Source organism: the organism of the source record quoted next, unplaced genomic scaffold (genome assembly GCF_019419815.1).
Source record: "Pyrus x bretschneideri cultivar Hongxiangsu unplaced genomic scaffold, Pyrus_bretschneideri_v1 Contig12, whole genome shotgun sequence".
NCBI classification, from domain to species: domain Eukaryota; kingdom Viridiplantae; phylum Streptophyta; class Magnoliopsida; order Rosales; family Rosaceae; genus Pyrus; species Pyrus x bretschneideri.
The window spans coordinates 4,118,797-4,398,939 of NW_025999413.1; the positions used below are offsets into that span (position 1 = coordinate 4,118,797).

The 280,143-nt window shown below is 37.0% G+C and overlaps 36 protein-coding genes, 1 long non-coding RNA gene, 1 other non-coding gene and 3 pseudogenes across 52 annotated transcripts; 23 read left to right on the top strand and 18 right to left on the bottom strand.

The window, feature by feature from the left end:
- Positions 1–2,747: 2,747 nt before the first annotated feature.
- LOC103966818 lies at positions 2,748–5,707 on the top strand (annotated as a pseudogene).
- On the bottom strand, positions 5,584–9,158 carry LOC103966817 (protein NSP-INTERACTING KINASE 1). Its single transcript, XM_009380038.3, is given in 13 exon segments — positions 5,584–6,108; positions 6,328–6,707; positions 6,801–6,930; positions 6,932–7,143; positions 7,232–7,378; positions 7,513–7,584; positions 7,587–7,609; positions 7,704–7,763; positions 7,901–7,972; positions 8,067–8,210; positions 8,314–8,385; positions 8,505–8,637; positions 8,739–9,158. Coding segments are annotated over 13 exon segments (1,908 nt in total). The 5' UTR covers positions 8,881–9,158; the 3' UTR covers positions 5,584–5,787.
- An 8,704-nt stretch (positions 9,159–17,862) lies between these two features.
- Positions 17,863–20,110, bottom strand: LOC103966820 (pentatricopeptide repeat-containing protein At3g02490, mitochondrial-like). The gene has a single exon (XM_009380039.3). The coding sequence runs from the start codon at positions 20,033–20,035 to the stop codon at positions 18,038–18,040; it is 1,998 nt and encodes a 665-aa protein (XP_009378314.2). The 5' UTR covers positions 20,036–20,110; the 3' UTR covers positions 17,863–18,037.
- Positions 20,111–21,556: 1,446 nt separating this feature from the next.
- LOC103966821 (late embryogenesis abundant protein 2) lies at positions 21,557–22,370 on the bottom strand. The gene is made up of 2 exons (XM_009380040.3): positions 22,212–22,370; positions 21,557–21,988 (listed from the first exon to the last, which is right to left on the bottom strand). Exons 1-2 carry the CDS (start codon positions 22,269–22,271, stop codon positions 21,845–21,847), a joined length of 204 nt encoding a protein of 67 aa, XP_009378315.2. The 5' UTR covers positions 22,272–22,370; the 3' UTR covers positions 21,557–21,844.
- A 1,262-nt stretch (positions 22,371–23,632) lies between these two features.
- LOC103966822 (eukaryotic translation initiation factor 5B) lies at positions 23,633–27,050 on the top strand. Of its 2 annotated transcripts, none has more exons than XM_009380041.3 (9): positions 23,633–24,001; positions 24,355–24,447; positions 24,544–24,693; positions 25,029–25,103; positions 25,237–25,353; positions 25,454–25,600; positions 25,768–25,865; positions 26,292–26,505; positions 26,767–27,050. In XM_009380041.3, the coding sequence occupies exons 1-9, from the start codon at positions 23,926–23,928 to the stop codon at positions 26,850–26,852; spliced, it is 1,056 nt and encodes a 351-aa protein (XP_009378316.2). In that variant the 5' UTR covers positions 23,633–23,925; the 3' UTR covers positions 26,853–27,050. The 2 variants fall into 2 exon arrangements, with proteins under 2 accessions (XP_009378316.2, XP_018507790.2); XM_018652274.2 differs by having other exon boundaries at positions 24,547–24,693.
- Positions 27,051–28,956: 1,906 nt separating this feature from the next.
- Positions 28,957–31,627, bottom strand: LOC103966823 (S-adenosylmethionine decarboxylase proenzyme). Its single transcript, XM_018652271.2, has 4 exons — positions 31,467–31,627; positions 31,274–31,353; positions 30,606–30,760; positions 28,957–30,509 (listed from the first exon to the last, which is right to left on the bottom strand). Exon 4 carries the CDS (start codon positions 30,325–30,327, stop codon positions 29,203–29,205), a length of 1,125 nt encoding a protein of 374 aa, XP_018507787.2. The 5' UTR covers positions 30,328–30,509; positions 30,606–30,760; positions 31,274–31,353; positions 31,467–31,627; the 3' UTR covers positions 28,957–29,202.
- A 3,971-nt stretch (positions 31,628–35,598) lies between these two features.
- LOC103966824 (EVI5-like protein) lies at positions 35,599–39,396 on the bottom strand. Of its 3 annotated transcripts, none has more exons than XM_048578046.1 (9): positions 39,135–39,396; positions 38,057–38,216; positions 37,731–37,926; positions 37,409–37,579; positions 37,211–37,327; positions 36,389–36,586; positions 36,237–36,296; positions 36,046–36,144; positions 35,599–35,950 (listed from the first exon to the last, which is right to left on the bottom strand). In XM_048578046.1, the coding sequence occupies exons 2-9, from the start codon at positions 38,194–38,196 to the stop codon at positions 35,858–35,860; spliced, it is 1,074 nt and encodes a 357-aa protein (XP_048434003.1). In that variant the 5' UTR covers positions 38,197–38,216; positions 39,135–39,396; the 3' UTR covers positions 35,599–35,857. The 3 variants fall into 3 exon arrangements, with proteins under 3 accessions (XP_048434003.1, XP_048434002.1, XP_048434001.1); XM_048578045.1 differs by having other exon boundaries at positions 38,057–38,282; positions 39,136–39,395; XM_048578044.1 differs by having other exon boundaries at positions 38,057–38,289; positions 39,135–39,394.
- Positions 39,397–40,963: 1,567 nt separating this feature from the next.
- LOC103966825 (probable inactive ATP-dependent zinc metalloprotease FTSHI 3, chloroplastic) lies at positions 40,964–46,019 on the top strand. 3 transcript variants are annotated; one of them, XM_048578047.1, is made up of 6 exons: positions 40,965–41,142; positions 41,234–42,406; positions 43,654–43,977; positions 44,558–44,858; positions 44,953–45,149; positions 45,631–46,019. In XM_048578047.1, exons 2-5 carry the CDS (start codon positions 41,288–41,290, stop codon positions 45,147–45,149), a joined length of 1,941 nt encoding a protein of 646 aa, XP_048434004.1. In that variant the 5' UTR covers positions 40,965–41,142; positions 41,234–41,287; the 3' UTR covers positions 45,631–46,019. The 3 variants fall into 3 exon arrangements, with proteins under 3 accessions (XP_048434005.1, XP_048434004.1, XP_009378319.2); XM_048578048.1 differs by having other exon boundaries at positions 40,964–42,406; positions 44,953–45,170; XM_009380044.3 differs by having other exon boundaries at positions 40,965–42,406.
- Positions 46,020–46,524: 505 nt separating this feature from the next.
- Positions 46,525–49,414, bottom strand: LOC103966826 (proline dehydrogenase 1, mitochondrial). The gene is made up of 4 exons (XM_009380045.3): positions 48,709–49,414; positions 47,313–47,958; positions 46,968–47,208; positions 46,525–46,876 (listed from the first exon to the last, which is right to left on the bottom strand). Exons 1-4 carry the CDS (start codon positions 49,255–49,257, stop codon positions 46,837–46,839), a joined length of 1,476 nt encoding a protein of 491 aa, XP_009378320.2. The 5' UTR covers positions 49,258–49,414; the 3' UTR covers positions 46,525–46,836.
- Positions 49,415–53,823: 4,409 nt separating this feature from the next.
- On the top strand, positions 53,824–54,844 carry LOC103966829 (late embryogenesis abundant protein 2-like). Its single transcript, XM_009380047.3, has 3 exons — positions 53,824–53,955; positions 54,056–54,124; positions 54,357–54,844. The coding sequence occupies exons 1-3, from the start codon at positions 53,899–53,901 to the stop codon at positions 54,435–54,437; spliced, it is 207 nt and encodes a 68-aa protein (XP_009378322.2). The 5' UTR covers positions 53,824–53,898; the 3' UTR covers positions 54,438–54,844.
- A 4,088-nt stretch (positions 54,845–58,932) lies between these two features.
- Positions 58,933–66,244, bottom strand: LOC103966828 (phenolic glucoside malonyltransferase 1-like). The gene is made up of 3 exons (XM_048577561.1): positions 66,028–66,244; positions 64,247–65,887; positions 58,933–59,255 (listed from the first exon to the last, which is right to left on the bottom strand). The coding sequence occupies exons 2-3, from the start codon at positions 65,484–65,486 to the stop codon at positions 59,026–59,028; spliced, it is 1,470 nt and encodes a 489-aa protein (XP_048433518.1). The 5' UTR covers positions 65,487–65,887; positions 66,028–66,244; the 3' UTR covers positions 58,933–59,025.
- Positions 66,245–72,409: 6,165 nt separating this feature from the next.
- Positions 72,410–74,142, bottom strand: LOC103966840 (annotated as a pseudogene).
- Positions 74,143–77,608: 3,466 nt separating this feature from the next.
- On the top strand, positions 77,609–79,591 carry LOC103947775. Its single transcript, XM_009358727.3, has 2 exons — positions 77,609–78,396; positions 78,556–79,591. The coding sequence occupies exons 1-2, from the start codon at positions 78,080–78,082 to the stop codon at positions 79,412–79,414; spliced, it is 1,176 nt and encodes a 391-aa protein (XP_009357002.2). The 5' UTR covers positions 77,609–78,079; the 3' UTR covers positions 79,415–79,591.
- Positions 79,592–79,745: 154 nt separating this feature from the next.
- Positions 79,746–80,265, bottom strand: LOC125474224 (protein translation factor SUI1 homolog). Its single transcript, XM_048577658.1, has 3 exons — positions 80,206–80,265; positions 79,942–80,053; positions 79,746–79,840 (listed from the first exon to the last, which is right to left on the bottom strand). The coding sequence occupies exons 1-3, from the start codon at positions 80,263–80,265 to the stop codon at positions 79,746–79,748; spliced, it is 267 nt and encodes an 88-aa protein (XP_048433615.1).
- Positions 80,266–81,816: 1,551 nt separating this feature from the next.
- On the top strand, positions 81,817–84,825 carry LOC103966831 (protein FLX-like 2). 2 transcript variants are annotated; one of them, XM_009380048.3, is made up of 5 exons: positions 81,817–81,993; positions 82,210–82,802; positions 82,910–83,055; positions 83,164–83,261; positions 84,069–84,825. In XM_009380048.3, exons 2-5 carry the CDS (start codon positions 82,258–82,260, stop codon positions 84,573–84,575), a joined length of 1,296 nt encoding a protein of 431 aa, XP_009378323.2. In that variant the 5' UTR covers positions 81,817–81,993; positions 82,210–82,257; the 3' UTR covers positions 84,576–84,825. The 2 variants fall into 2 exon arrangements, with proteins under 2 accessions (XP_009378323.2, XP_009378324.2); XM_009380049.3 differs by having other exon boundaries at positions 84,072–84,825.
- Positions 84,826–95,914: 11,089 nt separating this feature from the next.
- LOC103947776 (protein trichome birefringence-like 19) lies at positions 95,915–100,007 on the top strand. The gene is made up of 2 exons (XM_048578049.1): positions 95,915–96,595; positions 99,044–100,007. Exons 1-2 carry the CDS (start codon positions 96,086–96,088, stop codon positions 99,866–99,868), a joined length of 1,335 nt encoding a protein of 444 aa, XP_048434006.1. The 5' UTR covers positions 95,915–96,085; the 3' UTR covers positions 99,869–100,007.
- Positions 100,008–101,769: 1,762 nt separating this feature from the next.
- LOC125474122 lies at positions 101,770–102,877 on the bottom strand. The gene is made up of 3 exons (XR_007255812.1): positions 102,700–102,877; positions 102,255–102,431; positions 101,770–102,177 (listed from the first exon to the last, which is right to left on the bottom strand). It is a non-coding gene; the product is annotated as an uncharacterized LOC125474122 (long non-coding RNA).
- Positions 102,878–103,165: 288 nt separating this feature from the next.
- On the bottom strand, positions 103,166–104,020 carry LOC125474225 (putative F-box/FBD/LRR-repeat protein At4g03220; the record flags this gene model as incomplete). The annotated part of the gene is made up of 1 exon (XM_048577659.1): positions 103,166–104,020. A coding segment is annotated over one exon (759 nt), but the record flags the coding sequence as incomplete, so codon positions are not given.
- Positions 104,021–109,090: 5,070 nt separating this feature from the next.
- On the top strand, positions 109,091–111,309 carry LOC103947777 (protein trichome birefringence-like 19). The gene is made up of 2 exons (XM_009358730.3): positions 109,091–110,256; positions 110,392–111,309. Exons 1-2 carry the CDS (start codon positions 109,780–109,782, stop codon positions 111,172–111,174), a joined length of 1,260 nt encoding a protein of 419 aa, XP_009357005.2. The 5' UTR covers positions 109,091–109,779; the 3' UTR covers positions 111,175–111,309.
- A 2,982-nt stretch (positions 111,310–114,291) lies between these two features.
- On the bottom strand, positions 114,292–116,825 carry LOC103966835 (tax1-binding protein 1 homolog B-like). Its single transcript, XM_009380054.2, has 6 exons — positions 116,400–116,825; positions 115,960–116,082; positions 115,601–115,789; positions 115,404–115,485; positions 114,873–114,937; positions 114,292–114,755 (listed from the first exon to the last, which is right to left on the bottom strand). Exons 1-6 carry the CDS (start codon positions 116,676–116,678, stop codon positions 114,459–114,461), a joined length of 1,035 nt encoding a protein of 344 aa, XP_009378329.2. The 5' UTR covers positions 116,679–116,825; the 3' UTR covers positions 114,292–114,458.
- A 3,599-nt stretch (positions 116,826–120,424) lies between these two features.
- Positions 120,425–127,428, bottom strand: LOC103947778. Of its 3 annotated transcripts, none has more exons than XM_009358732.2 (15): positions 126,901–127,424; positions 126,666–126,792; positions 126,485–126,525; positions 126,160–126,253; positions 124,380–125,512; positions 123,972–124,103; positions 123,569–123,641; positions 123,201–123,240; positions 123,046–123,118; positions 122,757–122,822; positions 122,556–122,633; positions 122,282–122,448; positions 121,513–121,559; positions 121,104–121,323; positions 120,425–121,002 (listed from the first exon to the last, which is right to left on the bottom strand). In XM_009358732.2, exons 1-15 carry the CDS (start codon positions 127,311–127,313, stop codon positions 120,542–120,544), a joined length of 3,165 nt encoding a protein of 1,054 aa, XP_009357007.2. In that variant the 5' UTR covers positions 127,314–127,424; the 3' UTR covers positions 120,425–120,541. The 3 variants fall into 3 exon arrangements, 2 of the variants coding, with proteins under 2 accessions (XP_009357007.2, XP_009357006.2); XM_009358731.2 differs by having other exon boundaries at positions 123,046–123,121; XR_007255963.1 differs by lacking the exon at positions 120,425–121,002 and having other exon boundaries at positions 121,183–121,323; positions 121,422–121,559; positions 123,046–123,121; positions 126,901–127,428.
- Positions 127,429–129,133: 1,705 nt separating this feature from the next.
- On the top strand, positions 129,134–131,711 carry LOC103947781 (probable endo-1,3(4)-beta-glucanase ARB_01444). Its single transcript, XM_009358735.3, has one exon. The coding sequence runs from the start codon at positions 129,396–129,398 to the stop codon at positions 131,592–131,594; it is 2,199 nt and encodes a 732-aa protein (XP_009357010.2). The 5' UTR covers positions 129,134–129,395; the 3' UTR covers positions 131,595–131,711.
- Positions 131,712–132,661: 950 nt separating this feature from the next.
- On the top strand, positions 132,662–133,399 carry LOC103947869 (annotated as a pseudogene).
- Positions 133,400–134,876: 1,477 nt separating this feature from the next.
- Positions 134,877–138,160, top strand: LOC103947782 (probable endo-1,3(4)-beta-glucanase ARB_01444). The gene is given in 2 exon segments (XM_009358736.3): positions 134,877–136,608; positions 136,610–138,160. Coding segments are annotated over 2 exon segments (2,379 nt in total). The 5' UTR covers positions 134,877–135,258; the 3' UTR covers positions 137,639–138,160.
- A 3,998-nt stretch (positions 138,161–142,158) lies between these two features.
- Positions 142,159–146,687, top strand: LOC103947786 (proline-rich receptor-like protein kinase PERK8). The gene is made up of 9 exons (XM_048577660.1): positions 142,159–142,398; positions 142,439–143,027; positions 143,307–143,714; positions 144,039–144,125; positions 144,640–144,710; positions 144,975–145,051; positions 145,162–145,309; positions 145,877–146,038; positions 146,119–146,687. Exons 1-9 carry the CDS (start codon positions 142,159–142,161, stop codon positions 146,467–146,469), a joined length of 2,133 nt encoding a protein of 710 aa, XP_048433617.1. The 3' UTR covers positions 146,470–146,687.
- LOC125474564 lies at positions 145,625–145,743 on the top strand. The gene has a single exon (XR_007256034.1). It is a non-coding gene; the product is annotated as a 5S ribosomal RNA (ribosomal RNA).
- Positions 146,688–147,744: 1,057 nt separating the features above from the next.
- LOC103947785 (cinnamoyl-CoA reductase-like SNL6) lies at positions 147,745–149,555 on the top strand. Its single transcript, XM_009358742.3, has 5 exons — positions 147,745–147,998; positions 148,096–148,268; positions 148,388–148,579; positions 148,694–148,847; positions 149,028–149,555. The coding sequence occupies exons 1-5, from the start codon at positions 147,785–147,787 to the stop codon at positions 149,333–149,335; spliced, it is 1,041 nt and encodes a 346-aa protein (XP_009357017.2). The 5' UTR covers positions 147,745–147,784; the 3' UTR covers positions 149,336–149,555.
- A 578-nt stretch (positions 149,556–150,133) lies between these two features.
- Positions 150,134–153,668, top strand: LOC103947784 (transmembrane protein 33 homolog). The gene is made up of 9 exons (XM_048578051.1): positions 150,134–150,468; positions 151,062–151,170; positions 151,325–151,410; positions 151,861–151,986; positions 152,088–152,208; positions 152,321–152,405; positions 152,701–152,814; positions 152,934–152,973; positions 153,343–153,668. The coding sequence occupies exons 1-9, from the start codon at positions 150,292–150,294 to the stop codon at positions 153,493–153,495; spliced, it is 1,011 nt and encodes a 336-aa protein (XP_048434008.1). The 5' UTR covers positions 150,134–150,291; the 3' UTR covers positions 153,496–153,668.
- Positions 153,669–154,183: 515 nt separating this feature from the next.
- LOC103947783 (probable isoprenylcysteine alpha-carbonyl methylesterase ICMEL2) lies at positions 154,184–158,678 on the top strand. 2 transcript variants are annotated; one of them, XM_048578050.1, is made up of 11 exons: positions 154,184–154,703; positions 154,949–155,034; positions 155,489–155,558; positions 155,647–155,727; positions 155,934–156,008; positions 156,336–156,437; positions 156,550–156,690; positions 157,094–157,159; positions 157,279–157,422; positions 157,841–157,931; positions 158,111–158,678. In XM_048578050.1, the coding sequence occupies exons 1-11, from the start codon at positions 154,417–154,419 to the stop codon at positions 158,270–158,272; spliced, it is 1,305 nt and encodes a 434-aa protein (XP_048434007.1). In that variant the 5' UTR covers positions 154,184–154,416; the 3' UTR covers positions 158,273–158,678. The 2 variants fall into 2 exon arrangements, with proteins under 2 accessions (XP_048434007.1, XP_009357013.2); XM_009358738.2 differs by having other exon boundaries at positions 154,188–154,703; positions 154,944–155,020.
- Positions 158,679–158,915: 237 nt separating this feature from the next.
- On the bottom strand, positions 158,916–160,325 carry LOC103947787. The gene is made up of 2 exons (XM_009358744.3): positions 160,188–160,325; positions 158,916–159,507 (listed from the first exon to the last, which is right to left on the bottom strand). The coding sequence occupies exon 2, from the start codon at positions 159,468–159,470 to the stop codon at positions 159,144–159,146; it is 327 nt and encodes a 108-aa protein (XP_009357019.1). The 5' UTR covers positions 159,471–159,507; positions 160,188–160,325; the 3' UTR covers positions 158,916–159,143.
- Positions 160,326–161,032: 707 nt separating this feature from the next.
- Positions 161,033–164,287, top strand: LOC103947870 (protein GAMETE EXPRESSED 3). The gene is made up of 7 exons (XM_048577661.1): positions 161,033–161,564; positions 161,684–162,041; positions 162,141–162,387; positions 162,491–162,792; positions 163,229–163,312; positions 163,427–163,633; positions 163,736–164,287. The coding sequence occupies exons 1-7, from the start codon at positions 161,215–161,217 to the stop codon at positions 164,225–164,227; spliced, it is 2,040 nt and encodes a 679-aa protein (XP_048433618.1). The 5' UTR covers positions 161,033–161,214; the 3' UTR covers positions 164,228–164,287.
- A 611-nt stretch (positions 164,288–164,898) lies between these two features.
- Positions 164,899–169,959, top strand: LOC103947788. Its single transcript, XM_009358745.3, has 9 exons — positions 164,899–165,100; positions 165,616–166,189; positions 166,374–166,455; positions 166,591–166,666; positions 167,117–167,197; positions 167,580–167,716; positions 168,154–168,406; positions 168,606–168,669; positions 169,065–169,959. The coding sequence occupies exons 2-9, from the start codon at positions 165,664–165,666 to the stop codon at positions 169,694–169,696; spliced, it is 1,851 nt and encodes a 616-aa protein (XP_009357020.2). The 5' UTR covers positions 164,899–165,100; positions 165,616–165,663; the 3' UTR covers positions 169,697–169,959.
- Positions 169,960–171,198: 1,239 nt separating this feature from the next.
- On the top strand, positions 171,199–180,716 carry LOC103947790 (histone acetyltransferase HAC1-like). The gene is given in 19 exon segments (XM_048578052.1): positions 171,199–171,412; positions 172,087–172,195; positions 172,301–172,400; positions 172,725–172,917; positions 173,009–173,239; positions 173,784–175,231; positions 175,320–175,601; positions 175,685–175,963; positions 176,506–176,590; positions 176,593–176,633; positions 176,780–176,980; positions 177,083–177,225; positions 177,329–177,393; positions 177,396–177,631; positions 178,142–178,281; positions 178,705–178,783; positions 179,178–179,543; positions 179,824–180,050; positions 180,181–180,716. Coding segments are annotated over 16 exon segments (3,600 nt in total). The 5' UTR covers positions 171,199–171,399; the 3' UTR covers positions 178,739–178,783; positions 179,178–179,543; positions 179,824–180,050; positions 180,181–180,716.
- Positions 180,717–181,445: 729 nt separating this feature from the next.
- LOC103947792 (protein CROWDED NUCLEI 1) lies at positions 181,446–187,096 on the bottom strand. The gene is given in 9 exon segments (XM_009358751.3): positions 181,446–182,089; positions 182,267–182,404; positions 182,406–182,436; positions 182,656–184,730; positions 184,894–184,977; positions 185,058–185,328; positions 185,485–185,738; positions 186,113–186,322; positions 186,540–187,096. Coding segments are annotated over 9 exon segments (3,576 nt in total). The 5' UTR covers positions 186,801–187,096; the 3' UTR covers positions 181,446–181,837.
- A 4,802-nt stretch (positions 187,097–191,898) lies between these two features.
- LOC103947793 (transmembrane ascorbate ferrireductase 2-like) lies at positions 191,899–194,074 on the top strand. The gene is made up of 4 exons (XM_009358752.3): positions 191,899–192,217; positions 192,757–192,805; positions 193,294–193,493; positions 193,578–194,074. Exons 1-4 carry the CDS (start codon positions 192,071–192,073, stop codon positions 193,884–193,886), a joined length of 705 nt encoding a protein of 234 aa, XP_009357027.2. The 5' UTR covers positions 191,899–192,070; the 3' UTR covers positions 193,887–194,074.
- Positions 194,075–194,175: 101 nt separating this feature from the next.
- LOC103947795 (translation initiation factor eIF-2B subunit delta) lies at positions 194,176–197,244 on the bottom strand. The gene is made up of 7 exons (XM_009358753.3): positions 196,639–197,244; positions 196,396–196,530; positions 195,901–196,271; positions 195,033–195,777; positions 194,835–194,931; positions 194,681–194,735; positions 194,176–194,505 (listed from the first exon to the last, which is right to left on the bottom strand). The coding sequence occupies exons 1-7, from the start codon at positions 197,141–197,143 to the stop codon at positions 194,443–194,445; spliced, it is 1,971 nt and encodes a 656-aa protein (XP_009357028.2). The 5' UTR covers positions 197,144–197,244; the 3' UTR covers positions 194,176–194,442.
- A 1,863-nt stretch (positions 197,245–199,107) lies between these two features.
- On the bottom strand, positions 199,108–201,367 carry LOC103947796 (cyclin-B1-2). Its single transcript, XM_009358754.3, has 4 exons — positions 201,205–201,367; positions 200,982–201,082; positions 200,011–200,108; positions 199,108–199,396 (listed from the first exon to the last, which is right to left on the bottom strand). Exons 1-4 carry the CDS (start codon positions 201,328–201,330, stop codon positions 199,296–199,298), a joined length of 426 nt encoding a protein of 141 aa, XP_009357029.1. The 5' UTR covers positions 201,331–201,367; the 3' UTR covers positions 199,108–199,295.
- A 7,050-nt stretch (positions 201,368–208,417) lies between these two features.
- Positions 208,418–211,089, bottom strand: LOC103947797 (transcription factor TCP1-like). Its single transcript, XM_009358756.3, has 2 exons — positions 208,841–211,089; positions 208,418–208,748 (listed from the first exon to the last, which is right to left on the bottom strand). Exon 1 carries the CDS (start codon positions 210,053–210,055, stop codon positions 208,883–208,885), a length of 1,173 nt encoding a protein of 390 aa, XP_009357031.2. The 5' UTR covers positions 210,056–211,089; the 3' UTR covers positions 208,418–208,748; positions 208,841–208,882.
- Positions 211,090–233,622: 22,533 nt separating this feature from the next.
- Positions 233,623–235,233, top strand: LOC103947799 (nuclear-pore anchor). Of its 6 annotated transcripts, XM_009358760.3 has the most exons (6): positions 233,623–233,764; positions 233,885–234,042; positions 234,150–234,254; positions 234,373–234,521; positions 234,618–234,797; positions 234,923–235,233. In XM_009358760.3, exons 2-6 carry the CDS (start codon positions 233,998–234,000, stop codon positions 235,077–235,079), a joined length of 636 nt encoding a protein of 211 aa, XP_009357035.2. In that variant the 5' UTR covers positions 233,623–233,764; positions 233,885–233,997; the 3' UTR covers positions 235,080–235,233. The 6 variants fall into 6 exon arrangements, with proteins under 6 accessions (XP_009357035.2, XP_009357033.2, XP_009357034.2 ...); XM_009358758.3 differs by having other exon boundaries at positions 234,373–234,797; XM_009358759.3 differs by having other exon boundaries at positions 234,162–234,254; positions 234,373–234,797.
- Positions 235,234–243,060: 7,827 nt separating this feature from the next.
- LOC103947800 (AP2/ERF and B3 domain-containing transcription repressor RAV2-like) lies at positions 243,061–244,864 on the top strand. Its single transcript, XM_009358762.3, has one exon. The coding sequence runs from the start codon at positions 243,447–243,449 to the stop codon at positions 244,389–244,391; it is 945 nt and encodes a 314-aa protein (XP_009357037.2). The 5' UTR covers positions 243,061–243,446; the 3' UTR covers positions 244,392–244,864.
- A 32,732-nt stretch (positions 244,865–277,596) lies between these two features.
- LOC103947873 (AP2/ERF and B3 domain-containing transcription repressor RAV2-like) lies at positions 277,597–279,107 on the top strand. Its single transcript, XM_009358839.2, has one exon. The coding sequence runs from the start codon at positions 278,071–278,073 to the stop codon at positions 279,004–279,006; it is 936 nt and encodes a 311-aa protein (XP_009357114.2). The 5' UTR covers positions 277,597–278,070; the 3' UTR covers positions 279,007–279,107.
- Positions 279,108–280,143: the final 1,036 nt, after the last annotated feature.

The window sequence follows — 280,143 nt, forward strand, 5'->3', positions numbered from 1 at the left end:
CTTGGCTGGTGTGCAGTTGTCAAGCCTGTCACAACTTTAAAGCAAATTTCGGGTTGTTCTCACATTACGAAAGAAAAAGTTCATTATAATTTGCCGACCACAAGAAGGGTGAATGAATATGGTGTGTTTTTCCCTACGATTTGGCATTTGACAAGCTTCAAATTGCATGGTGTCTCCTTTTAATACTACTTTAAGGATTAATCAATTCGAAGTTATGTTAAAAGAAAGATTTTATTTGATATAAAACTCACTAATTTTTTATGTTCATCAACTTTAATAATATCATTTGGATATTTGTTTTTTTATCAACGGAATGGATTTGAACTTAGGTCAAACATAAATGTTAGATTAATTAAATCCTAATTTCACCTTAAAGCTAAACGATGTTATAGCTTATATATTGCCTTGATCTTATAAATAACGAAAATGAGTTTGTAGAATTAAAGAAGTTCATAACTAATGAAAGGTAGTGCTTGATCACTTTGTATTGGTGAAATTATAGACTGGAAACCACATATGATTACTCCATGTAAATCCATCTATAATATGACACTAAAATTACTAATTTTGAGAAATGATTGATTTGAACAAGATTGAACCACAAGCACCAATGAACAAGCAAAGATCTTCCCTCTCTACACACCTTATGCACTCCTATGGGGTAGGTTTTTGCGCTAGAATAATTGGATATGGGAACCTAAGCCTTATATTTAACTATAGGTGAGAGTATTAGATTACTTGCCCATAAAGAAAACCTTAATACATATTTTTAGCATCTCCAGAAGCCATGATCTAATAAGATAGATATTCCCATTGATTATTGTTTTACTTCACCGTCAAGTAATCGAGATAAATATTACTTCCTATCTTGTATTCTTAATCAATTAGGACTCCCAAATAGATGTAAGCCCGATAAAAGTCTTACACACCACCTTGCCAAAAAAAAAAAAAAGGGAAAAACAGACCAACATATCAAATGTGTTGCTAAATTGAGAATGCATGCATGGGATTTTGCTACAGGCACAAGTGCGTTATTGATTTGTGATATTACAATTAATCGCAAAAATAGCAAGTATCTCTCTCTCAAGAGAGAGAATTGGCAGTTCTGGATCGAACACATATAATACTGAGTTGGATGTTGAGTTGTATAACTTCATCAGCAACACTCGCTCCCCCGTTAGTATTCAGTGGTGACATGGAACTTGAGTACTTTAGTACGAATTAGGATTATCTCCGGATCTCACTATCCAGAGCCAATCAGACCGTTTCTAGAGAAAGAAAGAGGTGCACGCTTTTATTTTATGTGAGGTGAGCTATTAGAATAGATTAATGAGGACCATATAATTCAATTTGAATAGGTCTGAATTCCTTAGAATGTGGATTCCGAACAGTGAGATCTAGACAGAGTACTCAACTCCTCCAGTACGATACATCTATAACAGCACAGATGCTGACTCAGACAATCCATATGGGCCAAATTCCTGCAGTCAATAGGATACTGCCACTTAAGAGACTAGATTAGGATGCACCTCGACCACAAGTTCTATGTATACATGTATCTATCACTTTCAGCTGGACATATTTACTGATTTGCCCAGCTCAGGTTCTTTTTCGCTAACCATTCCATGAGTCTTGTTTCAGTAGTGTTGGCATTAAAATTACTCATCTGCACCTTCTTATCTTGATCATCGATCTGTTATCAAAGCTCAAAATCAATACTTTTGAACCCAAATTTTTCTTAATATATATAAGCTAGCGGTATTGGGAAAATACAAAACCAAACACAAGATCAAGATAAAATTATGAACTAATTGAGCTACAAACTCATTATTTTTGTATCAAATCTTGTTTTTTACAAGGCGACTATCTGAACTACTCTACTTTATGTGAGTAGAGCTCTAAACTCACACTCAACGAATTGAACACACTATTTTAATCAACCGACGTAACTCACCGTGCTTATTCCAATCGACTTAATTAAATCTTTAAATATTTATTATCGTGAAGCCCAGGGGAGCATTTATTTTTATTTTTTTTTGTAAGGGGCCCAAGGACCTTGGAAAACCGGAAAATGGCTAGAGATTGTTCACCATTTGGACCCTGAGTACTGACCATGGGCCTTGATAACAGTATGTAGTTTCTTATTTCGGTTTACAAAACTTCATTTCTAGCATATTAGGTAAGTTGTGTTTCCATGAGTTAAAAGGAGCACTAAACAAACAATAAAGCACGTTTCCATACATATTTGTTATTCGTTTAGTGTTCCTCAATTGAAAAGAGTCTAGTGTTCATTGAAGATTCGTCAAAGGTTCCATTGGCGCATATTTTCCAAACTAATTCTACACATGATACGAAATTGACACCGACATTAGTATTTCAATTGTAAAGTTAAATGTGTTACGTTACATGTCATGCTATAATTTGTTGTAACATATAATACAAGAGATGTTAACTCAAAGGTTGAGTTTAGGAATACCTGATGAACTCCAATCCCGCTAAAAAGATAAGAAAAGAAAAACAATAGTCAGTCTTGATAAACATCTTTGTGTGCTATCCTTTGAGTCGTTTTTTCAATAAAAAAATGAGGTCGCTAACAAAGTTACGCCAATTCAGGATTGCTCGTCTTGCCTTGTTGACATGCAGCTCCACCCTCGTACCCTTTCCCTTTTCTGCCTATGAATTTTTGGGCATCTAAATAATAGATAACTGTGACTTGCTCTTGTCATCCATTGTCCTTCTTTTAAAATAAAATAAAAAGATAAAAAGTGTAGCGCGCATTTCTTAGTTATTACAGTGTTAGTCCTTAAAGTAAAAATGGAATGTAAAAGCGACTTTATTGGATTGAGGAGCAAAAGACCTGATGCCATGCCAGTGCAGTGATCAGAATCTTCTGTTTCATAGGAGTTCAAATTCACATAAGTCTCAACTTTGTTGCTGCCGCCACCGCCGATCACTCACTCTGTTTCTCCGGTCTTCCTCCTTCCTCCGTCCTCTATGTATGTTTGTTTGAATAAACAATAAATACTTGTGGGTTGGTTTCTTTGCATAAAATACCAAGATTGATGTGGAAGTTTGAGAATTTTTTACTGCTGGGTTTTTCTCAGTATGATTTTGGATTTGATCGTCTTCATATGCTTAGTTGGTTAGTAAAAGTTTGGGAATTTGGCTAAAATTATCAGAAGTTTCCATTGCTGAACTGATCAAAATTAAATATCAACGACATAACGATGAATCAAATTTCGATGATCTACTGAAAAATCATACCTTAAAGTTTCTATCTTTTTTATCTGATCAGAATTAATCACAAAGAAATGGAATATTTTTTTCCCCATTTTTAGGACTTGATTTTCTTTAATTTTTTTTTCAGAATTATTGTATCTGGGATGTGCCTATAATTGGATTACCTAAGTAAATTTTTCAAATTTATTGTTTCTATATGTTGCAAAACCGATCGCAATGGGGTTGTGGGATTTATATAGCCGACTCCACTTAGTGGGATAAGGCTTTGTTGTTGTTGTATTTTTTCTATATGTGCTAGAGTTATGTACATTTTACAAAATGTATTTGATTGTTTTTCGGCAAAAAAAGTTGTCTGCTTTGTGGTGTCATTGAACACACTTCTTTTTTTGCTTGGGGATGTCTTCAAGCACTAAATTGTATGCAGTTTTGTTTTATACTCCTTATTTTGCTTATTCGTCCTGGCAGCAGATCATGATACCTTGCTGAAAATCTTCGGTTTTAAATGGATAATGGGTAGTTTCAAATTTTGGTATTTTACATGAAACGATGTCACAGGTTGGATTCGGATAAATGCCAGCTTCCAACTGCAGTTATGGTCTGAGAGAGCTGCTTGGGAAAGTATTGAAGAGGAATACAAAAAGAATTGATCAGTCTTCTGGTAATGAGATTACTGAGATGGAAAGCGTTACAAAAAAAGATAGAATTAGCAATCTGCCTTGGGATTTATTGGATGGACTAGCATCTTATCCAGCAGGTGGAGACATAAATGGACTGGCATTTCACAGTTTGTTATTGATGACAAATGCATACCAAGCCGGATATCAGACAAAGTCGCAAGATGGGAATCGATCATGGAAATTCTTCGTCGAGTTCAATTGCATCACACCGGTCCTATAGAAAAGTTTAAGCTCGCTGCTTATTGCCGGCCAGACCATTCTGATTTAGACCAGTGGATTCATTATTTAACTGACAAAGGTCTCAAGGAGTTCATCCTGCAGGAGTTTGACACTATAAAACGTTTTAACTTGCCTTTTTGTCTATTCTCATGTCCACTTTTGAATCGCTTGGAGCTTTTTGGTTGTAGAATCAAGCCATCTTCTGAAGCTATCGGATTCAAGAGCCTCACGAACCTCCATCTTAATGAAGTTTGTGTAACTGGTGGCACGCTAGAATGTTTGGTTCTAAACTCCCCGGTTCTTGAAAGATTGACACTGTTGAACATTGATCATCAAATTGTTCTTAGAATTGGCAACGCGAATCTCAAGTATCTGAAAGTAAATTCCAACTTTGACGACATATATCTTGAAAATAGTCCATCTCTGGCTAGCGTTGACATTGGCTTGAGGGTGAGGGTCATACCGCGATCTTTTGGGTCCGAAGGAGGGAATCTAATCAGGGTTATAGGATGTCTGCATGCTATCAAGAAACTGACCTTATCCAGTGCCATCCTAGCGGTAATGTTTCTCTTTTTTTTTTTTTTCTCACAGTTTTGTTTGGCCTCTTTTGCTATTTGGTTGGCATAACATTTGTTTGTGTCTGATATGATCATTGCTTTCATTTGTTTTTACTTTCTAGTTTCTGGGCAATATTGACGTACCAGACAAACTTCCTACTCTGCTTCTGCATCTGTCAGTTCTCGAACTCAAGGACGTACGGTTGGATTCTTTGATAGAAGTGTTGGTTTGTGTCTGCATTTTTCGAAGTGCTCCAAATTTAGAGGAACTACACCTTTCAGTTAGTTTCTCTGAACAACTAGCAATTTTGTTCAAGCATTTTTCATCTGCTCTAGGACTTTGAATTACAAGATGACTTTGGTTTTTTATTTGTTTTTCGCTTTTGGACTTACAGGTTGCTGATACAACTGAGTATTCCAGACCTGCTGCTGACTTCCTCATCACTAAGTTGTCAAACCATTACTTCGAACAACTTAAAGTAGCGAAGATAAGAGCGGTACAAAATGTTCAAAATGAGACAATATTCATCCAGCTCTTACTCGCTCATTCGCCCGTGCTGAAAAGAATGACCATTGTACATTATGGAAGCAGAATTCTTCCAACAGAAGTGCTGGAGCAATCTGTGCCGGCTTCAAAAGATGTTGAAATCTTCAACTTAAGCGTATAAATCTCATCTCATCGACATTCCTGTGTTTTTGTGGTTTAACTTGAATTTGGTACCTTTCTTTAGCATATAACAAGCTTTTTAATCCCTTATTTATTGGTTTGATTACATTATTAACACTTTTGAAGAGCAGCTACCTGCTGAAACGGTTGGAGAGAAGCAACCGCTGAAACGGTCTCCCGGAAATTACTTTCTTTTTGCAGCTCAGGAATCAAGATTTCGAAGAACTATGATTCTAAGATTGTCAATTTATTGAAGAAGAATCTGTACAATTGGAAAGAAAACATCAAAATTTTCGGAGCTCTGGCAAACTGCTAATATACAACATAAACTTATAATCTTCATGTAACCTAATAGCTTCAAGCCTTCAACTATAACTTCTTGCTATGATATGCTTTCTTTTGAAGCAGAAAATTTTCAAGTTGGAAATCACCGTGGACCGGAGAGTTCCATTGCTTGTACTAGTAGCGAAGAGTCGTCAGTGAGATCGGAGTATCTGTCCGAGGACGAGAACTCGGGGGCTTTGGACTTTGTTGATTCTGCTTTCTGAGAGGCTTCCCATCTTTCCACAAGTCCATCACCTTCAAGCATCCTTACCACTTCAGACATTTTCGGTCTGTGGCTGGGAAGGTACTGTGTGCACAAGAGTGCCACTTGAACCATTTCCTCAAGCTCAATCCTGTCATAGTTGGTTTTCAGATCCTTGTCCACAAGCATCTCAAGCTTCTTTTCCTGATGAATCCTTTTAACCTGTGATCAAATAAACGATAGACGTCAGATAAATGAAGTAAAATCTCGGGTCTGGCTTATCAAATTGGACGACAGTCCAACATATTACGTCTTCCAAGTTCGATCCGGAGCGGTAGGACTCTACAGTACTAGCATGGACTTAATACCAATTATTTCCAGTCCCAGCCACCAAACAAGCATTATGCAATGGTAAGAAGTGAATGAGATTTGTGTGCTCACCCAATCAAGTATTGCTCCTTTCTGGTTAGATGCCTTGCCAAATTCCAGTGCTCTCTGGCCTGTGATTAGTTCAAGTAGAAGGATCCCAAATCCGAAAACATCAGTTTTCTCAGAGGACTGGCCGGTGGAGAGGTACTCAGGGGCTATATGCCCCACAGTACCCCTAACAGCTGTGGTGACATGTGAGTCCTGGTGATCCAGAAGCTTTGCCAACCCGAAATCTCCCACCACAGCTTCACAGTAGTCATCAAGAAGTATATTTGCAGCCTTCACATCCCTATGGATTATTTTCGGATCACACTGCTCATGAAGGTACAACAATCCTCTTCCAGCTCCCAAGGCAATCCGCTTCCTAGTGCCCCAATCCAAGACCGGTTTCCCTGTAAAAAGATCGACAAGATTTGCAATTAGCTGCACATCATAGGGATTCTAAATGGACCGATTACGGTTAGTTTGAGCTGTTGATATCTTACCTTTGAGACGGGAAGCAACGCTGCCATTGGACATGTATGGATAAACTAGAAGTCTTTCGGTTGGTGTGATGCAAAAGCCGTATAGCCTGAGAAGGTTGCGATGAACTGCTAGGCTGATCATTTCAACTTCAGGTCTGGAATTGAATCTCTCCACCAAGTGCACTGCCATCTTTAAGCCGCTTGACCGCTATAAAAGTCCCATCTTGGAGAGTTCCTTTGTAGACATGTCCAAATCCACCTTTTCCTAGTATGTTCTTGCTGCTGAAGTTGTGTGTTGCATTCTGAAGTTCTCTGAACTGGAATCTCTTCAGGTTCCCAAGGGAAATTTCCTCATGATGCCGGTCTGAAATTTCATAATACACGGCACTAAGTAGAGGGTTGGTTATCCAATTACTTTCTCAGAACACAGATTTTTTTCATCCAAAAAGTACCTTTAACACCGAAGAATGCCTGCTGGTTGCGCCTTTGCCTCCACCATATAACTGCTCCAAATCCAAGAACAATCAGGCAGAGGCACCCTAGGCTCAAACCAAATGCAAGTGCTATTTTGTGACTTTTAGGTCCCCCGGGAAGAGCAGCTTGAAAAGGAAAAATCAAAATGAAGTCAGGATCAGAACAAGTATCGCACGAAAAATTGAAATTGTGAACTTTGTAGAAGCCGGAAGTAGTTTATGCATAGTCTTTGCATAATGAATTCATGCAAACTCCGTACTTTGTGTAGTATTCAAGTTCATCGACATTGGCAACAGTGTCGTCCCATTGCATTCTGCTTCAGACCCGTTGCGCAGATCAGAGGATTTCCAATTATGCTGCAACACCAGCAAAGAGAAGGGGGTGGAGAGAGTTTAGCAATCAATTCTCTGTTATATGAGAGAGAGAGAGAGAGAGAGAGAGAGAGATTACTTGAATGTTTTAGCAGCAAATCTAGGTACAGGGCCACTCAGGTTATTGTAGGACAGGTCTCTGGGTTGCATAAACCACAGAATAACAAAATCTCACTTCAGAAACACAATTTTAAAACTATATATATGTGGGTGTGTATATACATATATACATATATACATATAAAAGAATAAGATGGATAGGGGGGAGAGATTTACAGAAAGGCAAGCTGGCTCATGTTAGCCAACGAAACCGGAAATGCTCCACTGAGACTGTTATTGTTGAGCCTCCTAAACCCAGTTGAAATAATCTACATTAGCCTTATAAAACAAGTAGAAAATATACTTGAAATATACTTGAATGCATGGATCACAAAATGCTTACAAGTATTGGAGGCTTCTCAGGTGACCTAAAGAGGAAGGAATTGCCCCAGTAAACATGTTATTAGAAACATCAAGTGTATGAAGCTTTGAGAGCTTCTCAATCTCCGAAGGGAGCACTCCCGTTATGTTGTTGTTCTGTAATAGCCTGTAAAGTAGCAGAAATTCAGAAAAATGAAACACCATAACTTAATTAATTCCATGAGAACAACAAAAAGCATTGAGATTTGGCATTTTTTTGGAGAACTTACACAATCTGAAGATTTGTTAAGTTGCCTATGCTCGGAGAAAGAGTGCCTGATAAACTTTGGCTTGGAGTCCCTCTGCAAAAACACCATTTCAAATTCCAATTACTTCATAATCCACTCATTAAATTTATGATGTTCTACTAATTAAACATGTAGCTCTCATAAAATTTAAATTTTCCTTAAAAAATACTCACAGGCCAATAACTAGGCTTTCAGGAGAGCAAGTGACCATAGTCCAGCTACATGGATCAACAGAATCATCATCCCAGTTATCTAAAACTCCATGAGGATCCACCAGAGAGCCCTTGATGCCCATTAAAGCTTGCACTGAGATGAAAAAAACCAGGTGAGGATTCTGCAAGTTACCTCCAAAGTTTACAGCTTTTGAAGAAAGCAATCCATTGTTTGCAGAAAATTTTGCAACTTACCCTCGAAGTTTACACCTTTGGGAGAAAGCAACCCATTCACACATGTGAAAGACCATAGAAATGCCAGAAAACAGAGAGCAGCGTTTGTTCCTCTCATTCTCATTCCCATCCCCATTCCCATTGCTTCAAATGGCACAAGCATAACCCGGAAGCTGAAAGCTGCTTATGGTGACTGAGAGTGCCTTTGGGATGACAAAATCTCAATTGGGTTTGTTTTGTTTAAGTTGTTTGTTCTTCAAGTTGCAACCACTTTTCTCGTTTCTCTCTTATCTCTCTCTGTCCATGCGGGAATCCCATTCACCGAAACTGTGTCAGGAGCCATGAAAAAGCCACTTCTTTTGGGGTATAAAAAAGACACTAGCATGCCTGTATTCGAGTCATGAGGCTGTGAAGAAAATTATATATAAAAATGGCTCTAATCCTAAAAGGAAAGAACAACTTGCCCTATTTAGATCTGGAAAAAGTAGATAATTGTGACTTATCATCAATTGTTTTTTTTTTTTAATAAAAAGAAAAAGAAAAAACACATAAATATGTTAAGCTAGTGAACTATGCTTTGTACCCGCAAAATAAAAAACGAACAATCAGCTTGTATCAAATAGTATTTAAAGAGTTTAATCTGTTGTAAGCGTGCAAGATCTTGAATGTAAAAGTTTCACTGTCATTCTCTCCTTTCTCTCTCATAAAGTGTACACATTTTTTCCGCAAAGCAGGAAGACAAGCAACTGTAAGGGTAAATCTTTATCGTAATTATTTTATTATTGTCATCTCTCTAATTACGTGATGAAGGAGATAAATAAAGAATGAGATCGAAATTGATACATAACATAATCTCTCTATTGTGAAGATAATCCCCATTGAATGACAAATATTTTTAAAAATTAGAAATAAAGCAATGAATTTATATTTTCTGTGATTATGAGCGTTAATTGGGTAGTCAAGAAAACAAAAAAAGTAAAATGCTGAATAATATTATAAACTTTTCTACATATAGAACCAAATTTCTATGAGTCATACATATCATTTACCTAGAGATGGGTGTTGTTTTATTTATTTATTTTTATCCGGTGATATTTATTGAATTTTTCTCAAATATTGGACACAAAATGGTCAGTATGTATGTGGAACTGGGAAATGCCTTGCTTGACCATAAGGAATCCAACATTCCCTGCGCTTGGCCATCCAGTAAAATTACAAAAACATCGTCTTCCTTTTTCAAGAAATATGAGAATGTGAGAATCTCGAGGAGGACATGAAAGTAACGCTGGATTTGGTCAACAACCACCATGAGAGGATCTTTGTTACAATTTTGTTTTGAATTTTTTGTTTACATCATGTAGAATAATTATATTATATGTATTTATATATAGACAAAAATTTCACATAAAATTAATTGATAATATAAAAAGAAATTTATTTATTTGCAAGCACATGTAAGGTCATTTGTTTCTTGACGTGAGATTGATACTCTTAACATACTCTCTTAGGTGTGGCGAACATATGGACAACGCAAAGGTGATATAGAGCACGGGTGGCCGTTAAGCTTCATGCATGACAACCTACTCTGATACTATAAAAAAAGTTGAGATTCTACCATAAAATCAGTTAGCAATATGATCAATACACACACACACACACTTAAATATATTACTATATGTAGGTATTTTTTAAGAAAACTATTATTGACGCTTCAAAATTTTTATTGTACAATCTTTATACGAGTATTTTTTTAATATAAATTTTTTTAAATGCACAATTATATTTTTGAAATACTAAATAAATATTTTAATCATAATTTTGGTAGCTTTTGTGCTGGAAATGCTGGAAGCTTTTTAAGATTCCACAAAGCACTATCTGCTAACAGTCTCACACATGCTCTCCTCTTCTCACCTTCAGCAAACGGTCATTCCCCACGACTTGTTCAAAAGCAGAAACTGTGAAAAGCAAAAGCTGCCGTCCAAAATCGCTTTTCTCCACGACATGTCTTTCTCCCTCTCCCTCACCCTCTCCCTCTCCCTCTAAATTATTTTGAGACGAAATCATACCAGTTCGTTCTCATGCTTCAAGCTGCAGACAACAATTGTTGTTCTTGTACCCATGGATTATCTATAACACCAAAATGAAAATAATTTTCTAGACAAGAGAAATTATACACACAAAATTTAAATCGGATAAGTCAATTAAGACAAGCAAAAATTTCCTCTAACTTTATGCAACCGATTATACTTCAACTCTTCTTTATCCTTGAGCTTTTAGTTGTAGTTTCATTTTCTAATATTGGTTTTTGATGTGTTAGGACCCAATGCACCAAATGGCCAAATACACTGACTAAAAAGAAAATGAAAATTGACCAAACAGAATAAGAGAACAGAGAAAATAAATAATATATATGGGGGTGGGGGCTAAGGCATTATTGTCCCTTTCTTCACATCACCTCAATCCTCCAAAAAAGGGCATTCCCACTAGCAGATTCTCAGAACCATGAACTTAGATTTTGAATCCAATAAACCCCAAAGATAAAGTTTTAACCCACCCTTTGTCCCCATTGCATGCCCCTTTCTCCTTTATCGCCGAAGAAGGTTGACAGTGAGGCAAAGATACAATGTGGGTGCTGCATGATGCTGAAGAAAGAACAGCCTGCGGGAAGAAGACAAGTGCACAGAGAAGGCGATTTGGATTTTAGGTTTTACACGTGCCATTTTCTGATTGACCTGCATGAAGGGGGATTGATCGGCAGCTGTATGCACTTCCATAAAGGAGGAAAGCACATATTCATAAGGATCAGAGACGTAGTTTGAATGAAAATGTGGGCATGCAGTGAGCATTTAGGTGGGATGCTGATCGAACAAGACATGCACTACCATTTGCATGATAAAGAAAATTAGCTGGTACATCTTTTATGTCTGTGATTTAATTAGGGTTTTAGGAATCGAATATTGCGTGTCGTATTTAGGTAATATCATGAAATTTGAAGCCATGAACTTCTCCAATAAAATCGAGATTAAGCAATATTTTCCTTCATAATCTAATTGTTCGTGTATAAGCTAATTTGATTGAACTTTTTCATAAATTTATAATTTACGAATTTGTGTTAGGTAAAATGATCAATTTAGCAAGGCTCTCTTGATTAAGAAAATATCACATGATCTGTCGGGTCCCTTTTAAATAGTGGGCAAGTTGTCTTATTTGACAAACTTAGGAGTTGTTTGCTTATGCTCTCCGCAAGGGGTTTGTTTATAAATTATACTTGGATTTCGCAAAGAACAATCATCAGCAGCAAACCCCATTTTTCTCAAAACCATCAATTTAAAGCACTACGAATTATGAAAGTTAACATGAATCATTGTTTTCTAACCAAAAAACTAAATACATCTTTCATTGTTTATTGTATCTATTTCCATGGGAAAAGAGGGTTACAACAGGTTTTCAATTTTTACAGAAGACTTTTAACCGAGCAAGGTAGCTTACTTTTTTAATGATTGCTTACGATAAGGTGAACGATCTTATATCAAGAGTAGGTTGAAAGAACTTGAACAAGTTAGTTGACTTGCTAATCTACTTGGCTCGTTATATTTAAGGGGTCATTCTATTTACATGTAAATCACAATTTGCCACGCATGCAAAAGTAACTCATTAAAACAATGATATTAAAAATGCTACACTTATCACATTTATAGGGTTCCACATTTGACCACCGCTATTATGTTTTCTAAACACGTTAAATTTTAATTTTTCTTTAAAAACAAATTACTCATAATTTTCATTTCTAACCACTTGGATGGTTATATTTGAATAACTTACTTCTTGTTTTTATGTGCTTTGGTAGATTATAACAAGGGAGAGTGAAACAAGGGCATCATCCAAATGAGTAGGAAATAATTGTTGTTTCCACTTAGTTGAATATATTCAATGGAAGAAAAGAACCCTTTAGGCCTCTCCACTCCTGCAGTTCTCCCTCCATTTGATCAAACCAAGTACAAACCCACATGCTTCTTGCTTTGGCTAAGCCATTGAGTATATGACATTACACAACAAAAACAAAGCTAAAATGTTAAGAAATTATAGACCCCATATGTCACAAAAATTGTGCTTATCACAGTAAAAATTTGATGCCCACCACCACTGGTCACAAAATAAGTGGATCCATAATTCCATTTTATTCTCCAAGGCATGGAATCCAAAGGGAAAACTAATCATGACAATGTTCATTGGCAGTATTATATTGATGAGCTCTAAATTTATAATTAATGGTTGATGTATATCAGAGAAGTGTTACAAATTAACATCTTAATAGTGTATTCTGTAAAATTAAGATTAGTAGTAATTATGTTGTGAAGGTATCAAAAGTGCTTTTTTACGGGACATGTGCATCTTTTGTGTGGCCCTAAGAGTGAGCTTCTGACCCTCCTCATTGCAATAATGATTCCCATTAGAATGAACATCATTTGGTTTTTTACCAACCAAAAAAAACATGATTTGGTTTCATTTGGTGATAAGCTCTCTTTTTTTCTCTTCAATCCTTGTGAGGAACGGTTTAGTGTACAAGATAGCCAAAACATTTCTCAAATTTCCTAATTAATATTGAAGAAAGAGATCAATGATATTATGCCATTCAATTTTTTCAATGCACGATCTTATATTCAAAGTCCGACAACATAAGATACCGCACTATGACAAAGAAAACATTATTCTTAGGATCATGTATGAACACTTTTTGTATCATTTCTAGTATAAAATAAATAGAAATGTAACATCAACAACATTTGCACTGTTGTCTAGTTTTCTTAACGTTATTCTATATAGGAAAAAAATTTCGCATTCTCTTTTTTCTCCTTCTACACATTTAGGTTCATGTTTTTCTCTTAATTTCTCTTTGATTTATTCAATTCAAATACCATAAATATACAGGGATGTACAAGAGGACGACGACGTTCTTCTATTCCGACTCTAGGGCTCTAGAAGGTGACCATTACCTGAAGTTATGTGATGTGAGGTCTCATTCACAAGAAATCTAAACTGATTACCATGTTCACAAGACGAAAGACATTCAGATTACCAGAGATAGATTGCTTGGATAAAGCTTAAGTTTAAGGGAACACGATGCCCCATCTTTTCTTCTTTTTACCAAAATTATTCTGTCGATTTGCTCACGCGTCTCTCTTTTAACTTTTTATCTCTTTAAAACTGTTACACAATAATGTTTCATCCTCACCTTTGGCTTCTTTTTCCTTTTTGGGTGGGAAAATTTGCCTCCTAAACAGTTACTCGTCACTTTAATTTAAGCCGTGGGATATGATTTTTGCGCACTGCCGACGTAGTGCTAAAGCATACTTTGTTGCAAGCGTGTGGGGTTAGCTCGAACGGTGAGGGAAAGTTAGGGTAACGGATTAGGATTAGAACAAGCACAGGGTTTGATTCCCTCACATGTAACTGAGAAAGTAAAAAGTCATTACGGGGTTACAAGGTTTAAGCCCTTAAGATATCACATTATATTGCCGTCTCCAGGGTTTTTTTTTTTTTTTTTTTCTTTGACGAGATCATATGTATTATAAACCACAACAGTTTACGAGGAGAAAAATATCAAACTTGGATGTGAGGAGACGAGCACACTGTCCTAACTCACTCGCATATGCGTAGCATGCAGAGTTGATGGGCCTAAAACCTGAGAGAGGTGTGTGTGTGTGTGTGTGTGTAAAACTCCTATGCATTGCATTTGCTTCAAGGGTCCAAATTTTGGTCCCCCACTGCAGAAAACTTGTTGTCAAAACAGAGATGGAAACCGTGCAGGGAACCAATAGCTACTTATCATCAAAAGAGGATGGCATTTTGTCACATTGTCTGTAAGAATATCACTTGTCTTGTTTCTTTCCTGCACTTCCCGGAAAACTCAAATGTAGTAATTTGATATGTCTGGTGTGAATTGGGAAAAAAAGTCCCAATGTTGTACCTAACGGCATGTTCAGTCGCACTCATCGCGTTTTGCTCGTTGAAAAGTCTCATTCCATCCATTTTGGTTTCCAGATTGGCATGCCTGTCTTCACCTCATCAATCTCTTTTGGGATGCAGAATAAAGGAAAAAAAGAGCAGATTTAGCAAGCTCGAAAACGAATTTCGAAACAGAAAAGAAGATAAAATGAGGCAAATTTAGCATTGTCTTGAAAACAACAAAAAGATTAAGAACACAAGAAAGATATCAAGATGCATGCCTGTGAACTGCAACTGAGACTAAAGATGCAGTTCCCAACTTCAATTCAAGATCACATTTTTCCGGAAATCTTCGTAAATCTGTTCAAACTTTGATGAAAACACATACTGAGGTACTAACAACAATCTTCGGTGCTCGGTATGTTATGGCAAAATCTATTGCTAAGACCAGTACAATTCATAGCAGAACAGAAAAGACGTTCGATGTGTTATTTAATTTCCGATGATAGGTATAACCAGCTCCAGGAAACAACTTTCATCAGCTCCAGGAAACAAGTACTGTTAAAGAAGAATAAAAAGTTTATGAGTTCGGCATTGACACATCCCAACCCCGATATCCCCACATACCAAATAGGCACATGCTGGCCGATATCTGAGGGTGACGAAACCATTTAAAACATGCATACAAATAAAAGATATGCATTTAGAATGAAATAAACCACTTTAGGAACGTGTTTAGAGCATACAACTACTAAGAATAATACGAAAGAATTTCTAGGAAAAGACATGGACAATGGAATAATATCTACACGAAGAAGACTCAAGGATAACTGTATCGAAATGTTCTGACGTCGAGATCATGTGCCTCAATCCTAATTCCTGAGGGGGCGCAAAAACTAAAAAGGTGACCAAAGTTTATAATAATAATACTAGTAAAAGGAAAACCATTTTCTTTACGAACATACTAACCCTTTGTTTTGAAAACATATATAATACTACATATAGGTGTTATAAAAACTCTAGCATGCCACGCAAAACCTTTGTAAAACATGTAGTGTAAAATCATGCTCAATAATGCTGAAAACGTCACCGAAAGCAAATCCGTAAATCTCATAAGTGAAGTACTCAACTAGGGGTATCATAGTCACCCGAAGGCACTACTTGTCCATCACTCGAAGGTGAAGCTAAATAACATGTCCATCATCCGAAGGTGAAGCTGAATCAAATAGCATAACATCCACATTGACACTAGTCGTGGTTAGTGAATCTGTTCGACACCGTTTTCAGCAGTGAAGCTAGGGGTATAATATATATCATAACTCACTCCTCCATCATTTGTGTCGTATGGCCATAGACATCTATACCCGTGATGTGTAGATGTGTCGTATGATAACCCACTAGATAAGCACCCAAAACATATTTCAAAACTCATATTAAAACACTGGAGTTCAAAACCTCATTTCGTAAATTCATAGTAAATTATAATCTTAAATCCTTAAAGTAACTTATATTCATATATAAAACATATTCTTAAATCCAAGGTCAATCATATTCATAAATCCAAGAAATAACCATATTCAAATCCATAGAAATTTATATATGCAAATCCGATATTTCATAACCTTTAATAAAACCTAATTTCGATAAATTAAACTATTTTGTAAATCATGATTATAAAAGTCCATAATGCATAATATAAAACATATTCAAATCATGGAATATGCAATGCATGTTAGACGAATATTTTAATAAAACATATAAGTTAAGAAGGGGTCCACTCACTGATTTTATTACCTGAGAACCGCTCGAACTAGTAAGGATGACGTCACTTCCTGCCAACGTGCCTAAACACAATTAGGGGCCTTATAGTAAAACTATACTAAAATGTTATAAATTGGGAAAACGGATGACATATTCGAATTTGGCACGTCGAAAAACCTAAGGAAGGACCTCGGGTTTTTCCTCCACATGCAGCTGCGCATGGCAGCCGGCCGCCCTAACTTGCCGGAAAATTGAATAACTCCAAAAATTCCCAAATTTTACAGGAATGAAGATATCGATGAGTAGAGCAACTTTCATACCTGTAACTAAGGCCAATTTGGCCGAGAAAAGCCCTAATTTCACTTGAACCCGCCGAAACCCCAGATTTAGGCGTGTTTTGATTTGACCTCCAAGCTCACTCCAACGCATCAACCAATGCATAGGCCTTGTTGTTGGGGTAGAGGGTCCTTGGTGGTGGTAATTGGCTGAGTTAGCTTCACAATCATCAGATTTCCGTTATGGCAACCCCGGAACCCACGGGTTCCGTTCTTCACGAATTCAAGGCTAAACCTAGTGAAATTTGACTGGAAATGGAAGATGGGAGGTCATGGAAGGTTTTACAGGTGGTGGATGAAGGCGATTTGATGGGAAAATCGACAAAAATCACCGGAGAAGACGGCGAAACCAAGTTGGGTCAGGAAAAAGAAAACGGGTTGGTGATCCCGTGCTTCACCTCTCCCTCATTTCCCTTCATTTCCTGCTCTCCCTATTGGTCACTCTCTCTTTCTCTTCTTTCTGATTGGGCATCATGCACCTCATTTCTCTCCTTTATCTCTTCTCCCAACCGTCTGTTTCTCCTTTCATTCGCTATGGACCACACACGTAGCTTTCCAGATTTTGCTTCAAAAATCTAGAGCTTTCTAGAAAATAATCAATTTACTAAAATACCCCCGACTTTAAACGTTAATATCGCTTTCATTATAACTCCAAATCACGTTCCGTTTGGCCCATGCATTCATAGCAACGAGTACTATGAGGATATGCCAAGAAAACAAATCTTACATGACACAACAAGACGGTTAACATAAGTCGACGTACATGCCTCGAAGGGCATTTTTGTAAATTCACATTTTAAAATTATAAAAATCATAATTTTGGGGACAGGTCTATACAGGATCTTACTCCAGAACCCTAGATAAAAATTTGCCACTGTGAACCGATGCTTCTCCCGCAACCTCTTGGAAAGGAACAAGAAGTTGCTATTGTCAATGTAACTTCATTTCAAAAACATTGGTGAAAATAAGAAGAGATATTTGCAAGAGGTAGCATTCAACAGAGATCTAATGTCTTTTGGAAGCCTAATCGAGCGAGGCACATTAGATCGATGTGATCACATCGACAACTTGGTCATTTGATAAGAAATGAAAAAGAAAGAACCTTTGGGAACTTGAATACAATTGATTTCATTTTCCAGGCACCAAAAAAGTCGAAAATACTCCCACAATCATCAATACTAGAGGAGCAAAGGAAATATTCAAAACCAAAATTTTTCGAACAAACGCTCTGCTACATTATCGTCGTGAAAGACATTACAAGATACAGTCTAACAAAGCCTAAGCAGCCACCGCGGTGGGAGCAGCACGTTCTCCAGATTTAGCAGAATAAAATATATCCAACACATCAGCATGGTTGCGGATGTAGCCTGGGCATTTGGAAAGGAAATTCTGTGCTTCACTGTGCCGTCCAGCCTTGAAATAAGCTTCAAATACATTGAGAAAGACGGTGGTAGATGGAAACCTCTTTGAAGTCATCGCCTTCAGGAAAGCTAAAGCATCTTCACCTGTTCCAGACTTTGATACATACTCAACGAATGGATCAATAAAAGGTGGGAATCCATGATTTTTCATCATACCCAGAATATTCAGAGCATCCTTGAATCCACCCTGAACCAATAACTTACTTATCAACAACTTGTATGTGGTATGCGATGGCTCGAGCTGCCTTTCATTGACCGAATCATTGAGTAACTTGTATGCATCTATGGCCCTGTTCTTTCTGCAATATGCATCTACTAATATATCAAAAGCATAACCAGCAGAGGCAGCCCCCTCTTTTTCAAGCATCTTTTGGAAACAATCGGAAGCCTTATCGAGAGCACCAGCTACACAGTGACCCTCAATTAAGGACGACCATATCTTGTAATCCGAACTGCGCCCAGAAGCTTCCATATCACTAATGAATTCACTTGTTGCACCCTTTTTGCCAGCACTACTAAGCCGGAATGCAATCGTACTCTGTAAACCACCACTAGCTACAAGTCCACCTTCCTCCATTGCCTTGAAAACCGTATTGCACTGTCCATATCTACCAACACCATTCAGCGACTTAAGGACTGCATTGAGCATCGAATCTGTCAGCACATTCCCATTATCTGCAAAAATCCTCACAACTCTAGAAAATAGACCCATATCCAGCAGCTTACCACCTGCTATTTTCCTCAACAGAAAGGTACAACAATGCACCGAAGGCTTATTTGCGCCAGCCATTGCAAACTCATACAAGTCCACAGCATCCTTCATCATTTTCCTCTTACAAAATCGCCCTAAAACCTTAACATACGTCTCCATCTCCAGTTCATACCCCTTGCTCCTCATTTCATCAACAACTTTCCAAAACCTATCTATGCAATCTTCCCTGCCCAATACCCTAGCAATAGCATTATAAGTCTGTTGATCATGCTTCAACAAACCAGTCTCCTCCATCCACCGAAAAAATATCAGTGCTTTTGCTGGCTCTGTACTAAGACTTTCCAACACCATTTTAACCACGTCGCTAGAAAATGCAACACTCAAATCCCGTATTTGCCTCTCAACATCCTCACTCCACACCTCATTTCTAACAATCTTACACACCCTCGAACAAATCTTATCCGGGGAATTGTCAGTAGACCCCGCTGCAAACACCGCTCTCAACTTCTCAACATCACCATCCAACCCATCCTTCGCAAACTTTTCTAAAGCTTTATCCTGCACCCATTTTGAAACACCATACCCTTTCTTCTTCATAACACCAACCAAATCCCAAAATTCATTCACAAACCCATTAACCCCGAAAACACTCAGCATCGAATTATACGACTTGGAGCTCAATCTCTCACCTTCACATGACAAAACCCAATCGAAAAACCTCCTCGCCACATCGGGGCTCGATTCGAGGCTCTTCAAAACCTTCAACACCAACTCATGGCTAATCACAACATTGTTCGACTCCAATTCTTTCCTAATCTCATCCGCACCCTTAGGACTAGCGAAAATATCAGCTACAACTCCATGATCGGAGTCCTTGAGCTCGAGTGCCGGCTCTGATGAGAGGCTGCGGGACAAGGGGTTTCTAGAGTTTATCGATTTCGCTAATTGGGAATTGAAAATGGGCAGCAAAGGTGAAAGCTTTGGGTCGAGAGTGTCAGTGTGGAACAGAGAAGTGAAAGAGCTAAGTGAATGGAGATTGAATTGGGAGTTTACCTGAGAGCACGACGGTTTTATGAATTCGTGCGGCGGAGGGCGGCGGTGAGCTCGGAGGAGCAGCAAACGCCATTGCCATTGCTGTCTCATCGCTTGGATCAGGGTTTTCCGGGTGAGGTAGCGACGAAGGATGAATTTGCGTCTGAGAGAGGAGATTAGGGTTTTTGGAAGAGCTTTTTCTCGATAGAATAGTAAACGTTTGTGAAATACCAAAAGTAACCTCGTTTAGTTTTCAAATCCCACTTGCATCGGTGACTGAAAAAAAATCAGACACAGTTTCTTTTGAAACTTAAAAGAAAATTCCAAGTTAAAAGTTCAAGGTATTAGAACATTTGTTACCAAATTAGATTACTCATTGTGTAGTTTAATCGAACTCTCTTTCGTTCTAGTATAAAAATATCAATGTACTAAAAAATAAAAAACATTTAATGTACTGTATTGTGTCTCCAATACACTTAATTGTTTACTTATTTTTCTTGTAATTTTTGTTTTCTTTTCCTTCTTCTTACTTTACTTTATTTGGCTTTCGTTCTTCCCTTGCTATATGCTATAGAACCTACCTTCGCTTAGTTCACTTTCTACCTCTTAATTATCTAATTTAGTTTGATAGTTTTTCTTTTACAAATCATAAGAAGATGTTGTTCATGACGTATTTAAATACTTTAAATCGTTCCTTTTTTTCGTTCTCTGTGTTTCTACACTCATTTTTTCACATAATTCTTCATTGAAATTTTAATTAATTGAAGATGGCTTTGATGGTTTTTAACTGAACCGTCATGTGACCTTGTTCTTCATCACATGTTCAATTGACGTAAGAGCTCTTCAACATCACCTGAGTAAAGATTTTCACCGGCATCATGCTTACTGCTAAAAAAACTCCCCTTCAAGGTTCCAGATTTCCTTTCCAAATCCAAAATTTTATCAAACCATGCAGTTTTTCTGATGAAATGAAAAACCATTAAATAAAATAAAGAACGATCATTGCAAACACAAGATTAAACAAGTGGGAGGAGTACCAAAATGTATGTTAGCCCGTGACACTTTCAGCCGACTTTGGTAAGACAAGCAACCTGTGACATGGGCTTTTTGTTGCAAGTAAAAATTCTATGGCCATTAATCCCACCATAGCAATCCATGTTTCCACCTCCCTTGAGGCCACTTCCAACTTGCTCAAAGCTTGATTATTCAGTGCGGAGCCATGGGTATTGAATTTGGATCCTCTTCTGAGCAAATCACACAGACCGTTGAATTGTGATATAGACGGAGCCTCCTATATCAATATTGTTCTTTCTTTGAACTGTGTTAATATTCGTCCTCATTTCTTCTCTTTTTTTTTTTTTTTTTTTTTCTTTTCTTTCTTTGAACTGTGTTAATATTCATCCTCATTTCTTCTCTTTTTTTTTTCCTTTTTTTTTTTTTTTTTTTCTTTTTTGGGGGTCAGGTTTCTGATTGTTATTAAGGGGCCTAAAGGCTTCTGAAGGAGAGTAAAAGGGATCCAAATTTGATTTTATTTTCATGGCAAAGACCAATGCCTTTTAGCAACGTTTTAATTATCTTAATATCATGAAAATATGGAGATGAGCATTGGAATAAAAGTAAAAGATTAAGATATAATTAAACAGTTCATGAATTAATTAGGCGAGAACTACAACAAGCGGAGCCCCTCTTCCTTGTTCAAAGGAGAGACAAACATTAACAGAAGAAAAAAGCAAAGAAAACTAAACAAATAAACCATGTGTGCACTAAGTAAGCACACACCCAAATGAGAGCTCGACAACATCGATCCCTGCAACTGCGACGACGAGGGGCTAAAGCTCCCTTTGTTGCAAACAAACAAGAAATTAAAAACACTTAAACCACTAACAAAGCTGTCTAAGAAGAGGCTCCGTAGTTCCTGCTTCATTTGTTCATGCCGGTGGCGTTCTTGACTGCCTCGACAGCACCCTGTGCCGAGGCCTGCACAGTCTGGCCAGCACTCTGCACTGATTCCTTGGCAGACTGGGCGACATTGCCGGCCTTGTCCATCATTGTACTGGTCTTCTCCTGTCAAATCCCAAATCATCCAGCACAACACACACAGATCAATCTCAATGCACAATCAATCGTAAAGCAAAAGAAAACGCAACGAAAACTGTTATTGACGCTTCAAAATAGTCGATCATATATGCACCCCCATCGTAAGAACAAAGAAGAAACGAGTGCAGTGTGACTATTTTAAAACGCTAGTAAGTTTCAAAACGAAAAATGGAGATGAGTTAGGGTTTACCTGAGCTTGGCCCTTGGCCACTCCAGCGTTGTAGCTGATCTTCTGGGAGTTGTCAGCCATTTTCTTCTTGTTGGAAACTGGAGCAAAAACACTTGGAAATCGAATGAAGGTTTTGAGAGATGGAATTTGATTTGCTTGATAATGAATTACTCAGACGGACATAGGTTTATATAGGGTTTCTGACCAGCTGAATGCTCGACACGTGTGATGCCACGCGTAAGTTATTCACTGGCTTGCTCTGAGATCGTTCTGGAGACTAACACGTGTCGCGTTATCACTTGGATGGCCTCCTGACCAGGAAGTTGTGGTAGTTGCTCACTTGCTATTCATAGGGTTTTGACAGTTTTGTGAATGGACACTACTTTAACGGTCATATTATTGATTATTTGGGATTATAATTTCATCAATGAGAGATTATTGAAACAGACTTTAGTTTCTGTCTCTGTAGACTTTAGGACAAAAATGTACTATTGTCTCCTAGAACATTACGTATGTGGTGGTCATGTGATGCATTATTGATAGAGAAACCGTGTAAATATCTTTACTAAAAAAATTTTTGAAGCGTTATATGAATTTATATGTTCTTTTTTATTTGTCGTATGAACAAAATTTTACGCGATTTGTCATAACAATTTTTTGAAATTATTAATTTATCATCTCAGTCTAATCCTTTTTAAGTTTTCCATCCAAATAGTTTGGTGCCTTGCACATAAGTGTTATTTCAGACTTTTGACCTCATTTTCACAAGTTTTTAAGTTTTTGTTTTTATACAAAGATATACTTACACTAGGAGGTGGGGAAATAAATTGGTTTTGGACATTTGACCTCCTTTTAAAAAGTCCTCTACTTCTCCTGGGTACGAACCTAAAAATATTGGCTAATTAACAAACATATCGTATTCATTTCAAAAACTTTAGATGAACTACTAAAAAATATATATATTAGGCTCCCTAACGTGGAATTTAATAACTGCAAGCTTAGAGAATTTTATGCGGTCCATCCTTTTCTTAAAAATGGAGTCGAAATGACAGAAATAATCTTGAAGGGATTTGAGGAGTTAAAAGGTCCAAAACATCCTCAACAATCTAAGTTACGATAAATAAAGTAATAAGTATTACCACCACTTAAAAATGACGAACAAAAATATTCCCATAAGTTAAAGTCACAAAAACATCACACTCAAGCCCCATTTATTCTGGCCCCATCCACCCCCTCATGTCCACTCGACGCGTCTTGGCCTGGGTGCCGACATCCAAACCAATGAAATGAAAAAACAGAAAATCAAGGGGGTAGAGAGTAAAATTCTGAAATATTATGGGAGCCCCTGATATTTTCGAAAATTACAATACAAACGGGTTAAATTTATTTATTATTATTAATTTTTCTTTTTTTTTTTTGAAAACTGATTTATTAATTTTGTAGACCCAAAAATAAACAACCTAAACCCAAGTCGTCGAGGGACTCAAAAGCCCTCAACTCCCGCGGCAACAGCCTCCTTCCCCCTCTTCATTCGATACCAGCTATCGGCGGAGTTCCAAAGTTTCCAACTTTTTGTAATCTTTTTGTTCGTTGTTCTCTGCCCAAAAAACCCTCTTCTTCTTCTGCATTGGTTTCCTGAAAAATTTACATATAGGAAGAGGAAGCAGAGTCTCAGAGTAGGAAAGTCGGGTTCTGGAGGTAATTGCGAACCGGGTACGGAAAACCACCCAGAAAGATGGGAATGAAGGACAAGAAGAAGACCCATAAGAGCAAGAAGGCTGCCCAGCCAAATTTGGAGATTGTTGAAAAGGGTATTGTCACATTTCGTATAAATTTAATATTTTTTTCTTACTGTTTGACTGTTTTAGCTTGATTCTAACTTGGGGTTCTTGATAAACTTTATGTTTAAATTGAAAGCTCATTTGTTTAGAAATTTTTTTTGGATGATGAAGAAAATGATATAAAATAGATGCTACATACATTTGGAAATTATGGAATTTACACGCTAAAAAAATAGTAGATGTGTGTGTAATTGTTCATATTTGTGGAGACACAGAAATTTGGTAATTGTCCTTGCCAGCATAGTGTTTTTGCTCTCTGTATGTGTAAAGTTACGGCGAAGAGTATAAATAAGTTGTGATTTTGCAATTTAATTTGTTTCCAGATAAAATGTTAGGATCGGCAGAGATGAGAAAGAGAAAAAGGGTGAAGGAAAGCGATGCTGACTCTCAAAAGGTTGTCCAAGTCTCTGTTGAAGGTACATTGGGTTTCTGTTTCTTATGAGTTAAGTACATTGTTAGGACTATAGATTTGGAATGAACTCTATGTTCTCGGTTTGCTTTTGTTGTTTCAGTAGATAATTCAGCCAAACCAGCCAAAGATAAGAAAAAGACAAAACTAACAAAGAAAAGGAAAATAAAGAATGCGAAGAATTATGTAGCTGTGGAAAGCGAGAATGATCACCCAAATACGGAGACTGATGACGATTGTAATGAAATAAATGGTAAGTTGCCACTAGTTGGTAGCAGTATAGCGTATTGTGTGCAGGGGAACCACAGTATTGTGTAATTTGTTAATCGTGTCCTTGTGCATTCAAGTACCTTTTTGGGGGTGAGTGTTGGAAGTTTGTAAATTTCCAATATCTTTGCCTGTCTCTGTTTTGTTATGATAAGAATGTTAAGTCAGAGTTGTTTTCTTTTCTATAACCTAAGGTCACTGGTTTCAATTTCTCACTCAAGTTGTATGAAAATGCTCGGGTGCTTTTGAAGTGTCAACTGTAGAATCCTTTCCTGCTGCTTTTAATTAATTAATTAATTAATCTAATTTTCTTTCTATTAGATGATGGAGTTGCCAATCAGAGCCGATTCGAAACTCAGGAAGAGATTGAAATTGGTGAAGTGTTCACTGAGGCTGGTAAGGGTTTGAAATTGGAAGTTGGTAAAGTGGCAGCTTTTGTTTGATCTGAGCATCGAGTCATTGGATGGAACTTTTATTGCAGTTGTACTTGTAAGGTCTAGTGCTCATTGAGGTTTTCTTTTTACTGTAGGTAAGTCAAAGAAAGCTAAGAAAAAGAAAAAGAAGGATCGTAATCCATTAGAGTTTGTGAAGTCGCTGGAAAAGGAAATAGAAGCTGGTCGGGAGATCTGCTCAAGAGGAATACCAAGTACGATTCTTGAATTTGAACATTTCTTTGTATCCGAGTTCTTACAGTTTCATTGCAACCAGTGCTATTCTACTTTTAGTAATGATAATTGTCAATGTAGGCGTATCCAAGAAAGCTTTGAAAAAGAAAAAGAGGGATCTTGATTCATCAAAGTCCACAAAGACAATGGAAACGGAAGTAGAAGCTGATCAGGCTGATGTTTACCTTATTTCTTCGGGGGATGAGGACTCTTCGAAAGGAATGAAAAGTAAGAATTACTCATTTCAAAATGCTAATTGGTGTATACGGTTCATATTCTAAAGCCAACAAACACCCATCAGTATACATATGGATAATAAGCTTCAAATTATTTGATTTACGGAAGTCAACATATGGTGATAGTTTATCTCTCATTGAGAATTTCTGAATCCACAGAATGGGTTACGGAATACCATCAAAGTAGACCTGGATTGAAGGAACTGCAGCAAAGAATCGATCAGTTTATGGTTGAACATGATGAAAAACTGGAACAGGTAATTTTCCTCTTCGGTGCTACAATTACCCTGCAACTAGAGTATCTTCATTCAAACCAGCGATTGGAACCTTCACTCTTAATAACACTGCTCGCACCGTCTTAAGAATTTGCACATACTTGATCATCATAAAAACACTTTCATGTATATTGAGCCATCTATAAACACATAATGTGTTAGCTGATGTGCTTGCTCTATTGTTTTTCCTTGTTTTGAATTATGGCCCTCATAATTACTTCATGGATGTATGCCGCATATTCCTGCCTCTGAACTTGCTTCATATATGCCCATGTAACGTGGAAATGTATAATCTATTTTTATGGTATATTGTGTGGTTTGTGTATGTCCATCTGTTTATATTCACTGCATGTAACTTCCCAATTGATCAAATGTGTATAAGTTCACATATATATGTGGCACATACAGGAAAAGAAAGAGAGAGAAGCCCGTGCTGCAGAGGGAGGATGGACAGTTGTAGTACATCATAAAGGAAGGAAGAAGACCACGGATGCTGAGAGTGGAATTACAGTAGGGTCTGTCGCCCAGGCGGCTTTGGAGGACAAGGTGGCCAAGAAGAAACAAACCGAAGTTGTTGGGCTAGATTTTTACCGGTTCCAAAGGAAAGAAGCTCAGAGGAATGGTATGTTAATCTTACATATAAAGCTCATCTTTTATTAACCAGAAAAACCACACTTCGTTTGCTGAAAATGTTGCATATGCTCAAAAGCACTCCCATAACGAGCACGCAATGGCATGTTACATACGCTTCTGGTGTCAGTTTCTGTTTTACTTTCATAATTCACACACGAAGGGTTTTGATTTTAGAACTTGAATAAATGTATTTTTGTTAGTTAAAGCGGTGCAGAAAACAGAAAAGCACTAATACAATCCGTCCTTGCAGAAATTATGATGCTCCAGAGCAAGTTTGAGCAAGATAAAAAGCGGATACAGCAGTTAAGAGCGGCTAGGAAGTTTCGACCTTACTGAACACCCGAAAGTTTGTACGAAGAAAAGCCAGGAATCAATTGCTCTCATTCATAATGTCGAGACATGAGTAGTACAATGCACATTGCATAACAGTTTTGCGCCCACTACTTGGTTTTCCGCTTGTTTTTATCAAATGTAGTGACATCCATGTTGAATTCTTTTCACATTTCTCATGCATTAAGATTGGAATTCATCGACTGCCGACAACGCATTCACTGTTTTTAGACAAATTGACCTCCGGTCCCTTTTCCGTCTTCTCTGACGAGTCGAAATCAACGATGCTTGTCTTAAAAGTCTATGATTCCTAGTTAGGTTTAGCAGGGCAACTTCTCCACGGGTACAAATTCAACACATGCAATGATGAAGGGCTGCTTGACCTCTTCCAAGGTTTTGCTTAATGCCTATTGGTTTTCCTTTTCAAGTCAAATTTAGCAGCTTAATTTTTCCAAGTTCGTTTGAGACGTCTTGGGTTGTTTTATTCACCCCCACATTTTGTTGACTACAACTCACATCCTTAGTACCCGTTTGGTACTGAGGTGTTTTTATAAAAAGTGGGTATTAAAAAAAGCTGAGCTTAAAAAGATGTTTGGTAAATATTTAAAAACAGTTTATTTTCACAGTTTTGGATGAAAAAAAGTTGAAAACGTAAAGCAGCAAAAATGAGCTTATTCTTGCAGTACAGTAGAAGTAGTTTTTTTTTTTTTTAAAGCACAACAATACCAAATCAGTCATTAATAAATCCCACTTTTACTTTTTGAACTAAATTTATCTTAATACACCCCTCATTTTTTTCCAATACTACCCTCACCTCACACCCAACATACACAATAATAAGACACCTAACGCTCAAACTCTTTGTCAACATCTGGGTTTATGTCAACTGAGTGTTTAGTTTTCTATCAATTAGGGATTTTAGATTTTGTATTTGAAGAAATTGGATCAAAAACATCGAATGCAAACCAAGATCTGCAAAAAATAGAATAGAGCCTTTGCAATCTTAGCAAGTGAATTCAAAAGGCTGTTCAAGAGAATTTCAGAAGTGTCCACCATCAATTCATCATCAAGCCAACGCATTGAAGACTATTACTTCTATTGGCTCGAGTAAGGAGAAATAATGTGAGGAATAGGACAAGTTGCCCTAAGTTGCTTCATGAGGTTTTCAATATTTGTTTTTTGTATATACCAAACAAGCAACAGCAAACTCCATAATATCAAAAGCAAACCCGTTCAATTTTCTCTGAAGAGATTTTAGCCAATCGAATGAAATATTATAAATACAAACTGATATATGATAAATGACATTGCAATGAATTGTATCGTTGAGTTTAATAGCGGATGAGAGTGGCTTCGAGAGGTTGAAGAAAATAATATACACTAAAAATGATTTTGAGGTGTATTCATAATCGTAGGAGGTCTAAATAGTCTTTTTATATTAAAGTGTATAAGTAATATTTTATGAGGGGTGCGGTGCATTCAACAATACTGGGGTGCACCTAATGTCTTTCCTTGGATTTTTACAACCCAAATGCCCAACAAATTTCTACCAAAAACAAGATGGATGCTAAGGGAACTCTCTTAACTTTGTCACCTCATGCTTGCAGCACAATGTTTTATAATGTTCACGAGAATTGAAGTTAAATTATGAGATGGCAGAATCCATAGAGAGTCACTTTCAAGAGAAACCCTTTAGCATTCCTCAAAACAAGAAGCTTAGAAGCGAGGATGCTTCCTTGAGGGAAGAGATGGTTACTCCTCACCATGGCAATGGGTGGCAAAATGTGTATGACTTATATGCATTCCCTATTCATGCCAACCCAACCGCAACGATTGTAACGTCTTCTCAAGACTTCCATGGAACAGATCCACATTCACCGGAGGCGTCTCGATCGGGCCATTAATATATGATGCATGAACTACGTAGAGAGGCTCGTTTCTTTTTCTGATACTGGTGAATCACACAATAGTGTTCAAAAAGAGATTGAAATACCTCTATAAGTTTGCCCAACCCCAAAATAGAGGACCATCTGACGAAACCATCACCCGGTCCCCGTTTTAAAGAAGAAAAATCTTGATAAATAACATAAACCAGTCATAACACAAGAAATTAAATAGATGACAATAATATTCATCTTATTGAGAAAAAAAAAGGTACATCAACAAAGACTCGTGCATCCAGGAAGTCTCATAACGACGACGGATATCAGCTGCCACCCGAGATCCGGTTTATTGACAATATCATAAACTAAACTTGCAGCGACACAACATGCTGCGTCTACTATAATTGCAACATAACCCCACAGTCACATTTGTTTTTACTTTTATTTATACTAAAAACACGAACAATCAAACACTAGATCTTTGCCAGACCTATTTCTTCAACTTCCTCGTCCTTCTCGTCCTCGCTCCAGCAGCACTTCAGAATCGACCTTGGAGACTGAGAACCGCTGTCGTCCTTGACAAAGCTGTGGTACATGACCGCGCCACCCAGCCCCAAACCCTCGTAGCTGCTTCCTCCGCAGCAGTATCCCTTCAAGTCCAGAGGGCACTTAGCGTTAAGATCTTCGCCTGCGGTGCTCGTGGTGTGTAAGGCTATGGAGAACTCAGCTGGTTTGAAGCAATCCAGAACCCTGTACAGCAGTTGGGTCAAGTTCACATCTTTGAAATCATAGCCCACTGTTTCAAAGCTAGCGTAGCTGAAACCGTCTTCTGGTGTCACATGGATAGTAGAAACTGCATTCCCTTCGATTGAGTTCATGGAGTAGCCGCATGGCTCGAACTCAAAGTCGCATATATCGGATTGCGGGAGGATGTTTCTGATGCCGGATTCTACGGTCATATCAGCAGCTGAACTTGCGTCGGATTTGTAAAAGACAGAAGCCCTCTTCCTGTCTAAACCAGTCATGCACATCTCCAGAGTGTAGGTAGGGCCTGATTGGCGTGAACCCCACAATAAGCTTGCCAACTCCGCCGATGCAGAGTAAATATGCCATTTCTGAGTTTTGTCAGGGCTTCCCATAACATATGCCTTGCTTGCCAAACCAAGCTTGCCAAAATGGCCGTCAAGTACAGCTACCTCCTCCGAAAAGCTACGATGTGGAGAGGGCTGAGCACCAGGAAAGATAAAGCTCCCACGAGAGTACCTCACAGATTTTACAGCCAGAGAGAGGGAGTCAGCCAGCTTGAGGATGGCAGGGATTGATTGAAGCAATTTTGTTGTGCCACAGGTTTTGATGATCACTTTGTAAGGGTACACAAAGAGGCTCGACTCAGATAGGACATAAGAGTCAAGATCATCATTTGACAGTGAAGAAACAATGGTGCACTCAGCTGGTGTCAGAATCTCATCTATTTGAGCTTTCGATAGAGAACGAAGACCCATGCCTTTAGGGTCAGCAAACAGTCCAGGCTCGAAGAAAGAGACCTCGAGCCTCTTTTCATACCCTTCAAATCCAATTGCAGAGACCGGTACAGCCATCTCGAATTAAGCAAGCAAATGACGATGCAACAGCAGACGAAGTGATAACAAGCGAGGGAACGAGAGAACGAGAGAAGTAGGAAAAAGAAATAGACTAGAATAACTAGAGTAAGATTGCAGTATTAACGATCGCACGGGGTTATGTTGGGACTTAACACAACTCAGGAGGGCTTCCGAGCGCACTGCACAGAGAACAATGTATGATAATATTAGTAGAGGGTATCCATACAAAACAAACCAGGAAATCCATGCACCAAGAAACACAAACTAAAACTTACGTTAGAGTAAGCAGCTGATCTGAATTTCTTGATTCCACCGTGAGGTCTGACGTCTTCAATGCTGTAACCGAGGGGAGCTTCGTAGAACGATGATTTACTACTACTAGAATCCTTTTTGCCACCTTTGGACTCCATTAGCTCATTCAGTTATTTTCCTGCAGAAAGGATTAACCGAAATGGGATCAACACCAAATTACCTCACAAGTATAACATCCGTTACCTCTATGCAAATTTCATGAAAAGCCAATTGCTTAGACCAATAAACAACGATTAGCATAGACCAAAAGCCTAATTAACCAATTTTATTTTTAATAACAATCATACATCCAAGCATGAAACCCTATAAACAAAAATGCTACAATTATATACACAAAACAAACAGGCATTGTGAGTAGTCTGTATATGAGATTAAAAACCCACCGAAAATATCGATAATACGCATAGAATTGGCTATTAAATTTGCAAATGAACATCTAGTTTCAAGTTCTAAACCAAATCATTACGTTTTCCACAAGAAAATAGAAGAAAAATCCCAATTCAATATAATTCAACAACAAAAACAAAACTTTGACCAAATCCAGCAACAAACACAATATTTTCTCATATATTCATACCATTAATCAAATCAAACATCGAAATAATAACCGAGATTAGGGAAACAAACTTACAATTGATTTTTCTTTTTATAATCTAATACCGAATCTACAACCTCCTTCAAAATTCCCCCTTTAAATCTCTATATCAACACCTGAAAATGCCAACAGAAACCACAAAAAGATCAGAATTACACAAAAACAAAAAATTGAATTAAAACTCCATAGAATTGAGAACCGAAGGCGAACAATGGAACCCTAATCGTACCTGGAAATTCGAAAATTGGGACGAAATTGGTAAGGAGGAGGCGAAGATCTGAAGGATTCGGCGAAATGGAAACCCTAAAAATAACTGAGGCTCACGAAAATTTGTTAGCAGAAAAAACGGTACTGCGTTGTTTTCGTGAAGCTCCGAGCCCCGACGGGAGCGTTATCTTATATAGTTGAATAATACGTGTTTGCCACGATATTTCTCTTTATTTACGGTCATGCCACGCTTTCTTTCCGCTTCAAGCGGATTTGTTCAACTACTCACGAACCTCCCGTAATTTTTTATTCGTACGATTCTGCCCTTCCGTGTTTGCGCGGATAGGAAGTTCGCCGTCCACAAGGCGGGCAGGGGCCGTTTGGACATTTGATCGGGGAATCAAAGTTTTGAAAAGACCTGCTTAAGCAAACGACGGCGTCAAAAGGGATGGGGGTCCGAAGATTGAGGGCGGGGACGAGCGCGAGTCATCGCGACACGTGGCGGATGGCTAAGAAAGGTGTGGTTGTGAGTCGACCACACGCAATGAGAGGGACCGGTCCTTGTCTTGCGTGGCTGTGTGGGCCCGCATGACAATGTTCATCGAATTTTATATCAAATCAAGCGCAATTTGGTCCACGCCACTTGGACCGGAAACCAAAAAAGAATATAATTAGTGCCGTTTTAAATAATATTTTGTTTCACTCCTATCCCAATCGTGTCTGTAATCATTAGTGTGTTGATTAATTCATTAGGACATTTCACAAGCAATGTAACACCATGTTCAAATCTTTTGTAATGTCACTCTTTATTACTGTCTAGTGATATTCCTTTTCATTTAAAAGTGAGAAGTCTTAGATTTGAATCACGTCGACGGTGAATTCGATATCAAATTACGATGCTAATTATGTGACTTAACTAAACTCTCATTCTTCTTATTATAAAAGTATCGATGTACTAATTTTTTTTTTTTGTAACTATTTTATATCAAATATTTTAATTATATCAATCGTTAATTTACTTGTTAGTAAACTTAATTTTTTTAACATTTGTTGTCATAAGCTTAACAAGAAATGTTAATGAGCTTATTTGAGAAGTGTGATTGTTTATGGACTTTCTGCCACCTCTTTTTTTTTACCACTATTTCTATGTCAACATTATAAAACATTATGCAAAAAAATAAGATGGCGAAGAGTTCATACAAGCCCTACTTTTGAGAGAATCTCATTTGCAATTCTCGAACTTAATATGTATCAATCAATAACAATAAAAAAAACTAAGTTTTTTTTGTCTTCAGAATTTGTGCCCAACATTCCTAATAATGCTTAACATCAAATTAACTAATTAAGACTTTCTTGTTTTTGGGATACTTAATTTTGGAATATAAAGATGGGCGAATGGTCATCCAAATTTTGCGGCGATGCATGCATCTCTCCTAATATCGTGATTCGGAGGTTTAAGCATCTTCTAATTTCTTTGTGTTTGTTTGAAAGCATCTTATGATTAAGCAAAAGCATGCAACTAATGCCAACAACACCTACCCACTAACGTAAAAGCAAGTTAATTGCCACAATTATAGGAATCTTTTTTATTCGAATTAGGGGGTGGCAGAGAGCCACGTTCATGTTTATCTATTCATGTTCATGTCATTTTTGTGTCACGTTTTATGTTCATTCACTTATATACGACTTTAAATTCTTTGTATTCAAAATTTTACTAAAAATTTTACTTTTCCCCTCCAAACTCATATTTTCTAGCCTCTAGCCCATCATATAATATTTATCCGAATAAAGCTCAATGATTAGGATTCAACTAAGCAACTTACCAAATTAAGTTTGGGTGTCCGTTTTTATATTTTTTTTGGATCCCTAATATACCCCATCTAAGCCATTATGGAAAGTTCTTGTAATTTTGTTTTCATTGATCACGTGCATTGAATTTGGCAAGGTCTTGTAGCCATGAAATATGGTTCTATATGGAGGAATTAATTTGGATATATTTTTTTTAATTTCGATGATAAATTTCAATTTGAATATACCTAATTAATTTAGTGTTTATTTTCAACAATATCTATTGTTTTATTTTATGAAAATAATTTACCTACTACGAAAATTAATTTTATGAAAACAATATCTATTGTTTAATTTTATACCTACGTTATAATTACATGAAAATAGTTTACCTACTGTATAATTACATGAAAAAAATGACCTACTATGAAAATTAATTTTTTGAAAACAATATTTATTGTTTGATTTTGTGAAAATAATTTATCTACGGTATAATTACATGAAAATTAATGTGCCTACTTTTTAAATTTGTAACAAAATTAATTTACCTACTTCTTTTTATGGTATTAGTATACATAAATGTAGAATATATGTCCGTATATATTTGATCTAATTAGATTTTGGATTGGAGGAGTTTACACAAAATTAAAATTATATTAAACAATTTAAATGTCTAAAAGAAACGTATAAGAGATTTGGTGGAATGATTTTGTAAATAAACACAAATTCATGGACATCTTTTATCCAACATGACATCATATTTAAAATTTGGGTTTTATTTAGAAGTTATAATATATGTGGGTTTTTGTCTAGAGTTTAAGAGTTGTAAGGGCTTAAATCTAAAGAACCAAAAATTTTATGTGGTCTCTCTACGATCTATCCTTTTGAGTGACACATGTCACTACGTTAAATTTGTGTTAAATTCAATACGACTTTAAATTCGTTTTGGTATTTATATGAAAATTTTGTGTTAAATAAAGACCAAAATGACAAAATACCTTTAATTTAATAAACAATGGGCGAAAATGATATGACAAAATTGAGAGTATTTTTTTATCATTTTCTTGTAATTTAAATAAGATTTTTAATGAAAAGACCAAAATGATTAATGGTAGAGTAACTCAGACACGAGTTCTATCGATTTTAAATCTCAGATAAGGAGTTATGTCATCCCATAAACTATTTTAGCTAAAAAGGCAAAAATAAATTTGGTCGAAAAGACACGTGTCATTCAATAAGATAGGTCACAAAACGTCGACAAATAGCTTTGAGTACAAAATATTTAAAGTCATTATATATATGTTAAATTTGTGTCAAATCAGTTTTCAAAAATATAACAACAATATTAGTTGGAGCAGTGTTAAACGTGTAAACAAGAACTTTCATATTCATGCTCGTTTCGAGTTGTGTAACGAGTCATGTCTAATATTAGGGTTGGTTCTAGATGGACGCATTCCAACTTCCCACCTCAAAAGCAGCCTTTGATTCCTCTTGTTCGTTCTATCATGACGCAAGAAATCAGGAGGGAACACAATGCATGCATGTCAAACAACACGTGGTTCAAGTAATGCTGTGCAACTGTGTCTCTGTGTATCAATTCTGAAAAACGCTCTACGGTCTTTTTGGCTACAAGCACATATTTGGCATCAACTTAATGTCAATTACGCTTTTAGCTTCTTCGAACCAATGAATAATATGATTTAAAAGATTGTGTGTCACGATGGGAAATTTTAAACAGTGACGGATTCGTAAAAAATTATTCGGAAGATCACTTATAAAAGTTCACAAACATTTTTTAAACATATAATAATTTTAAAAGTTAGAAGGGCAACTCCTTTTTAAAGCATTTTATCAAGCAAGTGGAAGTGCATGAAGAGAAACTTCAACTTTACAAAAAACAGCATCTAAATTATTCATGAACGTTTACCGGAGTCCGAAAGGACAACCGACCTCCTTGCCTCTTAATGAGTCTGGCCCTGAATCAAAGATATATTACAAATGATCAAGGCTTTCAATTTTAGAAAGTTCCAAAACCAACGGCTTAGATCACTCGATCAGATTAGATCCATAATTTCATTTCACTTGGTAGATCGGGCCTAGGCTAGGGGCCGACCCTCTCACCTTCGGACCATAGGCCGATTGATGACCACTAGACTGGAGGCCTCGTATTTCAAAATAATCCCGCCCCTTTAGACCGGCATCGTACTAAATGCTTGACAAAAATTAAAAAATAGGGCTGGACGACATAAGGCCGTACTAAGGGGACGGGATACATAGGAGCCGGAACCTTAGAGATACCGCAAACATCGTAAGTAAAAACTGATAAAACAGAGTTCAGGGGGATGATCGAATAACTGCAGCCAAGATTAATGCAAGAATAACAAGATTTATTTATATCCTTTTGGTTTCCTATCTTAATAAATATTCACATCTAACAACATTTGAGTTTGAAACAGGAACAGGGGAGTTCATAAACAAGGACTTGAACAATGCAACTATCAAACAACGATCGAGGGCGATGTTGTCGAAAGTACATTGTTTCGGACAACCGCTGCCATGCCGGGAAAATAAAGAATGACAAGTTAATTTAGCATATGTAGTGCTCCGATGAGATGCGCACAAACTTCATTCCAACTGCTTATCAATCTCTGGAGACTTACCTTCCTTTCCGTTCTTCTTCTCGTACTCCTGCCTTGTTTCCTCCAAACCCCGCGATACCTAGTGAGATCAGCGAAAGATGCATATGCGAGTGAATGATGATAGAAGCAAGAAACTTTGACGATAGAAGCAATGAAATGGATATGAAGAAGAACCTTGATTGAGTAAGCCAATGGAAGTAAAGTATCCGGATTCATTGCATCGTCAGGGAAGTTACGCAGAGCATGAATGAGTTTCTCGAATGGTAATTTTGTCTGTCAAAAAGACAATACGGTAACAAAGTCTATGAGCATGCGATGTTCTAGTTATCATGGTGCGCAGTAGAAAGCTGTTGTGATATACTCACCAAGTCGTCATGGCAATACTTTAACAAGGCTAAACCAACTTTGAAGACAATTCTCACACCCTGTGAAAAATAAGAATTGAAAATTTTTAAATTAGATTCCCACCACCAATAGTACTTCGAAAGAGAGATACAACACATTAAAAATCACTAACCTCGTAGAGAAAGACATCCCAAATTCGAAGAGCCAAATGGAAGGGGAAAGAGTAGGAGAAAACGGTTATGAACCACTGGCTTGCATACATACTAGGATTTATCATTTCTTGAGTAAAATGTTCGCCCAGCTTTGGCAAGTGCTCCTTTACCAACTGATCAAGCTGAAAAAGGTATTGCTGTACCAGTGGTAGCCCTACCTACATGACAAGCATAAACTAACACTTCTAAGAGCATTGAAGCCATTTTACCCTTTACTATCCCCTTTTTTTTCGATGAGAAACAATATATCTGGGTTTGAGTATAATAAACGAACAAACTACTCTAGGCATAATCCGTATGGATAAAAATGAATGTGAACAAGGTCATCAAAACCCCCAAATAGATGCAACGAGTAGAAAAGACACCAAAGACATCATAACAGAATTAGAGCTCTGAAATGCTCAGAATGCCAGCAAATAACAAAGGAAAAATCTTTCAAGTAAAACAAAGGTCTAGGCCTACGCTCAGAGAAGATGTCCCTTGAAAAGAAAGAAAAACATGGATAAACTCTTACTTTGCCTAACGAGAAACCAATGTGCTCAGCAGTAGGTTAGAGTTTTGCAATTTACTACCTAAATCCTATTTGACCAATTGGTTCATCTGATACCATCTCAATCTCTTTTGTTTTTGTTGTTCCTTTTGACTATAAGAATTGGACCAGATGGTCAAAATGGCAGACTAACATTCTTCTTTTTGCATAAGTAATGATGGCATGATTACATTTAGTTAGTCTACAAACCGCCAAAGAAAAGATCAAGAAATTCAAATAGCATAAAGGCTACCTGATATAAACCTTCCATTGGTGCATGGACCGCTCCTTTGAGTAATGCAACTAATAACCAAAATGCATCCTCTTCGCTCATATAAAGAAGTAAGAGACCAGCCAGAAATCCCATTCCCTGCATTCTTTTAACCATTTAAAATTATCCAGTGCCTGACATAAACTAAGTGCAAGAGTGAACAAACAGAAAGTGTCAAACCTGAACATATCCAACTTCTCTGTCAAAGACGGAGTACGCCTTCAAAACATTGTAGAGGGACCTTTGACCAGGGCCATGTCTCTGCTGGAAGAAAATATGTGAAGGGAAGGTACGCGATATATCTCGAATTATATCCAGCTCTGAAGCTGAGGTCTCATAAATCACTAATTGCTGCAACAACCATACCGCTTATTAGTTTAATACTATGGATGTGCGTGCACAAAGAAACAAGAGCACAAGATGAAGTACTGACTTAGGATATGAAAAGAATAATCACAAATAAGGACGAGCAGTGTAAGTAACAACTGAGAATAATATGTACCTCGTAAACCCCAGGGTTCATCAGCAAAAGGTCCCGACTTCCAGAGATCAACTGCCAAACAAGACCCCTTAAACAATCAGGAATTCCTTTCCTTATTCTCCTCTTAACGACGTGAGGTTTTCTCCTAATATAATGTTTCCAATCACTCCCTCCCACCCCAATCATCTTCCTCCATTTTCTAACTCTTCTTTCCTCTCTGAAAACGGTGAAGAGCCACGGTATATAATTAGAATGGATGAAATGTTAAATTGCTCGAGTCTCATATTCATTAAAATGAACTTTTTATGGCCAAACAAAAGCAGAAAATGGTAAATTGGTAAGCTTACCTCTCATATTCAAAGGCTGACCTGCTCTTGGTTAAACCTTGAGGAGAAACTTCCGGCTTTAAGAAGCCAAATCTGTCCAGTCTCAGTGGAGGAACTGGACCTGGCTCATGATCATCATCTTCTTCTAGTTTGTTTTCCATTTCACTATCTTAAAGAATCTCTTGAACGCCACATGGCAAAAGAGACAACTATGTTACCACGATCAATTCCGTGGACCAAATAGACCGAAAACACTGAAAGAGGTGAAACAAAAGAAAAGTGGAACTGCTTGCAATCAAAAGTTTACCACAATTACAAGAAAACAAACAAATCCACTTCCATAAGAACTCAAAAACATATGAAGGACAACTTGTGGTAGCCATTAATATAACAGCAACCTTTTGCTGCCGAATTGCTAATAAGACTCGCAAGTTAGACGGCCATGATATTATCGATTAAAACAATCTGTCGAACCATTTGGCAGATAACTATAACTTCCATTACTCAATAAATATGCCATATCCTTAGCTTTTAAATATGACAAAATACAGCTGAAGAGACCAACAATGTATATGGACACCAAATGGGACGTATCATGAGAGAAACTACAAAGCCACGCACATAAGAAGATGCTCAATACCACAAAAACGATTATTATCATCAAACTGAAGAATCACATCACAACGTTGTTCCCAATTAACATATAATCCAAAACGAGTCTCGTCAAGTGACTAAGGAAGTCACCACCCTTGGATTTGGTATCAAGGGTTGAGATTATAACACGACAAGCACATCCATTTATATCTCCACCACTGAGTGACCACATATTTCTTCGTCGTTCGGTGACAAAGAGACCATTCTGTAATCCAAACACAACCATTTATCTTCTGAACAAACAAAAGCATACCCAATAACAAGAAAACCAAATCAGATCAAATCAGATTCAGAACCAAAACAAAAACAAAACACGTGGGCAGAGTGAAAAACAATCAAACATCCACCGAGCTCTATGGATCCACAAATTTCTCAATGCATGGAGGCAAAAACCAAAAACCCAAATCGAAATCACAGTCAAAAGCAGGAAAAATTAAAAACCCACCTGGGAAATTGGATAAGTTTGATGGGTTTTCTTCTGCTTGTTCCTCTGATCGTTAAAGTTGCTTCCTTTTTCTCTCAAATGGTGGTGGTTTTTTTTTTTCAGCTGCTTCCCAATCAATGAATTCAAGACACAGGAAGGCCTAATAATGTGGTAGTTTCTGTCATCCACCAAAACCAAATGGAGCTGCTACACGCGTGTGCGCCATAGAGTGCGTCCGCCCCCTCTCTCTCCTCACTAGGATCAAAATATCTTCGGATACTATTAATCGAGATTTTATGGATGGCGGCTTTTTGGAGTCGTTGCTTAATGGCAAACCAACGACAACAGAACGCGTGGTTTGTTGGATATAACAAGACATTAAAAAAAGTTGGGATTATTTATACTTGTTATCTTATATTTTTTGACATAATATTTTATAATATTGATAAATGAATTAATGTCACATCTTAGTCCGGACCTTCATCATATCCCGAGCTCGACTTCACCGTCGCACGATATTATCCATTTTGGACTTCTACCACATCCTCACGGTTTTGTTTTTGAGAACTCACCCTCATGGTTTTGTTTTTGGGAACTTACCCTCATGGTTTTGTTTTTGGGAACTTACACGAGAACTTCCCAGTGGGTCACCCATCATGGGAATGCTCTCGCGCACTACTCGCTTAACTTTGGAGTTCCGATGGAACCCGAAGCCAATAAGCTCCCAAAAAGTCTCGTGCTAGGTAGAGATGAGAATATACATATAAGGATCACTTCCCTAGGCAATGTGGGATCTTACAATCCACCCCCTTAGGGGCCCGGCATCCTCGTCGACACACCACGGCCAGTGTTAGGCTCTGATACCAAATTGTCACATCTCGGCCTGGGCTCGACTTCACCGTAGCAGATATTATCCACTTTGGGCCCCTACCACACCCTCATGGTTTTGTTTTTGGAAACTCACACAAGGACTTCCTAGTGGATCACCCATCATGGGAATGCTCTCGTGCGCTATTCGCTTAACTTCGGAGTTCCGATGGAACCCGAAGCTAGTGAGCTCTCAAAAGGCCTCGTGCTAGGTAGAGATGAGAATATATATATAAGTATCACTGCCCTATGCGATGTGGGATCTTACAATGGGTGCGCGGAGCATGGTGGCGAAATCCATCATTTCTGAAATGAATTTCCTCGATCTCCACCACCACCATTAGACTCCCCTGGACGATGTGAGATCTTACAATTAACGTTAAAGTGTGACGTGATAAAGAATTTGCAAAGAACCTCGATTTGAGAAAGCCTATTTAACATTTCTCTTCCGTTGTTTTTTGGCAATGCATCTAATTTGGTGGTGATTTGCGAGGAAAAGTATTTTTTTTTCTTTTCTCGATAAGTTATTTTAGCCCTATTAAAATTAATTTTAAATCAACAATAAATGTGCGCACAAGAAAATAAAGGGAAATTTATTAACATTATTTATACCCCTAGGATTAATTCGAACGTTAATTTATTAACATTTTCTCGATAAGTGATTTTAGCCCTATTAAAATTAATTCTCACGTTTGTTCATGTAATTTGTGCCCCTAGAATTGGTCTTGTTTTAACTTTATTTTAGTCGACTCCTCAATTAACTTGATCATTAAATCTATGTTCCGCACATATTTTCATCTGTGAAATCCAATATTTTGAGAAAACTAATTAAACAAAGTAAAATACCGGCAATAAAGGTCCAATTTAGTCAAACAAAATCATAATCCTGTGCAGCCATACCCATGATAGAGAAACAGTGGAACCAATCAGAGCTTACCATGTAAAAATATCTGTTAGCAAAAACCTTGGAGAGAATTTCTTTCGGTTCATAGCAAACTGTTTTCCTCCTTCGTGTATTCCCCCCCTCATTCATGGACGCAATCCACAAAGACTCTCACTTTCATCTCCCATCTTCCAAAAATCACTAGCAAACGCTCTTCCTGCTCAACCAAAATTCCCCAGCTCTGAAGAATTTGAGTACCAAAACAAACACCTCTGACAGGTTTATTTTTCAGAATTTTGTCCGTTTTTCTTGCCAAATTACACAAAATTATGATTTTTTCTGTGTTAATCTTGCAATGGTGATTATGCAGTTAGTGGGTTTTGCTCTGATGTTTCAGTAGAGTAAGTGTTGTTGTAGGAAAAGCATGGCTTCTTGTTTTTCTGTAGTTTCCAATACTGGGTTCTTATCTGTCCCAAACAAATTGGAATTTAATGGCGGAAAGTCCAAGTCTTTGGGGAGGTATAAAGATTTTTACTGTAGTTCATTTGGTTTTCGGTCGGCGGGGTTTCATAAATTTCGAAACTTTCAACATGGGTTGTTTTGGAACAATGAGCTTAGGCCGCTGATGAATGGAAACAATGGAGTTTGGTTAGAGGGATTGAATAATTGTTGTAATTCTAGACATAAGTTGTGTTGTTACAATAAAATTGAGCCATTGACAAATGCGAATAGCGCGAATAAGCAGATCCATTTGGGGAAGAAAGGAGACACTAAGTTGAGATCTTTGAGGAGGCGATTTTCTTTGAGATTACGCCCGAGGTTGCGGTGGTTGGCTATGAGAGTGAAAAGAGTTACAATTCAGTCAGTGTTGAATGGTGTTCGGACCTTCTTGCGAAAGAACATAAGACGAGTGACGCTTGTTTCTTTGGTTTCTGTAATATTGGGGCTGACCTATCTGTTTCTGAAGTTAACAGCTGTGCCCTCTCCAAAAATGGTTCCATATTCAGAATTGGTAACAAGCCTGAGAAATGAGTCTGTTACGAAAGTTCTACTTGAAGAGGGGTCTCGTCGAATATATTATAACACAAACTCTCGCATCGATGGGGATACTCAATTGTCTGAAGGAGAATTACCAAGCGTCCAAAGTGAGAATGTGGCCGATAAAGTTACAAGTGATGATGGTTCTCGATCTAGTCAAGCACTGAATACGAATGTATTGAGAAATTTATCAGCGACTCAAGCTTCAACCCCTGACTGGCAGTATTTGACTAGAAAAGTAGATCATGATGAGAAATTTTTACTTAGTTTGATGAGAGAGAAAGGAATTACATATAGCTCGGCTCCGCAATCAGTTTTGATGTCAATGAGGACTACTTTGATAACTATAATATCTCTGTGGATTCCTTTGATGCCATTGATGTGGCTTCTTTATCGTCAACTTTCAGCTGCTAATAGCCCAGCTAGAAAGCAGCGACCTGATAAGCAGTCGGTTGGATTTGAGGATGTTGAGGGAGTTGATGCTGCAAAATTGGAGCTTATGGAGGTACACATCTTTTCTCTTGAATGCATTAGATATTTTGCATACTTTTCTTTATTTCTGTATGTCGATACTTTGTTTCATTGCTAACTTGATTATAGAGTTGATAATGTGGTACTTTCTTAACATGGAACTGTGGATATCCTTCACTCTGCTTGCTACCATTATGTACTCCGTGAAAGCAGGGAAGCTTTTGGCTTAAATGCTTGCTGATACAAGTTAGAAACACTACGAAGACATATTTATCAGTTCTTAGAAGAACGCCAAAAAATGCCTCTTTTGCTTGTTGTTGGAGTGTTCTGATCTCCACGAGCTTGAAACACCAAAGTCTTGAACAGTTAAAAAAAAAATATATATATATATATATAAGTACTGGAAGGTGTGGCTGGATCACCTCCTTTTCAGGGAGAGCTAATGCTTGTTGGGTATTTTGGTTTAACACTGCTGCACACCCAAAAAGAAGCGAACTACGTCTGAGTTAAACTTGGAGATGGAAGTCTTCTTTCGTTTCTCGACGGTGAAGTAAGACTAAGCTCATGAGCTTATTATCCTAGGTTGGAACAAGTTGATAGGATCCCCTTTTTTACATCCACATGTCCCTCCCGTGTGGTGACGTGGGGGCGTAAAAAAGGAAAGAGAGGGATGGGGTTTCTCTCACTTTTGGCATAGAGGGCTATTAGCTCAATGGTAGAGCGCGCCCCTGATAATTGCGTTGTTTTGCTTGGGCTGTGAGGGCTCTCAGCCACATGGATCGTTCAATGTGCCCATCAGCGCCTGACCCTGAGATGTGGATCATCCAAGGCACATTAACATGGCGTACTTCTCTTGTTCGAACCGGTCTACATATATATATATATATATATATATAAGTTCACATCATGAGTCTATATTTGTATCCAAAACAGTGCTGGGAAGGTATCTCATGGCTTGCAACAAGCCCTATTGCACATGGCGATGAGCCTTTCAGGGTGCATATTTTATTGAGATATAATCCTGTGGATACTTCTCGTTTTATTTAGAGGTGTTAGACAAGCAAGTGAACAACATACGCCTTGTATAATGGAATCTCCTTAAGTTGTATGTCCTTCTAAAGTCTATTATTGCCTCTCAAAACTATGATTTTGTTACCATAGCAAATTTTACTACCTGTTTGTATACATGATTACTAACAAAGGCACTGAAATATATTCTCACTGTTTAATTATTTATACAATTCTCTTGCTTTATTTTCGTGACATCTTTCTCGTTTGTAGATAGTTTTATGCTTGCAAGGAGCTATTAACTACAACAAACTAGGAGCAAAGTTACCCAGAGGTGTATTGCTGGTGGGTCCTCCAGGAACAGGGAAAACATTACTTGCCCGTGCAGTGGCTGGAGAAGCAGGTGTACCATTTTTCAGTGTTTCTGCCAGTGAATTTGTGGAGATGTTTGTTGGAAGAGGGGCAGCTCGCATTAGAGATCTTTTTAATATGGCAAGGAAGCATTCACCTTCAATTATATTCATTGATGAGCTTGATGCCGTTGGAACGAAACGTGGCAGAAGTTTCAATGATGAGCGTGACCAAACATTGAATCAGGTAATATAAGGTCCAATTATGGCTTCAATCCTGCATTTCTTGCATCCATCCGTATCAAATTTTAGCGGTCACATTCTGAATGTCTTCTGTAATTGTTAGTATAATTTGATCTGTGGGTCATTGTTTGTATTTCCAAACTTTTTGATAATTGTCAAACCACTGTATATAGGAAGACTCTGGTTCTCTTCTGTTTGATTTCGTTTGATGATAAAATCATATTGATCCCCCTTAAAATCTTGCCAACTTTTCTTGCTTATTACTGTGCGATTAGCTTATACTTTCACCTTCAATCTTGGAACGTTGAGTATTTCCTTTAATGTCCTTAGTTTTGTTTTCAATTTTCAAGTCTAAATAGCTATCAAGTATCAACACGTTAACTTAGCTTATTGTTTCGAATTTCGATCCCTGCTGTTATGTACAATAGTAAAGGCAGTATTAAGTATTAACCACATTATTGTATTGGTAGACCTTGGATTTGAATTTCAGGTGACATCTTGTCATCTGTAATGTATGTTTGAAATTTATTTTAATATCAATTAAGTTAATGTTTTTCATCAAAAAAATGTTTCTGTTCTTGTAGTTGCTGACGGAAATGGATGGATTTGAGTCAGACTCGAAGGTTATTGTTGTTGCTGCAACAAACAGGCCTGAAGTATTGGATTCTGCCCTTTGTAGGCCAGGCCGCTTCTCAAGAAAAATAGTTGTAGGGGAACCAGATGAAGAAGGAAGGAGAAAGATATTGGCTGTACATTTGAGAGGAGTTCCTTTGGAGGAAGACACTAATCTTATTTGCGATCTCATTGCTTCACTGACACCAGGTTTTGTAGGTGCTGATCTTGCAAACATCATCAATGAAGCTGCTTTACTTGCTGCTCGTAGGGGTAGGGTATATAGTACATCCAAATATCACTCGGTTTTTGCAATCTGAAATTGTACATGGATCTCAACTTCATATTAATCTATGGTCTGTTGCAGGTGGTGAAACTGTGGCCAGGGAAGATGTAATGGAAGCAATTGAAAGAGCAAAGTTTGGAATTAATGATAAGCAACTTAGGCCGAGTACAATAAGCAAGGAGCTCGGGAAAATGTTCCCATGGATGCCTTCTCTGATGGGAAAGAACACAAGACAAGATGGAGTGCAAGGGCCACTAGGATATCAAACTCTGAGCTGAGTATGTACATACGTTCTAGCGGTAGTGATATGATACAATACAACTTTTTTACAAAGTCAGCGATTTTGATTTATATTTGTTATCATCATCGGAAGCACTTTTAAACCTGAGCTGAGTATGTCTTGTTTTTTTCTAGTTTACATCTTCTGTTCCTTTTCTCCATTTTCCTTTTATGAAGTTAAATTGTTGGATTGCAGCACTTTAAGTCATTCTAAAAGCACTTTTAAACACACCGATATCAAATACAGTAAGACTAGAAATGTATTGATGTATGTGTGTGTGTAAATCTTGTCCATGAAAAATGGTTGGTTCACTTTTGGTGGGATGTCATTTTCCAAATGGGATGTATCATGCTAAATCTTGTCAGCAACCTAAACCATGATTAGGCCTGTAGATTTGCCATTTAGTCTTTTTAAGATTCTCTTGGATTCTCTCATGCGTTTCAATTCACTTTTGTTTCTTGTTTGTTTCTGTTTGGTAGTGATACCATGACCTTTTCCCAGAAGGCCGATTCTACACGAGGCTTCTCTGATGCAAGTCCGGCACTATATGAGAAAGCAGGTCCGGTGCTATATGAGGAACGACTGCTAAGAAGTGGGCAGCCGATCAGATAGGATCGTATTTGCAATGTCATGAGAATTTCGAACCTGAGGGAACTACGAAGATGCAATCGGGTATCGAGTAGATTCGATGTCAAGATATTGCAAAGCATACCATGAACGTACACATGAACTGTTTTTCCAGGTTAGATGCATTAGGTTTTCATTTTTGGATAATATTGGTTGAAGCACATTGCTGTATCTTTCCATTGTATTTATGATATTGAAAGGGCGATCCAAGCCAACAAGGCTTTCCGCTTTGCAAGAGTCAGGGAGGAACGTTTATTGTACGCAGCCTTATCTTAGCTTTGCAAAGAAGCTATTTCCATGACTCGAACTGTGACCTTTTGGTCATAAAAAAGTAATATTTATGTTGCGTCAAGGCTTGCCCTTGTATTTATGATATCTACGAGATTATAATTATTGACAACAATAAGAATTAAATAAAGGGAATATTTTATGGTTTGGAAACTTGAGACCCCACCGCCCATCCATTACACATGTTGATCTGAGAAAAGATGTTGATAACCACTGCAAGCCACTCCTAAGTGTCTTTGGTCGCAAGTATTGGGAAATTCGAGTCAAGGATGTGCTTTTATATTTGTACATTTAAGGAAATTTCGGGTCAGACTGTTTGATCATGTGACCTTTCCCTTCGGATTACCTTCACAAAATCATGGGATGCCGATCCCACCCGTGTGAGAGAGGGCAGCCTTACCCAAGTTCCTCTTTAGTTACTCCTAGTCATTCAAACATCATCCACACATTTGAGAAACTTTGAAGCAACATTAACATTTTATTCATATTCCTTCTGCTGAAGGAAGCAACACGATTTGAAACACAGTCGATAGGGCGGCGGCGCTTGCGGTGGGTTGCCATGGAAGTAGACCTAGGAAGCAAAGATGGATCTGTTCCCCAGTAAAACAACCTAATGTAACGAGGAAGATAGAAACCAAACTTCCTAATTCCTATATGCACATTTAATTCGACTAACTTACGAGCAATCCACCAGTGTTACAGATCATCCTATTTGCAAGATTGGTGACGGATCACCAAGCTTGCTGTTCCACAAAGACGTTACTTTCGCGTTAGATGATTGCTGCTTCAAGTCTCCTCATCAGCTCCTTCCTGTATCCAAACGAAGAGTTCAGACCGTGTTAGAAAAAAACTGACCTTTTACGCTGTGAATGTATCAATTTTTATCCAATTTTGAATTTACCTTGTGAGTTTTCTGTCATGAGAGGAAGCAGATAAGAGTCCCCTGTTCTCTTCAGCCCTCCTTAACAGGTAAGGCAGCACCAACTGTATCGGTCCGAATGGCATGTACTTGCTCACTTGAAACCCTGAATTTTTCAGGCGGAAGGAAAGCGATTCTGACATTCCGTACAGCTGTGCAAATTCGAGCTTCCGGTGCACCTTCCCGACCCCGATTTCATGTGCTTTTGCCATTGCCAGTCTCCCTACATTTGCATTAATAATTGTACGTCAGACATACCGATGCAAAACTCGTAACAATGCAGTTGGCTTTTCTGCAAATTTAAGCTTTCAAGTGTGATTTATTTACCTGATTCCATATTATGGGTTGCAAGAACCACTGCGTCAGAGCCATTGCCAATCCTTTCGAGCATGAACGAAGCACAATCATTGTAACACGCGTGCGTATCCTCAATGCAATCGTGGATAGGAGACTTACAGCCCAAGGAAGAAGCTAATTTTCCTTCACTTGACATATAAGCACCCCTCACCACTTTGAACCCCATTGGAACACCCATCTTATCTGCTGCCTTTGTTGCCAGCAACAATCTTTCCTTTGCATCTTTCAAGTAAGCTTGAAGCGTCCCATAAACAATCGGGTGATCATCTTTGTTGTAGATGATTGCAGAGGAGTAGGTCAAGTAATCGATGGCTGGTTGAATTGAAGTGTACTCGGCATCGACGGATAGAGGCACATTGGCTTCTGCGCACTTTTGGGACAGTTTTAGTAGTCTCTGGTGGACTAACTCGAGATCGCGCTCTTCTTCCGGAGTCAAATGCTCCGGCTTTTCGAGCGTATGGTAGAGAGGGCTCGATTGGGAGAAAATGGGAAACGTATCGCGCTTCCATGGAAGATTGAAAGAAGGATCTTGATGTTGCCATCTCAGCAAGTCACTCGCTCGCTTAAGCAGGTTCGTAGGGCAAATTGCAGTGATTTTCACAATGATAAAGCTCACCTGTTACAAGCCAAAAACATCACTTTCAGTTACCATCGCATATAAACTTCATATGGAAGTGGTGAAGAGAAACAAATCACATCAAGAATCTGCTTTGTTTGAAAGTGCTTTTTTGATAAGTCACTGTCAGAATCAGAACTCAATTGGAAAATTTGTCCGTAGACAGGTAATCCGTAATCGGCAGCCAGCAACTAGGAAGCCAAGTCAAATGTAAACAGCCCTAGGCCTAGGTGCATGCAAACAATCAACTTGATGGTGCATGCAAACAACCAACTGGTATAAGTAAGAAAGTAGGACCCGCAATCCTCCATACCTACATGCATGACATGCCAACTGTATGGACTCAGACTCTTTGATCGCGTGACATGTCGAACAATCTCCTAAAACAAGAAGATCCATTTTTTTTGGTCTAATGCCGGTCAAAACTTTATTAATGCATGATAAATAGGGATCTTTTACGAGGTATTAATAGTTACACATTTTGTTTTAAAATATGAAAATTAAGCTCTAACGGTTAAAATTTGGACTCTGTAACACTAGAGTCTTTGTAGTAAACATGCTATATTATTATTATAAGCGTGATTAGTGATGTAATTAGTAAATATGGACTTTTATGACAACAAAAAAAAAAAACCGTTTTTAATTCGAAAAAAATAGAAAAGAAAAGCAGAATTTTGATACTACCACAGAAAGAGTCAAGAAATAAAATCTTGAATCTTTGATGTGGGGTGATGTGAAGAAACAACTTACCGAAGAAGGTGGCAGGGATTTGGTGGATTCAGCGGTGTCCAAGAACCCTTGCAAGTTCCTGTCACAAGCCTCGTTGTCGCCGGCGTACTCCAAAGAGTAAACCAGCATCCCTCTCAGCCCCGCCTCGTTCAGCTCCATCACCGACTTTCCGGCGGCGACAGCGTCCTCGCCGGCGCAAAATTGGTCATAAATCGTTGACCGTATCAACCCCAAGATCACGTCTTTGATCAACGGAGTCTGCATGAGCCTAGAACGCATGACCCACATCCCAACATCCACCATCGGCTCCACCGCCACCATGTGGAGGTTCAGCGCCGCCCTCAACAGCCGCGACGTGGAGACCGACGCAAAGAGCTTGTCCGCGTCATCAAAGCTGGAAAGGCTGAGGGTCACGCTGTCGGCGTTGGTGGTGGTGGTAGTGGGGTGTGGTGCCTTTTCGGCGTGGCCAATTGGCTGGGAGATGGCAGAGATGGTGGTGGAGGAGGCGGAGTTAAGCGGCCCGATAGTTTTCAGGAGTTTTGATGCTGCTGGGATTACACGGTTTGCCATTCAACGGTGGGTGGCTTGAGTAACTCTCTAGCTCTCTTGTTTCTAATTCTCCCCTCTCTAGCTCTCTGTTTCTAATCCTCCTCCTCTCTCTCTCTCCAGCACTCTCTCTTTCTCTCTCTAGAAATGTCTTTCTCTGTTATGTGGTTAGAACTCTTGGGTTTCAGTTACTTATATAGACAGTTTCAGAATTTTTACAGCGCGGTGCGAGCTGGTGTCGGGTGAGAAATTTTTTGTTCACGATATGAGGCGAGGCGGTAGTAAATCATATGTCATTATACAATTAAAAGAATGTTATTATACAATTAAAAGGAGTGTTTTTAAGATGTGTATTTAACGAGATTTTGAGATATTTTAATTCTTTTAATAAATCTAGGGGTATTTAATTATGATTTTAAGTGATTATTTGACATTCTAGTCAACATGTAATGAATCAAAATTTTAAGATGGTTTATTAAAATCCATAGAAATATAGGTATATTCAGTTAGAATTTTAAAGAACTTCATAACAATCAAAGTGTATTTAATTTATTTTAAAGAATTTTAAAAAGTTGAGAAATTTGAGGGAATTTGATAGATTTCATAGTGTATTTTAAACGTTCACAAATCTCACCTCTGACCTCTCCCTTTGAGATTTTGATTGAATTGAATCAAGATTTTACATTAAATCTATATAAATCAATTAAACTCCCTCAAAATCTTGGATTTATAAATCCCTTGAAATCCTTCAAAATTTCAATTGAATACATATGTGAAGTGTCTATCTAATTATATAATAACATGTGACATATCACTCCATGTTTTGGCACACTGAAAAATCTGGCTCTACATAATCCTCTCCAAGTTTCAATTTTATTTTATTTTTTCAATTTTATTTATTTTTTGGTTAGAAATTTTCTCAGATAGAAAGTAGGATCTTTTGTTTTTTGTTTCCGAAAAATTAGGGTCTAGAAAAGTAAGTGTATTGACTTTCCAAATAAGTAGTAGGATAACCAAGAAACTTATCTCGCAATTTAGGTAGTCTTAAATTTAGTTGGATTTATCACCTGCGATCTTCATGCAATGAATATAAAAACCTAAACAACCTAATTCCATTCCTCCCTTAACAGCTTGTTCGGCAACAATTTTCAATTATATAGTGGACTAAAAACATTAAACGAAAGACTTTTTGGAAAAATTTAGAAGCGGGAGGCTTGTATGCTAACGACCATTTTTTCTTTTTTTCTAATTAAAAAGAAGCTATAACACGAGCTTTACCTTTCTCTCGGAAAATACTCAAATGCAAAGGGACAGATACACTGAGATGTTAGCGCATGAGATTTCTCAAAATTGGTTGGTTATATATGGCAAAAATCACATGAGCTAAGTTATGAGAAGTAGAGGGATTAAGCCAACCGGCCTAACTGATTTTTATATTCAGATATTCCTTTTCTTAACCACGTTGTTCATACTTTGTTTAATTATTGTTGTTAGATGAACATTTTGTAAATGGATAATGTCAGGAAAATTAAATTTGGACACAAAATTTTAAAAACTAAAGGACATGGAAGTTGATGATTGGTTGATTACTCAAACGTTGATAAATGTATTTATTCTTTATTGATGACATATTATTTAGTTTACAAATTTAGTATCCAAATTTAATCTCCCTAGCGGTACTCTTTGTAATTAATGACTTCATTGAGTTGCTACATAAAACGTGTGAAACAAATATTCGATGTTTATCGGCCAATGGAAGGTTGTCTAAATCCCACCCACTATATTATATTTTTTACTAAGGTTATAGTGCGAAATGCGGGCTAGTTTACAAGTATTTTTAGAACGATTTTTTTTTTTATTCTAAAAGCATTTGAAGTTTTTTTATACAAGAAGCATCAATTATATGTTTTTTGCATGCAGAAAGTACCTCAAATGTTTTTCAGAATTTGCTTACCTTTTTTTGCTAAGAATTGGTTCCAAAAGAAATTTCTTCAAAAAAATTTTCAATCATTACATAAGCACTTTCAAACAAGTCTAATATCACTACAATTAAATGGGACATTTATAAATAAGAAGTTTAAGTTTGACTCAGATGAATGACGAGTTTGATCTGTTATATTACTAACTCATTGTGTAATTTCGCCGAACCATTTTTGAAGTCATCCCGATCGAATACCGTCCTTGTATTAAAAGAAGGGTAGTGCTATTCATACTTTTTTTTACCTCCCCCACATCCTTGTTAATCTTTACATCTTAATCTTCTTCACTTCATTTGATCAGACGACTAAAATTTAAGAGGCATATATAAGGTGAAAATAATTACGTGTATAGCACCACCCCAAAAGAAAAAAAAAATATTATGAACAACATATTCTGTGCCGTTCATGTATAATGATGTTAATAACAGATTAAAAATCATACACCACCAAAACATAAGAGGATCCAGCTTTTAGTACTGTCTCTGAATTCTCTCTGTCATATGCAACTCAAGAAAATGACTGCCACTGATAGTCTTTCTCTCCCACTACGAGAGTCTTTCTCTCCACCCCCGTGAGAAGCCTTTTTAGTCTGAGTGCTGAGCCTTCTTCAGACTTCATCTCCTACACCGCCGGCCCTTGCCATGCCCTGGGTCGGTGGCTCTCGGATTTAGTTCTCCCAGCAATCTTTCCGCTAATCATCACCAATTTGTGCTTTAATTTTCCAAATCCTATGCCATCAATTCCAATTTCTTTTCACCATCTTTCCCATCGTCCACCTCCTTGGCCTTCCTCAAAACCATTTGATTTCAGATCTGTAGCTACTTACCTTAAACGCGTTCTGACGTGATTATTTCGGGATGTGCGTAGAGTTCCGGTGCAGGTGATCACACCACCACCTCTCACGGATTGGGAAGTGCGTTTTGATTCAGCTCGGGTGTTTACACCACCACCTCCCATGGATTTGTCTTTGACGGCTTTGTTGCCTTCGGTGACTCTGTTGCTGATGAGTTCTCTCACCAGCTTCCTTTGGTTCACTACTGATCCGTCATCTATGGTGCTTTGTGAAGGTTGTTGGAGTCGTCTTTCCATCATTTTTGTGGGATTGTTTGGCTGGATTTCTGGCGTTTGTTGGATGAAAGTTTTCCGGCGATGCATCGACAACGGTCGCAGGGAATCTAGGGTTTTCTGTTTCTTTTGCTGTTTTTGGGCTCAAACTTTTGGTTTGAGCTTTGTTTTGGGCGTCCATATTTTCTTTTGGACTTTTCTTGCAATTGAACCTCGTCCGTTGTAAATTTTAGTGTGTTTCGGTAATGTTTCTACCGCTTTTATCAAATAAAGAAAATGACTGCCACCATTTCAGCTTACTTTTGGGGACCAAACAATCAATAAAAAAATGATTGCCACTGTTTCGGTAATATTTCTACCGCTTTTCTTGTAATCGAACCTCGTCCGTTGTTCTTATCTTTTTAGTTTTTATTATTTTATTAATTTATTTTTATTAGTTTTAAATATCCACGTGGCGTTATGTAATTATTCACATGGATACCACGTCATCAGTTGACGGTAAACTTAATAGCAACCTTAACATGGGTATGAAAGTGTCGTAAAATTATAACTTTATGTACCACTCTGAGATAAAAAAAACTTCATGTACCAAATGTTGAAAACCAAAAAAATTTTAAAGTAGTAAATTGAGATTAACCCCACTTTTTTTATATCAATATTGTTATTCTTTATGAACCTAATATAATAAGTTTCTACTCTTATCTTATTCATCCATTTTTTATTGATTGTTTAGTCTTGTATCATAATTAAAGCTCCGCAGCATGAGAAACACACTCTATCAACGTATTGTTAGTTTAGTGACTCCTACATTATTGCGTAATGAGGAAACATCCACGTCTCATCACACCTTTATCTCTCTCGCACGTTGGAGAGGGTAGTGTCGAAGTTTCAAAGACGTTTTAGTGGATTATTACTACTCACGTTATTATTGTTCTAACTTAATCATCTGCACAATTCGATAATTATTGAGTTCTACTAAGAAATTTTTTTGATACAATTAGAATCAAAATCTCTCAAATATTAAAAGAGATTTAACTTCATAAGATTTCCGGTGTCAAAAATATACTTCAACAAGTGAAAAACGAGAGTGAAACAGCTGAGAAGCACAAATAAGGGTTTCGTGCAGTATATGAAGAGACAATACCGTACTCTCATGCTTGTTTGTATTTTAGTAGAGGAGAGAATGGAGCCTAAGACCTAGAATTAAACTAACTTAACTAACTTGAAGTGGCCTACTCTCTTGTTTTTGCCATGAGTAATTAAACTGTGCATGGAAATGTGACATTATATTTTTACTCTGTAAGCTGCCTAGATTCAAGTTCAAAGTCGATAAATTAGGCCACAATTTAGCCTGTTTGCAAACAACCCTCTCTAAATTCGTAACTAATTAGCTTTGTCATGAGAGAATGACTCAAACCCTAATCAAAGGTAGCCCTGGTCTTTAGGCTTGAGTCTAAACATTGCTCAACATGTGTCGAGCAATGAATGGAACTGAAAAAACTATAAAATCCCCCTCACTAACCTCAACATTTCATCATCATAAGGAAGTTGTAAGCATTTTGCAGCGGCCTCATATTTTCTTGTGTGCATTTGTGTAGAAAGAGAATTATACTTTATCAAGATGAACCAATCCCAGAACATGAGCCAACAAGCTGGCCAGGTCAAGGGCCAAGCTCAGGTGAGTCTAAAAGCATCTGACTAGAAAAGCACTTTGGTTAAAAATTTGTTGGTCGTTTTGATGGTTGATGATCATGTGCTTTTGCAATTTTGATATACAGGAAAAGGCCAGTGGCATGATGGACCAAATGAGCAATGCTGCCCAATCTGCCAAGGAATCAGCCCAAGGGGTTTGAACTTCTTGTTCCTTTTGTTAATTCTACAGACATTACATCCGTTCTTTGCCAAGGAATGATTTTGTACCAATAACATGTGAATGCGCTATATTATTGACATGTTATGTGCAATGATATCAACGCCTTAATGATACTGTATCAACAATCCGTCATTTAATAAAGAAACGTCATCTACACTTATTATGCGTTGCATATGCATGTTGTAATTGCATGTATGTTTTTGCAGGCTGGTCAGCAAATGATGGAGAAGGCACAGGGAGCAGCTGACTCCGTCAAGGATGCAGTTGGAGCCAACAAAAGAAGCTAAGGTGATGGGAGATCTCATCCGTCTGATTCCTCCAAAATTTTGTGTTCCTGTTTTTGTTTTGTGATTCTTTCTCCTTTTTTCTTTTTTTGGGTTGATCTTTTACTTAAACTTGCCATTTGAAACAAGAACAGGGTCTGATCATGTAATCCCTTACTGTTCATTGAACATTATGCTAATAATTTCAATTATATTTGTTTGTTAAATTTTTTTTTTTTATGCCAAATGAAATCGGAAGCCATTTCTATTTAATTGCAAATCATAATACGACACATACAAAAACAATTCAATTGAGAGTATGCTCCTTTTGTGTCCTTGTGTTTTGTTTTGTGATTGTTTGTTATTGGGTTGATGTTTCGTAGACTTGACATTTGAAGCAAGAACAAGGTCTGACCGTGTATGCTAATAATTTCAATGATTTTTCTCCAACACCAGTGTTTCTTTAGACTGATATTTCTGATAACAAATGAAATTGAAAACCATTTTTATTAATCTACAAATCACAGTACATACAAAATAAACCGAGAAAAAAAGAAGAAGAAGAAACTTGTGTTGAAACAAACTTTAGTAGCATGCAACTACATACGGCTTAACTTTTCTTCAAGACCTTCAGCAAATAGATAAGCAAAAGCGCAAATAGATAAGCAAAAGCCTCCATATAACGTTTTTCCAAAACCAACCCAACCTTAATTGCACCATCGCCATTCTTGCTCTTTTGATAAGATATCGCCCCTGTTCCATCTATCGAAACTACCTCGTGCTTCACTGCATCATAAAACTTAAACCGGGGTGAACCGGCGGTGTTAATTGTTCTATCAGTACTAGGCTGCAGTAGTGTATTCAAGATTCTTGAGACCCAAGTCTCTGCACCCTCCAAAAGGGTCTTGACCAAACTTTTTATTTTGCATTCAAGGCCACTAACAGTCCAAGAAATTATTTGTTTTCTGCACCCTCCAAAAGGGTCTTATCCAAACTTTTTATTTTGCATTCAAGGCCACTAACAGTCCAAGAAATTATTTGATTTCTGCACCCTCCAAACGGGTCCTGTCCACACCCTTTAAATTGCATTCAAGGCCACTAACAATCCATCTTCTCCCAGTAGGAATTTTGTTTTCGCAACTACTCCATGTCCATCGGATGCATTTTGTGAGGATCTTAGAAATTCACGCATCGTATATCGTGCAGTCAGAAATTATTTGACTTTTTTTATTTAAAATTAAATACAAAATAGTATCTGACGAAAACTGACCGCACGATGTATGATGAACGATTAAGATATGGAGATCCCTATGATTCTCACAAAATGGATTTGGAGATGATCCTCTTCCTACAAACATAAGCCTAACGGCCCTATTTTTGATCGTGCGGTCCGATTTAACGACTAAGATCGACACTATAAATACCTATGTATTTTTGGTTGATCCAACGGTACAAGTTCAATCTTTTTTTTAGTTTTATATTTATATGTTTATTAAATCCAACGGCTGAGATCATATATGATCAAATCTAACGATAAAAAAAAGATCTAATGTCCCAAATTTAAATTCAATGGCTAAAATAATTAAAAAAAATTATTTAACTCAAAATTCATTCAAAAACTCTATAAATACCTATGTATTTGTTCAAATATCCACCCAAAACTCACACCTACAATTCTTCAAATTTTTCTTTCTACCATCTTCCAAAATCATTTCTATTGATCATGGTTTATTAGTGATCCGATTTAGTGATTTTTCCATAGTGCTTCATGAGTTTTATATGTCGATTTAGTGATTTTTCAATATTTATCGGAATTTAAATATTTAAGGTTAAAATGTTCATAAAATTAATTTATGATAGTCTACATATATTATTTTTAAAGTCAATTTAAAAAAAAAAGCCTAAATTTATTTTTAATAATTTGGGCTAAAATTTTAGGCCAGAAGAGTTGGAGCAGAAAAGTTGTTTCTGGATTAAAACCTAATTTTTACTTCAACGGTTGGAGATGGTCTAACAAAGGTGCGTAGGGATCAACACTTGAAACAAAACCGAAACTGAAACATGAACAAAATTAGACCGCATTGAACGATTTGGTTTTGCCATTTTAAAATGATTTCAGTTTGAAACCGAATCGTAGTTTGAAAAAAGGTTTAATTTCAAATTTGAACATATGAAACCGCACCGCAAAACTTAAAAGGGTTTTTTTCTCTGGTTTTTATATTTGCGGAGCTTTTAATTTGGTCGTTGGGATTTTTTTTCTATATTTGATCTTGTATTCCAGGGTTACAGCTCCGACTCTCGAATTAGTATTGCTCGCTGTTTTTCTTGTTTGAGTACTTATATGTAAGTGGTACCATATTGTAAGCAGTTCAATGAAACTCATTAGTCATAACTGTATTAACTAGGTACTACGATTACAATACATTCAATTCATGCTGAGTATAATACCGCACATAACAGAAATTTATCACAAGAACACCTACTTGTATTCAACGTCATGGATGATATGCAAGTCAGTCTTCTTCTCCCACTACTCAATAGCTCCCTTACTGTATGAATTGGTCTCAGTAATACTTAGGGTTTTTTCAAGTATGGGGGCAGAGACTATAACTTCATATATACACGGCTAGGGTTACACAACCAGCTTATTAACAGTTATATATCCTTATCATCTTAATATTGAATGAGTCCTATCATGATTCAATATCTTTGCATTCAATCCTTATCAGGATTTCTTTAAGTTAGCTGCATGGAGTTAAGACTCCGTAGTCCTCATGAATTAAAGATTAACTATACCACTTGTATTACAAATAGCTCGGGAATAAAGTTAAATGTCATCCAAGTAATATCAACTAACACTCATTGTCATTCACTAGAACTTTACACACATGTCCACTGGCCTTAGGCTCTTCCGCGTAGTGAAGAAAACTCTGTAAAGTCATGTAATTATTGTTGCTTTTGTAGTTTTTGTTGAGAACTTTTCCAGATTATGAACCCCTTTGAGATTGCAGTGAAGCCGCTGAATCACGACGGCTTTGGTTTAAACTGGTGTACAGTTTGGAATATTATTTGGATTTCAGTGGCAATTTGAACCCTTTGGATTGTATTAATGGCTAAAACATTTAGTTTGCAAATTTGAAACTGAAACTAAAATAATTTAAAACCGAATCAAAGCAAACCAAAATGGTTTCGGTTTTACGCAAAACCGCACCGAACCAATCCAAACTGTGCCCACCCCTACAAGTGCGGCTTACTAACAGATGAGTCTCACATCTGTTAGAGAAACATACAAATGATGATATAAATATATATTAAGAGCATATTTTCATTTTTTGAAATATTATGCTCAAAGGGTAATGCTAAGACCATGTCCAAAGGAGATGTCAAATATGTCAAATATGATTAAAAAATATTTAGGTGTTCTTCAATGGATATGTCATATATGATGTGACATGTGAGTCATTTGACTTTTTACTTTCTAGTTGCCTTTTCTGACAGCAAATAAAGAAAGAGTCAAATATATTTAATTGATTTTTTTAATTCATGGATCCCATTAACAACCAATAGAATAAAAACTACAATTAATTTTGATTATTTTTTATTAGTTAATATAACTCTAGGTCCAATAAAATAATAAAATAAATATTTGACACATTCATTGGAAAAGAAGAGAATTTAGCACTTGTATTCAATTTGCTACATCAGTCATCAAATAAAATTTTGATATATTATATTTGACATCTCCTTTAGAGATGCACTAAGGGAGACCAAAATTTTAAATCAAATTTTGTAAACCAAATGATGTGGCTGTTGATGATTAGATTATTAATTAAGTGTTGATTAACTTGTTTATTTCCGATTGATAACATATCATTTGATCTGCAAATTTAATTTAAAATTTTAATCTTTCTTTTTTAGCATTATTCTATGCTCAAATATTCATTATTCTATTTACTATCGTTTTGAGTCCACTGCTAATGGCTCGGTGTCTAAATCAGGTCGGATCCTCTTGGTCCACCGCCAATGACAAAGACGACGATCTGGGATTCCAATTCGGTGCCTCCTCATACGCTATCGTCTTTGTCTGGCAATGGTTTCAACAACGTGGCAAAGCCTTGTTGAACCATTTTTGTGATTGGACCTCCGTCTACTCGGGCAATGGGTGGCTGCTTCGTTCAGAGAACATTACGCTAATAATTCCAATTTTATTTTTCTCTGGCACCAATGCTTCAGAGCGTTTGTTCATTTTTTTTATTATTTTAATTAATGCCAAATGAAATCGGAAGCCGTTCCTACTTAATTGCAAATCACAATTTGATGCATACGAAAACAACTCAATTGAGAGTATGCTCCTTTTGTGTCCCTGTGTTTTGTTTTGCATTTCTTTGTTTTGGGGTTGATGTTTCTTAAACTCGACATTTGAAGCAAGAACAAAGTCTAACTGTGTATGCTTATAATTTAAATGATTTTTCTCCAGCATCAGTGTTACTTCAGAGTGTTCATTTTTTTTTATTACAAATGAAATCGAAAACCATTTTTATTAATCTGCAAATCACACAAAATAAACCGAGAAAAATCACAGTACGACACACAAAGCTTTAGTAGTATGCTACTACATACGGCTTAATTTTTCTCCAAGACCTTCAGCAAATAGGTAAGCAAAAGCCTTCATGTAACGTTTTTGCAAAACCAACCCAACCTCAACCGCACCATCGCCATTCTTGCTCTTTTGATAAGACATCGCCCCTGTTCCATCTATCGAAACTATCTCGTGCTTCGTTGGTCTCCCCCATCCGAAATCCGCTGCATCGTAAAACTCAAACTGGGGTGAACCATGTTGAACTATAAGTATTTGAGCTGAAATGTTTTAGAATAAGTTTTGGTTAAATTGGTGTATCCACTTGTGCAAAATGAGGCAAAGTGTAAATGTCTAGTTTAGTAAAAGGCCATGAGTGCCATGTGTTGAGTGATCCATGAGATTAGAAAAATGTGTGTCTAGGATGAAATGTGGTGTTCTTTGTGGTCCCAAGTTAAGGGCCTTCAGTTAATGTAAAAGCACGTTAGTGCTCCTTTTTGAAGTGTGAAGAAATATTCCTCTGCAAGAAAAGTTTTCTGCAGAGCTAAGAACAAGAAACCATTCGTTTTCTCCAGTTGCTGTTCATTGTTGTTTTCTGTGCAGCTCCATCCAAATCAAAACTCTCGTTGATTCTAGTAACATTAACATGGCCTCAGAGCCAGGTTGGGTCTAACAATCTGGGCGTAAATCTGTGAAGCTATTTTTGAGCTCAATCGAAGCTCTCTTGAAGCTCTGTGAAGTTGTCGATTCAGATCAAAACATGTCTGGATCTGGAGGCTCGGAAGTGAGAACTCCAGTTTTCTCCGGTGAGAACTACGAGTTCTGGAGAATTAAAATGACAACGATTTTCAAATCTCTTGGGTTATGGAATCTGGTAGAGAAGGGGATTGCAACCTCCAATCCGAAGAAGAAGGAAGCTGGAGAAGCATCGGAGGATGATGGAAAAATGGTAGCTGTTCTGATGAAAGACGCAAAGGCTTTGGGAATCATTCAGAATGCAGTCTCGGATCAGATATTCCCACGAATTGCCAATGCCGAGTCAGCCAAGATGGCATGCGATTTGTTGTACGGGGAGTATCACGGTGGTGATCAGGTACGATCTGTGAAACTGCAGAATCTTAGGAGAGAGTTTGAATATGCTAGGATGAGAGATGATGAGTCTTTATCTAGCTATCTTACACGGCTGAATGAGTTAATTAATCAAATGAGAACATTTGGTGAATCTCTGTCGAATGAGAGACTTGTGCAGAAAGTACTGATCAGTCTTAGCAAACCTTATGATTCTATCTGTTTGGTTATAGAAAACACAAAGTGTCTAGAGACTGTAGAGTTGCAAGAAGTAGTTGCAATCTTAAAGAGTCAAGAACAACGGTTTGATCTGCATACTGTTGATACTACTGGGAAAGCATTCTCATCTTTCTCAGTGAGTTCAAAAGAGTAGAATAGGGGTGAAGGTCAATCTGGTTCATCTCAGTTTCAGAAAAATTGGAATAATAAGGGCAAGAAATGGGGTTCAAAACCTAAATTTCAGCAGAAACTTCCTGCTAATTCTGCACATAATGCACAGTCAATGGGGCAGATAGGTACCAAACCACAGTGCAGGGTATGTTCTAAGTTTCACTTTGGAGAGTGTAGGTATAAAGGGAAACCTAAATGCTATAACTGTGAAAAGTTTGGTCACTGCGCTAGAGAGTGCACAGTAGGCAAATTGGTGCAGAAGGCAAATAGTGCTAATCAGGTAGAGGTGACAGGGAACCTGTTTTATGCAAATAGCACAACCACTGAATCAAAAGTGAATGGAGAATGGTATGTAGACAGTGGTTGTAGCAACCATATGACAGGGGATTCTAAGTTGTTGATAGACATGAAGACAAATGTGGTTGGCAAGGTTCAAATGCCCACAGGGGAACTCATGAATGTGGCAGGTTTTGGTACACTTGTGATAGACACTAGCAAAGGCAGAAAATATGTCAAAGAAGTAATGTATCTACCTGGGTTGAAGGAAAATCTGTTAAGTGTGGGGCAGATGGATGAACACGGTTACTACCTGTTATTTGGGGGAAAAATGTGTAGTATCTTTGATGGACCTTCATTGGATTGTCTTGTACTCAAAGTTGAAATGAAAAAGAACAGGTGTTATCCTTTGACATTGATACCAAATGATCAGGTTGTACTGAGAGCAGGTATTTCTAAGTCTACTTGGATATGGCACAAGAGACTAGGCCATCTGCATTTTAGAGGTCTTCAACAGCTTAAGAACAAAGAAATGGTGCATGGTCTCCCAGTTTTAGAAGAAATGGATGAAGTTTGTGAAGGTTGTCAGTTTGGGAAACAGCACAGAGAGTGGTTTCCAAAGAATCAAGCATGGAGAGCAAGTAAACCTCTAGAACTGGTGCATGTGGATCTGTGCGGTCCTATGCAGAATGATTCTCTTGGGGGTAACAAATATTTCATGCTTCTTGTAGATGACTGTACAAGAATGATATGGGTTTATTTCCTGAAATATAAGTCAGATGCATTGATCTGTTTTCGAAAATTCAAGTCCATGGTGGAATTACAAAGTGGCTTTAAGATAAAATGTTTAAGGAGTGACAGAGGGGGTGAATTCACATCTTGTGAATTTAACAAACTGTGTGAAGATGCAGGGATTCAAAGACAGTTATCTATGGCCTATACTCCACAACAGAATGGAGTGGTAGAGAGGAAGAACAGAGCTGTAGTTGAGATGGCAAAAGCTATGCTCCATGACAAAGGACTACCATACTACTTATGGGCAGAATCTATACTCACAGCTGTCTATATATTGAACAGGTGTCCTACAAGAGCTCTTGAAGAAGTAACTCCATTTGAAGCATTCAGTGGTCGAAAACCTGGAATTGCACATCTTAGAATCTTTGGTTGTCTGTGTTATGTACACACACCAAATGAGTTGAGACAGAAACTAGATGCAAAGAGTGTCAAGGGCATATTTGTAGGTTATGCAACCTGTGAAAAGGGGTACAGGGTGTATGATCCTCTTAGCAAAAAGCTTATACTCTCAAGGGATGTAGTGTTTGATGAAAATGCAGCCTGGGAATGGAAGACAGCTCCTGAGGACTATGTAACTGTGTTTAATCCTAGTGAGCTATCTGTGCTGCCTAAATGTATCCCATCAGAGACAACTCCAGAGGAAAATGATTATGCTTTGTCACCAAATCTGGCATTCTCTCATGAATCTGTAAGTGATGTGGACAGCAGCATGAGAAGGACTCAAGCTTTTGATCACACTCCATTGAAATGGAGGAATCTAGATGATGTTTTGGCACAATGCAATCTTTGTATTATGGAACCTGAAAAGTTTGAAGAGGCAGCCAAAGATGAAGCATGGATGAAGGCTATGAAAGATGAACTGTCAATGATTGAGAAGAATGCAACATGGGATTTGGTGAACAGACCAAGTGATAAACCCATAATTGGGGTTAAGTGGGTGTTCAAGACCAAGCTTAATCTCGATGGGACAGTGCAAAAGCATAAGGCAAAGCTGGTAGCCAAAGGATATGCTCAGAAACCAGGTGTGGATTACAATGAAACGTTTGCACCTGTAGCTAGACTGGATACAATTCGGACTCTAATTGCTTTGGCAGCTCAGAAAAGTTGGAAATTATATCAACTAGATGTGAAATATGCTTTTCTGAATGGAGTACTCAAGGAAGAAGTTTATGTAGAACAACCAGATGGTTTTGTGATCAAGGGGAGTGAAGACAAGGTGTACAAGCTTTATAAAGCTTTATATGGTCTAAAACAGGCGCCAAGAGCCTGGTATAGTGAAATTGATACCTATTTTGCTCACTGTGGGTTTGTAAAAAGTCAGAGTGAAGCTACTCTTTACATCAAAGCAAGGGGAGGAGAAATTCTGATAGTTTCAATCTATGTGGATGACATAGTGTATACTGGGAATAGCACTGAGATGTTGAAGGAGTTTAAGGAAGACATGATGACAAAATATGAGATGACAGATTTGGGGCTCCTTCATCATTTCCTTGGTATGGGAGTGATTCAAACTCACACAAGCATATTTATCCATCAAAGGAAGTATGCTGTTTCTTTGTTAGATAAGTTTGGTTTGAGTGAGTGTAAATCTGTGTTTACACCACTGGTTTCATCAGAGAAGCTATGCAAAGATGATAGCAGTGGTTCAGCAAGTGAGGAACAGTATCGAAGAATTGTGGGAAGTCTGCTGTATCTCACAGCAACTCGACCAGATATAATGTATGCTGCAAGCCTTCTAGCTCGATTCATGCACTGCCCTACAAATAAACATCTTGGAACAGCCAAAAGAGTGCTTAGGTATATCAAGGGAACTTTAGACTATGGTTTAGAGTATGTAAAGGGAAAAAATGCAATGCTAATTGGATTCTGTGATAGTGATTGGGGTGGATCTGTTGATGATAGCAAGAGTACTTCTGGTTATGCATTTTCCTTTGGCAGTGGAGTGTTCTCGTGGGCCTCAGTGAAGCAGAATTGTGTAGCACTCTCTACAGCAGAAGCAGAGTACATCAGTGCCTCTGAAGCAACTGCTCAAGCCATTTGGCTTAGGTTTGTTCTTGAAGATTTTGGTGAGATGCAAACTGAAGCAACTCCAGTACACTGTGATAATACAGCAGCAATTGCAATTACCAAGAATCCTGTTTTCCATCAGAAAACCAAACACATTGACAGAAGGTATCATTTTATCAAGAATGCACTCCAGGAAGGGATAATCGATTTGGTGTACTGTCCAACAAATGAGCAGGTGGCAGACATATTTACTAGGGCTTTGTCTAAGGATCGGTTCAACTATCTTCGAGATTTGCTTGGTGTGAAATTAGCTCAAAACTTAAAGGGGAGTGTTGAACTATAAGTATTTGAGCTGAAATGTTTTAGAATAAGTTTTGGTTAAATTGGTGTATCCACTTGTGCAAAATGAGGCAAAGTGTAAATGTCTAGTTTAGTAAAAGGCCATGAGTGCCATGTGTTGAGTGATCCATGAGATTAGAAAGATGTGTGTCTAGGATGAAATGTGGTGTTCTTTGTGGTCCCAAGTTAAGGGCCTTCAGTTAATGTAAAAGCACGTTAGTGCTCCTTTTTGAAGTGTGAAGAAATATTCCTCTGCAAGAAAAGTTTTCTGCAGAGCTAAGAACAAGAAACCATTCGTTTTCTCCAGTTGCTGTTCATTGTTGTTTTCTGTGCAGCTCCATCCAAATCAAAACTCTCGTTGATTCTAGTAACATTAACAAACCAGCGGTGGTAATTATTCTATCAGTACTAGGCTGCAGTAGTGTATTCAAGATTCTTGAGACCCAAGTCTCTGCACCCTCCAAAAGGGTCTTGTCTAAACTTTTTATAACTTCACTAATAGCATTCAAGGCCACTAACAGTCCATCTTCTCCCAGTAGGTCTTTTGTTTTCGCAACTACACTATGTCCTGCGATGCAATTCCCGAAATAGGTTGGTGGTAGGGGAGGGTCTAAGCGCGACCGGCAGTCCACGTGAAGGATGAATACTACTTTCTCTGTCTTGATCTCTTCAGCCCTAACTAAGCAAACCCATGTATAGGCACATGTTAGCAAATTTGTCGACAAATGCAATAGTTTTGAATGATCAGCTTGTTCCTTCTTCTTTGCCTTCATAGTCCTCATCACTGACCGCCTTAACATTTCGATTTTAGCTCGTGTGAACTCGAAGGTGCCTCGAATTCTGTCTCCTGGACCTCCAACCTCAAAAAGCATTAAGGTTCTATTGTTTGGACCACCCAATCTTAACCACTCGTTTGAGAAGATTGCTTGGAGCCCGGCAGGGTCCTTAATGACCTTTCTGTTGTAAGTTGGCAAGGGTGGCGGTCCTCCTCCTTCTCTTCCTCCATGTTTGCATAAGTGACCCCAAAATTTGAAAAACGAAAATGCAGATAAGCCATCAAAGACAGCCTTGTGCATGGCTGATCCAATTGAAAAACCGCCATTGGGAAAGACGGTTATTTGCAATGCCAGCACAGCAGCTTTGTCATGAGACACTGCCAATTGGGGTTCAAGAGGATGGTATTCTTTGGCTTCAATGTCAAAGTTGTTGGTTGAAATTAGACGGTGGAAATCAGCATCAGACTCGGCGATTGTGAGCAAAATTGCATCGCCTTTGACATAATTGAGAACGGGTATAGGGGAGTCTAGAGGCCAGGTGAGGTTTCCTGCTAGAGGTACAAAGTGTTGGAAGGTGGCAGAAAGCGAGGTTTTAAGTTTCGGAAATATGGAATCGAAGAAGTGTGATGGGTCGAAAGAAGGCATGTTGTAGAAGGAAAGGAATTGAGGCGGTGGGAACCTTAGCCAGCGGAGGTCAAAGAATGTTAGAGGAAGAGACACATCATCCGGGTGGGCGGAGTCCAGCGGCGAGCTTGGTTTGGGAGCTACCCTGCAAACCTCAATAACTTTGACGGAGCCTAGTTTTGCCATCGGAGATGGAAAAGAAAGCTGGACCCCTGAAACCATGAGCTGAACAGAAAATTTTCACACGGTTGGTTTCAGTTTCAAAATCGAAAATTTTAGAAGAAACCGAAGAAGAGAGACGGATTGGGATGGGCCGGAGAAAAGAGTGAATGAGGGTGAGATGATATGCACAAGAAAGGAAGAAGATAGAGTTTGGTTGTGCAAATTGCAAGTGTGGATGAGACATTTACTTGACATATAGCGGGACATATTTTTCGAAGTGGATGATAGATCCCACCTTTCTAATAATTTTGTTTCGGTAATGCATCCATGCTATGTGGCCCAACAATACAGTGACATGTCACTCCAAACAACCACGGTTTTAGTATTCCGCCAACCCAGAACCCTTCTTCTCCATCACATCGCCCAGCAGCTTTTCCCTGTGCATTGTCAAATCTTTCCCTCTGTGTAAAACGAGTGTGTAACATATTAGTAGACATCACAAGTGGCATTTCTACTTTATTGCAAATTACAGTACCACGCATATAAAATTAAAAGAAAGAAAACACTTGCGTTGAAACCAACTATATATGGCTTCAAATACCTTCAAAACCTTTAGCAAATAGAGAAGCAAAACACCACCATCGCCGTTCCTGTTATCTTCAAAACAAACTACCGGTGTTGGTATTCAAAGTTTGCTAACTCAAGACCAGGATATTTGGGTGATAAGTTTATGAACTGTATCACACCTCTCACTCGCTTTCACTCTCTACGAAGTTGGACAAACAAAAAGAAAAGAAGCAGCAAGCTTCTTGGAAAAACACACTCTAATAAATTAAACAGTTTACAAACTGATTTGTTGAATTGAAAAATAGAATTGGAGTATTTTGAAGCCTTTCGGAGAACGCTTACTTATACAAGCAGAAAAGAAAGAACAATAAACATTACAAAATAAGGACTGACATATACAGCAGCCTTAGCCATCTCCAACTGACTCGATCAAAAGGCTATAGAGCTAAAAATAGCTCGAAATGACATGAAAACCGTCTTCAACTGATGATTAAGTCAAATGGCACATGGGCTCTACCGGGCTAAAAATGGAAAAAGGGGCCAACCGGCCGGCCCAAAGGTTTGAATGCAACGGCTACTTGATGTGAGCATAACGTCAGCTAGCTGATGCCATGTTACCGTTGCATTTGAATATATATATATATATATATATATATTTTTTTTTTAAATTCTAATTTCTTTCTTATAAATACCTAAGCCATGTCATCAGACAGATAAGAATCCTATTTAAAATAAAAAAATTTGGAATTATAACCATTTCAAAGAACACTTACTGAAATATATCCTAGTTTTTTTAATTCTTATAAATTTAACCAAAATTGATGTTAGAAGACAAAATTACCCCTAGACTAAAACTTTCCCTTCCACCTAATATTGTGTTTTTTTTTTGCTCTGAACGTCATCCCTATCATTGAACTATCGGGATCCAAGCACCAACACACAACTTTGTTATCTCTACTCAATAGCAATTGAACTAAGAGATCAACACACCAATCAATTTACCTAAATAAATGTCACTTTTTTCTTACCACAAACCATGTAGTTAATGTCTCAACCGTACGAGTTTCACGATTGCTACCCGAGCGAGTGGTAGGTGGATCATTGGGTTCTATTGGGTATCGGCAGCCGGCCAATCTTTAGAGCTCTACTGTTTTGTGCTCTCTCTCATCCGCTTGTATAAAAATCAAGGGTAAACTTGTAATTATGGCAATGTGGCTTTGTCTGCAGGCTATGCACAAATTTTCCGCGTTTTGATGGTTTTTTTTTTTTTTTTCTTGTTTTTGTGTCGCACTTGCATGCATCATTGCTTTCGCAGCTTCCAGCTATCTCGTCCGTTATTGCACTTTCATATGCTGTCACGTATCTTTTTCCCTCTCACTTCCTCTATTAAAAGAATGAATAGTATATTGCAGGGTTATGGAAAGTGATGGACTGAATAGTTTTCGTACATCACGTTGATAAACTTTATAGTACAATATATGCACCATTGGTCAAACAATTAACCTTACATCAACGTGCTCCAAAATCGTTTCTCTCTTTTGGTGGGATTTGACATAGACCATATTAGATAAATATATTACAAAATATTACATGGTATTTTTTAATACTCCCCCTCAAGGAGAGTGAATATGATAAACTCCCAACTTGTCACGTAGTATCGCCAATTGATCTTTTCCCAAAGCTTTTGTAAATAAATCTGCTAATTGGACATGTGTAGGTACATGTGAGGGAATAATTATTCCTAGCTTGCAGTTTTTCTTGAACGATGTGACAATCAATTTCAATATACTTCGTTCACTCGTGAAAAATTGGATTAGCTACAATATATAGGGTAACTTGATTGTCACAAAATAATGATGTGGGAGCCTTTTGCGGAACTTTTAAATCTTGAAATATATAGCGTAACCAAGTTAACTCTAAATATGTGTTGGCCATAGCTCGATATTCGGCTTCTGCAGATGATCGAGAAACATTGTCTTGTTTCTTGGATTTCCATGAGATGAGAGAATTTCCAAGAAAAATACAATATCCTGTAATTGACCTTCTTGTGGTACGATCACAAAAAGCCTTTTAACTCAAGATTGTCAGAGACAGGGAATAACAAACCTTGGCTTTGAGTACCTTTGATGTACCTGAGAATTCGTAAAGCTGCATCCCAATGAGATTTGTGAGGTTCATGCATGAATTGACTAAATGTGCGAACTAAAAAGACTATGTCAGGTTTAGTGACAGTGAGATAAATCAATCGTCCGACTAGTCTTCTGTACTTGGTGGGATCATCTAACAATGCTTCGTCAATGAGAGTGAGTTTCAAATTTTGTTCCATTGGAAACTTGTCTGAGCGTGCTCCTGTAAGTCCAGAATCTTGCAAAATGTCTAGTGCATATTTTCTCTCATACATGAAAATGCCTTGCTTAGAACGAGAAAATTCAATGCCCAAAAAATATTTCAAATCACCAAGATCTTTAATGCGGAAGCGTGTGAGAAGAAATGTTTTGAGGCGTTTCATCTCTTGAAGATCATTTCCTGTAAGAAGTATGTCATCTACATGGATAAGAATTGCAGTAAATGAAGTCCCTTAAGCCTTGGTAAAAAGAGAATAATCAGCTTTTGACTGTTGATAACCTGCTTTCTGAATGGTGAGGGAAAAAGTCAAAAACCAGTTTCTAGAGGCCTGCATGAGTCCATATAGAGATTTGTTAAGCCGACATACAATATTCTCTCCCTGTTGGCGAAGACCTGGAGGTGGTTCCATGAAAACAACCTCGTGCAAATCACCATGGAGAAAAGAGTTATGAACATCCAGTTGGTGAATGAACCAATGACGGGCACTGGCAACAACAAGAAGACAACGAAGAGTGGTGAGTTTGGCAGTAGGAGAAAATGTTTCTTGATAATCAACGCCCTCAATTTGAGTGTATCCTTTTGCAACAAGACGAACCTTGTACCTCTCAATGGTGCCATCAGAGTTGTATTTAATTTTATAGACCCATTTGCAGCCAATGGGTTTATGTCATGTAGGTAAAGGAACCATGGTCCATGTATTGTTTTGCGGCAAAGCTGTTAATTCTGTATGAATGGCATGCCGCCAATTAAAATATATTACATGATATTTCTTAATATCCTCAGTCCCAGATTCTGCGACAGCAAACTTTATTTACCAAATATAGAGTAGTCATTGAACTGATTCAACCACGCACCTACCAACCCACACCAGCGAGGAAGACGACTGACTTAGCAGAATGGCGAGCTGTGTATACTCGAAAGAAAGAGAAGCTCAATCTCATGGAATTATATAAAGGTTGAAAATGGAAGTCGGAAGCGGAAGAGACAGAGGAAATGAGAGATATCAGACATAGTAGAGAAGCTCAATCAGAATTCAGAAATGGGAAGAAGGGAGGAACTTAGAAGGTTTTAGCATTATGGTAATTTAGTCTTTGGAACATAAAATTTGGTTAGTTTTATAAGAATTAGAAAAAGTAGGTCATATTTCAATACGTGTTCTCTGAAATGGCTATATTTCGAAATTTCTCATCTAAAATTTGCACAACCAATTACATCTCGACACGTGTCACTCGAAATTCTATCCGAAAATTATTGAGATTACATCTTGACAAGAAATCTAGAGAGTTACTAACGTTAGCGACACATGTCACTCGAAATCCTATCCAAAAAATTATTTAGATTATAGAACGATAAGAAATCTGGAGACTTATTCATTTGGCGATAAGTGGTACTCAAAATATGTCTGAAAACCTTATTTTAATATGATAGTTTAATTTAAATAACCATATTAATTCAATAAAAATAATAAATTATGTTTGGACTATGGTCCCTTGGCCATCTCAGTTGGAGATGATATAAAATATAGTTTGACATTGTTCATTAAAAAATAATTTCTTGAAAGATTAAAGGACTAAAAGGAATCTTCTGACCCTCCTTTAGTTAGAAATGGCCTTACTATGCCAGTCTAAATCAAAAAGTAACCACATGCCCAACCTGTACTGTGAGAAAGCTGTTTGTGTTGTGCTGAACCACAAGCCTGCACAACTACGATTACTTTGGAGGTTGAATTTTCCTTATGGATCATGAAAATCGTATGCCACAGCAGCACGGGAAGTCACTGTTGTGGTCCAAACTAAACGTGCACCATCATGTTGAAAAATTAAAACATACGACAATGCATGACTCACTAAGAAAAGCATCACAGTAGAATCCCAGGAATAGTTAACGGGACATCAAATTATTGTTAATCATATTGAAACCGTTCTCAGGTTGGCGAGACTTCAAATCGAAGGGCGGATACACAAAAATATGCATTGAGAATATGGCCTTTTAAACTAAAATCACAAGAACAGGTTCCAATCAAAGCACGGTAGTGTTGAGTTTCAGACACTGCAGATCGAATTTGGGATTTAAATACTTTTGACATTCGGACACATTCCCAACAAAAATACACAAAAATGAGACCGGCAATACCCATCATTCGTTTAAAGAAAACAAAACACTACATCCTATTGGCCATAGTACGATATTAAAGCATGAATGTTTATTAGGTATGAATCATTTCAAACTATATTTTACATTAGGGTCCTTAGAGATATGTCAATTAAAATATGTCATACATTAGTGCATGAATGCTTTAAAAGGTTCAATTATAAGAAATTCTACTTATAATTTGTACTATAAATGAGCAACACAACGATAGATATCCGAACCATTTTAGGAGCTTAGTTTGGAGTGCTTCTATATAAAGGCACTAGCCTATGCTTATTGTAATCATCCAAGTAGGCAAGCAAGAGAGAAGTAAGAAGAGAAGCAAAGTAACCAAGTAGCTAGCAAGAATCAAGAAGTGAGTTTCACTCTTAGTATGAGGGTGAGAATCAAATAAGAATGTGAGTGTTCTAGAGTTTGTCTCTAGACAGTGAGAGAGTGTCGTAACTTCTAAAATTGTGTATTTGAGAGTTTGTTTTTTGTAATTTTTGTAAGTGTAATACAAATAATTTGTTACTTGTTCTCGCTCTCCAACACTTATAGTATTTTTATCAACAATTGGTATCAGAGTGGTATAATCAGAGACTGGCTCTAGTGAAGTTTTTGAGAATCGTGAGAAGTTTAGTACTTCGCAAGATTGTTGACTAATCTTTTTCGGCTTATCGAAGTTTTGCCGGCATGATGGGTGACCTTCAAGTTGTTAAAGGAATCAAGAAGCTTAACAACAAAAATTACAACACATGGGCGACATGCATGGAGTCTTACCTACAAGGCCAAGATCTTCAGGAGGTTGTCGGCGGCAATGAAGTTACGAAGCCGCAAGAAGGCACCAATGAGTCACAACACTCTTTGGAAGTGGAAGATCAAAGCAGGAAAGGCCATGTTTGTGTATTCCTTTTTGTTGTCTCTATTTTTTTAGGAGTAAAGTTTATAACCCCCTGACTAGGTATAATTTTTTTCATTATCAATAAAATTTCCCTCATACTGTCGAGGTTTCTAAAAATAAAAAATACAAAAGTTGGAGCACCTACGAAAAGCTTCAACACCGAAAGAAGCATAGGACACCTTTGCCACACTCTTTTAAAAAAGAAACGATACGAGACTACAACTTCTCGAGAACAAGCTGTTATCGGTGGCCCAAAAGGACATCACGATTGCTTAATATTTCCACAAGGTAAAGTCTATATGCCGTGAAATTTCTAAGTTAGATCCTACTGCAACCATTTTTAAATCCAGGATAAAAAGAATATTTTTCAATGGGTTGAGACCGAATACCAAGGCTTTGTTGCCACTATGCAAGGATGGCCAATCCATTTATCACTTTTTGAGTTTGAAAATTTGTTTGTTGATCAAGAAACTTTGACTAAGCAAGTGGAGGGGTCTTGTCAAAAGGTAAGGAGGAAGCACTATACACTAATAAAAGTAAAAGCAGCTTCAAGAAGCATGTTGTTAGTGGACCTAAAAGAAATATGATGAGGCGAAAGGTCATCAAGGAGGAGGAAGTTCTTAGGTAGGTGGAGTTCCAAAATATCATGGCAACCGTGGTCAGTACCAAAATAATAAAAGGCTTGAGGGCAAGTACTACAACTGTGGAAAGAAGGGTCACATGGTGAAATATTTTTAATTTCAAATATTGATACTCAAAAAAATTCAATTGATAGTATGTTCCTTTTGTGTTCTGTTTTTATTTTGTGATTCTTTGTTTTTTGGTTGATCTTTCTTAAACTCGACATTCAAAGCAAGAACAAGGTCTGATCATGTATGCTAATAATTCAATGATTTTTCTCCAGCACTAGTGTTTCTTCAGAGTGTTTTTTTATTTTTATTTTTGACAAATAAAATCAACAACCATTTTTATTTATCTGCAAATCACAGTACATACAAAATAAACCGAGAAATAAAGAAGAAGAAGAAACTTGTGTTGAAACAAACTTTAGTAGCATGCAATTACATGCGGCTTAACTTTTCTTCAAAACCTTCAGCAAATAGAGAAGCAAAAGCTTCCATGTAACGTTTTTCCAAAACCAACCCAACCTCAACTCCACCATCACCGTTCTTGCTCTTTTGAAAAGATATCGCCCTTGTCCCATCTATCGAACCACCTCTTGCTTCGTTGGTCTCCCCCATCCGAAATCCGTTGCATCATAGAACTCAAACGGGGGTGAATGGGCAGTGGTAATTATTCAATCAGTATAAGGCTGCTGTACTACATTGAAGATTCTTGAGACCCAAGTCTCTGCCCCCACCAAAAAGGTCTTATCCAAACTTTTTATCACTTCACTAATTGCATTCAAGGACACTAACAGTCCATCTTCTCCCAATAGGCGTTTTGTTTCAACAACAGCTCGATGTCTTGCGAGGCAATTCTCGAAGTTGGCAGTAACGGAGGGTCTAATCATGAATAATACTTTCTCTGTCTTGATCTCCTCAGCCCTGACTAAGCAAACCAATGTATAGGCGCATGTTAACAAATATGTCGACAAATGCAGTAGTTTTGAATGATCAGCTTGTTCCTTCTTCTTTGCCATTATGGTCCTCATCACTAACCGCCTTAACATTTCGATTTTCGTGCATGTGAATTCGAAGGTGCCTCGAATTCAGTCTCTTGGACCTCTAGCCTCCAAAAACATTAAGCTTCTATTGTTTGGACCACCCAATCTTACCCACTCATTTAAGTAGATTGCTTGGAGCCCAAAAAGGTCCGTTATGACCTTTTTGTTGTGACTTGGCATAGGTGGCAGTCCTCCTCCTTCTCCATGTTTGCAAAAGTGACCCCAAAATTTGAAAAACGAGATGGCAGATAAACCATCACAGGCGGCATGGTGTATGGCTGATCCAATCGAAAAGTTGTCTTTGGGAAAGACGGTTATTTGCAATGCCAACACAGTAGCTTTGTCATGAGATACTACCAATTAGGTCATAAGAGGATGGTATTCTTTGGCTTTAATGTCAAAGTCGTTACTCGAAATTAGACGGTGGAAATCAACATTGGACTCGGCGATTATGAACGAAACTGCGTCGCCTTTGATATAACTGAGAAAGGGTTTGGGGGAGTCTAGAAGCCAGATGAGGTTTCCCGTTAGAGGTACAAAGTGTTGGAGGGTGGCAGATAGCGAGGTTTTGAGTTTCGGAAGTACAGAATCGAAGAAGTGTGATGTGTCGAATGAAGGCATGTTGTAGAAGAAAAGATGTTGCGGGGGTGGGAACTTTAGCCAGCAGAGGTTAAAGAATGTTAGAGGAAGAGACAGATCCTCCGGGGGGCGGAGTTCGGCGGCTACTCTACGAACCTCAACAACTTTGATTGAGCCTGGTTTTGCCATCGGAGATGGAAAAGAAAGCTAGACCCCAAAAATCGGGAGTTGAACCGAAATTTTATACACAGTTAGGTGCAATTTCAAATCCACCACGCAGCTCCTGAAAAGAGATGAGGAGGAAGAGAGAGAGAGAGAGAGAGGCATGAAGAGAAAGTAACAGCCTATTGACTAACTTATTTCTCATACTAAATTACAAGTTATATTTATAGAGAACGCTTAAGAAACACTACCTCGAAACTAGGCTCAATTCCTAAACTAACAAGCAAAACCCAAATACTAAAATAAACATAAGTACTACTATTTTCCAATACTTGGAACCAAAAACCAAAACTAAAACACGAACAAAATTAGACCGCACTGAACAATTTGGTTTTACCATTTTGAAACAGTTTTAGTTTGAAACTGAACTGCATTTTGAAAAAAGGTTTAATTTCAGTTTTGAACATATGAAACCGCACCGAAATTGGACCTCACCGCAAAACTTAAAAGGGTTTTTTCTTTGGTTTTTATATTTGTGGAGCTTTTAATTTGGTCATTGGGGTTTTTTCTGGATTTGATCTGGTTGTTCCAGGCTTGCAGCTCCGACCCTCGAATTAGTATGGCTTGCTGTTTTCTTTTTTGAGTACTTATATGTAAGTGGTACCATATTGTAAGCAATTCAATGCAACTCATTAGTCAGAATCAACTAGCTACTAGGATTACAATACATTTAATTCATGCCGAGTATAATACCGCACATAACAGAAATTTATCACAAGAACACCTACTTGTATTCAACGCCATGGATGAGATGCAAGTCAGTCTTTTACTCCCACTACTCAATAGCTCCCTTACTGTATGAATAGGTCTCAGTAATACTTAGGGTTTTTTCACGTATGGGAGCAGGGACTATAACTTCATATATATACTGCTAGGGTTACACAACCAGCCTATTAACAGTTGTATATCCTTATCATCTTAATAATGAATGAGTCCTATCATGATTCAATATCTTTGCATTATCCTTATAAGGATTTCTTTAAGTTAGCTGCATGGAGTTAAGACTCCGTAGTCCTCACGAAGTAAACATTAACTATACCACTTGTATTACAAATAACTCGAGAATCAAGTTAACTATCATTCAAGTAATATCAACCAACACTCATTTGTCATTCACTAGAACTTTACACATGTCCATCGGCCTTAGGCAAGAAAACTCTTTAAAGTCATGTAATTAATGTTGCTTTTGCAGTTTTGGTTTAGAACTTTTCCAAATTATGAATCCCTTTGAGATTGCAGTGAAGCCGCTAAATCACGACATATCTGGTTTAAACTGGTGTACAGTTTGGAATATTATTTGGATTTCAGTGGCAATTTGAATCCCTTTGGATTGGATTGTATTAATGGCATAAAACATTTAGTTTGCAAATTTTGAAACCAAAACTAAATCATTTAAAACCTAATCAAAGCAAATCAAAATGGTTTCGGTTTTATGTAAAACCGCACCGAACCAATCCAAACCGTACCCACCCCAACAAGTGCGGCTTACTAACACGAGTCTCACATCCGTTGTACAAACATACAAATGATGATATAAAATATATAATAAGAGTATATTTTCATTTTTTGAAATATTATGCTAAAAGGGTAATGTTAAGGGAGACCAAATTTTAAAACCAAATTTTGTAAACCAGATGATGTGGTTGTTGATAATTAAATTATTATTAAATGTTAATTAACGTGTTTATTTCTTATTGATACTGTGCCACAACATTTGATTTAAAAATTTTACCTCCCTAGCACTATACTATGCTTAGATACTCTCTATTCTATTTCCTATCGTTACGAGTTCACTGCTAATGGCTCGGTGTCTAAATCAGGTCGGGCCTCTTAGTCCACCGCCAATGACAAAGACGACGTTCTCGGATTCCGATTCGGTGCCTCCTCATTCGCCGTCTTCTTCGTCTAGCAATGGTTTCAACAACGTCGCAAAGCCTTGTCCAACCATTTTTGTGATTGGGCCTCCGTCTACTCGGTAATGGGTGGCTGCTTCGTTCTCTTGGGTAATTGACTTATTAATCATTTTTTTAGTTAGGATTAGAGCTTTGGATTGATAGGAAATGGTATTTCTTAACTGCTTTTTGTTAATTTTTGAAGCTCTGGTTGTATTTGGAGAGACCAATTTGCTTTATTTTATCTTTAGTTAAAAAAAAAAAACGACTCCAGGCCAATAAGGTCCCGGCTCGGTGGAACAGCTTACTGTTCTTTGTTTCTAGGACTCGAACCGTAACCTTTCGATCACAAATAATCAACATTTCTATTGCGCTAAGGCTTATCCTATTTTTCTTTCGGTTAAGTTATGCTAGAATTTCTGTTAAATTGTGATGATTGCTGAAATATTAATTTGCTTGCCCAAATATTACCTCAAATTTTCAGAACATTTTCGAACCCCGATATATTTAGAGCTAACTTGTTAGTAGTGAATACCATGCCATATCCAATTTTTCAGTCAGGGTGTGTGGAAAATTTTGTAACGGTGCTTCTTCTAGTATATTTGGTTGCAGGGGTGAGAACTTCTGGTCTTTAGCAAAATTGGACTGCAACGAAAGCGGGAGGAAATAAACAAACCGAAAGCTCTTTTACTTTGTTCCTTGTACATTGCCAAATCTTTCCTTTAGTGTATAGCATATTAGTAGACATGGGTCATTCTCAGCGGCCAAAAAGAAGAGTGGCATATTTGTGTTGATTGATGGTGTGGGAGACGTGTCAATACCAAGGTTTGGATTTAAGACTCCTTTTCAGGCAGCCAAAGTACCCAATTTGGACGCCATTGCATCCGCTGGAGTTAACGGCCTGATGGACACTGTCGAAGTTGGTTAGGGTTGTGGAAGCGATACAGCTCACCTTTCTCTATTGGGTTATGACCCTAGGGTTTATTATCGTGGCCGAGGCGCGCGTTTGAGTCCATGGGTGCTGGTTTGGCAATGTCGCCTGATGATATTGCATTTAAGGTGAGGATTTTATTTGTTTCTTTGTGAAATGGTATCGATGTTATAATCGTTTTCACATCATGATCCTGGATGAGCAGTTTCAAAACTTTCAACATTTTCCTTCGGTTCTGTCATTTCTGGAAGACCAGGCTGTTCCCCATAATACTCATTGCTATTTTGTTGTTCTTTACTCTAATTTTGCAACCTTTGATGAAAAAACTGGAATAGTCATCAGTAGGAGGGCAGACAGACTTTGAGGAAGAACGGCCCATACTGTGTGCAGCACTTGATGGAATGAAGCTGCCATCTTTTCCCAAATATGAAGTCAGAGTCAGTTGCAAAAGTTCATTATAAATGCCGTTTGCTTCTTGTTTATGCGCTTCTATAAATGCACCTCCGTTATGCGAAAGTGGATTATGTGTCTAAATCATCGAAGACCTTAACGCTTTCTAATGCTTATCCTTGAAATTTTTATTATGCAGTAGATTCAGACTGACAAAGAATCGTTTGTTACAGGTATGCAACGGAACATAGACGCGGAGTGGTTGTAAAAGGACCGAGGCTAAGTGGGAATATATCAGGAACAAACCCATTGAAGGACAACCGTTTACTTTTGCAAGCTGAAGGTCTAGACGGCACTGACGAGGCAAGGCACACAGCTAAAGTTGTTAACGAGTTATCCAAGGAAACATCACGTATTCTCGTTGCTCAGCCACTGAATGCAAAACGGGCAGCTAAAGGGAAGAACATAGCTAATCTTGTCCTTAATTTTACGAGGTTGCGGTATTCGGATTGAGGTTTGTTGTCTCAAACCTTACTTGATTTATCCAAGGAAATATAACCTTGAGCCTAAGAGAGATGTTGGTCTTACAAGACCTCAACCCTTATAATCTTGTGGAAAATATGCATTTGGTCCTCACATGTCCTCATATGAAGACCTTAGGAGAGCATGACTCGACTAGTTGTACCCACCGTTTCATTTTAGGGTCAATATCAGCAATCCATCGATAAACCTAGAAACGAAATTGTGAAAATCATGACCCTTACAATAAGTTGGTCCCAAAGTTTTTCCTTTTTGACTCCTTTCATCTCTGCAAGTATCGAAAGCACCAAAATTTAAAGTGAGTTGTATGAAAAATATGTCACAAAAGAAAGTGGATTATAAAGTTTCTTTCTTTTACTTTAATTTTCTTTACTTAATATTATCAAATAATCTCTTACACACCTTCCACTTCTTTTCTTAGTTCATAAGAAAAAAAGTCGATTAAATTTGAAAACCTACGCTCGTAATTCACACCCATACACAAAGATGTATGTGACAAGACCTCTTTCCATGTACAGGAAATCGCCAAGCACCCTTTCCCTTCATCCACCCGATGCTCCACATTCAGGTTTCTTGGTGATTACAGATGAAGATGCAGAAGCGCACGACGCGTCTTGCTGGGGCCTATGCAAGCGCAGAAAGGTATCGAAACTGCCGTTCCCACAGGACAAGATACTGACCATAGTTTACACGTCGGAGTTCCAAGAGGCGACGAAGACCAAGGTCTGGTTCATCCCGGTTCTTGATCAGCCTCTATCGTCTCGTTGCTACTATGTCATCAAAGCAAGTGGCAGGCACAAAGGGTATGCTTAGGTTTCACAATTATAATTGGTTTTCCTTTTTATTTGAGTGATATACTGCGTGGGGATTCGAACTTCGGATCAGAGAGAGAGCACGCTGCTCTAGCGTAGAAAATATTTGTTTGTTAAGTGGAAGATAAATTATTTTGTATGATCTTGCAGGAAAGCTTACAGATGTGCTAGAGAGAGGGACATCGTGAAGTGCTGCTTTAACGACTTCTTGGGAGACAAGAAACCAAGGGTTTTAAATTTTAGAGACATATACCAACAAGTTAAGATTCATCGCTTCGAAGGTGGTGGGTTTTTCGCAAGGGCTGTAGCTCCCGACGGCGTTCCCCCAAAATTCCTCAATAAAAAAGGATGGAAAGTTCGCAGCTCGAGTATGTATCGTTCACAACTAGGTGAAGCTTTAGGCCTTGACGCCTCGCTCCGTTCACGTCTTCCGGACTTCAATTTTACCGTCTTTCAAAAGCGCTCGCGTACTAGCACTGTGGGGAGCTGGTACTGTCCATTTGTGTTTGTAAGAGAGAGAGCAACCATAAGACAGCAGATGAAGAAGTCGAAGTACTACAGGGTGACTTTTGAGCAATGGTGGGAAGAGATATACTCTTGTGGGAACGTTAACCGTGAAGGGAACGTTGTGAACGTGAGCGTAGATGTGCAAAGGGAAGTGGCTATGGTATCTGCCATGCAAGCCGTGAAGGATGATAGGAACGGACGAACAGGGTTCACCTGGTACAAAGCCCATAACCCATACAGCAAGAAAGTGGTGAGTGTAGGTTTGAGCTCGGCAATTGTTCAGAATATGAGATGGGTTTTGGAGGCAGGAGGGTGGGTAAGTGGGGGTGATGAAATGGATGTGAGAGTAGAGAAGGCAGAAGAGATTACAAGTGCAACTCGGTGGAGGAAGTTTGGGTGTTACGTGTTGGTGGAGAGCTTCTCTTTGAAGAGAATGGATGGAAGCTTTGTATGGAGATCCGATTTTAGGCACACCGATAAGATTCGATGTAAATGGGAATAAGGTTTCCATTAAGATTCTCCGTCAATGAACAAAAAAACGATGGATCCTCATATGTTTTCTCTTTACTGTTCCTCTGTAGCAACGGTGTATCCTCGCATGTATTCGCTTTACGGTTCATATGAAGGATGTAAATTTCCAATGCTATGAAGTACGAAGTTATGAAATTTTCAAAATCAAGAATATAATTTGTCATACATTCCATAACCACGACGAATTACACAAGTTTTAGAAAATTATATAACAAACTGAAAACACAGTGCGCATATCAAACTCAGACGAAATAACATTCAAGTAGGTAGATGGAACTGTGGAGAGACTTGGACGCAGCAGCTTAGAAACCATGAATCTTGATATGCTCCTGCACAATGCCAGCCTGTAGTACTTGAAGCGACCAACCAAGCAGATCGATAATCTTATCATTCTGACCTATATAACGTTTGACATCAATGTTATGTTGAGGAGTGACTACCTGAACTAGGAAGGTAGATACATTCTTTCGTTTATCACGGTTGTCAGGCTTTTTCTACCGTTTCTTTGCTGTATACGAATGTGTACATACTCTTCTGTCCCAGCACCTGAATCCTCAGAATTTGCCTCAGCAAAAGGATCTAAAATAGGTATAGTGCATAAATCAGACACCTGATGAACTCACCAAACCAAACATTTAGTTTCTCAAAATACCAACTTAGGTCAGTTTGGTTCGGTTTCTTTGGCGGATCATGCTAGTCGGGCTGCTGAAAAGCCCTTGTTGACTAAGGCATTGATTTGGATAAAAACCAATGCATCCACGCCAGCGTTTCAATCACCATTTCACGGTGCAAAAACCAGAGAACTGAACCGGTGTCCGACATGTTCACAAAAATGATAACAAAACCAAACCATTTAGTGTCACAAAACAACTTCGTGTCAGTTTGGCTTGGTTTTTTAAGGTGGATGGGATACGTTGGGATACTTATACAACGAAAACGTAAACATACAGAAAGGCAAAAGGGCGTAGGCAGTAGGAATTTGTACGTCGAGCTCAAACATGAACCTTGGCTATTCACTAGGAAGGCCTTGCAACCAGAATTCTTATACCTGGATCACACAGAAGGCAAATATCAAATTATCATCCCTCACAAAAATACCTCAAACTTTTCTTAGTATATGTATCCGGATCTGATTAAACTAGACGGAAACTAAAACTTCAAAAGTCTTCCAGTATTGTTTTCAATAAAGTAGCAGACTTGATCAACCTTGAAAAGTATATTTTAAATTACTCTAACTTATGAAAACGGAAATTCCATGTTTAAGTGCAAAGGGCGAGATAGCACGCAATTTGGTATTGTTTTTTCACCAAAAGCTGCTTAAACAGTAAAAAAAAAATGTGATGAAAATTAAATATCCTGCTTATTTTAAAGCAATAGCCTTCAGAAGCAGTTTTTAAAAGCAGCTTGTAGGTTGCTTTTTAAGCCTACTTTAATAAAAAACGGAGTTGAGCAGAGTTGAGTCATTAATGAATATTTTTAATTCCTATAATACGCTCATTATTATTATTATTATTATAAACGATATTATCTACCTAAGGGAAGCGGGGTTGTTTTAGCCTCACAATAAGGTAACAATAATATGGTCCAAATTTGGTTTTGACGAGAATCAAACCTAAGACCTCTCACCTACAAGTGAAGAGGAATATAACTAGACCCTCATACTAAGTAATCATTATGGGCACATTTAATCCTTGGAGAATAAAATGACCACCACCACCTATCATTACAAACCCTAACTACCTCTTACACCACAACCACAGCCACCATCACCATTGTCGCCTCCCCTACCACCATTGTCATCTCTTCAGCCCAACCACCACACCTCTCTATTGGCACAACCACCGTTGTCGTCATCATCACCTACACTATCATGTTCACATCATTATACACAATTATATCACTTTTATATTAAATGTACCAAAAGCTTTCACCCCTTTTCATACTTACAACACTTTCAAAAATACAATTTATCAAACGCTCAACTACTTCATTTTGCAGCTGATTATTCTTAAAGCACATCATAAACAGTTTTTAGTAAAAACACAGCAATCCCAAACTGGCTCTTAGTCAATGACCTACTCCACATTTGGCCGAGAACTAAAGTTTTATATAGGGTGATGATATTTGCACACCTTTTTTTACCTCTCACTCATCTTTATTAATTTTTGTACATTGCCCTTCTTCTATTCATTCGATCTAACTGCCAAAAAGAAGTAAAAATGGATATGTGAATGACACCACGCTTTGTATATATTTGGAATCATTTGAAGCCCATTGGGCTATGGTCTTACAATTTTGAGATGAATAATTGGGCCCTTCAAATTAGGGCAGGCTTTTTATTTTGTTTTATTCTAATTTTTTGTTGGTCAAGTGTCCGGAAAAAAAATTGCAAAGGAGTTCATCTTCTCCTTTTCTTTCATTTCTTTCTGTCATTGCTTTCGTAAAACCAAACATCCCTCTCTACTCTCTCACTAGGGCAGAGCACCAGAGCACGAAAGGCACTTTAAATTTCGCCACAGAAGACCAGCTTTTCTGTCAACCATTGATCAAGTAAGTATCACTTTCCCACTGGTTTGCATTTTCTTTCCCCAGATTTTCTCGGAAACCAAACACTTTTAGGTCTGATTCACAAACTTAACTTTGGGCGTGACATTGAACTGATTCGAAATCAAAATCGAAAACGGAAAGAAACCCAATTTGCAACCCAAATTTATAATTTCAAAGCAATCTGTTTGTGATTCTCATTGTGTGGTTTTGATTGTGCAGAAAAAGTTTGTATATTGTTAGGGAAGTTAGGGTGAATTGGGGAAAAAAATGGGAAGCAAAGGTCGAATCCCGCCTTCTCACATGCGTCGGCCGCTTCCTGGACCCGACCCGTTTGGCCCGGGCATACGGCCGCCCCATGGCGCCTATCCTCCGTTTGATATGTTGCCTCCTCCACAAGTTATGGAGCAGAAGCTGGCTGCACAACATGTGGAGATGCAGAGGCTTGTGGTGGAGAATCAGAGGCTCGCTGCCACCCACGGAAGCCTGAGGCAAGAGCTGGCCGGTGCCCAACATGAGTTGCAGATATTACATGCCCAGATAGGAGCTATCAAGTCTGAGAGAGAACAGCAGATGAGGAGCCTTGTGGATAGTATAGCCAAGATGGAAGCTGACCTAAAGTCAGCCGAACCTGTTAAGGCGGAGCTACAGAAGGCTAGAGCCGAGGCCCAGAGCTTGGTTGTTTCAAGGCAAGAACTGATTGCCAAAGTGCAACAACTCGGACAGGATCTTCAGAGGGCTCATGCGGATGTGCAGCAGATTCCAGCTTTAGTTGCACAGCTTGATGGACTGAGGCAGGAATATCAGCTCTGCAGGTTCGTGCTTATGTTCTATTTTTTCATAACTTCAAACTATATTGCTTATTGTGTATTTTTAGTTATGAAAAACTGACCGTCATTTTCTGTTGGTTTGGATTGTGCAGGGATACATATGACTATGAAAAGAGATTATACAGCAACCACCTTGAATCACTTCAGTGCATGGAGAAGAACTATGTTACCATGGCTAGGGAGGTGGAAAAGCTCCGAGCAGAGTTGCTGAATAATTCTAATGTTGATCGGAGAACTGGTAAATCTACTTCCTTTTGTATTCAAGGTCATTTGGATACCCTTGTTTATTGTTTACCTTGATCTTTAAATACGTTGTGGATGGCTTATCTTTGGCAATGAAATGTAGGTGCCACATATTATGGAACCCCGGGAAATAATGAGAACGAGGCTACTGGGCAGCCTTTAGGACAAAATGGTTTTGAAGATAGCTATGGTGTTCAACAGGTATGCCATCTTCCACATCTTGACTTTTGTTAGGCTTTCATCTTATTTCTTTTCCTTTTCTCCTTCAAATTCTAGATTATGGTACCATGCCGGGTTGTCAAAGTCCTGGTTGTTTCAGCTGGGATTGGCTGATTGCAATAGTATATTGTGCTTTGGCGACATCATTGGCTTATTTGTCCACACAATTTAACTCAAGACTATTTTCTTGAATACTTATAAAAATAGTTTATCATTGTCAATAACCCTGAAGCCCTTCTAAAAATACTTCAAGGTTGGTTTTTCATTTTCTGAATCATTGGTGGATGCTAGAATTGTTACAGGGGTCATTGAAAATCTTTTATTTGTGCTTGCATTTTCCACTAAAGGTGTTCCTGGCCAGAGAGTAAATTAATGTTAAATGTATCTGTAGACTATAGGAAAAGAATATGTTGGTCGGTGACAATCATACTGTGTTTTACCACTCCCTTACTATTGGAACACTAAGACAACTTCAAATTAGTCGCAAAAACCAAATATAAAAATTCAGTTCTGTACATCCATTGCCTTAGCTATCTCAAAGCCAAACTGATAAGTTTTGGTTTGGAATCTTCAGTTGCACGTAACATGAGTAAAATTAGTAGATCATAAAAATGATCAAGAAGGTATGGCCTATAAGATGTTGTTGAGTATTGCTGCTGAGAAACTCTTGGAAGTTGTGCTGTCCTGCTAAAAATGTTTTGTTTTCAGTTGAAAAATAATTTCCTCACTGCCTCTAGAGCGATGATAGATAATGAAAACTTATGCACTGTTACACTGTATTCTGTATAGCAGGGACGTGTCACCTTCCCTCCTGCTATGGCTGCGGCTGTTGCTGGCGCTGGTGGTGTTGCTGGCGCTGGTGGTGCTGCCACCGCCAAGACCCCTCCATTAGTTGGAGCTCAATCTGGACCTCCTGGAAGGACTGTTTATGACGCACCAAGAGGGCCTGGTTATGATCCTTCGGGTGGACCTGCTCATGATGCACAGAGAGGACCTGCTTATGATCCACAAAGAGGACCTGCTTATGATCCACAGAGGGGACCTGCTTATGACGCACAGAGACCTGGATATGATATACAGAGATCAGGTTACGAAGTGCAAAGAGTGCCTGGTTATGATCCAACCCGGGGTGTCAACTATGATGCACAGTCTAGAGCTGCTGCTGGCGGTCCTCAAGGACATGTGCCCACAGGCAATGTGCCTTATGGTTCTGCAACACCACCTACTCGCGGGGGAACTGGGTATGAGGCACCACCACCTCGAGGGCCGGGAGGGGGAAACCCTGTTCGAAGATGAGCTCAAGTCATCGAACCAAAAGATTCTCGCAGAAATAGTGTAGTAGTTAGGATGTCCAAAATTTATCAAAATTTCCAATCATCTGCTACCTTGAATAATGTGTTTTTTTTTTTTTGGGCCATTCTGGTCTTCCGCTACTTTTTTCGATTGTATATGGTTGGGAAAAATATTCTGTTATTACTTGTGATACAGGCAACCGGACACGGTTTGTAATTGATGTTCAAATGAGAAAGAAATTGTTCGCAGTCCAGTCCTTCCAGTTTCCCCAATTAAATTGGACCGAGAACGAGGAGAATCTCGTGAGTCATCCTAGCCAAGCCAATCTTGTGACAACAAACGAGCCCTAGACTAGACGTTTTATATTACGAGAAATTTTTAGTTGTGATGAAAACACAAGTGGTACATCACGTGTTTTAATAAGAGTGGTGGGAAATTTTATTTTTTAAGTTACGAACTTTTTAGCACATATATCCGACCATTTGTATAGTAACATATGATGTATCATCCCGTGTACCGATCACACTAAAAAATCTCTCCTATATTACCATATAGATGGATAACTAAACAGAAAATCTAAAAGCAATTTATTTATGGTTTTTTATCCAACATGGTCGGTTCTTACTTTTATCCTGAAAAAAAAAATCGGTGGAAGTGATTCATGAGTTTGTCTAATTATTTTGGTTCTTCTCTAAAAAATATGTCAATATCTTCATTAAATTGTCACATGAACGACCATGGAACCCCTCTTAAGGGGTAGTTTTGTCAAACGAACCCCTCCACTTAACGAAGACATTAATAGAGTTTTCACAAAATGACCAAAATGATCTACGGTGGACAAACATAGAGACCACTTCTATCGATTTTTATTATCAGGAACCAAATTGAACGCCAATCTTATAAACCCTTTTAGCTAAAAACCTTTGTTATATATTCCCCTCATTTCTTTCTCACATGCCCATAGCCAGGGACCGATCTACTAGGGAACCAGGGTGGTCTCGAGCCACCTGAAGCTTGGCTAAATGGCTGTGAGAACCTCCTAGGACCACCCAAGTCTGGGCAATGGTGGAGAAGAGAGCTGCATCCATAGTTGCGTTGTGCAAAACTGGAGGAAGAAGAAAGCCTCTTTTTTTTTGTTTGTTTTTTTAATGACTTGACCAAAACGACGTCATTTTGAGTCAAGTCATTAAAAATTAGCACTCATCATCTTTTATTAAAAAGTCATACAATTTGAAATTTAATAAAAGCTCATGGCTTTTCATTAGTCTGCTTTCAATCAAATTCAACTTTATCAATTATAATATACCTAATTGCATGCCGCTCCTGTTCCTCACGTCACCCAATCCGGTAACGCCATCAATAGTAATTTCAGAATTTCTGTAAGTTTTATAGTTTAGTGTTAGTTCATACTTATTTATTGTTAATTTGTTAGGATTTTTTGTTTTGGGCTTTTTTTTGTTTTTTGGTTTTTTTTTTTAAGAATACTAATTAAAAACAAAATTATGAACAGTGAATACATGTATGTAAGAGTCCTTGATAATGGTTTTTGGCAAGGGTCTTTGATAAAAAGTCAAATAATCACACACTAACAAGTTTTAAACTAAGTTCAGCCTTATTCATTGTTAATTTCTTAGGATTTTTTTATATCTATTTTAGTGTTAGTTCATACATATTTATTGTTGATTCAGTTAGGATTTTCTGATATTACTTGAATTGTGTTACAGTGTTTTTTTTTTTTTTTTTTGGTCGAAGATTGTGTTATAGTGTTAGTTCATACATATTTTTTTAGTTTCATCAATTGATATAGATTTTATTATTAATTGATATGTGTAGAAATTAGAAGTATGGAACAATATTACAAGCGAAAATCATTATCGATTAATTTGGACAAAGATTATAAATGAAAATTTTAGTTTGTCATTTATTTTTCAATGTTATTTTGGTTTTTTTTTTTTTTGAAGTTTTTATACTAGGACCATCCTATGTTAAAATCCTAGATCCGCCACTACTCATAGCCCGTCCTTTATATATATTTATATATGTTCCAACTACAGAAATTTGGAAACCAAAAACACAAAATTTGATCAAACATTTTCCAGAGCGTGACGTTTCTTTCTATCGGTTCCTGTTTTATTTTATCACTTTGATGATCCATATTGATTTGTGGTCCTATGATTCATTCATTCATTCACCAATCAGAAAAAGAAAAAGAAAAACAAAACTTTTCGGAACCCTTTTTCTGTGTAATATGTGGACAACTTTAGCCCCATACGTAGTGGGAAAATAACGTGGAGTTGCTTTTCAGAAAATAATAATGTTCGGCGCCATTGAAACGTACAATGAATGCATAGATGTCCACCATCAAATTAAATTCTTCTGCAGACAAATTGCCACGCCAAGACGAGACGACTTCACTTTTGGTCTCTGGTCTTCTATCCTTCGTCTCATTCTATGAACTATATCTAAATGTCGTGTTCTTCTTAATCTTAATCACTTGTATTATTATTAGACTAGCAGGTTATATATGCAGAAAGAGGCATGTGGTTTAATATCTTAATGAATTTAGTGTTAAGTTTTCATCTATACGTCTTAGGTTCGAAACTCCTATTTATAATAGTTTTTGATCACTTCCTCCTCCCCTTGATAATAACATATGTGTAGAAAAGAGAATGAACAAATGATACCAAACTTTACCAAACACGAAAGCTTTTTATCATGTGGCTCCATGTTGGAGATGAAGTAAATAATAACATGGGATTTCTTCCACATTGCATTACATACATATAATCATATAGTGGGTTGTAGAAGAAGATGCACAAAATGCATGAGGATTAAAAAAGGTCATACAAAATGCATGGAAGGAAATTGCTCAATTTTAACTACCTTTCATACATTATCCCACAATTGAAATTTATAGTGGATACATTAAAAACCATGCTAATTTTCACATGAATTCTTACTTTTATTTTTTATTTTTTTTCCGTCTTTGTGCTTTAGTAAAATACCTAAGTCTAACCAAGTTAGCTAGTGTATTCTTGCTTCATCCATTATGCACTTTTTCAAAATGTTAATTCAGGTTCAACAATTGTTACTGAATCCATGAAATAAGAAAGGAAAGAAAAACTAAATTGCAATTTACCCACTAGAATTATAATTGGTCTACTAACATGATTTTACTATCTATAATCACTAAAAAAAAAAAAAAAAAAATCTCACAAGGTTCATCGAAGAGTGAAATATGGATGCATAATGCTTTAGTTGCTTGTGTATATAAAAAGGAAAAGAAAAAATGGTGGGATATTAATACTCTCTAAAGATTGTAATCTTGGAAGAATTCGCACCTCGTATTCTTGATATGCGTGGCAATGTTGTATATATGGTTGTGAGAGACTGTTTGTGTCTCTGTATGTGTGTGTGTGTGTGTGTGTGTGTGTGTGTGTGTGTGAGAGAGAGAGAGAGAGAGAGAGAGAGAGAGAGAGAGAGAGGACAAATTATCCAAAACAAGGAGAGAAGACCCCCAATGATCCTCTTTTATTCTATTACATGAGGAGGGTAAATTAACCAAAACAAGAGAGAACTAAAGCATATTAACTTTGGTTTTTCTATTACATACATACATACAATCAAAAAGCAAAAGTTTTGGACTTGGAAGAATCTGCGACCTTCAAAGTCTTTTCAATGAGCTTTCTGGCCTTCTTGCTCCTTATTTCAACTCTCATGCTCTCGCTCTTTTCAATCTTGTCGTAAGGTTTCTTACTCACCTTCAAAGACCTCAACTTGGACTTCAAGTTCACCACCAACCTATCCAGTCCTAACATCATCACGTCTCCACTGAACCTGCAGATTTCAAACCCAATCCAAGCTAGAACCCAGCAAAGGGAATCGAAATCCGAGACGGAGAAAGTAACATAACCTGTCTTGTGGTAAAGGAAAATCTTGAAAGGCTGAGACTTGAGAGTGAAAATTTAAAGAAAAGTTTGAGGCCTTGGATATAGTTAGAGAGACATAGCTACCAAAGAGAGGAGTTGATGAAGACGAGAGGGTCTGGAAGTAACAAGGTGAGAGAGATAATACGAATGAATTAAAACGGTCGGAAACTTGGAAGTCACACAATGTAAGCGTTTATAGAGAACGTGGGCTTACCCCGCAATACTTATGAGCCTTACACGCTTATAACTACCCCTTCTGACTTCTGTCAAATTTGTGCCACTTTTTTTTTTCCTTTTTCTTTTTTTCTCATAAAAAGGGAACTAATTACAAGTGGTTTCGTCATGTCAGTCCACTTTTTCAAAGGTCAGAAAGGCTTACAGAGGCATTTTAGCCTCCCATTGACCACTTTTTGGATCACATATTATGCGGTACTTAAATACAGATCACGTAATATAATTTGTTTATATATGTAACTAGTTGTATACAACTATATATTTCTTATTGCTATACAATTAATGATACATAAATTCTTTTCCACTTTTCAGGTGCTATTTAAATATGTTGACTTGGTTTTTATATTTATTTTTGTCAAACAATAGATTATGATAGATTATATGTTAGATTAGTCACTGACGGAGTTCAAACCCACCCTGTCATGCAAGGACTCAACACTTTTCCACCACTATAGTAAATGGTCATTTGCGTTGACTTGGTTTTTATTGTTTATCTCATTTTTGGGACGTTTAAGTAATTTAAGTGGATTCATTTAAATTTTAGGAAAACTAATGAAAATGGTTGAAAACTTTTACTTTTAACGATAAGAACAAAATAAAGGATAAAGTGAATAATATCATGTTTAACTTTTTAATGTAAAAATATAATTTTTCATTAAAGTGAACGGTACCCCAGATTTTTAGTTAAAACTCCCTTTAATTTTAGGTTGCATTTAGTATGCGGGAACTAAAGCATGGGAATGGGAAATCACTTTCATTCCCATGTTTACTGAATCAGCCTTGGGAACAATTGTAACAAATGGCGGAAAACGAGGTGGGAAAATGAAACCCATCATAAAGGATCTGCATTTCCACCTTCTTTTCCCACCATTTATTGCAAATTTTTAACATTGAATAAAGGTGATATAAGTTTAATTTTGCGAGTCATTATTTGGTTTAGTTAATTTTGTTGGTTCATTCACTGATTATCCACATTAATTTTTTTATTATACTGATTATCCACATTAATTTTTTTATTATCTTTTATTAAATTGTGATCAATGTTATCCCTTATTTATAGGTTTATCTTTTTCTTAATTTTTGGATTAAATACAACTTCGATAGTGCGTGGGATGAACTCAAAGGCTTCGTCAAAATATCCAGACTCATTTTGCCCCTTTGAATAGAGGATATATCAAAATCTGTAGTTTCCCACCATTTACATTACAATCTCAAAGCATTTCCAGAAGACATTGCTTCCTTCACCAATCATAACCCTGGTAAGATGGCTATATATTAAATTCTTCTTGATGAAAGGAGGGGAGCACCCTTGCATTGTAGTTGATCTATTTCCTGAACTGAACCGAACCGAAATCCTAAAAAACTCTTGAGAATCCCGAAATTCGGAAATACCGAAATTTTGGGTCGGTTTCGGGTTTTGAAATCTCGTCTCGAAAGGGATTGGTTCGGGATTCAGGCTTTGGATTTCGATTCGAGATCCTGATCCGAACCAGTCCTATTATATAGTCAAATTTTTAAAGTTTGAAAACTACCAGATGTAATCTCTGATATTATTTTTTAGGATAGTATTCAACATTAATTTTGGTGGGAGATGCTCTTTTTCTCTTTGACCGGGTTGAAATCCCCATCAAGGATTTTATCAAGGCCCATTGTTAGCACTCTATCCTATTTGTTTGTACATATTCTTCCATCTTTAATGAATATCATACACTTTCTGAAAAGAAAAAAAAAATATTGTTTCTCCTTTTTCTTGCTCCTAATTCGCATCTCAATTTTTTCTTCTACCCTTCATCACAAGTTAAATGTGTTAACTAATCTAGTTGTAGGTACTATATATATATATATATATATATCATCATATATAGATAAAATTTCTTTGAACTATTTTCATGGATAATAAGCAGATTAATTTTTATTTATTTTCGTAGATACTTCTATCACATGTTAAATGTTTTGTTTATCAACCTATGATATATGTTATTTTTTTTATTTTTTTCCCTAAAAAAAGGGGTAACTGGTGGCAATCCACAATTATCTACCCTTTTGGGGGCCGGAAAGACTCACATAGGCATTTACATTTTTTTTAAATTATTTTGTACGAAAGTGGTTACCTTTTCATATTTAAATATCCAAATAAAAAATTTGAGTAAAAATACATAAATCAAGAAATTTAATTAAGGTTGAAAATAGGGTAAGTAGAGTAAATCCAATAACTCAAAATTTTTAACTTGGATTAAAGTACCCATAAAAATAGAGGTATGGAGTTCGATGCTCTTAGCTGGTGAGTCTGCTTGACTGTGGCCACGGGGTAGGATGAAGTTCTCCATTGCCTCTCGCGCCCAAAAAGAGTGAAAAACCGAGTTTGCCACTAGTTGTTTCCCTTTTTACAGAAAAAAAAAATACCCATAAAAGTAACCTGCCTCTAGACTTTGTATCTACTTTTCTATTTTTACCAAACATGATTAAAAGAAAATATATTTCGGAATTCCTGAGAAAATTCACGATAAATTATTTCCCAAAAATTCATTTTCGCATATCAAACACACAGTGTTTACAAGAACAACTAGATTCTCTGTAATACCGAAGAGTCATTTCTCTTTTCTTTCTTTTTTTTAAGAAAAACCGTATATAAATTTTATATTTTGTATTTTATTTGTTATTGTGTCCTTTTCAGTCTTCATATTAGATAGAAGCTAGGCAATCTGAATTCTGACTTTCCTGTTGAAGTTAGTTTTTTTACATATGAGTTATATACATGATTTCGGAGGTGGCATAAATCATAGAAGTTTCCCATCTTCCTTGAAAACAAATAGGATTTGCTTGTAGTTTTACCAAACCATCATCCAATAATTTCATACGATATCAAAATATCTGATTTTTTTTCTTGTACAACTATGATTTAGCTTTATCAATTACCAATAATTGGTGGCAAGATAAGGCCATAAAAGCAGTCATAAATTTAAAGTCTTAATCCTTTTTCGGACAGAATCTAATCCCAATCTATTGCTTTTGTGCTCTCTATATTTTGAGGGGCCTTTCTTTTTCTTAATCGTTTCAGTGGGGGCAAACATGATGAAATTAATTACCGTTTTAAAAAAGGAGAAAGAATTATGAAATAAGTTACTCTACGTACACATCAAATTTCTTCTCCAAATTTTGTTTTTTGAGATGAAACGAATATACAAATTTCAAAAAGGACATCTTAGATTAAATTTAAGGGATTCTAAAACAAAAAGAACCCCAAAACAAAAAACAAGGCCAACTTGACCAATCTGATAGTCACATATCAAAGCTGATATGTATGTGTGACAATTGACAAATAATGTGTTTATTTTTTCACTAATTATCAAATTATGTGAATATTTATTTCAAGTTTGGGCTCACTCTGGGTTTCGTTAATTTGTAATGAGTAACGCTTTTACAAGTATACTAACACATTATTTGACAAATAAACTTCACACAAAAGTTTTGCCTTTAGCATTACTGTTATGTAAATAGAGAAGACATATTTTTGTTGGCCAAACAACACCGATTGTAGGGAGTGGTTTAGGTTTGTCCTTAAAGAATGAGATAGTATCTAAATATATATTGTCTCTAAGACAAATGGGATTGTATGATAGTGACAAATGTACATGTGAGGTGGTAAATTCCTTAACTTCAATATTCAAATTAAGCTAATTACTATCGTTTTATTAATGATGGAAAATGATGATGTATATATATAACTAGCTAGAGGTTGACATGCATGTGAGGGGAACCTCAAATTTTCAGATAGCCATGCAACCACGTACTGCAAATAGATATTAGCCATGCATATCTAACTATCGTTCTCATAAAAAATGACTAAACTAAGCCACTTTTTCCTACGGTTACCTTTTGGGATTTACATTGCCTTGAAAACACCAGATTATCTTGAAGTTGAGGTGCAATGGTTGCATTGCATATGTCAAAAAAGGTACGAGTTCTTTGCCTCCACGGAAATTTAATGTCAATTATTAAATGGTAGATGTCATCATATAGGTCATAAGCTAGTAAAAGTGGACGTAACTTTAAGAGAGATGCGAAGGAGACTTTCAAAGTGGAACTCTCTATGAATTCTCCGTCATTTCATAGTTTAACGTTATTTTTTGTGCCAATATTATAAAACGTTGTGTAAAAAACATGTGGTGACAGAGAGTTCATGGAGAGTCTCACTTTTGAGAAAATCTCCTTAACATTTCTCTAATTTCAATTATCTTCTGTTTCTTATGCATCTCAATCATCAATCCAATCCACAAATTGCAAGTTGTGTGAATCCTCATAAAATCTCAAACCCCAAAATCCAGAATTACACGACCAAAACCTTTTATGTGTACTTTATGTCGCTCGGATTTCATGTTCTATATGACCCTTTTGTTTCATTCCAATATTCATATTCGATTTTGGGGATAAACAAAAGTTATAAATATCCCTCTAGTTGTTCATTTGATTGAAGTTAGGGTTTGTTATACCGGTTTTGACTTTTGATCACATATCAATGGTTATGCAATATGTAGGATCCAATCCATGTATATTTAGACAGCTTTTGATTAGTACGTTACAATGTGTTGGAAGATGGTTTTAGAAGAGGAAGGCCCAGTCATTTTCCTACTGCTACCTAGCTTAACGTTATCGCAAGAATAATGTTAAGATCTGTCATTCACATACAATTGATGAATAATTAAAACGTTATTAATTAATTATGAACATCATGTGCACCAACAGTTAGAAACCGCTCATACGCTTGTACACACATTCATGATCAATAAGTTATGTAGCTACAAAATATACAACTCGAAGAGCAACCGATACAAAACCATTTAGAAATCCATGGTTAGCACATCAACAAACCTTGGGGCTGACCCCCTGAAACAAATTAGGCTGGTAAACCGGGGTATTATAGTGGGCTGATGAAAACACCTTAGCTAAATGTTGGCTTAGGCTGTGCTTAAGAAACATTGTAAGACCAATAAGTTGTTTTCAAAACGGTATTTTTAACTAAACAACAATTTGAAGTCACCTTAATTTTTTTTTTTTTTAAGTACATCGATATTTTTACTCTAGGGGGAGGGGAAATTCGGCTAAACCACACAATGGGCACTCATGAAAGCATTTTGTGTTTCTTTTGGCCACTCAGTACTGCGGTCTGGTGATATTCCTTTTTACTTAGAAGTGAGATGTCTTAGATTTGAATCTCATGGATGGTGAAGTCACCTTAATTAACCTATCACTTGTATATTAACTAAACAATAATTTGAAGTGAATTAGCTAAACATCCAAATCATGTTCAGTCAACACTGATGATGGCATGGCAGATACATGTAACAACCATAATAAATATAAAGAAAGAAAAGAAGGAACAAATTAGAAGGATAATAATGTAGGATTTATAAATGATGATTAACATAAAGAAAATTTGACTTAAATAATTTAGAGGCATGTATAATTCAAATCATGAATAATCCAAGTTAATGAAGTACTGGTGGAGCCACCAATCACAAAGTCCTGCAGCAGATTTCATGGTGGTTATGATTATAACCCAACCTAATTTTTCAGCTTAATTAACCATACATACATACATATATACATACATACATATATATATATATATATAATAAATTAATTAGCATATAACACCATGTTAATAGAAGGTTAATTAGGGTCAGATCAAGTGTATATATATTCACGATGCTAATGTAATACCAACTGATTTAATGTATACATAAAAACGAAGTATACGTGTGTGTTTTGTATTTTATCCATAATTGTCTAATTAGGCAATCTAATCGTGTACATCAATGATACAATCGATCATATCATATCATTATCTCTATTATTTGGCTGAATGAAATGATGTATAAATATCGTTTTTTATTAAACAGCAAAGGCTCTCGTCGGTAAAGATGTCCGTAGCTTAGTTAAACTTTTTTGTCTTGCTGTAAAAAGCTTCATTAAGATGGTGATCCGTTGAGTAGAAATAAAAGTTTTAAGTCATATAATTTCTTTTTAATGAGGCTTAGACCAAATATGTGTGACTTTCGAGCATGCCATGGGGACAGTATGATCATCTCCCGGGGCAGGCGGCCAATAGTTTGATGTAATTTCCCATGCACAATTAGAGAACTTTCTCAAATGATGCTAAAAACCAACCACATCATCTCTGGTCACTTTAACATTCCGGTCTAAAAGTGGCAAAGATGTGAATTTTGCATACATACTACAATATAGTACACACACGCATCATATTATAACTTCTCGAACCACTGGATCTTGGATTTGTGATCACATGAGCTACAATCAACATTAATAAAATAATTTTGATGACCAAATAATGCTATTTCTAGTCTTGCAATGTAGACTAATTTGTACTTTAGCATCGACACGATATTACAACATGACACTGAAATAATAGCCATCCATCTCAAAGATTTGAATAATTTGCAATAATATATATGGGTAGAATTTGGGAATAACACACGCTTTTAACATAAATTTTGACATTCATTTACTAGGATCCACTTCGTAATGTATTTGAACAATTGAATCGCCTATATTTTAGTACGTCATTTATAGATCATCCTTGCAAAACCATTACAACAAATCCAAAACCATTAAAACATTCATTTATAGCAAAGAAAAATGGATGAATATAGTACTATAAAGAAACATTAAAATTAATCAAACGATCACATGGTTTCGGATTTGGATGATTTTTGGCAGACATGATCTTTGAGGTAAAACATAAAAGATAGATCGTTGAAATACATTAAGAAGTGAATTAATTCCACAAGAATGTGTGTAAAAATATGTGCCAAAAACATGTGTTCTCAATCCTAATCCTATAAATATATATATATATCTATGTATGTATATGTATATGTATATGTATATGTATAAATATATGTACAATTTTTCCACTAAATCACAACTACATCCTTGGCAGGTCCTCAAAGATGTGAAGTTGTAGCCTTAGGGTATTTTTTTTTTTCTTTTAACTTTCGTTTTAAATTACACGTGTTTGTATATCTCGATGATTCTCTTGAGACGTGCTAGGATCATATACTCCAAATGAAAGAGCTAGTAGATAGAAGAGATCTATATGGTTAAGGGTAGCATCATGCACATTGTAACACAGCCACAACGATATAATATAAATAATTCGATAATAATCACTAACCACCCTCCCTCCTTGTGATCTATGAAACTTTCCACACCTATATGTTTCAGTACTCTCTCATCATTTCCCACTGCCTTTAGAGAACTCTCTCTCCTCTCTCTCCTCTCTCTGCGTCTCTGTATCTGTCTCTCTCTGTCTCTCTATCTCTCTCTCTAATGAAGCACCAAGCCATTGATGAGCTTCTCTTTGGGAAAATACGCCCACAAAAGGCACCGAAAAAATTTGTACTGCTAGTCTGTGCCCTACTTCTTCTTACAATCATCCCACTCTATTACCCTTCAATATGCCGCTCTTTATTTGTGTCAAAAACTATTGATTCCAACCCACTAGTCCCCTCTCCATCATCATCTGCTCAGGAGGAGGATTTGCCTTCTATAACGAGCAACTTAAAGTGTGACATATTTACTGGAGAATGGGTTCCAAATCCAGAGGCTCCCTACTACACAAACAAAACATGTTGGGCAATCCATGAGCACCAAAACTGCATGAAGTATGGAAGACCAGACACTGAGTTCATGAAGTGGAAGTGGAAGCCAGATGATTGTGAGCTACCCGTTTTCAACCCGGCTCAGTTCCTCGAATTGCTTAGAGGGAAGTCCATGGCATTTGTTGGAGACTCTGTGGGTAGAAACCAAATGCAGTCCATGATATGCCTCCTTTCAAGGGTACGTATGCCTAGCCCTTTATTCTATATTCCTCCTTTACCATCTAATATTTGTTTGTTATTTATTGTTTAATGTTACCATGATATGGTCTTTTGGTTTTCTTAGTAAATCAACATATACATACTTAATTACTAGTTCATGCACAATTAATTATTATGTTATTCGTTGTCTTCATTTGATTTATTCAATCTGATGATAAAACATAAAAGGTGCGTAAGAAGAGAAAAAGTGTCTATGGTTATTGTTTTCTTACTAACAAAAGTCTTGCATGTTATGGTGAGAGATTTTGTTCAACTAAATTAGTTTGCGAATTATGTAATGTGTCATTAATATAAAATAAACACGTTAATCAGCAATTAAGTAATAATTCAATCATAAAAAACTACGTTATATGGTTTATAAAATTTGGTATAAATAGTTAGTTTCTCTAGTATTACTCTTGAATAATTTTTTTTCCCCTTATTTACTAATTTAATAAATAGAAAGTTGAACTACTACTGCACTACAAAGACAAATCCTGTTTATTATGTAATGATTGTACAAATCTAATGTATCTCTATATACCATGAAGAATCTGTATTTTTGATAAAGGCATACACATATGTCACACACTGACAGCCAAGGTTTGTCTGATAAAGCTTTTTGTGGTCCCTTCAATGAACATGCATGGTAGTTAATTATCGACTTTGAAACTTGAAAACTAAAAGGAAAACGAAAGGTCTTTCAATATGCTCGAAATATGGATCATAACATCATATGTTATTATATAATTAGAGAATTTTTTTTTAAATGTCTCTCTAATTGTATAATAATATGTATTGTTTCACTTCGTATTATGTACACACTAAAAAATTTCTCATGAAAAAGGAGAAGTTGAGAGAAAGAATATACTTTGGATTGGATCTTGAAATATATAGATTTGGATCCTCTCCTGAGTAGATGGTCCGAATCTTGCTGATCAAGCAACATGAATCGTTGAATCAAAATCTAACAGTTACAATTATTATAACTTTTAGAAGGCTTCCCTGTTTGTAGCCGTTCAATTTTAATCTAACGGTCCATGTTGTTTGATCAGCAGGATTTGGACCCTCTGCTCCGGAGAGGATTCAAATCCGAATATATATATATATATATATATATATACTTTCCCATGGCAACTGTCGCTGTCGCTTCTAGATTAGTTAAATAATTTTGTCTAAATATGCACGAGACTTAGATCTTCAAGGTTAGTTGACCTAAGCCATTTATGTTATCGAAGGATAAAGGGGATTAGGTAAAAATAATAGGAGCCTTGTTATTATTAATCACAATATCTTGTCTAGTAGCTAGGTAGATGCATGATAGGAATCTTTTCCATCCCTTGTTGTGCGAATGACTGTGTCTTATAATATTTCACATGGATTCTTAATAAAAATAAATAAAAAAATAAAAAATTTGACATGGCCAATGAAGCATCGAAACATGGAGGCTTTATATATTTTTCTTCCTAAGAATAAAAACATAAAAGCATGCATACACCGATCCGACTGGTCATGCATAAATCATCACTTAAATTGTCTAGTAAGCTATAGCACCAAAAAAATCTATGCGTAGTTGTAATTTAGGTAGGTTAGGCAGTATAGCGTGTTGGCCATTTTGCACTTGTGTGCGATTTCTTCATTTAAATTAGAATAATTAAGTTACTTTTTTTGTTAAAGAAGTCTCAAAACACAAATGCTCTACTTCCCAAATTCGTAGTTAATTGCAAAGAGCATGTAGTTTAAACGGCGTAAAACATATATTCATGTAGACAAGACCTTGTGTGGTTCGATTCTCTCCCACTAACATCGCTTCTGTAAAAAAAAAAAAAAAAAAAAAAAAAAAAAAAACTCAGTTCAGAACAAGAATAAAAATACAAAAATGCTTTTGGGCATCCAAGATGATGTCTAATTGTCTGTGGAGCCCCATGACATATATTCGATCAGCCGAATAACCCACAGACATACTTGTGGAGACAACTGTCGTCTAAACAGATCTAGCTTCCCATGTGTTAGTCTATTACTGTGTCTTATTATATGGATTATTATTTAGTTATCCGAAACCTTGTGCATGTTGATGACCTATTATATCTGTATCATATGGCCCTCGACTTCCCTATACATAACACAAATGATTAACCCTCACCGTCTACAAAATAAATCTTTTGGTCTCAAATATAATACATTAATTACATTGGATGTAAGCAGCTGAGAGCGTTTAAGTTCGAATCTTGTGAATATGGAGTTCGATATCAATTTATTCTCAACCCTAATGTAATTAATTACGTCATATCAAAGAAAGAAGTACTTATCATGCGATGTTTTATAATCACTCACGCTAAAGCATTTCCATTTTTGCTAAACACCACAGAAGTTAATTTTTGCTAAACACAAATCTGTACAAATAAATGTTGGTTGGTGTTTAAATTAGGTGGAATATCCAATAGATGTTTCAACTACCGAAGACCAGAGGTTCATCCGCTGGAAGTACACATCCTACAACTTCACTATGGCCACGTTTTGGACTCCACATTTGGTCAAATCCAAAGAAGCAACATACACTGACGGTCCGACCAAGACCGGCCTTTTCGAGCTCTACCTCGACGAATTTGACGAGGCATGGACAACCCAGATTAATGAATTCGACTACATCATACTTGCTGCGGGGCATTGGTTCTTCCGGCCGATGGTGTACTACGAAAATCGAAAGATTACTGGGTGCAATTATTGCCTCCTAGACAATGTACCTGACCTAGGCAAGCACTATGGTCATAGAAAGGCTTTTAGGACAGCTTTTAAGGCCATCAACAGCTTAGAAAATTATAAGGGTATAACATATGTTAGGACTTTTGCGCCGTCACATTTCGAAAATGGAATATGGAATGAAGGAGGAAATTGTTTGCGAACGAAGCCGTATAAGAGTAACGAGACACGGTTGGAGGGTTTAAATTTGGAGCTTTATATGATCCAAATTGAGGAGTTTAGGAAAGCTGAAAAGGAAGGCAGAAAGAAGGGGTTGAAATACAGGCTGTTGGACACAACGCAGGCAACGTTATTAAGGCCAGATGGTCATCCTAGTAGATATGGGCACTGGCCAAATGAAAATGTGACTTTGTATAACGACTGTGTGCACTGGTGCTTGCCGGGACCGATCGATACATGGAGCGATTTCTTGCTGGAGATGTTGAAGATGGAGGGTATGCGATCAGCTGAGGAGAAAAAGCACCTGATTTCAAGAGACAGAAGATCGAATTGACGGATGCAATTAACCGAAGTTGGTACGTATTTGATAAATGGATTATTCATTTGTTGCAGAGTATTTTGGTGTTAAAAGTTTGTTCAAGATGTTATTGGTGGCTACAGAATGTGACTCTATGATAAGTATTACTAAACCACCTGCGCCTTCGTATATAAAATGATGTCGTAAACCTAAAATTGCATCAGATAAATTTGACTGTATAGGTAGAACCCTTTGCAGCCATTAAAAACTCCCTGTATAACTCCTTTGCAGACAAATCACCGCAAGCAGAAATAATCATCTTATGCAAAGCCTGACCGCACTTTAGCATGTACTTTGCTACTTCAATGTCGACTTGGTATCTCTTTAATACCGTTATAAACAGAGTCTTGAGGCGTGACATATCGATAGGAACATTCTTTGGTGGACTTCATAGATCCAAGTCTTCTTTATGCCCGAGTCGTCTTCCTCCATGCTCTTCCTTACTATAATCCTGACTAGTAAACAGAGTAAAAGAAAGAAGTTAGCCCTGCACAACGTACCTCAATACGGTGAGCTCAAAAGGAAGGAAAACGATGACAACCGAGATCAATATTGGCTTTGACGGCGGATTTCGCAGGCTCGAATTTATATTCTGAAAAAAAAAAAAATCCTCCTTGACATTAAAGATTTCGAGCTTTGGGGCATTGATTAAAAGTTTTCACGCATTATTTTGAACATTGCATGCAAATTTCAAATATATCCTTAGTATCTTCAGTTCAGATGCTGAAATGTTGAAAAGCAAGGGGAGGTCGTCTTGAATGTCATCATCTTTTCGATAATAAAAAAGGACAAAGGTCCCCTTCTATTTTCAAATCTTCAAGAACAGGGCAGCACGAGAAAAGTTTACAGATTGAATCCTTATCGGGCAAATCAATTGTAACGTGGAGGAACTTGAGACTTGGGAAACACCCTGTGGTCGGAATGTTGATAATGAAATCTGATCTCAACTTCGATTTCATCAGTGTTTTATACACAAAATGGCTTTTAGGCAACTCATGTGCATATGTTATAACATCAAGATCAAGCTCAACAACTCTCCGCAGGTCAATCCAACCATTAATACTATGAGAACAGCCCTGACTACCAGACCAACAACGTAGACATAACTTTTTGATGTGCGATAACTCACTGAAAGAAAATCTCAACGATCATAAAAAAACGGGCAATATCACTGAAATCGTTGTGCAGAAGTCTAGATTGGGAACGGAAGCCCATAGGTCCTTCTGTCCTGTAGACAGAATGGCGGTCTTCACAACACATTTTGTTAGGAAGATATGAAAATATGTGAGAAATAACTTCACCTGGTAATTCACCTAGTTAGATAAGTCTTTGTTTTCAGTGCACTAGATAACATCCAATCCGATGTGTTATGCGCTTGTGGAACTTAAAACTAGAGGGTTTGGTTATATTTTTGGCACTATTGAACGGACCTACCTCTTTAACATGACCTCGCGCTATATACCAATTAATAATCACGCAGGCAATGATGCTTAATCACTAACTGGTAATCCTTACAGAAAAGAAAGATTTGAACAGTGTATTTTCCTTTCAGGTTGATCGAGTACTGAAATGGCGATGCCAACAGTATCAAATATGTTTGGATGGAATTCTAACTTGCACTTGTTTCCCACCGCCCGCACACACTCGGGCTCTGCGTGCGGCATTGATGGTCTTATAGCTTAAATGACTCTTGTTCTTTCTTTTGCCCGGTTATATTTATCAGTATTTGCAAAGGCAAAAAACAATTCATACCACCCAAAAACACTGTGACACAAAACAGAGAGCAAAATAATATTGCCCAGAAGTAGAAGGTAAGAAGCAATAATTTGATAGAACTCAACCAATAAAGAGAAGAATTAGACATTAATTAATTGGCAATATTAAAACTTATAGGTCCTTGAATTGTATCTGTAAATTAAGCAAATCTAACTTATACATTACATGCACATTACATTCTGGAACACTAGTACTATCAAAACTAGTCATTGATCAAGAAGTAACTGAGATTTTGACTTCGGAAGATGCTCGAGGAAAACCCTCTATTCTACGGATTTCATTCAACCAAAAAGAAAGCGGTTTGACGCTGCAACAAAAATATCCTGCAAGCTTCATCCATGTTCAAGCAAAAATCTTACAATGTTGATCGTAGAATAGAAGACCAAGAAATTGGTCTAAATCTTCACCACCTTCAGGTGACATAAGAAGGAACTGGAACTTTGAACTTGATTTTGCCAGTATTGTTCTTCAGTGCAACCGGTGCTGTCCAACAAAGGGTTGTTCCATCTCTGAAGAATGTTTCAAATATAAGAAGTATATGTTCATATGAAGAATATAAAAGCAGCAGAATAATGTCAAAACTTACAGCATTGTGGCCTGTAGACCATAGTTCAAGTATGAGAGTGTGTACTACAGGAGAACTCTTCAATAAGCATGCTATTCCTGGGATTTCACATTTTTTCAAACTAGTACAGATATGCAAGGTCTGAAGATTTATAAATGAATATCGTAAACCACCTCCAAAATATATATTTGATAGGACCTGCAAACAAAACAGATAAATCCACATATTACATGTAAGGAAATTTCCAATGTGCTTATAGACAAAAAGAAACTGACTCTGGTATGAACACACACACACACATTTGTAGTACAAGAACAACCAAAGATAGGAAATTAAAAGTATTTCTCCAATGTGGGACTTGGGTGACGGTCGACCTTCCTGTCATGCATTCTCCAGCAAAATTATGCAAGAATCTGAGAACTAGTGAACAAATAGAAAGCATGCATATATAGGTATATGTGTGAACCTCAAGACCGCCAGATAGTATAAGCTTTTGAACTTGGGATGATGCAGAAATAAGATTATTGACAGTGTTATTGAAGGCTACAGAAGAAGTTGGGTTTCAGGTACAAGAAGCTTCAAGAAAGTGGAAGCTTAGCGATGAAGATTTGCAAGAAGCGTAGCAGCTAAGGCAGAAAGAGAGAGAGGATCGAGTCGTTAGACAGAGACGGGTGATACCATGTTTGGAAAAGAATATCTTTTCATTCAATGAATAATTTTACAAGATAGTTGTATATATGCAACTCATTTACATCTGTCACTACCAATCACTCTCCAACTAACTATACACCTAAACCAAACGAACAGATATCCAACTAACTCTCTAAGTAATATCCAACTAATTCATTTACATAATTACCCTCAATAGTCAGGACAGGAAAGATGTCAATCAAAATTTTCTCGGTGATTTTATTAACTTCCCAATCAAGAAGTCGTAGGTTCGGGGCAAAAATCTTTATCCAACTCACTACATTGTCGAGCCGTATTGCCCTGCAATATTGGATCTTCAAATTCTCTGGTTTCGTATATCAATATTCCATTGATATTTCTACATCTTTGAGGTTGGGACTTCTAACTATAAGATCATGACTCATATTTTTACAATATTCTACGGTCAATCTCTCAAGAGAAGGGAATGAAGAACTGGTAAATAAATCCACATCGTCCAAAGCACTCTCCGAGAAATGCACACCGGTTAGAGACAATGAGTGAAGGGAACGGAGACCACTCTTAGAACTAAGTTTTAATAAAATTGGCCGCCCTATGCATCTATATTGTAGAGCTCCCGTTTCCAATTTGAGACTCCTTAACGAATCACATTCAATTAAACAATATGGAACTTCACAATTATCTCTCGGCCAGATTTCAAGACTAAGTTCCTCAACTCTATGCTTCACCACCCGACCAATGAAATCATACAAATCAGAACAACTCAGATGGCCTGAAACACGAAAAACCCTTATATTAGAGTTTTCATGGCGGCGGGACAATACTGTGGTTATGGACTTCATTGCTTTAGTTTGCTGATCAAGTATTTTCTCATTAACCAAATATTTGGGATAGGGCATTGGAAAAACCTCAGAGAAGTCAAGGACAGGATAGGAAGCCCATAGATAACTCCATCTTCTAGATAAAACACTGGTTTGTGCAATGGTTTTGATGGGTAACAAGGAAAGTGTCTGATGTAATATAGCATCTGGAAGATTGCTAATTCTGTCACTGTTTTGATCATGAGGTTTGTTTTCTTCCTCCTCTCCCGGCTCTGAAGCTCTACTACTTTTCGAGTTTTACTCCTAATGAGATTTGTTTTCTTCCTCCTCTCCTCGCTCTGAAGCTCTACTACTTTTCGAGTTTGAGTAGTCCTCATGAGGTTCATTTTCTTCCTCCTCTCCCCACTCTGAAACTCTACTACATTTCGAGTTTGAGTACTCCTCGCAGTGGGATGATTTGTAACAACAAATCGATGCTTTGTTTCCCATGGCCTAAAGTATAATGCTAGGGCTTTTGAGAATTTATTTTGCGTTTTTGTTAGGGTTTGAGACATTTGGGGTTCTTGTACATATGCATGAATAATATATAGGCTGGCGGATGGGGGGGATATTGGATCTGCCTCTCTGACATGAGCCAAATTAGGGAAATAATATATATACTCCAAAAGGATCTAAAGAATCAAACCACTTTTGGTGGTAAGAAAGGCTCCTACATCTTTGTCCTTTTGTTTTAGGAATGTGTAAGTAAATGCGTGAATGAAAGATGTTAGTTTCCGTTTACTCTATGAAATTGGGTCCAATCTCACGTATTTACCATGCAAACTTGGTGATTAAGGTTGAAATCCCTATCTATTAGTTCCCTTTTTTGTTGATATTTTCATAAATTTACGCAGGTAAGAAGGCTTCTATCTTTTTTTTAGTTATTTTTTGTTATAAAAATATTTTGGCAAATTAAGTTTAAAAGATATTAAATTCGAATGAACGTTTACATTAGATGCATTAAATTCAAAGGAAAACCATGAAAAATTTGCATTATATTCGATGGAAACGTTTAAATCAAATGCTAATAATAACTCAACTGGAATAAAAATTGGGGGCGGTAAAGAAGAAAGCATACGCAGGGAAGAGGGAGCAAAGATTCTTTCTCGAATTTGATTTGCTAGACAACCGAGATCACATGATGGCACAATCCTTTTATTTTTCCTCTTCTTTTCCTTCCTCTGATCTGAAGAGGAGTCTGCCAAGGTTGTAGAGGCTGACGGCACAGAAGAGGGCACATCACAAGGGGGTGAGCGGACTTCAGAAGATTGCACATTGCTCACACTTATCGACACCAGTCGATCAATATCTGTACATAGTTTTTTAAACGTTATACATATGGATCATATTTCAATGCGAGACCAGTAATTAACTCAATATATATAAATAGATATTTGTGGTAGTAGATTCCTCAACAACAAGTGAAATTCACAGTGAACGGTGCCAACATTGTTGGGGTGAAAAACTTAGAGTACACAACTCTAACACAAGTGTTGGAGAGACAATACAAGTAAACAAATTACTTGTATTACACAAACAAATATTACAACACTCTCAAAGGACACTCTTAAGAACAATGACACTCGCTCACTTTCTAGAGACAAACTCTAGAGCACTCACACTCTTACAAGACTACTTACAAGGCTTCCCACTCTCTTACTTAGCTCTTCTTAATTGATTGGTTGCTTGTTGATTTGCTGATTTGTTGATTCAAATGGTGTGGATGCATTCTCCTTTTATAGGCATGGATGGAACCTTGGAGAAGCATGGACACACCATGCTAGAGATATCTAGATAATTCCACTAACTTCCTAAGCTAGAATTATCTACACTAATCTTGCATGTTGGTGGAAACCTCACCATTCTTCTAGACTCTTCCACCAACTTAAGAAACAACATTCTAGTCATTTCTACAAAGTACTACTTTAACTTGGATAATCTAGCTAACCAACCTTAGTGAATGTTCTAGAATTCTTTATTCTAGATTTGTGTAGGTCCTTTAATGAGATGGGGTTGATTTCTTTAACAAACATTTGCACCACATCGACAGGCTGATCTTCACCCTGATCATTTGATAGCAGGCTATCAATAGTGGCCATCATATGCTACAAGGCATTCGCGTCAGTGACTAGAACCCCAGAGAAATGCATCTCTCTCCCTGAGATTCTCTGCCTCTTCTCAGACCTTGAGGTAAATTCTTAAGGATGAAACTCTTGAAGGTTTAAGTATGCCTCCATCAGCGCAACACACACATGAGCCTCACAGAAGAAAATCTGGAGGTCTGCAATTAGCGTCGCCAACCTAATTTGGAGACTGTCGTTATGCTATGCCCTCTTCTATGCCGTCGGCCTCTACAACCCTTGGCAGTCAGACTCCTTTTCTTCAGATGCAGGCAAAGAAGAAAAAGAAAAAGGATTGTGTCATCATGTGAACTCGTTCGTCTAGCAGCGTTTTATTTCATTTGACATATTAATTATTAAATGTCGAAGCATGTAATGAACTTTATTAAAATTTCATTTCAATTCCATTGAAATTTTCCTTTTTTTTTTTTTTTTTCTTTTGCAAAATTTAATTTCAATTCCATCATTATTTTCTTCTTTGCAAAATTTAATTAGCGTATTTCGAATCCCTAATCTGAAAATATTGATTTGGGTAATGAATGTGCCTAAGACCATGCAATATAGATCCAAATTATAAGTATAATATTCTAGGTTGAATTCGATTAAAAGCATTCAAACAGCAAGTACAAAAAGAATGTGTGTTTATACAAGCCTGCTAGCTAGAGATAGAGAAGTTTTTAGGTCATCTTCAATGGAGATGGCTAAATAGGCCAAAAGCTAAAAAATGCATGATTTGCTCTAAAACTAATCTCCAATCGATGACTAGGCTTAATTCTATGGAGCCCATCGCGCTATTATTTAGCAAAAGAGACATCAGGCTGATCAAATGTAGTCTCCCCCTTAGCTTTTTTTTGGGGCCAAGCTCCTCAGTTCCAATAAATGGAAAGGAGATATGGCAGTTGTGGTCTTGAATCTTCTTTCCCCATTCGGTTTCTGGGTGGTTTCTGCCATGCAGACTGATGAACACATACAATATCACTAGGTGAAAAACCCCTGCAAATAATATCACTAGGTGGAAATAGACAGAAAAGAGCACGGTGAAAGGCCACCGCAAATAATATTGCTATGGCTAGTTCATTGCCTGGCTTATTCTTTACATGTATTATTAAATCACCAGTGCTAAGTTGCATATTGATGATGAACCATTAATTTATTTCATATATTTAGATGACTAAATGATATTCTATTCGAATAATCTTTTGTATGAATGATCTTCAAATAAATATTAAGAAATGGAACAATTCCGATTTTAAACATTTTGTGGTAAATACACTTTATAAACTTATAAATAGATGAATGAGTTCATCGTCTTAAAGAGGAATGCATGCATTATCTTTATCTCTAATGAACATGCTACTCCAGCAGCAAAATTGCCCCATTGCTTAACGTACAGCCTACCCTTCACCCAATTATTTTTTAAAAGAGAACTTAAACAATTGTAGCAATTATATCCAGCCCCATTTTTTCAGCTACTGAGCTATACAAAACCGTTTAATGCTTAACTCCAATGGAGGATGAAAAGGACTTGTTGATACTAGAGGTGATGAGATTGATTTTACTGGCCTCTATCTCACAACTTTTTCAACCACGAATATATTTGTTCTGAAGCTATTGGTCTCATTTGGTCGTAGTTTTGTATACAGAGGGATATTGTTCAAGTTTTAGATTCTCTGTAATTTGGAAAAGCATCGAATAGCTGTCATTGTCCTTTTTACTTCGCGAGATTATTCCACACAACATATATACTTTACATAAGGGTAATGTTAAGAAAACTAACTTTTTAAATTAATTTTTTTAGATCATATAACGTGTTTGTTGATGATTGTTAGAAATGTAATTCTCAGGACATGATGATGTTGATTCTTTATTAAAAGACATAATATGTTGATAAACCATCAATATTTTTTTTTCCTTAAAAAAGGGAAACAACTAATGACGAACCACGGTTATTCAACCTTCCGAGCCTAGAGGAGGCTAGTTGGGAATTGCAACCTACCTGTGGTCATGATCAAGCAGATTCACATCTTACAAAGTATCGAAACCCATCAATAATACTGTTAAACAACATTTCAATGTATATCAAAACAAACAAACCGCCAACTTGTTATATTTAACATTATTGACATTATCGATACAAATTTTGTCCTTTTAACTTAGTAAGGACCGACGTCGTGCACAACTAATCGGTAAAAAATGTGCAATTGTATTACACTATTGTAAATTTCATATATCAACATTACTAGGTCACCCTGTTTACCTGTCTACAGTGAATACCCATTTTAATTGTTCGTCTCAATTCACTTCAGAAACGATTTGAACAGCCAGCCTGTCAAGGTAAATGCGATAGCAACCAAGCAACTCTTTGAAAGTGGTGGCAAATGAGTTAATAACTCAATCTTTGATCACTAAAGACGGAAAGTGACCATATTTTTCTTCTTATTTTTCATATATATGTTAATAGTAAAACATATATTTGACCCGAAATTACATTTCGACTGAAATAGTTAACAGAATAAAACATAGTAATCACGAGAATGTGATTTCGGGTTATAACAGTGTTTTACCTCTATTAAATCACACTTCAAAGAAAACTACTGTCACCAAGCTATGCATAATTATGTTCCCGATGATAAGTAAAGTCCATAGACATGTAGCCAAAGCTGCATTATTGTCGAACCAAACATTGACGATGTGAACAGTGGAGGCCACGAGCCTAATCTGAGAACTTTCCACTTTGCAATCATTTCTGACTTCACTCTCAAGCCACTGCAGACCTGGCCATCATACACCAATCCCTTCTGGCACAAAGTACCCGATGACCATCCATATGAAATGAGTCAAAGTATACATGCACTCAATTATTGTTGGCAAGATTTTATCCCAAGAATGAATGAATCAAATTCATTTTGGCTAATTCTGAAGCAGATGCGAGTTTGTTTTATAAATGAAACAAAAGTGATTTTCCATTACTAATGATAATATTAGCAATTACAAGGGTCGGCATATGGATACAATTTTCAGTGACCAAATATTTGATCACAAGGTAATTCACACAAACAAGCAATGACGATAATTCTCTAATTGGCTACCATAAGCACACTCACACTAGCACAAGCACCCCAGTACAAATCTGCCACAAAGATGGCAGATGCAACATAATTATAGAGCACACATAATGTCACCGCAATACAAGCGAGACCACATCAAACCATCGTTAACAAGTGAGGCTACATCAAAACCACAGCTCACGAGCGGTTGTTTCCATCACTCGCTAGTCGAGATGTTATCCGCTTGATGCAGTACAAAGAAACCTACAGTGACCTACACTAATCTGAGAAACGAAATCCTCTTATTGCTCGTCTCCAGCAATTGGCTCATCTCAACATGCAACTTTACCACTTCAAGTGAGATCCGCCACAACTATGAGCCAAGCAAGGTAAGGCCATCATAGATCTGCTCAAGGAAGCTGATGCGATTTAAGCTGGTTAATTAGGATAGTGTACTATCTCTCTACATCTGAATTCGAATCTCTTACAATACATTAGTGTAATTAAAAATAATATCGCCAAAAAAATAATTTTGAAAAGGTCAATAATGATCAAGTAATGAAAAACTTAGTGCACATGCACCTTGTTTAGAAGGTAATTATCCCCAAATAATGTGAATGCAATTATATGTAAGGTGGCTTTGCTATTTTTTGTCCAAGGTTGTATTTAATTATGAAAAATGATGCCCCACCAAAAGAAAAGTTGCATCATAATTTGGTTGGTAACCCATACCATAACAAATTATTTGCTAATTTTCCTCAATTATCACATTATCATTAGACATATTACCCATATATAAATATATTTCAAGAATCCAATAATCTATAATCTTGCCTCACAATTCTCCACCATGAAGTTTCAAGCCATTGATCTGCCTAATGCAAAATACACACAACCAAACAACACCTACAAAAAAGGTATTCTTCTAGCCCTCACCCTTCTTCTGCTCACCTCAATCCCTATCTGCATTAACAACAGCACAACTTCTCCATTGCTATCTCCAAACAGCAACATTACCAGTGGATTAAAAACCATTGAAAACGAAGACCAATGCCAAATATTTACTGGGAATTGGATTCCATATCCAGATGGACCTGCTTACTACACAAATGAAACTTGCAATTTGATCATTGATCAGCAGAACTGCATGAAATTCGGGAGGCCCGACACGGAGTTCATGAAATGGAGGTGGAAGCCCAAAAATTGCGAGTTGCCATTGTTCGATGCAGCTCAGTTCTTGGAGCTTGTTAGAGGGAAGTCATTGGCATTTCTTGGTGATTCCGTGGGAATGAATCAAATGCGGTCATTGCTCTGCCTTTTGTCCAGTGTAAGCCTTCAATTACTCTTAGATAGTCCGGCTATGGAAATGACGTCCGTAATTTTCTTTTTACAAATCAGTACAAAGATTTTGAGTAATTTCAAGAAAGTCAGGCTATGGAACTGACGTTGTTCTTTCTTTCAGGTGACTTATCCTGAAGACGTTTCTCACAAGTATTCAACAAACACGAATTATTTCAAGCGTTATGTGTACCACGACTACAACTTCACTATGGCAAATCTCTGGGCACCCTACTTGGTTAAATCTCGAGACGTGGACCCGAATGGCCACAACATCAACAGCATCAGGACCCTATACTTAGACGAGCCCGACGAGGCTTGGGAAACTGAGGTTGAAAATTTTGATTATGTCATCGTCTCAGCAGGCCAATGGTTCTTCCTGCCGCTGATGTACTACGAAAATGGTCGCGTTATAGGGTGTCACAAGTGCGGACGAGACAACATGAAATCTTTTCTCACGCACTACGGCTACAAAAAGGCATTCCAAACGGTGTTCAGGACCCTTCAGAACCTCAAAAACTACAAGGGAGTGACATTTTTGAGGACGTTTTCGCCGGCACACTTCGAAAACGGGGCGTGGAACGAGGGAGGAAATTGTGCGAGGACAAGGCCTTTTAGCAAAGAAGAAATGAAGCTCGCTGGGCGTGTTTTGGAGATGTATTTGGCACAAGTAGAGGAGCTACAAGCAGCAGAAAAGAAAGGTATGAAAAGAGGCCTTGAATTTAGGTTAATGGATACAACTGAAGCTATGTTGCTGAGGCCTGATGGACATCCTAACTTCTATGGACACTCACCTCACCGGAACATGACTGTTGCTGACTGTGTTCACTGGTGTTTGCCTGGACCCATTGATACGTGGAATGAGATTTTGCTGTATATGTTGAAATCCGGGCACAGAACATCCTGACGGGGGGAAGAAGTTCCGCGCACTTTGAATGTTACTCTAGAAATATTAAATATCATAACAATCCATAGTTAGTTTGAGATATCGTCATTGCAACATAAAAAGGTAAATTATAATAAAATGCTTGATGAAACATTATACGTCCACATTGTTTATATTTTATACACATTTATATTTTGTTTATTTCAATGTGATTATATATAATTAAAGTGCATTTTTGTTCACCATCATTTAATGTGGTGTATGCTCACCATTCTATTTATCACCGTTAGATGAGTTTGAATTTTGAGATTTGTGCATATCCACTACACGAATCTCCAAATTCATACTCATCTAACTGTGATAGATAGGGTGGTAAGTATACATCACACTAAATGGTGGTGAGCAAAAATGCTCCCTATATAATTAATGGGGCAGATTCGTGACATCACTTTTTTTTACTTAGTTGTTGACATGTTGTTTTGGGACCCACTCCTTATTGTATTTTAATAATCCAAACCGTCTATCTTATAAAACATTATTTCTAAATCATCCTTGCAAAAAATTAAACAAATCCAGACCATTAATACATTCATTTCTAGTGAAGAAAATAGACTAATATGGTCCCACAAATAAACCCTAAGCCCTTAATCCAACGTTCATATGTTTTCAGATTTGGGTGATTTTTGTTAGAGATGATCTTTCAAAGAAAATCTTAAAGATGGACGAATCGTTAAAATATATTACGAAGTTGATCCCACAAAGAAAAATGGGTCAAAGATTGTGTTACGTATCCATCCTCATAACTAATAATGATAAAAAAAATTCGAATCGTTAAAATATATTACGAAGTTGATCCCACAAAGAAAAATGGGTCAAAGATTATGTAAAAAAAAAATTGTGTTACGGATCCATCCTCATAACTAATAATGATAAAAAAAGTGCTCGATGCATATGGTAGATACATAGATTTGAGTTATTATGATTATGCTAGCACTATCTTGGTGAAAAAGACAACGTACTTGCAAAAATTTGCTGGTGTTTGCTGGCTACTGGTATATTTTTGTATAAAGTTTAGGTGAGTAGTTTACTTCCTAATATTTCGAAAGCGTATGGACAATCGGACGACAGCGAAATTTCGTTGTTCATTACAGTATTAATTTCGGTGTATATGAAATATGATTCTCAAACGCACCACTTGTTCTCACACACAAACTTTAATTTTTTAGCGTGATGATGATGTTATTAATTTAAGCTTTATAATATTAATGGATATGTACTAGCGTTGATATAATGTGATCATGAGATAAAGCACATCTGTAAGGCTGAATGATTGTGGTTTGTCTATAGCATTCTACCCTTTCGGGTTTAGAAAGACTTACAGAGACATTTCAGTTTTCTCTAACCATCATTGTATGATTCACCAATAAAAAAAATCGAACTCAAAATGTGTCGTGTGAGATACAGGTCTAGAATTCGTTCTACCACTTTACCACCCCGTGGTGATTGGAATATTGGGATTCAGGTTGGATGAACTGACCAACGCAAAGTCTTATTTCAGTTTTGAGTAAAAACTTAAGACGACAAATTTAGCAAGTTGAGCAAATGTAAAATAATTTCTTGACTCACATGTTGAGTAATATATTCAGGCAAACACAGCCTTTTGAAATAGTAAAAGAATGATCACTCTCAATATATAATTAGTGCATTACTATTACCATATGTTGATATTTAAAGGGAGAAATTTTAACATCTGTCCTTTCAAATCAGTTGGCTTATGAGGCACATTTACACATGCTCTTGAAGTTCCATGAAAAATCCCTATATCGTATTCACGTACTTTAGAATTGACTTCACTCTAAATTTAGGCATAAGGAGAGGCGGATATAAGATTCTTCCATATAGGGGCATGCATTAGGCCCTTGGAGATACACCTGAACCTCCATCTCTATATGTAAAACCTATTGGAATCGCATCCCAGGACCAACATGACCATAAATTTGTCACTAGGGACCTACATTTGCCCAAGTACCGGAATCAGATTATCCTCACAGGCTTCATTGGAACAACTGCAGGATGATCCCATGCTTCTTTCAGCAGCAATAGGCAGGCTTCCCTCAGATTCAAAAGATGAAAATAATGACTCAAACAATGACAGAGAAATTGCCGAGAGTTCAACTGACGATGTTCAATCAGCTGCATAAGATGTTGCAGACATGAAGAAATGGTGCTATGCTTGGAAAGTTTGAACATGGAGGAACTTTGACGATGATATTCAAAAGCTTTTGAAGCTTTTCCATGGCGATGCAACTTGGAGAAAGCTATTTGCGAGCATGCCTGATAACAGGAAGAAACCTTTCCTCCTTGGGCTTGGTTCATGTAACGATTCAGCAGGTACATGTGTTTATGTTTAGCAGCGCACAAATTTAGTTCTAGTCCAAGTTTTTTTGTTAATCGAAGCTTATCTATTTCTTTCTTAGTACGTTTGTTGATAGTGTACTCGTTGCCGCAACCAGGGCAGGTGGCAGAAACAACTCGTTTGGTGGTCTCAGAGGCTGGGAGGTGTTCAATAGGCCGAAAAACGTTGCAGTCAATTGCCCTTCTCGTTCTCATAAACAAAAATAGACTACCATACACGCCCCTTGCCGGCTAGCTACCCTCGCCTACCTCATCTATAGGCATTTCTATCCGCCCGTGCGTCTCGTGACTGTAATGGTTGGGGGTTGGCTCTGCTCGCCGGTTGTGCTGCGTGAGCATCCATGGGGGCGTCGGCTGCCTTCTTTCTCTTTCGCTCCCTATTCGCTCGCTCTCTACTTCCTCAGCTATGAAAGAAGACACGCCTATCAATCCACAACGTCACAATGAATTTGTTGCATTACCGGTTAATAAAATTTGCTGAATACTGGATTCAAAATTAGCAGATTAATATGCCTCCATTAGATTTCTACTGCTCTACATGTTTTGCCGGTGATTTTGGTGTCCGCTAGAAAAATGAATGGAGTTAACGGAAAGGATCAAAATGTCATCCGAGAGTGAGTTTGAGAACCACAGAAAACAAAACAAAAAAAAGTTGTGGGACGAAAATGAAGGACGGTGGAAATACTCCCATCACTCCAAGAGAATTGAGTCTTACAAAATAACTAGTAAAACAAAGTAACTTTCTTTATTTATATACGTTCAATATTTGAAACAAAGAATATTTCATACAACAAAGTTCTTCACACCCCCTCTTTTACAATACAAGACATATTGGGTTTAACATACAAAGAGAATTTGGAAATATTGATAGCGTCTTCATGGAACACTCATCAAAACGAGATCTTGATGAAGACCAAGATGTTCAAAGCCAAAATGTAAAGCACAAAACCCGACCTGAGCAGCATGAGCCTTTGCTGATTCTCTGCTCGGCCATCGGCATTTCTATGATTAGCATCAAGGATATAACCAGACGAAGCAGGTCCTTTTCCTGATGCACTCCGTCCAAACCTATTTCTAGTATTATTCATTTCTATGTTGCTACTTTCAAGATTTCTCCATAACGCATTCAATCTTTCCAGCTCCATCTCTTTCAAATGAATTTCATTGACCAGGCCTTCTGCTTGTGCCTATAAACACTCGAGATAACAATGAACAAATTTTTTACCATATATGAACAGAGAATAATACAAATGACATCTGAGAAATAATAAAATTCAAATATTACTGAAAAGTTACGGATATACCTGCTTTGCTTCTAGCTGCTCAATTAGGCTGTGCAGTTGTTTATCCAAAATCTTCTCTCTTTGCACTGCACAAAACAAATTGCTTACAAATTAGTCATACAAACTAGAATGACTGATAGTTTGCTTAAAGGGGTTTCAACTAACAGTTGCAAAATTCAGCCGAGAAGCGGTTAATGAATTTATACAAGAGCCACATGCTGCACCATATGCACCACTGAGATTCCAAAAGGCAATACCATGCTCGCCATGCGGTACACACAACTAAGTTTGACTTTTATAAACCCGACCCAAAAACAGAAGTAAAGAACTCAACTAACCATAAATTTCTTACCCCTTCCCCATTTTCTTGTTCAAAATTTTTCAGTTTCTAATTTTGTGTAAACCTTATTTGCTTGAATGTTCCCAAGGCCAACAATATATCCAAACAAAAAATAACTAAATGGCTATTGTAAATTGAAAGTTTAAATGCATTCAAACAGCAAACAAACACTATATAACAAACAAATCGGATGAGTATTGTACTATATCCACCTGGCGAAGGCTGACTCAATGCAATATCTTGAATTTCTGTCCATTTTTGCTCTAAATCTTTCACTACTGCTTCCATTGAACTCTGGGAGATCACAACATCTTTTCAGCAATCGAGATAAAATAAATCCAAATTACAAACACATCTGCAATGAACGAAGATGAAACAACTGTAAGATCAAAAGGAAGATGAGACTGACCAGTTCTTTTTTCCTCTCCTCTAACTTTTCAAGTACAGCCTTCTTTGAAGCTTCTATGTCATTTTCAGTTTCAACAGTTGTCTTTGGGTCACCAGTGGATTCATCTGATTGACCAGATCGACTGGCATCCAATGCAGTTTGTGCATTTTCAAGTTCATATCTCAATTTCCTTTCATTCTCGTCCATCTCCTGATAACAAGAATAAATAAATAAATTCAGAAAATGCGTGGTTTCCATTAACAAAAATACGATATTACTCAATGTCATCAGATACAAGATTATAATACATGTGTATGCCTAGAATACATGATGAATATGAGCATCGTGCAAAAATAAGTTGTGGGAAACTCAAGGCTCACCATTAGCTTCCTCTTAAGCAAATCCGCTTCTTGAATTTTTTCCTGTATTTTACTTTCACAATTCGATATTGCCCTTTCATATGCAGCATTCTCTTCCTGCAATGTCACCTCCCTCAACTGTGCCTGTTCACAAATACAAATCGGAACTATTAAGAAAGAAAACTAAAAGACGAAAAACAGCACCTTTTCGATTACTCAAAACTTAAACTACACAACTGCCATAGCAAAAAATAAACAATCACATAAACCCAAAATTAGAAGAATATGTGCAACAATTCAAAGTTGTACACAAAAATAGCAATCCAAACAAAAAACCCAGATACAAAAACCACCGAATTCGAATCAGAACATCCAAATTCAATAAGAATCATAACAAAAATCAACAACCCAGATAAGAAAAATCAATCGAAATTCGAGAACTAAAACGAACCGAACCGGACCTGTTCGCGGGTGGTGGAATGGGCGTTCAATTGGAGAGCAAGGGCGGCGTTGGAAGCGAGGGAGTGGGCGTGAAGATCAGGGAGGCGCTGGGAGATGTCAGAAGGAGGTAGTCTGAGCCGGAGATCACGGATCGAACGGCTGAGAGAAGATGCTTTGCGATCCAAGTCCAGGACATACTTCTGCTGCTCCTGAGTGAATATCAGTGGGATGTCTTCTTCGTTGTCTTGGCCTCCACCTCCTCCCACTACGTCTGCTGCCCATGCCAGCAGTCCCGCCATCCCTCTGAATGGCGAGGCAAGGCAGTACCGGGAATTCAGAACCGACCCGAAAACGAAGCGGGTTGGGAGCAATCCGGGTACTCAAGTTTCTGGTCGTCTGCACTTGTCTCGCCCCCGGATCTCATTTTTAATTTCCTTCTTTTATTTTTTTAAGTGATTCTTTAATGTTTTTTTATACATTTCTAAAATATTACGGGAAATTCCTCATAATTCATCAAATCAAGTAATCCGTGCTGTTGAAATTTGATTTAACAGCTGAAGTTATTATAACTTTTAAAGTGGGACCATATTTGTAACCGTTGAATCAATTTTCAACTGTACGGATTCTCTGATTTAGTGGATTAGGAGGAAGAAATCCGGAGAGAATCCATTTCCAATATTACGTATAGTTTTAACCTGATATGGCAAAGAGGTGGCAAATATGTCACCATGTAAGAGGGTCTTATTCATGTCACGTCGGAGACTTGACAAATTTCATAATGAAACTACTGGAAAGTGACAAAATGAGACGAAAATCAAGTTTTAAATATTAAGGGGTGTAATTTGCATTTCAACAGTGATATTGAGTTCCAGAAGATGTTGCGAAACATAAGTGATAAGTTGTAATGAAAATAATGAATTTTTTTATTTCAGAAGTCTACGGGTGTCCAAAGCAAATAATTATTTTCCCTAAGAAATCACTGAGCCTTTTATGGTAACTTTATATAGGGTATAAGAGTCATTTTCTTTCAATTAAAATTGATAGACGTCCAGAAATGAAACTTGAGTATACAAAGAACTCCTCTTATGAAGATGGGATCCACTTTGTTAGAGCAACTTGAGGCCCATTGGGCTTGCGAAAGCTCAATTGAATGGGCAAGGGAAAATGGGCTTCTAGCTCGAACTTGCAATCGAGCCCGAGCCATCAAATTTTGTATTGTGCAGAGGCTCTAATTCACGGCGACGGGAACTAAACTTAGGTTAAAGAAGCGACCACACTATTCTGGCTTAACTGATCTAACCCCAAACATAAAATGATTGGATTGAACTAACCAACTAATAAACTGTTGACGTACATATTTTTCTTTTCTTTTCTTTTCTTTTTTTTTATCACACAATATATTTTGTTAGATTAGTCACCGAAGGGTTCGAACCCACGCCATCATGCAAGGGCTTAAAGGCTCAACATCTTTTCACCACTGTGGTAAATGACCACTTGCACATATTATTCATATTTTGATATCATTTTTATAGAAAATTTGATGTTAACCCAATGTCATAAGCATCCATAGGAAAATATCAATGACAATTATTCGCTCATGAAGTTATTCATTTGCTATATATATAACACTGGTAAGTTTTTCAAGTTGCTTGTTTGTAAATAGAAGAGATGTTGTAATGATGGGATTAGAAGTAATGGAATTTGAAATTACTCGCTTAGTAATAATATTTTAAATTTGTTAGATAAACTGAGAAAAAAGAAGTCTGAAAATCCCACTGTAGTGTATAGCAAAGAATTCATCGAACACATTTTGGGTGATGAGTGGTTGTCGTTCTTGGGGCACTTATTGTGTCTGATTGATTCGAAAATTTAAGAGAAAATCGTAAGCTGAAGAAGAGATAGAAGAAGATAACCTTGATGAAATCACGAGGTGAAGAAGATATGAGAGAGTTGAATGTGTAACTGAAAATAAATTTACTTATCATTTATTAAATGATTTTAAGCCCAAAATTAACTCATAGATTCGATAACAACACATAACTTAACATGTGATGAACTTAGATAAGCAAGAAGATTCTATAACTGTCAATGCACAATGAATTCATGTCAAGTGTATAAGTTCAGGAGACAGCTGTTTAAATCTTCCTAGGATTGACCAAACAAGATTTGGAGCCATATTACTTGCAGGCATCACTAAGTGGATATTGAGAAATGACATGCCATTAGTTGGTTGAATCTAATCAATGTAACACCATTGAGAAAGCTCTAAGATATCAAAAATATGGACATCCAATAAATCACAATAGTGCAAGAACAAACGAAAGCACTGTAATCGAGAAGCCGTCAAAAATACAAATACGGTTGTTCGTTATTGGCTATGATTTTAATCCGAACAAACATAGGAATATATTTGATGTATAAGGTGTTTGAAAGGAAAATCATCGTTTGAATAACGGTATACGAATATATTATATTAGTTTCCCTTGATATCTTAATTTATTCTCATCGCGGCATTTTTGAAACATTTGTAACATGTATTAGCTATTAGGATAAACTCCAACATATATATGTGCTCCAAAACCAACCTCAACTACTAGTCTAAATGTACGTTTCATGTTGTTACTAATTTCTCATACAAATGTCGCCAAAACATCACACTTATGATATGATGTTCAAATAACATGATCTTAATAATTTCACATGATCGAGCAAGTCACGCACCACCACCAAAATTTGCTTTCCTTCAAATGTAAAACAAAAAAAAAACAGAAGACATATTATTTAAAGGAAAGCAAATTTTGGTGATAGTGTGCGATCCTCAACATCTTTCACTCACTTCCAGAGGCAAATCCATAATTTTTTTCATGAGTGAGCTATGTGCACAAAAAAAAAAAAAAGGCAAAAGCAATGTGTTTTCACAGTGTTGAGAGTGAACATATCGAAAAAAAAGAGAAATATTGTATGTGTTATAAATAACTAGACTATTCTTTACATTGTCAATTTGTATTATGATGGAACTTCAATTTTTTTCAGCTGCATTGATAGGGTTAACGTATGAAGATGACGATCTTATTGCCACCGGATCAATGCATGCGGCATTGGAAATTCATGCAGCGAAAGTTTGGTGGCACGTAAAAGAGAGAGATAAAATGTACGAGGGAGATTTCACTAGGATTAATAGAGTGGTAGGAGTGTCGGCTTGCAATTTAGGTCTTGCCTATATTACCGACCACCGGAGCTTTGTTTTCCGATGTTGGATTTGTTAGGGAGCTTGTAGGGTGGACGTTATATTGACAAATTTTTGTCATACGAATGTCTTTTTTCTTTCTGATGTCATGGAAGGAATTGAACATAAAGCTCCAATGTCTTTATGTACGAATGGAGAGATGTTTTTTTTTTTTTTTTTTTTTGTAACCAATGCACAATCTTAGTAACGTCACTCGTCAAATGAATGTTTGTTACTTGTTCAAAAAGCAATGAATGCTAGCTACCTTCTCTATTTATCTTCTCCATTTAATAAATGGACGAATAAGAGAGAATAAATGGCAAGATAACTAGGGTTGCTTTATTCAATAAATGCTTGCCAATTAGCATGTTTGCTAATTGGGCGAAAAGACATTCTTTGTCAATTAAAAGAAGGTGAAAATACCAAATGAATTTGTCAACGAAACTGAAGAAAAATAACCAAAATAAAAGTTTTAGGCAATCTGGTACATTAAACACAATAATTTTACTTTCTTTTTTTCACAGCCTCACAGGTAAGGTAACATATCAGTTGCCCCCTATTTTCTCTTTCACGTTTTTCTCCCAAATAAAAATAAACTTCTACTGACGAAATAGATCCAAAATCAAGACTAGAATGTCAACTATTAGTTATCATGCACGGAACTAAAATATTAGTTTCTTAACGAAAACTCTGACTAATTAAAATTGTATGTACCAACACTTAGCCTAATGATACTTTTCTTTTCGATGTTGAAAGAGCTCCCTAAGTTTGAATTTCTTATTCCACCGAGAAATCTGCTTTGCAGTGAACATTTGGGAATCGATGGTAAAAGCACCATTCAAAGAAATGGCATTAACTAACTCAAAAATTCATAGATTAATTTCGTTATCTCTTTTCCATTTTACAGACAAGACTACATACAAGAAACATGGCTTCTCATCTCTTTGCTGCCCACGCCCTATCGACGTCGGACAAAACAATCTCTTGACACCGAATAATTCCGGCTGCCCCTCCATAACACAGCCATCTCTCACTACCGTTGTTCATGTTCCATCTCACTCTATGCATTGCTACTGTTTTGTCAGGAAAAACTTCTGGCTCTTTCACGGTTTCTTCTTCTCGATTAGTCGGCTCTTCATCCATGCATACCAATGCTTGGTCATCATCCGCATTTTTCTTACTGGATGTTGATTTCTTTGGTTTTTTGCTTTTGAGAGAAGCCGCCCCAGTTTCTTCTTCCTGCGTAGTAGTCGGCTCTTCATCTATGCATACCAATGCCCGGTCATCATCTGGTTTTTTCATACTGGACTTGGATTTCTGTGTTTTTTTGCTTTTGAGAGGTGCCACTTCTCCCCCAGCTTCCAATTCAATACCTGGATCATCACCGTAACAAAGAGCTGCGACAAAGAGACAATTTGATGAACATTCCAAAAGATGGAACTAAGAACATAGGGGATTAAAGAGAATGTCGAGGGTTACGTAATTGACAAAGCTTTACCTAAACTTTGATCTTCAGATGTGTTATCTTTTGCCATCTTATCATTAGTAGTTTTCACTTTGTTTGACTCGGCATTGTTACGAGCTACCTTCAGAGGGAAAGGGGAATTTGATACTGGAGTATTGATGGTTACAGTAGATTCCTCCATTGTCAATGACACACACAGAAAATGTGGGGCTCGGTTTCGTCGAGGATCTTTCTCCAGAGATTTAGTTGTAAGCTGATGATATGAAAATAATAACAAAAAATTTACCGCAGGTCTGATGTTAGTAAAAAATTTAGACACGGTGGTATAGCGTCTATAAATCAAGAATTTACCTCCACGACTGAAAAGTGATGTTGAGCATGTCTACAAGAAAGATAAAATACGTCTGATATAGTGATATCAATGGAAGAAGTTGAAACTCACCTGGAAGCGAAGAACAGTTCCGTCTGCACCACAATATGCAACCATACCTGAGATTTGAAAGGGGAGTTCTCCAATTAGAGGATATTAAAAAAAGCTGGAATCAGAAGTTCCACAGAAGTATATGACAATGTAGATCAATCATGAAATCCCACCGCCGTCAATGTCAATCCAGACAACTCTTCCCGTTCACAAAGTTTATTTTAAAAAAATAGCCAAGGCACAGCCACAGACGTATGAGTAGCATGCTCGCTGTGTGAAATTTATGGTCAATTGCAATGATTTAAAAATTTTGGCAAGCAGGAGGCTAAGCATCAAGGGAGAATAGGAATTTGAGACACAGCAACACTTCCCCAAAAAAATTAAGAATTCGATAGCCAATGCTTACGCAGTTCAATTGCATGAGGAATAAGTCCAAACAAGGAAAATTAGAAGAAATGAGTGGATAATACATAGTATCTATCTAATCTTATGTACAGTATGCTTATGTAAATTCAGCAGTCAATGAGACTATTGAACCTCAGAGATCCGGGTACCATATATAAATTTCCTTTTCTTTTCCTTAAAAAGAAAAATAAGGCCATTTTTCATTTTGAGTATGCTTCTCTCAGTGCACTGAACTTAGCACCAGGTTGCAGACGGTTGAGCCATTTGCCATTAGGCCATACTGATATGTACCCATATGGTCAACTCTGATATAATTGATATACATATATGCACACATTTGTAATCAACTGAAATACCATTCCAGATAGAAAAGCACAAGGAAGACCTGTTAATCGCGAGGCATGAACACTCCAGATAGCAAAAGGCAAACAGCTGAGATTATGCAGGCCCGGTTGTTTTGTTCCAACCCTTCCTGTTACAGGGTCATCGGATGCAGCCTTCACCAAGCTGATAGCTTTCATTGTTCCATCATCAAAGGATAAAAGAACACACCTAAAAAAACACAACACCCACTAAAACTGAAAAGTATATAATACATGTGTACATATGCACACCAACCAGATAGTTACACTTATGTTTCACACCGAGACTGTGAGTACCTTGGATCTGGAAGCCAATTCAGACTATATATGAACCTTGGTAAATGATCGAGGTCCCACAATGGACGGAATGGATCACTGCAAAACCAAAAGTTGTGCATTACTATGAAATGCAATTTACACTAAAAACCACAAGCATTTAACTAACAGTAGAGGAGAAACTACACATGAGCGTAATAAAAAACAAGCCATGATACTTACCGCAGGTCCCAAAATTTTAGGCCTCCATGTCCACCAGTAGCTATAAGATGGGCACCCTCTGAATTGCTGAAATTCACAAACAGTTGCATTTCACATATCTGAACGAATAAATATAAACTTGATAAAATAAATAAATAAGAGCCTGAAATAGCAATCTCTATGCCTATATCATAATTTAGTGACATTCAAGACAACCCTTACAACACACATAGCCCCACGGAACTTCAAAAGAAGACCGTAAAGTACCACATAAAGAAGTAACTACAAATTGATTTCCAACATAGCTAACCTTTCAGCCGGGGCCCAAGCAAGTGCCCTTATTGGATTTGTATCTGCACTGAAGCAAAGTAAAGGCCTTGTATCTGCTGAGCAACAAGTGGAGAATTGAAGCTAACATTCTTAGTTTACTTATTAGTAAAGTTAAAAGTCACATGATAGCCATACCTTGAGATGCATTACTTGCTGAAAACTTCCATAAAGCAACCTGAACACATCAAAAACTTCTTTTAGTTATAATATCAAGAAAAAAAGAACAAGTAACTAAAGAAAGAGACTCCTTCCAGCTGGACGCTGAGTGGGATGGAGGAGATGGAACTAGCAAATTCAAAAACAAATACACGAAATGTTTAACATGTATCCTTCTATCAGAATGAAGAATAACCACAAGGTTGCCCATTGAGTACTTATCCTTTTATGGAAACCCTTCATCAGTTAACATGAATTTTTTTTTTTAAACCATGCAAACACATGATAAAAGTCTACAAGGAAAATATATTAAAGAAACATTAAAGAATGAGGTGCAAGAAAATCACCGTTCCATCATGGCATCCAACAAGTAGGTAATCATAAGGTGGTGAAGGTGACCATTCCACAGTAAGAGGGATGCTGTTCAACAATGCAATGGATTTCAAATTTCCAGTTAATCATATAACGTCACATAACATGGTCAAGTGAGACATCTGAATGCAGTGAGAAGCCCATGCATATTCTACAAGATTATGCAGCAAATGAAATCAGTGCACAAACCAAATGAAATAGTTCTTCACTGATGATATCATGCATATGGGAATCTCATACACCAATCAAAATAAGCCGGGGAAATTCTGATATGATTTTATTGTTGTCAAAAACTTGGAAATGATGCTCTAAATTACATGGCAATCTAAGAAAACTTCCAAATTATTATCAAAAATGAGGAATATACTTCCAGGGTACCTCTTTTCACCACCACACTTCAACATTGAACATCTGAAAACTGGTGCTAATTTTACAAAGCGAGGATCAGTGCCCTCACCACATGAAGAAGAATAAATAACTTCAATTGCATGAGGAAGAGGAACATCCCACCTGCATTTAAAATGGTCCAGGATAAGTATGATGAGATAGCGGAACACAAAGTCATTTAGCTAGTCGAGGACTAATGTAAAAGGAAGAAACTGCAAATTGCATGTTGCAGTGCACTCAAATATTATCTTGACTGCAACGAAAGAAACTGCAAATCTTTTGAGAAGAGATCTAATAGATATAGATATCAAGTAGGTCGAAAAAAAGAATAATGTTAAAGGACCTAAAGTGTAAGAAACGAAAAGGAACCATTTATAAACAAGTAGGTTGATGCCTTACACTTCCAGAGACCCATTTCCTGACAGCACAGCAAGATAGCCCATCCGATGCTTGCTTTTGGAATCACGTTCATTAAGAGGACGCCATTTCACATCCCAGGCAACCTTTCCATGGTGAGCCAGGCATAATACAATTCGTGGCAATGCTACATCTGTCGGAACTGAACACCTGGTCAAGCCAGTTTCAGAGTAACCATTATTTTGAACATTTTTGCTTGTTTGAGGATCATGTCCAGAATTCTGCGCTGTGTGATGATCTGAAACAGGTGGTCCCTTCTCCCCATCTTGATTCAACAGCGGTGGGGATGTACAACTATTAAGAGGATCCTGTCCAGAATTCTGATGTGTATGATGATCAACAAGTGGTCCTTTCTCCCCATCTTGATTCAACAATGGTGGACATGTATAACTGTTATGAGGATCCTGTCCATAATTCTGCTGTGTATGATGATCTGAAACAAATGATCCTTTCTCCCCATCTTGATTTGACAACGGTGGACATGCATAACTGTTACTACTCCCTGCACTTTCCATATTATCCAATTTTCTCCTCTGAACATGTGATTTGCAAGCTGGATCAGATGCAGATGCTGCATGTTTGTAACTCTTTCGTTTTTTACCATGATCTTCTGGTACAACATGCACATGAGTATTTGCAGGAACACAATCCGTAGAAGGCAACTCTAGTGATCCCTCTGGATATTCGATGGCAAGAACCTCAACATAATCATTGCTCTCATCCAAGTTGTCAACATAATCTTCTACTGCATACTTTTTAGGTCTTCCTCTAGGCCTCTTTGGTCGAGTTGATTTTTCTTCTGTGGCCTCTTTGTCAGCAGTTTCTTCAATTGGCTTCTTTCTAGGTCTTCCTCTAGGCCTCTTTGGTTCAGTTAATTTTTCTTCTATTGGCTTCTTTCTAGGCCTCCCTAAAGGCTTCTTTGGTTCAGTTGAATTTTCTTGTCTGGCTCCACTGTTCTTACGGCCCTGCTTTTGCTTTTCTGCTATTGAATGTTCGTCTTCCTTATTTACACCAGAATTTAAAAGACACCATATCTGAATGGCACCTCTCCCAGTCAGTGGCTCGCCTAATTTGTGATAAGAAGATCCAGGAGGATGAGCAGCTACGGCAATAAACTGCAAAGTACGGTGATGATAACGTTGTCATAAAATAGAAGACGAGAACTACTTTAACATGATAAAAGTTCACTAACTTGTATAAACCTCACCAATTTTACAGATGATGCTGACAATAACACAAGGAGTAGCATAAATATTTGAAATCTAGTTGTATCTTTTCACAAAAAGGAAAACGAATTATCACTATGGTCCAACATCAAAGTTAGACAACTATTGCCAAATGTATGTGTATGTGCAAATTTACTAGCATGATTAATAAAATAATGTTAATTTAATGACGTAAACATAAGAAACTGAACCCAAGAAAGCAAGAAGAAGATGGAAAACCATACTAAGAATCACCTAAAAGGAGACTTCTCGTCCATTTGAGAGAAAACTAGCCAAGGGAAGTTTCTTACATTGCTCAAAACTAATATTTCAGAGTTCACCATTTAAGGCCCTTAACATTATCAAGGAATCTGTTGAAGTAGCTAACCACTAATGATCAAGAATGTTAACGTCAAACATTACAAAAATAACTTTGTAAATAGCAAAAGTTATCATATCACATTTCCTTCTATGAGAAGTAGCGAAAGTTGTAGACCCTTAAATTAATAGACTTTGACAAGAATGAAAGAAGGAAGGGCCTCAAAAAGATCATGTACCTCGCATTTTGGATGACCATCGCTACTTTGATGAACTCTAGGACACCAATCTAACGCCCAAACAGGCCCTCCAACATACATCACAAAGTCTTGGCTGCAAAAATGTATAAAGGACATTTGGAGATGTATATCAGTGCTTGTTTAGGTGGCAGCGAAAATCCAATATACAAGACTAACATCAAGTTTACATTTGAATTTTTTGGTCAACAAAAGCAACAATCTCCGAGAAATTTGAAAAGTAGAATAGCGAATGAAACGCAAAAACACAAGCACGAAACAACTAAATCATCACAAAATGCTTCATTGCTAATGCCAATTCATGTACCTCAACTCCGGAGATTGTGCGACCCCAGAAAGTGCCTCGTTCTGCATTAACATGTAAACCGCAAATTAGATCAAATGCCAACTTTATTTCCTCATATGAGAATGAGAGACATCACTACAGCTCATCCTTTGCAAAACTATTACAGGCAAACCGACCATAAATTCGAATTCGAATATATAACCTTAGGAACTGTTGCAGAAGAAAATTGCCGCAAGTTTATACCGCCGACGACATCCTCCCCCTCAGGACTTCCAACTCCACAAGCAAATCGAACATCTCGAGGTTCATACTTAAAATCTGCCCATTCCCTTCAACAAAAACGTTTCTTTACAATGAACAAACGAGAAAAAAACGTTTCTTTACAAAATTAAGCAACAAAAACACTACGAATAGATAGGGATTTAATTTGTTACTACCTTAGAAAAGTAATTGAGGACGATAAGCGTTGAATGTCGCCGTCTTCGACGCCGCGATCCTCCTCCGCCTCGCCGCAGAGCTTGGCAATGGTGTCCATAACTCTGAAGTGATTCTCCACCGAGTCGTCGAACATCGAAACGCTAACCCTAGGCCCATTCCTCGAGCCTTCTTCCCCAATTCGAACTGGCTCCGCCTCAATTCGAACTCCCTCCGGCTCAACTCCAACAGGCTCCGGCTCAATCCGAACAGACTCCGGCTCGATTCGAACTGGCTCCGGCTCTGGGTTCTGCTGATTGGATGTTGTTGCTGGTTGGGATTTTCGCTTGGTCTTGGTTGTTTTCCCTCGTTTTGGAGCCAATAGGACCGCGAGTGGAGGTTCGACTTCCACTTCCTCCTCCACTGCATTATTCATGCCTCGCCGCCGAGTTTACGAATTCGAATATTCTGCTTTTTCTTTTCTCTTGGTTTGGAGTGTAGGCTTCGAACCCTCGCACTGGTAGTCGTCGATTGTTAACGCGACGCCGGACTCTCCATCCACGTGTGCCTCTTCTTTTAAAAATTAATTGGAATTGGATTCCATCCGAATCTACTTTGCGGGAATCCTATTGATCTTCATATTTTAATCATTTATCGTATATTGTAATAAAAAAATTATTTGACTTTTTTATTTAAAATTAAACACAAATCGTATTTGACCACACGATGTACGATAAACAGCTAAGATGTGAAGATCCTTAGGATTCCCACAAAGTGAATCCAAATAGAATCCTCTTTCAAATTAATTCCACAGATGAGTCCCACCACTGACACAATAAAATTTTTTTAAATACAATTAAATCATGATCCTCACATCTTAATCATTCATAATGTATCGTGCGGTCAGAAATCATTTAATTTTTCTTAAATTAAATTAAACACAAATAGTATCTCATGAAAACTAATCACATGATGTATGATAAATGACTAGAATGTGAAGATTTCTATGATTCTCACAAAATAAATCTGAAAAAGATCCTCCTTCGAATTAATTCCACAAAATCACAGATGAGTCCCTCCACTAACACAATAAAAATTTGAAAAATACAATTAAACCAAGACCATCTCATGGGAGTATGTCTTGTAAGAAAGGTTTCTGGACCTTTGCGTGTTTTGAGAATTGAACCGGAAACGAAACGGGTTGGGAGTAGTTTGCCAATTGCAAGTCGTCATTTACCATAATAGTAGAAATGTGTTGAATCTTTGCATGATAGTGTGATTTCAATCTTATACGTGACTAATCTAATATTTAATCTAATAAAAATATAAAGTTGAAAAAAATAATAAAAATAAAAATAAAAGTATTTTGCCAATTAGTGGATAGCTTTAAATTTGGGTTTTCAAGTCAATGTTTGACTCATATTTCTGATTTTTATCAAGTCATCAGTCACACCTTTGCTTTCATTATCTAGAATCTAATTATGTGTTTTGTTATCTTTCCTTTCTAGGCCGTCGGACCTGAAAGTTGAAATTATGAGACTATTCACTATGCTATTTTTATTTTTTTCTTGAACGGAAAATGAGTTCGGAATAAGTTAATCATAATAATTTTGTTTGAATTCGTCTTTAACGAGCTGAAATCTCATTTTGATTAGACCATATTACTTTAGTTTAGTTATATTTCTTTTATCCGAATTTCTACTCTTTGATAATTTGATTGACAAAGAAAAGTGAATGATTTTTGCATACATTTTTTCTTGCACCTTTTATCAATCTGTTAATTTTAGTCTTTGAGTCAATGGCTAGAAAAATGAAAAGATTTTGCAAAAAGTGAGAGAAGGTGTGCTGAAATTATTTTTCAAACATTCTTAATGTAACTAAACCACATAAGATTGTCGTGTTCTTATTTGCCACTCTCGTGCAAGGTGGCTAGACACTTGATCGTCTTTTTTTGCTAATTAACACGATGATACATTTAGTATTGTTACCCAAGAAAATAAAAAAGAGAACATTCTTTTCACTTTTGAATTACAATTTTTGAAGTTATGCAAAGTCTACAACAAACAAAAATCGAGGCTCAAGACCACCCAGTAAGTCATATATTTGCTTGCCTATGAAGTATTCTGAGATCCCACATTTGTTTTTGGTATCCCTTCCTTCGAATCAAAGTACTTTTGGATATCTTGCAATCCTCCCAAGTCCCATCCGGATTCCAAATTTCCCAATATATTTAAAGTTCTTCTTCCTTCTTGTTTGGTAACTAACTGCTAGAAAACACCCCACCATTTCCTCCTAGCTTCCTCCTCTTGGCTCCTACCCAATTCCACCAAATCATCCAAAATCCTTTTATTTTCTTGTGATTATTTAATTCAAAGGATTTTCGATCTAATCCATATTATCGGCATACTACAGTCAACTTAATTTCGCTCAGGTTTGCATTATTATCGATGTCTTTAATTTAAAATTTATTTGTTACGCGTTCAGCATTTAAATCCTGAACTTACTATCATACCATACAATGTTGAAAAAAGTGAAAAGGAAGGTCAAAACCTTGGTAAAACCCAAAAAAAATCCCTACAAACCACCACCCCCTCCATCTTCATTTCCATCATTACCACCTCCGGAAGAAGAATCCCAAACCATGTCGCCACCGCCGCAACAAACTTTCAGGCCACCCGCCACCGCCGACCCATTCCTCTTCCCCCAAACCCAATCCACCGTCCTCCCCGACCCGTCAAACTTCTTCTCCCCAAACCTCCTCTCATCCCCTCTCCCCACCAACTCTTTCTTCCAAAATTTCGTCCTTAAAAACGGCGACCAACCCGAATACTTCCACCCCTACGCCGTCAAATCCTCCTCCGCCGCCCTAACCATCTCCTACCCATCTCGCTTCTCCACCTCCGCCTTCATATACCAAATCTTCATCGCCGATCTCACCGTCTCCGCCGCTCAAAACCCCGGTTCCCCACAACCCCACAAAATCTCCTCCTTCAACGACCTCAGCGTCACATTGGATTTCCCCTCCTCCAACCTCCGCTTCTTCCTCGTCCGCGGCAGCCCATTCATCACCTGCTCTGTTTCCAACTCCACCTCTCTTTCAATCTCCACCATCCACGCAATCCTCTCGTGTTCATCAAACGGCTCAAAGACCAAATACACCATCAAGCTCAATAGCAATCAGACATGGCTTGTATACACTTCTTGCCCGATGGATTTGACAACCAGCGGCCTGTCACTGATCACCTCCAATGGGTTTTCTGGGATTGTTCGGATTGCGATATTGCCGGATTCGGATCCGAAATTTGAGGCGATCCTCGACCGGTTCAGCTCTTGCTACCCGGTTTCCGGCGAAGCGGTTTTCACAAAGCCGTTTGCTTTGGAGTACAAATGGGAGAAGAAAGGATGGGGTGATTTGCTCATGCTTGCTCATCCACTGCACCTCCAGCTTCTCTCCGGCGAGGATTGTGACGTCACGGTTTTGGAGGATTTCAAGTTCAAGAGCATTGATGGGGATCTTGTTGGCGTTGTTGGCGATTCGTGGGCGCTGAAACCCGACCCTGTTTCGATCACCTGGCATTCGAGTCGAGGTGTTGGAGAAGGTTCGTATGCTGAAGTTGTTTCTGCACTTGTTAAGGATGTAGGGGAGCTGAATTCGAGTGGGATAGCTACAACATCTTCGTACTTTTATGGAAAATTGATCGCAAGGGCGGCAAGGCTGGCTTTGATCGCAGAGGAGGTGGCTTATCTCGATGTGATTCCGACGATTAGGAAGTTCCTGAAGGAAACGATTGAGCCGTGGCTGGTTGGAACTTTCGGGGGGAATGGTTTCTTGTATGACAAGAAATGGGGTGGCATTGTCACGAAACAAGGAGCAACCGATTCTGGTGCAGATTTTGGGTTTGGAATTTATAATGATCACCATTATCATCTGGGGTACTTTGTTTATGGGATTTCAGTGCTTGCGAAAATTGATCCTGCTTGGGGGAGGAAGTATCGGGCTCAAGCTTATTCGCTTGCTGCTGATTATTTGACGGTAGGTAGGCGATCACATTCGCATTATCCACGCTTACGGTGCTTTGATTTTTACAAATTACACTCGTGGGCTGGCGGGTTAACTGAGTTTGCAGATGGTCGTAATCAGGAGAGCACGAGTGAGGCAGTGAATGCCTACTATTCAGCTGCATTATTGGGATTAGCTTATGGAGACACCCATCTTGTGGCCACAGGATCAATGCTTGCAGCTTTAGAGATTCAGGCAGCGCAAATGTGGTGGCACGTAAAAGAGGGAGGTAACATGTATGAGGAGGATTTCACAAGGGAAAATCGCTTGGTTGGAGTTTTATGGAATAACAAGAGGGACAGCGGACTTTGGTTCGCTCCTCCGGAGTGGAAAGAGTGCAGACTTGGAATTCAGTTGCTACCGCTATTGCCGATCACTGAGGCCTTGTTTTCAGATGCTGGCTTTGTTAGGGATCTTGTGAAGTGGACACTACCGGCTTTGAGTAGGGAAGGAGTAGGAGAAGGATGGAAAGGATTTGTCTATTCCTTGGAAGGGATTTATGACAAAGAAGGCGCTTTGGGGAAGATAAGGAACTTGAATGTTTACGATGATGGTAACTCGCTTACAAATCTTTTGTGGTGGATCCACAGCAGAGGAGAGGAGGAAGCGGAATTCGGACTTGGACATAACATTTGCTGGTCTAGGCACTATCATTAAATTTGGTTGCATTACAATTTGTGATAGTGATTTCCTTCTCTGTTGTATTTACTGTCGTGTTTCGATTGACCTACATTTGTTCTGAGCTTTCTATCTATTTCGATCCCGTTTTATTTACCTGTTATCGTTGAAACCATGCATCATATTTTAGATGACTTTAATGTCAAGAAACATTGACGCAACATGGGAATCGAATTCTGAAATTTTGAAGATCGAGAACTACAAGGTTTTTTCTTTCAAAGCATGAACAGAACCGAACACAAAAGCCATTAGAAACTCACAGAACCTGAACAAGGTCTCGGATGAGAATCGCCCTACAAACGCCACCCTAACACTGCTATTTTTGAAGTATAAGCATTGCTGCAGGTCCTAATCCCAGAGAAGTTTAAAGAATCCAAGTGCAGTGTTCTGGTTTAACACCGCTTTGTAGCCGCAAATCCAATGAGATCGAAGGAGCAACGAACTCCATTTTCATCCTTGTGCATTCTCTGAAATCCTAGCTTCATCTTCCTTTCAATCTCTCGTTGAAAACCTAAACAAATCTTCACCAACATTCATGGTGTTTGTGAGTGAATCCCACATCGGAGAAATAAGGGACTCATATGTGCTAATAAAGAATTGTTGAATTATTTCTTATATTTTCAATCGGTTTTATGGTAGAATCAAAGTTGAACATGAAAAGAATTGAAAAAAAAATTGCCGGCAATTGGAAAAGCTCTGGAAGAAGCTGCATAGACACCACATGAAAAGAAACGCCAAGGATCTCTAGAATACATATGAACTGAACAGTCCCTTGCAAATCAAAACGGTCATGAATTTGGCTTTCGATCTCTTCGAGGAGAAATTTTTAATTGTGACGGGAACATAGGAAGGTACATTACGTATCATTATACAAATTGTAGGATATGTATGCTAAAAAAGTTAATAACATAAAAAATAAAATTTTCCACCACTTATATAAAAACACGTGGTGTATCTTCATGTTCCGGTCACAATGAAAAATTTCACGATCTCTTCGCTTCTCCAACTTCTCTCTCACATACCACGTCAGCTTTGCTGGCGTCACCATGTCCGTCACACACAAGACCAAACAAAACACTCCCAAAAACCATGTCATCTCTTCCTTCAGCGATCTCGGGCCACATTGGACATCCCCTCCAATCTCCGCTGCTTCCTCGTCCGCGGGAGCCCTTACGTCACCTGCTCTGTCTCTAACCCTATTACTCAACTTTCAATCCCAACCGTCCGTGCTTTTCTCTCGTGTTCTTGTTCCAACAACTCACGTACCAAATACAAAATCGAGATCAACAACCAAACGTGGCTTCTATATGCCTCCTCAGCAATCAACTTGAAACTTACCAGCGACACAAACTCGTAACTTCTGGTGGGTTTTCTGGGATCATCCGGATTGCTATGTTGCCGGGTTCTAATCCAAAATCCGAGTCGTTTCTAGACAAGTTCAGTTCTTGCTACCCGGTTTCCGGCAATGGAGCTTTCAAAAAACAGTCTTGTTTGGAGTATAAGTGGGAAACGAAGGGGTGTGGGGATTTGATAATATGCTTGCTCATACCCTCCACCTGCAGCTTCTCTCTGTTGATGAAAGTAATGCAACTGTTTTGAATGATTTGAAGTACAAAAGCGTTGATGGTGATCTTGTAGGCGTTGTTGGCAATTCGTGGGTTTTGAATCCAAGCCCTATTTCGATCAGTTGGCATTCAATCAGAGGTGTCAATGAGGATTCGTATACCAAAATCATTTCTGCACTATGTAAAGATGTTAGAGAAAAATCCCAAATTTTGGCATGAACAAGCCAAGGGACACATGAACATCCTTCAATTGGAATCACTCCAAAATTCGTTCATTTGGCCACTTTTTGCTCAAGAAGAAGTCGAATGTCCTACATTGAAAATATAAATCAAAATATCAAAATTCTACCAAAACATACTAAGAACGGGATAAAATATATAATATGAAATTGACTCATCAGTTAGCTCTCTCAATTCATCTAGGGTACTTTGTTTATGCCATTTCGGTGCTTGCGAAGATTGATCCAGAATGGGGGAGTAAGTATAGACCTCAAGCTTATTCAATGGCGATGGATTTTATTAACTTGGGAAGCAAGCAATCAAGCTCAAATTATCCACGTTTGAGATGCTTTGATATGTTTATGTTACACTCGTGGGCAGGAGGGTTAACTGAATTCTGGGACGGGCGTAATCAAGAGAGCGCAAGCGAGGCACTGAATGCGTACTACTCAGCCGCATTGATGGGTTAACGTAGGGACATGACGATCTTGTTGCTACAGGATCAGTGCTTGCGGCATTGGAAATGCATGCAACGAAGGTTTGGTGGCACGTAAAAGAGAGAGAGAAAGGATGTACGAGGGAGATTTTACGAGGAATAATAGTGTGTGATAGAACCCAAATCTCAACCCTAGCTCAACCTTAACTATTGTACATAGAAGCGATTAAGAGAGGGAAGGAAGGAAGAGAGAAGACAATATTGGATGTTTTTTGTTTATTTTGGTTGAGCACTTCTGAGGTTTCCTTTGGGCATGCTACTGTGATGTTGAATTTTCTTTTGTTCTACTAAACGATTGTGTGTCTTTGGTTAGTTTCTCTATGTGAAATCTATTTGCATGTTTCTCTTAATACGAGGACATCACATCTAATATTTAATTAATCTGGTTATGAAATATATCTTCATTTTTATATGTCCTCGATAACGTGTTATTATACACAAATTTATGTTGCATTTACATCTTTTTTCTTTCAGATATCAAGAAAGGAATTGAACATAAATGCCAGTTGTAAAAAAGCTCTGTAGCTTTCTAATGTCACGTATGTATGAAGGGAGATTTTTTTTTGCATCCAATACATAATCTTAGGGACGTAACTCGTTAAAAATAAAAGAAAAACTAACGAAAAGTCCAAAAAAACTAGTTTTAATAAAAAAAAAAATGATAAATAAAGGTGTAATGAATAATGTCAGGGAAAGATAAAAATGTGGTTTTTCGTTAAAAATGAACAGTATCAGAAGTGTTTCGTTAAAACTCCCTCAAATAAATGCTTGTTACGTGTTTAAAAGGTGAGTTATACTAGCTACCTATAAGTCATATAGTTGCTTGCGTATGAAGCATTCTTAATTGAACTTGAATTCCATTCCCTCCTCTCACATTCTCTTATTTTGTCTTTCTCTTGCTATAAAAAATTAATATATGATGTTGACGTGGCTTAATCTTGACCATTCAAATAGGAGGGGAGAGAAGGAGAAAGAAAAAAAAATAGAGGAGAGAATCCTACTCCTTAATTCCCACATTTGTCATTGGTATCCCTTTCTTCGAATCAAACTACTTATGGATATCTTGCAATTCTCCCACGTCCCATCCCATGCACAGAAACTAAAGGTCTTCTTCCTCCTTGTGTTGGTAACTAACTGCTAAAAAAACCCCCACCATTTTCTCCTAGCATCCCTCCCCATGGCTCCTGCCCAATTTCCCACCATCGTCCAAAGTTCGAATGATATTTCAGTCCAATCTATGTTATCGGGATGGTGATCCGAGCTTCGTGCATAAAACAAACCCATGTGCTTCAGTTGACTTAGCTTCGCCAAGAAAAATCCCTATAAACCACCACCCCCTCCGTCTTCATATCCATCCCAAACCATGTCGTCACCACCTCCGGAAGAAGAATCCCAAACCATGTCATCACCACCTCCGGAAGAAGAATCCGAAACCACGTCGCCACCCGCTCCATCATCACCACATGCAGAAGATGAATGCGAAACCATGTCGCCAACAGCCGATCCATCATCACCACCTCCGGAAGAAGAATCCGAAACCGTGTCGCCAACAGCCGATCCATCATCACCACATGCGGAAGATGAATCCGAAACCATGGGATCACCACCTCCGGAAGAAGAATCCCAAACCCTGTCGTCACCACCTCCGGAAGAAGAATCCCAAACCAAGTCACCACCGCCGCAGCAAACTCTCAGACCACCCGCGGCCGCCGCCTCATTCCTCTTCCCCGAAACCCAATCCACCGTCCTACCCGACCCATCAAACTTCTTCTCCCAAGACCTCCTCTCATCCCCTCTCCCCACCGAGTCCTTCTTCCAAAACTTCGCTCTCAAAAACGGCGACCAACCCGTATACATCCACCCCTACGCCGTCAAATCCTCCTCCGCCACCCTAACCATCTCCTACCCATCTTGCTCCTCCACCTCCGCCTTCATACACCAAATCTTCACCGCCGATCTCGCCATTTCCGCCACCCAAAAACCCGATTCTCCACAACCCCACAAAATCTCCTCCTTCAACGACCTCAGCGTCACATTGGACTTCCCCTCCTCCAACCTCAGCTTCTACCTCGTCCGCGGCAGCCCATTCATCACCTGCTCTGTTTCCAACGCCACCTCTCTTTCAATCTCCACCATCCACTCAATGCTCTCGTGTTCACCAAACGACTCAAAGACAAAATACACCATCAAGCTCAGTAACAATCAGACATGGCTTGTATACACTTCTTCCCCGATCGATTTGGCAACCAACTGCCTGTCACCGATCACCTCCAATGAGTTTTCTGGGATTGTTCGGATTGCGATATTGCCGGATTCGGATCCGAAATTCGAGGCGACCCTTGACCCGGTCAGTCCTTGCTACCCGGTTTCCGGCGAAGCGGTTTTCACAAAGCCGTTTGCTTTGGAGTACAAATGGGAGAAGAAAGGATCGGGCGATTTGCTCATGCTTGCTCATCCTCTGCACCTCCAGCTTCTCTCCCACGAGGATTCTGACGTCACTGTTTTGGAGGATTTCAAGGTCAAGAGCATTGATGGGGATCTTGTTGGCGTTGTTGGCGATTCATGGTCGCTGAAACTCGACCCTATTTTGATCACCTGGCATTCGAATCGAGGTGTTGGAGAAGAGTCGTATGCTGAAATTGTTTCTGCACTTGTTAAGGATGTTGGGGAGCTGAATTCCAGTGGGATAGCTACAAAATCTTCGTACTTTTACTGGAAAATTGATCGCGAGGGCCGCGAGGCTGGCTTTGATTGCAGAGGAGGTGGCTCATCTTGATGTGATTCCGACAATTAGGAAGTTCTTGAAGGAAACGATTGAGCCATGGCTGGCTGGAACTTTTGGGGGAAATGGTTTCTTGTATGACAAGAAATGGGGTGGCATTGTCACAAAACAAGGAGCAACCGATTCTGGTGCAGATTTTGGGTTTGGACTTTATAGTGGTCACCATTATCATCTGGGGTACTTTGTTTATGGGATTTCAGTGCTTGCAAAAATTGATCCTGCTTGGGGGAGGAAGTATCGGGCTCAAGCGTATTCGCTCACTGCTGATTATTTGACGGTAGGCAGGCATTCAGATTCGCATTATCCGCGCATAAGGTGCTTTGATTTTTACAAATTACACTCGTGGAGAAGCGGGTTAAATGAGTCTGCAGATGGTCGTAATCAGGAGAGCACAAGTGAGGCAGTGAATGCGTACTATTCAGCTGCATTGTTGGGCTTAGTTTATGGAGACACCCATCTTGTGGCCACAGGATCAATGCTTGCGGCTTTGGAGATTCGGGCAGCCCAAATGTGGTGGCACGTAAAAGAGGGAAGTAACATGTATGAGCAGGATTTCACAAGGGAAAATCGCTTGGTTGGAGTTCTATGGAGTAACAAGAGGGACAGCGCAGTTTGTTTCGCTCCTTCAGAGTGGAAAGAGTGCAGGCTTGGAATTCAGATGCTACCTCTATTACCGATCACTGAGGCCTTGTTTTCAGATGTTGGCTTTATTAGGGATCTTGTGACGTGGACACTACCGTCTTTGAGTAGGGAGGGAGTAGGGGAAGGATGGAAAGGCTTTGTCTATGCCTTGGAAGGGATTTATGACAGAGAAGGCGCTTTGGGGAAGATAAAGAACTTGAGTGGTCACGATGATGGTAACTCGCTTACAAATCTTTTGTGGTGGATCCACAGCAGAGGAAAGGAAGGACAGGAAGTCGGACTTGGACATAATGTTTCCTGGTCCGGGCTTTATCATTAAACTTGTTGCATTGTAATTTGTGATTGTGATTTCGTTCTCCGTTATATTTACTATCATGTTTTGATTGACATACATTTGTTCTTTCTTCCGAATTGAGAACTTTCTATCTATTTCGATCTGTTGTATTTACCTGTTATTGTTGAAACCAACTGCTTTTCGGAAATATATCATTTTACATGACTTTCATGTCAAGAAACATTGACACAACGGTGCGTGCAGGTTTCAAACGCAAGTACTTGAAACTGTAGATTTGACGCGCAATGATGTCGAAGAGGAGGCATTCCGTTGAATCGCTCATCCATCTCACACACACATACATATATGCGTTCATTTTTTTCCTTGGGACATTTTCTCAGCAACCAAGCAAACAAAACGCGGCGAACATGAATTCGATATTCGACGAAAACAAAAGAGAAACCATATATCGGATGCGAAAGCAGATTACAGAAAATGAGGTCGAAATTAGTGAATTAGATACGGAGGAAGAAGAAGGGCGTACCTCAGCTGAGAAATCGGAGTTGGAGTTGGAGAGAAAGGGAGACGGAGAAATTTGGAAGTGCGCGCGTTTAAGTACGCGGTTTGTGCCGTTGGGAATGGGATTCCGCGGTCATTTGGGTCATTAGCCGCCGGTTTGTATGGCCCAAAACGATAATTGGGTTACAAAGTTGTTGGAGGCTTGGAGGAGTTCAACATTGATAAAGCCCATTTGTCCATAGCCCATAAGAATTTCCCCATTTTAAGTTGAATAATAAATTCATTATTTATTTAATACAATGACATCAAGGTGGACTTGAGCTAAATACGTTAACCACAATTAGGTATCAAATTCGTCATTTATGAAATTCGAAGTTGAGACCTTTCACTTATAAATTGAGAGGAATATCACTAGTTTTGAAGTGCTACTAGCTAAAACTTTTTTTCTTCTTCTTCGTTTGAGTATATCGATTTTTTTTTTTAAGTACACTAATGAGTGTGAGATTTAGTCTTAAGTCACATATGTGAATTAGGCTAGTTGATCAGGGCACTATGTCGGTCTCTTGCAATTGAGTCCGCACCCTCCTGCATATAGACTTTGGTAGTTTAGAATATTGAATTTTTCACGAACTCATTTACAAAACTTGTTATGTTGTTATTGTCATTGCCACCATTCATCTTTAGAGTTAACGTGAGCCTCACAACCATCATTATTCATTCTAAATATCACCACTTATCATCATCATTGTATATTTTACACTGACAAAAATTCATAATCAAATGTCGTAGTCATAACCATAAGTAAAGAAAATTAATTTATAGATCCTAAAAGTCAAAATTATATCTCAAAACTCAAGTTGCATATTCAAATCCTAGTGTATCTATGTTTTTCAAATATTATGTCATTTTCATATAAAAGGCCTTGTTGCAATATTTTTAGGTCAATGCCCTTGTTGGAATGGTGTTGTTATGCTATAGGACAAAGCAAAAGCCACATTAAGTTGTCCACCAACATAAAACAAAATTAGAGAGTAAGGAAGGAACCATTGCAGTTAGCCTGTCTCCACGAGAATGCCTGCATTGCATGCCATATTCTGTCATTAGCTCAACCAACAAACCTCTCTTTCAAAGCCTTTGAGTTGAAGATTTCAAGATTATGAGATGGCTTTGCATTATTTAATTAGCGAAACCACTTTATAAAACAACTCAAGAGACAAAAGCCTTCCTTTTTAATTTCGAGAATAACTTATATGTAACTGGTTTACTGTTATTATTTTGTCTCGATTTATAACCTATTAATTTAAGAACAAAAACTTACACACAACCAACAACTAAGTCTTACCCCACTACGCCACTAAGTAGGGTCGGCTATGAATCATATACCGTCATTGTGCTCGGTTTTGTGCCAAGTCTTCCGCTAGCTCCAAGTATTTCATATCTTTTCCTATAGTCTTTTTGAAAGTCTTCCTAGGTTTTCTCTACCTCTTTTGTTACGAGTCTTCGTTTCATAGTCGCATCTTCTAAACAGAGTATCTGTAGGCCTTCAGTTCACGTGTCCAAATCATCTTAACCGATTTTCTCTCATTTTATCTTCAATTACAATCACTCCTATTTTACTAGGATATCCTTGCTCTTAATACAAAAACTTACACATAACAACGCATTATTAATACGTAATGCCACATGTGTGAATCCAATCCATATAGATGCTTCTCACCTCAATAGCAAATGAAACAAATAAAACAAGTTAAAAGCTGGGTTTTATAGAATTGTTTATTGGCGTTGATCAACATTCGCACATTCGGACATCATGGGAGTGATGAGGGAATGAGATCTCGTAGTATTTGTTTATTTAAATCACCTCATCTATCTAATTATTGTTAATCCTTTATTTTAAGCTTTGGCGCTGACTAATTGTTTCAAGTCCGACGCGGCCTCGTTATTTGACTATTCTGTTTTTTTCATAAAAAAACTTTGTATATTCACCTCCGTTGATGAAATATTACCACAGTCACGTAATATTTTTACTGTAAAAGTTTTTAACCTAAGTAACAAATTGAAAATCTTATTAATCAAGCAGTGTATCCACTTGTTTACATCTTATATGCGACCGTGCGAGCCCCTCCATATTCCTCATTTTGCTCATCAGCTTATTGGGTTTTAACAATCGTTTTCAGTTGTTGTTTTGTATGGGAAGTAGGTTAGCAAAAGTGAAACTCAAAAGAATTGACGGGAACGCGCATAAATGGTGGACTAAGTAATTTAATTCGATGCAAAATAAAGAAAATTTATTAGAACTTGACATGCTGAGAATCCTCTTAAAAAAGTGGCTCCTTTGAAAAAGCTATGGTACATGCATGATTGTTATCAACTCGTGTCATAAGGTGTTGGACAAGTCCTCGACAAGTGCAAATTTGAATAGCTTAAAAAAGGAGGGAAAAGCAAGAACGACTAAATGTAAAAACTTGTGCTGCTACTATTTAGGATGGAAGCACCCACAATACGTTTTGCTTAAAAATTGAGCTTGTGGTGGGGTTTTTCGAAATTCTACAGGTTAAATTTTTGGTGGTTTTTCTTTGAACTTGAGTTGTCATACTTTTTATTATGTGGAGTTTCGTGTTGTTATCATTGTTGAGGTCTTATGCATGGTGTTGACAAATTTATAGCTTGAAAATGACTCTTCTATTCTCCTCCTTGATCGATTTGGACTCGTTGGAAAAACCGCATTTCCCAGTTGCAATACATGGTTTTCCTCTCATACGTATCAAGAAAGGAATGCAATTGTTGACAAATTAGCCAATTGAGGGCTTCTTTGGTCTTCACATTTTGGTATGCCGCTTTTCAAAAAGAGTAAGGTTTATGTCCTATCTTTTTATGTATTTTATTTTTCTTATTTTATGAGAAGTAATATTTATATCCGTTGATTAGGTGTAACTTTTTTTCATTTTAATAAAATTTTCTCGCACCACTAGGTTCCTAAAAAAAAGTTTTGCTTAAAAATCAAGTATTTAAAGCTTGAAAGGGTTGTTCTTCATTATAATTTTTTTTTTTGGCCAATTTCTTCAATATAATTGAATTTAAAAGAAAAAGAAAAATATAATCAAATATAAGTTTTCTGTACACCTTAGTTGCGGAAGTAAACTTGAACATCAAGTAAAAGTTTGAAATATCTTCGTGAACATTACTAAAATTCAATTAGCAGAAAAAAATAATGAGCAAAAAATTAAAATTCAAAAACAAGAAATATAAACAGGAAGGAACAGCTAATGAAGGCGTTTACATATTCTAAGCATAAAATTTGTGACCGTGCTTCTCCTCTCAAGTAATTTTACAATCATAGTTTTTGGCTGCCAACTGCCGCTCTGCATGTGAAGTCTCTCTCGCTAGTCGCTCTCCTTCCGAAGTCGCCCCCACGTTTACTAAGCGTGTTTTGGTGTTTACACCTTTTTTTTCTTGAACTCTTTACCATTTCCCAATAAAATATCAAAGCTTTCTGGGAAAACATTGCCGCATTCGAAGATTCCACCATTTCCGAGATAGGTACGAACTTGCTCGAGCTTTTAGCATCTGGGTTTTGTTTTAGAACAGTTTTGGCAATTTGTATTGCTGCATTTTCCCTGTACAGTTATAAGCTTGTAGTTGTAGTAGTAATAAATCTGGGTTTTAAAGCTTGAAGCTTGCAGATGGTGGGCTTTTTTGATCTGGTTTGTGCTCAAATTTTGGGGTTTTGGTTGTTAAATTTGTTCTTTCGAGGGATTTGTGAACTGGGTAGTGCTTAGATTCTGTGAATTTTGGTTAATCTGAAACTTTCCAGGAGTTTTGGGAAAATGTCAGGAAGTTGAAGAAGGCAATGGATTTTGCCATGGAAAATTTGAATTAGGGTTTTCTGACATTTGGGATTTGTATATTTGTAATGCAACGGTCTCTGATGTATAAATACCAGTATAAGTGACTATTTTTGTGATTGAATTTGGAAAGTTTGGTGATGGAATTGATATAATAAAGCCAAAAAAGTAGCAAAATTTAGCATTCAATTTCACATAAACATGTCTTCAACTTCACCTTCTCCAAATTCTTCCCCTTCTGCGGTCTCACCGACTTCATCTGATACCACAACACCACCGCCATCAAATTCTTCAACTACCACAACAACTACTGCAACCCCTTCTGACGCTTCACCTCCCCCTGCCCAATCTCCTCCTCCAGCATCACCAGCTGCCCCCTCTCCAAAATCATCACCACCTCCGTCAACTCCGCCACCAACTTCACCACCACCTTCGCCGCCTGCAGCTCCACCCCCATCATCTACTGCTTCTCCAACCGTAGGCACCACCCCCATCATCACCTCCTCCAGCAGCACCACCACCTTCTCCACCAGCTGCCTCTCCTCCAGTTGCGTCTTCACCTCCATCAGAAGGTTCTCCCCCTCCCAAATCTTCCCCTACACCTCCTGCAGAAGCCTCACCTCCACCTAAATCCGCAGAGTCCCCGCCACCTTCGTCCAATTCTCCACCACCACCACAAGGAGAAGCGCCGAAGAAATCTCCTTCATCCCCCACTGGTACACCTCCTCCATCTGCTTCCAAATCTGCTCCTGCACCAGCTGATAAATCTCCCCCTGCATCCACGGTGCAATCACCACCTCCTCCCAGTAATTCATCAAGTCCCACTACCATACCACAGAAGCCAACTGCAAGGTCAACCACTGATGCCAATGTAACATCAAATGCCACATCCGGAAATAAAGGAGGGTTAGACACTGGAGGAGCTGTGACCATTGGAATTGTAGTTGGATTCCTAGTGCTCAGTCTTGTTGTAATGGGGGTGTGGTTCGCAAAGAAGCAGAAGAGAAGAAGAGCTGGAGCACATGTTGCCTACAACATGCCCTCCCCATTTGCTTCATCCCAGAATTCAGGTAACACATTGAGCATGCGTTACTTGAATTATGTCACTTTGTTGTTTGCTTGCTGACACTTTTTCAAACTTGCTTCATTGACAAGGAATTCTAGCAGCTGTTCCATACGAACTGGATGAGCTTGCTTATTCAAAACTTGCTTTATTTTCTTGTTCATTTCTGCCGTTCTACTTTCTTTTAGGGCCGTCAGTTCTTATACGGCCTTTAGGCTCTAACATTGTATAAAAGCATATTAGAAGTAATTGGATTCGAATTAATGGAACCTTTTCTGCTCTCCAGATTCGGCATTTCTTAAGCCCTATTCTCCAGCTCCCCTTGTAGGAAATGGTTCTGGCAGCGATTACATGTATGCACAATCAGATGGTGGCGTTAACAATTCAAAGTCATGGTTCACATATGAAGAACTAATCAAAGCCACAAATGGGTTTTCGAAACAGAATCTTTTGGGCGAAGGTGGATTTGGTTGTGTATACAAAGGTGTTTTGGAAGATGAAAGAGAAGTTGCTGTAAAACAGCTCAAAATTGGTGGGGGACAAGGGGAGCGTGAGTTTAAAGCTGAAGTTGAAATTATTAGTCGAGTACACCATCGCCATTTGGTTTCCCTGGTTGGTTACTGTATATCCGAGCATCAAAGGTTGCTTGTCTACGATTTCGTTCCAAATGATACTCTTCATTACCATCTTCATGGTAAGCCTTCTAATTTTGAAAGCAAGACCAATCTAAAATGTTCTGGAACCAAATAGGGGGCTTGTGTTATATCCTGTTGTGTCCAATATTGATGTCTTTTAATTAAATTATTAACTAATAGTCCTTAAAGATGGCTACATTAACCTGTGCCAATAAACTTGCTAATGCTGCGCATGGTGCTTGGTAATTTATTTTTTAAAGTCACGGCATAATGTATCAAGCAATATTTTGGGCATTAGTAAATTTGAAGCGTAATTCTCTTCTGCATGCTGGTATCTTGTCAAAATTGTACCTCTTCTAACTTTCCTCTCTTGAAAGCTGCAGGTGAGGGCATGCCAGTCCTGGATTGGGCAACCAGAGTCAAGGTTGCTGCTGGTGCAGCTCGTGGAATAGCTTACTTACATGAAGATTGTGAGTTTCTTCTTTTGTTCTGGAACTCTCAATTTGGATTCAACTTTTCTCGACCTTGGTTTGATCGAGTGCAAACACATAATCAGAAATGACAGTTTTTCCTTAATTTTTTAATTAAATGAACAGTAGAATTTCCGTCAAATACAAAGTTACAGTTTTTTATTTATCCTATGTGAAACAGCCATTAGTCAATAATCATACAGAAATTATAGTGTAAACTAAGGTCCTCTACATAAAAGCTCATGTTAGTTTCCAATGCTTTTAACTCTCTAAACGACGTTAACAATTGTGGAAGAATGCTTTGTTGTCAAGACAATTGATGTATTTAAAACAAGCTAGCTTATTTCTGGAATTTAATAGTGTTTGGTGCTTTGCATAAATGAAATAAATATTATATGTATAAAGATTAGCTGTTTCCATACAAAGTTTGTTTCTCCAGTGCTGTATTTATCAGCATGCCTTTGAGGATCTAATTCTCCCTCTCACAGTATTTTGTCTTAAATGTGTTTATCAGGTCATCCCCGCATTATTCACAGAGATATTAAGTCGTCAAACATCCTTTTGGATAGCAACTTTGAAGCTCAAGTATGTTAGTCGGTTACAACCTTAATTTAAAAATAAAAACACTTCTATGCAGTTATAGTGATTGCTTCTAGTGCTTGCAACACAAGCGCATTTCCATCTCCTTTTAAGTAAGAGCCTTTTTGGCAGCCTAATAATCATATATTCATGGAATGACTACAATTTCCTCTTACAATAATTGGCAGCCAGAACACGTTTTCCCTGTCTCAGATTGTTAATCATTTGACAGCAATTAATCTTCTAACGACGAATTGTACTGGTTAACAGGTTGCAGATTTTGGGCTTGCAAAGCTAGCATTGGATTCAAATACTCATGTGACCACAAGAGTAATGGGAACATTTGGGTAGTTACCTTCACTTTTTTGGATCAGGATCCTTTCCATTTCTTCAATCTTTCCGTTGGCATCATTTGCTTTTTATATATTCTGATGAATGATATTGTGTGATTTTCCAGATACATGGCGCCAGAATATGCAACAAGTGGAAAGTTGACGGACAAGTCTGATGTTTACTCTTATGGTGTTGTGCTATTGGAGCTAATTACAGGTCGCAAACCTGTGGATTCTTCTCAGCCATTGGGTGATGAGAGCCTAGTTGAATGGGTAAATTCATAAACATTGTTGATATCTCCCTGTAGGTATTGGAAGTTATTTCTTTTCAAAAGTGCGTCTATGCCAATCATTATGAGACTATTTTTCGCTTTTCGCTAAATTCCTGATTTTTTTTTCTTTTTCCATCAATTACGGAGTTGTGCTTAGAATTTCAAAGGGCTCAAGTCTAATAACTGAGAATTCTCATACGGCTGAAGTAAAAAAGTGGCTTTCCGTTGGGCATGTTTAAGGTGGAGATTTTACCTGTTTGATGCTAACACTTTGATAGTCAGATAGCCGACACTCCTATCTTACGTCGAATCCTTGGGATGCAATCATACTAACTCACATGCACCGGATCCCATCAGAACTCCGAAGTTAAGCGAGTTTGGGCGAGAGTAGTACTAGGATGGGTGACCTCATGGGAAGTCCTCGTGTTGCATCCCCCCACGGCCAACCCCACCTGGTGGGAAAAGGCTTTGTTGTGTTGTGTTGTTGTATGCTAACACTCTGATGGATTGTTGTGGTTCTATCTAGCACAGTTAAGTCCTAGATTATAACATCTAAATTTTCCTGCAGGCTCGACCTTTGCTTAGTCAAGCACTTGAAAGTGAAGACTTAGAAGGGTTTGCAGATCCAAGGCTGGAAAAGAATTACGTCGAGAATGAAATGTTTAGAATGATTGAGGCGGCTTCAGCGTGTGTGCGTCATTCAGCTACGAAAAGGCCACGAATGAGACAGGTATTTACAGAATATTGCATGACACTTGCTCACATTTTATTTCGACTGCAGAGAACTAATAATCTTTGTCCCTATGCTAGGTGGTAAGGGCTTTCGACTCCTTGGATGAATTCTCAGATCTCAGTAATGGAATGAAACCTGGCGAGAGCGAAATTTTTAATTCTGCAGAACACTCTGCACAGATTAGAATGTTTCAGAGGATGGCATTCGGCAGTGAAGACAACAGTACGAGTTTTTTCAATCAAAGTCAGAGCAGCTGGAAGAGTAGAGACTCCCGAGAGCAAGGGTACCAAAATCAGAGAAGCTGGGCTAGTAGAGACTCTCAGGAGCACGGGGATCAAACTCAGAGCAGCTGGAGTCGAGACCAGAGAGAACCGAGAAACCCCAGTACCGCGATATCCGTAGATAGAACTGGGATATGGAACAACTGAGAGTTCAACCAACTGTTTGAGCCAGGGTAGGCTGTGTTGTGTTGCTCATTTCTTGTAAATCTTACACAAATCATATCATTTTCCATTTATTTTTGTGTTCTCTGCTAACATGATTTTGTTGACAGGATCCCAATTTCTGTATTCTTTTTGTGATTTTGATTCATTGATACAGTATATTGTATGTATCTTATTTGAAATATATAATTTTATCTGAATTATCCTTCTCTCCAAATACATGCATTATAGTTTTTCAATGTACAGATACACCAAATGTCATAATACAAGTAGTTGAAATTTTTTTTCTCCTCGACCCTGTGGCTAAGATTAAGATAAGATAAAATGCGGGCCCTGCTTGCATTCATTGAATTCTATATTCTATCTCGTAGTTATAGATGACTGGCACTTGTATATGTTTTTTTTTAGCCGTTTAGTTAAGCCGTAAGATCAAAATAAAATGGGACGATTGTGGGCTTCACATGCATTAATGGTGAAAACTGCTGCATGCATTAACGTTGAAATCTATATCCTATATCCTAGTTATTGATGACCGACACTTGTATATATTTTGTTTTGGCCATTTAGTTAATACGTAAGATCAAAATAAAGTGGGACGGTGTGAGCTCCACATGCATTAACGGTGAAAATTCTATTTATAGTACCAATCTCAATCAGTTAGTCTTAATCTAATCAATATTTTAAGTTCGATTCTCCCACCATCTAACATTCATTTCTTGGAAAGAGATCCTCGCCAGATCCTCTTTGTGTGGATCCTAGGAATCCTTCAATCACATCCGTTCATCGTGTATTGTATGGTCAGTTTTCGTCAGATACTGTTTATATTCAATTTTAAATAAAAAAAATTTATACTAATTTTTAACCGTATAATTTACGATGAACAGATCTGATTTGATAATCCCCCGAATGCAAGGATTCTTACTCCATTTCTTGTGTCAAAAGCAAAAACGGAATAACATTATATTCAGGGCGACACTTCAACCACAAATCTAGAATAAAATATAGTTGTTTGCTTAACCGTATTATTTTTAAAATATGAAAAATTCTGGACGCAGTTGCAACTTTCCAAAGAGTATGATTCTTGGCCAATCAAAGTTTGCCAAATGTACCAACAACCAAGTTGGATTTTGACGAACGGAGAAGCGTCACACTTTACTTACTACCCTCGTGCTTTCATCTAATCTTCTCCAACTACCATCGCAAAAAATAGAAGCTGCATCACTTTCGAGCTGCCGTTGTTGTTTATATCTAGTGTTGCATGAAACTTTAGAGAGAGAGAGAGAGAGAGAGAGAGAGAGAGATGGCAATGGAAGAAATGGAAGTCCCAAAACATTTGATGTCCTCTTCGGGGGAGGAACATAAAATTTGTGTCAAAAATGCATTCAGCTGCAGTTTAGATGCAAGAGATAGGAGGCTGGTTTGTGTGACCAGTGGGAATTCTCACTTGGGTTCTCACATAGTTAGAGCACTATTGGCCCGGGGTTATTTGGTCCGAGTAACCATTCAAAATGAAGGTACGTACCCCGTTTATATTTCGCGCATGACCCTCGAAATTTCGTTTTTGGCTTACCATGTTCGGTTTTGTTTTCTCAAACTATGTGTTGTGAGCAGTGGATTTTGAGGACATGAAGAAGCTAATGAGAGGTGAAGAGATAAGCCAGTTGGAGTGCGTGGTTGTGGCAAAGATGGGTGATTTGGATAATCTCTGCGATGCCTTTAGAGGTTGCCATGCAATTTTTCACACCTCCTCTTTTATTGATCCACATGGTACCTCTGGTTATTCAGTAAGTTTGTCAAAGCAGTGTGCTCGTTTCTTTGAACCGAGTTTGATTCACCTCCTCGTAGATTAGACTAGTTTATAATACTTTTCTGAGGTATTGCGGAATATTATACTATTGATCAGGAAAAAATGGCATTTCTTGAAACTGAAGGGGCAAGAAATGTAATTGAAGCTTGTGGGAGGGCAGCATATGCAAAGAGATGCATCTTCACTTCATCTCTCCTTGCTGCCATCTGGACAGGTGAAAACTATGAAGAAAAGAAGATCATTGATGAGTATAGCTGGACCAATGTGGAATTCTGCAGAGAAAACAAGGTATGCAAATATAAATATAAAAACTTTGAGGGCCTTTGAGTGAATTTTGTATTTGCTAATTGGTCACACCAAATAATATTTTTAACAAATTCATCATTTTACTTTGACTGATAGCTTTGGTTAGCCCTAGGAAAGACCACAGCAGAGATGGCTTGTTGGAGGAAGTCCAAGGAAATGAAGGTCAATCTTGTTACTGTGTGCCCTGGCCTCCTAATGGATGCATCTCATCCAAATGCTCACATATCCACTTCCATACCATATCTCAAAGGCAAATTCTCTCGTTCTGCATATCAATGATCTTAAAAACGAGACATATTCTCTTGCCAAATAGTCTCGACAGTTTAATATGAGACCACACTAGCAGTAACAACTTAATATGTCAGATTGTGTGATAAGAGAACGTCTCATCTAATACTTATTTTTGCATGTTTTTACACTCTTTCTATAGGTGGCAGGACAATGCTCAAACACGGTCGCCTGGCTGTGGATGACGTGAAGAAGGCGGCTAAGGCGCATGTCTGCGTTTACGAAGCGATGGACCATGGCGCCAGCGGGCGATACCTCAGCTTTGGGAAGGTTGTAACAAAAATGGCTGAAGCCATTGAGTTAGAGAATGGATTGAAGATTCATGGGTTGTTATCAGGAGAAGGACTTGAGGACTTGGGTGAAGAAACAGATGAAGAACTACAAAGCATGCTTAGTAATGCAAAGCTTGCCAGATTGATTGGAGCTTCACAAAAGTTGTCTTGCAAGTAGTGGAGGCACATGGCTGCATCATGAGAGAGAGAGAGAGAGAGCTAAAACAAAATTATTGCTCCTTGGTCCTTGATAATTGAGTACCCTTCGTTATACTGTGAAAGCATTTTTGTTTTTTTTTTCTTTCTTTCTTATTTTTGATTGGATGGATGGGATACTTTGTGCAAGACTAGCCATCCCATTTGTTGCAAGTAATTGCAAAGGTAGTGCTATCCACACACGTTTTTTTTAATTTTTACACATATTTTTCAATTTTTAACCATCAGATTGAGTGAATTGAAGATGATCAAATGATACGAATTAACAAGAGGTGTGTAGAAAAGTAAAAATGAGTGCGTAGATAGCACCATTCTACTTGAAATAGGTCTCAATGTACAAGTCTTTTTACTATAAGCAAATAACATTTAATTTAGAGAATCATTATCGACACTTTACAAATGTTTTCTTGTCACTTTTTACTGCGGTCTAATAATCTCTCTCTTCATTTGTAAGTGAAAGATATTAGGTTCGATTCTCGCGCAAAGGTAAATTTGAACCACATCATTACTAGCTTGTTATGAGGAAATATACTATTTTCATCATTTTAAAATTTTTTAGTAATCTTAAATTTCAACATCCAAACACAATACTACTTGACAAAGTGAAAACGGGTAAAATTTGGTGCCACGTGTCCAAAAATTGTTGGACCTAATAGAACTGCGGTAAACCCAAAAAGCCCAACTCACCCAACATTTAAGAAAACGTCCTCGAAACGACGTCGTTGACAGTTGGGTCATCCGTAGGCAAAGATAAAGAGAAATAAAGGAACAGGAGAGTGGGAGGGTTTGGTTGCGCAGCAAGAAAACAAACCAGTACCCAACTTAGTGTGTTTGTGTGTGTGTGATCGAAATTCGAAAGGACGAACGAGAGGAATCAAATCAATCAATCAAGCGATCGAGAAATTAAGAAGTGAAGAAATGGGTGAAGAGAGAGAGGATCCACAGCAGATCAAGAGAGCGGCGGCGGCGGCCTACGACTACGAGAACGACCCCAGGTGGGCCGACTACTGGTCCAACATCCTCATCCCTCATCACATGTCCTCCCGCAGCGACGTCGTCGACCATTTCAAGCGCAAGTTCTACCAACGCTTTATCGTCCGTACTCTGTCTTTCTCTCTTCCTTGTGCAGTTTCTTTAATCTGAGTGATTACTCACTATTAATTGGTTGCTGATTAGCGTTTGTTTCTTCGAATTTGGACTCTGAACACTTGAATCTCAATTGGGTTTCTTCTGTTTTGTGCAATTGGGGTCGTTTTTCCAATTGGGTAATTTTGGGTTTTGTACTCTGTTTCTTTGTTTGACGATGAATTGAAAATTTGGATTACTGATTTTGCTTCTGGATTTCGATTTTGGAAAGTTTAGGCAGAATTCAGTAGCCTTTCAATGTTGGGTTTCGATTATGGAAAGTTTGTGCAGAACTCAGTAGCTTTTCCAATTGTTCATACAGTTCAATTCTTTTCTTTTTAGATTTCTGAGTAAAAGTGAGATCTTGCTATTTTTGTTTTCAAAGGGGTTGAAGAATTATGCTTAGGGGTTTCAGTTTGTGGTTTTATCATTGTTTAAGAATGCCTTCTTGGTAAATGTTTCGGGGAATGTAATTTGGTCGGAGATGCATGGATTTTGTTAGAATTTTTTTTTTTTTAATTCTGTGCGCCTTGACAAAGTTTGTACCTGGATTTTGTGAATAGGATCCTGAACTTATGGTAGACGTGATGTCATCTAGCAGTTCTGCCCAGCCAAAGAGACCATCTGCCTCGTCCTGGACGACAAATGACCAAACTCAGCCCCGTAGCGCAGGTTGCTTTAATTTTTCTGTCCAAAAATTTGGATATGCCAAAATTTCTGTTTCCTTTCAAAGAAATGAAATTTATCTCAAAATAAAACTGTAGTTGCTTTCAGTAGCCTGGAATTTGTTGATTATAGTTAATTGACCTTGAATTGGTGTTTGTAGGTTCAACTCCAGGGACACCAGCAGCAGCTCCTCCAACTTCTCTGCGTTGGGATCAAAAAACCATTCAGTTTTCTGTAAACGCTTGGGTACTGTCAAGTCTACCCATGCATTGATAGAGTCAGATTTATTTTTATTTTTGTATCTATCTGTCAAACTCTTTCCTTACAAGGCGAATGATGTTTATAAATCAGCCTGATTTTGAAGAAATGTTGGGACTTCTTGTAGTTTTTCTTTCTAATTGACCTTCACAGTTTATCTTGTTCCCTTCAACCATGTTCTCTATGGGCAGTCTCAATAAACACTTTTCTGTAGGTTAGAGTTTATGTTTTACTTTTGACTCTATGGATTTTCAAATGCAACTGAACTGCTGTAATGTTATTCTTGTCCAGTTGGGCAAGGGTCCTTCTCTATGACAAATATGTGTGCTTCTTTTGAATCCAAAACTTACTGTTAACAATGACGTCTTGCTAAGTTCTGCTTACATTTTAATATGTCTGTTGTTATTGATTCCTTTTGTATGTCTTTCTTCCCTGCAGGTGTTTCTTGTGGCTGTGTTTGCAATTTTCCCACTGGTGCCTAGAAACCTTTCACATAGGGCATATCGGCTTTCCTTTATGGGCACTGCATGTTCATCTCTGTATTCCTTGTACTCGCTCTACGGGGTAAATCTACTTTCTCAGATTCAATCACTTGCTTTCTTATTTCATTAACTTGGATGTGCTGTCCTTGTTCATATTTGATTAACGCACCCTTTACTTTTCAGAAACCAAGGGCTTGGAACTTGCAGGCTTTTCAAGTGTACTTTCAGTCAATTATCATGACTAAGGATTTTATCTACTTGATGTACTGCCTTACCTTTGTCACATCACACCTTTGCCTAAAATGTAAGCATTCCATAATCCTCAAGTTTTGTCTTCTCTTTTCTTATATGTTTTCAATCTAAGTCGGACTCGTGTTCTTGGCATGTCTAGTTTAATGATGTGATGTTTATTGCAGTCGCGCTGATTCCCATTCTGTGTCGGGCTCTTGAGCACGTTGCCAAGTTCCTTAGGCGCAATTTTAGTCAATCCTCCTTGTACAGGTAGAAGAGTTGATGTTCAATAATGTTGCTTTATATTTACTTGTGTTAGATACCTGCTCCCATGGGGATAGTAGTATTTCAATTTTAAGCACTGTTATTTGCATCCAATTTTATTACGCTGTGGATTGCTAATTCTGATGCTGGGCATCAGGATAGTTTTCAAGATTTTTCGAGCGCATTTACTTTTGGTTTGATGTTCAGTCCAATCTAAATGAATAGTACCTTACCAGCATTGAGTTTAAATCTACCTGTTTTCTTTACTGAGCGATATCTTTTCTTCTGCCATGGTGAGCAGGAAGTACCTGGAAATGCCTTGTGTTTGGGTGGAGTCAAATACAACTACCCTCAGCATACTTTCTTCACATGCTGAGATCGGAGTTGGCTTCCTTCTGATTATTTCATTGTTCTCGTGAGTTGCTTTGAACCATTTTCTGCGCTGCATTTTTCTAGTCACGGACACATTCTTATTCCATTGTCATTATGCTTTTCACTTCTAACATTTCTTAATTTGTGATGTATTTTTGGTAGGTGGCAGCGCAACATTGTACAGGCATTCATGTACTGGCAGGTGCGTTTCCGTTCTTTTCTTATCATTATGGAGTGGCATCTGTGTTCCTGAAGCTAAATTGTTTCAATCATGTTGAACACGCTAGCCACAAACACACAAATGGATAAAAGCACTTGAAAATATGCACCGAGTCGGTGCCCCTTGCAAACATTATTCTTCTCATTAATTATAGAGATGGAGATATCATTTTCTGCAAGCATAGGCTCACTCGACAAGTAATTTTTTCAGTTGAGGTCAAGATCTTGGTAATTTTTGGAGTCGAGAAGTGCATTAGTGATGTAAAAAGTTGATTTCAATACGTTCATTTTTAGCGAATATCTCAAACTCATAGCAGCGCCTAATGAGTTTCTTCTGCAATACATTTTACAGCTATTGAAGCTCATGTATCATGCCCCAGTGACTGCTAACTACCATCTGAGCGTGTGGACCAAGATCGGAAGGACAGTTCATCCTCTTATCCACCGCTACACCCCGTTCTTGGGAACTCCCCTCTCTGCTGTCCAGAGATGGTGGTTGCGGTAGAGGTAGAGAATCAGAGACTCGGAAGAAGAAGATGAGTTTGGAGAAGGACGTCGATGGAAATTCGCTTGAATTCTTGTAAGCTAAAAGAAAAAACTGACGTCTGATGGACTGAATTTGTCGAAACTCATTTGGATTGCGGGTGGATAAAAAGTATATCGATTTTGTTTTCTCTAGTGGATTTTATTCATCCAAATGCCGATTCTGATGGACTACAAACTCTTTTTACCAATTACCATATAGATTCGCCCAAGTACGATATCTATGATGTTTCGGAGTATACAACGATATCTAAAGATTTTTAACAGTTAAATACTAATTGTGTTTTTTTTTTAATGAAAAAATTTACCAGTTAAATTACTCGACGTATCTAATATTTTGAAGCACGGTAAAAAATCTCTAATTGTAGATGTGGAGTAACATAGGCTAAAGTGGAAGTGCTTTCTCCCTTTTAATATTGCGTCTACATAAAAAAAATCGATTCTTGATCCATTGAGAGAATATTTCCAATGAAGTTTACTCGCAAACGTCTTTTTTTTTTTTTAATATTATCTTATTTTATATGAAAGAGGTTTTCTTCGGATTTCTTTCCTATCTTATATGTCAGAATTAAATAAAAGATGCAATTTTATTTTCCGGGAGCTTCAAAATATACAATTTTATTTTTTAATTTCTGGTAGCTTCAGGTTCCAACGGTTCTGGAGTTATCTTCCGGGAGCTTCAAAATTAACGGTTTAACGGTAAATAGTAAAAGTAATGTCCGCCGAAATTAGCAAATTACCAAAAAAAGCTTAGAAAGCAATTTCGGATCCATTTCTCTTACTAAAAAAGTTAAACAATTGTTTGATTGATTGATTGATTGATTGATTGTTTGAAAAGATTGGAGCTTTCATCGTCCAGCTGTATACCCACTACCCGGCAGCTATGGCGTCGGAAACCGATCGTCTTCTCCGGCAATCTTCCTCTTCCGCGGCGGAAGACATGGCGGAAAATGGCGACGCATCGAAGCCTTTCCTTTGTAGGTTTTTGAGCTATCCTGTTGCTAATACCAATACATCGAGCCACAAGAGGCGTCGCAGGCTCGCCGAGAAATTCGCCTCCGCCGCGCCCCGCCCTCGTCGGCAGCAGTCGTTCAGCCGCGACATCGGCCACGCTGCCAAGGAGACTTACCTGATTACTAGCCTCAGCTTCACGCTCCTTCGATACCTCGGGTATCCAATCTTCTTCTTCTTTAGATCCTCCTAGCTTTACTTGGTCAAGGATTGGGTTTAAATTTAACCTCTGTTTGGTTGCCGAGAAAATTGTGGGAAACCGAAAGAAAATGGATTTATAGAACAAAAACCAGAGTCTATCAATTTTCTAAGTTGTATGGAATTTTTGTGTTCAATTATCGTTAATTTTTGCTGAAGAATGCAAGTTTTTGTTATTTCTAATCATATATTTTGATTCAGGGTAGGCTACCGGTGGATGACGAGATTGCTTGCTCTTGGTTGCTATGCTATGTTACTAATGCCAGGATTTCTTCAAGGTTTGTGTGTTTATGTAACTACTTGCTCTTACACATTCATTGCCAATAGAAATTTGTTTCCCTTTTCGTTATTTGTTTTATATTTCGTCAAATCATAGTACCTGCTGCTCGAATTATAAGAAAGATGCGATTTGTTTGATTTGTTGCTAATCGAAGAAAGAACTTGCCGCCTGGATAGGGTTTTGCACCATCATAGTCTTTCGGAAAAAGGCTCCTAGTTTGATTATTGTTGTTGATGTACTTCAGTATTCCCGTCGTTAAGACTTCAGTTGTGTTATGTCCGTAGATTTCACACTACCGTGCCATGATGTTCTTTGACGTGACCCACTTCTTGAACGTAGATTTGTTTGTTTGACATATGATAAGAGTTTCTAATTTTCTTTGTTTTATTATATTAATCAGTTAATGTGGTGAATAGTCTCTTGTGCATTTAACCAGAACATAACTTGATTGTTTACTTTTCTTCAGTTGCAATATGTTATTTCTTTTCAAGCCAGGTCCAGCGTAGTATTGTGTATGGAGATCAACCAAGAAATAGGTAGGTGGATTTTTGTCAAAGGAAATTAAACAGTTGATTTAGATTTTTCGAATTCTGCAACCGCATTTATGTCATGTATCATTTACAGGTTGGATCTATATTTACCTGCAAATAGTGATGGAAAAAAGCCGGTAGTGGTATTTGTAACTGGTGGAGCCTGGATTATTGGGTGAGTGATTTTAAATAGATGAGAGCTGTTACTTCAGCAATTCTTGTAAGTTTCTTTCATGAATTGGTGCAACGGCGTGGAGATGATATTCTCTTTGTTTTTTGGGGATCATGCAAAACATCTTTAGGTGAAGTTTCTGGTTATATATATGTGGCCATTTATTTAGTTATTTGACATTAAGTTTCCATAGTTTCGTGCTGATGTAGGTATAAAGCTTGGGGTTCCCTTTTAGGTCTGCAGTTGGCTGAAAGAGACATCATTGTGGCATGCGTTGATTACAGGTAATTGGTTTTAGTTTAAGCAGTGCAAGTTATAATGTGTGATTACTTTAACTTATATATGGTTCTTTAGATGAAGTATTTGGAAAAAAATAGTAGACACCATGTCCACTGTGTCTATTATTAGAGTGATACATTCAAACGTTAAAGTATTCATTTTGGTTCACCAAGCTTTGGCTATGTAAAAGTTAAGGGGAACCTTTGGTTATGTAAAGTTTGTTGTTTTGCGCAATGAAGGCTGTGTCATGTCACTCAAATGAACAATTATACACTTCCGGTATGTCCTTTACTTTACAAGTGTTGTTGATATGAATTATATGGTTCATGCAGAAACTTTCCGCAGGGTACCATCAGTGATATGGTGAAAGATGCTTCTCAGGGGATCTCATATGTCTGCAACAATATAGCAGATTATGGAGGTGACCCTAATAGGTGACATACTAATATTCGTTCTTCCCTTTCTTGTGCATCTCAAAACTGATTGTATATATATATATATATATATATTCATTTATTATAGTCGTTTTGTGATTGTTTTGAGTAGGATCTATCTAATGGGACAATCTGCTGGTGCACATATTTCTGCTTGTGCTCTCTTGGATCAAGCAATCAAAGAAGCTAAGAAGGACGAGAGCATTTCTTGGAGCGTCTCCCAGATAAAGGCTTATTTTGGTTTATCTGGCGGGTAAAGATCTATTTGCTTCATCATTGTGAATCAATTGAAACTTTACTGAATTTGAAGGGGAAAAAAATGAATTGGATGCACCAATTGCAAGAATGTGCCTTCACAAAAAGGTCCAAATATGTCTTAAAATAGGCTAGAAAAATTCAAAACGTCTAGAAACATAAATACTGGTACACATGTTATATGCTAGTGGAAAGAAATCATCCCATCTGGTCATGTAATTGTCCGTATAAACACTAGAATCTGATGACCAGTAATTGTCCGTGTAAACACTACATGCATGGGTCATTGTAGTATCAAGCTCCATCAGAGACTGATGACCAGTAGTTGCCTTAGTACTATGTAGATGGATCTGTTGACGGGTTTGGATGGGTATACTAATCTTCTTTTATTCTCCTCACAGGTACAATTTGTTTAATTTAGTTGATCATTTCGATAATCGTGGACTATATCGTTCCATCTTTTTGAGGTACTTACCATATGATGTGTTGCTAGCCATTCTTTGGCATACTCATATCAATTATATTGTAACTTTTATTGCTTGTTACTTACTGATGCTTTTGATTTGATGTGTCATGACTCGTGCAGCATTATGGAAGGTGAAGAATCCTTACATCAGTTTTCTCCTGAAGTTAGAGTAAACGACCCAAGCAATAGGAATGCCGTTTCTCTCTTGCCTCCTATCACTCTTTTCCATGGAACTGCAGATTATTCGATACCATCAGACGCCAGGTTAGAATGCCCCAGATATAAATTGTACCTTTATATGGGATTATGTGGAATTTTGATGCCTCCTGTGAACACAGTATATAAATTCCCTTTAATTTAATGCTACGTTCATATTCTTCTGAAGGAACATAGGAAACCATTACGTAGATGTCTATTACATTAGCATATTGTGCCTCCTACAAATCAAGTCCGAAAATGTTTCTTAAAGTAAATTGGATCTAATGCCTGTCATCCATGAGATTTGCTCTTTCTTTCGATTCTATCTGCACAGTACACATTCATACCTTGAAAGAAACATTTTGCCTTTTGTAGAAAGCTTCAATTTGGTCCGTCTTGATACAGACGTCTGAATCCAACTTAAACTTCTCTAGAGAATATCGTGGCGTGAAAGTATCAGTAAATAATGTGTCTTTATGTGCAGTAAAGTTTTTGCAGACACGCTTCAAAAGGCAGGAGCTAAAGCTGACTTAATACTATATGATGGAAAGACTCATACAGATTTGTTTCTTCAAGTAAGTGATTTTTCGGATGTGAGAATTTTACAATTGTCGCTATTGCAAACTTACGGCCTCCATTGCTATTTGCTTTTTATGAACTTACAATATTTACAGTTCAGACTCTTTGAGAGCAATCTGAAATAGGATATCAGGAATTCATTTATAGGCATCTGACTCTTGGCTGCACTTTATAGGATCCTCTAAGAGGCGGCAAAGATGAATTGTTTGACCAACTAGTTTCCGTGATACATGCTGGTGATACCGAAGCTCTTGAGAAAGATGCTATTGCACCTCCGAGAAGGCGCCTTGTTCCGGAGCTCTTGTTGAAGTTGGCACGCTGCATCAGCCCCTTTTAGGCCTTGTATACTGTCACTATTGAAGACCAATTAGGTCCATGCAAAGGAGAGGCTTCAATCGACCCGTGGAGATCTAGATTATACAGAAGACATTACAACATATTTACTTTGATGAGGTTGCTCCATCATAATCCACGAGTTGAATATATCAAAGACAGAGATCGGTAGCCTCCGATATCTAGAGATGTCTCTCTCCTTGTAATCCAATTGTTTTACATGATTGGAAGAATTTGTTTTTGTTGTCCGTGAATGTAGACTTAAAACGCCAAAACTCGTAGATTAGCGGGCGGTCTTTATGTGGTTTCTGTATTAAACAGTTTCCTTTTGTTATTCACAGAACACATTGTTGCCATTCGTGGTGATTTTTTAAGGTGCAAATAAATCAGTTTCTACATTGTTTCAGGCAGAATTGTGCTTTGGCATAACATCTTGGTTGCCCTTCATTCCCTATTCCAGCTGAAACAGCTCCAAGAGAAACAGGGAAATAATTCAAATTGAAAGCGAACGTACTCCGACAGGAAAGAAAAACGAGTTTAAGAACCGTGAGCTACTCTGCAACAAACTGCCCCAAGTTCAGTGCATCATACATCATTCTTTGCGTTTCTGTTTCAACGTCAATACAATCACCTAATGACTTTCGGGAAAATGGAAAGTCATCATCGGATAAAATGACAGTGGAGTGTTACAAAATTATATAAGAACCTGTTTACATAAGTATTAATTTCTAACATTTAACCCTAACCTACTGAGTACGACGCATTTGGATTCAATTCTCATCCATACAAAGGCACAAGCAATCTGCGTTCATACTCGAAGCAAAATTTTCTTTATGGGGGGAAGTAAACCTGAAAAACATTGATCAATGCTCTAACTACTTGGAGATTTTATCAGCAGATGGTGGAACCTTAACAGCTGGGGTGGAAGAGCTAGCAGAAGCCTCTTCCGCTGCATAATGCTTGCGTAATCTCTCCTGAAGCGCACGTACACGGTCCTCAGTCTTGCGAAGCTTTCTCCATCTGTAGGTACCCCAGAGGGCAAAACCACCATATACAACAATGTAGGACGCCCAAACATAAGGGTAGGTCTCAGCATGCTCTTTGATTTGCCGGTACTTTGCTTCCACCGCTCCTCTCAAACCAGCTGCAGCTTGGGGACTTGTGGTTTGCTGCAATTCTTCTCCCTTTTCCTCGGTTGCCATTCCGCAATGTTCACACACAACTTCGCAATCGAAATCCCTGCAACAATGTACATAGAACAGAGATTAGATATATTGGATTCGAAATTGGAGCACACTGAAAAGCCATCTACATTACGATACATGTTACACATCAGACGTATAATCTGAGCATGTCAATCAGCACCGATTATCTTTGAGAAATATGAACAAATACAACCGGTTACAACCTCCAAAACAAAACACCAAACCAACAATAAGCCGTATACAAACCACGATTTAGTACCCCTTGATTCACTACTTAGTGTCCCTCGAGTTGTATTTTTCATTCAACATTCGTAGCGGGTTCCATCAGTGCGCGTTTCCCATTACGTTTCTAAACAACAAATCCAGAACCAAAGCAAAAGATAACATTTTGGAATTCACAAAATTAACAAAATTACGAAATCGAGTGCAGAACATCACGCAATCAGATCAAGCTAAGAAATGAAAATATATTATTTTTTCTTTCGGATTACAGACATGAACGACAATTTCAAATACTGCAAATCGAGACATTTCAATTTTCAATATATTATCAGATTGCAGCAGAGAACACAACCATCCAGATTGAACAACCCACAAATTAGCTTCGAAGAATTGAAAAACTGAAGTTTCTAGATATACCCAGATGAAGAAATCGAATGAAAAATGGAAACCGAGTTCAGAAAGTGAAATTATAAGTTAGAATTAAGAGCTTACCAATCAATGGTGGGAAGGGAACGCTGAGAATCTTGAGAGACTTGCAGACAGGAAGGGGGAGGTGGAAGGCAGACCTGAACAGAGTAAAAGAAAGGGTTTAAGACCCCAATGCCATGAAAACAATATGGGCTTCGGCCGTTGTTGCCTGCAAAGCCTGTCCATTTGTTTTTTTTAAGTGTTTTAGTCCCGTTAACGTTTATTTTAACGAAAAATAATATTTTTACTCTAAAAAGTCGTTCATGGTACTATTCACTTACAATACATTTTTATCATTTTGAAGTTTTTAAGCATTTTTCATTAATTTATATATATATAATTATGGGGTACGCCACCACTATCACTTCTTGCTGAAATCTTTTAGAGCTTGTTTAAAACTATTTTTAAAATGATTGAAAACGTTTATAGTAAAAGTATTTTTTAAACTAATTCTAAATTTTTATTAAAATTGCAAGTAAACCTGGAAAAAGCACTTAAAATGTTTGCTGCTTGTGGGAAGCACTTCAATTGTCTTTAGAACTCGAAAAAAATATTTATTTTAAAAGCACTTTTAATCATTTTAAAAACATTTTCAAAAAAATTTTAATGTGCCAAAAACACTGTCCGGCTCGTCACTTCCTGAAAAAAATCCGGAAGTTCCACCTCTATTTTCAAAAAGCCCAAGGATCCGCCACTTCAAAAACAGCCCAAGGATCCGCCACCATACTAAAAAAAAACCTGGCCCAGATTAATGGCATGACCAAAACAGAGCAAAAACGGCATGAGTTTTGGTTCCCACGTGCTGAGCGGTTTGGCCTTTCAAACCAACCATAGCAAAAGCTCTCTCTCTCTCTCACTCTCTCTCTCTCTCTCTCTCTCTCTCTCACATTTTCTCACACTTACATCTTTCGTCTGCAATTTCTGCAATGGAAGTTGTGTTCTTGTTGATGATGGTCCTTTTGATACCCACCCATTCTCGAACTACGCAATTCCAGGATAACCCAGGTGCTGGAATTCTGTTTTTTTTTTTTCGTGTTCTAATCTATAAGTTATGCCTTTGAAACTATTTGCTGGATATTTTTATTACTTACTGTGTTCTCTGTTTTCCTCAGTTAATGATCCGAGTAGAAGAACAAGTTCACGTAGTCGGCTTTCGAGACCGCTAATCGGACGTGATGGGAAGGTTTATGCTTGCTCTTACAAAGATTTACTTGCATTTGAATCCAACGGGTCCATTGCTTGGACCATGCATTTGAACTATACCTGCAACTCCGATATGGCTCCGGTCCACGGTGGCAGAGGTAAGGTACGTGCGTTTCTTGAAACTGTCGGGTCCGGCATCTACAGAAAGCAGAGACAAGGCGGTTTTCATAGGAAAGACCAACATTTTCAACTTTTTTTTTTTTTTTTTTAATGGAAACGCTTTTGGTTATTTGAAAGCGCTTCTCGTCATGTATAAAGGCTGCTTGAATATGACGTCTGGAGTGTCGTTCAAGTTTTGAAAGCACTTCTTGAAAAAGTTGTTTATATGTGAAACTGCTTTGGCAGATATATCTGGTTGCAGGTAACAAGGTGATTAAAATCAATTTGTTGAACAATGGAACTTCTGAACCGTCTGCACAAGTTTTGCTAAGTACTGAGCGAACTAAAGACGAACAAGGTGGGGTTGTTGGGATTGCAGTTAGCACATCGAGTTCATCTATCTTTGTAAATGTCAAAAATCGGGGACTCTTCGCGTACATGACACGGGGGCAGTTGGTCTGGAGTGCGGGACCTGTCATCGATCTATTTGGTTATCGCCAAGGATGTCGGAAGAACAATGCAGATTGTTATTTCAACTCCGTCCCTGTGATTGATGAATGCGAGGCTAGTATATATGTGAGGACATGTTTATGTATATTTTTCAATTTTTTGGTTGAATCAACAGTTTACCATGTGACAGCATTAAGTTCTTAAGACAAAGTTATTAATTTGCAGATCTCGAATACTGAAGGTGAAATCTACTCGCTATCAATTCGTAGTCCTCACTTCAAATGGATCCAGGATTTAAGTTCTTACGATAAAGTTTTCACGATAACCGCTGGAAACAACGGTAGATTGTATGTTACTGTACCAGTTAAGGCTCTATTGTTGGCGCTAGATGTTTCTTCAGGAAATGTGTTGTGGGAGGGAATTATTGGTCCATTAAGTAACTCAGACTACACGCCGATTGTTGATTCTAATGGTAGTAGCTCTATGTTTCTGTATACGAACTTTCCCAGATTTCGCTTGTCAACTCCCAATGAATTGATTAGCTGTTTTTTTTGCTGCTTCATCACATATAACAGGTTGGATATCTATTGGTTCCTTGGATGGGTTCCTATACTCATTTTCACCAACCGGGATTCTCAAGAAATTCTCAATAACAACCGCAGTGGACTCGGTGATCCAAGTCAGTCCTGTACTCGACTGCACTGGTTATGCAATTTATATCTCTCAGACGAAGATGGAAGGGAAGATCAGCCATGCCGTAGGTGAATATACTTATGTGTCAACAATGAAACCGAAAAGTGTTCATATTACCTTGTATGTTCCAGCCACCGGATCCATCTACTGGTCCGATAGCTATCCTGGTAATTTTGTTTATGTGGTGCTTTTAGTGACCAAATTTAATTGGAGTCGTCTACTTTCACCATTTATATTGCTTCGCATGCGCTAATCCTTACAGCGGTTGGTTCTTCTAGGTCCGTTGTCATCCTTAATGACTCGGAATGATCTTCGCCATTTTATACTAGACGAGAGGATTCTTCTTGCATTTGTCGCTGCTTCAAGTGAGAGACCCTTCTTGGATTTGTTGTACAACCTTTTTGCAGTGTCCTGAAATATGTATGAAAATATGCCTTTGTATCCTAATTGAGAAACGTTAGTGTACTCTTTAGTACCTCTCTTTCTTTCACTACAAGAAAAGTGGTCGGCAAGATCATCAGATCTATCTGCTCACTTGATATTTTTATGTATATGTTTCGTACAGCTAGCAGTAATTCAGCTTACTTATTGATCCTTTTGTTTTCTTTAAATGGATGCAGAAACTGGAAATCCATTGGCATGCCGTTCCACGCGTAAGGCCTAGCTTGGCAATTTCTTCGACGCTCGTTTATATTTCACTTCTTGTAACCTTCTACTTGTACTGATCAGGTCAAAAGCTTATGTCTAGCTGCTCCCAAGTAAGGCCGAAGCTGGACGGCATGTACACTGGTAAGTAGCGAATCACGCGAATGCTATAGTTGCAAATCTTGAACTCGAAGGATTTCAGCTGCCAGTCCTTCCTGTTTTTGTCCCCATCAGGTAATGGAAGGGCAATACTTTTGTTCCTGCTTTTCGAATCTGCAATCTTGGTACTACTAGCTGGACCAGTGCGATTCTGCTGCATATTCTGGAGTAAAAGGAAGCTTCAAGGCGAAAAAAACCTCGGAAGTTTTCTTGAAAAGAGAGTAAGATCATAGTCCTCATCATGCGCTTTCAACAATGCATGCTCCTTCACCTTCTCAAATATGTTTCTGCCATTGCTCTCAGCGCTCTCTCCGACTCAAAAGAAGACGTTCGACAGGACGATCACAGAACTCGAGCAAAAAGCCGCGGTCGAAGCAGTAACCAACGCACAAGTGCTTGAGAAACTGTCAAATCTGTTACAGAAAAGGCAATTCATAGAGAGGAAGCTCTCAACAACATATAGTTTGGGCAGAGATGGCGGCAGCAGCTCGCGGTCGAAATCTCTTCTTCCATCATACGACGGGAAGAAAACAAGGAGTGTAATCCACACATTGAGTGATGCATCATCGTCCTCCAGAGAAAGCGGCAGCAGCGGCGAAGGAGGAGAGAGTGAGTGGAGTTGCTACGAAAGCAAGGGGAAGGCAGCTGCAATGGAAGAAGAGAGTAGTTCAAGTGATGGCTTAGGGTTTCTGGCAAAGACAAGTGCATCAAAGGCAGCTGCATCAAGCCCTAGAGAATCTGAACCAAATATAATGATTGGCACCAGTAGGAGCTTGTCGCTGAAGAGGAGAAGGGCTTTGTCGTCAACTAATTAGAAACTAGGTTGGAATTGGATCACAACTGAAGATTAGAAGATCAAACAGTTTCGATTACGAAAGTTTTACGGTGAAATACGTTATAAGTAAATAGGGGAATGAGTTCATCCCATAAAAAAGCGTTATCCGTAATCTTACATTTGATGACAAAGTATCTTATGTGTGTCGCCTTCACTAGAAACTGTTTTGTGATAAAGCAAGAGCATTGTACATTACTAGTCTCGTCTAAAGAAGGTAAGGAAAGAAAAGGGTAAAAAAATTACATTTTGTCTCTTCATGTTTTCGTCCAATTTTAATTTCATACAACGCATTATAGTTTTTTCAACAAAACAAAATTGATGAGGGAACATCATGATGAGGATTATGTTTCCTTGTTTTGTGGCTTGTTTTGTTCCTTGTTTTGTGGCTTGTTTTGTTCCTTGTTTTGTGGCTTGTTTTGTTTCCTAGCCTAATTTGGCCACTATCCAACATTGTCAACTATGTGGTTCAAATTTGAACTCTAAGTGTGCATTCTACAATTATCACATTATCATTTAACTGTCAATTTAAAATGATAATATAAAATTCATACGAAATCGTGATATGAAATTGAAAAAGTTGAAAGACGTACGAATTTGAAATTAAACGAAAACTTGAGAGAGAAAATGTACCCAAAAGAAAAAGAAAAACGAAAATGATCAAAGAATATAAAAGTCAACGATTTCTCTACACCATAAATACAGCAAAAAAATAGCTGCGGCCGCGCTGTTCCGTACGCCGCAGCACACCCAATCATTGCGCCTCTCTCCCCCCATCTCACACTCGGAATCCAAACCGTCTCAGGACTTCGATTGAAGCTGCGGTGCTTCTATACAAAAATCCACTCAGCTCAAGGTAAATTGCACTCTTCAAATCCCTAATTTCGAGCCCCCTTCTATCAATTTTCTCTTTTCCGTTTGGTTGCCGAGAAACCCTGGAATTTTAGGTCAGAAAGTAAATTAGGTTCAAATCCCTAATCCGTTCATAATCTTGTGTCATTGCCTACTTGTTTCCTTTTCAGTTATTATTATTTTTTGTTTGTGAAATTAGTAATAATTATTGTGATTTATGCTTCAAGATTGGATTTTTGAGTTGAGAGAGTGGTGGGTCTGGATAGCTGGTTAAATTAAATTTTTTTTTTTGGGTTATAATTGCTGTATGTCTGTGGTGTTCCTAGTCTTGAATTTCCATTTTTATTTCATAGTCAGGACATTTCAACTCCAAGATCAAATTTTTAAAACATATTTGTATCCATAAATATACATAAGTCTTTTTAACTGTTTAAATTAATGCACTTTAGTATCAGTATTTGAGTCCGATATCGTGTTTGATTGTTTTCTGATCTACCTATGATTTTTTATGTTGTGCAGAATACTTTCCGGGTGGTCTCTTACAAAAGAAGTTGCTTCTTTATAAATATGGAATCCGAGAATTTTATCAGCCTCCCTGATTCTGGTGATTCTGTCATCGAGAATGCGGGGCATGAAAGTGATGTTCAATATGAAGTTAAAGAAAACGGGGAGATTCTGGGGCATGAAGGCGATGTTCAATATGAAGTTAAAGAAAACAGGGAGATTTTGGGGCATGAAAGTGATGTTCAATGTGAAGTTCAAGCTAACAGTGAGAAACTGAGGCATGAAAGTGGTGTTCAATATGAAGTTAGCCATTGCATGCTGGAATCAAACCTTGAAAAAGAATTGGTCGATGGTGATTCAGATATGGAAATCGAGGACATAAACAACCTTCCTGTCTTGAACAGTTCTCGTTCAGCAAATGAAGAAATCAAATTAGTGGGTAACAAGAAGGGGAATGCTCATTTTATACAGTCTGAAACTGTTGCAGTTGCAGGGGAGTCAAATGTTTTGTTCCCAAAGGTGCATGAGAATGGTTGCCTTCCAGTCCAAGATTCAAGGACCTTGGAAGTCCACAAAAAGGGTGGCACTTGTATCCTTCTTCCACATTTGTTTTCTTAAGGTTTTCTTCTTGTTTATTTTTGATCTCTTTCCAACTGTGAAACTTTGTGGCATGTGCAAATATGTTTACTTCTTCAACCATACAATGCTGTACGCTAAAATTAAGAATGCTGATAATCTTCGAATTTTTGTTATCCGTAATTCAACATTGCCAGCTATATCAGGTGTTAAGAGAGCTAGAATGACAGTTGATGAACAGCAAGCTTCAGTGCGTGTGACATTTGATTCATTGACAAGGTGGGGTTGGAGTAAATTGTTGCATAATGTTTTGATATGAACTTAAGCCAAAAAATACAAAGTATATAGAGAATTTCTATTTGCTGTTAGTTTTCCATTTGTCAATTTCTTAATGATTTGTGTTAATTTTTCTAGAGCTAGTAAACAAAAGCTTGAGGAACTATTACAGCAGTGGTCAGAGTGGCATGCAAAGCATGTTTCTTCATCTCAAGTAAGACTCCTCATTTAGTTGGCCAATCATCTTGAATACTTCATTTTGTGACATGACTTTCCATGGGATGAATCATCCAAAGTATTAAGTTTTAAGTTTAAGATACATTTTCTCTTTTAATCAAGTCTTCACTCAAAAATTGGGGTGGGTTGACTTTAAGTTCTGGTTTTTGGAAGTACTTTTGAACATTTGACATGGAGAGGTGGTTTGTGAAATGCACTAAACTTTGAAGAATGATTTTTTTGTTTTGTTATAATTCTGGTAATACGGCATAAAAGCAAGAGCATCTTAGAGAATGAGAGATCTTCAATTGATAGAGTCAAATCGATAACATGGCTACTACCTTGTTTGATTTGTTGACTAAATTATGGTGATGTGTTTTATGCATTATCATTTTGTTTCTTTTGAATGTAATGGGTGTATCATTACTTGAGTCTTGTGATCGTTCAGGATTCTATTGAAGTAGTGGAATCAGGTGAAGAGACCTTCTTTCCAGCTCTTCATGTTGGCATAGAGAAGACATCTGCGGTGGTGAGGGTCCAGCTATTGTCTCTACTTTTCTCTATATGTGTTTTTGTGTACTTGAGTTTAGGTGCTTTTCTGATTACGTATCAAAAATCTCGTACTATGCTTGGCTGCTAAAGTAATGCAGCCACTACTTGTGGCAACATCTCCTAATTTAACTCTCCTCATCTCCCTTTTTGGGACAGGACGTGCCCAAAATCCTACCTCTGTTGTGCACTTGTACTACAACAAGGATGAAATAGTGATACCCAATATGTGTTCAATGGTTTCTTCAACATTGTTAATTTTTCTGTTTGTCAGAAAAACTAGAAAAAGGGAATGTTGTGTATGATTTTCATTGCTTAGTACTATTTGTTAGTTTTTTTCTGAAGCATTCTTTCACGTGCAGTCTTTTTGGATGGACAACCAAACACGGAAAACAGATAACAACGAATCCAACCTTTTGGATAACAAAGACGTGCCCCTGTATGATCGTGGTTATGCCTTAGGTTTGACTTTGGCTGGTAGCTCAATTAATGCAGAGGGGTAAATATCTTATCAGTATTTTAAATATATTAACATCATGCTATTGGTTTTATGTTTTATGATGATGGTATTACTATATTTGCTGAAGGTTTTGTAGTTGGTTCCTTATTTTCCTTGTTTTGGTCCTTCTGATAGCCAAGTTTATTTCCTTGATCTTCTTGATGGAGAAACCACCAGAAAATTAAGAATTAATAATGAGTGGCAAGAGTGAAGGGTGACTGGACTCCGAACATTGTTAGGTATCTAAGTAGAGATCATTTAATCCTTAATCTCATCATGACATGGCATTCAGGATACTTTGTATGGGTAATCTGGTGGTGAAATATTTGAATCCATTTCATGGTTGTCTTGAGCAAGATTTCTATATATAAGCAAAACATTGTTTTTGCTTGCCTTACTGATCTTTGATATATTCTTTATTCTTTATATTGTTTCAGAGGCTTGGAGATTATAGATGATGCAAGTCGTTGTTTCAATTGTGGCTCTTATAGTCATTCGTTGAAAAATTGCCCAAAGCCTCGTAACCATGCTGCTGTCAACAGTGCTCGTAAACAGCTAAAGTCCAAACGTAATCAAAATGCTAATTCCCGTAATCCAACACGATATTATCAGGATTCTCCAGCTGGAAAGTATGATGGTTTAAGGCCTGGTGCTCTCGATTCTGAGACACGGAAGCTTTTGGGGCTTGGGGTAAGTGATCACTCATTGTGTTACAGAAGACTTGTTAATGTCAAGTGGTGTTCCTTAGAAGTATGACACAAATGCTGTTAATTGAACATAGCTTCTATTCCAGATTGTACTAGTATAGAAGTTTAATGGCGTGCTTGTGTTCACATTGGTCTAGAATATTAAGCACCAATTTATTTATTTATTATTTGGTTGTGTGCAGGAGTTTGATCCACCGCCTTGGCTTAACAGAATGCGAGAAATTGGTTACCCACCGGGATATCTAGGTATTTGAATGTATTTTACTAAATTGGCCTTGTCACTTAAAACAACTGATTATAATAATTGTTGTAGTCCCATTACAGAAGTACTTAAAAAGAAGTTTTCGGAACATATTCAAAAAGTTCAGGTTGAATAGTTCAGAATTTATTATTGCAATTTAATAATTGTTTTTGGTAGTGCATTGTGTGGTGCGGGGGTGTGCAATGTGCATTCTTGGAGAGATTATCCAGTATTCGCCGAATATTTGAGTTTTTTTTGCTTTGTGATGTATGGGGTTTTCGTATGCTTAGACTTTGTGGAGAGTGATGTGCTAAAATCCTGCAGAGCACCCCTGACCGTCTTTTTCTTTTAGATTTAAATTCTGTTTTCAAGCCATAACACTTTGTCTTGTTATTTGTAGATGTAGATGATGAGGATCAGCCATCAGGCATAATAATATATGCTGATGGGGAAATTAAGGAAGAACAGGAGGACGGTGAAATTGTTCAGACAGACTATGCTGACCCGGAGAGGAAAAAGACAGTCGAATTTCCAGGAGTAAACGCACCAATCCCAGAAAATGCTGATGAGAGGCTTTGGGCACCTGGACATTCAATTGGAGATCTCTCTAGGAACCGTTCACACAGCAGAATAAGCCATCATTCGGAACCTGTCAGCAGAGGGCATCACCGCGAGCAAAGGTGGTCCAGGGATTATAGAGACGATGGGCCTCCTGGTGTTGAACCAGGTTTTGCGCCATCTAGCTACCCTCCAAGATATGGTAGTTATGATTACGGTTACAACTCTCACAGTTCAAGTGCTTCAGCACCAAGAAGTCCTACCTTCGGAAGGTCCCAGTCAGACAGAGACCGAAGAATCTCTTCGTTCAATGAAGGTTCTTTTCCTTACTCCAATTCTCGTCATTCGCCAAAGGATTATGGTGCGGGGAATACTGAAAGTTGGAATGATGAAAGCAGGAATGACTACGACCTTGATAATTCAAGTTATAGTAGGGATAGGCTAGACAGGTATCGCCATCACCGTTGGAGGTAATGACAATGACATGTAGCTAGTAGAGATGCTTACTGTGAGGCATATAGGGATAATTTGATCAAGGAGGGAGTTGTACAAAGAACTAGATGTGATGAGTTTAGATGGCTCTGTGATCAGCTTCTGTTGTTGTTGTTTTATGTTATTCTCTAATTTAATCTACCCTTCTTCATTCGTTTATTTTTCTGTAATTGAAGATTCGAAGTTTGAAAACTTTTAGTCGCTTTGTTTTGTGAATTTACAGTAAATTACATTTTATCTCCTCAGGTTTGGGTGCAATTTTAACCTCATATAACATTTTAAAAACATTTCGATTCCATTTATTTACTTATTATTTCATTGTAATTTCATACATCAATTAGTCAAACAGTCAATTTATCTAGCCAGAACTTGTTTAGGGCCTCATCAACGTTTACAGGAGTTGGATGTGCATCAAGAGATGTTGGATTGGTTTCATGCAACTGGGTGGTTGAAGGAATTTTTTCGTTCTTTGTATCTTTTATGTTTTTGTTAACTACAAAATTTCTATGATCTATTTTAATTTTAACTTTATACAATCATGAAATCATGTGGCAAGGGGTCGGGCCGTGCTTAGGTCAGGAAACTAATACCATCTCCAACTAACCCGGTCAAAGGGTTATAGGATTGAAAATAGTTAAGAATGACATAAAAATCGTCTGTAACCGAGGACTAGGCCAAAGGGCTTGTGGGCCCCACCTAGCCCAAACCCCCAAATCAGGCCAGCAGGCTGGTCATTTCCAGCCAGCCAACCCAGCCCTCCAGCGCTAGAATGTCGAGCTTGACATTTTGCTAGCCCTCCAGCTCAGCCTATTTAAATGCTAACAGCTGCTTGGCGTCAGCATGACGCTAGCTAGCAACGGCTAGCTAACGTTATGTTGCCTTCAGGTCACCATTGGAATTTGAAAATTTTTTTTGGACGAATTTAAAAAAAAAAATTAGAATTTTTTTTTTTACAATTTAATGCTTGGGGATCAAGCTAATAAAACTTTCTTTCTTGAAAATAAGAAAGAGAACAGCAATTTCATGTTTGGTTTAGCAGAGAGACATAAGCGCAATAAAAAAAACATATTTATCTGTTTATTATTTATCTTTTTACTTTTGTGGCACATCTAGACGGACAGAGGTAAAGAAGGAAATTGGGTAATACTATTACTCGCCATTCTTCTGTTATGAGAAGTAAAATCTAGGTTTTTCGCAGCCGGAGCTAGACATTATCTGCTTAGTATGCATCTCTAATCTCTTTACTCACATGGCGCATCTAGACAGACAGAGGTAAAAAAAAAAAAGAAACTGGAAAAGACTGTTACACATATCACTATTCTTCTGTCGTAAATCTTAGTTTTTAGCCGTCGGAGTCAGACGTTATCTGTTTAGCATGCATTCCTGATCTCTTTATTGCATCTAGACGGAGCCAAATATCTATCAGGTTATCACGCATCTCTCTACTTGTGTGTCGCATCTAGACGGTCGGAGGTTAAAAAAGGGAGAGCAAGGGTAATTTGGTTATACAGACACCCTTCTCCTCCTGTGTGGAGTAAAACCTAGGGTTTTATTTAGAGATTATACAAGTTTTTAGACCGACTGCTCCAGGTACTTCTAATATTCATTAAAAAAGCTTCAGTGGGCCACCACCGATGGTAAAGTCGAGGACGCAAACTTCAGCTTCAAGCCAATAAAGAAAAAAAATGAAAAGACCAGGTCTTTTTTCCTTAAACCCTAATCCCTCTTTTGTCCAATTAGGGTTTTTAGACTGACTTCGTTGTTGATTGCAATTCGGCTGCGGCCGGCGGCGTTAAATCCCAATTCTTGCTTCCGACTCGCCGTTGATTGCAATTTTGTTGCGTAATTGACAATTTTTTAATTTTTAATTTTTTTAGAAATTTAATTCAAGGGTTTTCTTAAGTGGGATAATTTGAGCAGCCAATTGCTGAATTTTGGATTTGGGATTTGGGGGATTAGGGTTGTTAGCTCTCGGCGAGGTAAAGATTTGTAATTTATTGGAACAATGCGGGGTTTGATAATTGTGCTCGGAAATTGGGGATTTGAGCGAATTGATGGATTTGATTTTCTTTTGATTTTGAAATTTAATTTAGATTAATTTGATGGTTTCACGTGGATAATCGTGATTTAAACGTGGTAATTGGTAAATATTACTAAACAGCAGCTGCATTGTTATCGAGATTATCAGTGTTCATGCAAACTCAAGCATTCTGTTTATAATTTGGTACCTTTGATACTAAATGTTTGGTAATTTACAGTTTTAGCATGAATGAAGTCTTATAAAATCAGCAAGATGGATGTACAGAGATACAATTCAGGGCAAACCCTTGGCCATATATCTAACTACCCGGAGCTGAATCCTTTTTTACCAGGAGGGGATGGTTTACGTCGTCAAGCGTTAAAATGCCCGGTAGTCTACTTGAGGGATTGGCGCAAAGGTCCTAAAGTTATCCGCTTTTGTAATTTCGTTAGGAAACTACTGTAAGTCTCTTAAGTTTGCATTTCAACATGAGCATGTATTAAACTATGCTTGCGTAGTCTTAGGCATTGCTTTTATTCGTTCTGACGTTTGAATTTCTTCCACAGTAATGACTACTTAATACGTACCAATTATGGGTTCGGAAAGCTGGCATCTGATTATGCGGCTGTCGTGGAGAACCAGCTATTTATGGAGGCTACTTCTGAGGTCTGCATTCATATTAAATTCAATACTTAGCTTGATAAGTTTGTTGTTTTATCTTTATGATTTTGCTACTAAATGGGGAAAACTTGACAGCCAATGGTGGCCGTGCTATTGGAAATACCTTTTGTATTCTGAGGCTTAATTATTAGTCTTTGTAACATGTTTTTGAGTAACTTGGTGACCTCATCAACTAGCTTCAAATTCTTTGAAGGAAAAAAAACTTGTTACTATCTTGTTGGATATATTCCTCTTATATCTTGTCTGGTTGAAACTTTATGAATGCATGTGTTAAAATGTCCTGAACTTTTAAATTTGGATATGTTCTAGGAGGAGTATGTGAATGTGGAAACATTATCTCTTCGGCTGCAAAGATTACTCAACCTATATGATCCAAACTCCAGTCAACCAGCAGGTTCTGCAGAAACACCTTCTAATTGCTTGGGTGGTGCTATTAGATCTGACTCCATTTGTAATAATGCATTCGTAGCTAACAATGCTGATGATGTTAACCTCACAAAAGGTGAGCCATTTGAACCTTCCATCATAAACATAATTAACCATTGGTTAGTTTAGGCATATTTATCTCATGGCGTAATCAATTTCTCTTGTAGGGCTCCCTTTTAATGGTGATAAGCGGGGAGATACTAAAATATTCACTACTTCCGATGAGTTGGACATGCCTTTCTCGTTAGGCCTAAGGCAGGCTTCTTCTGACACTGTTCTTCCTCTTGAGGACACTTCAACATCATTCGCTGCATATTCCAATGCCAATCAAGAGAATCGGAATTACATTTCTGACATATCATCTGATTGTCAGGTTCAACAGCAACATCTTGGCCATGGTATGGGTTTGTTTTAGGTCCCCAAATCATGGATCGTTTCTTGGTATTAATTTACTTTCTAGTTTCTGCTATTCCTGGTGAGGTAATTTTTTATTACATATTTAGCTACAGACTACAATCTATTATCTAAATGACATACTCTTTTCAGATTTTCGATAGCTTGAATCAGATGTCTTGGTTCTCACTGGACTGCTGTAGAAGTAGCATCATTGTGTTATTATTATGAAACAACGTAGTTAGATCCAAGGCCATATTGCTCATACTCCTCATGTTCTCCCATTTTACATTTGATAAACTTGCTTGTTATATTGTATGTTCACTGATCCAATATGTTCTCAAGCAGACTATTTGCAATCTGGTATCATAGGCGTGCAATTAATTAGAGTTGTAAATTATGTTATTAGAGAATCTATATTTCTAGAAGTAATAATTTTGTATATGAAAAGTGGAAAACATACTTGAGTTTAAGAAGTCCATCCACTCATACATCTTCACTAAACCCTTTATGCTGTTTGCCTGTTTCTAACAAGGTTTTTTTTCGAAGGTCGTTTGGGGAGTAACCAGAATGCTCAATCGTTGGTTTGTCCATCTACAGAGGGAAACTTTTCAGTGTTTTCCCCCTCTAACTTGCTGATCCCTCAACATTTTCCAATGGATGTTCCTGAAGTCTCCAATATTCTTCCTGGCACAATCTGCAGCCAAGAGATCGCAACTCTTGAGGACATAGTGCAATCTTGTTCCCAGATGATAAAGTCTCAACATAACCGGAAACAATCCCTTCATCCATTAATGCAGCCTCAGGTTTCTCCAGTACAGTCACATGGTGCTCAATATTATGCTTCAGATGATCCCAGTGCAGGAAACATTGAAGATATGCCGCATTCGTCAAAAGGGTTGAAGATGGGTAACATAAATGGAAATAATCATCTATTGGTTCCTTCAATTGTTCAACATTGTGTTCCTGGAGGACTTTCATATCAACAGCAACAGTCTGAATCTCCTATATCCCTTAATTTTGAGGATATAGTGCAGTCTTGTTCTCAGATGATAAATTGTCAACATAACAAAAAACGATGCCCTCATCCATTGAAGCAGCCTCAGGTTCCTCCAGAACAGTCACATGGTGCTCAACAGTATGCTTCAGATAGACCCAGTTCAGGAAACATCAAAGATATTCTGCCTTCAGTTGTTCAAAATTGTGTTCCTGAAGGACTTTCATATCTGCAGCAACAACCTAAATCTCCTGCATTTATTAGTTCTGAGGATATAGTGCAATCTTGCTCCCAGATGATAAAGTCTAAACATAACCGAAAATGGCCAGTTCATCCATATTTGCAGCCTCAGTTTCCTCCTGAACAGTCACATGGTGCTCAACAGTATGCTTCAGATGGATCCAGTTCAGGAAATATTGAAGATATCCCGCCTTCGTCAAAAAAGTTGAAAATGGAGAATCAAAATGAAAATTACCATCTATTGGCCCCTTCAGTTGTTCAACCTTGTGCTCCTGAAGGGCTTTCATATCTGCAGCAACAATCTGAATCTCCTGTATTTATTAATTCTGAAGTAACACATGTGGAGATGGAACCAGCAAATAATTCCATACAAGATTCCATGAGGATCAATGATGTTACAAAATGTGATTCTGACATTATCCTTAAACTGAACTCTGAGAGTGTGCTGATTCCTTCTGGGGAAATATTTTCTTGTCATCATATGGAGCAAATAGACCTTACTAGCAGTAGTGAGATTATTGACAATGTGAAAGAAGTTTCTGAAAGAATGGGGTCCAAGAGTTCCCATTTTTTCTCAGAAGGGCTTACAGAGGAAACAGTGAGGACTGACTTCACCCAGACAGATCCAAAACCAGACTCTGATTTGAAGGAAGTAATAAAGCCTCAGAATCAAGAAACAAATAGTGTCCTTTTGACGGAACTATTAAAAGAAGAGCCAATCAAGGAACATTTATCGAGTCTTGGGCAGAGCATTGATCAGGTAATAATTTTCTGTTCATCATTACTATATTCTCCAAGAGTTTCAACTGTTTTCTAATTATTATTCTTATGCATGTTGTTTAAAACAGAGTATGTTGATGGAAGAACGAGAAAACAGTGAGAAAGTGTGTCAATTGTGTGCGTCAGGAAAGCTTTTTTTTGCCCCTGCACCAGTGTTTTGCTCATGCTGTAATGCTCGTCTCAATCGCGGTGTTAACTATTACTGCACACTGGATGAGCATAGTACACGATATTGTTTTTGTAACTCGTGCTATAAGGGGTCTCGAGGAGGAAATATCTCATTTCATGGTATCCGTATTTCAAAGGCAACACTTGGTAGAAAGAAGAACGATGAGGAAACTGAAGAACCGGTAAATCAAGTCATACTGTCTTCTTATTTTCTGAGATTTTGAAAGTAATTATTCAATTCTGGGGGCTTTTTATGTGCTTGCAGTGGGTTCAATGTGATAAATGCAAGGGCTGGCAACATCAGATATGTGCTGTCTTGAATGATAATAGTGCTTTGGAAGGCAAAGTTGAGAACACATGTCTCAAATGCTTGTTAAAAGAAACAGAATGTGGGGAGCTCAAGAACTTACCAAAGAGTTATATTTTCAGTGCAAAAGATCTGCCAACTACCATGCTTAGCGACCATATAGAACAAAGACTCTTTAGGCGCCTCATGCAAGAGAGACAAGAGAGAGCAAAGGTCCAAGAAAAAGAGCTTTCTGAGGTAAGAAGCAAACTCTGATTGGGAATTTTACATGTTCAGCTTATCTGATTTATTTTTTATTTTATTGGAAATTTTATTTATTTTGAGATTTGGGCAATTTTGATCACTAGATAACACCTAGCGATAAGGAATAATCGATTTAATCATGGGCTACCAGATCTTTGTTTATTTTTTATCTAATAAAGTTGCTTGTTTTGGATAATTGTGTGTGTATCGATTCTTCATAAATGTTCATAATATAAAGTTCTTTGAACCTGCTTGTTTCTTATGTTTTTTCTCAATGGGTTGTTAGGTCCTGGGAACAGAAGGTTCTGTTGTCTATGTGGTTTGTTCTATTGAAAATGTAAAAAAAAAAAATTTCCAATCTAATAAGAATAAATACTCCACCTACAAGTCACATGCCAATCAATTCAATCAGGGGCTGCTTCAGTGTACGTTAAGTTCCCATCTGAAAGTCCTGTTTCGATATTCGCTGAATGGATTTGTGGTATACAATCATTTCTGTCTGTTTATTGTTTATGATTTGTTTGATGGGTTGTTAGGCTCCAGGAGCAGAAGATCTTGTTGTGAGAGAAGTTTTATTGGTTAAAAAAACACTAAAAGTGAAGCAGAAATTTTTGGATCTTTTCATGATGAGAATTACCCTGCTGAATTCCCATACAAATCAAAGGTGAGACAGTTTTTACAATCCATAGATTTCTTTGTTGATTTATAGATTTCTCTTCTCTCTCCCGTTGAATCTCCTCTCCTATAATTGCTTGTTTGTTACAGTTACAAGAAAACCTAATCTGACATTTTTTTTCTTTTTGCATCCAGGTTATTCTTTTGTTTCAGAAGATTGAAGGAGTAGATGTATGCCTTTTTGGAATGTATGTGCAGGAGTTCGGCTCAGAATGTAGTCACCCAAATAAGCGTTGTGTTTATATCTCATATCTGGATTCTATTAAGTACTTCAGGCCAGAGACAAAAACCATGACTGGAGAAGCTCTTCGTACGTTTGTTTATCATGAAATATTGGTAGTTACCTCTTTTCCCTATCATTATTTAGGCCCATGTCATTGGTAGGTTAATTGACACATGATTACTTACATTTTTTATTTTTACTATTTTTGTCTTCAGATAGCTTACCTTGAGTTTTGTAAGAAACGAGGTTTTGTTACCTCCTATATATGGGCGTGTGCCCCTTTAAACGGTGAAGATTATATTTTACACTGCCATCCAGAATTGCAGAAAATGCCCAAGCCTGAGAAGCTGCGGCAATGGTCTCTCTCTCTCTCTCTCTCTCTTGTGTTTTTCATTTTGTTCATGTGTGCATGCATTTCTGCAGATGTGCCTTCTCTGATTTTAACTAGTTCACTTGTGCAGGTATCATTCGTTGATAAAAAAAGCAGCTGATGAAAAAATTGTGGTCAGTCACACTAATTTATATGATCGTTTTTTATCCCCAGTGGGGAATGTAACTCCAAGGTAACGGCAGCTCATTTGCCATATTTTGATGGTGACTATTGGTCTGGTGCAACTGAGGAGGCAGTCAGGAAAATTGAACAAGAAAGAATGGCAGACACACAAAAGAAATCGAAGATAACAATAACAAAGAGAACTTTAAAAGCCATGGGCCATACAGATCCTTCTGATGGCTCTACCAAGGATATTCTACTGATGCAGAGAGTAAATATACTAAACCTTTCCCTTCTAATTTTTCCTACTAAATTGGTGGCTTAAAAGCTATCTTCTAATCATCTAAATCTTCACTTTGCATACTCTAGTGAAGCAACCTTGGTGGCTTAAAATATACCCTATCTAGTCAAATGAGACAAGTATTGAAACTCTGATAGATATGGGTAAAAACAGAGCACAAACTAATGCTTGATCAATATGATTGATCGCCTTCACTTTGATCTGGTACTTCTCTAGGGAGTAACGAGGGCAATACTTTATCCAGATTCTGTGGTTTCCTGGGAAATATCTCAATTCCTTGATCACAAGATCAATATTGGAGTGATTGAGTGAGTGTTTGCCTTAAATTTTACAATGGTAATAGTCAATAGGACTTGGGAAAGAATAAAACATTTACACCAGCGTTGTCAATTGCGTTAATACTATTAATAGATTTACCCTCTTTTTCTCCCTTTATATCTATTTACTCTCGATCTTATTTTGTTGTATCTTCCTTTTTAGATGGGGCAAAGCATTTTACAGACCAAGGAGGTTTTTATGATTGTCGACATGCAGTATGTTTGCACTCACTGTCATGAAGCAATATTATCTGGACGACGCTGGTCCTGCGGCCAGTGCAAAAATTTTCACCTCTGTGAAAGGTAACCAATCACTCTGAAGTCTCTCCTTCTCTTCAAACTTTTTATGCTGCCCTTTAATAAGAATATTCATGGTTCCTATCATTGAAATGCAGTATTGTTTATCATTCTTAGTTACCTGATATCTTATTTCCAAACAAGGAGGGAGTGGATGAACAAAACAAAAAAAATCATTAGATTGAGCTTGAGCAAAATTTTTTTTTTTTTTTTTTTTTTAAGAAGTAAAATTCCATTTAGGTTGAATTGATTATCTTATTTTTTTTCTCTATCAATAACTCAATCTTCTCTTTGTGTGTGAAAATATTCATGGGACATTGTTCGTCTTTAATGCCTAGAATCTGTTGACCTTATCTTTGGTATTTATGCTTAAGAACTTAATTTATGTGTAACTACTATTTCTTTTCACTCTTATTGTATATGTTGTAGATGCCATGATGCTGAGCGCAAAAATTGTGGATAGGACATTCACATCTCAGCCAACATGGAACGACATGTGCTTTCTCAGGTGAATTTCAAACCTTATGAGCTGATATGATATTTCTGCCCTTCTGCATGCAGGATTAGCCTGCTCAGTAGATAACTAATCAAGTGGCGAAGGAAACATAATTGTACACTGTATAGATCTATCCACTAAAAGGAGATATCAACAATCAGTAACTGTACTACACGTAAACCTGTTTTTGTTAATTCATGATAGGAGCTCATTTACAATAAAAGTTTATACCAGTCAATTAGTGTTAGCATCTACCAAGCTTAAAATAATATGAACCAGCCTAGTTACTAGTTTTACCAAATGAAGTTGTAGATTCAAATAAATGCTGTCGTTAATGTTAGAGTGGCATGTTTGTGCATATTACAATCAAATTTGATTAATTCGTATGACTTTTGCTCTTTTTCAGGTTGTGGTTGAGGATGTGCTTTCTGATACCAAGGATGATGTTATTTCGAACAACAATTTACTTGAAAATAGGCATACTTTCTTGAGCTTTTGTGAGAAGAAGCATTATCAGTTCGGCACACTTCATCGGGCCAAGTATTCCTCAAAAATGATTCTGCATCATCTCCATAATGCTACTGTGCTAACTGGTGGGAACACATGCAGTATTTGCCATAAGGATGCTGTGGTTGATCAGAGATGGGTGTGTGCAATATGTCCAGAGTTTGACGTTTGTGCAACATGCTATCGAGAGAAAGGAAGTGCTTGTCACATTCATAAGCTGACTCAAAGTTCTCCCTCAGCTAACCGTGGGACAGAGAATCGAAAGGTGCCAAAAAAAGGATTTCTGGTATAAAAGTATTAAATTTAAATATTTCATCATTCCTTCCTCTTTTCATGTAGTAGTTTTCATCTTTTTTCCTGATAATAATATTATTAACTACAATAAAGATAATATTCATCATTCCTTCCTCTTTGCAAAAAATAATTTTAATTACCTAAATGAAAAAGATGGAGTGTGCGTGTGTGTGCACGTGTTTTTGCGATGTTCAGTTACTTTGTCCTGTCATTATGTTTGATTAGACTTATAGTGTAAATATGTCGTGCAGATAAGGGAACTGCTGGACGTTTTACAGCATGCAACTACATGTAACCCAACCAAGATTCAACCTTGCTTTTACCCGAACTGCCTCCAGATGAAGAAGCTATTATACCATGCAGATAAGTGCACTGTTCGGGCTACTGGAGGTTGTCACTTCTGTAAGAAGGCATGGAGCGGATTGATTCTGCATTCGATAAACTGTAGAAAACTAAATTGTACCACACCACGATGCATGTGAGTTATATTCATTGCATTTAGCCACCACCCCCTTCCACACCAAAAGGGGCTTGCTAGTTCTTATATCATTACCATAATTGCTCTAATTTTCGCTCATTTATCGGATTGATTGGTGATGATTTTGAAGGGATCTGAAGAAGCATGCAGAAGAGCGTCGGTTGAAGAATTAGTCAGGTAGCAGTGAGCAGTGAAGGTTGCTAAGAGTTGATAGTCTAAAGTGTACAGGATAGGACAGGATTGTCAACACCGGCAGCCAAGTGTATAGAAAGTTGAGAAGCAGGATAACTTGCAGCATTAAGTATTGCAGGGCTCAACGATTTTGTCAAATAAAAACACAGTGAAATATCGGTCTGATACCGACCCCTTGTGTACAGACGTAGTAGCGTTCCTTCAGACGGCTTGTGATTCGAGGCGTTGGTGTGGTTCCAAAACAATAGGCTTACAAAGGTATGCTTTTGGTACCTGGTTAAGGCTCTTTCTTTAGTACTTACCCCTTCCCTGAACAGCGTAGTTTTCTTGGACGTCGGTAGATGAAGACATGTGTAGAACAGGTAAATCAGAATCTCTAGGTTTCTGATATGATCTTCCGGTGACCCGACATTTATGTAAGTTATGTAAATTCAATGTTTATTACTATTTACCAGAAAAAGCTTTGTTGTGTCATGTCTTGATTTCTTTTCATGTTTTGTAATTAATTTCATCTAAAATCGTTAAACTTTATAGTTATGACAGCGTCATATATTACGAAAAATCTACTGTAGGGTATTAGTACATCTTATACATAATTTAAACGTGGGAATTTGTCCTCTAAAAAAGGAAACATTGAATGAATTGATCGTAAATTGATATGTTCCATATTTTTGGTACTCCACCTTCCAAATACTAGGCATTTTTATCTATGTTTTGACCACCAATTTACGGCACTTGACCTTTTTCTTTGCCCAACTCAGGTTTATATGTTTTGCTCAAAACTCTCTTAAAACTTGGGCGAGATATATATTTCAATCGTCTAATATGATGTACCAACAAAATGATATATACACGCCTTGATGGATTCGGTTTCGTGAGATAATGGTCCGGCGAGAATGACACGAAAAGAGTTTTTTATGATCATAAAAAGGGCATAAATGTCGATTCAACAGAGACGTAACTGAAGTACTATTTTTCATTAAACCGTCGAGCGTCAAAACATAAGTGTTGGTTGAGACTAGAAGCTCCCGAACAAATTAAAGACCCGCATCATCGCGGGTCTAACCCGAGTCTCGGGTAAGCCATCTCGGCAGCCTCCGCCATGTTATATAATTTGGGTCACTGAAATCATCTATCCTGTTAGCTACTGTTGCAAAATGCCAAACATGAGAGAGAGAGAGAGAGAGAGAGAGAGAGAGAGAATGCATGCAGTTCAAACAATCACTACCAGAAGGAAATAAAGATTACAAACAATGTGGACGTGGAGGAGCTTTCAGTCCAGCAGTATAATATGCACTGCCTACCGCTGCTGCTGCTGCTGCTTCTGCTGCTACAAGAGAACAAATCTAGCTTTGTCTTTAGGAAAAAAAAACAAAAATAATAAGAAACAGCTCCAATGTCTTCCCGAGTCCTAAACGAAAAGAGGGCAAATAAAGCCTAATCCCTCCCACTGAATTACTTCCATGGTTCTAACTACACTTTAATTGGTCATGCACAAATACTACCACATTATAAAAGCCAACAGCAAACCTAAAGTTGATGCAGTCAAGTTCCCGTCGTCCAAAATCCACGTGGCGGAAACAAGTCTAAACTCATTATGTTGTGAGGAAGGTCCAGAGCTTCTTTCCTATTGAGGCTTGACCAGGATGTTCAGATGATTCTTCTTCGTCGTCGTCGTCTTCTTCAATGGGAGTAGCTTCCCCGGATTCACTCCTATACTCATCTCCGTCGACATACTCCTGACCCCCTGCTGTTGAACCATTCACCTCTTCACTCGCTGCTGGATTCTCTTCCTGATTTTTCTCTGCATCTGCATCACCATCTTGCGTGTTTGCAAGAGTCTCGCACTGAGCACAAAATAAAAAGAAACACCGCATTAGATAGATCAGTCATGATGCTTTTACTGACAAACCATCTTTTGAAGAAGAGTTTCCATAAAACAAATAGAAGGGTCATGCATAAACACACATGTGCCATCTAGTGAAATTCTAATGGGCCAGTGAAGAAACTCATTGGACACTCACCCGGACAAAGTGTGAGCTTCCACCATTCTCGCTAGCAACTCCCATTGAAGAAGTAGCAGGAGCAGCTTTAGAGTAATGAATCACTGCCTTCGTACCTCTAGCTCCATCAACCTCCTCATTTTCTTTGACAAGGTCGCGTAGAGGCAGTTGCAGCAGCACCTCTGACTCCACTGAGCAAATAATGAGAAAAATCAAAACTTGGTTGCATGGCAAAAAACACCAGATTTTCGTTAAGCGAGAAAATGACTTTAACATGCATTTTCCAATACACAATACTCTAGAAGCATGCGGCAAACAACAATTCTATTCAAGAAACTACGACAGATTGCTATGTTTTTTACATGGTACTACACTACATATACTTAAGATATAACAATTTAAAGACTTACGTTTTCGGTCGCCGGAGATTGTACCGACTTTCCCCTGGAACTTGTTCGGCTGGAAGAACTTTTTCTCGCTTCTTCTTGCGCTGGGAACCCATGACAATGTCAGAAAGTCTTTCGCTATCACCACCATCACTCACAGCAATCTGAGATGTCTGCGCGCGGCCGCGCTTCCGTCCATTTCTTGTTGTTCTTTTGTCAGCAGGACTGGAACCACCAAGGCTTTCACTTTGCACGTCGATGGAATCCTCTGCAGTACCGTTTGCATATTCACTGTCAGCCTCCCCAAGTATAGCCTTAGCATCTTTGACAACTGCTTTCATAGTGCGAGCTCTGTTTACTGCAGGCCTGCGACTCCTACTTGGCTTTCGACGACCACCCTTCAAATCAGAAGGCTGAGAATCTTCTGGGACATCAGGTGGTGCCTCACTGTTCATGTTGCTATGCTCATCATGTGAAGGATATTGAACAACTTCGACCTCTCTGATGCTGTTGTCAGATTGAATCCTCTGGACATCAAAAGAATCACTTGCAACTCCTAAAGAGATCTCAGCCTCGTTTTCAGTGCCATGCACTCTTTCGGATGGCTCTACATTTTGCTCACCCGGAAATGGTGCCTCATTTGGAGAATTTTGAGGAGCACCAAACTCGATCTTTTTCCCCGGGGAGAGGTTAAAAATCTTTGTGGTGCATTTACGAAGCCAAGATATAGTTCCACCAGAAACTGGAGACCTTGGATCAGCAGCAGGAGACATCTCATTTTTTTGCCTCTTAGAAGCAGCCAGATTTTCATAGTCATCACTCAATCTCGGCTGGGGAATGACCTCTGCATTTTCAATTTCAGCTAAAGGTCGTAGATGCACAAACTCCAATATCATTTCACCACAAGTTGTGCAACTCTTGAGTTTCTCAATAAATGAAATAAAGGATTCTCTCTCCTTAATAAACTGCTCACGCTGATCTCTGAGTTTCCGGCTAAGGTCAAGAAGTCCATCAATGTCTTTTCTTATCTCAACTTGTTGCCTTTCAAGATGTTCCTTATTTGCATCAGCTTCTTGTCTTTCCTTTTCTATTTTAAGCCTTTCAACTTTGATTTCTTCCATTTCCCTTCTAGCTACCTCTCTCAAGTAATTAACATTGTCTAGTTCTCTTTCTCGTTCTTCTGCAAAAGATTTTTCTCTTTCACGCAAGGGTTTTTCCATCTCCTCCAGCCGATTCTGCATATCAGTTTCAAGCTCCCTTTTCCGTGTCTCAAATTCATGAAGCATTTGGCTTCTCTCACTTTGAGCTTTCTCAGCTAATTCTGACTTCTCATGTTCCATATGAGCTGCAAATGACTCCCTGGCCAATTTAAGATCCCCCTGCTCCCTTTCTATATAGTGTTGTGCCGCCACCCTTTCATTTTTCAACCTTTCTTCTTCAGCATGTTTCCATTTTTCTATTTCTTCCTTCTGTTCACCCACATTCTTCAGTTCTTTCTCAATCTCAACTCTTTTGTCATCCAGTTCCTCCCACTCTCTCTCAAAAAGCTCCTTTTGCTGCTTCAAGTCTTCAGCTTCCTTCAGGAGCAGTTCTTTCTGTTGCCTGTACTTGTCAATTTCCTGTTTTAATTCTGACTGCAAGCGGAGATAATCTGACCTTTCTTCTTCAGTTACTTTGAGCAGATCCCTCTGCTCACTAATCTTCTGCAGCTGTTCCTCATTATCAGCCCTGATCTTCTCAACTTCAGCCAGGAGCCTAACCAAATCCTCTTTATCAGTAACTAGTTGCTTCTTCTCGCTTTCCAAGTTCTTCTCCTCAGACTTAATAGACTTCTCCTTTTCCTTCAGGGATTTCACTTTTGTTTCAAAGTCATTCTCTTTCTCCCTGAGTTTTTCAGCTTTCTTTTCCAGAGCCTGCTCCCGTTTCGCAATTTTCTCCTCCAAGTGATTGATTTCAGTTTCCTTTTTCTCCACATCAACTGCCCTGTTTCTCAATTCACTATCCAAGGATTTTCTCCTTTCATCAATTTCCAACTCAAATTCACATTTCTTTGCATCCAGGATGGCATTGTGTTCATCAATAAGCTTTTGGATCTCAACCTGGCAAAAGAAAAGAGTTGGGGACCATTAGAATAATGATTTCCCTCTCACATTTATCCATTTTTAACCTAAAAAAGTTTCAGCTTTTAGTTGTAAGTCAACTTTAATGCCATAGAAAAAACAGAGCATCATCCCATAAGGTTTAAGTAGTTATTGGCCTTACTTTTTCTTTAGCATTGAGCTTTTCTTCCCATACAAGTAACTCCTTCTCCTTCATCTCGAGGTTCATTCTCAGAGCATCATATTCCTGCATATAATAGAAACTTACTTAAACAAATCAATTATGACATTCAAAACAGCTCACATAAATACATAAAATATTCTTGCCTTCTCTTTCAGAGTTAGATTTGCTAGCCTGTTGCTTATATCATCTTCTTTCCTTTTCAGTGTCTCATTAGTTGCATCGATCTTCCTCTGAGCATCTTCCAGATCCTTCTCTTTCTGCTTAAAACTCTTATCAATCTCATTTGCCCTCTCCTCCCTTTGGTTGAGAATTCTTTGGCCCTTGGCTAGCCTCTCTTCTCCCTCTTGCAATTTCCTTTCCCATTCTAGCAAGTCCTCCCTCCGCTTGGACAAAGAAGTCTCATGTGCTTCCTGTCTAAAAGAGAAACTAGATAAATTAAGACAAGAACTAACCTTGATATTGAGAAGTGGTCAACAATGCTTTAATAAAAATCATAAAGAAAGAAAAAAAACATATTGTGATAGATTATAGAAAACACCAGAAAGAAAAGTTCAAGAGCCTTGATCTTACTCTGAACTGAAGGATAACCGATCTCTTCGAAGTGCACTTTCTCGAGACTCTAAGTCTTTCAATTTCCTCTCAATTTCTGAACTTTTTCGGCTCACTTCAGCAAGCTTGGCATCAGCAGCACGCATCTTTGCCTCTAGCTCCAATGATTTCTCTTCTACACTAGCAACCAAAGCATTTGCCTCGGCCAACTTTGATTCAGCAGTAAACTTAATTTCTGCATTTTCTGAACGAATCTCATGTAGAGCCTTCTCTAGCTGCAAAGTTAATGTACCAGATGTTAGAAAATCAACCACAATCAGTTAACTTTCTAGATGAGAACATAGACTTCCAATAATAACCGTCGATTCTGAAGTTTAAAGTTTAGCTCACTCAAAAACAGAAAAGGCTGGCTTTCATTGCATATAAAGTAAAAAAGCACATATATTTACTAAGAAACAAAACGACAAATACGTTGTATGGTGAGCATTCCTTAGTCAATTGAAAGATCATAAGGGAAAGTAAAAATTGACAAAGATTGTATATACCAAGATCAAATGGATGTTTTCATAGCCCTCCAAGGCTTTCTAGAAACTGATAAGTCGCCTACATGTAGAAGAGTCAAAAACAAGATTAGGAAGATAAATCTTACATCATGCACACATTGTTTCTCAACCCCCAAGGCCTTCCTCAGATTCTCCTCTCGCTTTTCGATTTCTGTCATTACAATCAAATGGGCTGATTGCTCTCTTCTGACAGCCTCTTTTGCTTCGTTTAATGACTGCCTGACGTCTTCATACTTAGAAGTCCACTCTTTCTTCTCAATCAAGAGCAGACCCATATTGTACTGGTATTCGAAAAGCTGTTCAATAAAAAACAATCATTCATAAAAAAAGCATGCATCAAACAATTGGTAAGAGTAAATTCCATGCTTAAAATATGAATCATGTGCTAAATTATAATGGCACATCTAAAAAAGACGAACGAAAAACCTGAAATTTACAGGAAAAAAAAAACTGAAAATTTGAAACTAGTAGAGCAAACAAAGCATCACAGGATTCAACAAGCACTCGACCAACCTCATTTTCGAGCTCCGAAACCCTGTGAGCCAAGACTTCGCGGTCAGTGGCTGCGCCGCCGGTTTCCACTAACATCTTCCCCACATTCTCAAGCATGGAACCCGAAACTGGTGTCGCGGGTTCAAACAAGTTTACACCTTTTCCCTTCGCAATGATCCCATCCCCGGAGTTAGAGTTCGGAGCACCGGACCCGGTTCCGGTCTTCTCCGCCCCGGTTCTGGGCGTTCGAGACCAACCCGACCACCGTTGCGGCGTAAACATCAAGAAACTCTCTATAACAATCCCAGAAGGCTTACAAATTGCAACTTCAACTTCATAAGCGCATGCACGCCGAAGCCAATTCAACGATTAGGGAAAAAAACCCTAAATTTCAGAAACAGAAATCCCGCCGGAGAAAAACCCTAATTTGAGAAACGAAGTGGCGTTCAGGAGTGAAACCCCAAGCCAGGACCCGATCAGAATACCAAAATTCCGGCGAATTGAAGTTTTGAAATTCGGATGAAAATTGAGAATTTTTGCTTCAGTAACACTCTCTCTCTCTGGTTTCCGTCTCTTAACAAGAAGCCCTAGTCCGGACGTGAACGGAGTTCCTAAATTCCGGCGAATAGGAGATTTCAAGTCCGGAAACCTCCTCAGTACCCCTCTCTCCCTCTCTCTTGTTTCTCTCTCTTCTCAGCCACCTTTGTGTGCTGGTGTGCGGATTACTCACGTTCCTTCTTTTTTTATTTCTGGGCCAGCGCGGAATTTCATGTTGAAACTACCAATTTACCCTTCATTTTCATATAGTTGAACCCGATGGTAGTAGGGTAGTTTCGGAAGTCGAACTGGCTGGCTTTATGGAAAGCAACGTGGGTGGCTCGATTGTTTGGTATGTAAAGACGAAGTTGCCATGGTTGGAAATGCCCGTTTGGACTGGCGGAATGGGTAAATTAGGGGAGAGGTAGGGGCACTTTGATAAACCGGGCATGTTCTCGTGTTTTCCAAAGAATATACCTGTGACAGTGTACCGAAAAGCCACGGTGTACGGGAGCTGTTAAGTTGGGAAAAAAGGGGATTAGGCCTTGAAGATAAACGTCTCTTTGTCACATGTGGCTTCTTCTTCATCATTGCCCACTTAGTTTTTCAAAATATATTATTTGAGCATTTTTATTTTTTGGACAAGGATTGTCTACCCTTCCATTTTCGATGTCTTCTCATTTTCGGTGTCCTCCCATTTTCGGTGCCCTCCCTTACTCTCATGTTTATGTGGTCACGGTTAAACCACGTCAACATTTTATATTATTTTTTTATAAAGATAATAAGACAAAAATGAATATTAATTAAAATGTTGACGTGACTTAACCGTGACCACACAAAACAGGAGGGCACCGGAAGTGGAAGGGCAGACAATCCTTGTCCTTTTTTTTTTTTTTTTACACAAACGATATTAAGATGGTGAAATTTAAATTCAAAGATGTCAAATGCGAGATAAGACGTTATTAATTATTTGAGCTGATCTGTCTTTTATATTTAGTTTCAAGATACTAAAACAATTGGCATGGTCTAGTTCGTTTCACTTTGATCCACAAACCGAAATCCAAATCAAATAATTAATCTGTATGGTTTGGTTTTAATTTGACCAATTGGTTCTATTCAATTTGGACTTGAACTCTTTGTTTGTTGAATTTGTGACATGAGAAACTCAAGCCTAATACTCCACTCATATATTAAAAACCACCAAAAATTGCAATTACGAGAGCCTGAGGAACGAGGGATGTTGTGATTTTCACTCTATTTTATTTTTTTTACCCACTCTTTTGATTAGTTAATAATTTTTTAGAGTATTTGTGGAATAAAATGCGGTGTAGAATTGTCATCCTATAATTACATAAAAAAACTATTAATAAATTGAAAGAGTTTGTGAAGCAAAATGTGATGAGTGAAAATAACCGTTTCAGAAAAATCAGTTGTACATCAAACTATGGATTGACATGATATATGTGTTACAATATAACATCTACGGACTTACTTGAGAATGTTTTGTAAGGTCCAAAATCCCTTTAAAATTAAGGTGTTTCCAAACGTTTGTTTACGGAAAAATTAAAAGTGTTTATGATTTATACATTGGCTGAAGAAGCAATTTTAAGTACTTTTGAAAAGAAAAGAAAAAACACATACAATCCAAACGAATTTAGTAACATCAAAGTTCTACCGTTAAACACAAAATATTCACCTTTTTACATCCAACACTTTTACATGAACAGAAAACCGGCCCCGGGAAAGAACGAAAAACCAAAAAGAATCCAGCATTGGTCTGAGAAATGGTGTCATCAAAACTCCCCCTTTTAGTTTCTTGACCAACCGGGTTGTTATTTTTATTCGTTTTTGGATTTTTATAGTTATTTTTGAAGTGGGGTTTTGTTTGTTTTCCAATAGAAGCTGAGGTGCTTTTGCTTTTGGAAAAAGCAGGTTGCTTTACTTATTATAATCTGTGAGTTGATGTAAAACGTGGATTGTTTAATAAGTTGGTATGTAAGATCAACAGTATATTCATGGTTCTCTGCAGAATTCAGGTTGTTTGAATTTCCAACGACACAAATGCTGGCAAAAAGAAAAATTAGAAAGAAGTTTGATGGCCAGTATAATCTTGACGAATTTTTGCTGCATTACGGAGAACTCAAGTTCGAGCTCAAGCTAGCTGTAATCTCAACAAAGTTAAATCCTTTCGTTACTATTTCATTGTTTTGCTTAACGTATGTGATACACCGGATGCAAATGACGTTGGAGCATGTCAGGTGATATTAAGGAATTTACTTTTGTTAATTCATACTTCTTGTTCTTCAGACGGTTTATGTTGGGATGACTTCTTTGATTCTCTGTCGTGCAATGCACTTCATCATGGAATTTGCGATGGGAGGGCAAGGTATTCTTGAGAAATTTTAACGAAACATTCTCAGTTATTATTCACTTTTTAACGAAAATGATATTTTTATCTGAAAAGTCACTCATGGTACTATTCACTTACATCTTTATTATGTCATTTTCATTAGTTTTCATGTATTCTTATCGGCTTGAAACTTGATTGCAAAGTATCGAAAATCTGACACCAATGCCTTCAGTTTCTTTCACTTAGTAGTTGTTGTTTGTTTGCAAGTATGTATGTTTTGAACACCCATTTGTGATGGTTATGCAGACATTTAGCAGTTCGCCAAGGCATCGCGGTGGTGGAGGTCGTAGCCAGGTCGAGGTGGCCGACGGAGTGGTGGTTACTACGGAAGTGGTTACAGCAATGTTGGACGAGGCCGAGGCCGAGGCCATAATTTCTCTTACCGCGCCACCTAGTAAGCTGCAAGCTTTGTTCTTGACTCTTGAGTATGTATAAATAGGATGAACCTCAGAACTGTTGGTGTTTAATCCAAAGTGGATAGCGCGATTAACGGCTAGTTAAAGTCCATTAAACAATAATACTGAGAGGTAAGCCATTTGTTTTCTACCGTGTAGAAGCTTGTTTTGGATCAGGGTATAAGCCCGAAAGAAAAGAAAATATTACATAGAATAGAATATCACGAGGTTACGAGATAAGAACTATATTTGCAATTAACAACCGATGACAAGAAGAAGTAACTTGCTAAAAAAAAAAAAAAAAAAAAAAGACTAAAACTGCATGACAAACCCAAACGAGCCAAACAACTATTATGAATTAAGAAAGATAATAATTTTTTTTTTTTGAATTTATGGTTATTTACGTAGTTGACAGGTAATCAAACCATATAACCAAAGAGTAAATAAAAGTGAAAATCTTAAGTCAGGTCGCCTCACAACCAGCTTCTCCAACTTTCTAATCAAATAATATCACGTCGTTATTTATTTTTTTGCTTAAATTCAATTGATAATCATATTGATACGATACAACATTGAGTGGTCAGACATATGAATATGAATGGCTTAATAATCAATATATCGATATTGAGTGGTTGGACAAATCATGTTGTGAGCCCGTCTGCCTCAAAATTCCGATTGATGAGACTCGACAACTCAGGATTAAAATGAATACAAATAGCAACCAGCAAGAGAGCGAGAAATTATGGAGTAGTACGGTATCACCACGTCAGCCGGTGATACTTCTACTCAAATTTTGCCACGTGAAATTTTGTTTACACCTAGATTTAATGTCTTTTTATTGTCTTTTTTTGTTTTTTGGTTGGTAAAATGAATTTAGAAACTTAAAACTTAAATTAATAATAAAATCCAGTAACCATCCTAGGCAAATCCCCAATCTCTAGCCACCACTCTCACACCTGCCATGGCTGCCATCTTGGATGGACCAGGATCCTCTCCGGATACTTAGGGATCAATTGATCCTGGTCATTCACGGTTGGCCTTCTGTTCACTGCCTTCTCTCTCCTCCCTTCAATTTTTTCTTAGTTGCTTTGCACACGTCATCTTCGACCTACGCGCTTATCGTGTTCAACGAGATCCTCCCGAGATTCGCTTTGCTACCATAACAACCCCAAAAATCAAACAACCCAACTAATCCAATCTCTTAATTTTGAAAGATAAAATTCCAAGTACAACTGCCTTAATTTGATTTTTCGGATGAATTTGACATAAAAAGAGTGGTGGTGCTGGAAAACAAGGGGGACAGTATTAGTGTTGTTGGAGTGGGTCCATGGCCTGTCCACCTAAAAGCAGTTTGGGAATCTAGAGAGACTGAGGAATTTTTTTTAATTTTGTTTCTTAAAATTTTATTTTATTGTTTATTAACAAAATATTTAATGAATTTAATCCAGCTGTTAAAAAAATTATACAAATGGCAAGTTTTGAGTAGAAGTACTATAACTGACGGGGGGGGTAGTACTGTACCCAATAGGATCTTTTCCGAATCCTTTTGGTGAGAATCTTCGGATTCATGAATTATGTCTGTTCATTGTATATTGTGCGGTTATTTTTTTTCAAGTACTGTTTATATTTATTTTTAAATAAAAATATTTAAAATAATTTATGACCACACAATGTATGATGAACGAACAAGATTCACGGATCCCTAGAATCCTCACAAAGAGGATCCAGACTCGTACTGTACACTCTATAATTTCTCCAAGAGGAAAAGGATCCTCGTCGGATCATTTTCCTGGGGATCCTGTAATCGTGACCGTTATCTTATATCGTGAGGATCCAACTCGTACTGTATCACTCTATAATTTCTCAATAATTCTAATCGTACGATGTACGATAAAAGGTTATGATCACGAAATCTCTAGGATTCCTAGACAAATGATTCGGCCCTTTTCCCTCCAAGAGAGCAGTATGGCCTACTTCGCAAGAATGGTCCAACGTGGACTAAAGCTGACGTGTCACATCTCAGTAGAAGAAGCCTGAAAATATTTCAACCGCCACCACCTCCCCCGTCCCCTAATGTTAAAGAAAGAAACAGTCCGCTGATAAGACAAATCCGAGAATCGAACCCCCAAATTAAACCCCTTTTTTTCTGTCAGAACCCTAATTTTCCATCTCTGAAAGATTTCAGAACTAAAGCAAGAGAAGGAGAAGAAATGGCGGCGGTTCCGGTCGTCCGCTTCCCGATCTTGAGGGCGGTGAGAGTGATAGGAGTGATAGTGGCGGCTCTGGTGCTCACCTGGACAGTTCATTTCCGCGGCGGATTGGCTCTCATCTCCGATAACAAAGATCTTATTTTCAACGTACGTCTCTGCCGAAATCCTCCTTTTCTCTCACTTTATTCTCCTTAAAGTTTTAATCTTGATTTTTCATAATTTTTTGTATAATATCTATTGGGAAATTAATTTCGAATTTTCTTTAAAGGTTGATGGGTTTGCGTAGTTGACTTGTTCTGGGTACTGGGTTTATCATGTTACTTGTTTTAGAGCTTAATTGTTGTCAATTTTATGTTTCTCTTCTTTGCTTGTATCTTAAGCTTGTTCCGTGTGACCCCCGCTGCACTTAGGTTCGAATCCCCATTCCCGTAGTTTAGATTAGATTAGAATATCGTCCCGATCAATTTGTAGTTCAGTATCATCTTGAACTGGAAATGATGCTTCTTTGGCCAATTTTCCTGGTTGTTTGATCTAGGAGAAATTTCTCTTTGTAAATTAGTATTTGGTGCATTGCCTTTGCGCTCTCTCTCTCTCTCTCTCTCTCTCTCTATATATATATATATATAATAGACTGTTTAGCACTTTTAGGTTTGGTAAATCTTATATGGTTGTTGTGTTGCATGTAGGTTCATCCAGTATTGATGGTGATTGGGCTGATACTGTTAAATGGAGAAGGTAAATTTTCTGTTCTTTGGGAACTTGGCCCTGTATCTAGTTACCGATTTCTCAATGGTGCATCCTTCCCTGTAATCTAGGCTTAAAGTTATTGTGATTGCCTTGGATGATTATGCACTAGTACAATGAGTTTCCTAGAAGCATGCTAAGGATGATAATGATGAGTTTGAAGCGTTTGTGGAGGTCCATATGGTTCCTAAGTGAGAAATTGATTCACTTACAAGAGTTTCGCTAACTATAATCGTATGTTATAAATGGTCTTGCTGGATTTTAGATGTACTCGGATACTTCTTTTTTCCTCCTTTGCCAAGAGTTATGTCTTATGTGAGAGCTAAGTAGAGTTTTTGTTCTTGTGCTTCACTTACCGGTACTTTTGTTTTGTTTGCTTCTAAAATGTGAAATAATTATATAGGGAAGTTATTGACTAGCTGTATGTTAACGAAAATTATTATGAATTTGAACAATCCTGTGTTTCTACAATGATGCAGCCATGCTAGCATACAAGACTGTTTCAGGAACAAAAAACTCGAAAAAGTTAGTTCATCTTATGCTACAATTCCTTGCCTTTTGCTTAAGCATCATCGGTGTATGGGCTGCTTTGAAGTTCCATAACGATAAGGGCATTGACAACTTCTACAGCCTACATTCGTGGCTGGGTCTAGCTTGCCTATTCCTCTTCACCCTCCAGGTACCTTTGTAGTTACTATTTTTCTTCGCCTGAGAAGATAGCTTGTACAACTGCTTTTATTCACGGTCATTTTCTTTTGCACAGTGGGCTGCTGGATTTGTAACGTATTGGTTCCCGGGGGGCTCGAAACACAGCAGAGCTAACTTGCTGCCATGGCATGTATTTTTCGGTGTTTATACCTACGCCCTTGCAGTTGTTACTGTAACCACTGGTATATTAGAAAAAGTCACCTTCCTTCAAACCAACCAAGTAATATCACGCTATTCGACTGAGGCTTTGCTCGTAAACTCTCTCGGAATATTGGTCGTCGTTCTGGGAGGTTTTGTTATTCTTGCCGTTATTACTCCGATGAATAGTAATAAGGGTGATGCTCTCAAAGGATCAAAAGAGTAAGCACAAGCTGCACAACTGTGCTTACATAAGTTCACAAAGAAGGCATAGGTTTACCCTAACTATGGATTATACAAGATTTTGTTATTGTCAAGAGATGGTTGTATGATTAAAGTAACAAATCCCTTTTGTTTGTTCCTTTCGGATGATTTTATTTTCAATGGCATGATGTTATCCTTTCAAAACCGTTATTATCACTCCAAAAACGTTCATAAAAACGCGAGAAATTTATTGCATAGAGGAGTGCAAATGGCGTTTTTACGAGAAGAGAGAAAACATGGCACTTCCAAACGGCTAACAACGTGATACTGCGATTAAATCATCCAAAACCTGTGTAACATAAGTTTAAAACATCTGATTTGTGTAAGTTGTGTTTCACTGTACGGCGAAAAGAAAAACTTGTGTCTCAAGCGCTAAAAAAATGAACTTCAGGCTCTGGTCTCTTCTTGTATGTTAAAGGCTGCTGATTCTGAATCCACTGATACTAGCATCCACACAAAATTTCGGAGAAACCTCGCTGAATCATATGATCCATTTCCGGGAGGGCGCTTTTAAATGATCACATCCACAAGTGTTCTCTTCTGTATTCGCGCACAATGACGGGCACACTTGTGGGTGGAACCTAATAGAAGCACGAAAACATCGAGTCATCACTCTTTTCCGAGATAAAGGTTTAAAACTGAGAATAAACAATTAGTCGTAATAACTGCAAGTTCAGAATTAGAGCATAAGGAATGCGAAACATTGTCTGCTCTTTAAGTTATTGCAACAATTAATTGAAGAAGACAAGGATTTACCATGCCGTAATCCGTGATTATCATTGAAATGTAATCTGAAGGGAGTGCATCATAACTGCCAATAACAAGTTAAAACAGGAGTGCACAGTTAGTCCGGGTAGATTAAAGCCAAGAAATGTGATAGCACAGAACAATAAATTTATGAACACTTTACATCAAATTCAGAGGTTGAATATTTTCACAATTTGTGTGTCCATCCAAAGGATTGCCTTCCTTTCTACCAGGAACCTTTAAAATGACATCGGGATCACCTGCAAGAAGTGGAGCAATTACCTGAGAATCAAGCAAACAGAGCATGAAGTTATCATAAACTGTCACAACGATCACACAAATTAATGGCTAGGATGCATACCGAGCTCGTTACAGCAGATGGAATCAAGTTGTACCCTTTCGTGAAATTTATATGCCTCACAACATACTAATACCGGTACACGGAATGCATGTGCTACCATAGCAACACAAGCAGTGCCAACCCTTGAGTAAACTGTTCCATTAGACAGCACTGAAGAAGCACCTAGAAAAACTCGAGTAACTTCATGCATTATATATGAAGCAGCATTTATATGAGTGTACGTACAGCTGAGGCCTTTTCCCACCAACCTACGAAGTAAATGCTGTCCTTCAAGCTTTGGAAAAGAGTCTACCACCACAACACGAAACTGTTTGCCAAGCTCATGGGCATGTAAAAGCAACATTTCAACTGCAGAGGATGATCCGTACGTTAGAAGAACATCACCATCCCTGATTTTGCTAACTGCATGCTTGACTATTACTTTATCAGCAAGTATGATCTTCTCGGATATGAACCGTTCAATATCTGACTGGAGAGATGCTTTTGCTTCCGACTCGGTCATAGTCAAAGGTAGCTTGGCAATTCGGCTCTTTAGAAACCGAATTGCATTCCCCATGGTGATTGAAAGCGGCCTGCACTCACTAAAAAATGAAACGTAACTACTTATTTTTGCTGTCAAATCCCTACTGAGGTTTTTCTCTGGTGGTGTTGAATAGTCTTTAATGGCTTCCTGAAATGCCAAAAGCATGGCAATACAACGAGCATTGCCACCCGATATATCTCCTGATAAATACTGTAAGCCAACCTGACACCCGTACAGAAAGCTACAATTAGATAGAACCATTATCTCTTTCATAATCACATTAACCTCTCGACTCATCGAGCAAAAGACTCAAACCATAACATGCTGACATAAGCATCTAAATACCTTATAAACAGCAGGATGCACAGGATCAAGTTGGAAAAACTTAGACTCGAGATCAGGAAGCTGAGTTCCATGCTCGTATTGAGGCAAATGCCTGAACAACTCAACCCTGTTCCTGGCCTCAGTTTGCTTGACCACTGAACGCCTTTTCGCCTTCTCCACACGACTTGTATCATCATATTGCATTCGCGGATGAGGAACTTCTTTCTTCCTCTCTTTCTCCGGCAGATGTTCACTGCCACCACCTCCGCCACCGCCCTTCTTCTCAGATATCGCCACAGATGATTGTGACACGAGCTTCGTGGCTTTAGGCAGTTTCACATTTGCTGCTACCGAAGCAGAAGCAGCAACAGAAGGTGTTTTACCTCCTTCAGCTAATAACACAATGCAATGCAAGGAACACATTCATAATCAATATAAGAAATTCGAATTCTTTGAATTCAATTACATTTCTGTTAAAAACACTTGTGAATAAGTAAAAGCCTAGAAAAGCCATACCTTTTGCGGCAGCCTTAGCTGCTCGTTGAGCTTCCTGAACAGCCCGCCTTTCGGCTTTCGTGGTTTTCTCCTTCAGTGGCTTCGAATTTGCAGCTCGCTCGCTTTGCACTTCCACTGACGCATCAACATCTTTCTCTGCAAAGTTTCAATCTTTGTTTCTTCAAATTTTGCAATCCTAAAATGCTTGAGCTAAACCCAAAACCCCTAATCAACCAAAGCAAACGAACAGCAATCAGCAAGTACCAGAAATCCCAGAAGGCATCTTGACCACGGAGACCGTCATCAACCCACTCGCGGGGACACTACTCGCCTTCACGGCAGCCGTCAGATCGAACCCTCCACCAGGAAACGAAGATGACGCCGTCAAACCGGCAGCGGTTCTTACCCCTCTGAATGCTCTACCCGGTGACATGACGGCGTCGTTTAGGAACTCGCCATTTCCCATCACAATTCCGCAGGACGACGAAGCAGTAGGAGGCGAGGCGGGGAAGAACTCAGAAGAGTTGTTGTAACTCCCGGCGAGTATGGACTCTTGACGGGCCGAGGAGGCTGGGAAAAGAACCGGACGAGTGTTGTCGGAGGAGTGACGCGGTGGGGGGATCATTACCGGAGAAAGGGAGTTACCGGAAGGGGAGATGCCGGAGACGGGAGGAGAGGAGGAGTAGGCTATGGGCTCGGGCGAGGCGAAGAAGCCGACTTGTCGGACCTTGGGGTCGCTGACCGTGCGCGGGGGCCGGCGAGGGTCCATTGGGGGCGTAGAGTGAGGGTTTTGCGGGGAGAAGACGGGAAGCAGGCAGAGCGTGTGAAAACGAAGTGGGAATTTCCCTTCGTAACTGTGCTTTTGATGTTGGGAAATTTTATTTAAATCCATTTAACTTCTTTCCACACCTAACATACTCTTTTCATCTATATCAACTTTAATTAAACTATCAATATCTCTTTAAACTCATATTTACTACCTAAATTACCCTCACAAATCCAAATAAATTTGTAGATTTATCCGTGCACTCATTTAGAAATAAAAACCCAAAATTTGCAAAGAGAAGTCCATTTCAAATTAGGACTATGAAAAAGTTGACAAATTCTTAATCCAAACAATATAATTGTCCAACCAATCATATTGCAAAAGAGTTTGTCGCACTAGTTTAAGGGTTTTTTTGTTTGTTTCAAATGATATGAATTTGAATTCTAAATGCTATTGTTTCTTTATTTTGATTTTTCTTCCCGCTTTGGTTTAAGTTGAAGTCCTTTCACTGGTTATGATTATCTATCAATTACGCACAAGATTTAACCAACTATTTTTAAGGATGAATATTTATCTTTAGGATGTATTATGTTGGATGAAACTTCATATTTTTTAGTATGATTTACCGCATGCATGCATGGATCAAAATAAAGGTAGGAGGATATATCATATGTGTTTGTGATGGTGAGTTGGATCAAAGAGATAATTATTCTCTTCAAAGCTCCAACTGCCTCAAGATTTCCAAGCCCTCGACTTTTGCAACTTAAACAATTCATGGTTGTTCCGCCTGATATATCAAGGGAAATTATACTATGATATATATCCTGGACGATCTCAGCACTATGGCATCTCTCTTGCATGTCATTTGATTTGTTTGACCTCAGCACAATGGCACTTCTCCTGGACGATCTTAGCACCATGGCATCTCCCATTGCTACTGTTGTTGATTTGTTTGCGCTTTGGTGTTTGTTTGGGTTTATTGATAAATTTTAATTGTATTATTAAATTTATTTTGTACTTGATGGTAATTATGTACTAGAGTAAAAAGATAATTAACATTTAAAATTTAAGTTGTATATAAAAAGAGGTTATATGAGTTCGAATAAAATTTCTCTTACATGTTTTATTAGAATTTTGTTTGAAAGTAGTAAGCATTATGCACACAGGACCATTGACGACGACAGAACAAGATGCTCAAAATATTATTCTTTTTTTTTTTTTTTTTTTTTTAACACTTATGTGACTGCCGAAACAATCTACGTTTAAATTGATACTACTAGATCGTAACATTTATAACATAAAAGAGTAAAGTTTAGTGACTTTTGTAGCGCGAATGACATTCATATTAAGGGCTGCGTTTAGGACCAGTGTCGTAAGCATTTATGCTTAATAACGTTTTTTGTTTTTTACTATAGCTATTAAATATTACATTGTAGTAGTATTTCTCTTCACTTGTAAATGAAAAGTTTTAGATTCTATTTTCACTAAATGTGAATTTGAAACACATTATTGCTAGCCCAATGTGAGACTTAACTCACTTTCCCACCCCTTAGTGTTGATAATAACTTTTGTTAAAAAAAAATATGTTTTTACCATAAACTAAAATTCCAAGTGCTTTTTGTAAAAAAAAACACTTGGAAGTTTTTTCCGGAGAAGCATTTGACATGTGCTTCCCCGCAAAATGCTCTCTACAAGCCAAAGATCTAGCGTTTACCTTTGCATCCGAGATTATGTGTTTGTATCCTCTCTCCCCTAATGTCGTTCGTATCAAGCGAAAAAAGTGTACACATGCAATCTGGTGCTCATATCGTACGTATTAAACAAGGGAAGGAGCGCGGAAAGAAAAAACGAGAGTGATATCACTACTTCGTTTAAGAATGTTTTGATGAGCATGCTCAATCCTCTGATAAGCATTAGCAAGATCAAGAGGTGGGGCTAAATTTTCAAAACAAAATTGAAGTACCAAATAGGGGAACTGTAACTGGATAGGAGATACCCAATACTACTCCAAAGTTAATGTAACTCCACAATATCAATGTCTGGACCTTTCAACGCAGCGCGACAGACAATCACAGTTTAAGAACAACATCGACATAAAAGTATAAATCCACCGCAAAGATACTAATCCTCTTCTTTCGGCAAGAAAGTACGACGATCACATAAAGCTTGGGGCGACTGGACCCTTTGACAGCCCAAGGCGAACTTCCATTGCATGATGTGTGTCCACAGGCCGGAATGTTTCAGATTCACGGGGGTCTGCAATTAGCACAATGAAACATATAAGAAACCAACACAATCATACAATTAATGGGTTAAAAGAACGAAGCAACAGTATGCGTTTCACTTGGTTAAAGAAAATTAGAACAATATGAACTGCTTTCTTCCTAAGTTTTACTATGATCGTTTAAACTTAGCTTCTATAAGAATGCAAGGTCTAAAATATATGCATACCAACTGAATTCCGAGGATTGGCATGGAATTAGAACGATATAAGCCAAATCTAGGGGATTTTCCACTCAATAAGTTTTAACTCATTACTTGTTACTTAATGATCCAAAATTGTAATATTAGCATCTTGAAGAATCAAAATACAAAATTCCTAATGACATCAACCCGAATTAAAAACCAATTGATTAGAAGAAAAAAAGGCTGCGTGTTTGAAATTCATGAGGATTACTATGGATGTTTAAAAGAGAGAATTACAAGAGGACCCTGATTGGTGAGTTCTTTACAAAGAGGAATGTAAGAAGGCTCCGATTGTATCATAAACATTGAAGGAGTTCAAACAAATAGTTCAAAGAGAAACCATGAACAGTTAAAGCTTAGGATATCAGTATTATCTACTTTGTATATGAAGAGTATTTTCTTACCATTCAGGTAATCCTCAAAGCCGAAATCATCCAATTTTCCAGTCATCGCCTCCAAACCCAGCATTGAGGAAGGAATTGGGCCAGCAGGCCTCTGAAATCTGCAGTTGTTTCAAAGAATAGAGTACAACTCAGATTTAATTTAATGCCACTTTATATATTTATGGACTACACAAACTGGCATGCATTGAAGTATACAAACTACAGCAAGTAAACAGCTCGGTGTTTTAAGTCCATTACTGAATGTGATAAAAAAAAACACATAGTCACTATAATAAGCAGCACATACAATTACATCAACGGTCAACCAACAATATATGAACTTCGGAGTGAGGACTTCAGAGCAGCCTCAGACTAAAAGACAAAAGATTCTGTAAGCTCTTTTTTTCACTCATACTCGGTCTGGATATCTGACACAACTAATAAGTTAGCACAACAAATGTATAAAAGCACCTCAAATTGATAGGGAACTGGTGTTTCCTTATCTATATGGCATAACTTGGATCGCAATCAGGCATGGTAAAGACATAATCCAGCCAGTTATAATCAACTCAATATAGAGGATACAAAAGAACATAGATCGCAAATTCCCACAATCTTATTCCTGATTGAACCAGTTTTTTGTCAATGAGTGAGAAATAACGACACAAACCGGGCACAACCTAAGAGCAAAAACCGTACAAGAGATCAACATCTACACAGACAGAACCACCAACAAAGCTCTAATGCAAAACTTTCACACTCGCAACCCTTATGATACAAAACCAACAATCCCACAAAGATTCCAAACAAAGCACGCGACCTTGTTTCGCAACAAGAAAGCGCAATAGACAAACATAACAAGAGAAAAAAAACCCTAACGTTTCAACATAGCAACACACGTTTACTTCTACTCAATCATAAAAACTAAGACAAACCCATTACAACAATGCACAAACAGAAGCCAGAATTCGACAAAAACACGAATCTCATACCGAGAAAGGATTTGCCTTTCGAGATCCATCTTCAATGGAAACGCACTTCCATAAGTGTAACCCAAGATTTTCCTATTTATCTGCTCCTGCGTTACCTTCGCCTAAAACCCAACAAACAAATAAACCCAAATAAACAAAATTTAATCACACATCTTCAATTCCAAACAAACAACAACAAAAACCAAGAGAGACAAAGAGAGCAAGAGAGAGAGAGGGAAAATACCGATTCCAAAGCAGATTCGAGAGGGTGAGCGCCGACGAGGTCGCTCTTGACGCCGTGAAGTCCGAATCGAAGGGCGTCGTTCTGGATTCCTCCGATTTGGTGCTCGATTGTCTTCGGTGCCTCCATTTAGCTTTCTCTGGTTCTTCCTCTTCTTCTTCTTCTTCTTCTTCTTTTTCAGCAAGCAATGTGACTTCGCTACAAGTACAAATAGGGAGTCTTTTCTTCCGCTTTTAACTTCAATTTTTGGGTTGGGTCAATTGGGCTTTAGCTACTACCTATGTGGGCTTAGTTGAGGCCCATTTTATTTACTGTGTTGGGCCAGGACGATTGTGATTGTGTTTGCTTTATATGGGCCGGTTATCCTATAGTCCTTGTGTAATTCTTTTTCTTTAGTTTCTTTTTCGGTCAATTCTGTGTAATTTGGGTGATCATTATGTTGATTTTTGGAAGTTTTAACGAAAAACTCATAATACTGTTCACTTTAACGAAAAATCACATTTTTACACTAAAAAGTCAAAACCGATACTATTCATTTTACCCTTTATTTTGTCATTATCGTTAAAACTCAAAGTTTTCAAGCTCTTTTCATTAGTTTTCCTTTGATTTTTCCTATGGACAATATTTAACCCATTACTAGTCCAGATTCTGGGCTCGTTGCTTGGCAAAGATGCTTCTTCTAAGAAAAGATTTTATTTGAAGCATGTTGATTGATTTATTTATTTTAAATAATATTGTAAGCACTTGTGAACAGAAAATAGTTAGAAGAGTTTTCGGTGATCTAAAGTAGTGGTCATCTATTTCCTTACGCAATGACATGGATTAATACATGGTATTACAGTAAATGTTTCTTAATTTTTAAAACTCAATTGTTTGAGTTATCATTTTTCATGAGTGTGAAAAAAGTTCAAAGTTTAAATTCCAGAAGGATATGTGTTACCATTAGTCCATCTGACTGGGTAAGAAAACTATGTTTGAAGTGTTTTCGAACAAGAAAATCGAGTTTTGAGGAGCTTGCGTGTGAAGAACACATAAACACTTAACTTAGAAAAAAAGAAAAAGAAATCTCTAAGTTAACACTTCAGAGTTTCAGAGAAGCAAAGGGCATCGAAGAAATATCATAATTAAGAACATAAAAAGTGAATTCTATAGATTAGGAGTTTTTTCTCCGATTGAGCTCTTGTAGAAAATGCATAATTGTCGGGGAGTTTTTTTTTTTTTTTTTTTTTGTTTCCTTCGGATTTTCTAGGAAAGTAAATTAGTTGCTTCAGTTCAGCTTGAACTCGCAAATCCTAAACCTAAAATGATGCGTAAACACGAATTTCTTATAGCAAATGAAACAAGAACATGTATACAAAATAATTGTATTGTATTAATGTAAATGTAGGGTTACAATCTATGTTTACAAAGTTTCCTCTGATTCGTTCTTCGAAGATGTGTAGATGTGTGTTGTTTATTCGAGGGTTGCAATGACTTGATCTCGGATGAACAATTGCCACAAGGATTTGGCTTGTGGTGATGGAAGAACTGGCACAAGTAGTAGTGCTTGATGATTCTTTATGGGTTTGACGAAGAACGGGGAGGGTTTTCCAAGTCTTCTTAATTATTTGGGGGTTCAAGTGCTTGAGAGCTTCAGAGTTTCAGCGTCTGGGCATGAATGATTTTCTGGCCTATTTCTTTGTCTTGGAGTCTCGTATTTATAGACTCTCAAAACTTTGCTTACGGATGGATTTGACATTGATTGTGGGCTTGATTAATTGACAAAAGAAGTACGACTTGATTTGTGAGCCGGCTCGTAATTTGACTTCATCAATTACATTCGATTTAATTAAATTAAAATCAAATAATTCTTTTCTGTCAAGTGTTGATACGTATCTTTCTTTATGATTCGTTTGAATTTGATGAGTCATATTCATGTGTATAACTTGTGAGATACATAACATATGTCACGTATGCCTTAACATATCGAAACTTTTAATGTATTGAAGAATATTTATTTCACCGATATTTCAATGTTTATACTATGTTGAGAGAACATAAAAGTGATCATGAATCATGATGAAAATGAAAGCTATTTAGTGGCTATAGTATTGCCCAGATCTCTTGCCCAGCTACCATCGATCAGCTAGCTTTGGCGTACACCGTATTTCCACGTTTCCGTATTTCCAAAAGCAGATTCTACTGGGTATTATATTAGATATGGGGTACTTCTCTGTACACTCGCTGAAAAGTTGGCAATTATTATATTGGATTTTGACATGTGCAGAGAGAGATTAGGTCTCAGCTCTCTGGCACCAGTACCCGTAGCCTTTCTGTCTCCAGTCCCGGTAGGTAGGGTTTTTTATGTATAAAAAACTGGTCATTGCCGAACTACCAGTACTGTCAGTGTGCATTACGTATTGCCATGCCCAACCGATCGAAGGAGTGGCTTGAAGCCGTTGAAAATTATATATTATAATTAATATTATAATATTTAATTTTTATATAAATGAAAAATAAGAGTCATGTGTCATAGTTGAATTCAAATTCATGAATTACGTCTGTTCGTTGGAACTTTAAGCAATAGTCATAATGTTTCAAAAAAGGTGACTTGAGTTATATATAAACTCAAACATCCCACATATCCAATGGATCAAAGAAAAGAGTTTTCTCCAATGTCTTTTATTCTTTGTTAGTCAAAATTCAAGTCGTGTCCTGAGAGTACAGAATATATGAAGTTTGCCAGAGTTCGAAAATTAAAGTGCTTTGACTTCAGATTATAAATTGTTGAATCCTGAGAGACAGATACCTACCGAACTACAAGCAGTATGAATGAAATTTTGTCTTTAGGACATTGCATTTATATAAGCCTCAATCTCCAAGTTTGTCAGTTTTTTATGCAAGCCTCAATCTTTAAGTTTGTTAGTTTTTTTAACTTTCTCTCTAGTTGTTTATATTAATCTCATACATAAATTAATGTTGTGAATTTCTTTATAATTATTATTAATGAAATTCATGTGTTATTTTCATATTTTCTAATATTACTTCAACAGGGCTTCAATCCGCAACCCTTTTATTCACACACAGAGCAGAAACTATAATATGATTATCTCCTGCACAAATCTCTGAACAAATATCGAACATATATCCAGAGAGAGAGAGAGAAACTAAAAGGAAAGAATTACTTCAGTTCATCGCTGGCCGTCACTTCCACTATTCCATGTACCTCACTCTCTGATTAACGGACCCGGCTTCTCAGTCCTTTCAGTTCCCATAAAATTCCATCGTCTCCTATTTTGTAGGATCACGGTTAAGCTACATTAACATTTTATATTGATTTTTTTATAAAACAAAAAACAATATTAATATAAAATATTGACGTGATTTAACCGTAAATAAGAAGGGATGAGAGTGTATAAGAACTGAGAGGGCAGAGAAGCTAGGTCTCTGATTAACTCCAATGGCTGTTCTTGCATGAATCATATGAAGGCTCTCTCAGTTTCAGGTAGCTTTCCACATGTATATCGTTATTTTTTGGGTGAAATTGTTCCGTTTTTTTTTTTCTACTAAGATTCGAACTGAACTTGGTTCTATCTTTTTCTGCTATCTTCACCCAGTTACCTCAAATCATGGCCATGTCTTTTGATCTGTCTGGTCTTTGGTGACGATATTTAATTTCCAATGTTACTATGAACAAAGGTGGCAAGAGAGAAATGAAGAAATTAAAACAAAATTTTGAAGGTGAAAAAAATTAGAATAGTTTTTTTGTTCTTAGATCTTATTTCGGTGTATTTTTTCTACATGTCTTCTACATCTCTCCCACCATACTTTCTTTATTTTTTATCTCTCATTTCTCCCATTGTATATCTAATCTAAGACAACAATAAAACCAATAACAAAAATGACATGGTTATTAAATGAAAACGGGCACTCAGTTTTCAATTTTTTGTTTTTAAGTTCTCTGAAAACTTGTTTGACAAATATTTTCATGAAAATTAGAAACAAAAATTAAGCTAAAATTTGAAATCTAAACAAAGTAGCTTTTAGATTTTTGAAAATTGACAAAAGTAGCTTTTAGTTTTTCAAAAGGGATGTATTATTGACACTCCAAAAATCTCATTCTACATTTTTCACTAGTGTATTTTTCTTTCCTAATGTAGAAAGTTTGGAGTGTAGAATGAGATTTTTGGAATGCTAATAACAATTTTCTTTCAAAAACTAAAAGTAGTTTTGAACAAGTTTTCAGTTAAAAAAATAAAAATAAAAGGGAAAATATTATTAAACAACCCCTTAAAGATTCATTTGTGGCGAAACTGCAAGACACTCGAATAAGCATATCTAAAACTACATTAATAAAACTCTATTTGTCAACTAAAAGATGATGAAAAGACATCTTTGTCTTCTATTACACCAAAAATGTTAAAGACAATAATGTAATTTCACAAGGTAAAATTTTGTTTTTTTTTTTTTTAAACCTCACATACTTGTAATGTTATCATTTCTAATAAATAAATAAATAAATAAATAAATAAATAAACCTCTCTCTCCTCACTAAGTTCTCTCTCATTCTCTTACCCTCTCCTTCGATTTTAACAACAAAAGTAAAAAATTTCACACTTTGTGTGGAGGCATATACTAGTACACGTATAACTAGAGAGTAGTTAATGTTCTCTTTCGAAGTAGCAACCATGATCAACCATAGTTTTTAATCTCTATTAATTAATGAAACCCTTTTTGTCAACCAAAAAATGATGAAAAAACTATTTAGTAATCTATCACACAAAAAAAAAAAAATGATGGGCAATAATGTAATTTTATATGTCCAAATTTTACTTTTTTTTTTTTTTTTTTTACAGACATGATATCCACACATCTTATTTTACTTCTCACATACCTTTTTAATTTTTGGCCATCGGATCTGATGAATTGAAGAAGATCAACGGATAGAAATTATCAAGGGGTGTGTGGATAGCACACCCTTTTTTTTGTTGAACCCTCACCTACAGGTGATGTTAAAATACCTCTAATATTTTAAAAAAAAACCAAAAAAAAAAAACCTCCCACTCCTCCCACGTTCTCTCTCTCCCTCTCACCTTCTCATTGTCTAAAAAAAATGTGTTCATACACAAAAAATGTGTAGGCAAATACTAGTACATATATGATAAAAGAGTAATTCTAGAGAAATCATATATAGACACCATATTAGTATATTATATGATGTGGCAAATGATGTATACAACAAAAATCCAAAGAGATAAACTCATTAATTGACATGTACAGATCACTTGTCATATAAAATGGTAAACAAATGTGATACAAAAATGTGATCTCCATAACATTAGAACAATGATATACTAAGAATGGAGATTTAGGAAAAGTCACACAATGAGTTGATTATTATATTTTGAACTTGCCATCTATAATCAGTCAAACATGAGATATTTGATTTACTAGTGAAGAAAAATACACTAACTTGGTGACCACTACTCTCTTACTTCTTAGAAGTGCTATCTATTCACTCACTGTAGACAGTCAGATCTAAAAATAAATAATTAGATGACATACTTCCTAAATATCTAGGGATAGCTAGCTTGAGAAAGAGGGGAAGGAAGGACAGGGGAAGCTAGGGTAGATGGGAAGACAGATACATGCACGGTTAAACGATTTTCATGATCCTCTTATCTACACTTCTTTTCAGTTTCTCTGGCAATTTAACTTCAAGCTAAACTAGTACGAACTAAAATTAGGTTGTGTTCCCATATCATGATACAGAGATCAAACTTCAAAATATCTTGGTAAACCTCTTACTGCACGTGATATTGCTAGTGGAAATATCTCCATGTATGTACGTGTGTAACATATAATTAGAGATTTAGCAATTTCCTTACGGAGCGATTGAATATAGGACCATGAATTTAATAAAATTGCCCCATTGAAATACTATGTACGTACATTATAACTTCTAAACATAAATGTTGTATTTCTGTGTGCGTATTTTAATGCATTTCACAATAGAAATATAGACAACATAACCAGCTCCAGGAAGAGAAAACAGGAAACATCGTCGATCTTCAAAATAAATGCATATATATATGTAAACATCAGGAAGAACAGTATCTAATTCTCCGCACAGGATTAACTTATTCCGAATAAGTAGTTTTTTTTTTTTTTCCTTTTCTTATGTGCAGATTAAAGAGTAGGTGTTACCTTGTGTAAATACTACAAGTAAAGCTACAGCTTTATAAGTGGATTAAAAATTGTGTTTTGAACTATTACAACACCAAAGATTTCCCAGCCAATGAAAAAGAAAACTATTGCCAGGGCCACCGTTTTTGCCAAGTTTTCTCCTTTATCTTGAATAAATTTTTTTACACAATTCATAAAGAACAAAATTCGGTGAGGGCATCATTATCCTTGGACCTTGACTATATTGTTTACCAAGATTTGTTTGATTATTCTTCCACAAACTTCTTAATCAAAGCATAAACATGTTCATCACACACCTTGTGCAATAGTCCATCAGGCTAGCTGTTGAATACTAATATATCCATATCAATTCGATCGACAAGAAGCTATAGCCTTATACATTACTGTGAAATTCAAGATATTGAAATTAGCCAAGAACGTGCATGCAAATCTGCACAACTAACCTAGCAGCAAGTATTAACTATTTCTATGGAAATCTGGCTTACTTTTATGAGATTGCTATTATTCGTATAAATAATAACCTTAAATCCTTCAATCGCTATATTTTTTAACAGTGAAATTAAAACAGTCTTGCTTAATTTCCAAGGAGCCTTCAACATAACAAGCTAGGAAGGAGGAAATAAAACCAGAAACAAAGGGGAATAGAAATTTCACATTCCTCATCCCATAAATCTGCTATAAACCTTTTCACCTTGGAAAAGAAACCATAATTCGATAGGCATCCATCTCTAATTTTATGGTTGTTAGAGTAAAGATTAATTGTGTGAAATCCATGACAAATATCAAACAGGGAACAAGTATCATGTAATATTTATCAAACAGGGAACAACTATCAGGTGATATTTATTTTTTATCAAACAGGGAACAACTATCATGCAATATTGATCATGGTGAATCTCATTACAGCAAGCATAAACCCTGTTCATCAAGTATCTCCCGGCACTGATCCTTTTCTTTGAAGATATCACTAGTTAAATCAGATACTAATTGTCAGAACATGAATATATACCCTATGTGGTGAGTTTGATTGTTTATAGCATATCTATCCCCACTTAAATTGTACCCTTTTTAAATTAGAACAGAAATGTTTACATCATAAGTTAAAACAAAACAAACAAAAAAAAACACGTTATAACTAATCAACAAATATCTCATCAATGTCATCAGTATTAGTCATTATGGTAACTCTTGAGGAGCTGTAAAACAGTGGAACAGGTGACTCAATAGTTATATTAATGAGCATTCAAAGAAATACATGAACAAAAATAGAGCTTACTTCTTTGATCGAAGTTAATGATTTGGAAGATAATCAATAAATTCGCCGGATAATTCCACAATTAAGCCTCCCAAGATTTCAGTTCCTGCAGATTGAAATCTTAATCATTAAATCTGGAATCGAAAAATAAATAATTAAAGAGAAGCATGGCTGCAATATATATGTGTATATGTTTACCAGTGGAAATTAAGATTGATGGTGGCGATGGCACAATTAATGCTAGGGCATGGGGAAAGCGCCATTGATGTCCCAATTTTGAGATGCATTGGGAAATTGGAGGTGGCCATTGCTGGAAATCTGATCAGTAGTATTATAATCGGAAACTACTGATGAAAATGACTTCATTTTGTTTCTTTTGATCAAAGCAGATTGATCCTCCTCGTGACGATGATGGTGATGAGCTTGTTTGGCCAAGAGGGATCCCAGTTCTTGATTCACACGATGATCTCCAAAATTAACCTTCGACGAGGATGAGATGTTTGTTTCGTGATCATCAAGCTGCTCAATCATTAAGTTCAATTGGTTCAACATCTGATGAGGCCTCCTACTAGTAGTGCACATCTTTTTCTCTCTTGTCCTTTCCCTTGCCTTTGCTCTTGCCTTTGCCCTCAACTCTTTCGCAACATAAGCTCCGGCAGATTTAGATTCTTTCAACTTCTTCATCATCACCATCTCTTTTTCTTTGCTCAATACATGGTTTTCCACCTCGTTTATGTCCGAAACAACCTCGTCGCACTCGGAAGTGGAAGACAAACTCTTGGACCGCTCAGAACTGCAGCTCAAGTTCTTCTTCTGTGTTCCGAGATCCCTGATGGCCTTTCTGGACTTTTTTAGTAGCCACTCGATGGTTTTACTTGCCCTGTCAAGCCCTAGCTGGTCTTGGAGGTCAAAGAACTGACGGGCAACGTTGAGGGACAGCCTTACCCTACGGTCCCTCAAACCCTGAGCGGTGAAGATCTTACTGTGCCGGTCTTTCTTCGTCGCGGCCGGTGCTACCACTACATCTTCCCCAGAAGAGTGAAGAAAATAAGGAATAATATTATCATTACTAATGCTACCATAGTTACTATGGTAGTACTGATGATGATGATGATCTCCACAAGATGATGATATGTTGGAGTTTATACTACCAGGCACGGTGTTTGATGAAACTCCCAAATGGGTTAGGGTTTGATGAGAAGGAGGCGCCAATAAAGCAATATTTTGGTGTGAAAATTGACCAGAGAGGGGATCAGGAATGTGATGAAGGAAAGTGTGTCCAGTGCAGGTTTCTAGGTTTGCACAAGGAGGAGGAGGAGGAGGAGGGTAATTTGAAGAAGAAGAAGAAGAAAAGGGAAAGTTATGTTGAAAAGGACTTACAGTATTACTATTATAACTGGAAGATGAAAACATGATTTCTTTTTCCTCAGGCCGTCAGGCAGTCCTTCTACAATATAATACCTTTGTTAAGAGAGCCTCTTCTTCTTTTGAACACTAGAAAGAAATTATCCTAATTTCGAACAGGCAAAGAGAGCTTCTTCATACCCATTGAACTTCTCAAGACTTCTCTTTCAGACTCACTTTCTCACTGCAACTTCAGATCCATCTGTGTTCTTAAAAAGAAGATCAAGGGGAGTGAGCTCTGCTGTGAAAGATGCATAGTATCGGATATATAAACACGGAAGCACTAATAAGTGGGGGACTGTTTTGTTTGCGTTGGAGACATCTGAAAGATGGGTTTTTGGTTGTTTCTGTTGTTCTTCTTTTATCTTGTTTTTTTTTGTTTTTTTTTTTTTCCTCCGGTGTACTGTTTCTTGGGCAGAGTCTTGAAGCTACAATATTTGGAATAAGGATCCTCTACGGATCTTCTTGATGAGGATCCCGAGAATCTACGTATTTTGTCCATCTATCGTATATTGTATGATAAAAAATTATTTAAAATTTTATTATTTAAAATTGAATACAAACAGTACATGAGAAAAACTAATTGCATAATATACGATGAACAAACACAATTTATAAATTTTCGGAATCTTCACAAAAAGAATCCGGATTCCAAATTTTGGGTTTCATTGAGGGTGATGTGTCACCGGACTTGTAAGGCGCAAAATATGTGGGTTTGTGCCACTTAATGTGGAAAGACCATGCCGAGCCAAAACTGATGGGAAATTTGACAACCCAACTTTTAGACCCGTTAAAATTTCCAGAAAAGAGCAAGACCATGTTTAATTAACTAGGGTTAGGTTAGGCAATACCCCAGCCTAGATAATAATTTCCAAGCACATTTTTTCTCTTCCTACATGGTTCAGATAATTTTTGTGACTTAATTTTTATTTATTTATTCAATTTAAAAGTCAAAATAAAGGAATGTGTAAGAGGAATAAAAAATTCTTATAAAAAAAAAGTAAGAGAGAAAAAAAAAAAGACTATATAAATCATTCCCCAACTAGATAATGCCTCTCGTAGAATTTGAAAATTAAAAAGTAAACTTCAATTTTGGCGTAAGCTTTTTATGAAATGGTGTTTTAATTTTAATAAGTTAATTTTTATTGGTGTTAATATAACACGTATTCTCTCTAATTCATTACGTATCACAAAAATCGTGTATACACAAAAGTTTCTCCATTGTTGACAAATTAATCTAACATATACTCTTGGGTCCGTACTTAAAAGGGAGCCTAATTCATTATGACCATTACAAACAGATGAATCTTTTAAGGGAAATGATTCTTATTTTTATTTTTTTTTAATAAAAATGGAGATTAGTTGTAGGGTCCACACGACATCGAATTTTAACAATCTGAACTATTTATTTTTCAAATTGCACCTTATAGATCATTCTTCCAAAATATTAACCAAATCAGAAATATTTAAGACATCTAGTTGGGTTTAAAAAAAAAAAATTAACGAATACTTTGTTATATAAGAAACAATGAAATTTTATCTTTATAATTAAATAGGCAAAAAATTTTGGATTGAATTTAATTTTTGTAAGGATGATCTATGAATCGAGACTTACAAACTACACGGTTCAGATCGTTGAAGTTCGATGTGGAGTGGACCCCACACCTAGTTCCTACTTTTTGAAAAAAAAATAAAAATCCCTTTGCATAAATAGCCTGTACAAACATATATTCTGTATTTGTCATACAAATATTAAGCATGCAAACGATCAAAGCTTTCTATTTGCTTGGAAAAGAAAAAACTAATGAATCTTTAGGTTTTGCAAGCTGCTGGATGTGGTGGCTTTGTATATGGAAATTGCTAAAGCTTGCACATGCTTTTGTCCTTTACCCAGCTATAGAGGTAGCAAGTAGTGTTGTCGAGGAAGGTATGCTTTTTGAATATCCCATCTAGGGTCGCTTTCACCCTCTTTTTAAGTATCATATAAGGTGGAAAGTAAAAGGAGGATCGGTGGAAAACAAGTAGGGTTCATTTGGGGTGTTTCCCTAGCTAGTGGAATGTGTTAGCCTAACTAAACCATCGGAGCATTTCCACCCATGAAATTTTGCCATGGCCAAATCCAAAATCCACTTCAAAACCCATTCCACCCACTCCTCCAAGCCAGCCAGCCTTTGCAGCTGCCATGACAAATCTAGCCCCGAGTTCGTGGTAGTTACTATTTACAATTGATGGAGTGTAACATAATCGCAACAACTTATTCAAAATTAATCTCATTCGTTGAATAATTAGTAAATAGTAACTGTCATGACAGTCACTGTTTATAATAGGTAGAAAGTGATAAAGAGAAGCCAAAAAAAATTTACTATATAAGTGAATAGTAACTACCACACCTATTTCTAAACTCAAATCCATCAGACGGGTGAAAATGCTCTCAGGCATGGATGTCATTTAAATTAAAAGCGACATTGGCATGTTTCATAAAAATTTACTATATAGTTGAAGATTGTAATTGTGTTTAGACTTGAGACCATCTTCAATCTTTGAGTTAAAACTTAAAAGTTTTAACCTAGAAATATGTTTTCTACTCCAACCCTTCTGGGTTAATTTTAGTCCGAGGTTATTAAATAATGAATTTAGAATTCTTAAAGTAACTTTAAAAAAAAATTATTTAGACTATCATAATTAATTTTATGAACATTTTAACCTCAAAATATTTAGATTCCTATAGATATTGGAAAATCACTAAACCTACACTATAAAACTCGTGGAATACTATAAAAGAATATGAAACACATGAAATAATTTTTTTTTTAATTATTTTAGCCGTTGGATTTAAATTTGGACCATTATATCTTTTTCTTTACCGTTAAATTTAATCATATTAGATCTTAGCCGTTGGATTCAATAAATTTATAAATATCAAACTAAAAAAAATACACATATATAGTGGGTCAACCCACTAACATGGGAGGAATTTTGGCCTAAATTTACCCCAAAATGAGTTTTGGGTTAAAACTTATATTTGACTCAAGGGTTTGAGCAAGTTGGGATAGGTTTAGAACCTAAAATTTGAATTTTACTTTAAGGATTGTAGGTCGTAGACGTTGATGCCGCCGTGTACTTCCCTCTTTCTCTTATCAATGAATTGAATATTTCAGTTAAAAAAAAAAGTTGGTGTGGCAATAACTTATCAAAGTGATGCAGAAAATAATGAACAAAGTTGTTGATGCACGAAATCGAATGGACATTGGAACAACGAAAAGTGTTAAGTGTTGGTTGCTTAGATCACCTAGTGAGGATAATGTGTAAAGAGGATAATCTCTCTTTCTCTCGAGCTATTTTGTGAAACTGAGACCTAAAGAAACACTCGGAGCAAATACGTGTTGTATCCAATCCAGCCTCTATCCAAGTTTTGACACTTGTACAACTTATGTAAATTAATTTATAAAGTTAGCTAGAGTTTTCCTTTTTATCTATACTAAGGAGAGGGATGAGTTTAGCCTCATAATGGGCTAGCAATAATATGGTTTAAACTCGATTTTGATGAAAATCAAACTTATGACCTCTAACTTAGAAGTGAAGAGGAATACTACTAGACCATAGTACTAAGTGGCCAATCAATTTCTGTTGTTTGATCTAAACGTTTGTTGATCCTTCCATTGCATATTCCAACGCATCAAAAACTCCAGCCCCATTAATTAATTTGATCAGATTGATATGTTATAATTCTCAATTCTTGCTTTTGTGTTAACCCAGTTTTAAGATCTTAATTCAGTAGGTTGAACATGACGTAACTAAGAATTCCAAATTTCCAAGTATTAACTTATTTCCACTTTCTTCAAATTAGATAGCGATTGAGGATCATAAACTTTTCCCGGACGCGTATACTGAGAAAAAGCTAGGTTATCGATCATTCTAGTCATGTTGTTTTTTATGTCATTTCCTGATGAATGTTGGAGACTTCTACCATGATTTTCCTCTACGAGTAGAAGTATAAAATTATCAATCACTTAGTCATGTTGTTTTAAACGATCGCAATCTAGCCTTGAAACATCAGTGTATCCCATACCCGTAGAAAACATCAACTTGCATGTTATCGTACAACTTATTTTCCCAAAAAAAAAAAAAATGTTATGTATATATCTACTATACACCCTGCCCCCTCCCAGGCACCCACGGACCAGTAATAACATCTACATTAGAAAGACGTTACGGGGATGACGACCATATAAGATGGCCAAAAGGCATGAAAACTTGATTTAAGCCGTGATAGGGAGGGTAGGTCTTTTTATATAGTTGTTTCAAGGACAACGATTAGATATCTTCGTACGAAGTGAAGATAAGGATCTGCTCACACAATGGGTGGGTGAGATTGGTGCCGATGGTGAAAGCTAGCTATAGCTAGTGTCTCATGTGTACAATAAGAGCATGAATCTCATATCGAAAAAAATGCGAAACTTTCTATTCATTTATAAATAATTGAGCTATATTAAGATAAGAATAGGTTATCTTATGTGTAAACCTAAACAGCCATACATGCTTTACATCATTTAATTTGTGTTATCCACGTACTAGATTTAAAAATTCACTACACGGAAAAAACGTGTTGGTAGTAAATCACTCACCCATTAAAAAAAGAAGAAAAAAAACCGTATATATCCTTATAAATCCTTATAAGTAATTAAATTACTCTTCTTTTATCAATTAGTACCACGAGAAATATCAACTTTCTTCACAATCCATTAATAATGAAATGAAAGTAGGGTCACTTCATTTGCTTCGGCCTGCAGAGAGATAGACCTACCTTGTTCACGTCAAATAATAATGTGGTCATTTCCTCTTCAATTCCAATAGGAGTTCACATATATATCCAACAACGGTACATACATGCCCAGATGTCCATCATGCTCTTTGATGTCCTTTTCTCTTACAATTAAAGACACAAAAGTTTTTGTGATTATATCAACCCAGGCTTGGGTGCTATTTCCTCCATGACCAACAACAGATGTTTGCTGCTTAATTGCACTATTGGCACATCCTCAGCGGTCAACTTCCCTTTCAAGCTATAGTGATCGGTCCAATGCTCCGAACCCTTACTTAGTCAACTTATTCCAATCATATAAGTTTTCCATGCTTATGTTTATAAACATATGATTGAGTTAGTTAGAGGTTGTTAGTGAGGGTATTTGGGTCTTTTGCAATAGGCCTAATGACTATAAAAGGAAGTTGTGGAGATCATTTTCTGTTGAGTTGTATTCGACTATTGTGATAAATACAGAGAGCATTTCCTTCATCTTCTTTCCTTGTTCATCTTTCTGTCATTGTTTCTTTCTTCAATCTTTCATAGATTCATAGGTTAACATGGTATCAGAGCCACCAGGCTCACGCAATGGATTCTGGTGGTTCTGTTTTTCATTAGATTTTCTTCGGTGCTTCCATGATCGTCCTGTAACTTCTTGGCAATCCGCTCCGACTTCGCCTTTGCTTGCCTAATTGCCAGTTCCTCCCTGGCCAGGAGACTATTGACATCAAGATAACACTTTTTGATATCGAGCGGGTCTTCCACCTGACCCAAGTATGACAACTTCTGTTTTTTTTTTTTCGAACTCTCTTAAATGATGACAATGTTGGAGAGGCGATCGAAGGTGATAACTTGGCCTTGGAACTCGTCACTGAGCATGGTCTTGATGGAGACGAAGCACCTGATGGCCAAATCCTCCATGTTGCTGCCATCCATGGCCATGCCTTATTTTTTCCCAAATTGGAGTTCTGATTTGTGATATTTGGATTCAAGAATATTGGTCATTGCTACTTCTGATGTGCTATCTTGAATGGTTGCTGATTTTCGGTGTGATCTCTAGGCTTTTTCACTCAGGAACTGAAGATTCAGTTTTCATATTTCTTTCTGCACTCCAACTGTTTGTTTGATTGTCTCAGTGGAAAATTTTGTGTTAATTTGTTCGATTTTGGTGAAGTCTTCCGTTGGTTGGGGTGTTGCTCAAAGATGGGGCGTTTGGCAATCTGAAACGGTGTTATTCGGAGATCTGTTGGTGTGAGTTTTGTGAATCAGGTGATTTTGTTTATTGATTTTGTATGATGCCTATTCTTTGAAGCTGTGGTGTTTGTTTTGCCTTAATTTCGTGATTTGATTGAAGTATAAAGCTTTGGGGTGTGTTGGTTAGAATCTTGATGCGTTGACTTGGGGTTTGTCTTTCCTTGGAGTATCATTCTATGGGATTTGAGAATATGTTGGGAGTAAAAGTTTGCGGGTTTAAAGAAGAAAGTGTCATTCTTTATGTGAATCTTGCAGTGTTATTCTGCTAAATAGAAGTATGAGGTCTGTGATGCGATCCAGAGTGTCAGTCTCTTTATTTGGGTATTTTCTATGAATCTTGGTTGATTTGATTTCTTGGAGTGTCATTCTCCTTGGTTAATTCTGGTGTTAGTATCTGGGAAGATTTAGGAAGCTATAAGAAGTGTTAATCTCCTTGGTTGCTTTGGTTTCTTGGAGTGTCATTCTCCTTGGTTGATTTGGTGCCAGTCTCTGTAAAGATTTAGGAGGGGTAATTTGCATACAAAGTGAGTGTGTTAATATGGCTTCTTAGTTCAAAGTCGAAAATCTATTAGGTATGTTAACGATAAAGCTGGATTGTATTTGTGGCTTTCATCATGGCTTCACCAATGACTAAAGTTGTAATCTTGTGTGATGATAATGGGGTAAGCAAAGGTTTTGGTCAGCAATTACAAAGGTGTCCATAGGTGCTTTCTTGTTTGCAGCAAGTTAATTCTTGAAGCATGGCAGACATCTTGCTCTCACAGTTCCAGATCAATCTCAAATACCTGGCTAGTTCAAACTCCACTTGGATACTCCAAGTTTAGTTTGAGGGGGGAGTAATAACCATATGATTGAGTTAGTTAGAGGTTGTTAGTAAGAGTATTTGGGTCTTTTGCAATAGGCCTAACGACTATAAAAAGGAAGTTGTAGAGATCATTTTCTGTTAAGTTGTATTCGACTATTGTGATAAATACAGAGAGCATTTCCTTCATCTTCTTTCCTTGTTCATCTTTTTGTCGTTGTTTCTTTCTTCAATCTTTCATAGATTCATAGGTTAACATATGTTAATCTTTTGATAATTTGTTTGATATAAATTGTTGGTTTATTTTCTAGCTAAAATAATATATAACTTGGCTCTTTATAACCAAAAATATAATTGCTCATGTTCTAGAAATTAAAATTGGAATTCAAATCCTGGAAGAGAAGTTGAAAATGAGAATGGGCCCATTGGGATATATAGCTTAGCTAGTAGCTATATAGTCAAAACTTAAAATAAAGTGGTAGAAGTGTGTGTAGATTGTTGTAGCCTATTTTATCTGATAAGGGGAAGGGGCTGGCGACAAGGAGGGATTGTAGAGATGTGTTTGTAGAATGTGTAGAGAGATGTGTGTAGAGGATGTGTTATCCCCATACACAGTGCTTTTATTTATAGGAAAACTAATGAAAAAGATTTGAAAACTTTGAGTTTTAACTATAAGGACAAAATAAAGGGTAAAGTGAATAGTAGCATAATTGACTTTTTAGTGTAAAAATGTGGTTTTTCGTTAAAGTGAACAGTACTGGAAGCTTTTCGTTAAAATTCCCTTCATTTATAGTAATAAGAGGAAGAAGAAATCTTTCATCCTCAAGGAATACAAGTTCATATAGGAAAGAATAACTATAATCAAATCAAATCTAGTATTTATACAATCACACTTAAACTAGCAAAGTTTACAACACTCCCCCTTAAGTGTGTAAATACTTAAGGTAGATTCGACATCATGTAGAAGTTGAGGAAGTCGACTCGTTGACACTGATTTTGGGAATAATGATATTCTCAATAAGGTAAGAACTTGCATAAAGAAGTAAGTCTCACTAAAAAACCCTAAGGCTATGGCAAAAACCGGAGTAGGGACAAAATCCATAATCTAAGGGAAAATGCGTGAGTAATTCAAAGTCAAAAGAAACGTCTACGGACATCATCAGGGATATGATCAACCCAAGGTGGGTGCCTCGTTAAAACTTAGTTAGGTAGCAAAAACCTAGTGGGAAAATGCTCCTAATCGTAGGGAAAAATGCTCCTAATCGTAGGGAAAAAAAGTACATTAAGATCAAGCAAGTATAATTCAGGATATCCGCTGAGTTTGACATAATTCCAAAGAGAACTAGCAATATTACAACTCAGAAAGTTTACGCATACCAATTCCTTAAACAAGCTTCTGAAATGTCACCTTCAGTAGTGATTTGGTGAAGAGGTTGGCTGAATTGTCTTGTGAATGGATTTGATCTTTTGATGCTCTTGTTGTTGATGTGAGAAGAATAACTTCAGAGCAATGTGTTTAGTGTTGTCTCCTTAGATGTAACCTTTCTTGAGTTGTTCGATGCATGTTGCGTTGTCTTCATAGATCGTTGTCGGGATATCCACGATGAGGTAAAGATCGCAGGAGCTTTGAATATGGCCCACAACTACTCTCAACCAAAAGCATTCCCGAGTTGCTTCATGTAAGGCGAGAATTTTAGCATGGTTAGACGAAGTGGCAACTAAGGTATGTTTGGTTGACCTCTAAGAGATTGTGGTGCCTCCAACGGTAAAGACATAACCCGTTTGAGAACACTCCTTATGCGGATCAGATAAGTATCATGCGTCGGCATAACCAACAAAGCGATAATCGACTCGAGAAGCGGGGGTCGCAGCATCACTCGAGGATTCATAGGGATAGAACAGGCCCAAATCCGTAGTGCCCTTAAGGTAGCCAAAAATGTCTTTAACATCAGTCCAATGTCTGTGTGTTTGTGCATTATTGTATCTTGCCAAAAGATTAACATTGAATGAGATGTCAGGTCTAGTGCATTGAGCTAAGTATAGCGCCTGTTACACTTAGATAAGGAAGTTCAGGCTCCAAAATCCCTTTATCATCCTCCTTCGAATGGAAGGGATCTTGTTTTGCATCTAGCGATCGAACAACCATAGGAGTACTCGAAGGCTTCTTTTTATCCTTGTTAAAGCGGCACAACACCTTTTAGGTGTAGTTTAATTAATGTACTAAGATTTCATCCGAATAGTGCTTTATCTCGAGACTGAGACAGTATCGAGTCTTTCCTAAATCTTTCATCTTAAATTCTGACTTCGGGTGCATAGCTGTTCTCGCGAGCTCTTCAGGAGTTTCAATGAGGTTCATGTTATTGATATATACTGGAATTATCGCAAAACTGGAATGTGACTTCTTAATGAACACACAAAGGCATAGTTCATTGTTCACATATCCTTAACTAGTTAAATACTCACTCAGACGGTTATACCACATTCTTCCGCATTGCTTCAAACTGAAGAGTGAACGCCTCCGCTGAATTGATAGCGTTTATGGATTTGGAAACATTTGATCCAATCAATAAGTCATTCAAGAACTTTCATATAAATTTTCGTATCAAGATCCTCATAGAGATAGGCAGTTACTACGTCCATCAACTGCATACTCAGTTTTTCGAATAATACCAAATTGATAAGGTAGCAAAAAGTAATCACATCCATAACAAGTGAATAAGTTTCGTCATAGTCAATCCCGATGCGTTGTGAGAAGCCTGGCGCAACAAGATGAGCTTTGTAACACATAATTTCGTTATTCTCATTACGATTCCGAACGAAAACCTACTTGTAACCAATGAGCTTCACTTATGGAAGAATAGGAGCTACATGTCCAAACACCTTACGTTTCGCAAGTGAATCGAGTTCGACCTGGATTGCTTGTTTCCAATTTGACCAATCGGTTCTACATTGACATTCATCAACAAAATAGTGTTCAATGTCATCGCTTAACATAATCTCAGTAGCTACTGCATATGTTAATGCATCGTTCATGATCATCTCATTTCTACACCACACATCATCTAAGCTAGCATAATAGACCGAAATATCACATTTCTCGGGAGGTGGATTCGTCTCTTCAAGGATGCTTTCATAATCTAGAATTTTCTCATAAGTTGGATAGAATAAGTAAGCAGCTGTTGGATTCACGGTAGGCTCTTCAGGGGCCTGTGTCCTGGGTTTCCTCTTTCAAGGGTGTGAATCCTTTGAACTAGGAGGTCTGCCACGCTTATGTGTAGGGATAGAAGATTGGTTAGCCGCTAATGTATGTGGATCACCAAAGTTGGCATCACGAGCCTCCATGAGGGAAGTTCGTCGTATATTTGGTATATCCATCTTTGCAGTCGTATTTGCAGCTGAAATATGTGATCTTGTCACTTATGCTAGATCGGTGAAAAGATATGGCATGCTCTGAGCTATGCTCTGAAGATCTAATATACGTTGCACTTTAGTTTCAGACTGAGCAGTGCAGTGATCTAAATGACATAAAGTGGGAGTCATCCATGATTATTCGCGTTGTTTTTTAGGAACGTTGACGTTCTTATCTTCCCCTAACCATGGGAAGACTATCTCCTAGAAGTGACAATTTGTGAAACGAGTGGTAAACATATTGCCTATCAAAGGTTTTAAGTAATGAATGATCGAAGAATAATCATATCCAACATAGATTTTCATCATTCACTGAGGCCCCATTTTTGTACATAAGAGCTGCGAAATCAGCACATAGACCACACAACCAAAAACACGCAGATACGATATGTCAGGGCAAAACCCAGATTAGGCTGAAATTGGCTTGGATGGGCTGCAGGCCCAAGGTAAGAGAGGGAAAAAATGGGCCAGATCTAAGGAAGAGCACATGAAAAGGGTACAGATTCGGTGTTGTGCAAAACACTGTAACATCCTCCAGCATAAGCTGGGATCGTGTGCGGCGCAGACAGGTGAACCCAGGAGATGACGCAATCCAGTGTGTCGCAGGACATGGGGACACCAAAACCCAATTGGGCTGGCGTCGCAAGTGGGCTGAATGATAGGGCTTGCGACAACAAACCTAAAAGCCAAATCTGGGTTTTGATTTGGGTCAAGAAGAGCTAGAGCCTAGAGGGCTTGCTTTTTGGATTAGAAGAACAACCCAGCTATGTGTTGGGTGTGTTCACCAAGGAAGAACGTTGAACTCGTCGCTTTTAGCGGCAGTATGGGGCTATAGTTCACCATAAAACCTCTTCCCAGGTGATGAAGAGTCAAAACTCGAGGTTTACGAACCAAGAAACCCTCGGGTTCGAGTTAGGGTTTCGAACTCCGACGAGATTTCAAAAATCTCATCCACGATTTTGATGGGGACAACTTCAGGTCGTTAGGAAAGCAGCCGTGGTGGCTGGGCATGGCTGCAGGGTGTGCTTGTGTTAGAAATCGATAGTGACACCAGTGATTGCGTCAGGTTCTGGGTTTGGAGACTTGTGGGTCTCCATGGTCTCATCTTTGCTCTCGAGTTTAGGTTCAAACGAATCCTTTTTTTTTTTTTTTTCAATTAAATTCAATTGCATGTATATAAATATATAATTCAATGCATGGATATATATTTGATGCAATTCATGGCAATATCAAATTCACATAATTCAACAATTATGAATATAATGCATACACAATTTATGTAGAATCTAAAATTCGAAAAATGTAAAGTTGGGTAATGCATTATGGTGAATGTTCATGCTATCAGGTCTGCAAAAATATCGAGATAAAAACCGTTGTTTTGGAAGAACCTGATTGCGTGATGATAATGATGAACTGGTTTGAGGCATAAAATTTTTCTTCATCAGACTACGTTGCAATGTCTGATCCATATTGACTTATTCCAAACTATAAGACAATGAGAAATAAGGTGTCAGTTGAAGTGGATGCCAGCTGTAGTGGCAAATTATGGAATATTTGTTTATTTTAAATGCATTTAAGTATCGTGATACATGATTGACCTATTTATTATTAGTATAAATATTGTTGGTATATTGTTAATATTTATAACATTTTATTGATTTTATATAAAATCACCTATTAAATAAACAGAGGCTATCTAAAACTTTTCATAATGGTTAAAAGTAAATAACACTGATTAAAAAAAAAAAAAAAAGGGTAAATAACATCAGCAATAGAACGGCAGTGTTAACATTTTCCTGCACAAGATCAGAATACCTCTCTCCCGGACGCATAACTCATAAGCCACACAAAACCTAAACCCTCTTTTTTTTTTTTTTTTCTCTCACACGCGCACATATTATTGTTTACCATAACGTACTGTACAACGGAAACAATTCTAATAAACCTAATGAGTTCTTGCAAAGTTTTTTTCTTTCACTGATGCGAGGTATCCACACGCGCAAATTTTTACCCAAACACATAGACTACACGAACTAGGTGATGTAGAGCACGTGTGGCTGTTGACTTTCACACGTGTGTCAACCTGCTCTGATACCATGAAAAAAATAAATTGGGGGTTCACCATAAAACCAATAATAACAAATATGAAGAGTAGCTCAACTTCTTAGAAGTCATTACAAGAGTTTTTATTTTTTATTTTTTATTTTATCAATGTGAGAGTTTTTTATCTTCACGTCCTCACAAAGATGAAGTTTTGATCATTCCACAAGTTTCACTGTTAAATCCGCCTGCGGATTTCCTATACAGCATGCATTATTACACTACTTAATGTGAATAACTTTCTGATGATCAAGTAATTGTAATGGGAATTGATCATCTCTCTCTCTCTCTCTCTCTCTCCCTCTCTCTCTCCCTCTATGTGTGTGTGTATTACATAGCATGATAATTATGACGCTACTTAATGCGAACAACTTAAATTACATATTAATTTGGTTGGTGGAGCACTGCAGAATGATATATATGGAAAGAGATCTTTTTGGATCTCTTCCACTAATCACCAAATCAAGTGATTCAGATTTTTCAAATTTTATTTAACGGCCTATTTGTTTTGATCTCTTAAAAACTATGATAATTTTTTAATATTGAATGAAATTTAAAAGGTTCGAATTACTTAATCTGATAATCTTGATGAAAAATATCCAGAGATGATCTCTTTCCAATATATATAGAGTTTATTGTTGTCAGTCGTTATCAACATGAAATTGAGATATCTAGGGTGAGACATGGATGGTGCTGTACTTCAGGCCTGTGACTTTTTAGGGCGAGTGGAATGTTGTGGATTGGTCAGTGTATCATGTTATAAAAGGCTTTCCTTTTCACATCGTCCGGAGATTAATCATGATTATTGTCCCCATTCTATTGTTAACTACATTGAAGTATTTCAAAACTGAAGAGAAAATGAAGAAGAATAACGGTGAGAAATATGAAGAACTAGAGAGAGTTTAGAGAGAGAAGTGATACTTGTATTAGCTGAAAAATAAAGATTATACAACTCTATTTTTATAAAAGAAAGCCTAACAACCCTAATCAATATTAACAAACTTACTAATTAATTGCTGACTTGTACAATCATTTAACTAATCATCTAACTAATGGTGTGGAACTCTTGATACCTATAACCTGACAATTCCTCGAGTTCTGGAAATTCGAAATTCACAATTGGTTATGATTCGTCCCTTCCAACATTTCAAGCCATTTTTGGTACAAATTAATGTGTTGGATGTGCTTGTGTAGAATTAACATTTTGGCTGGTCAGTTGCTTTGAACATTAGGGGGATGGAAACGAATTCTGTTTAAGGTAATAACGTATTGGTTATCAAGTGATCACTGCTTAAGATTGTTGGGAGGGCACAATGAGAGAAGATCAAGGTCAAGAACAAAATCATACTGGTCAAATTTGAACCCGTCAAAACACTAATCTCCAGTCATTTTAACAGCTGGGCAGTGCGCGATTTCTGGGTCTTAATTGAAGCATCGAAATGCTTGTTCAGCCAAGCATTTAGTCATTAAGATTAATACTTTTTAAGTTGAAAATTAACTGCATTGCTGGCTAGACGATGATCGAGGTAGCTTAAATAGGAACCATTTCAAGCACAAAGAACCACTCAAACATATTTTTTAGGCTCGTCCTACGCTTAGAGATAAATGTTTACTTTGTTCCTTTAATTTGGAGCAGCTTATTTGTGTGTGTGTGTGTGTGTGTGTGTGTGTTTAATATTTTAAGCAGATGGACATATATCTGTTAGAATCCTACTTTACATCTTCCACAATTGCACAAAGATGGGATAACAGAACAACAATACAAACAAGGGTTGTTTTATGGAGAAATTAGGTTCTCATCCTTCCTTTTGCAACTCCATTGATTAAAATTCTATTCCTTTTCAATTTTTGATCAAGGTCATTGGGTATTAATAACATCATTAATTATTTCAATAATAATTTTTTTTTATTTCTAAATATATTCATTTAATGTTAAAAATGTTACAATTAGTATATTTATATTTATGATTAAATTTTGTATTTAAATTTTGTATCGTATATTTTTAGTTTTAGTTTGTACCCATTTTTAGTTTGTAATTCTTCTTTAACTTGTACCAATTTTCTTCATATATTATATATATATATATATATATATATAGTCTATTCAATTTTTTTCTAATCCATTTTTAAACTTATATGGGTACATTCTTTTTTCTTTGATTTTAAAATGTATCTATGTCAAGTTTAATCGAAGAAATTTACTAATGTTACTAAGCCTAATATCTTTTTTTTTTTTTTTTTTTTGTGATTTTGAAGAATGTACCCATGTTTTGATACAATAAATTTTTTGGTTAATTTTGATGAAAGTATCCATGTTTATATATATATACACACACACAATAGTATATTTATATTTTAATATTTTTAAACCCACAAATTATGGTTTTTATTATTTAAAATCTCATTTATATAAACAACTAAAATTTCTAATTTTTAATTTAAAAAATATAGTAACATACATAGAAATAAATTATCACATTAATTTCAGGGACCTCGATCAAAAATTAAAAATGAACAAGATCTCAATCAAAGAATATTCATAACTAAGGACCGCATCCAAAGTCTCCCGTTGTTTTACTGGCACCCCATATTTTGTTGATTACACCCCACGTACTTAAAACACCCCACATCCACTTTTTAAATTAAAAAAAATATCTTAATACACCCCACATTCTTTCCCAAGCTACCCTCACACCCTAAACTCCTCACATACACCCCACATCAAACCCGCTTATTTGTCTTCACAAACTTCAGTCTTTCTTTTAGTCGAAATGGGTTTTCATTAAAGCAAAGACAAAAGGACACAAGCCTCACCCAAACTGACTCGAGGGCAAAAGGGTTTAAGTCTTGCAGTTGTATGTATATATATTGAAGTGATGGAGTTTCACAATGAGTTTCAAACTTTTACGGAAAACATATTCATTCATTTTTGGAAAAATAGTCATATTACTTATGTGAGAGCGTAGAAGTAAATTTTAGGCATGACTCAAAGAAAGACATTGGGGTGTATTTAGAATCTTCTTTTTAATTTTTAGAACATTTTAGGGCTTTAATAGTCATTTTATGAGCAATTTAATATTAAATCATTATGTGGGGGTGTAGTCAACAAAATATGGGATGTTAATAAAAAAACCATACAAACAATCAATATTTCATTAATTGCCTTTCTATCTTTACAATCTGCTATTCATCTGTTAACAAGTAACTAACTACTAACACCCTTGTGCAGATGTCATCATCCTAATATGCCATCTAGCAGTATCCTAACAATATCAGATAGTCTATATAGTAAATACTGCATTTGTTGTAACTTGAACTTTATTAAAACTGAGCTTACTTGACAGTTCTGCTATAAGGGTGGATATGCTTGGATGACGGAAAAATTGCATGTGTGAAAAGCTTTCGAATCAAAGTAACATGTACTTGTAAGTTAGAAAATGATTCTTATAGTTTTCTCATCGATCTATTTTATAGTATTTGTGTAGGCATTGGCTTAATTTCTGAATTCTGCCAAGTGATCAAAATAATGCGATCCTTCGGTAGGGAATATGTAAGTAGACTACTGCAGGCAGGACAAATGTTTTATGCATCAATGTGCTTTCTTCTAACCTTTTAACTAGTAGAGTGGGAAGATTAATTCTACTGATAGTAAGTGTGTGTATATGTGCTGAAAAATATAACTACAAATTCCACACATAAGGGATCTTAACTTTCTTGTCTCTACCCGGCTATATTTGGTCGCATATATATACATATGTTCTCCAGGCTTGCAACCCAAAATCTCTAGCCACATTCATGATAGATTATGCCATTGGGCCCTGGTCGCAAAATCCCAATACGTACGCAGGAGCACTAGGAATTCTCTAGTGAACTGGACAGAGAGATTCTTTAAACACCAAGGCTCATCCGATCTCTAACATTATCTGATTACTTTTATGTTTTTTTTTTTTCAATTTTTTTTCTAAATTTATAATAGTTATGTTATATATCCAACTTCTTGATGGAAATAGTGCAGATTTGGATGTTTCGATTAATAAAATAAATCGGTGTTTCTCTTTATATTTTAGTACAGATTTTGAAGTTCTCTGCAATTGCGTAGTGATATTAGAAACGAGACTTTGAGGTTTTCAAGTCCCTCATTGCGCTTAAAAATAGTGGATATTCAAATTCACATTCCTTTTATTATGGTATTTTCATTCTCTCTCTGCATCAATTGGTAATTCGTATGAGTTTTACACTTGGCAAACACGCGAGAATAAACATTCCCTAGCTCGATCAATATGCCGCTACACACCAATATAATTAAAAATGCAAAATTTATACAAGGAAAAATTAGTACGTATCCGGTCCCTAGTTTTACACGTTTATTACATAATTTTTTAAAATAAAAATTAGTAATTGATTTAAGGTTTTAATACTCACACCTCTATTAAACTCCTAATTAATTTTCAATTCAAACATTTCAAATATATATATATATATATATTAGAATAAGTTTGTACCATTAGTTTTTTTATAAAAAGATTCTAAATTTTTTAATCTTAAATTCTAAGTTTGTACCAATTAGTTTTATTATAAAAAGATTCCCAATTTTTTAATCTTAAATGTACCCATTATAATTTTCAATTTTTTTAATCTTAAATGTACCCATTCTTAAATATATCAATTTATTATATGTAAAATGTACCCTTTTTATATATAAAATGTACCCAATTTTTCAATATAAAATCCATTCAAATTTTTCTAATCCATTTTTAAACTTATATGGGTACAGTTTTTTTCGTTGATTTGAGAATGTATCAATGTCAAGTTTAATCGAAGAAATTTACTAATGTTATTAAGCCTAATATCTATTTTTCCTGTGGTTTTGAAGAATGTATCCATATTTTAGTACAATAATTTTTTTTTGTTAATTTTGGTGAATGTACCTATATATATAAATATATATATACATACACACAATATAATAGAGAGTATAATTTATATTTTATTATTTTTAATCCCACAAATTATGGGTTTTATTTAAAATCTCATTAATATAAACAAATACAAATTTTAATTTTTAATTTAAAAACTATAGTAACTTACATTATTATATTAATGTCATGGAGTTTGATAAAAAACTAAAAACAAATAAGATTTCAATTAAAGAATATTAATTATTAAGGACCGCATTCAAATTGCCCCTTTATATAATGTAAAGTAGTAAGCATACAAATTATGCAAATGTTGCGTTCAACGAGCAAGATCATGCTTTGTAAAGTGTATGTTAACAGGATTCCGTTTTTCGGTAAAACTATATAATATTGTTTTTATAAGCCTTAGTGCATGTCATTATACACTCTATTTGATGTATAATTTAGATTAAGTTGAGTACTTTTTGCATACATATTGACGTTGATCACTCTGAGATTTACCACCTGATCTAAACAAATATAACCAGAAAGTGTTAAAAGAAAACCGGAAGTAAAAACTTTGATGTGTGAACATAAAACAACTGAACAAGTCATTTGTTCGGGATTGAAAGACAGAAGTTGTGGTGGATGCAGATGTGCGGCTTGAGGATTCGGAGGTGCACGCGGGCGAGATAAGGCTGCCACTTTGAACAGCCAACACTTTATCGTTTCCCTGATCGTGCGGTGGCAGATTGCGATTGGCAAAAAAACAATTTAGAAACGAGTGGTCACCGTGCTGCTCTTGACTTGTAGTCTTGTAGTCATGTTCTCACTTGATTTCGCATGCGCATAACTTTACTCTGCATCATAGATTAAAATTTTAAATTAAATTATGTATTACAAATAAAAAATAACTACGTTAATTAATAATTTAATTATTAAAAATTACATTATTTGATTTACAAAATTTAATTAAAAAATTTGTTGCTTTTTATTTTTATTTTTCTCATTGTCCCTTTGTTTTGGGACCAACAGCAAACTGTAAGAAAATAAAGGATCCTGACTTATCTGGGTTGATCACACATTCTGCCCGTACAAGTGGCTTACACTGTCACAGGATTCATAAATTTAGCGAGACCCACGTTTTCAGTTTCATATCTTCAAGCAGTGAGATTGAGTACAAGACGTTTAATGCTGTCAATGCCATCGTAGCTGTGGGAATTTTTTTTTTTTATATTCATAATATTGTATTATTAATGATACGGAACGTTATAATTTTGATATACTCATATCATATGAGTCTCAAGATTAAAAGCGGTCCAAACTTTTTTCTTGTTTAATAAAACAGTTTTGTTTCCACCTTAGTTGGCATGGATACATGATATATACCTGATATATGCCAAACACGTTTACTAAGTTAAGTTAATATAGCTGCACGAGGTTTGATTTCCTTAAAGAAGCAACTCATTGATGTATATTCGTTAGAAAATCAACTCTCTTCATTCCAACATGTTTGGAGAACTAACATATGTAAAAATTTGTCGGATCAAGATGAGAATTGAGATATAGCATCTCCTCCTTAATTTCGGATCAATTTCGCCTGGGGCACAACTTTGATATAATTCATAACGATACATTTGATGAACTACAACTCAAAATTTTCAAAACAAATTAGTTTTTCAAGTTTTTAGTAGAATATTAATTTCCAATATCATAATTGTTTTTTTTCTTTTCTAATAATATAAACCACATTGTTCTACTTGATTTAGCTCCACATCAACTAGTATAAACTCTATACATATATACACCGATTGTGTCATCTCTCACTCATGTGCGTATTTGAATGCAACTAAGTTTTTGCCAGTCTCAGAGCTACACTTAGCTAAAAGTCTTGAACAGTACCCATTATATCGGCTTAGGTCTAGTTTGCCTACAGCCTTCATTAGGTAGTTAGGTAAGGTGGATATATGTGTGCATTACGCGTACCTAATTTCATCCTGCCTTTGCTTTCATTTGGTATGCGCCACTGCCTTAGTTATAGAACTTAAGCATGTTTGATGCCAGGCAAACCTTGAAATCAGAAGATAAGGTTCTTATTAATTGGCAACCTCCATGTTCCATGTTCATGTTGTCCTACTGCTCCTAGTTCCATGTAAATAGATATATATACATACATCAAGTGATTTTTGCATTGTCCTTTTCTCCACGTGCATATTTCTTTTTTGTTGTCGTCTCTAGATTGAACAAAGTAAAACAAATTAATAAACTGAAATAACGAAGAGAGTGCATGACAATAACTCGTATATATAGTTTCTTTTTTTTTTTTCTCATCAAAGTAGGGGAATTTGATGGACTGTGTACTCTTAAACAATAAGGGTTAGTGTTAAATAAGCACATACATTGGTACTCACTTATAAAGTCACTTTAGCAGTTACTCTATATGTGAAGGTGGTAAAAAGGAACAGTAGTAGATTTGTTTGGAATGAAGATGAATCCAAATAGAATTAATATCTACTCCAATCATAGGGTACGACTCGCATGTGATCACCCACACTTTTTTGAAAGTTGAGTTGACAACACCATAAAATCAAAAACACACCTTACAAACTCGAGAAAATATGATGTATTATCGGTGGTATATAATTATGTGTTTTATTTGGCGAAAGAGATAAACACACAAGTGGAGAGACACAAACTCTCACAAGGACAGAAATATAACCAACACTCATCACCAATGTGGTAGCAACCATGATACTGCATCACGGATTCACAGGGTGCTCTTTTTTCTTTTCTTCCGGGAATAGCTACCTCTTTGACCCTGCAATATTTTTCTGACTAAAGAATAAAACATCACTTCTCTACTTTGAGAAAATATGTAGCAAGAGGCTGAAGAACCTTTCCATTTGTAACCAAGCTACTATATATAATAATTTCCAAATTTCTGGGTCACTATAACCGTTTCTCACCCTTATATTACCAGATAAAGTACTTATTAATTGACTAAATTGATTATCCAGGAATTAATTAAACAACCAAAACTAGTATATACGCGCACACACAGTAGTAAAGGAGACAAAATACTCTAAAATTAGTTCGGCATATCTAATTAGTTAATTCAAATAATTTCTATAGTACAAATGCCCAAAAGAAAGGCTTCTTCTGCGGGAAAGAAAAAACAACTTTCATCATCACTAACATTTCTCTTTGCTATTTACACATCATCGTCATAAAGGAGAAGGGTGGCACAAATCATCAGAGAGAGATCTGGATCATTAACTGTTCGCTGAAAACTTCACTGCAGCTGCGAGCAATGGTTGCAAATTTGCTTCAAGTTGGATTAAGAACAGATATCATCTCTTACTTTCCTGACGTGAGTTTCACACTCTGAACAAACTACGAATGTTGAAGACTTGGTGGGTGGGAAATTAGTCGTGCCAGCAGAGAAGCATGATTACACATCTCCTAATGATGTAGAGCCTTCCTTTCTGTTGTCTAAGATACCTCCCAAGCCTTTTGCATGAAACACTATTTTTCTTGCTAGACTGATCAGCTTCCATGCCTGAACTGCTAAGTTTCATATCTATATATATAGACGTATATATTGTTAATACACAACAAGGAAAGAGTTGGAGAAACAGAGAGATTTATAACTTCTTTGCTATGTTTTGAAAGGAAACTTGGAAGGGCTTCATATAAATAAGGAGAGTGGTGTGGTCCAACGTTCCAAAAGAAAATGCACATATGCAGTTGGCCCCCACCCAAAACCCTACCTAATTTTATGTGCAGGATTCAAAATTTCATGCACTTAAATTTACAATTTTTTTAAATTTTCCAAATCACCCCATAGCCCGACTGACACGTCATCCTCTCACCCAACATTTATGTGGGCATCAACCACCAAGAAAATTGGTCGGCCATTCATCGAAAAGAAAAACCAAAAACAAAAACGAGAAAATAAAATCATCTGAGAAATGAGTTACATTCGTAGATATTTGAGCAATTTGGCATGCCAAACTGCCAGTGTTCCCCAGGCCCTGAATCATCCTTGTCATGTCGTCAACTGCATGCTCAATACAGGAAATCAAGCATAATTGTTATTGACCAAAAATAAATAATTAAAGAAAGCAATAGTGTTAATAATTATTTTCAAGATGAAAATAAATAAAACCTAAAATATTCTGCTCCCTTATTTTTCTGACTTTTCATCATTAGAGAAGGCCTTCCGGGCCCGTGTGAGTTGTCCATTCAATAATTTCTAATTCATTAGGGTTCTTTTAAACGCGGGCATAAAAGCAAGAGTGAAGAATGGACAAAGTTTGTTCTTGGTTAAATCAAAGATTATGTTTCTTCTAAACTGTTTTGTTCATTGTATTAAGTCGCCTAATTTCGTTTTGGATAAGATTGTGAAAATCTCAACAAGGATTTGCGGTTTTTTTGTTTAATTATTCTTTAGGGTTTGTGTTGTACAAAGTACTCCAACTTGTTTACTAACATTTACCATAAGTTTAGGTTTAAGTTGGGAGGGCACGCAATGTCACATCTATATTCACACAAGTGAAGGCTAGCTATCGTCCTTACTCCTTACCCACCATTTTTACTATCTTTGAAGTTGCCAGACATTTCATTGATGTACTCCTCGAGCATGGCGGTCAACTGGCTAAGTTGTGCGATAAAATGCCTCTAAGACCGCGGAGCAAAGTGGAGTGCAAGCAATTCGATCGGTATCTTAGTTAGCTTAGTTAGCAAAAACTAGAAGTGACAAGTTTTGGTATTTTTCATCTATTGCTTAAAAACTAGAAATGACAAGTTTTTTATTTTGTGTTGTGTTGTGTTGAACAAAACCCTGCATTTAAATATATGGAGAAACATATATGCTATGAAATTGAACTTCATGCAATAGAACCTAAAGCTGATGTTTCCGAAGCAATTTACTGCATTCGTTGCTTCCTATCACGAGATGTGTACAACAAAAACGAGAAAACATAATGAGAATGATTTCTGCACATCTATTATCTTCTTCTGCAGATTTACATTCACTACAAAAAAAGGTCTAAGAGCACAGTTGATTTGTGCCCTTTTCAATTTCTTGAGCACATATGTGTATTTGTGCTTTTAAATGTCATAGAACGCAAAAACTATCTCAAATGTGTCTCCTAAATAAAAGGGCACATTAATTGGTGTCACATCCCGATCCGGGAGGACCACATCCCAGGCCCGCTCCACCACCGTAGCACGATATTGTCCGCTTTGGGCCCCGACCATGCCCTCACGGTTTTGTATCTGGGAGCTCACACGAAAACTTCCCGATGGGTCACCCATCCTGGCAATGCTCTCGCGCGCTACTCGCTTAACTTCGGAGTTCCCATGGAACCCGAAGCCAGTGAGCTCCCAAAAGGCCTCGTGCTAGGTAGGGATGGAAATATACATATAAGGATCACTTCCCTGGACGATGTGGGATGTCACAATTGGTGTCTTCAAGAAAGCGTGTTTGTGCCTATTAAAATTTGAGCACACAAAATTGTGTCACTATGTATGGATATCAATAATCATAATTTTTTTTTATTAATTTACAAACACACATAAAAATATTTTCGTGCCTTTTTATCATTAATACTTGTGTGGATCGTGCTTCGGTCATGGATTTGCTAGTGGGGGATGTCCTTCATATTGCAAATTTGTTTACTGCTTCTAAGTTTATTTCCGTGTCTAGGGATAATAACAGTATTGCTCATTGTTTGGCAAAGGTAGCGTTCTTCGTTGAGATAGTTTGGGTTGAGGAGCCTCCTAGTGTTATTTAGAATCCCCTCATCCAAGACATTTTGTAAGTTTCCCAAGCTAATGATATCGTCTTCCTTTCAAGACAAAAAAAAAATTCATTGGGTTTTGAAGACACGATGTTCGTGTCTTCCTACCACACCCATACCCGGCCCCACTCAATTTCAAAAGCAGGCTCACCCACACCCCACTCAGTCTTTTCATTCTCTCCATCTCCCTTACCTTCCTCTTCCACTTGTCCTCCCTCATATTCTTTCTCACCTCTGGCTCTTGAGCTCCATCATTGCCAGAAGCCCTTGGCAGGAACGTTGTGCACGTCATCTCCACAAGAAAGGATCTCGTAATCGGAGGAAGGAGTGGCAGTTTCGGTAATTACGGGGTCATCGAGGGGCGGTTTACGAAGAAGGCGTTTGGACTCACCTTCGTCACAATACTCAAACCTGGTGAAGGAAGGGTTGGGAAGATCGGTGCATGGAGAGTCCGAATCGGGATTCAGGTTGGGATCCGGGTTTGGTAGGGAGGGATCAGGGGAAGGAGGTGGGTAGGGTAGGGAGGCGGTGGTGAGGGAAGGGCGGGTGCGAGTCAGGAGAGGGAGGGAGGGAGTCGTCGTCGTCGTCGTCCTCATCGATTTCGTCGCTGCCGTCCTCATTGATTTCGTGGTCCTCATCTTTTTTTCCAGCTGGGTAATTGTCTTTTTCTTTTTAGCTTTTTTGTGTAATTTTTTTTTAACAAATTTTGCTTTTTTTTTTTTTTTGGTGTGATTCTTTTTAACAATTTTTGCTTTTCTGTATTTGATCCCATAGGAAACTCAACGTCTCCCCGGTGAACCTAGTGAATGATTTTTTTTCCCCACTAAATATTTGGAGCTTGAAATGCCGTGATATACAATGACTATGGCAATGTTGCCGTTGTTGAGATGAACACTGAATCTGATGCTGAGAGAGCCATGTCTGAACATCTCGTGAGCTTGATGCTCGTTTTCTTTAATATCACTTCAAACATATGCTTTGTCTCTTTTGTGTGTGGCTGATTGTATCTAATTTCTTTTGGGTATAACAATGCAAATAGTTGACCCTCAAGGACATAAATGGACTAGTTGATCAGAATGCGCAGCTCAGGAGCCTTGTTCAGAATCTTTCTGACCAGCTTGAAAATAGAGAAATGGAGTTCAAGGTTGGTGTGAGTTTCAATGTTTGTAAGTATGGAGCTTGTTTGTTTAGCTTAGTAGTTAGTGCTACCAGCTTTGCTTGTAAAAACTATTTGATGAGTTTTTGTGAATCTTGAACTACAGGAGAATTTTGAAATGGAGATCAAGAAACACACTGATGAAGCTGCATCTAGAGTGGCGGCAGTGTTACAAAGAGCTGAAGAACGAGGGTGCATGATTGAATCCCTTCACACCTTTGTAAACTCTTCGCGAGTAGATGGAGTAGCATTAAAGTATTTTTCTTCAATGCAAAAAATTAGTGTGGTACAACTTAATTATTTTTTGCAGAAGAAGGAACTGACGTCAAGCTTCTCCTTGAGAGTTCTCAGGTATTGTGATCATGGGATATTGTCCAAGGAAGTGCATGTTTGGTATTGTTGTTACTTGGTAATTTGTACTGCTATAAAATATGATAGAAAATATGAACTAATGTGGGAAGCTACAAGAAAGGCTCAAGACCAGGCTGCAGAACGAGTGAAATGTTTAGAGGAAGATCTGGCAAAGACCAGGTAAACAAAGCTGTTAACTGTCCTTCCTCAGAGATCTTTTGTTGTATCCTTAATTATGCTTTTCATACGTGCACGTCTCTTGGTATTTGTCTAAATTTTTAAACTCTTGTCAATTTTTTGAATAGTTATTATTGTCATAATCTTGGCGCCTACTATTATTCTGACTCGTTACAATCGTCGAGCGGACCAGAACAGAGGCAGTTTTGCTCTCCTTTTTGGTTAGTTTGTTATAAGCTCTGTCAACCTCATGTATTTAGTTGCTTATTCAAGAAGAAAACATGAATTAAAAATAAGCACTAGGAATTGGCTTTACTTTCATAGAAGAAAACATGTATTAGGAATTGTTGTTTTCATTATTCGTATGAATTGATTGTTTGTAGAACTAAATTGTAAAAGCTTGTTTGTAATATTTGAATTTGTTCTTTTTTTATTTTAATATTTTACCTATTGGGCACAAAAACAAAACTGTGCTAACATGGCCTGGAAAAGTCAGTGTTGTCAGAAGTGAGACACCAAAGAACCCCTATTCGTGCTTAGCCTTTGGGCACAAAACATCCTATTGTGTGTTATCATCAAAGGCAACGCCTATGGAGGGCACAAATAGAAATAGTTGTTGCACTGTTGCTATTGGTCTATGGGCACAATTGTTGATGCTTTTTGGCCTTAAGGGGCACATATAATTTATTGTGTGCAGTGCTCATATTTTTTTTTAGCGATTCTTTTTGTTTGATTCCCTTTTTATTTACTTAATTTACAAAATCAGAAATAAATAGAATTGCGAAAAAAAATAATAATAACCATGCGAAAGATCACTTCCGAAACATAAAGAGTGTGGATAGTTTGATGATAAAAAATGGTAATTGATTGGTTCTCCACCAAGGAGAATGATATATAACCGATAATTGTGAAATAACTATAAGACAAATAAAGAAACTCACATTGTAAAGAATCTCAAATGTTTAATATCTATTCAGAACACTCCACAAACCCAAACAAGATGGACCATTCTGCTCAGAATCTGCCAATCTGGATACAGTAATGAGCAATTTTGTACCCATCTTATGTGCTTTCTAGTTGACGGGTGTATGTAGCAAACATCACACAAGACAACGGTGGTCAATTTTGTGATCCTTTAGACCTTGATAGTTCAACCTTTGGGGTCGGATTCTTAGATAAAACTTGATACATCTTTCACATGAGAGATCGGAGATATAAGAACGACTGTTTGGATAGAAGTCCAATATCCAAAACAAGGTTCATGAATGCATGAACCCCAACCAATATAAAAGGAAAATTAACGAAAAGTTCTCAAAAACTTTAGTTTTAATAAATAAGGACAAATAAATGTGTAAGTGAATAGTACCACGAAAGGTAAAAATGTGGTTTTTCGTTAAAAGTGAACAGTACCAGGAATGTTTTGTTAAAACTCCCACATACAAATGGTCTATAAACAATCAGGAATTAGAACTCAATTGGCTAAAGTATTTATCACTTCAGAAGAGGTATCGGTATATCCACTCTCAATGTATATATTTCGGATTTGGATGATTTTTAATAGACATGATCTTTGAGGTAAGAAATGAATGATAGACAGTTGGGTTGTTGAAATACATTACAGAATGGGCCAAAAAAGCATGTATCAAAACGTGTGTCAAAAACGTGTCTCCGAATCCTAACTTACATATATTATATATAAAAAACCACACACTCTTCTCATATTTCATGAAGAAAAAAACACATTGGTCCATTCTATCAATATCAGAGAAGGCAAAATTGAGAACTCTTGTCTGCCACTTCCTCAGAATAAAAACCCCAAGTGAGTACTTCTAAGAGGGACGGTTTCTTAACAATGGTGGGAACGACCTACTGAAAAATTTGGAAGGAGAAGCCGGAAGCGCAATGCAACTTTCAATAATGGAACCCTAACCCGCAGGCAACACTAAGACGTGTCCTGATTTCTACAACGGAATGATCAACTATAGGGAGTGTTGGTGCCAAAACTCTTGATAGAGTTTAGGCATGATATTCAACATGTATTTGTTGGAGTGTTGTTTTCGGTATTAGTGCCATGAGATGGCTCGAGAGAATGCGAGAATAGGCGTGTCACTGTTGGAGGCTACTAACAGACAGTGTTTGTGTTTAAGTGTAAAAGTTACGCGCTAATCTGACTTCTTAACCAAACGATTGTGCGCCTAGTGGGACGCTGGTTTGGCTAGGTTCTTTTTTGTGCCTCGAGTAAAAGAAGACTTAAAATTTAGTGTAACTTTGCATATGCTTGCCTAAAAAGTAAATGAAATCAAAACAGAAACTAGAACAAGAAACAATAATCATTTGATGATGAAGTTGAGATTACAAATGTTACAAAAGTAAAATCTAGGCCGAGCTACATAACTTGAAATGTGAATTGACTGGTAATGTAAAGAAAGTAGTAAACTCTAGCAAGATTCAAGCCATGATGGGTAGATAATGCTAGAAAAGTCCACCAAGATCACTAGTGTTAGATTGGACTTAGTACGAAACATGAGCCTCATAGAGGAAATCAAGGATGTTGGAAATACACATCAACCATATCATACCACGGGGTGTCAGAGCAGTAAAAGTTTTAAACTCAAGGATCGTAGACAGTGTTTGCTTCGAATGAAGGCTTTGAAATTGTAGTTGAAAAGCTATAATAGTTTTGCTAAAAAGCAATTAGTGTGTGCTGAAAAACAATTGGGTTGATTGAAGAATCACTCAATGTTTTGTTTAATAGTAGCGATTAATTTGATGAAGGTCCTCAACTTAAAGGCCTCTGGTTCTATTTATAAGCAGTGAAGAAGGAGCAATCTTGATCATATTGTTGAGCTGGAATAAGGGTAGATCGGTCATTTGGTGCTACCAGTGACTGTAGTTTTTGGTAGGCATCCTTCAGCTGTGTCTTGAGGCGGTTAGCACTATTTAAGTATTGACCTCAGCGTGTTGGATGGCGTGTGCTAGGCACTTTGGGCGCGAGATTTTTTTGGATTTCGGTTGTCTGAGTGGTTGATGACGCGCTTCACTGAAGAACTTGTCCAAGGCTTCAGACATATTGGAGTGACATGAGATGGTTGTTTGAGCCCTAATTTTGGGTTTCAAAGTTGGTGAGTTAGAATCGTGCTGTTTTTGCTAAATAAAAATAGATAGGCCTCATAACAAGCCTTATTTTTATTTATGGCCCAAAGAGGGATTCCCATTTTCTTAGACCCTGTGATCCAAGAAAATAATAACTTCCTACTATTATATTAAAACTGAACAGTGAGTGAGTGACCCTCATTTCTTTACACGACCGGGGTTAGATGACCAAGACGGCAACTCTAGATGCAAACTGAGGGCGTCCAAGAATTTACTGCTCATGTGCAAGTTTCTAGGATCTCTCATTGGCGTCCAAAAATTTCAAACTTTATGACTCTACCTTGATATTTTATTGTCAAAATTGGTCCTGGTTCTGATCTAAATAGTGAAAATTGGTCCTGATTCTTGACTAAAAAGTGATGACTGCTTACACGAGTGAGACATTATTATTGACATACAAATCAGTTGAACATGTGAACACAATTTATAATAAGTTGTTTTTGTATAATGAGATCTGCATTTAGAAAGATATTGCTCGTGGAGAAGTAGTCAATATTTTACAGGGGATGATGTGAGTAGCTACATCAACACAAGTTAAGACTTGTTGTACCTAAATGCTATTTACTCAGCATGTGACCACGTTCTTTCAACACTTGTCATAACAGATAATTCTAAAATAACATCTTTAGATTTTAAATAAAAATAATGTGAAATAAAAAAGATGTGTCGAAAGACAAATGTGATCACAAGCTGGGCAAAAAATATTTGAACTCCATCAACACAATTATGTAGCCAAAAGGAGACAAGCCCAGCACATGATAACTTTGTGAGGGGCAAGGACACTTCAATGATTTACCAAGAAATCTAGACTTTTACTGTGTGTTCATCATTAGGGCTAGGGGGCTTTCGCAATATTCCACGCTTCTTTAATTCGTTAGGGTTTATTTAAATGTGACATAAATCCAAACTTTTTTATGTTGTATAGTATAAGTTTCCTCTTAAATTGTAAATTCTATTAACCTGTACTAAGATTTGGACGGAATCACCTTTTCAGCAAAACATGCCTTTAAGGTACATGCATTTTTTTTCAAAAGCCTTTAAGAACATGCATTATTCTATTCGCGTCATACATGCATGGGATCTTTCTATTGGAGATTAAAAGAATGAGTAATGTTAGGGAGACTAAATTTATAGATTAGATTTTATAAACTAAATGACATGAAAGTTGATCATGATTGAATTATTACTTAAACGTTGATAAATGTGCTCATTTATTATTGATAAAACATCATTTAGTTTGCAATATAAGTCTACAAATTTAGTCTCTTTAGCATTACTCTAAAAGAATTGAGCTTCATAGACCTTGAGGTTGATTGAGGTGGTGGGCAAGAATTGCCGTGTCCTACATTAATTAGAGCAAGTGATACTTTGCATATGCTTGTCTAAAAAGTAAATGAAATCAAAATGGAAACTAAAACAAGAAACAGTAATCATTTGATGATGAAGTCGAGATTACAAATGTTACAAATGTAAAATCTAGGCCAAGCTACATAACTTGAAATGTGAATTGACTAGTAATGTAAAGAAAGTAGTAAAACTCTAGCAAGATTCAAGCCATGATGGGTTGATAATGCTAGAAAAGTCCACCGAGATCACTAGTGTCAGATTGGACTTAGTACGAAACATGAGCCTCATAGAGGAAATCAGGGTTATTGGAATTGCACATCAACCGTATCATACCACATGGTGGCAGAGTAGTAAAAGTTTTAAACTCAAGTATCGTAGGCAGTGTTTGCTTCGAATGAAGGCTTTGAAATTGCAGTTGAAAAGCTATAATAGTTTTGCTGATTAGTGTGTGCTGAAAAACAATTAGGTTGATTGAAGAATCACTCAATATTTTGTTTAATAGTAGATATTAATTTGATGAAGGTCCTCAACTTAAAGGCATATGGTTCTATTTATAAGCAATGAAGAAGGAGCAATCTCGATCATATTGTTGAACTGGAATAAGGGTAGATCGATCATTTGGTGCTGCCAGTGACTGTAATTCTTGGTAGGTGTCTTTCAGCTATGTCTTGAGGCAGTTAGCACTATCGCACTATTGACCTCATCGAGTTGGATGACACGTGCGTAGACACTTAGGGCTTGGGATTTTTTTGGATTCTGGTTGTCTGCGTGGCTGACGCGCTTTACCGAAGGACTTGTTCAAGGCTTTAGACATATTGGAGTGACATGAGATGGTTGTTTGAGCCCTAATTTTGGGTTTCGAAGTTAGTGGGAGGAATCGTGTTGTTTTTGCTAAATAAAAATGAATAGACCCCATAATAGGCCTTATTTTTATTTATGGCCCAAAGAGGGAGTTCCATTCTCTTAGAACATGTGATCCAAAAAAATAATAACTTCCCACTATTATATTAAAATTGAACAATGAGTGACCCTCATTTCTTTACACGACCGTGTTAGATGAACAAGACTGCAACTCTAGACGCAAATTGAGAACCGCTCATGTGCAAGTTTCCAGGATCTCTCATTGGCGTCCAAGAATTTCAAACTTTATGACTCTACCTTGATATTTTATTGTCAAAATTGATCCTGGTTCTGATCTAAATAGTGAGAACACAAATTATAATAAGTTGTTTTTGTATAATGAGATCTGCATTTAGAAAGATATTGCTCGTGGAGAAGTAGTCAATATTTTATAGAGGAAGATGTGAGTAGCTACATCAACACAAGTTCAGACTTGTTAGTGCCTAAATGCTCTTTACTCAGCCTGTGATCACGTTCTTTCAACATTTATCATAACAGATAACTTTAAAATAACATCGTTAGATTTTAAGTAAGAATAACATGAAATTTAAAAGATATGTGTCGAAAGACAAATGCGATCACAGACTAGGCAAAAAATATTTGAACTTCATCAACACAATTATGTAGCCGAAAGAAGACAAGCCCAGCGCATGGTAACTTTGTGAGTGGCAAGGACACTTCTATGATTTACCAAGAAACCTAGACTTTTACTGTGTGTTCATCATTAGGGCTAGGGGGCTTTCGCAATATTCCACGTTTCTTTAATTCGTTAGGGTTTATTTTAAACTTGACATAAAAATAAAATCAAGAATACAATCCAAACTTTTTTCTGTTGTACAGTTTAAGTTTCCTTCTAAATTGTAAATTCTATTAACCTGTACTAAGATTTGGAGGGAATCACCTTTTCAGAACATGCCTTTGAGTACATGCATTTTTTTTTTCAAAAGCCTTTAAGCACATGCATTATTCTATTCGCGTCGTACATGCATGGATCCTTCTCTTGGAGATTAAAATAATGAATAATGCTAGTGAGATTAAATTTTATAAACTAAATGACATGAAAGTTAATTATGATTGGATTATTACTTAAACGTTGATAAATATGCTCATTTATTATTGATGACAAATCATTTAGTTTGCAAAATATGCTTACAAATTTAATCTCTTTAGCATTACTATAAAATAATTGAGCTTCATAGACTTTGAGGTTGATTGAGGTGGTCGGCAAGAATTGCCGTGTCCTACATTAATTAAAGCAAGTGATGACGATTATTCCTATATTTTATTTGAATTAGTTGTTGAGATTATCCAACAACCTATTGATGCATACTTTGAGTATGGGCTGCTTGGGAGTTTTGGTGTTTGACAGGATGCTTGTGATAAGATAGTCGATGTAAAAGGAAAGGATAAATGTTTGAGAGAATCTTTGCCAATATATTATTACATGATAGCTATAGCTATGCTAAATATGGCATGGGAGTAAGTGGACACACGACATATATGGAGAGGTGCAACAATTCAACATTCATATTCATTTTTTAAATCTTTAATGGCGAATTTGTGTGGTGTGTATTGGTGATGAACGGTAGTTTAGGAGAATAGTGGGGTTTTCTTAGAAACAATTAATTAAAATTTTTAATGCGGTGTAGATAGAAATATGATGAACTTAGATAAGAGGTGGTGTTTAAACAGAAAAACTCTTAACCAATTAAGTTATCTTGTCAGCCACTTCGTACTACGATATAGTGGTTTAGTCGTATTTCTCTTTACTTGTAAGTAAGAGGTCCTAAGTTCGATTCTTGCCAAATCGTCTTGTAAGTAAGAGGTCCTAAGTTCGATTCTTGCCAAAGACGATTTTGAACCACATTAATATTATTGCTAGCACATTGTGAGGCTTAGCCTACTGCCTCACCCCCTTGGTGTAGATAATATCGTTTGTTAAAAAAAAAAAAAAAAAGGTTACCTTGTCAAAATAAATCTTAAATGCTTGCCATTTGGCTTTTTCGTTTGAAAATCTCACTTTTACTCTACATTTTACCCAAATTTGGAGAATTTTGTTACTGCATCACATGTAAGATCCATCCACAAAAGATCTACACTTCAATCAAAAGAACTGTTCTAAAAACCTTCACCTGGCGCTGGCTAGGCCCCACCTAGACGCTAGGCGGCTGGCTACTGCCCCAATTAATCGTTAGGTGTTTGAAAATTAAGAAATAACACTTAGACCTACTTAGGCACCCCGCCTAACCCATTTAGACCCACCTAATCACCCACTTAGGTAGCGACTCTCACTTAGACAGAAAATAAATAACTTTCATTTTGCATTTATTTTTTTAAATAAATTATAAGAGAGTTGTTGAATACTTAGATGAACAATCATTATATTTTGGTTTCCTATGTTTTCAGTATGTTCTAATACTGTCTAATTTATGACATTCCATTTTTCAATTTATGTATCCCAATATAATTATGTATTTTTAAGTATAGACATCCCATTATTTATACAATATATAATAAGTTTACTTAAATCTGCCTAATTTATTACCCGACTAGCACCTACTATTTTCAGAACCTTGATAAAAAGAAATTGATAACCCAAATTGGTACGTTAAATAGTAATTCTTCTAAATGAAGCACGTCCAGGTACAGCCTCTCAAATTCGACCACTCTTCACATCCCATTGGGGTAAAATCCCCTCTCCTAGCACATTTAACATACAAGAGACCATGAGATCGTATCAGATAAGGTATATATATAACAGGTGGGTTCTACTTTTAATACACCAACCTTCAACTATATATATATATGACCTGAACACACTCTTACCGCATACTTCTATGAAGAAAACCGATTTGGCCTACTTATCTTCATCCACCTCTTCTTATGAATAGGAAATGCCCTAGAATTAATACAATTCAATTATCGTCTCCTTCTTACGATTCAAAAACAGCCTGAAAAAGAGTTTGATTCTCATCCTCCTCTTCTTGTGAATCCAAATACCGTAAAAACAGAGTTTATTCTCATCCTAGTAGGTCGGTCTGCGAGAAACTAATCATGAAGAAAGAAATATTACCTAAACATTACTGACAAGTGTCTGTTGAGTCTAGGAGCCCAAGCAGTCAATTCTTGTCAGCCTCTTCCTCAAAATCATTACCATAGAAATAGAGTTTGATTCTCACTCTTCTCTTCCTACAAATCAAAATACCCTAGAAATAGAGTTTAATTCTCGTCCTTTTCTTCCTTCCAATCACAATGGATTTGATTAGTTGCTGGAATGCGAGCACAAGGGACTACTCAACAGTGAATCAAGCAAACGGTGCAAGTTCAAACAAGTTGCCTTCTTCTAGGTACAAAGGAGTAGTGCCGCAGTCAAATGGCAGATGGGGAGCTCAGATATACGAGAAGAGTAATCGTGTGTGGTTGGGAACCTTCGATGATGAAGAAGAAGCTGCTAAAACCTACGACATTGCCTCGCTAAAGATCCGGGGTCTTGATGCTATCACACAGATCAGTCGAAACCAAATGAAACCCTACGAATGTGATGTCACCGAGGCCCTTTTCTTGGAGTCGCATTCCAAGGCTGAGATAGTTGACATGCTTCGAAAACATTCTTATGCCAACGAGCTCGAGATGTACAAGCATAAGTTATACAATGGTTGTGCGGCTTGTGCCCTAGGCCTTGATGATGGCGGAAGGCGTATGAAGTGTTACCATGATTTAATGGACACGTGTAGTAGCGAGAGGGAGTTGCTTTTCGAGAAAGTGGCAACACCAAGCGACGTAGGTAGATTGAACCGCATGGTTATACCAAAACGACATGCCGAGAAGCATTTTCAGGTTCATCAGAGTGTAGGGTTTGGTAAAGGAGTGTTATTGAAATTTGAGGATGAGGTGGGTAAAGTGTGGAGGTTTGGGTATTGTTATTGGAGTAGCAGTCAGAGTTATGTGTTGAGCAAAGGGTGGATTCGGTTTGTGAAGGAGAAGAAGCTGAAAGTTGGTGATGTTGTGAGGTTTGAGAGATCGGTAGGGGAGGATAAGAAGCTGTTCATTGACTGTAGATCTAGAAACCTCGACATTTCGGGGATCGGGGAGATGCATGGTACTGTCGGTGACCCTCCAGCGACGGTTCAAGATGATGGAGTGGTGAGGTTGTTCGGCGTCAACATATCACGGAAACATGTGCATTGCAGAGAATAGCAGGTGTTGGAGGCTTGGAGCATGTTCAATAAGTTTGAAAGACGCTTTTTTTTTCTTTTTTTTTTTTTTTGCTTGAACAAGAGAGAGCCTTCCTTTGCATGCATGCAATTAGAATAATTATATTTCAAAAGGCTCGTGGCATATATAACGATTGGGTATTTTTCCTGATTTTCGTGTTTAATCAAAGAAGAAGAAGATCCTAATCCCTTTGTTCTGTAACCAAATGACTTAGTCATTATTTTGTAAATTTAAGGTACGTTATGTTTACACACAAAACTATACTTACTAATGAACTCTTTAATGCAAGTGAATAATATAGTTTATCTGTATTAAAAGGTGTGTGACAAAATATGTTATCTATACATGTATGCTAAACACAAGTATTGTAATTTTCTTCTCATCTCCAACTACTTGCATTCTTTTCTTCTTTAAAAAAAAAAAATTACTAAAAATAACTTGAACGGAAATGAAAAACAAGGATTCAAACTTCAGCCTTGACAAGCTACCTACTACAATATAGTGATATTATTTTCTCACTTGTGAGTATATTATTCATTTGTGAATGACGAATTCGATATATACCAAATTATTATATGGCTAGCTAATTGTATGACTTAACTCAAATTACCAATCCTTAATGTAAACATATCATTTTATTCAAAAACTTCAGCTTTAACGTAAGACAATATTGTAAGGAGGATTTCCTTTTTCAATATAGACTTGATATCATTTTATTATACATATTATAATTTGAACCAATCATTTTGTTTTTAGCTTCTTGAAATATCATCTACCTATAAATTCATTAGATTTTGAAGACATTTAAATATTCATATGTATCCAATAAGTCGATAGTTATGATAACAATAAAATGATACAGATAACTAACTACAAGATGACTCACTACATATGACTAAAGATCATACAGATGACTAACTACAAGAAAAAGGGAATATGCGACGAAATAATATATGAGACCTATAAATTCGTCAGATATGCCTATAATATGTGACGAATTTGTGTAGGCGTCCTATTAACTCGACACAGAGAAAATGAAGTTTCGGGATCAAACCAATGTCCTATTCTAGTGCACTATTATGCGAGATAGTGCAGTGGTTTTCTACGAGGCTTTGCTCAGCACATAGAATTTGACGTCGAATACATATACTAAAAGTGGGATTTCTTACCAAAATAATTTTATTATACACTTTTCACCAATGTATTTTTTTTTCTAATTATAAAAATTTTGAAATACAAAATAATATTTTTAAAATATCAATAACAATTTTTATTGATTATTATTATTTTGAATTGAGAATTATGTTTATATTATTTAATTGGATAAATATACCCAAATCTTAAAATCCTAGCGTCACAGTTCTCTTCCCAAACTTCAACCCAGTCAGTGCCTGTCGGACATTGATCTGCTCTCTTCCTCTCCATCTCTTTCTCTTGCCCTCCACCACAGTGGTGGATTGTCAACCCCCCATTTCCATACTCTTTTCATACTCTGTTTGCGTAGTTACGGTTAAGTCACGGCAGCATTTTATATTAATTTTTTATAGAAATAATAAAACAAAAAATAATAGGAATATAAAATGTTGACGTGGCTTAACCGTAACCACACATCACAGGAGGGCATGGGTAGAGTATGAAAATGGGAGAGCAGACAATCCACCTCCCTCCACCACATCTCTCTCTGTCCCTAATTTCTAGACGTCAATGCCAACCACACGAGAGATTTTTCAGTGTGATCGGCACACGAGATGGTACATCACGTGTCACTATATAAATGATGAGATATGTGTCTTAAAAAGTTAATAACTTAAAAAATAAAATTTCACACCACTCACATAAAAACACGTGGTGTACCACTTGTATTCCCATTACAATAAAAAATTTCTCCAACCACACCAGGCACGATCATGACCTCTCTCTCTCACACAGGTTTCCAGGTTTGATTTTCAGCTTTTAATTTTAGGGAAAATTTTTATTGATTTTTGACTTTTGAAATAGGTCCAATTTTCAGTGATTTTTGACTTTTGAAATAGGTCCAATTTTTAGTTACTTTGAACCCATATCAAAAGACCCCTTAATTTTACTTCACAATTTTGTTTAGTTTTGCTAATTTACGCCGGCAGATCCCTCCTTAGTCCTTAGGCTCCTTTGTTCCTAGGTAAAAAGGAATTTTGTATTATTTTATATGTTAATTCCATAGAAACCTAATTTAATATTTTTGGTTAACAAGCTTGTCTAATTTTTTTTTTTTTTTTAAAGGGGACAACTATGACAAGACACGGTTATCCACTCCGAGGCCCGGAAAGATTCACAAAGACATTTCAACCTCCTTCTAGCCACAAGTTTGGTTTTCACATCAGCAACGGATTTCAAACCCATATAAACTCACTCTACACCAGTCTAAATTTTAAATATAAATTGTTTGTTTTGCCTTATTGTATAATTATCACCAAGTACAAGATAAAATTAACACTTAAACCAAATGTATCAACAAACCCACGTATATAATAATCAAACCCTTGTCATCACACAATCTTTCGTCTACGATTCTATGATGGCTAAAACCCTAAGACGTTGTCAAAGAGAAAAACAAGCTCTTTTGGACAGATGTACAGTGATTTTGAAGTTTTAGATCCTTCAAATACAGTATGAATCGAAATATGATAGTTTATTCTATTTGATTTCAATTATTTTCGTTCGGGTTTAGGAGCAGTTGTGTATTGCCTGCAAAAATTGTGGAAGTGCTACTATTGGAGGTCTAGCTAGGGGCAGTTGTAATCTTGAGATTCCAGAGACGAACTGGCATATAAGTTTTGAAGACATCCATGCTGAAATGAAACAACTTATCTTTCAGTAGCTCGAAGACGTTATAAAAGAAGGTTATCTTCAAGCATTATATTGGATAGGTACTTATGCATTAGTAAAAAGAAATTGCAAAGAAAAATTTAGTTGGAGCGTGGCTGATGAAGAGCATAACATTCTAATGCTACACTATGAAATAGATATATGCTTCTACGATGATTTTAACAAGTATCAAGTAGAGCAGTGGCTTATGAGATCCACACCCTAATTCCAAATCCACGATGATGATGAGCTAATTATTTTAGATTGGTGTACTTTCTCATCAAATGCCCTTGAAGCCAGACAGTGACGGATCCAAGATTTTAGTATGGGGTGGTCCTAACTTTAAAGCTCCAAAAAAAAAAAAAGACCAAAATAATATTGAAAAAAAATAAAAATGACAAAGTCAGTATCTGTCTATCAAAATAAAATAAATATTTTTGTTTTCTTGAAGTATAACTACATAATGTGTAACTCTTATCGTGAATGCGAGAATATCAAAACTCTTGCCGTTAATACAAAGACAAACACTGTGTTCGATCACTTGAGTGACAAGTCCTCACAACATGCACTAATAAATAAACTAGGCATCCCAAGAAAAACTTGCATAACTAAACTTTAATTAGGGTTTTGGGATCAAAGAGAAGAATGGAAGACGTTTGCAAACTAGAGGCTAAACCCAAATGCCAACAAAGATTATAGGCCCACTACCACTGGGCAGTAGTCATCAATAAGCATAGAGGAGGATGAGCTAATTATTTTAGATTGGTGTACTTTCTCATCATATGCTCTTGAAGCCAGACAATGGCGGATCCAGGATTTTAGTATGGGGTGGTCCTAACTTTAAAGCTCCAAAAAAAAAAAAAAAGACCAAAATAATATTGAAAAAAAATAAAAATGACAAAGTCAGTATCTGTCTATCAAAATAAAATAAATATTTTTGTTGTCTTGAAGTATAACTACATAATGTGTAACTCTTATCATGAATGCGAGACTATCAAAACTCTTGCCGTTAATACAAAGACAAACATTGTGTTCGATCACTTGAGTGACAAGTCCTCACAACATGCACTAATAAATAAACTAGGCATCCCAAGAAAAACTTGCATAACTAAACTCTAATTAGGGTTTTGGGATCGAAGAGAAGAAGAAGACGTATGCAAACTAGAGGCTAAACCCAAATGCCAAGAAAGATTATAGGGCCACTACCACTAGGCAGCAGTCAGCAATAAGCATAGAGGAGGAGGGTAAGTTTAAAGTTTTTTATCGGTTCGAAGAGTTGAGGAATCCCAAAGGCAAAACGAAATGATTACTTGAATGAGATTAGGACTCCCTTGATATAATCTTTCCCTTTTTCAAAGTCTTTAAATTGATTTTTACTTTGAAGTGAGTCCCACCTCAGGCACCAGTGTGTATGGATTGAAGAACCTCACGTGGAGTCTAAACCAAAGGGATGTGACCGGATGTCCAATGACAATAAAAAATGCACGCTTTCCAATTTTTTTTTAATGGTTTGGCTCAAAATGGTCTCGTTTTGACCAAATAATTTGAAAGAAAAAGAGTCTTCTTCCTTATCCTTTTGTTTTGCAGAAGGTGCTTGGCAACCATGGTTGCTCTTCTCCTCCACCACAACCCAGATTTGGGTGGTCCTTAGAGGTTTTCATAGCTACTTTTCTGAGCTTTTGGGTGGTCCCTTAATAGATCCACCTCTGGCGCTAGGGGTTAGTGGGATTGACCTAAATGAATCAAGTTTATATGTGAATGCAAGCGTATTTAAATCTGAAACTGAAGTGCCACTTAGTACTATGGATTTAGTGAAGTGCCACTTAGTACTACGAATTTAGTGCTATTCCTCTTCATTAATAATTGAGAAGTCTTAGGTTCGATTCTCGTCAAAGACGAGTTTGAATCACATTATTACTAGTTCATTATGAGACTAAACCCACCCTATCTCCTTTAGTGTAGATAATATCGATTGTTCAAAAAAAAAAATCTGAAATTGAAGTAGATACACGCCTAGAAGATACATGGGATGAACATGAAAGTATAAATTTTTTTTTAACAAACGATATTAAATTTACACTAAAGAGGTGGGAGAGTAGGCTAAGTCTCACAAATGATCAGCAATAATATGGTTCAAATTCGTCTGTGGTAAGAATCAAACATAAGACCTCTTATCTGCCAATGAAATAGAATATCATTAAATCGTAATACTAAGTGGATGTGAAAGCAGAAGTTAAACAAGAAAGATTTTAGGGAGATGCTGCCAGCTGAGATGAGCCTAAAGGCGGAAGTTAAACAGAAAGGAAAGTTTCCTACGTCATTCCACGTTCTTTCTCTGCTTCGCTACTCTTCAAAATATTTTCCCGTTTCCTCTATATGTTTCCACGTTAGACTTTTATTTTTTAATTTGGTGCCAAGATAAATTCAAATATTGAATTGGGTTATTTTGTGAAGGTAGTATAGGTAGTAAACTTCGGTTAAAAATGTTGATGATTTAATTAAAAATAATATGAATGTAAAGAGTAAATTAGATGTAAAGTAAGATTATATTAGTTCAAATAAAAATTTCCAGCCAAATTTGATATTGATTTGGCAAAATCGTGTTAATTCCTTTGTCTTTTTGTCCATATTTCATTATTTATCCAGGAAATACTCAGCCAGCGTTGGTTTATTCATTAGGGTTGTTTATTGTATAGCATGGCTTCAGCCAAACTAGTCCTGGACAAGATAAGTCCTTTAAAAACTGATTTGGAGCTTGGGTTCTTGCAAGGGCTTATATATAAGAGGTTGGGTTACTTTCTATTTTGCTAATTAGTTTTATGGTGAAACTAAGTTGGCCCATGTGTGAAGCTTAATGGTCACATGTGCTACACGTCATCCAATTCGTGTTGCCCATATGTTTGGCTTGAAAAGTCGCTACACGTGAAGGAGCGTGTGAGGATGTGAAGGTAAAAAAGTTTCACATTGGTGAAAGAAAAAGCCTTGCAAGGGATTATACATAAGAGGTTGAGTTATTTCCCATATTATCAATTGATTTTATGGTGTAACTTCAACTTTCTTCAAAATTAAAATTGATTGGATTGAATTTTGAAACTAAATTTTTTGGAGAACGTGTGCAACTATTTTATAGCACAATTTCTTATTATTTATAGCTCTTTGCTTGACTCTATTAATATGATTGTAAACCGGACATCTCAGCGATTAAAATCCCTATGATTTGGTGGATTCTGCAATTTCTTTTATGTTTTTATTTTTTGTATTGTGATGGCCTTCACCTTGTCCTAATCGAGGGATTAAATCACTCATTGAAGTTGCAGGTCACCAAGGTCTAATTCTCAGCCAATACCAACTCTTCAACCAACACTAACTTCTCATGAGCACTCTTCAGGAGCTTGCACTTCAGATTCAGAACTTAGGGATTTTTTTTTTTTTCTGTAATTGTAACTGAAATAAATTGATCCCTACCTACTTATTGCCATTATTCATAAAATCTCTTGCATCACTTGGAAATAGAACAAATGGTCGCATTGACCGAAGAGAACAAATGCAAATGCATTACGTAGACATTTTATGTGTCGGATGAGATGGTGGCAAAAAATGCATCCATTATCTATTCAATGCTCTGTTACCTGTTGGTATCTGGATTTCTAGCTTCAAGGTTGTGTGGTATTTGAGCTTTGATTAGTAATTTTTTTTTTTTCTATTTTTTTTTTTTAAGATTTGCCTATACTTATACTATGTTTGGATGAAGACGTTTAAGATTACTAAGGAATTTTAAAATGACGGGATTTTATTTTCTAGAATTTGTGAATTTTCTTATTTGGTTAACCTAAAAGAAAAATGGAATTGAATACATAAATTTGTTATTTTTAAACTCTCAATCATAGAAATTGAGAAATGATACCTATTTACATAGAATTTAAACTTGGGAATTGGAGGTCCCAAATTCAAAGTTTTTTTTTTCCTCGCGGAAATTCTAAATTTCTATGGTTATGAATCTAAACAAGGGAATTAATGCATGTTAATTTATAAATTCTGACTTTTATCCAAATTTCAAGTTTATTTCCCTCATCCTCACATAGTGTTAGCAATTAATACAGGTTGTCTTGTAATTTAAAGAATTATGGCTCTAGGATTTAGAGAATTGGCTTTTCTTTGGTTTTGTGCTATCTATGTTCTTTGAAAATCTATCTTGTGCTATCTATGTTCTTTGAAAAATCTATATATGTTAAGATAAAGTTTAGTGGTTGTGAATTTGTGTATTTTTTAGGTTCTATGATTAATTTTGTTTTATCATCCAATTATTACACGGAGGAATATCGTGCGGAAAAGCTCTCCGTGGCCCAAAGTGCGCAGAAGGAGAAGGCACAATAGCTACAGCAGAACGCATTTGTAAAAGCTTAGTTGCTGGAACTTTGAAATCATCCAAAACATTGACAAGTTAAATTGATCTTGCATTGATCATTGCAGAGTTTTGAGTTATTTTGATATGTTACTTTTTAGGAACCACATGTTTGGTAGTTTCAGTTCATGTACGAATGTCATGAAGATTGAAGTATATCTTTCCACATTGAATTTCTTAACTTTTGAGCTACAAATGAAAAAAAATTGAGGCATAACTTAATTTGGAGGGAAAAAGGAGCATTCTTTCTACATTGAATTTCTTTCATGTTTTTTTTTTGACACATGTCTTTACAAATAACTCTAAGGTAACATCGTTAGATTTTAAGCAAGGAAAATGTGATGTCGAAAGAATAGGTGTTGAGCAAAGAACGTGATCACAAACTTGGGCACAACAGATCTGGACTCTATTGACACGGTTGTGAAGCCGAAAGAAGACGATCCCAGCACATGATAACCGACCGTGATTTACTAAGCAACCTAGACCTTTACTGTGTGGTCATCATTAGGGCTAGGGGGCTTTCGCTTTATTCCACACTTCTTTAATTCGTTAGGATTTAATTTAAACGCGACATAAAAATACAATTAAGAACAGAATCCAAACTAGTGTACGGAAGGAGAAGGCACAAGAGCTACAACAATGTACTTGTAAAAGCTTAGTTGCTGGCAAATTTTAGATAATCCACAACATTGACAAGTTAAATTGGTCTTACATTGATCAATGATCATTGCATAGTTTTGAGTTATTTTGATACGTTATTTTTTAGGAACCACATGTTTAGTAGTTTCAGTTCATGTACGAATGTCATGAAGATTGAAGTATGTCTTTCCACATTGAATTTCTTATCTTTTGAACTACAAATGAAAAAAAAAAAAAAAAAAAAAAAAGAAAGATAAAGGAAAAAGAGGCATTTCTTCCTACATTGAATTTTTTTTCACGTTTACCTTTTGGCACATGTCTTTACAAATAATCCTAAGGTAACATTGTTAGTTTTGAAACAAGAACAACGTAATGTCGAAAGAAGAACGTGATCACAAACTTGACAAAGGATATTTGGGCATAACAGATTTGGATTCTATAGACACAATTGTGAAGCCGGAAGAATACAAGCCTAGCACGTGATAACCTTATGCGGGACAAGGACACTACATGTGATTTACCAAGCAACCTAGGCTTTACTATGTGCTCATCGTTAGAGCGAGTAAAGACTACTGTTTCTATACTTTATTTAAATTAGTTGTTTAAGCTGTCCAACAACCTATTGATGCACCTCATGCACACTTTGAGCATGGGCTACTCGGGTGTAATGTGTTTCACAGGATACCTATGCTAAATATGGGCTGCTTGAGAGTACAATCCAAGTATGGGCTGATTGTAATAGGATAGTCGATGTAAAAGGAAAGAATCAATGCTTATCGCATGATATGTATGCATATGCATGGGGACCAGGTGGACACGCGACTTATTTGTAGAGGTGCAACAATTAAAGATTCATACTCATTTATTAAAGCTTTAATGGCCAGTCTATGGCCTTTTAACATCACATGTATGATATATTGTCAATCAAATAGAAAGTTAGTCTTTTCTACTTTAGCGGCTTGGCCGATTACTTGAGATTCATGAATACTCTATTTTCTGATGTTAGTAATGTATAGCGGTCAAATAGAACCATTTTCTTCTCGAAACCTTTTATTTTGTTTCATCATGTGAAAGTTAGAATTAAGCCTTTTAACATCACATGTATGACATATTGTCAATCAAATAGAAAGTTAGTCTGCTACTTTAGCTTTCTTCTTGAGACATTTTACTTTTTTTTCATCATGCGGGAGTTAGAATTAAGCCTTTTAACATCACATACATGTTATATTGTCAATCAAATAGAAAGTTAGCCTGATACTTTAGTGGCTTGGCCGATTACTCAAGATTCCCGAATATTCCATTTTCTGATATTAGTAATGTATAGCAGTCAAATAAAACCATTTTCTTCTCGCGACCTTTTACTATTTTTCATCATGTGGGAGATAGAATTAATTCTACTTTATCCCATCCATGTGGGGTTTTTTGTTTTGGGGGGGGGGGTGGTTGTGGGAACGTTTGTGTTTAGCTACAAAATTTATTTTGTACACTGCAAGAAGTTCCTTTTTTTTTTTTAATTATTAATGGGAGTTTTGGGTATTGGTTTATATGAGTGTATTCAATCGGGAATTTAAAAAATTTCTATGGATTTATACATTCATGGATTTTTATGGAGTGTAATTGATTTGTAGAGATTATATGTAAAATTTTGATTCAATTCTCTCGAAATCTCATGAGGAGATGTGAGATTTGTGGATATTTAAAATACATTAAGAAATTTCTCCAATTCTCTTTTATTCCTCAACTTTTTCAATTTTTTTAAATTCAAATTCTAATTGAATGCACAAGGAATGTTATAAACTTCATTAAAATATTAATTGAATACACCTAGATTTCTAAGAATTTTAATAAATTATCTTAAAATTCTTACACATTAAATTTCAGAAAATCATTTAAAATTATGATTGAATACCCCTTATATTCATAAAAAAAAAAAAAAAAATTAAAATCCCTCAAAATTCTAATTGAATACATCCTCCTAATTTGTAGCAACAAGTTTCCTTATCTGTCAAACAACAAATTTACTACGAAAACTAGGGTTCGTACTCTATATTAAGAAAGACAGGCGCATCAAGGAAAACGACATCCATGATCTATTCCAAACCGATGTCTACAAATATTTCTCTACGGTTTTTGCATACATTCCAGATTTCTCATGTCTTCCTGCAATTTCATTGTGTGTATGTCTTCAACTATTTTAATTTCTTTTAAAAGCAAGGGAATCCAGTTCTTGTTTTTCATGGTTTAATTCCTTAGATAAGATATTGTTTTAAGTCGTTTAATGGATTAAGGCATATAAACGAAACAAAGGTAAATTACATAAAACTACTGTGACTTTGAATCCAATCACAATCTCATACCTCATGTTTTAAACGTTATAATATTATACCTCAACTTATGAATTCGTTACAATATCAGACCTCTGTTAAATTTTCTGTTAATTTGGCTGTTAAATGATGACGTGACAGGAGGGGGTCCACTCTTTCGTCAATTGGAATAAAAATTTAATTAATTAATAATAAATTAAGAATTTTTATTAACAATTAAAATTAATTAAAAACTTGTTTTGATTAAATTATTTTGAAAAAAAAAATTATTAATTAAAAAAGTAAAAAATGTTCTTCCCACCCGAGCACCTACAAGCTTCATCTCCACCTCAAATATGGAATTTGTTCCGTGGGTTTGAAGGAGGAAGTGTTAATCCCAGGCCGTCTAATCTCTTCTCTGTGTGTAGCTTCAATTCCCAAAAAAGCCCATTCCTTAAAAATCAGAGGGAATGGAATCAAAACCCCAGAAAACACAAGAAAACCAGTGGGAATTTGAGATCTGAAAATCCCTCCAAAAGGGGAAATTTTGGCTGGGTCTACGTTGCCCGAGAGGTAAAGTTGAATTTCTCCTCAATCGAAATAAAAAAATCTTCACATTCGAAACGATTGATAAGTTTTTGTGAAAAAATTGGATCTTTAAAGTTGGGTCGTCGTCAATCGGGCGAGAATCTCAGTCGCGGCATCAGATTTCCTTCAGAAATGGCCTTCGCGGCCTCCATGAGTGACTGCTTGGAAACGTGGAGGTAGCAGCAGATTCCACGAAGGACGACGAAGAGGAAAGAGGCTTCTGGCTCTTACTCGGGGCCGCCGGAGAAACAAATGTGAAATGCTGGAGACAAAAGAAGAGGAGAGAGAGGGAAGAAGAAGGATGAGGAACATGAAAGTACTTTCACAGCGGGGTGGATCTGGGTTCTTGCCGAAGCAAGAGCGACAAGCCGGCCAGCCTGCGAAGAGGTCTGCTTGACCAGAAGGCAGCCTTCAGATTTTTTTGTTTTTCAATTAATAAAATATTCTTTTCAAAATAACTAATTAAAATACTTGTTTACTTTTTAATTGTTAAATAAAAATTCTTAATTAATTAATTTTTTAATTCCAGTTGGAGAATGAGTGGGCTCCATTTCTGCTACATCATCTTTTAACAACCAAATTAACAGAAAATTTAACAAAGGTCTAACATTGTAATGAATTCATAAGTTGAGATATGACATTGCAAGGTTTGAAGTTTAAAACATGAAATATGAGATTGTAATTTAATCCATAGTTAAGGTAATTTTGTGTAATTTACCCAAGAAACAAAATGAGTCAATTCCCACTCAAAGCACAAAAGTCAATATCATTTGAGGCCCAATAATTTCATCCAACTTGTCTACCCCCAACACTACTACAAAATTAGCAACCATTTCTGGTCTGATTTTACATATATCCGACGAGAATTTGTTTTTCCTGTCATTTTTAAGAACGCCAAGAATGGCCTGCTATGTAGTAGTGCAATATCTAGGAGTGGCTTGCTCACACAATCAATCATCTAACCTACTTCCAAGTCTAAGGCGATTTTAGTGGTAAACAAATAAATATTTTTTTTATATAACTGAAGTTTGTTAAATATAGTTAACAATGTACAATATTAATTATTCAACAATTTTTTTTTTTATATATACAAGCAACGGTGGGGAGGGAAGAATCAATCACAAGAGTCAATGATATTAACCGTTCTATTTAAACAAAAGATCTACAGGGAATAAAAACTAAGGAGGAGGAGAAGATAGGTAGATTAGTAATAATATGGTTCAAATTCGTTTTTGGCAAGAATCAAATTTAAAACCTCTCACTTCAAAGTAAAGAAGAATATACCGTAGTATTAAGTAAGTTCTACATTTAATACACCAACCTACAACTATATATATTAGGGGTGGTATTGGTACGATTACCGTACCAAAACCCATGTACCAATTAACATACCAATTTTTTGGTATGACAAAATTTATTACAATTACTGTGCCAAACTTTTGGTCTACCAAATTTCGGCATGCTAAATAGTTCGGTTGACATGTTATGGTAATGGTAATTACCACTTTGTTTTGAGCCATTCTTTTGGGCGAAAATTTGAATTTTTTTTCAACCCAATTCAAGGCCCAAATGTGGTTTGGCACTCTATTTGGGTTTCTAAAACATTTTTATTTAATTATAAGATTTTATAGAGATTCATTTAAGAAACAAGAAGTAAATAGATGGAAGGATTGCTGAAAGAACCCAGCATCTCTAAAAAAAAATAGTACAAAGATTCCTAAATTCCATCTCTACATTCTTTAAAATTGTACAAAAATTAACTTGATAGACGAAGTCAGGGAGAAAGACATTCCAATTTGATGAAGGAGAAGATGAGATGGACAACGAAGACAGAGAGAGAGAGAGAGAGAGAGAGAGAGAGAGAGTTGCCGGAATGGGAGCAACATAGATGAAGCCGATGGCTAGATGAGTGAAAAGATAAAGAGGTGCAGTGCAAGAAAGCTTAGGTTTTTTTTATTGGGAAAGTGGAGGTTAAAGGGTGAGATGATTGGATAAATGACTAGGAAAAAAAAATATAAAGTGCATATATAATGATAATAATACCTAATTATATATATAAATGAATAAATAAATGATATAATATTAATAGTAGTGGTACAGTACGATATATCACTGGTAATGGTTTTGAATACCATTACCATACCGAAAATGTATGGTACGGTACAAATAACGTACCATTACCAATGGTACAAATTTTTTGGCACAACTTTGGTATGGTACGGTTGGTAATTCAGTTAGTATGGTAACTTGGCAAAAAATTCCACCCCTAATATATATGAACATTACACACTCTTACCACATAATTATATGAAAAAAATTGATCGGGCCTACTTATCTTCAACCCTAAATCAAATATATAGAAAAATGTTGGAATGATTGGAGACGGCAAGTTTGCCATTAGGAACTCAAAAAAGTCGAGCTTCATCTCGCCGTGAAAAGTGGTCAAACGGGGCAAGTGTTGGTGGGTTCTTGTTCAAGAGACTAAGGCGAGTTGAATGAGGTGGTGGCCAAGATTGGATCCGTCGAAAAATGCACCTGAAAAATCTGTAGAAAATCAGGTCGAGAGGCAAGAAACCGGGTCGTCGGGTTGGCTTCGCGGGTCGGCCTTTACAGAAATGGTAAGGCTGCTTCAGTTTTGCTAGAGCTGCTATACGTAGAAAGTCCAAACATCATGTTGCCCTTGCCCATGCTCTCTTATTTATCTTTTGTTACAACTTTTGTTTCGTAAATAGCATTTGGCTACGCATTCATGTGATCGAACTCTATCCGAAAATACTAATATTGACCACGAAAGATTTACGGAGTTTTAATGCCTAACTACGGAAAATCGGACTTTATCACTAGTCAACCAAAATTCTAAAATGAACAAGAAAGAAAAAGAAAAAAGTGCTTTATCCTTTAAACTTCATGAACATTCTACAAAGCCTCCAATACCTGCTATTCTCTACAATGCACAGGTTTTCGTGATATGTTAACTTCGAACAGCCTTACAACTCCATCATCTTGAACCGTCCTTAGAGGGTCACCGACCCTACCATGCATCTCTCCGATCCCCGAAATGTCGAGGTTTCTAGGTCTACAGTAAATGAACATCTTCTTATCCTCCCCTGCCGATCTCTCAAACCTCACAACATCACCAACTTTTTGTTGGAGAACAATTTAGAAATGATAAAATAACAAAAATACAGAACCGAAATATTTATACTTTATTATTCAAAAATACTTGCAATACAGAATGCAATTACACAATAATTACAAAAAATTAAAATGATACTAACTTGAATGAATTGAAGGTAGAGGCTAGCGCAAACGCTATGTCCTTAGAACAGTATTTCCGTCACACTCATGTGCTTGTGGTTCTACAACGTCTGCTCGACCAGGATACAATACCTAATTCTACAACCTGCACTGGATTATAGAACTCTAGCGAATAGCTTTGTGTGTTTACTCTCTGAAAATTTTGTACGGAAGACAAGGAAGAAGAAAAGATGATTTTTGATGGAACTGAGGACTCCAATTATATAGGCTCTTTCATACCTCTTCAAACACCTTTTGGTTGTATCTGAAGCTATACAACTCTTTTCAAAGAGTTGTGTCTATTAATCAAAACATTTTTAATTATTTTAATTAAAATTTTAATTCAAAATTAAAACTAATTGATTAGATTAATTTTAATTCCTTGGCCCCAAGGCCCTTGTCTTGATTAATTAATATTAAATATACATTAATATTATAGTATAATCATCAAGCCTAATTCACACAATTAGTGGCCCAAACCTCAATCCTCATTCCAAATGGTCCAAGTTCTAATTACTAAGAAGAAGGAATAAACCTATATAAAGACTAGTGAAAAACCACTATTGCCTGATGTGGGAGAAGAGGAGTCTTAAAACTCCTACAATACCCCACATTTGAGACAACTCTTTGGTCTTAGAAACACTAAGATACGAGAGTAAACAATAGATGTGACATACATCAGGAGAGGTGTCTTTTAGACTTAAACCTACCTTAGTATATACTTATCGGATTTACTAGATGACGCAGTGAGTATAAAATCTTGAACTGTTCATCTCTGTAGTAAACCAAGACAATAAGCAAAACATATGTCACACCAACACATTGCAAATTCATACGTTTGTGTTCATTTTGGTCCTGAACAAATCCTGGATTCATGAGAGCTTGAGAGAATGTAGCCATGTAATTCTCATAAATACGACCCCACATTTACTCTCATATAGATGATATTGATTAAGAATAGGCTGTTACTATTCCACCTGATTTACAAGTATCAATATCATTAAACTAATGTATCTTACACCATCAGCAGTCACCACACTTATTCCATCATAGGAATGGGTATGTAAGTGTGTTTCTTCTTGAATCTAGCCAAACCAGTTTGCCTATTGAACCTAGACCATGGGATCTCCAACCAACTAGGTTAGGTTTCCGTTTGGCAATTTCATTTTACTCTATTGGCTTTGAACCCATTCCCCTCGATGTATGCTTAACTTGCTCTCTAGACAAATCTTTAGTAAACAGATAATATTATCTTTTGACTTAACATAGTCAATAGAAATTACACCACTAGAGAGCCATTGTTTTATAGTATTATACCTTCGTCTAATTTGTCTAGACTTCCCATTGTATACACTATTTTTAGCTCGATATTGTGCAGCTAAACTATCACAGTGTATACATATTGCCATTACAGGTTTAGGCCATATGGGAACATCTTCCAAAAAATCTCTTAGCCACTCAGCTTCTCCTCCAGGCATATCAAGAGCTAAAAATTCTGATTCCATAGTTGATCGGGCTACACATATTTGTTTAGAAGATTTTCAAGATATTGCTGCTCCTCCCAAAGTAAATACATATCCACTTGTGGATTTTGTATCATTATTATCCGATATCCAATTCGCATCAGTAAATCCTTCAAGCACATGAGGATACCTTGTATAATGCAATCCATAATTCATTGTATGCTTTAAGTATCTCAATACTCGAATTAAAATTTCCCAATGATCATGCCCAGGATTGCATGTATATCTACTCAGTCTACTCACTGAGTATGCTATATCAGGCCTTGTACAGTTCATTATGTACATAAGGCTTCCTATAACTTGTGAGTCTTCTCGTTGAAATATAACATCTCCTTTATTCTTCTTAAGTTTGCTATTGGCATCAAAAGGAGTAATTGCATCTTTACTTTCCAAATGACCATATTTTCTAAGTGTAGTTTCTATATAATGGGACTGTGTCAGAATATATCCTTCTTGGTTTCTTTTTATTTTTACACCAAGAATCACATTAGCTAATCCAAGATCTTTCATATCGAAACTTGATTTCAATATCTTCTTGGTCCAATTTATTATCTCTTTGATAGTTCCCATTACAAGCATATCATCTACATATAAACACAACATAACGCAAGCATTATTTTGAGTTTTTGTGTAGACACACTTATCACACTCATTTATCTTAAAACCGTGTGTGATCATAATATGGTCAAAATTTTCATGCCATTACTTTGGAGCTTGTTTAAGCCTGTATAGTGATTTCACAAGTTTACAAACTTTGTGTTCTTGACCTTTAACCACAAACCCCTCGGGTTGTTCCATATATATTTCCTCATCTAAGTCTCCATTTAAGAATGCAGTCTTTACATCCATTTCATGTATTTCCATGTTATGGAGTGCAGCTATAGCAATCAACAATCTTATTGACGTAATTCTCGTTACAAGCGAGTATGTATTAAAGCAATACAAACCATGTTTTTGACGGTATCCTTTAGCTACCAAACGAGCCTTATATTTGTCAATTGTACCATTAGGTTTTAATTTCTTCTTAAAGATCCATTTGTACCCGATTGGCTTATTGCTAGGGGGCAAATCGACTAATTCCCATGTATGATTTTGTATAATGGAATCTATCTCACTGTTAACTGCATCCTTCCAAAATAGAGCTTCAGGAGTGGACATGGCCTCCTTGAATGATTCAGGTTCTGTCTCGGTTAATAAGGTCACAAAATCAGGCCCAAAGTCCTTTCGAATTTTTGTCCTTTTACTCCTTCTAAGTTCAAGTTCTTATTCTTCTTGAACTCTAGATGAGGATGAACCATCATCATGTTATCTAGGTTCATCATTAACCTCAGGTACATCATCATGTAATCTTTTTTTCAATAAATTAGACTTGCTTATTTTGTATGGAAATATATCCTTAAAAAATATTGCATTTATAGATTCTATAATAGTATTGACATGTATATCACTTACTTCGGAATGAAAAACTAAGAATATATAAGCTGAACTATTAGATGCAAAACCAATAAAAACACAATCTATAGTTTTAGGCCCTAATTTTGTTCTCTTTGGCAATAGGACTTGTACTTTTGCTAGGCAACCCCACACTTTAAGCAATTTAAACGTTGAGGTTCTTCCTTTCCATAATTTATATGGTGACTTCTTTCTCGTTTTAGGTGGAATTCGATTCAAAATTTTATTTGCAGTAAGTAAAGCTTCACCCCACAAATTGTGTGGAAGCCCAGAGCTATTCAACATAGAATTGATCATGTCTTTAAAAGTCCTATTTTTCCGTTTGGCAACACCGTTTTGTTGCGGTGTATAAGGGGCTATTGTTTGATAAATTATGCCATGTGTGGCACAAAATTCAACAAAGGTATGGGACTCATATTCTCCTCCCCTATCAGACCTTAAGATTTTAATCTTCTTGTTAAGTTGATTCTCAACTTCTGCCTTATATGTCTTAAACATATCCAAGGTCTTATCTTTACTATGAAGTAAATAAACATAACAATACTTACTGAAATCATTTATAAATGTGACATAATAGTTCTTTCCACCACGAGTTGGATATAATCTAAAATCACACAAGTCACTATGAATTAAATCTAATAAATCATTTGACTTTTCATGCACTGATTTAAAGCTTTGACTTGCAAATTTCGATTTTGTACAAGTCTCACATTTAACATTATCTAGATAATCAATTTTGGGCAGCAAACCTAAATTATGCATTCTAAAAAGAGAACGAAAATTTACATGTCCTAATCTAGAGTGCCATAAATTAGACGAATCAACAATATAAGCATAAGCATTATTTATTTCATTCATAGCATTAGCAAGTACATTTAGTTTGAATAATCCATCAGCAAGGTAACACTTCCCTTCAAACATTCCCCATTTAGTTAGTACAAATTTATTGGACTCAAAAACTAGTTTGAATCCTTTATTACTAAGGATAAGACTAGAAACAAGATTCTTCCTTATATCGGGGACATGCAGCATGTCAAGGAGGGTTAATTCCTTTCCAGAAGTGAATTTCAGAACACATTTCCCTATTCTAGCCACAACAGATGCAGATGCATTTCCCATAAACAGCTGCTCATTTCCCTTGATTTTTTGGTACGAAGAGAACATATTTTTGTCACCACATATATGGCAAGTTGCACCAGTATCTATCCACCAATCAGCATGGTCAGATACAAGGTTGATTTTAGAAATCATTGCAGCCAGGGCATCCATATTGTTTTTAATCAGGTTTGCGCGGTTGTTGTTGCCTTGACCTCCAGGACCTTGATCTCTTCGATGACGACATTCTTGAGCCCTATGGCCTTGCTTTCCACAAACCCAACAACTTCCCTTGATTTTCTTGAAGTCATTACCTTTCACTTCAGGGGCATAGTTCTTTTCCTTCTTCTTGGTTTTCTGGAATTTCGGCCATTGCTTTGATGAACTTCCTTCAACAACATTCGCCTTGGCTTCCATACTTGAAACCAGACCCTTCTCATTCTTTCTGTTATCTTCCTCTATTCTCAGCCTTACAATGAGATCCTCAAGGGTCATCTCCTTACGTTTGTGCTTGAGATAATTCTTGAATTCTTTCCAAGAAGGTGACAGTTTTTCTATAAAGGACGTCACTTGGAAAGACTCATTGATCACTATCCCTTCAACATGAATGTCATGGATGATTTTTTGGAGATCTTTAGTTTGAGAGACAACGGACTTGGAATCCACCATTTTGTAGTCCAAAAGTTTGCCCACGACAAATTTCTTCGAATCAGCATCCTCGGTTTTATATTTTTTCTCAAGTGATTCCCAAAGTTCATTGGCTGTTTTGCATACTACATAGACATCATACAATGAATCATCTAATGCATTGAGAATATAGTTTCTGTCGAGGAAATCATTATGATTCCAGGCATCTATAGCCGTTAAAGTTTCTGCAGAAAAAATATTTTTTCCATCTGCAGTAGGTACAGTCTCGCGCAGAACATTAGCCAAATTCAAGGTTGTCAAATAAAACAGCATCTTCTGCTGCCATCTTTTGAAGTCTTCGTCCTTATATTTCTCAGGCTTCTCAGAATGAGGTTTAGTTCCTGATTGTTCCATACTGTTCGAAGATTGTTGGAGAACAATTTAGAAACAATAAAATAATAGAAATACAGAATCAAAATACTTATACTTTATTATTCAAAAATACTTGCAATACAGAATGCAATTACACAATAATTACAAAAAATTAAAATGATACTAACTTGAATGAATTGAAGGTAGAGGCTAGCGCAAATGCTATGTCCTTCGAACAGTATTTTCGTCCCACTCGTATGCTTGTGGTTTGACGACGTCTGCTTGACCAGGATATAACTACCTAATTCTACAACCTGCACTGGATTATAGAACTCTAGCAAATTGCTTTGTGTGTTTACACTCTGGAAATTTTGTACGGAAGACAAGGAGGAAGAAAAGATGATTTTTGATGGAACTGAGGACTCCAGTTATATAGGCTCTTTCATACCTCTTCAAACACCTTTTGGATGTATCTGAAGCTATATAACTCTTTCCAAAGAGATATAACTCTTTCCAAAGAGTTGTGTCTATTAATCAAAACGTTTTTAATTAATTTAATTAAAAATTTAATTCGAAATTAAAACTAATTGATTAGTTTAATTTTAATTCCTTGGCCCCAAGTGCCTCCTTGTCTTGATTAATTAATATTAAATATATATTAATATTATAGTATAATCATCAAGCCTAATCTACACAATTAGTGGCCCAAACCTCAATCCTCATTCCAAATGGTCCAAGTTCTAATTACTAAGAAAAAGGAATAAGCCTATATAAAGGCTAGTGAAAAACCACTGTTACCCGATGTGGGACAAGAGAGGTCTCAAAACTCCTACACTTTCAGCTTTTTCTCCTTCGCAAAATGAATCCATCCTTTGCTCAACACATAACTAACTCTGACTACTACTCCAATAACAATATCCAAACCTCCACACTTTCCCCACCTCATTCTCAAATTTCAACAAGACCCCCTTACCAAACCCTACACTCAGATGAACCTGAAAATGCTTCTTGGCATGTTGTTTTGGTATATATAACCATGCGGTTCAATCTCCCTACGTCGCTTGGTGTTGCCACTTTCTCGAAAAGTAACTCCCTCATTACTTATCTATTTGAGACCTAAACCCGAAACCCTACTAACAAAAGTCCTCTCATTACTTGAGCAAGTAAATTCAAATTTCATAATAGTGTTTCTTTTGGTTTGATTTGTTTTTTGCAAGAAAGAAAAACAACAATTCTAACTTCAGTCTTGACAAGCAACTTCTACGATCTATATAGTAATATTCTTCTCTCAATTGTTAGTGGGAGATTTTTTTGTTCAACTCGTAAATAGCGAGTTCGATACCAAATTATTATATGGTTGGTCTATTGTGTGGTTTAATTCAAATGATCACCCCTTAGTATAAATATATTGTTTTATTCAAAAACTTTAGCTTTAACATAGGACAATATTGTAAGGAGGCTTTTCCTTTTCAATATAGACTTGACCTCATTTTATTGTGCAAACATCATAATTTGAACCATACATTTTCTTTAGCTTACTGAAAGATCATCTCCATAAAAATTCATTAGTTTTGGAGGCCATTTAATCATTCATATATGTCAAATAAATCAACAGTTATGATAACAAGTAACATTCTTAAATGAGTCGCTAATTATCATATGGATGACTAAGCGTAGTACAAGAAAAAAGTGAAGACGTGACCAAATAATATGTGAGACCCATAAGCGCCAGATATTCCTATAATATGTGACGAATTTGTGCAGCCGTCACTTTTAACTCGACACAGAGAAAATGAAGTTTTGGGATATAGACCAATGTCGACACCTATTCTAACGAGAGAAATGTGGTTTTGTGCAACGGTTTGTTCGTCGCATATAGGTTTTGACATCGTCACATATACTAAAAACAGGATCTCATACCAAATAAAAAAGAAAATTGTACCAATGATCCCTCAACTTTAATCCATGACTATCAAAACGACTTATGTTGGAAGGATAATTACTACATTTGGGTTGAAGTTGAGGGACCATTACTACAATTGGGTTAAAGTTGAGGGATCATTTCTCTAATTATGTTAAAGTTGAGGGACTGCTGCTACAATTTTTTCATTTAGTTTTCCATATTTGCCCTTTTGATTTAACCTTATGTGCGTGCCACGTGACTTATTTTGACAGAAGTTTTAATGGAGTTGACAAAAAAGACCATATATGCATGTTTTCATGAGTTAAGGGACCACTAGTCAAGAATTTTTAGTTAAGGGACTATTGCTCCAATTGAGTTAAAATTGGGAGACCATTACTACAATTTCTTTCAAATATCCCCAATTAGTTTTGTAGTAATGATCCATCAATTTTAAGTTGCCGCTTAAACAATAAAATAATAAAATATTTCTTTTAAGTTGCCTCTTAAACAATAAAAGAAATATTTTATTATTATTTTTGAATTGGGAATTATGTTTCTGTTATTAATTTGGATAAATATCCCCAAAACCAAGCTTCACAGTTCTGTACCCAAACTTCAACCCAGTCAGTTCCTGTTCGACATTGATCTGCACTTTCCCTCTCTATCTCTTTCTCTTGCCCTCCACTACACCTCTTTCCCTCCCTAATTTCTAGACGTCATTACCACCCTCACGAGTCATGACCTTTCTCTCCGTCTCACAGGTTTCTAGGTTTTATTTTCAGCTTTAATTTTACTTGACAATTTTGTTTCAGTTTTGTTGATTTACGCCAGCAGATCCCTCCTTTGTTCCTATTTAAAAAAGGATTTTTTGTATATTATTTTACATGTTAACTCCATAGAACTAAATTAAATTTTTGGTTAACAGGCCTAATTTGATATTGATTTGGAAAAGCGTGCTATTTCTGCATCTTTTTGTCCATATTTCATTATTTATCCAGGTAATACTCAGCCAGCGTTGATTTATTCATTAGGAATTCTTATTCAATCTATTGTTGTTTGTTGTCATATCATTTAGGGTATTGGATAGCAAGGATTCATCCAAACTAGTCCTGAACAAGGAAAGTCCTTTAAAAACTGATTTGGAGCTTTGGCTTCAATTAAAATTTATTGGATTCAGTTTGAAGCTAAATTTTCTCGAGAATGTATGCAACTATTTAACCTATTTTAAAACACTATTTCATCTTATTTATAGCTCTTTTCTTGACTCTATTAATATGATTGTAAACTAGACATCCCAGCGATTAAAACCCCTATGATTTGGAGGATTCTGATTGATTATATGGGCTAGAATTTGGTTTGAAACCACATCTCGCAACTGTCAAAATAGGGGGTTGAAATTCTTAGGTTTTCAATTTCTGGACTGAGCTCAATTATATTGTAATGTAGAGTTTCATTGTTGACATAGTTTATATTATAACTTACACCTGAAGAACTTGAAAACCCATCTTAGTTTGCAAATATGGGTTGAGTTTTGAATGGCTAAATCAAGCCTGCACTTCATGAAACTGGTAAATGTGGGTTTCTGCAATATCTTTTATGTTTTTATTTTTTGTATTGGAATGACCTTGTAGTGATGGTCGCCAAGATAAATGAAATTTATGCAGACGATCATTAGATGGCGATAAAAAATAAATAAATGATTCTCATTTGGCATAAAATTTATGGAGCAAAATAATGTAAAAAAAAAATATACATATATATATATATATATCATGTTCTTTCACGTAACTAAAATTATTAGTGCTTTAACGTACTATTTGCGCTTTGTTTTTCTATCACTCACTTTAGGTACGCCAGAGAATAAAGCTTTTAAGGGAAGAGATTCTCATTTTTTAATAAAAATGGGAATTAGTTGTAGGGTTCACATCACATCGATCTTTAACAATCTGAACCGTTTATTTTTCAAGTTGCACCTCATAGATTATCTTTGCATAATATTAGTCCAATCGGAAATATTTAAGACATCTAATTGGGTTAAAAAAAATTAACGAGTACTTTCTTAAATAAGAAACAATGAAATTTTATCTTGATAATTAAATAGGCAAATGATTTTGGATTAAATTGAATTTTTGCAAAGATGATCTATGAATCGAAACTTACAAAATAGACGATTCGGATCGTTAAAGTTCGACGTGGAATGAACCCCACACATAATTCCTATTTTTTGAAAAAAAATGAAAATCTCTTTGCATGAAGGGACTGTGCTAGAGAATATTTACCATCATTGCATAAATGCTTTAAGGAACACATTACCTCGCTGAAAACAAATTCAGATTGCATCATAACCATTTTTCCTTCTTCATTATTCTTTTAATCTCCTAGAATCTTCAAAGTTATTGTTACTTGATATGGTATTAGCTAGAGTCCAAAATTCCTTGCAAACTGCTCATAAAATGTCTTCTAATAGAATTTCTTTTTGAGTTGATGGGACGCATGCTACCACGTAATGTTATCAATACCCAGGCAATTCAGTTCCTGTTTTCATGGATTAATTGCATAGATAATAAATCGTTTCCAGAAATATATGTTTATCATATTTTTTATACGACGTTTGTATTATCTTTCTAATCGAGATACGAGTCATATGTTCAGGTGAGTTCTACCTTTATTAAACAAATGGTATAAATATGATATAAAAAAATGTAATAAATGTAGCATTACTCATTGAACCAACTGTCGCGTTTCCTTACAAGAAATTATAGCATTACTCATTATTTTAAGTCCTTTTACCGCTGAAGGCTTATAAAATAAACCAAATCGAGCTAATTTTCTACTCGATGCACAACCACTCAATTCGAAGCAAATATCAATTTAGGCGCAATCTCATCCGACATGTCTCTACTACCAATACTGAGTAGTGGCTTGTTAAACAATATATATATATATATATATATATATATATATATATATGTATATATATATTTATTTTATATACCTGAAGCTTGTTAGCTATAATATTATTTAACAATGCACAATATTATGCAACAATCTTCTTTTTGTTGCAGTCCTATTAGATTAGGAATGTGATTGTGTAAATCCGAGTAGATCTAAGAATATCTCTTATATTCCTATTAGGAGTTGATTACCTATTAAGAGTTGTAATCCTAAAAGGGTAAGAATTTTACCCATCCTTCTACTATAAATAAAGGCACAATGGGGTGAAATAGAACACACCCACAATAACACATCTCTCTCTTCTCTCTCTATGCCGCACCCTCTCTCTTTCTGGCCTCCATAATTGTTCAATAAATTATGCGTACAACACGTTATCAGCACACTCTTGACGTTACACAAAAGAGCGTTTGATTTTCAATCAGGGGAGTATTACATTTTAATCATCTTTTTATGATTAATTTATTATTTTATTGAATTGATCTATATGCTATTAATTCAATTTAATTTTTCTTTGTTGAACGTGATACAACGCATTGGAGATGCAATTTCGACTTTCCGAGAAGGATCTTTTACAAATTCAAAGGCTTTTGTTGTTTTCTGCCAATAAGGTATGCTTAAAATAAAGGAAGATATTTGAAACGACCATAAAGTATGAAAACATTCCTCATGATGCATGAAACCCCTATATTTATATTTTCCTTTCGATATATATATATATATATATATATATATATTTGTTTCATGCATTATGCAATTATATTTGCTATGTGGAATATGTGAGGCAAAGTATATTCATAAATTAGAAGTAAATCTAGGGTTTGTAAAACCCTAACAATTTCGAAGAAAAAAAAAAAGGAAAATTGGACACCACAGCACCACCACCGTTGGCAAAGTCACTGGCTTAAAGCCCAGCTGACCATCACAGCAACCAAACCTTGGCCTGGGGTCAATCTCGATAGGGCTTGAAGGCCTGTGCCCACCAAAGTAGTTATGGCCTGACTGCCAGCAAGCCTTTGTACTTGCTGGGACTTTTTGTTGCCCCGGCCTACAACTATTCCACCAGCCTAGTTGGCTGGGTCATTTCCCACGGCCCGTGACTTAGTCAGCCAGCCCATAGGGCTGGGCTTAGTCCTCGCGAGCACAAACTCGTAGGCCAGCACTTCATTAGGCTTGACTCGTGCCCCCTTCGGCCCGAACCAGAAACTCAGCTGTGATTGGGGTTTCTCTCGCACCCGTAGGCCTTTGGGCCTACCCCTACTGTTGGGCTCATGTCATTTGGCCTGTGGCTTGAAGCCACTCCATGGGCTGCTATTGCAGCCATACCCATGCCATTTGCTCATGACACCCAGCCCAAGTTTTGGGATATGGTATTTTCGACCCAACGTTATTATTTTAGCAATATTTTGCTTCTACGATCGACCCCGTTTAGTCCCAATCTATTGAATTAATTAAAAGTGACATACAATCCATTAATCTGATAATAAATCTAAAATTATTGACCTGAAGATCACTTTTGGACATTAAAGATTCAACAATTTATTTTTATATTTTGAACCGTTGACTCACTTTCGTAGTCCCGAAATGCTCACACTTGAGTTCCTGAAGCAACTTAAATCCACTACACTTAAATCAGCATATTGCATTCTGTGTTCTTGCAAGAACTTCTCTTTTATGAACCAAACGTTCATAAATTAAATTGAACCTGTAATTTCAAATTTAGTGCCTTTGAAACCTAAAGTTTTCATAAAACAATACACTCATGAAAACCCAACGTTTTTCATGAAAACCATGTCTTAGAACTCGAATGTTCTAACTTTGATGCTTATGGATGATTCAATCCCATAGCACCAATCATAATCATGTTCCCTCCAAATTCAATGGATTGTCGAACCGTCACAAGTTTGATTTCCCTTATTTGGACGTTTCTAATAGAAACCACTTTATGTGGGGTACAAGACATTGCCTGAAGCACACCATGAATGAGTACAATTCTGAAGTTTATAAATCCGATTGAATTTTGACTAGAGAATGCTTTTCTCGTCCTTCCATGTTTCTAACTCATTCCTGAAGCAGTAGTGTAGAAAGCGGAAGTTCACCAAATTCTCGAATTTGATTACTACCACAAATGTGAGAAAACGGCATAGACTCGGTTCGGCTATAGTCTACCGAATGACTTGACCTAGTTCAGTCACAGCCTACCGAACGATGATGCCTTACTTTGGCAGAAGTGCACCGAACAAACCTTTCCAGCTTCTGTTGGAGCCTATCGAATCCATTTCAAGGTCTGTCTCTCTCATGATCCAATTTTGAGTTTGTTTTTACAATGTATGGTAGAATCAGGGCATGCAAAGGTGTGGCATCATGCTCGAAGCATGATCCTTGGCACCTAAGACATAAAAACTTCAAGAATAAGGGAAAATATTCCTGAACCTTAACCCTGCAGAATCTATGTTCATGTCGATGGAATAGATCATTGGTTCTGCATCTATTCATGCCCCTACCAATGTTGTTGAGGAGCACCATTCTCATAGCCAATCTGTGAGACTAATTTTGCTCCACCAAATATTGCTGGAAGAGCAGAATTTTGACATGGATGGCCTTGTTGGCTGAATCCCCTTAGTAAACCATTTACTTTGTGAACATTTTTCCATGTTCTTGGATTCAAGTTTGGTGTATGTTTTACTTATGGATAATCTTATTGATATTGTCCTCAAATATGAGTTAATTGAATTATGTTTTTTGTATACATATGATTAAATTCAATTAAACATGTGATTAGGTAGAAATGTGGGAAAGTTAGTTGTTTGGATGAATATGATACTACGCACACTAACTTTACACCTAAATCACATCTCTAACAACAACTTCAGGTTTATCCAACTTGATTAAGAGTATTGGCACGCTCCTCGTTGTATGAATGGTACCGAATTACCATTTAAGGGACCTTAAATTCTCCATGTCGTTGAGTTTGTAAAGATATTTGAGAGAACAATGAATATAAATGAAACCACCGAAGAAAATAGAATGGAATATCTTTGCACCGCTTCCAAAAATGAGCATGCATCTTTGATTTGGGGCCAACGGGTTGTCTTCCAACTGGGAACACACCACATGTGGCCGGCCTGGAGCCTGGTGATTGAGCAGTTTACTTGCTTTAGCATGACCATTGAGGACACTTAGGTCGAACAATGATGCTACGACGCATCTCCTTACCCGAAGTAAGGATCTTATGCTTATAAGCACACTTTGCCAAGCTTACTCATTAGGGAAATTGATTTTCCATATTATTCCTCACAAAGATATGAAATCACCCCATTTTCACTGTGGATTCAAAGGAATATATGTGAACTAATCCAACCAAAATGCAGACCATATAAATACTTATGGTTTTGGTTGATGAATTGACAAACTGGTCACATGTTTGTCCACACACATTGCTGCTAAACCTCCAAGCAGATTAAGGGTTCACCACCTTACTTATCCCATAAAGTCTGGGAGACTGGATAATGCCGAAGAGTTTATATCGACGGTTTTCGATAACGTATTGCATGTATTTTGGGTTTATAATTGAACATCGAATTCCCATGTTCACCCCAAATAGCCTCGCCTAGTGATCATAAAGCGCAATTTGAACGATTGCCCCGGATTTTGGTAAATGTACCAAGTTTTCGATTTCTTCCTAGGGATATGCAATCATGTATGCAGTTATGTTGGTCCGCCTTGAGGCCTATTGCCACCCAACCTATATGATGTTACAATTGGTTATTGGGTACGAACCTGGCGTTTTTCATATTTATGCATTTGGGTGTGCATTCCATATGCCAAGTTGCACCGCTGCAACATACCAACATGGGTCCTCAAAGAAGGATGTGAATCTTTGTCGATCATGATTCTCCTTCACACTAGCTCTCTTAGAGCCCTTGCACGTCATCTCTTTGTTGCTCATTTGCGGGTTGTCACTTTAATAAGACAGTCTTTCCGCCATTAGGGGGAGATAATAACTTCAACATTCCTGTAGAATGGCGCGAAGTTGCGTGGACGTTGCCCACTATGTCTCATCTCAATCCCCATATCTCACAAGTGTGATAAGAAAGTACGATGAATTCTAGCTTTCAGAATGTTGCTCCAGACGTATTCCTCTGATCTAGCTAAAGTGACGAAATCATATACCAGCTGCAAACATGCCTGCAAAGATAAACATACTTAACGGATCAACATCCCTGGAAGGTGTGCCACCCTTGTTGGACAGTTTAAATACCTCTGTTGGACGGTCTTGTATATTGGCGGATAGCCAATCAATCTATCTTGGCCTGAAGCATGACAGATCACTCGATTCGTAGGATTCACCTCCCTAGAAGAGGAAAACACGGCATAATAATGAATCTAAATGCGATCGCTGTTTCAAATCATTTACATCTTATGAGATTAATCTGGATTACTCCCGAGACTTGAAGTTCTTGGTCTAATATACTAGTTTGGATGAGCTAAATAGAATTGAAATGAGATTACGATCGATGATGTTTTCACTTATATGGTAGCTATCGACATAAATGAAAAACGACGATACTGAACCGTGTTTCGTTAATTAAGTGACAACGTAAAAATGATTGGACAACCAAAATTACAATCCAAGTCAAATTCCTTACCAAAGTGTGTTTTGGACCTTTCATTCCTACACTGCCCAAGGTAACCTTGTTGTGTTGCAAGTGGGAAAAGAAACGTTATGAGATGAATGAAATAATGCGATATGATGCACGTTTTACGGAACAAGGTTTCTCTTAAACGTTATGTGATTGATAGCAACATTATGAAATATGGTTAGTGTTTTCTCCATGCGGGATATAGATACGGAGATTGACATGTAAGTTCCCGAAGAATTACATGGACTGGTTCAATTAGTTTGAAAACCACGGAACACTTTCTTAACTTGTTTGAAGCGTTCACTTGCAATCCGACGGATGTGGTATACATGTCTAAGTGATTATTTGATTAGTCAGGGATATGAATTATACCCTTACATGTTAAAATATGAAGTCTTATTCCAAATTGCTAGAGTTACAATTTATGTCGTTGACATACATCTCACTAAGACTATGGAAGAGCTTGAGAAAACTGCCTCGCACCTGAAGATAGAATTTGAGATAAAAGATATTAGGAAAACTCATTTATGCCTTGACTTGAAGTTCAAGCGTTGTTCTGACGGTACCTTGGTCTATCAGCCGAACTACACCCCTAATGTGTTACCTTTGAGTATGCCTATGATCGTCCTACGTTATATGTAAATGAGACCCTTGAAGAGGTTATGGAATCTGAAATTCCATATCTAAAGTTCAACTTTGTGCTTTGTTGTATATAGCTCATTGTATTTAGACAGGACATCTCCTTCGCTCTTCATCTATTGGTAAATATGCATCACCGTGCCTACACGCAACCACTAAATTGGTATTAAAGATGTACCCTGAAGGTACTACGAATTTGGGCAAATCAAATCCCAACACATCTCGAGCGGATCCAACCCCCTGATCCTCGGAATGATGCTTACCTTGTTTGTTATGTTGACTTTGGTACTTATCAGACCCGCATAAAGCAAATCCTCAAATGGTTATGTCTTTACTGTTAGGGATATCGCAATATCTTGGAGGTCCACGATATGACCTTAGTTGCGAAATCTTCGAATCGTTCCAAGACTCACCTCACTTCATTACGCCACAAGTGAGACATGGTTAGGAGTTCTTGTTGAGCATATTCAAAGTACTTGATGTTTTCATCCATCATTGAGTCCCAACGACGATCCATGAAGACTATGCCTCATGTATCCACCCGACCAAGACATGATACATTAATAAAATCAACGTCAAGACATATTGCGTCTACATCTACATCAGTAAAGCATCAGGAGATTGAAGACATACAAACCAATCCCAGATAACCTTACCGACCTCTACACGACGTCATTGCCAAAGTCCACCTTCCAGAAGTTTGTCCGAGGAATTGGTATGCCTAACTATTCATATGTAATGCTTGTAGTTCTCATTTGGAAGTTATGTCAAACTTAGGGGGAGTATCCATAAGTATACTCACTTGATCTTAATGTACTATTTCTCCCTACGATTATGAGCATCTTTCCCACTGGGTTTTTGCTACCTAACTAGGTTTTAATGAAGCACCCATCCTAGGCTAATGATACCCTTGTGAGCTCTTCTGCTTGCGTCCAAAAGACGTATAGTTTTGACTTAATGCAACTTCTCACTTTTCTCCTTAGTCTATGGTTTTTCTCCCACCTTGGGTTTTACCATAGCGAGGTTTTGTGAGTTTGACTTTTTATGCATTCTTCCGTTGATTTGAGACTCGCATTCGCTCATTGTGCCGACAACTTCATCAACTGCACTTGCTTCATCATTGACGACCTGATGCACCATTTACTTGAGTATTTACACATTCAAGGGGGAGTGTTGCATCCCTATTAGATTAGGAATGTGGTTGTGTAAATCATAGTAGATCTAGGAATATCTCTTATATTTCTATTAGGAGTTGATTACCTATTAAGAGTTGTAATCCTAAAAAGGTAAGGATATTACCTATCCTACTACTATAAATAAAGGCACAATGAGGTGGAATAGAACACACCCACAATTACACATCTCTCTCTTCTCTCTCTATGCCACACCTTCTCTCTTTCTGGCCTCCATAATTGTTCAATAAATTATGTCTACAACACTTTTATACATTTACAAGTAATGGTGGGAAGGTAGGAATCAAATTTGGAATCTCGAGTTTAAAAGTAAATGTTCTTAGCCTCTTATTAAAATTAAAACTTTTTTTATACACAATAATATATATTTACACAAGGAGTGAGAAAATAAATTGGATGCAAACCCGTTATTACCGAAATTCAAACAAGTGAAGATAAATACCACTAAACTGTAGTATAAAGTGGCTGCCAAATTTAAACCTTACATGCTCACCATTTGGCTTTTTCGGTTTGAAGATTTTCATTTTTTTATATGAAGATATATTTACACTAAGGGGTAGAAGAAAATTTTGGATCAATTTATTTACGACATCCAAACCTAAAACCTGTCACTAATATCCCTACACTATAATATTAACTGATGAAAATTTTCACTTTTTATGTACATATTACACGTACTTGGAGACTTTGGATCTACCGGGCAATCAAAAGTATTTATTATTACGTAGCTACTAATTGATTTTAGGGGCATTTATCTTTTACATGATAGCCTGAATGGTTTTGCGAATCTAATTTAGGTCCTCCCATTTAAAACTCAATGTCATGTGATATTAAGGTACTTTTACTACTATCATTATTTACCATATTTTCATCTGAAAAATTCAATTCAATCATCAATTAATCTTTAAAAATAGGAATTACACTTCCACGTATTAAATGAGCAATACTCAAATCAAATTTCAAAATGATCTAGCTGTATAACCGTACACAGCAAGGGTACATAGAGATGATATATAGTTACACGTATATTTACATATAAGGACATTCGGTATACAAAAATACATAGGTATAGATATATAGATAGACAGATGAATATTGAAACTATATATAATATATATAGGGGCATAAATATAGGTCCATAAATAGGGAAAGAAATTCACATAAAAATACACAAGTGCACAATATAAAAAATATAAGAGGAAGAATCTATTGGCATGAATTCTGGTTTTTGTTATGAATATCTGAAGAAAGATGGATTTGAATTGAACAAGTTATTCTTCTTCTAAAAATCTTAGCCACGATATCATTTGATACCTCTAACATTGTATGAGCAAAAGCTCGTATTATATGGAAACCTAGTATATTTATTAGGACCTATATATGAACTTGTAAAATGCACACGTTAATTAAGAATCGGTTTAATAAAATGCAAAAGAAAACAAACTTAAAAAGTCAATAATAATCAGCTAATTTTTAATACATACGATATTATTTACACTAAGGGTCGGGAATAGATTAAGTCTCACATTGGGCTAACCATAATAATTTGGTTCAAAATCGCTTTTGACGAGAATCGAACTTAAAACCTTTCACTTATAAGAGAAGATGAATATCAATAGACCGTAGTACTAGGTGAAGAGCTAATTTTTACGAAAACGATCAAATTCAATATTCAATCTTATATTGTTAAGAATCAGTTCCACATTGATGGGAGGAAAGACATTGCATGAGCTTATAAATAGTTGGGTTATTTCTGATATTATCAGTTGGTTTTATGTGGAAGCCCAACCTTCTTTATGGAATCAGAGCCAAGTTGTCCCACATGTGAGTCAAACGGCCACAAACGCTTCATGTCACCCCATTGTGTTGTTCAGTGTTAGACTTAAAAATTCGTTACACATGAGGAGGTGTGTTGATAATGAATCTCACATTGGTGGAAGAGACATTGCATGAGTTTATAAGTAGTTGAGCTACTCTTCATATTACCAATTGGTTTTATGATGGAACCTCAAGTTTCTTCATATACACCCGGTTTTAATGAGAAACAAATTTTATTAAGGATCACAATCTAAGTATGCTCTTATTTCAGTTGGGTTCATAGAAAACAAAGTTAACAGTAATTCCTCTAACTGAAGCTTGTCCAAAAGATGCAGACGCAATACAGCCAAACTGGAATAACGTGCCAAAGTGTTGGACAAAGGATATGTTAGTGAATTTCACATAGGACACATCCAGCCTCTGAAATTTCAACTACTCCTCTAACGAAAATGACTTAAATAGAATAAGTCAATTGGCGTCTGATTTAATAGTGCATGTATAATTCCTTTTTCACATAATGACAGTGCATTATTAGATCTAAATAGGACATAAACAGTGAGCTCCTTCTGGTAAAATCCCCCTTTCCCACATTTAACACACACGATTATTAGAAGGAGGTGAGAAGAAGGACTTCTAATTTCTAGAAGCAGTCTTTTATTTTCTATTTCGTTTTAGATCGTATCAGGTAAGGCATATATAACAGGAAAGTTTCAATAAAATAATGTAAAATTCCTTGTGAAACCATCCCACCTGCTAAAGTGGGTTTTACTATTATTACATCGGCTTACAACCAATATTTTTAGGAATGTGTTATCTACACATCTATTTTTATTTCATATTCATCTTTTTAATTTGCGACCGTCGGATCGATTGAATTAAAGAAGATCAAAGAGTATAAATTAATAAAGAATATGGCAGAAGTAAAAAAATGTGTGTGAATATCACATCCCTATTTTTAACATCACACACTTCTATAATTATATAAATTAGAACGGCGATTGGTCCAGCCTACCTTCAACCTTTTGAACCAAATTTACAGAAAAAAGACTCTGGTTCTAGTTCTCCACTTTATGCGAATCCAAATACAAACCCTAAAAACAGTGTTTCATTTTCATCTTTGTAGGTCAGTTTGCGAGAATCTCAATTCTGAAGAAATACGAACTAATCAAACTTTAGAGTGTGGAAGTCCGACCGGTTATTCGCATCATCTTCTTCCCACAGATCAAATTACCCTAGAAATAGAGTTTGATTCTCGTTCTCTCTTCTTCCGGTCCCAATACCCTCGCTAGAAAACCTTCACTGCACATTCTCCACTCATTTTACTCTATTTTTGTGTGTGCAATATCTAAATTCAGTAAGATTAATTAACTAATGGATTTGATGAGTTGCTGGAATAGAAGCACAAGGGACTACTCAACAGTGATTGGAGCAAAGGCTGCAAGTTCAAACAAGTTGCCTTCTTCTGGCTACAAAGGAGTAGTGCCCCAGTCAAATGGCAGATGGGGAGCTCAAATATACGAGAAGAGTCATCGTGTGTGGTTGGGAACCTTCGATGATGAAGAAGAAGCTGCTAAAACCTACAACATTGCTTCGCTAAAGTTCCGGGGTCTTGATGCCATCACAAATTTCAGTCGGAACCAAATGACACCCTACAAATGTGATGTCACGGAGGCTCTTTTCTTGGAGTCCCATTCCAAGGCTGAGATTGTTGACATGCTTCGAAAACATTCTTATGCCAACGAGCTCGAGATGTACAAGCATAAGTTGTACAATGGTGGTGCCCTAGGCCTTGATGCCGGCGGAAAGCGTATGAAGTGTCACCTTGATTTAATGGACACATGTAGTAGCGAGAGGGAGTTGCTTTTCGAGAAAGTGGCAACACCAAGCGATGTAGGGAGATTGAACCGCATGGTTATACCAAAACAACATGCCGAGAAGCATTTTCAGGTTCATCTGAGTGTAGGGTTTGGTAAAGGGGTGTTGTTGAAATTTGAGGATGAGGTGGGTAATGTGTGGAGGTTTGGGTATTGTTATTGGAGTAGTAGTCAGAGCTATGTGTTGAGCAAAGGGTGGATTCGCTTTGTGAAGGAGAAGAAGCTGAAAGCTGGTGATGTTGTGAGGTTTGAGAGATCAGTAGGGGAGGATAAGAAGATGTTCATTGACTGTAGACCAAGAAACGTCGATGTGTCGGGGATCAGGGAGATGCATAGTAGGGTTGGTGAGCCTTTAGGGGCGGTTCAAGATGATGGAATGGTGAGATTGTTCGGAGTTAACATACAACCTTCTACCGGGCCTCGGTTCCAGTAGTGGAGTGTCTTATTGCTACTTTCAAACAGAAATGGAAAATTTGAGCACAAGGCAAGGGAGAAGATCGTGGAAACATGTGTGGTTGTCATATATGCTTTTTAATTGTTGCAAAAATACCAAAAAGAGTCATTTTAAGTGACTTAGTGAGACATGATAAATTTAGAAAAATCCTATGAAAGAAAGTTTATTTCTGAGTCATATTTAATAAAATAAGGAAGTAATGTACTCTGCTGAAAGATGAATTCTATTAGCATTTTAGGAACTGTTGCTTCAATCAAGATTTCAAATCTTCTCTTATAAGCAATGTTTATTTTGTGCACCATAACAATGTGATTGTTTGGCCTCATTAACAATCACTTGTCTTGATAGATTATTTCTTAGTCTAGTCCCATGTTTGTTCCGTGTTGGGATTTCAACTAATGAGGTCTTAGCGAGACCCCCTAATAACCGTGGTACTGGTAAGACCTCCCTCCCTTGGTTTGCTCTCTACTCTCCTGCTCTCATTGCTTGCTTTCTGTACTCAATCCAACGAAATCACACCACCAGACTACCACACTCTCTCCCTCTCTCCTCGTCCTGCTCGACTACCATGGTGCCTCTCTAGGTAAGCGAATCCAAATTGGCATTCACCCAAAGCTCGAGGGCGACACCGATCTGCGTGTTCGCGCTCGACCACACCATCTGCAACTTTAACGCCTGCTTCGATTGGTAAATCTTTTATCTAGTTGGAATTCATCGACTTGTACCCAGTTCCTGACTTTGAAAAGGACGGAAAAAGAAAAGGAATGAGTAGAAACAAACGGAGAAGCTATGACCAAAAAAAAAAAAAAGAAAAAAGAAAGGAACAAGAAGCATTTGGAAAGGATAAGAAAGAGGGGGAGAGAAATTAAAAAACGGAAAACTAATGAAAATGGCTTGAAAACTTTGAGTTTTAATAACAAGGACAAAATAAAGGGTAAGGTGAATAGTACCAGGATTGACTTTTTAGTGTGAAAATGTGGTTTTTTGTTAAAGTGAACAGTACCGCGGGCTTTTCGTTAAAACTCCCATTAAAAAATGACAAAAAATATTTAGATTTCAAAAATAATTTAGTTCGTGACTTAGTTTGACAATGTATTAAACGCTCAATTATTCTTA

Bases quoted from the DNA above. Each gene is read 5' to 3' on its own strand.
- LOC103966820 (XM_009380039.3), bottom strand. From the start codon at position 20,035: ATGAGACAGCAATGGCAATGGCGTTTGCTGCTCCTCCGAGCTCACCGC.
- LOC103966821 (XM_009380040.3), bottom strand. From the start codon at position 22,271: ATGGCTGACAACTCCCAGAAGATCAGCTACAACGCTGGAGTGGCCAAG. The intron at 21,989-22,211 runs GTAAACCCTAAC...GGGATTTGACAG, and splicing joins TGGCCAAGGGCCAAGCTCAG to GAGAAGACCAGTACAATGAT.
- LOC103966822 (XM_009380041.3), top strand. From the start codon at position 23,926: ATGGGAATGAAGGACAAGAAGAAGACCCATAAGAGCAAGAAGGCTGCC. The intron at 24,448-24,543 runs GTACATTGGGTT...TTGTTGTTTCAG, and splicing joins TGTCCAAGTCTCTGTTGAAG to TAGATAATTCAGCCAAACCA. The intron at 25,354-25,453 runs GTACGATTCTTG...TTGTCAATGTAG, and splicing joins CTGCTCAAGAGGAATACCAA to GCGTATCCAAGAAAGCTTTG.
- LOC103966823 (XM_018652271.2), bottom strand. From the start codon at position 30,327: ATGGCTGTACCGGTCTCTGCAATTGGATTTGAAGGGTATGAAAAGAGG.
- LOC103966824 (XM_048578046.1), bottom strand. From the start codon at position 38,196: ATGGAAAACAAACTAGAAGAAGATGATGATCATGAGCCAGGTCCAGTT. The intron at 37,927-38,056 runs GTAAGCTTACCA...CACCGTTTTCAG, and splicing joins TCAGCCTTTGAATATGAGAG to AGAGGAAAGAAGAGTTAGAA. The intron at 37,328-37,408 runs GTTTGACACTTT...AAAAGAATGCAG, and splicing joins GAGAAGTTGGATATGTTCAG to GGAATGGGATTTCTGGCTGG.
- LOC103966825 (XM_048578048.1), top strand. From the start codon at position 41,288: ATGGCTTCTTGTTTTTCTGTAGTTTCCAATACTGGGTTCTTATCTGTC. The intron at 42,407-43,653 runs GTACACATCTTT...TCTCGTTTGTAG, and splicing joins CAAAATTGGAGCTTATGGAG to ATAGTTTTATGCTTGCAAGG. The intron at 43,978-44,557 runs GTAATATAAGGT...CTGTTCTTGTAG, and splicing joins GTGACCAAACATTGAATCAG to TTGCTGACGGAAATGGATGG.
- LOC103966826 (XM_009380045.3), bottom strand. From the start codon at position 49,257: ATGGCAAACCGTGTAATCCCAGCAGCATCAAAACTCCTGAAAACTATC. The intron at 47,959-48,708 runs GTAAGTTGTTTC...GGCTTGTAACAG, and splicing joins AATCCCTGCCACCTTCTTCG to GTGAGCTTTATCATTGTGAA. The intron at 46,877-46,967 runs GTAAATTCAAAA...GTTTGGATACAG, and splicing joins CATGACAGAAAACTCACAAG to GAAGGAGCTGATGAGGAGAC.
- LOC103966829 (XM_009380047.3), top strand. From the start codon at position 53,899: ATGAACCAATCCCAGAACATGAGCCAACAAGCTGGCCAGGTCAAGGGC. The intron at 53,956-54,055 runs GTGAGTCTAAAA...TTTGATATACAG, and splicing joins AGGTCAAGGGCCAAGCTCAG to GAAAAGGCCAGTGGCATGAT. The intron at 54,125-54,356 runs GTTTGAACTTCT...ATGTTTTTGCAG, and splicing joins CCAAGGAATCAGCCCAAGGG to GCTGGTCAGCAAATGATGGA.
- LOC103966828 (XM_048577561.1), bottom strand. From the start codon at position 65,486: ATGGTTTCAGGGGTCCAGCTTTCTTTTCCATCTCCGATGGCAAAACTA. The intron at 59,256-64,246 runs GTTTGTTAATGT...AAATACTTATAG, and splicing joins TAGAATAATTACCACCGCTG to TTCAACATGGTTCACCCCAG.
- LOC103947775 (XM_009358727.3), top strand. From the start codon at position 78,080: ATGTATGTGACAAGACCTCTTTCCATGTACAGGAAATCGCCAAGCACC. The intron at 78,397-78,555 runs GTATGCTTAGGT...ATGATCTTGCAG, and splicing joins GCAAGTGGCAGGCACAAAGG to GAAAGCTTACAGATGTGCTA.
- LOC125474224 (XM_048577658.1), bottom strand. From the start codon at position 80,265: ATGTCGGACACCGGTTCAGTTCTCTGGTTTTTGCACCGTGAAATGGTG. The intron at 80,054-80,205 runs GCGTGGATGCAT...TGAGTTCATCAG, and splicing joins AAATGGTGATTGAAACGCTG to GTGTCTGATTTATGCACTAT. The intron at 79,841-79,941 runs GTAGAAAAAGCC...AACGTTATATAG, and splicing joins TCGTATACAGCAAAGAAACG to GTCAGAATGATAAGATTATC.
- LOC103966831 (XM_009380048.3), top strand. From the start codon at position 82,258: ATGGGAAGCAAAGGTCGAATCCCGCCTTCTCACATGCGTCGGCCGCTT. The intron at 82,803-82,909 runs GTTCGTGCTTAT...TGGATTGTGCAG, and splicing joins CAGGAATATCAGCTCTGCAG to GGATACATATGACTATGAAA. The intron at 83,056-83,163 runs GTAAATCTACTT...AATGAAATGTAG, and splicing joins TAATGTTGATCGGAGAACTG to GTGCCACATATTATGGAACC.
- LOC103947776 (XM_048578049.1), top strand. From the start codon at position 96,086: ATGAAGCACCAAGCCATTGATGAGCTTCTCTTTGGGAAAATACGCCCA. The intron at 96,596-99,043 runs GTACGTATGCCT...TGTTTAAATTAG, and splicing joins TGATATGCCTCCTTTCAAGG to GTGGAATATCCAATAGATGT.
- LOC103947777 (XM_009358730.3), top strand. From the start codon at position 109,780: ATGAAGTTTCAAGCCATTGATCTGCCTAATGCAAAATACACACAACCA. The intron at 110,257-110,391 runs GTAAGCCTTCAA...TCTTTCTTTCAG, and splicing joins TGCTCTGCCTTTTGTCCAGT to GTGACTTATCCTGAAGACGT.
- LOC103966835 (XM_009380054.2), bottom strand. From the start codon at position 116,678: ATGGCGGGACTGCTGGCATGGGCAGCAGACGTAGTGGGAGGAGGTGGA. The intron at 116,083-116,399 runs GTCCGGTTCGGT...ATTTGTGAACAG, and splicing joins ATTCCACCACCCGCGAACAG to GCACAGTTGAGGGAGGTGAC. The intron at 115,790-115,959 runs GTGAGCCTTGAG...TCTTGTTATCAG, and splicing joins TGCTTAAGAGGAAGCTAATG to GAGATGGACGAGAATGAAAG.
- LOC103947778 (XM_009358731.2), bottom strand. From the start codon at position 127,313: ATGAATAATGCAGTGGAGGAGGAAGTGGAAGTCGAACCTCCACTCGCG. The intron at 123,642-123,971 runs GTACCCTGGAAG...ATTGTTGAACAG, and splicing joins AAGTGTGGTGGTGAAAAGAG to CATCCCTCTTACTGTGGAAT. The intron at 121,324-121,512 runs GTGAGTTTCAAC...TCATATCATCAG, and splicing joins GAACTGTTCTTCGCTTCCAG to CTTACAACTAAATCTCTGGA.
- LOC103947781 (XM_009358735.3), top strand. From the start codon at position 129,396: ATGTTGAAAAAAGTGAAAAGGAAGGTCAAAACCTTGGTAAAACCCAAA.
- LOC103947786 (XM_048577660.1), top strand. From the start codon at position 142,159: ATGTCTTCAACTTCACCTTCTCCAAATTCTTCCCCTTCTGCGGTCTCA. The intron at 143,028-143,306 runs GTAACACATTGA...TCTGCTCTCCAG, and splicing joins TGCTTCATCCCAGAATTCAG to ATTCGGCATTTCTTAAGCCC. The intron at 143,715-144,038 runs GTAAGCCTTCTA...TGAAAGCTGCAG, and splicing joins TCTTCATTACCATCTTCATG to GTGAGGGCATGCCAGTCCTG.
- LOC103947785 (XM_009358742.3), top strand. From the start codon at position 147,785: ATGGCAATGGAAGAAATGGAAGTCCCAAAACATTTGATGTCCTCTTCG. The intron at 147,999-148,095 runs GTACGTACCCCG...TGTTGTGAGCAG, and splicing joins AGTAACCATTCAAAATGAAG to TGGATTTTGAGGACATGAAG. The intron at 148,848-149,027 runs GCAAATTCTCTC...CTCTTTCTATAG, and splicing joins TTCCATACCATATCTCAAAG to GTGGCAGGACAATGCTCAAA.
- LOC103947784 (XM_048578051.1), top strand. From the start codon at position 150,292: ATGGGTGAAGAGAGAGAGGATCCACAGCAGATCAAGAGAGCGGCGGCG. The intron at 151,411-151,860 runs GTACTGTCAAGT...TCTTCCCTGCAG, and splicing joins AGTTTTCTGTAAACGCTTGG to GTGTTTCTTGTGGCTGTGTT. The intron at 152,406-152,700 runs GTAGAAGAGTTG...CATGGTGAGCAG, and splicing joins AGTCAATCCTCCTTGTACAG to GAAGTACCTGGAAATGCCTT.
- LOC103947783 (XM_048578050.1), top strand. From the start codon at position 154,417: ATGGCGTCGGAAACCGATCGTCTTCTCCGGCAATCTTCCTCTTCCGCG. The intron at 154,704-154,948 runs GTATCCAATCTT...GATTCAGGGTAG, and splicing joins ACGCTCCTTCGATACCTCGG to GCTACCGGTGGATGACGAGA. The intron at 157,160-157,278 runs GTACTTACCATA...TGACTCGTGCAG, and splicing joins TATCGTTCCATCTTTTTGAG to CATTATGGAAGGTGAAGAAT.
- LOC103947787 (XM_009358744.3), bottom strand. From the start codon at position 159,470: ATGGCAACCGAGGAAAAGGGAGAAGAATTGCAGCAAACCACAAGTCCC.
- LOC103947870 (XM_048577661.1), top strand. From the start codon at position 161,215: ATGCCTTTGAAACTATTTGCTGGATATTTTTATTACTTACTGTGTTCT. The intron at 162,388-162,490 runs GTAGTAGCTCTA...CACATATAACAG, and splicing joins GCCGATTGTTGATTCTAATG to GTTGGATATCTATTGGTTCC. The intron at 163,313-163,426 runs GTAACCTTCTAC...CGAATGCTATAG, and splicing joins TCGTTTATATTTCACTTCTT to TTGCAAATCTTGAACTCGAA.
- LOC103947788 (XM_009358745.3), top strand. From the start codon at position 165,664: ATGGAATCCGAGAATTTTATCAGCCTCCCTGATTCTGGTGATTCTGTC. The intron at 167,198-167,579 runs GTGAGGGTCCAG...TTTCACGTGCAG, and splicing joins TAGAGAAGACATCTGCGGTG to TCTTTTTGGATGGACAACCA. The intron at 167,717-168,153 runs GTAAATATCTTA...ATATTGTTTCAG, and splicing joins AGCTCAATTAATGCAGAGGG to AGGCTTGGAGATTATAGATG.
- LOC103947793 (XM_009358752.3), top strand. From the start codon at position 192,071: ATGGCGGCGGTTCCGGTCGTCCGCTTCCCGATCTTGAGGGCGGTGAGA. The intron at 192,806-193,293 runs GTAAATTTTCTG...ACAATGATGCAG, and splicing joins GATACTGTTAAATGGAGAAG to CCATGCTAGCATACAAGACT. The intron at 193,494-193,577 runs GTACCTTTGTAG...TCTTTTGCACAG, and splicing joins TATTCCTCTTCACCCTCCAG to TGGGCTGCTGGATTTGTAAC.
- LOC103947795 (XM_009358753.3), bottom strand. From the start codon at position 197,143: ATGGACCCTCGCCGGCCCCCGCGCACGGTCAGCGACCCCAAGGTCCGA. The intron at 196,531-196,638 runs GTACTTGCTGAT...GAAACTTTGCAG, and splicing joins GATGCCTTCTGGGATTTCTG to AGAAAGATGTTGATGCGTCA. The intron at 194,506-194,680 runs GTAAATCCTTGT...TGCTTCTATTAG, and splicing joins TAATCACGGATTACGGCATG to GTTCCACCCACAAGTGTGCC.
- LOC103947796 (XM_009358754.3), bottom strand. From the start codon at position 201,330: ATGGAGGCACCGAAGACAATCGAGCACCAAATCGGAGGAATCCAGAAC. The intron at 200,109-200,981 runs GTATGAGATTCG...AAACAACTGCAG, and splicing joins GAAAGGCAAATCCTTTCTCG to ATTTCAGAGGCCTGCTGGCC. The intron at 199,397-200,010 runs GTAAGAAAATAC...TGCTAATTGCAG, and splicing joins CTTTGAGGATTACCTGAATG to ACCCCCGTGAATCTGAAACA.
- LOC103947797 (XM_009358756.3), bottom strand. From the start codon at position 210,055: ATGTTTTCATCTTCCAGTTATAATAGTAATACTGTAAGTCCTTTTCAA.
- LOC103947799 (XM_009358758.3), top strand. From the start codon at position 233,998: ATGAACACTGAATCTGATGCTGAGAGAGCCATGTCTGAACATCTC. The intron at 234,043-234,149 runs GTGAGCTTGATG...CAATGCAAATAG, and splicing joins GAGCCATGTCTGAACATCTC to TTGACCCTCAAGGACATAAA. The intron at 234,798-234,922 runs GTAAACAAAGCT...TTTTTTGAATAG, and splicing joins GAAGATCTGGCAAAGACCAG to TTATTATTGTCATAATCTTG.
- LOC103947800 (XM_009358762.3), top strand. From the start codon at position 243,447: ATGGATTTGATTAGTTGCTGGAATGCGAGCACAAGGGACTACTCAACA.
- LOC103947873 (XM_009358839.2), top strand. From the start codon at position 278,071: ATGGATTTGATGAGTTGCTGGAATAGAAGCACAAGGGACTACTCAACA.